Source organism: Microtus oregoni, unplaced genomic scaffold (genome assembly GCF_018167655.1).
Source record: "Microtus oregoni isolate MIOR12 unplaced genomic scaffold, Mior012 000010F_ref0000083, whole genome shotgun sequence".
Lineage (NCBI taxonomy): Eukaryota > Metazoa > Chordata > Mammalia > Rodentia > Cricetidae > Microtus > Microtus oregoni.
In genome coordinates, this window is record NW_024543069.1 from 34,874,036 (window position 1) to 35,162,393 (window position 288,358).

At 43.3% G+C, this 288,358-nt stretch overlaps 1 protein-coding gene across 2 annotated transcripts; it reads right to left on the bottom strand.

Annotated features, from left to right (window-relative positions):
- Positions 1-89,369: 89,369 nt before the first annotated feature.
- On the bottom strand, positions 89,370-219,438 carry Fat4 (FAT atypical cadherin 4). Of its 2 annotated transcripts, none has more exons than XM_041659198.1 (17): positions 214,264-219,438; positions 165,083-165,214; positions 157,138-157,399; positions 155,449-155,799; positions 149,070-149,992; positions 148,128-148,302; positions 133,272-133,452; positions 124,817-125,061; positions 118,623-122,972; positions 108,756-108,860; positions 103,976-104,283; positions 101,885-101,970; positions 100,954-101,133; positions 99,700-99,824; positions 97,938-98,155; positions 93,586-93,847; positions 89,370-91,532 (listed from the first exon to the last, which is right to left on the bottom strand). In XM_041659198.1, exons 1-17 carry the CDS (start codon positions 219,436-219,438, stop codon positions 89,671-89,673), a joined length of 14,940 nt encoding a protein of 4,979 aa, XP_041515132.1. In that variant the 3' UTR covers positions 89,370-89,670. The 2 variants fall into 2 exon arrangements, with proteins under 2 accessions (XP_041515132.1, XP_041515131.1); XM_041659197.1 differs by having other exon boundaries at positions 124,817-125,067.
- Between the last annotated feature and the right edge of the window lie 68,920 nt (positions 219,439-288,358).

Consider the following 288,358-nt stretch of genomic DNA (forward strand, 5'->3'; position numbering starts at 1 on the left):
TGGAAAGTTTGAGATGGGGGCTGTGGAAATGGCTCAATGGGAAAAGACTTGCCCTTTTAAGTCCAGATTTCCAGAACTCAGTTGAAGTCAGACTCAGTTGGTGCAGGCCCACAATCCTACGGTGTCATGATGGCAGGGACAGACAGGAAAATCCCTGCAGGAACATGGTGGACTCAGAAAGACTGGCACCCAAGGCTTTCCACTGACCTCCCCAAACACAAACCAACCAGGGATGTATGTGGTGATATTTTGTTTATGCTATAACAAATAAAGCTTCCCTGAAGATCAAAGGGTGGAGCTAGACACTAGGAACCATCGAGGCCAGGCAGAGGTGGCACATGCCTTTGATCCCAGTACTTGGGAGGCACACACCTTTAATCCCAACACTAAAGAGGTGGCGATAGGAATATAAGGCAGGTAGAGAAAGGACCTCACACCCATTCAGTCTGAGGATTCTTAGAGACAGGAGCTCAGCCCCTTCGGCCGGAGGATTGGAAAGAAGTAAGAAGTCTCCTCTAGTGGCTCTGTGAGAAGGTATTGTCTGTTTGACTCTTCCACAGTGGCACATGGGTAGATGGGCCACCTGATTTGGTCAGAGTATCCTTGTCTCTTCCTTTCTGCCCAGAGTTAATCCAGGGAATCCCACTGCCTCTGTTGGGATCCCTGCTGCTCTTGTGGAACCTTTGTTGTGCATGTTTGAATAAGCAAAAAAGTAGACCAACTTTTCAAAGGGAGAGAGAGATGGGGAGGGAGATAGAAGGAAGAAAGGGAGGGAGACAGAAAGGGGTGGAATGAAATATCCTTGTGTCTTGTGTCTGTGTGTGAGCATACACATGCACAACACTGCAGGTAATGTCTGGAGGGCTGGAATAGAGTGGCAGATTCCCTGGACTTACAGGTATTGTGAGCTGCCTCATGTGGGTGCGCAGAACCAAAACCAGGACCTCTGGAAGAACAGTGTGGGCTTTTAGCTTCTGAATCGTCTCAACAGCTCCAAAGGGAATCTTAAACCATTTGAGAGTAATGGTGGCAACAGCTGCCATGAATTCAACATGGCTTCATAGAATGTGATTCTTATAGTAAACCAAGAACACAGACACGGCATAACAACATGGGACAACTAGACATGGATTCAGTTGCTTTTGTATGTTCATTCACAAGCATGAGTTCTCATTGGTTTTCTAAACATGATGAAGACTCTGTGCTGTGGGTCACAATCCAGCCGAGCAATTCACAGTCTTCTGGACTCTGCAATCCAGAATGAAGTCCGTGTAATTCAGTTACATCTATTTCAGCTGAACTGGAAGTGCCTCAAATTAAATTAAAAGAGATTTTGCAATCCTGAGCACAGAAACTTGGATCTGGCAAAATGATACTTTAACATGTTGATTACATTCAATGCCTGATTCATTGGTAAGCCTCGGTGTGGACTGATAATAATCATTTTCAGAACACGCTAGACATTAAGGAGGAATTGAGGGCTGGGGGAGAGGACTTGGTCATTGAAGTTCTTGAGATGCAACCATGAGGTCCTGGGTTCAGATCCCCATCATTCCAGGAGAAAGCTAAGATGCCATGTCTGTACTTCTAAAGCTGGAGAAGCGAAGACACAGGAATCTTTGGCCAGCCTGCCTAGCCAAACTGGCGAGCTCTGGATCACTGAGAGACAGCATCTCCAAATGTGAAGTGCAGAGTAATCAAGGAACACACACAATGATGTCATCTGGCCTCCCCACATGAGCACACACTAGCATGTGGGCACGCACACACACACATGCACACACACACACGCATGTACGCACACACACATGCACACACACACATGCAGAAAGAATTGGTTTTTCTCAGCAACCCTTTTCCAAATGCACCTTAACAGTCCTACAGATTCCTGAGAAAGAATATGATAGGCCCAACTGACATCACAGTTTGGAGGGTGGGAACACACCTTTCAAGATTAAAGAATTCTATTGATTCTTGATTATCTTATATACCACCTGTCATTAGTTCAGATGCTACTATGTGTGATGCTTGGAGTAAGTGGCAAGACATAAAAGAGGTCGCTGTCTGGGATCTACCTCACCAGTGGAGGCAGTAAGGACAGAGAACATGGCATTAGCCGGGAACGATCTTTCTCGTAAGTATATTTTCTTCTGCACATACTCAAATGCAGCCAAATTATACCATATGCCAAACTGGAAAGTTATCTTTGAATGTGTAAAACATATGAAAGCTGGAAAACTAAGCATCCAGGGGAGTCTAAGTAGAAAATAACACATTCCCATTAAAAAATCTGTTTTCCTTAATTGGCAGTATTTCACAGTGAGTTTCTTTTTATCCTTTCCAACAACGCTCGAGTAAAGCAATTGACACCTGGAAAGTTTGGCAACCCAGCAGCATGGGGGGATGAAGGCCGGCACGCCCTGGCTTGCCTCTGGCATGTCACCAAACCAAGAACTGACTGGATGCCTGGGAGACAACTGCTTTCCCTCTTCCCAAAGTCAGGCTTTGAATTTAAATTTGTTTAAATAAGAACATTAGTGTTGTATGTTTAGGAAGCCATAGATGTGGAGAGCCCAACCAACATTTACAGACATCTCGAAGGAAACACAACTGTAGGGTATGATAGCGAAAGTCTGCTTAGCTATAGCTCTCTTAAAGAAGAAGAAGCGGCGGCGGAGAGAAAATACTGATGGTAGTAGCTGAGTAGTTGTATGGCTTCAGAATATGACTCAGTGGGCAAAGGTTTTGCCACACAAGTCCTTAATTCTCCAAGGAATGGTTTCAATTAGGTCTTCTTGTCCTCTTGATTTTCTCCTGTGTTTTCTGATCCCTCATTTTCTCTCATATGCAGCATCTATCTTGCTTGTGAGCCACTAAGAACAAAGTCTTAGCTAACCCTGCTGGGTGGAGTGCTCTCCCAGGGAATCTTTTGAATCTGTTCTTAGCACAGAAGATGCTGGAGGGGTCAAACTGCCTCTGTGTGTTTCTTGGATTCGGTAGTGAAGCAGCTAATAGAAAGTGTAGTGTCCTGGTTTATCTTAGTCTGAATCCATGATGATCAGATTTGAGGCATGAGGACAGACAGGAGAAATACTGGTGGTAATAATGAGAGTTTTTGTCCCAGAGGAACAGCAAAGAACAGGTGCTTTGCATCTCCTGCTAACAATGGGTGGGTTTCCTCTATCCCATTTACTGGACGGCAGAATTCCTATGAATTTGGCTTTATCGGTTAAGCTTCTGCATGCTTTATTCACCATCTTCCACTCCTAGAGCCCAAGGATCCAGTGTGCATGAGACCTTCCCTCCTAGGCATCATTTGGAAGGTTTCTGTTATGTTCATCTTCATCAGTACAAGGTCACCAATGGGTACCATATGTCTGGCCCCATTCCTCACTTACCTTGTCATCTCAAGTTCAGGACATTCTTGCAAGCTCTCAATCATTGTAGTCCCACTAAAAGAAGAGAGGGATTAGTGCTCTCTGCCTGGATTTCTTCATGTGTTTGTTATGATAGAATTAGAATGCCTTGGGTATGGCTCGGTTGACAAAGCTTGCTTAAAATGCATGAGGCCCTGGGGTTGAACCCCTAAACCATTTAGATCCATGTATTGCCAGCATTTTGGATGAGAAAGCAGGAGGATCATAAAACCAAGGTCCTATTTAGCTACATAGCAAGTTCAAGGCCAGGCTGAGATACTTGAAAGCATATGTAAAAAAAAAAAAAAAAAAAAAAAAAAAAAAAAAAACAGTAACAAACAACAAAAAGAATTAGAAGGGAAACTATTTTCCAAAATAAGGGAAGCTTAGTTTTGATTCTCAAAAACCTTGCATCTGTTCTGGAGTCCAGTTTCCATCTTTATTCTTCCCACATGGCTTGAGTCATATTTATTATACATATTTATTAACAAACTTTGCCAATACAAAGCTGTTTACAATATTTCAGGCAACTTTCAAATCTCAGGAATTCTAGTTGCTTTCAGTAAAATATACCCCCTGTCCCAAAGACTCATGCTTCAGAGATTTGCTAATGGGAGTTTAAACTTCTGTAGATGATTGGACCTGGAAGACACTGACTGCATCAGTGGGTTCACCCATGTATGTGTTCACAGAGAAGGAACCTGATTGGTAGAAGCAATCACAGAGCATGGTTTAGAACAGCATGTATTACCCAAGTCCTCTTCCCTCCCTTCTCCTTTCCTTCCCTCTCCTTTCCCATCTCCTGTTTTCTCTTCTTTTGCCTTCTTTTTCTTTCAGTTGTTTGCTCAGTATATTTCTCTTTTTTCTGAAGGCCTTTTTTCGCTCAGTCTCTCTTACTGTTCTCTCAACTTCTCTCTTGACTTTCTCTCTATTTCTTCATCTTCCTCTCTTCTCTCTCCCCTTGTGTCTTTTGTTTTTCCCTCTCCCTCTCAACTTTTTCTTTTTCCCAGACACAATGAGATGAGCTATACTCCTGCCATTATATTCTGTCTCACCAAGACTGAGGAACTACAGAACTAAGAGAACAGGGAATGAAACCAGGACCCCAAATAAATCCTCCTCCTAAATTTCTCTCGGGTACCTTGTTGCAACTATGGGAAGCTGGAAAGTCCATATGGCATGATGCAACTATTGCTTCTGGATTGCACATGGGCAGACTCCCTAAGTTACAGTGTATAACTACTATGTCCATGAAACTTGCCTTACGTTGCACAAGATGAGAAATTATTTAATGGATGCCAAGGCACCTGGGAATGTTTGTTTCTATGATATTTTTCCCAAATAAGAAACAAACTCAATTTCAGTTTCTGGTGCCTGCAGGGATGTTGGAGTCATCAGGAATAATGAGAATGGTGACAAGGATGCCAGAGCCATCAGGAGTGATGACAGGGATGTCAGAGCCATCAAGGATGATGAGAATGATGATATGGATGCTGGAGTCAATCAAGTATGATGACAGGGATGTTGGAGCCATCAGGAATGATGAGAATGATGACAGGGATGCCAGAGCCATCAGGGATGATGACAGGAATGCCAGAGCCATCAGGAATGATGAGAATGATGACATGGATGCTGGAGCCAATCAAGTATGATGACAGGGATGCCAGAGCCATCAGGAGTGATGACAGGGATGTCAGAGCCATCAGGGATGATGACAGGGATGTCAGAGCCATCAGGGATGATGACAGGGATGCTGGAGACAATCAACGGTGATGACAGGGATGCTGGAGTCAATCAACAGTGATGACAGGGATGCCAGGGCCATCAGGAATGATGACAGGGATGTCAGAGCCATCAGGGATGATGACAGGGATGTCAGAGCCATCAGGGATAATGACAGAGATGCAAGAACAATCAGGAATGATAACATGGATGTCAGAGCCATCAGGGATGATGACAGGGATGCTGGAGTCAATCAACGGTGATGACAGGGATGTCAGAGTCATCAGGGATGGTGACAGGGATGCCAGAGCCATCAGGGATGATGACAGGAAAGCTGTAGTCAATCAAGGATTATGACAGGGAGGCCAGAGCCACCAGGTGATGGCAGGGATGCCATAGTCATCGGGAATGATGAGAATGATGGTAGGGATCCCAGAGCGATCAGTGATGGTGATGACAGGGATGCTGGAGCCAACCAGCTTTAAGGAAGCTCTGCCTTTAAATCTGCTTAAATTTACTTTTTAAAGTTAAAATGTTTCCATGATACAGCTCTAGACAGTTGCATTGATGAAGGTGGTATGGTTTTTGGTCCCTGCGTCCTGCTGTTCTTTTCTATAAAGTTTAGGTGAAAAGAAACCATTGGAATTTGTTTTTGTGTATAATCTTTCACAGGTACACATGTGTGTATGTCCATGGCCAGAGGATAACCCTGGCTATATTCCTCAAGATCCACCCACTTGCCTGTACAGAGCTCATTGATTAGCCTGGTCTACACAGCAGGCAGCTTGGGGATATATTGGCTTTCCCTCCTAGAGCTGTCATGGCTGTTCACCAGCAAGCCCATCTTTTTTTATGCCAATTCTTGGCCTTAAAGTCAGGCCTTGTGCTTTCAAGGCAAGCATTCTACCAGCTGAACTATCTCCCAGTCATCAAATTAGGCTTTTTGACACAGACACTAGACAGCAAGTAGGAACAGAGGAGGGTTAACTTGCTCATATAATAAACCTTTCATATTTTTGTTTTGTTCTTAAGTTTCACATTCTTGGAGAAAACGTTCTTTTAATGTTAGATCTTTATTTAATGAACTTCCTTGGAAAACTTTAACAGATTATTTGCAACAATTTACTTAAAATTAATTTGTGTAAGTCTTGGGCTAAACCATGCATTTTCTCCACTTCTTTTCTTTCTTTGTCCTCCATCTTTCTTTTACTTTTAATACTCTTTTTTTCTTTTCTTTTTTTTTCCTCCTTTGGGTTTGAAAAAGAAACAAAGAAAACTGAAATGCAATTTTTCCTGCAGTATTTTGTGTTGACACCGAAATTCTGGCCAGAATCAATGCTGCTTAAACATTCAAGAGTGTGCGCCTGTTTTCAATATGAACTGAGATTCAGGGGAAACATTTTAAACTCACTCAGCCTCAACCGCATCGCCTGCCAGGAACTCCACACAGCTGCAAAAGTCACTAATGAAAACTGGGATAATTCTTAACAGAAACAATGATCAAATATCCTCACAAACAGAAAATAGAATAGAGGTGGGCACAATTAGCAGGGTGAACAGCGTGTTTCTGTAGCTTCGTCCCTTTCCTTCCATCTTTAAAAACGATGAGACCGTGAGTGAGCCCCACGGACCGAAAAGAGGAGAGGGGCTAGAGATTACCCACCTCCCATTCCTGTCACTCACACTCCAACTCAGCCCGCTGTGGATCTGTCAAGAGACAGGAGACGTTTGAAAGTCAGGATAAGCAAAGCTGAGAAATTAGTTCTCCTTGGAATTACACAGACCGACCAGAGAGTGAAAAATTACACGGCAGTGCTCTGCGTTAGGGCTAGGAGAGGATGTGAGGCGGGCATTCATTTCATCTCTCACTCATTTATAAATCCACATCTGTGGCTTCAAGAACGTGTTAACAAAGGAGAAGAATCTGGGGGAGGGGTGGATGCAGCTGGGCAGAAACAATAGAGGAAGATCATCGCAAGCCCATAAAAGCAGGTAACGGTCCCAATCTCCCCTGGCCAGCACCTCTCCCCAATGTCTTATAGCATTACTGAAGGCTAACAATAAATTTCAGAACACCTTTTCCCCCCCGCTTGCAAGGGCCGGGACCCAGAGCTACACACATGCTATCCAATCTCTTTGCCACTGACCACAAGCCCAGCTCTTGAGACCACTTCATCCGCAGTTCTGAATATCGTTCATGTTAAACTCACAGGACTGCAGCAGTGTGCCATGGAGTGCAGAAATATCTGAAGGATGGTTAATCATTTTCCAACTCCAAATGTGAAAAATACATGAAGTTAGGTAATCCAGAATCCAAATTGTGCGGTAAATTTGTTAAACCATTTAAGTACCAGTACTTTAGCCAGAATTGACCAGAAGTCCAGAAACTAGCAGTCCTGATTAAACCCCACATACATAGTTAACACTTTTAATTAACCAATGCTGTTTCTTGTCCCCTAGAGGCTCATGTGTTGTACAGTTGGTTCCAAGTTTGGTAGTGTGTTTGGGAAGGCTCTGGAATCTGTAGCCATGATAAAGAAGCATGTCACAAGGGGTGGACTTTGAGATCTGATATCCTGATCTGACTTCCCGTTCCTTCTCTCTGCTTCCTGAGGACTAGGCCAACCTCAAACTCACATTACACAGAGTTCCCCACTATGGCAGAGTGTGTCCCCTCCACAACCATGAGCCAAAAAGCAATCCTTTCCCCTGACGTCATTTTTGTCAAGTGTTCTATCACCACATCAGACAAGGAACTAGGACACAGAAGGAAAGCTAGTCATGGCTCCACACGTGTCTGTGTCCACCCCCATCACCCAGGAATCTTGTTGGAAGTGCTCGGAAGACACACATACAAGTTCAGTCTCTCTTGGCTGCTTCTGCATTTGTAGGCAGCTCTCCTGCGCCTCGGCACTGCCGGCATAAAGGAACCTGCAGATCCTTGACTCATTTCACATGGGACTGATGTAACTGGGTAACATTGTTTGTATGTGAACATGAAATATAGAATGCTTAAGTTCAAGGAAAGCTAATGTTTTGGCTCTCCTTAAAAGCAGATGAGTTCATATTGGTCTATCTTTTCCTTTAGAAGAGATGTGGCTCCTCAGGGCTGAGACAAGCAGGTGGCTTTGCTCATCCCGCATCTTTGCTGCAGTGAGCTCAAATCCCTGCATCCCGTCTTGAAGGGCCACTATGGTAGATCATTTACATGGCTCTGGATCTTATGATGCTTACGAAGAAAGATCAGTTATAAGATATCTTCCGAAGTTCAAGAACCCACTGAGACTGTTCTCTGCTCTTAAATGACAAGTTAAAGAGCAGATAATCCTCCCTAGAACCTCCCTGGGACCTTCTTGACATGAAATACCATCAAAATAGAAACAGCATTCTATTAATGTTTGGCTGCTGATTCTGACTCTCCTTCCATGGAGGGATTATTTATATATATTTTTTCCTACCGTGGAAACGCTGCCTTCAGCATTTTTTTAAAAATAGATTCTGTTGCCATTTTGTAAAATAAAAGTAAATCTCTATTTTCAGTATTTCCATGAAATCTTTCTTCTCCTTCCTAGGACGGGCAGTCCCGTGTCTGCACATGATCTCTGCCACCTAGGGGATGGGCTCTGATGCATCCCTGCTCTGTGCCAAACCACAGTGTGAGCTCTTGGGTGTTTAAATTTGCAGTAGAGCAGTGGATGGACTGCATTCTGACAATTTATCTGCACAAAGGAAGCAAGTGGTTTTTGTTTCTGTTGTTGTTGTTGTTTTGTGTGTGTGTAAAGGGTGAGGCTGAAGAATTTGCTCAGTTGATAAAATGGTCGCCACATATAATATGATAATCTAGTTTCAGTTGTTAGAACCCACAGAACATGCCAGGTACTCACTCCACTGCAATCCTAGTGCTGGGGGGGGGGCGGGGGAGCAGGACAAGCAGGTCCTTGGTGCTCGCTGGCCTGTGACCCTATCTAGCATGGTGAGTTCCAAGCCAACGCACGATAGCCTGACTCAACAAACAAGGTGGAACTCACCTGAGGAATAACAGCCAAGGTTATCTCTGGCCTCTTGCACATGCGTGTGCAGACCCATGTACGCACATACACACGAACACACACACTGACCTACACACACCAATAGATATGTAAACAGTGGTGGGATTCAGTGTGCTACTGAGAAGAACAGAAACAAAAGTTGAAATTTTAGCATTTTATTTGGGATCATGTTTCGATGGAATCACTGATTAGTGAGTTGAATGGACAGCTAGCCACTGTTGTGGATGAGCTTAGAGCCTCTGAATCTGAGCTTTGGGACACCATCTCTTCCCCAGAGCTGATGGCAAAGGGCCGTGTTTCTTTTCTAGCTGCATAGGGAGACTGGAAGACACACAGGATGAGTGTTCGCAGCCAGGGCTACTCAGGCATCCTCATGCCCATTTCCCAGGCCTACTTCATTCAAGTTGCATGAAAAGTCAAACCTTGGATTAAATGATTTAAGTGTAAATAAGTGTGCACATTAAAAAATTAATATTTGCTTGCAGGATCTATAATTTAATAATTTTGCAAAATACGTTAACAAAGCTAGATTACAAAGCTTATTTAAAATAGTCACAATATCCATATTGTGACTGTTTTGTGTGTGTGGTGTGTATGCATATGGGTACATGTCTGTGGGCATCTGTAAATGTCTATATGTGCTAGGTGTGGAGGCCAGAGGCTGGTGTCTAGTGTCTGCCTTCATCACCCTTCAGTGTTTACCTTGGTTGAAGTGACTCTATCCTGCCCTGCCTCAGTCTTACATGGCTTCAGCAGAGTTGTAAAGATCTACACGGCCATATATGAGTACTTGCTCAAGCCATTGCTTGAATTTTATTTGATCCTTTCCCATCAGGACCACTGAGAGAAACCGTGGGAAGGTCAGTGGGAAGGATGAAGACTCGATGGTCTTTCACCCCCAAACTTCACAGGAACAGTCATTATAACACCTTTATTGCGTGACCCACACCATCCTTTTTGGAGGAATACTGGGGTTTTATGGAAGGTCTATACCTGTGGGAAATTAGCTAGTAACTTTCCCTTTCTCTCCTTTACCTGGGCCATAATTGGAAGCAATGTGTTTAGTATCCAGTTAATTGGGATAATGCAATCAGTGAGGGCAAAGAGGCTGAGCTGCCTTCATTTGGAAGGAAACATCAGCAGGGGGAAGGAACATTAACGCCAACAGCGGCACAGACTGACTCCAGGAACCACCGCCTGCTATTCCGCCTGACTTTTTCCACCCAGCCCAGCTGCGCACCTCCCGATCCACTTTCATTAAAGTACTGCAAGGAGAGGTGGGGTCCATGAGGCACAGAGGTCAGAAATAGAAGATCCGGATGAGGTAGAGTTAGAGGTCACAGAGGCGGGTAGGTGGCTGAACAGGGATGACAGCAACAGCCCTGTGGGTGACCAAATGCTTAGTGCCAACCAGACTTTTGTACTGAAAATAAGTTTGAATCCTCTAGGATTGAAGGAAATCCAGCCAGTTGGTCAAAAGTACTTACCACACTCCTGTTCTTTACGTCAATCTTTTCTGTGTCCTAAGAACATGAGAGTGATAAGTGTTCTAGACTGCAGTAATGATGAGCCCTGCAGACTCAGTGCTGCAGTAATGGTGGGCACTACAGACTAGGTACTGCGGTAGTGCTGAATACTAAAACTCAGCACTGCAGGCCAGATGAGTCTTAACTACTGGTAAGGTTCTGAACTGGACCAGGTGCTGAGAATAAAGGACTACTGAGTGCTTGTCCCTAACCATGGCATCTCCATCACCCACTCAAGGCTCAGAAAACGCTTGTAGGAAAGAGGGCCGAAAGACTGCTGTGAACTGCTTTCTTAGGAATATGTCTCAGCCAGGGCTACCGTGAACATAAACAGCTGTGGCCACCCGCACAGGACACGCACAAAACAATAAGAACTGACAGAAGGAGGAGAGCTGTTTAGGAGGAAGGCGGGGTCAGCAGGAGTGGGAAGATGATTGGGGCGCGGAGAGGGAGTGGGTGCGACCACAGCCCCTTGTATACAAGTACACACTCTCGAAAGCCATTCCAAAATTGGGAACAGTAACGGTCACTTCCCAGCTCTCTGAACCCACTGCACCAAAACCCACTAGACTGTGTAAACAGGCTAACCTTATGTTATGCATCTAGGGAAATTTTACAAAAACATATTCTAAACTCTTAGCAATAAATAGATATGAAATATTGACTAAAACAATTCTCAAGATATCCGCAGACTTTGGGGAAATGAATTGTATGTGAGCAGCTAAAATGTGTGAAAAGGAAACACTGGACTTCTTTCTTCCGACCTCATCACAGATTTTCACTCATAACAACAGTAAACACTAATTGTAATTGAACTGTGAGTGAAATCTTAAAAATACCAAAAGAGTTAAACCTGGGAATGAAAAGAATGGACACTATAACATTATAGTCGTTAGCCACGTCTGTAGGATCTGAGTAAGATTAAATTAAAACCATGTTGGTCCAAAGGTACCAAGACAGAAGAGAATACACTGTTAGGCAAATGAACTACCACTCTATCACGGTTTGGGTTCTCTTTCCTTACCTGTGGATGTAGTTTGACTTACAGCAGTTTATCTTAGTGAGGAAGTAGGCACAAGAAACCGGGACAATGACCCCATGAATTGTTGTGAGTCAAATTACTGCGCTTGCAGAGATATTTCTGATAGCAATCCATCCTTGTAAATTGATCAGCTCTGATTAAAATGGAATTTAGCTTTCGTTTCTGGGCATGTGAAGAAGTCTGGGTTCACATGAAAACAGGACTGTTTTCTTTCATAGACTCGATTTGGTTGAATAACTTTTAAAAGCTGATAAGTAAAAGAAAAAGAACAATCCAGCTCGACACTATTCTTTTCAAAGCAAATCAAAACACTTCGTTTGAACTAAACAATATTGCAGTATAATTACTCCTCAGAATGCCTTACGGGAACAAATATGAATTTAAAATGATATTTTTTTGTTTTACTGTGGGTTTTTGAGATCCTAACAGGTTCCCTTTGAAAACGAAGGGGGAAAACTCTGAGCTCTTAAGACTCAGTCACTACCATGGCCTCTGGTCATTTTCATCATAGCTTACCCTGCATGATTTCCTTGGTACTGAGCAGAAACAGGGACTCTTTCTTTATGCTGAAATTTCTGGATAACAAACAAAAATGAGAATTATAAGCCATGAAAAATGTCTTCCAAAAAATTATTCCTGAATAAAAGTGAATTCCATAATCGTCTTTTTCTTAAAGGCATTTAGAACACTCTTTACTTAGTAATTTTTGTTTGATGTTTTTACTTCCACACACAAAAGCCATAGTAGAATTCAGTGTTCCTCACTAGGACTAGCAATTTACTTTTTATTCTCAGTGTTTGTTATGAAAAAAAAGAAAGAAATGCTGTCTGAAAGACAGCAATTAGCTAGTTAGCTGTGTGTGTCTGTCATCGAAGCCTCCCGCAGAACATCGCTGTGTTTTCCAAATAAGAAAGGATTTCGTCTTGCTGAAGAGCTGACTGAGGCTCTATCCCAGCGGCCTGAGTGTCCTTCCTGGGGATACTGACGCTATGACTTTTCCTGATTCACGGTGCCGAGAAGGAACGGGATGTGGACGAGCAGGGCTCAGGAGCTCCCATGAGGCACCTGAGGACCTCCTCCGAGCGGAGAAGGGGTACATTTGGGGTCGTCTAGAGGAGAGAAAAGAAGTGGATTGCTGCAGCCCAGCCCTAGACACGGAGGAAAGGGCATCCGAGAGAGCCTACCAAGGGAAGAAGGCCGCACTGAAACACCAGCACTTGCCAAAGAGAAGGGAAGTCGGTGTCCTAAGACCAACACTCTGCCTGCCTAGACCTCTATCCCCTGAGGGTGCACATAGCTCCACCCATGTGACCCAGCTAAAGTGGACTTCCCTACCAACGCCAGCAGCTAGGAAATGTCTCCGGATGCGGTCTTGTGGAGGATTTGCTACCATATTTTAAGAAGTGCTGGAAATTTCCAGTCTCTTATCTGAACTTTGCATCTAAAAAGAACATTTTCAGCCTCATCTATAATTCAAGTTTCCTCTTCCAGCAATGAGGTCTAGGGACGAATTCTCTTTTGATTTGCATTGATAATTAAGAAATTCTTTGGGGTTACTTCATTCCACTGTGGTCTGACTCCAATTTCTTGTGTTACACGGGCTTTATTTTGGAAATAGTTGCCGTTATCCAAGTATTTCTGAAGTCGTGTTTTTCTTCAAGTGTATTTTGGGTTGTACTATATTTTTTTTCCTCTGAATTCTCTCTCTCTCTCTCTCTCTCTCTCTCTCTCTCTCTCTCTCTCTCTCTCTGTGTGTGTGTGTGTGTGTTAAATCGATTCCAAGCTATGCTGATAGTAGCGACTATGATTGTGCTTAAGGTTTGTTTTTGGAAAATTTAAACATATATTTGATCAAGGGTCCAAAAAAGGTGCACCAGAAGCAAAACCAGCTCCGTGTGGTTGCTTTTCACAGGGCTATTTCAACTGTCCCAGGGCCAGGGACACTAGCCTGGCTATCCTCCCACCCCTATGTACTAGTTCTTAGAGACATTGCCAAGTATAAGAAACACCTATTCTCAGAGCTATGCACTGAATTGATAGCTGAGTGTCCTGGAGCAAGTTCCAAGTGTCTATTTAAAAAGAAAGAAATCAAGCTCTTTTTATGTGGGAGGTTATTTATTAAAACAAATTAGCCTTTGTTAAAGCTGATTTATTGGGTCATAAAAGAGGTGTAACTCATCTGATCAGTGGCAAAAGATGCGAAGGAAAGAAAACAGCCATTCTAAAATGTGAGCGCAAACTCTCACATGTTATAAAAGACAAATATTTTTCAATTACTTTGCAGACTCCCCCTCCCCTGCCTTTACTGCAAAGTCTGAGAAAACAAGGCTGTCCTCAAGTCTGCCGAAGAATCAATTTCTGGAAAAATCTATTGATAATTAGGCATCAACAGAGCTGCCATGTTCTACTCCTAACTGTTTAGTTAGGAAGATAAGCCTTGCTTTGCTGGTACATCCCAGGGCTCCTCTGTATATGTGAACTACATGAAAATATGCTGACAGTTCTATAACAGAAAATGTTTTTGTCATAGAATTCTAGCTATTGACTGCTCAATAGCAGGCAGTGTGTACATACATTCAACAGAATGGGCATAAAGCAACAGCTAAATAAACCATCACCCCTAAATTCCAACTACAGAGACAGCATACCTACTACTTAGCATCCGGGCACTGCCAAACAGTATCAGCTTAAGTTTTACAAATTAGTATGCATGATGATGTCAACTTGACAAAAGCTAGGGTCATTTGAGAGGTGCAAACCTCAATTAAGAAAAGGCCTCCATTAGATCAGGCTGTAGGCAAGCCTGCAGGGCATTTTCTTAAATAATGATTGATGGGGGAGGGCTCAGCCCATTGTGGGCGGGGCTATTCCTTGACTGGTGGTCCTGGGTTCTGTTAGGAATGCAGGCTGAGCATCCACGGGGAGCACAAGCCAATAAGCACCATTGATAAAGAGTGATGTGGAAACGTAAGCCAGCGTTCTTCCCCAAGTTGCTTTTGATCACTGTGTGTCATCGCACTAATAGTAGCCCTAACTAGGAGAGTGTGGAAATATATTTGGGGATAATCTCTAAAAATTAATACTTCAGGTTGATTATTTTTGTTTTAAAATATTTATTCTTTGCATGATAACCAAGTCCTACCATTTTGAAGACCGTGAAAGCATTATTTATCTGTTTCCATTGTTTAGATTTTATCCGTTCCCTCTGATTTTAAATATTTATGTGAAATGTCCTGATGTATAAGTTGAACAGATGATGCTATCAAACACTGATATTCTATGTACATACAGAGCAGTTTCAACGTCAACTCTGGGTAACATCAGTTCTTCCTTTGTTTGCATTTCCCTGCTACATTCTGGGTGTTTCGTGAAAGGACATTTTATGGCCTGATAAGAGGTTCTGCATGTTGGGTTGTATTTCACAGTTTTATTAAGATATCATGCATCTTCCCCCTTGTACCAGAGGAAAAACTTAAAACTCTTTCCATTCTTAAAGTTGAAGTCCATGACCATGAGGCTAAGTGTACAGAGAACACTTTTACAGAGAACATTTTTGTCATGGCTGTTTGTCCAAACCACACTCTACACCTGTGTTTTATAAATGTGTAAATGTATATTGAGTAAACAGTCACATCTCTATGGGGGTGGCCTAGTCATCTTTCTGTTACTGCAACAAATACCTAATGATGTGGGAGTACCCTCTGTGTGCTGTGATTACCATTAATGAATAAAGAACCTGCCTTGGCCTGTTGACAGGGCAGAACTTAGGTAAGCTGAGAAAACTGGACTGAATGCTGGGAGGAAGAAGGCAGAGTCAGAGAGACACCATGGAGCCGCCAGAGCCAGACATGCCAAATCTTTCCTGGTAAGCCACTGCCACATGGCAATATACAGATTAATAGAAATGGGTAAAAATTAATGTAAGAATTAGCCAATAAGAAGCTAGAGCTAATGGGCCAAGTGGTGATTTAATAAATACAGTTTCTGTGTGATTATGTCGGTTCTGGGCTGCAGGGACAAACAGGCAGCTCCTCTTCCTACAACCTAATAGTTTATTTATAAAGAGAGGAGGAGGATGTTGGCACATGGATTCAGTCCTGCTCAGTCAGCCCCTTGCATTTGCTCTGTTTTTGTTGTTGTTTTGTTTTGTTTTTATTTACTTATCTTGAGACAGGATCTCACAATGCAGCCTGGATGCATACTTGTGACCCCTCTCCCTTATCCTCCCACATGGGGGGATGACAGGTATACTACCATACCCAGCTGAACCTTCTTGCTTTTGGACCAGTGTGGAGGCAGAGCACATCACTGAAGAAGCTTGTGTCAGAAGAAAGACTCCATATCCACCATGTAGAAGAGGAGTAAGGTCCAGAGTGCCAGTATTTGCTGAGTGAGCACATCTCAGTGCCTGAGATTCCTCTCACTAGCCCCACCTCTTGAAGTTTCCACCACCTCCCACAGGTGCCAATCCAAGGATCAAAATCTACTATATGGCCTTAGGGTTGTATTGCAGATCCAAAGTGTAGCTTAGTCATATAGTAATTGAAGTATTATTTGGGATATGTATAAGTTCAAAATAAATGTTTGTCTTAACATTTTTCAAAGTAAATAGGCAACTATACCACATCATACACATAACAAATCTTTTTAAAGGTAGATAAACAGAGAACAGATTTGCCGCTGCAATTTTTTCAGTTTCTTTGTGCTTAGGAATCCAAGGATGACTTGATCAAATAGGGACACATATGCAAACACCTAATTTTAAAAACAATCTAAAATAATTGTAGTCATAGAACATGTGATCATCACATGGGAGGCCCTGAGGCCAATCCTCGGTGCCCCCAAATAAATAATACATAAATAAATTCAATAAAGTGAGGATTTGAGCATATAACTAGACACTAATATTGTAGGTCTTTCTTACCCTCGGGAGAACCATTCTTAGCCCAGTACAATACTGGGACCTTATTCCAAGCTCTGGTTTCCAAGTCCTTCTTTCTTATTGGCTCCTTCTAGTTCTTGAGATCTTGTCTCAAACATACACTCTTCTTTGATGTTTGCACTGGGCCCTGAGGTCAGTTAACAACTGGATTCATTGCTCTGTGTGCTGTGGTCTCAGCCTCTCCCCATTTCTTCACTCACTTACATCTTCCTTCCATGGGCTCAGAAAAAGTTTTGCTAGTTTGTGCATAATTTCAACGTTCTTTTTTTAAATGTAATATTGAAGAGAAAATGTCTTTGTGAGGAGGCTACTAGGTCCTCTACGCTGAGCAAAACCATCTAGTGAAAACAATACTGATCCAATAATCCAGCTGCATGCTATCTTTTTCACCATCTAATGATTTATTTCCTTACCCTACCATTCCTCAAGCTTAAATACTTGTCCACATGTTCCCGTTCTTCTAAAACATAGCATTTTTCTATGAATCTTAAAGGCTCCCCTAATACATATATTGAATACTCAATACCAGTTTGGCGGGATAATCTGGAGGCATTAAGTCTTTTATAGAGGGGTGCAGGACAAAGAAGTTGGTCCTGGAAAGGTATTTTTGGACTTCACTCTTTTTCTCTTCCTGTTTGCTTACCCGCCACCTTGAGGAGAATAGTTTTTCATTACTGAACTGTCTCCTTCATGATGTTCTGCCTGGACCAAAGCCCGAAGACACAGAACTAAATGGACTCAAACTTCTGAAGCCAGGAGCCTTAATTCGGTTTTCTCAGGCATTGTCACACTGACTAGTTAGCATAAGCAAGAGAATAAAGGACTCTGTCCCCAACTCTGGAGTTCCAGAAGTTTAATATCGTAAGGGGAGACAGTTCTTATGTCTTGGAAAAGGACTTTAACGAGCATGAAAGTGTCCTTGTATCACCACTTAGCTCAACACAGAAGATGCCCCATGTTGGGAGATGCATGGAAGAGACACATGGGTGTAAGGCGTAAATGAGTCTCAAAGAGGCAGAGGCCCCAGGTCCTTGGAGGAAAGCAAAGAGCACAGATAGGTTTGCAGATCCTGGGAATCAAGGGGAGGATGAATCTCAGACATAATGGTGTAAATACTGTGTCTAGCAGATGCTTTTTTAGTTCCATTACAACAGAAAAGTGTGGGAGACTTTAATGGGTAACAAACCCACTTCCTGTTTTACAATATAAAAGAATGAGTGGGTAGAAATTGGTAGAACAAGAAGGTAGTCACATTTTCCCAAATTAAAAAAAGTCAGTAGTTGGTGTGGGGGATCCTTGAGTTGTTGGCCAGAGGGGTCCCCAACAACTCCCCAAATACAGGATATTGCTGGTACTTTTGTTTGTCAACCAGAACTCATTGATGAGACTCTATTGCTGAAGACACTACATACATTGACCACAGGACATGGAGGAAGGAAATTTAGTACTAATCAAAAAGAAGCTTCCTCCCTGCTGAGTTGCTTTCATAACACTGGAAGATTCTATGTGGGCTGCAATGAGGGGAAAAGTCATTAAAGTCTTACCTAGTCATGAATTCTGTAAATAATGCAAGAACAGTCAATGTGGCAAGACATGGTGATGGGCGTAACAATGGCACAAATATTATGGAGGTAACCAAGCACTCTCTGCTTGGATTTAAGGCCTATTCCACAGGAGGACATGTATCACTGGCACTATAATCTGATCAGAAGACGTGGTTGGGGCATTCACAAACTACCAGCTTTGCTAATGGATGCAGTTCCAAACTGCCCTCCAAATTTGTACCTCTTCTGATTAGATTAGTGCAACCCTAATCAGATAAGTTTTTTTTTTCTGTGCAGTGAACAAAAAAAAAAAACAAAAACAAAAAACCACACAACTAATGAAAGAAGTGAATATGTGTCTGTATCGGCCACAAGTGTGGTATTTAAACCTTGTCCCCTTCCCAAGATTCAGGAGTCATGACAGAAGAGGAGGCAGAAGGATTTTAAGAGCCAGGAATCATAAAAGACTGAGAGTCTCTTCTGGACATTAAAGCCTGCTCCCTGCACTCACAACCACAGGAGCTGTGGCTGCCTGCACAACTAGAGAAGATCAAACCTGTCAATATTCTAGTATGGATCCAATGAGTCCCAAGTCCTAACTTAATGGCTAAGCACACTTAAGGGTTTCTCAGGGAGGGAAAAAAAACAGTTTTCTTTAAGTGTTTGGCCTCTGTGGAGAATTCCATAAGCAGAATCATATGAGTAGTGCAAACTGGAGGTGAAGAGTTATTAAATTTGAAAAACATGCATGATGTTGGAGGGTAAGGAGATGGGAGTGGATCATGTAGGAGTCAGGGGGATGGATGAGTTGGGGACAGATATGATCAAAGTACATATGTATGAAATTCCCAAAGAATAAAAACCTTACTTTCAAAAAGAAGATGGTTGAAGAGGAGGAGATGAAAGAGGAGGAGGAGGAGGCACAGAGCTGTGAACACTGTTCCTGGATCAGGCCAGGCTGTGGAACCTTCTCGAACTATCTCAGCAGGTCCCCCAAGATCCTCTGACACTGTGCTTCTCTCTAACATTAGGCTCTTCTGAGTCATTCAGTATCATATTCTTCTTGAGACAAAGGTCTCAGTTGGGTCTAATTTCCATAGAGGATGGAAGAGATAATGAGTTGAGTTTCAGAGACTCTACAGTTCCACAGTGATGTGTGACTTCACCCCTGCATCAGAAAAGATACTTGCCTCAACCCCCACTTGCTACTTTGACATGAGACATCTTGCCCTAAATGACTCTTCATGTTCTTTTTATGATTTTGGGAACACAGCTATGTAAGGGTTGGTATCTATAATTTCAAGCTTGTTGGTTTCAAATGGAATCAGATTTGATGAGTATTTAGTTGTCTTTTGCAGAAGGTGAGAAAATGAAGAACACTCACTCACATGAGCTCCTCGCTGCATGGTTACTGATGGACCCCAGGGAGCACAACATCACCCATATGAACCCACATGACAAGAACTGTTCCCCTGAAGCCTGTGGTTCCTTAATGACAGCACCAGGGACCCAGCGTACGTAGCCAGAGAGCACAGTCACCATGAGCTTCTCATGCAGCCTAGCCCTTCTTGGTTTCAAATGAAGTGAAAGTTGTGGTTTTACTTATCAGACTTTCAAACCTGTTTAATTAGTATACCAAGTAACCAGTTGCCTTAAGACATCTTCATAGATATTTAATTTTGCTTGGACCTCCTCTCAGCTTCCCTATCTTCCTACTCACTCTACTGCACGTTACTCTCAACCCCCTTCCTTCCACACCCTGTTCCCATCTATACCACACACTTCAATATTTTTATCCACTTTCTTATCACGTGTGTCCTAGCACTTCCCCCACCAGCCTCTTTAAGTTCCCCACACCTCAGGTCCCTTTGCTAGACTCCTGAACTCTGCCCTACTATCTCCCTCATGAATACATGCTCAGCCTGTAAAGGCATTTGTTGCCAAACTCAATGACCTGAATTCAGTCCCTGCCTCGTCAATAGTGGGAGGAACAAATCAACTCCCCAAAGTAGCATTTTAACCTTTGCACTCCCTATGATACATATATTCTTCCACAAATGGAGAACATAAATAAATATTTATTTATAATCAGTACCTAGGATCTTCATACAAGAGAGAACATGTATTTGTCTGACCCTTTGTTACATCTCTAAACACCATATTTCCATTTCTCTGCAAATGTTAAAGCTTCATTCTTCTTTACACCCATATAATATTCCATTGTGTACAGTGCCACACTTTCAGAAGCCACTTATCAGCTAATGGAAACCCAGCCTGATTCCCTTTCTGAGCTATTGTGAAGAGGGCAGCACTAACCATGGACACGCAAGTTCTCTTTGGTAGGATACAGAGTGGTGGTTTCTGGAAGGTCAGGACACCATGTGGCAATGCTGAGCTAGCATCTTGAATATACTGGCGTCACATTCTGATCCTTGGGACACAGCAGCAGCCCAAGTTTCAGCAACCAGTGAGCTAGGGGGAGATTTTGTATTAAGTCCTTCTGTGAAAAAGAACGAGAACCCCACCCCTGCCAGCTCAGGTGGTCGGTGAGTATGCAGGTCACTATAATATTATTTTCTAAACTTTTAAAAGAGTGTTGGCTAATGTCAAATTCTTAAAGAAATTGGAAATGAGGAAATGGAAGAATTGAAATGAATGCCTGAGTCAGGCCTTCCTTCGTTACATCAAGGAGGTCAGCACACTTGATTCAAAGCCCACTGAGCAAAGTTTGTGCCTATAACCTGGACCTCTTACAGTTCCCTCTCTACAGAAATAACAGTTTGTGGATTGCATCATCATGCCCAAGGTGAGACGATAGAAGAGTGGGAAAGGAGGCAGCCTGGCAGTAAAACACAAAGTTGGACGAAGAAGGAAGAGCACAATGTTTATATGGAGAAGACTGGGGGTGCTTGCTAAGAAGTTCCAGGGATCCAGACCCCACAGAGGTCTCCTCATCAAGAAGGGGAAAGGCCCAGGGGTCCCAAAGATTTAGGTGGCGCAATGTGCAGTAACAACCATTGGCTTAAACACCAAGTTAGGACAGTAGCCTCGGAGGCCAAGCAATACGAAAGCTAGGGATGTCCCTGGACCACGGTCCATCTTCATCTGGAAAGCATTTCACAGTGTTCTCCCCTAAGACTAATATTTATGGACAGTGTTCAAAGATATCTGGTGCTTAACTTTTGGGAGGAGAGTGGGAGAAGGCTGGTCATAGAAAATCATAATATGTGTGGAAGTTGGATAAATTTATGTTTTGAGGACTTGTTCGGGGGTGGGACACTTGCCTGCCCTGCTGAAGGCCTTGGCTGTGGTTTCTTTCTACAGTACAGCAAAGGAAAAACTCGGTAATGAAAAGCAGGACAAGCCAGACTCACTGTCTCCCATACTGCAGCTTGCTCACTGGCTAATGCCCTCACTTCTGGAAAGTACCTTGGCTACATGGAAAGCCATGTAGATTGAGCCTGATGTGTCTGGGAAAGAAAAAAATTTACATACAATGCTGCTCTTTCTAAAGAAATTTCTAGAAAGCAACTGTCATGGAAAGCTGATGTGAGCCAGAGAAGTGTATGAGAAGTTGAGATGAGTCAGCTTCCTTTACAGACGTTCTACAAATAACTCACAGAGAGGTGTGCTGAGGAGATGCTCAAGAACAGGCACACAAATTCAGGATGCATGCTTCAGAGAGAATACTTGACCATAGAGCAATGATGTGAGATCAAAGTTGTGGAAGAATGGTCCAGGTAGCAATGCCAATTTCTTATGACACTAGTTTAGTTTGATAACCAATTCAAGTTAAAGACTTTGGTTGTTTAGCAGATATGAATCAATGCTTATGTACCCCAAGCACTTTTCTAGGGTATGGGGGTGCAGCAGGGAGGACTGGATTAGGTGTATCATCAGCCATATCTCCCCATCCAGCCCTCATGCATTTTCATCTCTTTTGGAAACAACCCAACTGTGGAAAAGGCAGACAACTGTCTTTCGAGATGAAGTGAAATGTCAGTGCACATAATCAGAAAACGGAGTCACTGAGATAACTGAGCCACCTTCCAATAAAACAGCTGGACTTTAGGAAGAAATGGCTTTCATCTTGCTGGAAGGTTCTAGAAGAGCTACCGAGGAAGGAAAGTAATCACAAGGGTCTTACACAGCTGTGAAGTCTGGGAGCTATAGTAAGGATGGGCCTGCCAAGACATGTCTATGGTCCTGTAAAAGCAGAGACATTTATGGAATGAGCAATCACTTTCTGATGGAACTTACACCTAATAGCATTAATGAAGGCTGGGTGGCTCGCTGCATCACTGGCTCTAGGAGAAAACCTAACCCTATTATTTTTCTAAATTCACAAGTTAATTGACAGCCCCGTAAACTTTTTGCTTTACACCCTGGATCAGTGCATCTCTCAACCTCGTCAGCGAGTCTTTTTTACAATAGGTGATGAGACTAGAGACCCACAGCTGCTCAGTGTGCAGAGCCTAAGAGACCATGGAGTGTCCAGCTCTAACTGAGACATCACACACACCCTTCCTCCCAAGCCTCCGGGATCATTACAGATGATGACGGGGAAAGACTGTTAACAGTCTAAGGTAGTAGACAGAGAATAAAAAGTTCTCAGTGGATATGGCATGGCCTTTGCACAGTGTCTATGACAGCAGGAACAAGACCTGGACAAGATCAAACCAGATAAAACCTTCCCATGGACAAGACCTCATGAGCTCCTAAGTCCTATCCCTAACTAAGGAACTCCTGGAAATTATAAGGCTGCTGGAGGGAGAAGAGTTGGCTTTCTCCAGGAATGCAGCCCCTGAGAGATTGGTTACCAGCAGATGGTCCCACACGTGTGCATAATCAGGAAGCACTAGTGGAATTTGGACATTAAAAAAAACAAACACATGAAGTTGGGAAGGGAAGGATGTTGGGTTGACCAAAGCACATTACAGGTATGTTTGAAATTCCCAAACCCTATTTTTTTTTTTTAGATATCAAAACTAGAGAAAACTAAACCAGCAAGGAAAATGAGGCAATTCTGCCATGCTTTCTACACCACAAGCATGCAAACAAAATCGGAAGGCCAAGCAGCTTAAGTTGATGATCTGGAAACTCCCCTGGTGTTCTCTGTATTGGCACGCCTGTTCCAGGGACAGCTAGACCCTCAGAGTGACGAAAACTTTGGTCTCCTTCATTCTCAGAGGAGGGGCCCCCTAAATGAAACGGGCCCCCTTTGAAACCTCTGAGCTGCTCTAAGCCATTGCTCTTTCCACTTTTAACTGAAGCAGAAATGATAAACCGGCCTTGGGTGTATGGTAGCATAAAGGACAAAAATCATCACGACACCGAGTACCCTGTCACCCTGCTTTTATTTCCCTTTACAACCAAGCTCCTTATGATCTCGGAATGCTGGCACATTGCACTGCAACATTGGTGTGACCCGGGGACAAGCAGCTTCTAAACCCAGTTTCTGATACAAGGTGAGGTTTGCAATTTTTCAGAATTCTCAGAAGGAAATAAATAGATATCGATGATGTTTGATGTTCTGTGTCTAGTAAACCAAACCTGCCTAATGAGACAGCCACAGCTGCCCCATGTAGACTACTTAATGTGCCTCTTCCAGCTACTCAGATTTGAGAAGCCCATTTACATGAGGTTAGAGTGTTAGATTTCAAGTTTGATATTGGCCAGTGGAGGAGACCAGGAGGAAGGGAGGGAGAGAGGAGAGAAAGAGAGGGAAGGATTATTTCTTTGTCAAATTAAGTTACTTTTCTAGGCTCCCAGGAGGGACACACTCACTTGCCTCACAGAGCAGGGCCTGGTATGAAGATTGGGTCAAGAATATTATTCCAAAAGTAAATTGAGAACTGACAGCTGAGAGATGTATATTTAACATGGAGGTCTGCGGAAAGTATCCACCGTTCACTCTGTCTTTGTTTCCATTTCTGTGGCTTTCACCTCTATTTCACTGATTGGCCCGAGTCTGTGAGTGTGGTGAGCACTGTGTGCACCCCATGTCAGCACAGAGGGTAATGGTTAGGGAGGGCATCTTTCTAGAAACATCCATGAAGTTCGCTATTATTTGCAATTGACTAGATCACTTTTCTCTTCTAGGTCTGCTTCCAGCCACGGACTCAGTCAATCAAAGCAATGAGATTTGCAGTTTCCCCCTGAACTACAGAACATAGGCAAACCTTAGACTGGCTTTACCTCCTTATTTTCAGGTGTATATATACTTTTGTTCATCTCTGAAAAGTCCTTTATCCCTTTTGGCATTGACAGTGCTGCAGAAGTGGTCTTTAGAGGTCTGTTTCCCAGTCGCCGTGGTGACTACATCCTCAACCAGGTTTCATTGTGTTTCAAGCCTATCAAAATATTTTGAGAAGCACAAAGATTAACACTTGTGAGTATATTTGAGGTTACTGAATTGAATCTTTTTGAGGTTTATTTTTCTTTTTACAAAAGAAGAAAAGTATAAGAGTTGTAGGAAGAGAAAAGATATTTCTATATCTACTTGTCTCAGTTTTGTGACCAAATGAGCAGTGATCTACACTGGAAATTAAACATTCCAGGATAAAATTGAGAAAAGAACAGACAGAAATATTTTGATAATCACTGTACACATTTTATAGTTTGACTACTAAAAAGGGCATTTTCTTCAATTAATTCGTGAAGACATTTGGTTAGCTGTTCACCATTTTATCTTTTATATATGATTTTTAGACTATGCAGTTAATCCTAGTTATTCTTTGGTACTTTTTTTTCTGGAACTCTTAGTCCTAAAAACTTAACTGGATCTATAGTCATCAAAGAAAGACTACATTTCCCAGCTACCTATGCACCTAAGTGTACTATTTGCATGCTCCGTACTTTTTCCAGCAATACTTGGTACACAATAAGCATGATTTTCACTTTTGGAAATGAGAAAACATGAGTCTTGGAAAGAAGCACCATGTCTTGGTCTGGTTCCCAATGAGGTCTCATCCCTAATGACTCTGTCCTTTGTCATTGGCCATAAAGAGCCCATGTCAGAGCACCCGTGTTGGGCCAGGTACTAGTCCCACAAAGAGTTACATAGTTGCTTGCCAACTGTAAATATTACGTGAGAACAAACATACTTCAGTCCTGAGGAAACCCTGAGATCCATATGTTGGTTGTTTAGCTTTAATCAATTAACATGGATTACTAATAATCTTCCATTAAGAGATTTTTTTTCTTAGGAAGAAAAGTAAAGCTAGTCATGACTTTTGAAAAAAAAAATGAGTCCAAAGTCGCATTTGTCAAAATTATTAAACACAGTTTTGCTAAATGGGTTATATATACACACACACACATGTGTAATCCTGTAATTCAGTACAAACCACTTGCCCAAGCTAGATTTTCTGTTGTAACAAAACATTCTGCCCAAAAGCAATGGGAGTGGGTTATTTGGCTACCAGTTACCATCATTACAGGGAAGCCAGGGCAGGAGTTTGAGACACAAATGACTGAAGGATATGGCTTGCTGATTTGCTCTACCCTAGCCTTCTCTACTTGCTGTCTTATGCGGCCCAGGCCTGACAACCCAGGGATGATGCCACCCACAGTGTGATGGGCCCTCATCCACTAATTAGCAATTAAGAAAATGTGTTAGAGGTGTGGCCACAGGCCTGACCAATCATCAACACAACTCTTCAGTTGTGGTCCCCGTTCCCAGGTGACTCTAGGTTTATGTCGAGTTGATACTTGATGCTATACAGTACAAGATATAAGTAGGTCAACTCTGATTAGGATAATCCAAAAAAGAAACCACCATTGACAGCATCATTACTTCCCAGAGTGGGGTGATGCTCATCTTAAACTTGTATTTTATGGTAAATGTGCATTCCATAACTGCTACTCCTGAGCAGCAATACTCCAAGCCATCTCTCTGTGTATGATGTATGTATCTACGTGTAGTATTAAAAATAGTCTCCAGGGCTAGCTAGATGGTTTAGCAGTTAAGAGTACTTACTGCTCTTCCAGAAGACCTGAGTTCAGTTCCCAGCACCATGTTAGGTGACACACACCTGCACCCAGCACTAGGAGGATGTACTCAGGCCTCCTTGTGCACATGTATTCACATTTATACAATTGTACACACACACACACACATACACACACACATACATACACACACACACATCCATCTGTAACCCTGACATTCAAAGGTCATTCTATTTCAATCACCATAATCAATATAACCCCCCCCAAGGCATATTTGGAGGCCCAGGTGCCATGTACTTATGTATCAAGTTGGAAATTAACACCGGGAGCTATAGAGATAGCTCCGTGTTTAAGAGCACTGGCTGCTCTTCCAGTGGACCCAGGGTCAATTCCCAGCACCATCATAATGGCTCACAACTGTCTGTAACTCCACTTTCAGGAGCTCTGAGGCTTTCTTCCAGCCTCCATTGGCACCTGGCCCACAGCACACAGACATAAATGCAGGCCAAACATGTAAAATACATGTAAAATATTAATAATAAAAATTTAAAAATTAAAACTAAACTTTACAGTTCCACCTCTTACCCTGTGAATTTGGAACACAAACACATCACTCTTAAGCCCTCATCATGCACATCTTGCTCCCAATGTCTCCCATTTATCTTATGATATAAAACATAGCTCAACTTGAAGTCTCCACATTCTTTAGAGTTTCAACATTTTTAAAGTCCCAAGTGTCTTAACTGCGAGCTCAAATGAGCTACATGCTTTCAATATATACAACGCCAGGATAAATGTCCCTGTTTGTAGAGGGAAGGATGGTGGCATATCAATGAACAAACGCACAAAACCAAAATACACAGAGCACACACAAAATCCCAGAGCTGCATGTCCAGTATCTCGGGTCCCTAATGTAATGTTCTGAGCTCCAAACTGCTCAGGGAGCCCACTTCCCTAGCTCAGCTACCTGCATCGCACAAAGATTTGTTTCTTGTCTGCACCCCTCTGGCTTGCAGCCTTTCTCGGCAGACACTCCTTGATCCTAGCAGCTCCAACACCCTGGAGTCTCAACTGCAGTTAGACTTTGCAGCTGTATTAATGGCCTCTCAGTGCCTTTCCACTAGCACTCTGAGCTTACCACACAGTGCAAGGCTTCATCTGCTCTCTCTGTCCCATTCAGTCTTGCATCTTTAATGCCTTCAAAACCAGGACCACATGGATGCTGCTGTCAAGTTCTGCTGCCAGCTGAAAAGGGAGCCTGACCCCTCTGGACCACAGCTGCGCCCTCCTCTGTGTGCTGAGAATCACTTTCCAGGGTAGCGGCTTTTGAGAACCAGCGAGCCTCTGGAGCTAAGGCTTTCTTCCTTTGGATGGACAGGCATCATTCTCTCGGTGTCACAATGGGGATGCTCTCTCCACCAGTTACAGGTGCTTCTTCAGCACCAGCTGGACCATCTATCTTCCTGAAGTGAGGTTTCCTTTGCCAAGCAGATCAGTCAATAATCTTTAAAGTCAGCTACACTGAAGTTCCCAGGACACGAGCAGAATGAAGTCAGATTTGTGGCCAAATACCACATGAATGGCCCCAACCCAGTTGATATTTGAGCCCTTCCAAAACGTGACTACAGTCCACATTTCTCAGCATTTGTGACTCCCAAGCTCCCACTAGAACAACTTAGTAAATTCTGTTTCCAGCACTCAGTGTTTTAGTCTTGCCTGAAGAACCACATTCTTCCATGCTGTAGCCAGAAAACTGTTCGGGTGGCCTAATCACACCACAGCCCCACTTCTAGCTTCTTCTCCCATTGCTGTGATAAAATTCTTCAACCCAAACAACCTTAGGGAGAGAGGGTTTGTTCATCTTAACGGTCCAGGCTACAGTCCATCACAGTGAAGATGCCGCAACCCCAGCAGCTTGAAGTAACTGGAAACGCTATGCCTCAAGTCAGAAGACAGGCACTGTGGACGTATGTGGGCTGACGCTAAGCTCCCTTTCACTACTGTGACACAGCTCTGGGTCTCTGTCTAGGAGCAGTGTCTCTCACAGTCAGCAGCTTGGCCCTCCTCCCCCAAACTAACCAAGGCAACCTTCCACAGACATAGCCCAAGGCCCGTCTCTCAGGGTTCTCTATATTTTAAGTTGACAATTGATACTAACCATCACATATGAATGGAAATGCTAACCTCATTATTTGGTGATGGTTTATCTATCTTTGGAACTGAGAACATGTTTGTCCTTTACCGTTTCACCCTGTTGGAATCTTTCTACAGCAAGATGGTAATAAACTTAAGCTACATCATAGCTTGTTCATACCAGTCTCCGAGGAGATGCGCAAAGTTGGTAAAAAAAAAAAAAAGCAACTTTCTTTGATCACAGGTTGAAGGAAAGAGGCCTCTCAGAGATGGCTGTTTTGTGAGCTAACGCGATTCCAGGGTAACTGTGTTCATAAGGCTCAAGGAAGGCAAAGGCCTCCCACAATATTGGGTTTCATTCTTAGTAGCTGGCTGTCAGTGAAGCGTGGAAGGTACTGGGGCCGTTAAAGAGAACATCACAGGAGCGTGAACAGATGAGAGACTCTACCACCATCACGCCAAGGGGCAGATATTATAAAACATTCACAAGAATAACATTTGTATTTATTGGATCTAAACCCCATAGGGAGACCTAGAATCATTGGATGAAGGCAGTAAATCAATACATTTGGCTTCAATTAGAAAAGAAAAAAAAAAGAAGACTATCGTGTTGAACTGAAAGGAGTAAAATTTTGGCAGATTCTTGACACCAATTTCAAGGCGTGTTGTGTATGTGATCCCAGCACTAGAGAAAGAGTACAGGCTCTTTTCTGAGATGCTCAAGCAAAAGCCAAACCATAAATCCCAGCTGAAGCAGAGCCATATCCAGGTTGAAATTCCTGGGACGCTGATCTTAGCCCCATAGCATACCTCTTAGCCCACACATTCCCTGAGCTTCTCAGCCAACTTTCATCAGTCAGGAGGTGATAGACAGAGTGAAAAGCCATGTGGCCACTGTGACTTCCAGAGCATTCCCGGCACCACGTCTGTCTTTTTGTGTTCTTTTCTCTTTATCATCAGTGATGTGTCCATAGTACTAGATGTCCAGGAAACTTGAGACACAGACTCAACTGGAGCAGGTGGCTTTAGATTTCACATTCCCAAGACCTCAGCATGTATTGGAGGATGGGACATTGAGACTGTGAGGTGTAGGAGGCAGAGAAGCAGCCAGGATTAGCTTCTCAGTGTGCTGTGTATTCTAGAGGAGTCAAGATTACACTGCTAGCTAGGAAGAGAAAGAAGGAATATGGAAAAATATGGGGGCAGTGTCCCTGCTCCTCCAGATAGCCCAGATAGGGTGTAGGACCAAGGGCCTATCTACATGGTACTCTGTGGAAATATTCATGTCCCACTCTCCTTGGAAAACCCCAACATTTACTTCAACATTTGCTTCTCGTGTCTACAAGGGTTGGCTGATTTTCAGAGCAACCATTTTGAACATGGGGTGTAATCACTATACCTTACCTTCTGCCTCTGTCTGAACCCCAACACCTACAGAATTCTGTCCCTCCTCTCAGTCATGTTCTCAGTATTTGTCTGCTGTTTTGTTATTGGCCTTGAACGTACAGAAATTACTTAAATTATTCTAAAACCATTAGGTGTGAACTTTGAGTTGTTTTTCAAAAATGGACAGTACACTCATTCCATGGCACATGGGAGCTTGGGAAACGCCAAGAATTTATTGCCACAGGAAGAGGAGTCTCCTGTTCTCAAAGTACTGAGGTAGTGAGTGGCCCAGGTTTAGTTCCCTTGGCCACCCCATTGCTATGCCTTGATCATGTTTTAGGACCCCACCCCCACTATCAGAAACCATAACAATAGAGTCTCATGCTATGCAGTTCCTTATACAGAATTATTTAAACTATATGTAAATAAAAGTATTTTTGAGAGGCAAGGATCAAAGTATCAAATAAGTATCATCTTAAAGGGATAAGCAAAAGCTACACAATTATAAGCAAACAAATGTTTCTACACAAAAATATTCATACTGACACCATTTGATAACCTGTTACCTTGCATACTCACTTAAAAAATTAACTAATTTTGAATTAGCCATGAAAATATGAGCCATATATAGGTCCAAAATAATAAGAATAGAATATGTTTGTTTTTAGGTAATATTAATGTTTGGAACAACAGGAAAGGTTCATTTATTCAGCTTTCTATTCTTAACTCTAAGAATCTTTCATTTTAAGCTATCAAATCTTCTACTCAAAGGGAGATGATTTCTGTGGCTGTGGGATAACTCATGTTTATTTTAGAAACCAGGCAGTGGTCTTCCAGTGATAATCTTGTCCAGATTCCCACCATAAAGTATGGAAGTCTCTGGTCCCCCAAGGCCTCCCCACACTAGCTGGTATATAGTTTACCTACATTGCTCTAATAATCATACAAACTCGGGATTTAGAAACTGAAATTAAAATCCTGATAAATCCAAGGAACAGTGGAGGGTCAACAGGTGGGCCCTATGCTCCAGTTTTTCACCATCCAAAGGTGCCAGAAATCTCCCCCAGCCTGTCTTTCTCTGACTTTCTCTGTCTTCCAACATCTCTATGGCTATTCCCCATCAACCAATCTTTGACTCTGTCTTTCCCTTCTTTCAAGGTGGGCTTACTGGCACAACAGATTGTCAGTGTGAACAATTCTACCCCCAACAACCCGGCATCTCATTTCAGTTTGTATTTTCCAAATGACATATTGTGTTAGTCTGTTAAGGCTGCCATTCTGCAATATGCAAAGTGTGAGAGGGATTCTAAATAATAAACATCTACTTTCTTATAGTCATAGAGGCTCATAGAGGCTTGAGTGCAAGATCAAGGAGGCAGTGGGGTTGGTTTTTACCAGGGGTTATAGTCCTCTCTGGTGGACTACTGTTTTCTGCCTGGTCTTACATGGTGCCCTAGCATCTGGGGGTACTACCTCCAGAATCTCTTTCATTATGAGGACATTGGTTTGATTGATTTGGGGATGCATCATTATTTGACCTTAATTTTCTCCTTAAGTACACCAGTTATAGCCCAGTGGTAGTAGATCACACCTTAATCCCAGTACTCGAGAGGTAGAGACAAGTGGATTTCTGTGAGTTCAAAACCAGCAAAGTCTACAAATGAGTTCCATGACAAATAGGACTGTAATATGACGGCCTGCTCATTGGGGTTTCTGTCCCTCCCAGTCCCCCAGCCGCTTAGTCCCAGAGAAAATCATAAACTGATTGGCCCATTAGCTCAGGCTTCTTGCTAATTCTTATTAAAAGTTATATTAACCCGTTATTCTTATCTATGTCAGCCACATGGCTTAGTACCTTTTTCAGCAGGGCAGGTCACATCCTGCTTCTTCTGTGATCTGGGTAGGACTCAGAGGAATGGGCTTCCTCCTTCCCAGAATTCTCCTGTTCTCATCACCCTGCCTCTAGTTTCTGTCTGGTTGACCCGCCTATACTTCCTGCATAGCCAATCAGCATTTATTTAAAACATGATTGACAGAATACAGACAATTCTCCCACACCATTCCACAGAAAATACTTATCTCAAAAAAAAAACAAACCAAAGAAACAAACAAACAAAAAAAAACTGTTACGTCTATGCCATTATGCAGCATAAGGAAGGAAAGAAACCACACTTAATGGGTTCCAAAGATTTTATTAAATCACCACATATGCAGGTCACTGATTGATCAGGGCTGCAATACAAGGACTTGGGAGTCTTGTTTTTCCTGACAGCCCCAAGCAGAGGCAGAAGTGGGGTTTATAAGCATAAAGTTCACAAACATTTGTTGCCAAGTTACAGTTAGAATTTTCACCAATCAAGATTTAGAGATTAGAAACTTCCTTAAATGTTTCATTATTGTCAATCAATATACTACACAGGCCTTTAAGGTCCAACCAATCAGATTCATTTGTTCTTTTTGTTGCTAGAAATAGTCATAATGTTCTAAAGACTAAGGATATATAACAACTATGTCTTTGGCTTTGGGAAGAGGTTGGTCAGCCATTGGAAAGTTTTCAGCTCCCCTAGGGCTTGGGAACCTGAACTTTATTTCACCCTGCAGATAAAATAGAGTCTAAAATCAAAATGGCAGTACTCAGGACAAGGTGCTTTTGCCTGCTGCCTTAAAAAAAAAAATCATCGGTTATAAAGACCCCATTTTAAATATGGTCCCAGTAGGAAAAAGGGTGAGTATGGAGAGGAGGTCATTCAAGCCATCATGTAGCTAATCGGCGTCAGCTTGGAGTTTGCATGTCTTCTTCTTGGAAATGTCTATTTGGGCTTTGGAGGCATTTGTAAGCAATTGTTCATTTCTCGCTGTAGTTCAGAATCTCAATTCTCTATAGATTTAATGATGATGCTTTACACGATAAATGATTTCCAAGTATTCTCTTCCAATCTTTGTTTTATCTTTCAATTCTCGTGACTCCTGTTTACAGTTTGATTTTCTCTCCCTGTTTATTTTGGCTTCCTGAAATTTCTCTAGTTCTCATCCTGTTCTAGGTAGCAACCCGAGTGAGTAGCTACATACTTTTCTATCTCCTTCAAGCCGGTGTAATCACACATCCTGCATGAAGACCTTGGTCCTTACTTGCCTTTGTGTAAGGAAAGCACATGTCTCTGAAATTTTGATTTAATTAATATAAATTACAGAAGCTGCCACAAGTTTGATGATTAATTTATAATTTTTCTTTTCTTACTTTATTGTCATTGTTAGTTTCAGTGCATGAATTCCAAAAGCCAATATGTCATATGACTAGTACCAAGGGTGGCAAACTCTTGGGAGGTGGTGAGCTTTCTGGGAGGTTAAGTCTAGGGGGAGGTCCTTAAGCCATGAAGGACATGACTTTCCAAAGACGCTGAGAGACATTCTCTCTCTCTCTTGCTCCCTAAGTTGAAGAAATGGAATTATCCCACTACAGGGTGCAGCTTCCACTTCAGTTTTGGGATGGGGACACAGAGCCATGAGCCAAGCTTAGAATTTTCATAAATTGTCTCATGCGTTTTAGTAGCAGATTGTTATACAAAATTTTATGGTAGGAGCCTGCCATAATTCTTTCTAAATAGATGAACAGAGCAACCTTGCCAGTTTTCAATGGATTTGGAGAGCAGCACGGAGCAATGAGAGCAAGATGCAGCAATCATCCCGTGCACCTGACCTCCCTCACCAAGGTTGCTATGCATGTGTGAAGTTCCTTTCGGTGTGGCCTTAAGAATGCACAAGGTGAGGCCCTCACCCAGAATAAAGAGACAGTATTGTTGGAATTGTTGTCCTCCATAAGACAAGAATGAGAGATCTCACTCCATTAGATCACAATAAAAAAGGCAGCTGTCTGAAGGCCAGACTTTACCAGAAGCAGAGGCAGCCTAAACCTTGACCCTAAACTTTATCTAGATCAAAAATCATGAGGAAATTGATTTGTGTTACAGGAGTCTCTGAACCTGCAGTATTTCCTTAGATTTCCTCAAGAACTCAGTCCCCACACAGTCAGTAAGACAGTAAACTCAAAGGGAAAGAACAGATTCCCTTCTAGCAACTGCCTCCATGTTCCTTTGCTTGCATTTATTTATATACTGTGTTTTTTTTAATTTATTTATTTATTAAGGATTTCTGCCTCCTTCCCGCAACCGCTTCCCATTTCCCTCCCCCTCCCCCGATCAAGTCCCCCTCCCTCATCTGCTGGAAGAGCAATCAGGGTTCCCTGACCTGTGGGAAGCCCAAGGACCGCCCACCTCTATCCAGGTCTCCTAAGGTGAGCATCCAAACTGCCTAGGCTCCCCCAAAGCCAGTACGTGCAGTGTGTTTTATTTTTAAAGTTAACTTTTATCATGCTGGAGAGATGGCTCAGTAGTTAAGAGCACTGGATGCTCTTCCAGAGGACCTACCTACGTTCAATTCCCCGCCATGGCTGCTCGCTACCGTCTGTAACTCCAGTGTCAGGGAATAAAACTATGCTTAGTTCCCATTCTCCAGCCACCTTCTATCTTACCCAACCCTTTCAGCAGCCAGTAAAGACTGTCATGAAGTCTCATTTGTCTCCAGAACACAAAACACATGGCTGGATTTCTCCACTGCCCACTCAACAGGCATCTGATTACAATGTCAAAGGTGAGGTCAACAAGAAATCAAGTCATCCTGATTGCCCACTTTATATCTGAAGTTGAACTCAGGAAACCATCTAAGACTATTCACATAAGCACCAAACCGTCCAGCAGTACCCTGACCTTTTCTGGAGTGTGCTCGACAATGCTTATGTGATTAGAAAGAGCACACTGGGCTGAAGTGAGGGACTGTGGGGGACGCTCAAGAGCCTGAGAAGTAAGCAAGGTAGTGAGAGAGAAAACTGCAGACTAACAGAACATGAAACACAACAAATACAGAAACTGTAGCCTGTGATTAGTAAGAATTATGCATGCATGCATCTTGTTTGTATATGAGTGCTGCCCTTTGTCTGCAAACCTTCTGAAGAAGCACAGAGACACCACAGTTGAGTGCTTATCTCACAGAGAACAACACCTCATCCTTCAGCAACCAGAGAAGCATCCTTCTTCCCTTTTGCGAAACAAATAGTAGCTTTGCCAGTTCACTGTATGTCTGGGCAGTGGTGTCCACTGTTTGTTATGGACCGCATGAAAAAGACAAGGATGGGATGCAGTTTGGAGTCCTCCATAGCAATGATGACATCCTTATTTCAAAATGAGCATATATTTGATGTCATTTTACTATTCATAGTATACAAGTTGTTTAATCAATATATATTATTTCTTTAATAACTCATTTTTCAAATGAGGTATCATTTAAAAACAACTAAAAACATTATCTCCTGCTAAGTTATATGAAGTATGTGAGCTTTCCAAATGTCAGACCCATTGTTACAGAGCATCACAGATATCATGGCTTAAAGAATAGAAACTTCTGGGGATCTACAGTTCGTGATAGAACACTTTCCAGTACACCCAAAGTCTTCCTGGCATGGTCACAAATGCCTGCTTCCCACACATACATCCAACACCTTAATGTTCTGAGACATAAAACCCCAAGATGTATGTGTCAAAAAGCATTGGAATCCCTCTAAGCCTCTAAGGGGAGAACAGCTCTTGATACTGGGCTCTTTTAGTGTTCTGGGCAATTCACAGCATTTCTCTTGTATGTCTGAATCAATGCCATTTTGAAGGAAAAAAAAATATTATCGTGTCTTTAATCTCAGCACTCGGGAAGCAGAAACAGGGGGATCTCTGCGAGTTGGAGGCCAGCCTAGTCTACAGAGTGAGTTCCAGGATAGACTTTAAAATTACAGAGAAACCCTGTCTCAAACCCCTCCCCGCAAATTATCATCATAAATTTCTTGTTTGATTTTGATAAAATAAGGAACATGACCATTTAACTTCCATTCTTGGAAATCAAATGCTTGCCTCATAATCTTCTTCTGATTGACGCTCACAGAGTTAGTATTTCTAGGAGCGATAGTGTTCCCAGGAATCCCACAGCACTACTGTAATATGCTAAGCGCAATTTACTTAATAAAGAACAGACCGTTTTCAAAGCAATGAAACTCACTAAGTCACGCCCAGGCCATCTCATTCACTTCCAAGGACTGTCAGCTGCCTTCACAAAATACATAAGTAACTCGGACAATCTGATCCACAGGGCATGTGTAAAGAATCTGGTGTCTCAGATAAAGTTAGTCTCACTGCAGATGAGAAGGCTTTACAGAATCACGTGGAGCCACACACAGTCACTGACACTTGTTCGGTCTCAGGTCTCATTAAGGCAGATGATACGCTAAATGCCCAGATTTGCTCTAAATCTGCAGAGCTTACGCCAACACAATACAGCAAAATCAGAGACTGCTGTGGGAAGGTTTCCAGGGTAAACGCTGCTCTTCTCTGATGAAGTAGAAAGCACCTGTTACTAAACGAAATTGAAATGCCAGAGGGAGCCATTCCCGTCAGAACTCTCTGCTTCCAACTGCGGCGCTCAGCTCACTAAATCAAAATTGAATACAGTAAAAGCAAAGCCAGGAGCTAGTTTTATCGGGGCAAGAGTGTCCTAAGGGCTGACGGGACCATCAGTTTGGCCATGAAGTTGAAAAGGCTACAGTTCCCTCTGCGATAGGCTCCTTCTCCCAAAACAAATCTTAAATTGGGATCAAATATCTATGATCTTGTTGATGTTAGGGTTTGGCCCCAAACATCTTCTGTTGACTAGTCAAAAGTTTGTTCTTGATTGCTTTCCATTTTTAGAGAAACATCTGTGTGTGCGTGTCTGTCTGTGTGTGTCTGTGTGTCTGAGTGTATGTGTGTGTGAGAGAATGAGGGAGGATACATGCGGAGGTCAGCAGACAGCTTTACTGGATTCATTTCTCTCCTTCAAACCCATGGGTCTAGGAGTCAAACTCAGGTTGACAGCATTAAGCCACATGTGTGTCACCTTCTAGGCCATCTCAGCAGGTCTTGAGTCTCTGTTCTTTTAGCCTAATCTTTCTTTCCTGCCCCCCCCCCCACTTTTTTTCTGCTAAGTATTTACCAAATGTCAACTCCATGTGATACCCAGATGGATCCTGGGGAAAGCAAATTAACATGATTTCCCTTTGAGAAGTTCACCCCGTCCACTGGTGACGTCTTAGCAGCCTGAAGTTAAGGTGCCACCGTCGGACGGTGGCTGTAGCACCAGGGGTTCTATTATAAACAACGATATCTACCACCCATACACTTTCATTTCTGTTTGCGTTTGGTTTGGTTTTGTCGTTCCCATGCTGGAGCTGGTAACCAGGATGCTGCTCAGATGTGTCCTGAGCAGTCTACAATGAACGTACCTTTAGCATTTGCTGTGGGATATCATAGAAAGTTGCCTTCCATACATACACACACATGAAATAAATTTTAAAAAACATTGAGAGAGACAGAGGATCTTGTAGTGAATAATGACCCACAAGCAGTCATGTGTTCCCTGCTCCCGCTGAATCATGTCTAACTTTGGGCAGGGGATCATTCCTTTCTTCCTCTATCTGTACTGTTCGTCTTTACTAATTGTATCAGTTTCTTCTCTGTTGCTGTGATAAACACCATGACCAAGGCAACTCTAAAAGAAAGGATTTATTTGGGCTTATGGTTTCAGAGGGATAAGGGTCTGTCACGGCTGAGAGCTGTCAGGCATGTTGGATGCAGCGGCATGCTGAAGGCTCTCTCATCTTGAATCTCAAACAGGAAGCAGAGAAAGCACCACTGAGGACTGGATGGAGCTTTGATGTTTCTGAGGCTTTTAAACCACCGAAACAAGTGTTGTATGACAAGTCTTTTCCTGGAGAGATGCAATGCTCACCCCAGATATGAAGCCCACCGTGGAGCCAAGTATGGGTACTGGAAGGACCGGAATGGAAACAGGCCACACCAAGAGCAAGTTCTCAGCACAAAGGAGATTTATTTGCCCCAGAAGAACAAGAAACTAGGAATAAGAGATAGAGACAGGAGACAGAGGACAATGGAGAAGGGAAAAGGAACAAGGGAGAGGGGGAAGGGATATTTACCGCAGAGGGATAAAGGAATGCCTGTGGATAGAGAGGACACACACAAGGGGCCATAGGCAAATGGTAATATAGGGGGAAAGGGGAAAACCCATGTTAGGATAATGTGCTTAATTTTGATTGGGCATGTTAATTATGATATCCAGAAGGAGGCTGGACTTCAATAGTTTGATAGCTGAACTTTGATGATCAGCCTCAAAAGGAAAGAGTGGTCAAATAAGGGAATAGACCTTAGTGTCTATCTTTAGTAATACAGGATTATGGGTGGGGAGTTACTTACAGGAGTAGAAATGACTCAAAAACAGCTTTATCACCAAAGCCCTCCCCAGCATGACTTACAGCTCTCAAGGCTGGGAACTTGGAGCACACTGCACATGGCCTGTAGGCACCTCAACAGATTGGAGCATGTTCTTCCAAACCACTGAGATCTAAACCTCTTCCAGGCAGCTGGTCTGGTCTCAGAATCTTCTTTGCAGCTTGGCTGTCTGAGAGTGACTTGTTTACTCTTGGAAAGAAAGTACCTAGTGAATGTGGTTAGTTTCAGGGACTTTCTGAAGCTACTGTGAATGGTTTACCTTCCCGCTTAAGGAGTATCCCTACAGGATAGAAAGTTCCAGTCCAGAGGAAACAGATACACAGCGGCAGACTTTCCAGTGACATACTTCCTATAGCAAGGACACATGTCCTAAACCTTCCCAAACAACACTGACAGGAGTCCATGTGTTCAAATGCCTGAGACTGGATTGGGGATCACCTCATTCCAACCACAGCACTAAACACTGGCTTATACCTCTATAATATGAAGGAATGCATTGGGTTGGGGTAGTGTTGAGACAGGGCTGACTATAGGGGAGCCCCAGTTTGGCTATATTAGAGCAGGCCAAGAGAAAATCACCCCACCCCTGGCCTACCCCTGAACAATGATGTTTCAGGTTAATGGCCAAGCAATATTTCTGCCCCACTGTATGTTCTTGCTAGCTCACTGCCATGCTCCTAAGACCATATAAAAGCCTGCCCCTCCTCCAAGCCCCCTACTGTCTCTTTTCCCATTCAGAGGCAGCTGCCATTCTGTTCTCCCCAATAAACCTCTTGTGTGAGGTTTGCTGCATGGTGTGATTTTGTGGTATTCCTGCCAAGTGCCATTGTGCTAGAAAATCAGGACAGAAGGAAGAAGAGGGAGAGGGATAATGGAGGGAGGAAGAGAGGGGAAGAGAATGGAAGGAGAGAGAGGAGGGAAGGGAAGGGAAAGAAAGGGAAAATAAGGCATAACAAAATGAGGCTCTCAAATTTCCAGAGGGCCTGAGAAAGCTTAAAAAGAGAGAGAGAGAGAAAGAGAGAGAGAAGATGGCTCCTTTAAAAGTTTCTGAGGGACAGTGAGCCCTTGAGCAGCTAGTATTCTAAGTAGGAACAAGAAACTAAGCAAAACTGCCTGCCACAAAGCAAGCATTTGCATTCTAGAAATCTAGAAAACGCTTAACACAGATCTCAGTCCAGAACCTCTGACTGAGCTGTAAGCTTTAGTCTTGACTTTCAGGACTCATGCAGTGGGCAGAGCCAGATGCCAAAGCTGCAGGCAAAGGTCCGTGCTGCTTAGCAGTTTAAAGGTTTGCTAACATGGTCAAAATGGCTAAAAGATACACAATAAAGAGGTCCAGATGGAAAAACCTCTAAACGAGTTCTATTGTGTTTTACAATGTGCTTGGGCTTAAGAAAGAAATAAAAAGAGTATCGACCGTTATAGAAAGAATAAATAATGTTAAAAATTATATGATAAAGTCATTTAATAGAGGAAATAAAATAATAAGAAAAAGAATAAGTCACCTAGAAATAGAAAATACAGAGAGCGTTTGGATACTGTACGTTATTGTATTGATTTTGAATTTTTTTGATGGCTGATGGGCAAGAGACAGATACTGGGAGACATGGGTTAAAAGAAAGACTGATAAAACACATAAACCTAATATTTAAAAATGCATTAACTTTTCAGGCAGTGGTGGTGCATGCCTTTAATCCCAGCACTTGGGAGGCAGAGGTAGGCAGATCTCTGTGAGTTTGAGGCCAGCTTGGTCTACAAGAGCTAGTTCCAAGACAGGCCCCAAAGCTGCAGAAAACCTTGTCTTAAAAAAAAAATGCATTAACGTTAAAACAGAAGTCAAAAATAAGTATTTGTAAAATGGAACTTGAAAGAGGCTTTGCTTTCAGGAAGCAGTTTTGCTTTTGTTTCCACAGCACCAATTATTTTAAAGAAGATGATGGGCATTGAAGAAACTCCTTATGGAGTTTGCTTTCATTGTGGTAACGATATTTACTGAGCAAAGAAACTGCTTTTGCCTTTGACTGTTGACAATGTGCTGTATAAATTGGATATGTAGGACCCACAGGAAAGTGACTGCTGAACTTTTCCAAAACAAGGTAGGATGATTCTTCAGGTTTCCTGCTTCACATAAGAGTCTGCCAGACATTCTGCAGCATACAGAGGAAAGTGACTGATGAACTTTGCCAGTATAAGCTCGAACATATCTTTAAATTTCCTACTTCACTAAAACGTCTTCCAGATACTATGAGCCTGTAGCCTGAAGATGGATGCCCCAATGTTACAAAGAACTTTGGGTCACTGTCCAGGCACCCAGATGTCTCTATCATTTCTAGAGTTTTGGAAGTTGCTTCCAAAGCACTTCCTGTTTACTTAGGTAATATTATGTCCTTCTGGGGTCTTTGATGGAGTTGAAGACTAGATAATTAAAATTATAATTTTCCTTAATTACAATAAAAGATAAATTTGTATCAGGAGGAGTGGGCTGCTTGTCATCCCAACCACCCTGCTAGCTTACACCCAAAATAACCACACAGAAACTGTATTCATTTAAACACTGCCTGGCCCATTATTTCTAGCCTCTTATTGGCTATCTCTCACATATTAGTTTAATCCATCTCTATTAACGTGTATCACCACTTGACTGTGGCTTACTGGCATGAGTCTAACCAGCATCTGTCTCAGGCAGGAGAACCATGGCATCTGCCTGTCTCTGCTTTCTTCCTCCCAGAATTCTGTTCTATCTTCCCCGCCTACCTGAGTTTTGCCCTATCAACTAGGCCAAGGCACTTTCTTTAATAACCAATGAAAGCAATACTAATACAGAAGGGCCTCCTACACCATAAATTAGATATGAAACTTTAGCATCACAAAGATTGGATAGATAATAGACTATTTTCTTTAATTTTGTCAAGCACAAATAGACTAGAAACTGTAACTGTAATTTTGCTTCATAACTGTTTCATTACATGCAATTTTACAATGTTAAATTTAAAACCTTCCTTTTTGATTAGACAGAAAAGGGGAGACGCTGTAGGATTCTGTACATTGTAAATGTGTTGTTCTCATTGTTTGATAAGTAAAGCTGCTTTGGCCTATGGCAAGGCAGGATAGAGCTAGGTAAGATATCCAAGCAGAGATACAGTGAAGAAGGGCAGAGTCTGAGAGACACCATCCAGCCACCAAGGAGGCAAGACAGTAGAAAATGAGATAATGTCATGGCCACATAGCAATATATAGATTAGCAGAAATCAGTTAATTTAAATGTAAGAGCTAGCAAGTAATAAGCATGAACCATCAACCAAACATTTATAATTAATATTAAGCCTCTGAGTGATTATTCAGAAAAGGAAGGTGGGAAGAGAAACCTCTGCTTACAGAAAAATAATAAAAGATCTTTACATTACACCAAACAACAAGTTAACTTCCACTCTGCACACCATCTAGGCAAGAGAACAGACAGCACATATGGTTTACACAGTTCATTTGTTTCAGTTTGTAAAATGACAGTTCCCTTTTGTCCTGTAGCATTTTTCAAATGCTTCATGTTCTTTGTCTCCTGTGACACAGAATTTAAATGACTATTGTTCTTGACCCCATGCAAGCCCAAAACACAGCTTTCAATGACTTTTTAAAGTTATTAAAGCCCTTCATGCAGTGGTCACAAACTGAACACATATTTATGCATGAGAACTTTATATCTACAAAAGGAGAACCCAGGAACAAAACTGCAGAAATTATTTAATTTAAAGAAGTTAACTTTTTGAAAAGAAAAAGCATTCTAATCTTAGAAATATCTTGCTGATCCTAATTAACCACTACTACTTTAGTTTAGCTCCTTCCTATTATTGGTCTCCATCTGGTCTAATTAATAAGCATTCTTCATCAACTGGTTCTGACCATCAGCCAAATTTCATCTTTCCAATCTGTCTTGATTAAGAACTACTGTTACTCCATCTGCATAGCTGCCTTTACCACAATAAGCTGGGCACACGAGGACTGTTGGTTGTAACATCTCAGCTATGTTCTAGCACATTCCTTAAACTTTCATCATGCCAACTGGTGTGGAAGAGACTACTTTCTACGCTAACCATATAAGATACACAGATTTCAAATTAATAGCAGGCTCTTTTGCTGCTAGTGATAATTCCTAATCCTAGTATTGCTGTTATCTTGCTCTCGCTCTCTCTTGGCTTCCAGACTGTTGTGTTCCCAGATCTAAATGTGTGTTCTGACATAGCCTACTCCTCCCCAATCTTCTACTTCTGTCTCTAGGCACGTTCACGCCCCACTTACTCTTTGAACAACCCAGTGGCTCTGGCTTAAATGACTTTGCCCTTCCCCTTACCAAGTATGATTTTTAATAGTCACCTTTGCGGCTTTCTTGCCTGCTATGGATCTCTGTTCAAATGCAGCATTACTGCTGAGATTCGAATTTCACAATACGAAGAGCTGCAGAATTACATTTTCAAGGAAAACTCAGAATACGCACACACACACACACACACACACACACAGTGACTTAAATAGCTTTGGGATTTGACATGACTAAGATGACTGATAAAAATGAACCAACAGACACACTTACAGAAAGGAGGATCAGATGGGCCATGTTCTCTTGTTGGGGACTGTGGACCCCCAGACCATGAATTTCCCGTAAACAGCTTGTTTTCCTGTGCTTGCAGTTGCTCTGAGCATGAGACCCTCATGAGTTCCTGATGGCAGGGGAATGATTTCTGGTGTCTTGCAGTTGAAAGGTACCAAGAGCTAGGGTGTGGGCATTGGTCAGGGAGGGCACTATATAAGCTGCCCTGGAACACAATAAAGTTGGCATTCTTGGGGAATTAAAGGATGACCCATCTCCTCTCTCTCTCTCTCTCTCTCTCTCTCTCTCTCTCTCTCTCTCTCGCCCCTTAACGAACTCGTGAACTGTACCACAGCACATAGCCTGTAGAGCAGGTGTTTGATGGACGGGTACCTGCAAACTCAGTGTTTATTGTATAGAGCAGAAATTAGAAGTGAGTTAGGAGTTTGCCAACCTTGGTAGAGAGTCTCTGTAGTGAAGCAGTCTTGGGCTACAGTCATTCAGGAGAAACCTGTGACTGGTACTTTCTGCAAACACTGTCAACATCTGTACTTGGACCAGAGGAAGGAGCCTGACCCAGGGAGAAAGACATTGCCATTCCAAAAGGTCTGAGGTATTGGGGTCTTTGGCATGGCCACACTCTTGTCAAAAATACACATGTACTCAAGAATTCACATGTATGCAGCTCATTTTCAAATACACACGATGCATAATCATATATATGTGCATGCATACAAACATGTATACTCAAGTCTGCACACATCCACACACACATCCACATGCTTACATTTACACAAACACATGTGCTTGCACATACACACACATGAGTAATATCTTCTAAATGGAAGAAGACTTTCACTGGTTTTAGGCTGTGGTGTAATCTTTTAGAACAGAACCTAGTACACAGAGGAACAAATGATACTCTCTAGGTAACATTGGCTGGAACTTCAGCATTCTATCTATGCATTTGGCTTGGAACAGTTCTCTAGGCCTGGTGTTTGATTTTTTTTTTCCTTATTGCTTTTCACTGATTTATTACTTTTCTTGAGGATTATATCCACCTAGCTCTCCTTTCCCTGTTGCTAATTTCTGAATGTCAGGATGATTAGACCCTTGACCCTTCCACATCATTCACAACTGTTGTTGTATTAGGGCGGGGTGATCAGGAGGAGATGATGGCTTACCATGTATTGGTCAGACAGGAACCCTGTGATTTTCTACCATATCTGTCTGTACCTATTAACAAACAGAGATTCCTGAAGAGCTCTCCCCAAACACAAACAGAGAGCTCTGAGGGGCTGTTTGTACTCTGCATGCTCACCCCAAGATCTGATTATTGCCATTACCCTCATGAAGCAGGAGTGAGTAGGAAAGACATAATATTGAGAGACCATCATTTTTTTAAATGAAACCTAGAAAGCCTTTTTATGTTCTTCAGAAGGTCATCTGAGACCCCAACCTGATGGCCCCTGCCTGAAATGCTTAGCTCAGCACTGACTGTCAAAGACTATTAAAGGGTAGGGATAAAGAAAAATAGGAAATGTGTTTTTACTCTAAGCCATTATTTCTATCACGGAATTGAACTTTATAAACTCTAACCTATAATCCTTTCCCTCACTTATTTTATGAAGCTTATTCATCTAGTGCTGTAAGAATTAATGATCTGAAGAACAATCTCAGAGTTTGATGGGGGAAATAAGGCCAGTATGAAAGCCCAACTTTCAATCCTCAATGACCCAGAGCAAACTAATATTTTTGAGCGTCTCCTTTCTGGCAGTAAATTTTATGTGTGGCATTAACTCCACATGGAATTTTCTCTGCAGCAAAACAGAGGCGAATTTCTCACACTTTGATATTTGAACTTTTCTTCACACAACTTCTTGCAAGTCTACCTGTGTTTAGCATCTAGTGTCCTAAAATGTCATACTTGCACACCCTTGCTATTTCAGATGGTCCTGGAAAGCTTAAGAAATTGACTTAGCCCGCCCTCCTTCCTGCCCAAACCCACAGGCTCCACTCACTCCCCTTCCGCCAAGGGCAGGAGATTCTGTTTCTTCACGGCCATCTTGGCAGAAATACTTCCATCTGAACCCTCTCATCCTTCCAGCATTTTGATCCTGACTTTTCCTGACTTCCTTCCACTCCCTGCCTCTGTCCTGTCCACCATCATTAACTGTATTGTCCCTCATTGGCATAATTCCCTACCTCTTCATGGTGTCATCTACCTCAATGTCGAAAGAGCCATGTCCATTGTTAAGTGGGCTTCGACCACCCAGACATGTCTTGAATCTCATGCTGCTGTTTCTTTCCCCACCTCCTTATTGTATTTGCCCACCCTGATGTGTCAGTCCTCAAAGATTTGGAATCCAAATCACCTGACAAGCTCATCAAAAACCCAGGTCTGAACCCCTTAAAGAACATGAAGCTAAAGCCGCTATTCAGATTCCCGGGCGCTTTGTGTTGCACCAAAGGCTGCAGACTGTGGCTTTAAAGCGGTTTGAGCTCCCACCATCTCTTCACTCACAGCCGCCCCTCTTCCCAGCCCTGACTGAGCTCCTCCTCTCTGCAGCCTCTCTTCACTCTGGGTCTGTGCACCTAGCCCTGTGCACAGCATTCTGGTCCAGGAAAGCCAGCCTCTAGTCTGTCTCTCTGACTCACACAGCACTGTCTTCGAGCATCTGCCTGCTTTTTTTGTTTGTTTAGAACCACACCACATCTTTCAGATCCACAAGAAGACTGCTTGAACTAATACAATTTTCCATACTGGGTTCCCATCAGTATTCCGAACCAGAAGTCTACGTGAGATGGATGGACCTAACCAAACAGATTTTATTTTGACTTGTATGTTATCTGTCGGTGGTGCTGTGGATGAGCAGATAAATTCACAGTTGTATCTGTGAGTCATGAGTCTATTTCTTTTAGTTTGGTTGTTTTGATTTTTGAGACGGGTTTTCTCTCTCTAACAGTGCTGGCTATCCTGGAACTTGCTTTGTAGACCTGGCTGACCTTGAACTCACAGAGATCCACCTACCTCTGCCTCCTGAGTGTTGAAATTAAAGGCGTGTGCCACCATTCCTAGTCATAAGTATATTTCTAATTCAGGGGCGGAGTCAGTCCATGAATCACATGTTTGCTCTATAGTTTGAAGCATATTGAAATATCTGAGAGAAAATGGACTTCTGTTCTTCTCAGAAAATCCCAATTTGTATCAAAATTTAATTAAGCTAGTAAATAGTTAGTAGATTGACAGTTGATTACTGTCAGTTTGTGGCTTTGTTGCCAAGTTATTAAAATTAGCTCAGTCCATATGCACGACAACACAGGAAGCTCTTCTCTGAAACTTGCATTGTTTAGCTCTAATACCTTAGGTTCTAAGTGTTCATACTAGAAGATCTTGTCATTTCTGCTGAGGATCCTTAGGTGGGTTTAGACTTTACAGCCTTACATGTGTGCAGTGGGCCTACTCGTATGAGATCACAGACCTCGTGTGCTCCTATTGAATGACATGTTCACAAAGTCTAAATGTAATAAATTTTAAAAAGTGTTAAGATGAGATGTTTAAGTGGTCCTTTGATCATTCAGGAATTAGAAAGAAAGTGAATTAGAAATAAGAAATTATAGTCACCTGTACCCAGCATGGTTATAGCCTAGGCAGGGCTTTTCCATTACACAATCAGATAACCTTGTCAACGGGGCATAAATACTTGGTAAATCTTCTATTTGCAAACATACATTTGCTGTGTTGCTTTGTGTAAATGGCTTCTATAATACAGATGATGCTAAAATCAAAAGGGCCTCATTCCTTACATGGTGTGTAAATATTTTGCTTCTAAGACATGACGCTAGTTTTGCAAACATAACAATTTGAAGGACGGCTCTCTGTAAGGCAATGTTTTGCTAAACAGTGTAACTCCAATATCAACAGAGTGAGCAACTGTTGAAAGGTTCATTAATAATCATAAATGATAACAAGTCTCACATTAGGTAGAAGCAAGGCTCACAAGGACTGCTCTAAGAATGCTCTCCTTTCTATTTCTAAAGCCATAAAATCAAGTTCTTGAGAAAACAGGAAGCCTACTGATCAGCGTTAAGTGTGGGGATGGCAAAATATAGGCATTAGATGCAGATTTTTTTCAATTCTTTGCATATTAAAATATTTATTTGAGGTAAATACAGCATTTATTTTGTTATTGATGTTTCATATATATTTAATAATAAAGAATAAATATGCATTAACATGAACTACTCATTGGACATAATTATTTAGATGTCTTAATGATTGACACTGAATCACATAAATGTTTAATGAAACACAGTTGCTTGCATGTTTTACTGTTCTTAACAAAACTAACCTGATAAAATTTAATTCCCAAATTAAATGGATTAAATAGATTATAGTCCCAATGTCTTTCAAACACCATTCAAGTACATATGACTGAAATTGAGAGGCAACCCCCTATTCAGTTACGAGGTCAGCCCCTGACCAGTTTGATCATGTGGAGCGGGGGAGAGCTATTTTCTCTTGATGCTCTGCGCAGCCCTTCTGTACATCATGGGTACAGTAGAGCACTGCTCAGCATCTCTACCCAGAAGGTAAAGCAGATGTCAGATAACTGTACATGTTGGGAAGAAAGGGCAACTGGTATTGTTACATTATTATTTACATTGCAATATACGATAATCATGTCTCTCAGTAGCTAACAGACCTGCAGTTCATCAAGGATTTCATACAAGTTGATATGTTTATTCTTTTCTTTTCCTTTCTTTTCTTTTCTTTTTTCTTTTTTTTTTTTTTTAGACCAGGTTTCTCTGTATAGCTTTGGAGCCTGTCCTGGAACTAGCTCTTGTAGACCAGGCTGGCCTTGAACTCACAGAGATCTACCTGCCTCTGCCTCCCAAGTGCTGGGATTAAAGGCATGCACCACCACCACTCGGCTTGATCTGTTTATTCTTCAAGCCATTCAGTAGTGTAGGTAAGACCATTCTGTGACTGCAAAATAAAAATCATCAACTGTGAAGTTGCATATAATACATAGAAATACAAGTCTTTGGTCAGAGAAACCAAAGAATAGAGAAAGTAACAGCGGCATTTGAATAGCCAAAAGAAACTTATTATAAACTAGTGGAGACCTTATGAAAGTTAAATAGTCAAAAAAAATTGAAGACACGGATAAAAATTGCTATTTCTAATGCTCATGAAGGTATAGAAAACACAATACTCAAACTAGAAACAGAAGAAAGAATGACCCTTTCTGCTTGTGAATGTTTGCATTGTGTTCCTTAAGGTCGGATGCATTGCTTTGAGCATGTTTGGGGCTCTAAACCACAGCATGTGACCATCAGCCTTCAAACTCATTCTGACGGCTTTAAGTTGAAAAGCAGTAAATTCAGGGAAGGAATCTGATTCCTTCTGTTTTATGAGAATGTGTGTGTCTACGTATGGGTACATGCTTTAGTGAGGTGCATCCCGAGGCCAGAGGAGAGTGTTGGATTCCCTGAACCCTGAGTTCCAGGCCGGTGAACCATCACATATGGATGCTGGGAAGCAAACTTGGACCTTCTGCAAGCACAGTGCGCTCTCCTGACCACTGATCCATCTCCCCACGCCCCAGAAATGTTTATTCTTAAGGCATGAATCACTTTCCCTACCACAACATTTTTTCATGTCGTTCTTACGCTCATTTAAATACTATGTTATTTAATATGTTATTTAAATACTATGTTATTTAATATGTTATTTAAGTAATATGTATTTCCTTTCATAAATAATGTGAAGTAGGCTTGCAAACTTTCTCTCACAGTGCTAAATAAAAAAAAAATGTCAGAATGTAACTCAGCTGAATCTTTGTAAAAAGATATTTCTTTTGAATTACAAAAATGACCTAAATACATAAAAACTCAAAATAAAAAAATAGCAAGAATATACCCTGCCCTTTTCTTTTCAGATGGCTTCCACATTCCCCACATATTTTACCTGGTGTTACATATGGTTCTGTGTAAGTAGTCGGCAGGAAAGAGATTCTGTGAAACATCTATGTGTGTGGAAGGTGCACTTCAAACTGCTAAATGCACATACATGCATGAAATATATACACGTTTTTCCTCAAATGAACAATTTCCATAGCCAGGCTCTAACCCCTCACATACCAGCATGGGTCAGTGGAAGCAGTGGGTTGGAAATGGGACCAAACCAAGGCGAGAACACTGGAAAACTGGCCATACTGCAGTCTAGTTTGGTTAGGAAGGTAAAGTCAATAGGGTGCTTTACACATTGGGGCTTAACCCAGGAGGGGAAGATAGAAATGGAATTCTAGAGTAGGAGAGCTCAGGCTGTCAAATGTGGGCAGCTGGAGCAGCCAGTGCAGGCTGAGCAGCCTGTGCAGACAGTGGAACCAGTGCAGTCAGTGCAGCTTCAGCAGCCAGTGCAGGTAGAGCAGCCAGTGAAGTCAGAGTACCCAGTGCAGCCAGGGCAGCCCATGCAGCCAGTGCTTCTAGTGCACTGGACTTACTGGTCATAACTCACCAGTAAATATTTAAGTTGTTCTCTTTGTGTGATAGCAGAAAGAGAATGCAAGGTCTCATGGGTGTCAGTACGAGCTGGTTTATGTTAAACCAGTAAAAGTGATCAAGTGTTAGAGTGTTTTAGAGAAGGCCAAGAATTTCCCTTAAAGGTTGACCTGCTGGATCTGAGTTCAAACAGAACAAAGTTGGAGGGTGGCAAGCTGTTCCTTGCAGTAAAGAAGGTCATCTCCCAAAGGGTTGACAGTCGCAAAGCTATAGATAGCATACACGAGACCATGGGAGAATGCACACATGTAATGTCCACTGAACTCATACGGAGATGAGAAAGCAGAGGGAGCTTTTGATATGACAGACTGAGGATGATGTGTCCATACAGCCTTGTGTGGCAGTAGTGTGTGTGTCTGCTCATGCCTCTCTTCTGGAATGATGGAAACTTTAAGAGGGGAGGCATGATATAAGGCTTCTTCTTCTCCTCCTCCTCTTCCTCCCCCTCCTCCTCCTCCTCCTCCTTCTCCTTCTTCTCTCTCTCTCTCTCTCTCTCTCTCTTTCTCTCTCCTCTCTCGCTCTCTGTCTCTCTCCTCTCTTTCTATCTCTCTCCTCTCTATCTCTCTCTCCTCTCTCTGTCTCTCTCACTGTCTCTGTCTCTTTCTGTTTCTCTCTGTGTCTCTCTCTTCCTGTCCCTCTTCCTCTGTTCGTGTGTGTGTGTGTGTGTGTGTGTGTGTGTGTGTGTGTGTGAGAGAGAGAGAGAGAGAGAGAGAGAGAGACTTTTTTCCACTGGAAGCTTCTGCCATGTTTTTCTGCCTCAACATGGCCCAAACGCTAGCAGACCCAGGGACCGCAGACTGCAAACTGGAGGAATTGTGACCCTAAACCCTCTTCCCTTTAAGTTGCCTTTCTTCGGTATTTTGTCCCAGTGGTAGAAATACTAGACAGGGAATTCTCTTACAAGTAGAGTTGCTTGTGTGACCACACCAGACATAGTGGTTCATACGCGTGTGGAATTTGGTTATGGGGGAAAGTGGAGAAGTTCAACGATGCATGAATGCATTCATTCCAGAATGAAGTGGACAGAGTACAGGGTGATTGTGATGTGATGCAAACTGAGATCAGTCTGCTGACAAGGACCTCAGCAAAGGAGGCTGGCTTGTGAGGGCACAGAGGGAAGCAGCTCCATCGGGAACGTGGCTGGCTCCACATCCTAGTGTGGAGGAGTTTTTAGTAGGATAGAGGCTGGGAAACAAGGAATTAGATGTGAGGAAGCCAGAGAAACTGCTGCATCTCAGCCATCATGTCAGGAGTAGTTAGACACCAATGCAACTGCAGGTTGGTTCCTGCTGCCATATCAAAACTGAGGTGTCATGACACTTTTCCCAGCTGTCATGGATGTGTATTCAGGAAAGGTCTGCACGATCACGATTGGGTGAACACTTCCCCACCCCACCCCCACACACAAAATGAATAAATACATGCATACATACATACATACATACATGTAACAACATAATCAAAACCACAAGCTCAGCTGAGCAGATGGATCCATCATTCTTAGGAATTATCTTTTATTGACTGAGTAATTGCTAGTTTCGAGCCTCTCTCACTTGCTACTCTTAACACAAAGTACCTCCTTAAACAGAATTGAAGATCACAAAAGCTGGCTTCCTACTTCCTTCATTCAGAAAATATCAAAGAGCATTTTAAAATATTTTTTGCTGTAAAGTAAGTTTATCATTTGATAAGGGAAAAATAATAATGTACAAAGAAACTACAGTTCTGAGTGGCATATACCGTCTCACAGCATGGCTTGTGGTAATCTGTTCGAGCCACATACAGGCTCATTGTTCCCGGGTTGTGTGTGAAAAGGGCACTTGAAAACTCAGCAGTGGGGTAGAGTAGGGGATGAGAGGAGGCCGCCTTTATTTTCAAAGCCAGTGATGCTGACTTATTTCCATTCTCAAGTAGACGCCAACACTCTCTCGTGTGCATATTCTTGTTCTTTAGAAATGCTGGAAATGGGGGAATGCAGATATTATCTAAATACATTCTATTCCTAGATGAAATCACCAAAGAATAAATAAAATTTTAAGGTGCATTGTTATGAATATATATATATATATATTAAAATATAAAATGAAAAAAGAAGAAATTATTTCTAGGTACTGGAGCCCAGGCCCCCTCAAGAGTTTGCATTAAAATTGTTTTAGTCCCAATAAATAAATGGATAAAGTAAAATTAAAAATAGCATGTACACCAAGCACAGGCTGTAGTGTAGAGCTATGTCTGGGTCTGTGGAACTATCAGTCAGGATCTAAGTTAGTATCCTTGGCTCCTGATACCACTGAAGGTCGCATGTGATCAATACCAAATTCCATCAAATATCCAGGGTCTGGGTCGACACCTGAAGCCAGGTAGGGATCTGAGGGCCATGCTGGAGCCAGGATCACACAGATCGGAGTTGCCTGCCACAAGGTGTCACGGTAACATCCTACTAAGTTTGCAGCTGAGGGCCATGTCTGGGTCCATAGCTCTACTGCAGCCAGAGTCTGTGTTGATATCTGTGGATGCTGATACAGTTAAAGGCCTTGCCAGTTCCAGGGGTCTGGGCTACCACATGGGGCCATGCTTGTGTCTGAAGGCCACTCTACCGCTGGAGCCATGCTGATATGAGCGACTTACACTGCCACCTGGGGCCAGGATAATGGTGATGAACTGGTCAGTCCCTTGGGAGAGGATGCTGATGGGAACATGTCTAGGTCTATGATCCTGCCACAGTCATATGCTGTGTTGTTGCCTATGATCCATGGTGACACCAAAGGCCACAAGATGCCCAGGGTCTAGGCTGCAACTTGTGGTCATTTTGTTGCCCGGGGGCCATACCACCTCTGGGCCCACACAGATCTAAATGACCTATGTTAGAGCCCCTTAGACTCTGCAGACATTTTCTCAATCACTGTTTCCTGGGGCAATCAGAAGACAGAGAAGAGGCCTTCTTCTGCTCAGGTCTCCTGATAACATTACTAAATGCTTGAAGAGATTTTTTTTCCAATGGCTGTTATGACAGATACAACTTTAATACTTACAGAGAATGAGGAAGACTTTGAACTCCTAGCTTCCTTGGTACTCATGTAGCATACACACACACAGACACACACATACACAGACACACACACACACACGCACGCACCATCCAGATGCAGAGCCCAGTCCCAGTCAAGGAGCTGTGAAAGTCATCCCGACTGAATCCAAGTGGTTCTATGAATCAAGAACTGCCTTTTGTCATTGAGGAACATTTTCCTGAAGTACAACATCTAGTGTGGTGATGCTATCTCTGGTTTACTGAATGTGTCATGTTCTAATTGTTGGTTTGTTTGGGGGATGCTCTTTTTGTGGTATTTGGCAGATAATTTATCAATTTACTGAGCATGCTTTTAGAAGAAGAATCAAACTCAAGACCTGGCATCTGAGGCCATTATCTCCCCCTGTATCAAATTTTGTTGGCTAGAGACAAGGTTGATGTATTGAGACAAATCCTTAAATTCATGACATTTCCAGAAACAATGGGCAGATAAAAACAGGAAACATGAGAGAAATGATGGAGGATTGAAGATGGACAAAGACGTTTATATACTCCTCTGATCAAGAAGAAGAAGGTAGGATCTGATTCTTTTGGCCAAAAGAGAAAAATAGAAGAGACTTAAGACATGGCTGTCACACTCTTGTTCTGTTTAGAAAAAGCCTAAGTCTATACGCTGGTGACCACACGGTACCATCACAGCTACCTGCACACACCCCGCCACACAGTGCTGAGGTGGTAAATGGTAGCCAGAGTCAACAGGCAGTCATTGGAGGGGAGCATCCCGCTGTTCATCACCTACCACTGTGAAGTTGTCTAAGAAGGTCTACCCATCTCATCTGTTACCAATCAAACTCATGCACTGAGAAATGATTATGAATGCTATTTTAGCCATCATGGATGATAAAAATATCTATCATTTGATAATTTAAAAGGAGACATCTTTTTTATTTGAATTAGTTTCTCCAAAATTCTGATCCAGTTTTTCTAGAATAGGCTACATAATGACTTCCCTTTCCAGATATACTTGAGCCCCTGATATGCCTCTCTCCAACCTAAAGAGAAGAGTATATTACCTAGTCAAGTGCCTCTTGACTCACTCAGGGTTTATTTTCTCTTTAGAATAAAATCCGCATGCTTCTTGTACACATAAATTTTCATTTCTTATGACTGAGTCATATCTGCTTTAAGTAATACAACAAAAAAACTGAAAACATTGTAAGTTGCACCAAATATCTTGATAACTTATGTTTTACATCATGTTGATATTTTGAACATATTGCTAACAGGGATTTTATAGCAGGGATTTTAAAAACAAGTAAAATCTTAGCACTAACACTTAGAAGAGAACCATATCTATTTAAGCATCTCCAGAGTACTCTTACTTCAGAGCCAAATAGAAAATGCTAGTACAATTTTCATGGGGGAAAGAGAAGAAAATCCAGAAGTTAATATAATTTATGTGATATTTAACACAGGTCAATATCTACTTGTCTGTGAGGATGAAATGTTTTCACAAGATAAAACACACACACTAATATGCAGTATTTTTTATTTTTTCAACTTGTACAGGTACCATACCTTTGTAGGGACTCTGCCCTACTGGTAAGATAGCTAGAGAGAAGGGTTTGTTTAGTATGTTAGCTCCTGATAATGTTACTGTAACCAGTTAGGTCTAACATAACAAAGATCTGTAACTTATATAGCTTAAACAACAGTATTAATTTCTCAGGGGTGTAGAGGCTGGGAAGTCCATAGTCGGGTTGCAGATGGATGTTTTGTAATAGGAAGCCATCTCTTGGTTTTGGATTTCCACTGTGTTGCATAATTTCTAATTGATCTTAATAATAAAAGCCTGGAGTCAGATATTAGGGGATGAAAGCTGAAAGATCAAAGAAATGGAGCAGCTAGCCACTAGTTCTTAATTTTACAAACACCCCGACCGAAGGACAGAAGACTATTCTAAAAGTCCTCAGACTAAATGTTTGAGCTCCTGTGTCCTCCTGCCTTATATTCTCCTCTCCACGCAGCCAAATCTTTTCCTGTCTCCACCCTCCTAGTACTGGGATTGAAGGTGTGAGTTACCACCAACTGGCTGCTTCTCCCTTAGGCTGGATCAATCTTGTGTAGCCCAGGGTGGCCTTGAACTTACAGAGTGCCACCTGCCTCTGCCTCCTGAGTGTTGGGATTAAAGGTGTGTGCCATCCCTGCCTGGCCTCTATGGCTACCTGGTGGCTCTCTCCACACTCTGGTCCTTAGGCAAGCTTTATTTGTCATAACACAAACAAAATGTCACCACACACTCAGTGGTCTTCATAGGACTGACAGGGATCTCTATGGTATCTTCTGGTCTCCTGAGGCACTTGGTCCCAAGTCCCATCACAGTGCCCTGGGGACCTCACTTAAACCTAATTGCCTTCCAAAAGTCCCACTTCTTAGGACTATCCTGTTAAGAATTCGGACTGGAAAGTAGGAATTGAGAAGTCAGCATTCAGAATGTAACTTTTCTTTACTATTTGCCAATTCATTACCTTGTTGATGTGACTAAAAATGACCTTTATTTACAGAGTGACAAACACCTGAAGTCCCACAGTTTCAGTTGAAAACATTTCAGTCAAAGGTCTGGGTCCAAGGCAAAGAGGGCCTGACTGACTTAGGAACCTGGTATGGATGTGGCATCACCCCCTTGCCCAACCCCCTGTTTTAAAAGTTGTTTTCTATCTCTAAAAACAGAGTTTGCTTTTGTGTGTGTGTGTGTGTGTGTGTGTGTGTGTGTGTGTGTGTGTGTATTCCCTTGGAGGCCAGAAGCTGGTGTTGGATTCCCCGGAGCTTGAGTCAAAAGAGATTATAAGCTGTTGAGTGAGGATGTCGGGAAGAGCGGTGTCAGCTCTGAGTTACTGAGCTACCCCCTCATTTCACTCTTGTTTGTTGTTGTTGTTGTTTTGGTTTTTTTATTTTGTTTTGTTTTTCAAGACAGGATTTCTCTGAAGCTTTGCTGCCTGCCCTGGAACTAGCTCTACTAGACCAGGCTGGCCTCGAACGCAAAGAGATCCACCTGCCTCTCCCTCCAGAGTGCTGGGATTAAAGGCATGCGCCACCATCGCCCGGCTTCTCATTTCACTCTTAAGTGGTGCGTTTCATCAGTATTTCTGCTAATTATAGTGAATCTTATGTTTGTTCAAGAACCCTTCCCAAAATCAAAGTTCATTTTTAAAAAAATCCCTGACAAAAGTCAGTTATATGTATAATTATGCCTATTGCATCCACAACTCAATAGAAAACGCTCTTCATAACATGTCCGTAATGAATATGGCAGGCATGGAGCTGCTGCTGGTTACTGTTTAGTTATGACTTCTCATCTTCCCTTCGCTGTTAGAAATAGGTTTAATAACGATTCTTCTAAAGACAAGCACATTCTGGTCCGGGCTAGATCCCAGTGAGCAGACAGGCCTGCCCTTCACTTCCTTTCTGGATGCTTAAAACAATGAAGTCTGCATAGGAAGACCAGAATAAGTTCTTGGGAAGAAAGAGGTTTGACATGCCAGGAACTCAAGACAGGAAATCAGAGCCCTGGAACTAGATAATCAATTGGCGGGAAAGAAAGGGCTGTTTCTGTGACCATCTAAAGAGAGATTTGAAGAAGCTGATGGTGTGCGCAGAGCCCTGGTTTCACGGGAAAAGCAAAGACAGTGTGTAGAAGCATCTTAACTTTCCTATCTCATCGCAATAACCTGCAGACCTGTGGAACCATGCCCAGAATCTTACTACACACAAACAGCAATCACAGACAAACACCAACAAAAGTCCCTAATTTTATTATATAATTTTACATGCCGGCATTATAATTATATTCAAATTGTCAAAGATGCTTTTCTCTGAAAATATCTGAGTTGCATTAAATGCAGTCATTTCGTGGACTGAAGTGAGCAATCTGTTTCCAAAGGAAACGGTCAAGGTTTCATATTCTCTTCATAAGTAGGTAGGGCTCTACCTCATTGGACGCTTTTGTTGAAAAAATGTCAAGTTTTATCAAGCTTTAAAATGCATGTGTTTTTAATTATGTTCCGAGAGATCATGCAGTTGGAAACAGTTACTCTCACCGTGCGTCGTGAATTGGCAGGCCTTGATTGCTTACCCAGTAGGACGCCTTTGAATTGGTTAAATCAAATAACTGTCATGTTGGACAATCCAGAGGGGACTAATGAAGTAGATGAAAGCTGGAGAGAAGCCAAAGCCGCTCTGAAACGGGAGGGAGATGACCGGGAAAATGACACAGCGTTCCGCTCCCAGCAAACATACATCTGTCCCCATTATGCTGCAAGCATTCATCACTGAAGTGTATATGGCAAAGAAAGACTATCAGACAGATAAGCATGTAGCTTAGCTTCTAATAAACACCAACGATAAGGGATAAACAGTGTAATCTTCTAGAAACCATCTGCACTTGACTACACTGGAAAATTCAGTTTCAAAAGATACACGCATATGCTGCACGATACTTTGTCATTTTTAATACCTATCAGCACCACAAATGTTTATTTTATGTGAAATACTAGATACCAGTAATAAATCTCAATTAAAAGAAAAGTTATTAAGTATCTGCAACATCATACAATTTTTACAAATATTAATACTAGGTAATATGAATTAATGGAAAATGTAACATTTTAAAGGGGGATTCACTTTTTGGTGACACAGGAAGACATATGGAATTAAATTAGTAAACTTATTAATTTAATTTCTCAAAAATCAAACTGGCACTTTGATTCTGTTGACTACCCCATATATTGATAGCATGGTTTTACTTTTGTCTTTTAGATTCACAGTGAACTTCAGAGAACTTTTTTTCTATGATCCCTAGGTTCTCTGGTGCTGTTATTTGTAGTACCTTTTGACCTTAAATGACACACACTACTTCCCTCCTTTTGTGCCATTAACGAGGCCACACCATTTCTAGAACTTTGATTGACAAAAAAGAAACATCTTTTCTTTCATTCCTTACCTAAATTTTGTTGGTCTCGGTCATCATTTCTATCTATACAACATTTCAGGGAATGTTTGTGCTTTAAATACTATTGTCAACTAACTGCCAATACTACTGAACACTAGGGCAGGTCTCTTCATTGCTTATAGTCATGGCATCTCCTGCTCTCCAGTGCCTAGAGAAATCATACATTTCTAAGAAATGAACCCCTCAGAAAAATTTACTGTCTTATCTGGAAGACAGAGCCAACAACTTCTATTCTTCCATTAAAATTCCTTACATTAAACTTGTCTTCTTACGTGACTGAATATCTTTTCTATTTCTTTCTTCTCTGAACAAACCCTGTGTTCTTAGGTATTATATGGCCCCACGGTATCTTACACAACCTCTTGGTTCTTGCGGCTACATTTTCGCTGAAATCCTGAAAAAGCACCCCCATCAACAGTGGAGGCATTTCCAAACACTGTTGTCAAAGCTCCATAATTTTATGGAGTTTTAGTAATATTATCTAATCATGTATTCATATTACAGCTGTCCTCAGAATTTTTTACCAGTTAAGAAACACAATTTATTAAGGAGAGATTACAGTTGTAGAGATGGCTCGGAGGGTGGGAACGCAAGTTGCTCTTGCAGAGGGCCTGACTCCATTTCCCAGCACCCAGGTCAGGCTTAGATTGTAACTCCAGCTGCAGAGGGTCTGATGCTCTGTGGACACTGCCCTCACATACACACAACCACACACAAACACATACATGACTGGAAAAAAATCACTATTTAAAAGTAAAGAACAGATGTAAGCCAATATAATTAAAGTACGGCTTGTGACTTTACAACATCGTCCTAGGCAGTTTACAGATGTGAACGCACTCATTGAGCTCAGCGATTCCAGTCACACAAAAGAGAAAGACGAGATGATGGAAATGAAGAACGTGCTGAAATTCACAGAAGCAGAGAATGACATTGGGACCCTAAGCCAGCACTTTAGCACAGCAATGACACTGTTTGGGAGAACATAAAACAGGACCATTCAAGCAACTGCAATCCTTTGCTGCCAGCGTGCATCAAATACTTTTAAGATAGTAAATTAAAAGACGTGCATCAAATACTTTTAAGATAGTAAATTAAAAGATGGCTTCTGTTCCTTTATGCATAGTAAAATCCTTTTCTTACTTATCTCCTTCCAACAAAACTCCCAGGACTTTTAACTATTTTCCAAGTGTCTACAAATCTGTGTGTGTGTGTGTGTGTGTGTATGTGTGTGTGTATTTTCTCCCATTTAAAATTCGTATTTCTATTTCCCAAACTAAAAGTAGTACATTTATTAAATAACAAAGGCTATGTTATTTATTCTCTGAAGTCAGATCCATTCTCATTAACTATTAATTATGTTAGCAAATAAATATGCAGAATTTATTATGTGTCACAAGTTACCCTGGTGGTTGAAAGACCACACAGAGTTGAGTACAATATGTTTAATGTAAGAATAGAAGTTGTTGGTATTTGATGGAATCTAAACTGAATTTAGAGGTGAGATTAAAAAAAAAAAAAAAGAAAGAAACTAAGCAAATTCCCAGTGTCCCAGGCAGAGAGGAAGACACAAAGGTACCTGGAAGTTTCCCTTTCAGTCTTGGTTACCCGAGAGGACAGCAAAGAATCTGAGCTAACATTCTGAAAGATGTGACAGAGAGTGTCATGTAGATCTCAGAGGATGGATGATTTCAAACAGAGAAAGGAGTTACAACCATAAACAGAGGGGAAGGGGGACAAGAAGAGAAGAGGGGAGAACAAGAGCAGAAGGGAGACAAGGGGGAAGGGTCGCCCCGCTTCAGCTCTCGGTCAAAGAGCCCCGTGATGATGGATCATAACTACAGAACTGACAGAAACCCGTGAGTCTTCGCAGCCTCTTCCCTTTCTTCCTGTCCAAGGCAGAAAAGACCAAGGCAGCAATGAAGAAAGAAGAGAGAACTGTACAAATTTGTTAAATTGATGTAAGCAAAAATAATGGAATGCTCAACTCAGGGGACCTCAGAGAGGTAAATAGAAGGCTGTGAAGAAATGTAGAACAGTGTAGCGCCCTGATGCTGAGGAGAGCCATGCTGGAGAAAGTTGGGCCTTCCACGACCGCTGACCTCAACAACTAAAGAGTGGACTTGTCGTTTCCCAAGAGGAAACGGAAGCCTACCGAGGCAATGCGGGAGCTCAGTTTGGGACACGGAAGTAGAACACTGAAATTCTAACAGTGTCCAACTGTGACATCCCACACCTTCCTCCAGGAACCCTCTAGTTCAGGCCAACATCACCTCTCCGTGCATTTTTGGAACAATTCCTGACTAACCTTCCTTCCCTTGCCTCCTACGTGAATTTTCTCCACTCCCTGTGGTAATCGCTGTGAAACCTACACCGAGTGAGTCAGACCGCCTCGCTCCTACAGCTTAAACCCTCCTAATTTCAAATAAACCGGAGGTTATCATGGCCTCTTCCTTGGCAAGCAACACCTCTCCAATCTCAGAATCTCATCCTAAACCAGTGTGTCAGACCCTCCGAGTTGTGCCAACATGTGGTTTTATCATCAGTCGAGGGACTTGGCTCCTTGGGTTTTTTTAAGTCGAGGAATCTGCCAAGTTTTGGGTGGGTCTGGCTCGGGTCTGCAGTTAGGCACAGCTCTCCTCAGCAGGGCTGGGAATGCTTCTCAATGGCAGGGAACGCACGCTACATGTACTAAGCCCGTCTGGGCTCAATTTAGTTCCTCAGAAAGAAAAAAAAAATTAAAACAACAAATAGCAGCGGGAACAATGGAAAATGAAAGGCTTAGAAAATATAGAGTGAAATATGATACAGAAAATAAAATAAAAGATTCAAACCAAACAAAGATGAGAGAATTAGAGACGGCACAAGCAACAACAGAAAATGAAGGGTGAAGAGAGGCAGAATAAAATATAAGGAAAGCAGGAAGCAGAAAATCATGACAAAAGGAGAAAAGACAGAAAAATTTAAAAAATTAAAAGAAGAATAGAAGAGGAAAAATTATGAAAAGGAAATTGGAAATTCATGAGGACAAAACTTGAATGCAAAATCAGTTTAGGGTATTTTGCGGGCCTGAGTGTGATTTTTAAAATGATGAAGTTTCTAGAATGTATCTTGCAAGAATGTCTCCACACTCTTGGAGCAGGCCAGAATGACTAAGATAGAATATAATTTGATCACCCCAAAAGAACAGCCTGATACAGTGAACTCAATATTTTACACATTGGGCCTCTGAAGAAATAAAGAGGGTACAACAGTGAACTAAGGAGAGGGGCAATGTGTCTGCCACACACAAGGCTAATGAGAACAGAGAACCAGGAGCCCTGGACACAAGAGTGAGCAGAACGTCTGGATAGAGATGAGGTCCATGGGGTGACGGGGAGGTCTGTGCTCTGTCCCTGCTGAATGTCATGGTGCAGCCCTCCTTCAGACAGTCGCCTTGATCAAGGCCCTCTGAGTCAAACAGCAATCTTTGCTCTGGAATTGTTTTCTGCACCATTAATCTATCTCATATAATCATTAAAAATGTCTTAAAATCAAAATTATTTATAATGAAGGAAGAAGGGTATTCCAAAGAGATCCTTTACCAGGTGGTGGGGGAGAGCAGCCATGGAGAGTGGATTCTTGAGATTTCCAAAAGAAGAAATGAGGTCACACAATGACAAGACAGCAGACCCAGAAAGGAAGTAGACATTAGAGAAAGTGATGTGTTGTAAATGGGGCCTGCTGGAAGAGTAGGCAAGTGGGGAGGTGAGGCCAAGGGAAGAGAGCCTTTGGGTTTTACGGGTCATGGGTTTATGGCTACGCAATATTTCCTAGAAATATGAAGCTATGCCTACGTGTTGGTAGAACACAGAAATATATATATATGCTAATTGTACACAGACAAATTTTGTAAGTCTACACTTGGTTTTCAAATTCCAAAGAAGATATGCCATGCACACTGGGTCCAAGAGAGGCAAAAGAAACATTACCAATCCAGCTTGCAACGCCGGTCTTATCGATAATCAAGTTTCTTTACAGTACAAATAAAAAGAGACCATAAAAAGAGGAAAGCTGATTCTTCTGGGAAGCAATCGAGTTTAATTAGCTCTTTATAAGCGGTGTGATAATTGGCAGCATTCAAACTGCTGACAGCTATGCTTTCGCCGTTCTTTTTTTTTTAATTCCCCTTTTCCCCATGCTTCTTTTAAAGGAAGATCAAAGCTTTTATAGCGAGTGAATGCTAATGGCGCATACATTTATGTGAGACACTTTAAAGTCCTTGAAAAGCTGTCCATGAGAACGCTCTTTAGTCCCGAATGTCTGCCTCTTAGTGTATTTGACACTATTAGCAGGAATTATCTCTATTCCCCTTCTCCTTTTAAAAAGAAAACAAGTCTACTTTAACATTTTGAAATGTTGTTTAAAATGGGAGTCGAGCGACCTTTCTGCATCTCACATGGTCTTTACTCTGAGCCGCAAATCACCACGAAGTTAATGAGGCTCTTTGCCCCCGCGCATGCGCCTTTGTCTACATTGGCTGTTGGCAAGGAGGGCCTGAGCCTGCCACCCAAGCTTGGGAAAGTGATTAGTCGCTCTTGTGGAATATCTGTAGCTCTGACAGGTGGGAGGTGTTGCTCTTGCGGTTTGTCAAAACGCAGTGGAGAATTTTCAGTTAGACAAAAACATTTCCCAGATTCTTACATGAACAGTATTCTTGAAATAATAAGATTTACTCAGGGCAGCGTTTGCAGGACTCCGTGTTCTTGCAGAGAGCAGAAATGGATAAAGATGAGGACTGAGGAGCGTGCTTGGGAAGAATTAATTTCCTGCAGCGTTGGCTGGAGCTTCCAGTGTGTGGTCCTCAGGCTCCACTCTTTAATGCGGATTATAGAATGTTTCTAAGTGTTTATTCCTAGAATAAACCCACATCTCAAGGGTTGCTGTGTATACTTGACCACTCTGCCAGAGACGTAGACATCACACAGCTATTAGCTGATGCTCTTATTACTTTTGTTGAAGATACATAAGAATAAAGAAAATATAAGTCACAAAATGCTGATGGGGCTGAAGTGTGTTAAAGTTTTACTAATTCTTTCCAATAATGTCTCAAATTCTCTTCTCAAAAAAAAAGAAAAAAAATATATTGCATTCCATTAAACGATACTCGCCTAACTAGAAGAATGCAAACAAAAGTTAGTGTGACCAAACAGAACATTCCAATAGGGAAAAAACCCGACTTAGAAATATCTGGCCTTGTCCTGTGTACAAAGAGATACCTCCCACCAGGTCAAGCCCAGGCAGGAGTGAAAAGGGAAATGCCTCACCTAAGGCTCAGAAACCAGAGCCTCAATGATCTACCAATCCCGAGAAGCTCAAGAACACAGGCACAGAGAGCACAGAGGGATAGACCACCTGCCTTGTATTCTGGGCTCTTATCCCAGTTCACCTTTGAGACTACTGCAGAAGATAAAATTGAGGGGGCCAAACTGTTAGTGATTTGGACAGGAAGAGGATAAACTTACTCTTGACTATGTTCCTACCTATCTGCAAGAGACACAGAAACGGTGGCTAGAAAGTATAAGCTCTGCCTCTAAAGGACTTTGAGCTATTATTTTGCAATGCTGGCTATACTAACATAATAAAAACATGCCACAAATAGAGACTAGTTGGGGATGAAATCGCAGAAGTCTGTTTTGTTCAAAGTATCCAGAAAAATCTGTTGATTATACCCACCAAGGAAGGCAAGGATTATCTCCGTAGAAAATAATATACAAGGGCAATCCGCAGAGTACAGACAGAAGACATTGCTAAGAATGGCCCCCACACCCTACTGATTCAACACCCTGGTTATTTTGTATTTCAAGGACCAACTTTGGTTTGATGGTGGCATTTGTAGAAGCCACCCTGTGTTCCACCTTCTGCCTACTGTTTGCTAAAACTCGATGTATGTATTTCTGAAACATAAACAGGAGAGCGTTGTCCTCAATTCTATTCTGGTTGAGCAATGTGATGATTGTTATTCAATATATGAATATCTCCCTGGGTCTCTATGGTAACAAAGACATGTTTTGGCAGCAATCACAGTGGGTCCTGTGATTGAAAGTGTGATAAGAATTATTATTATTATTTTTAAATCCCAGGCCTTTTGCCAGCATTTTAGAAAGCCATCATTCTTTAAGCCTGTGATTTTATTGAACTAAAAAACGTTTAAAGGAAGAACTTCCGCAATGAGGAAGACTTTCTATCACAAATTTTTCTAGAACATCTTGCATTATGTTGATAAAGAAGCAGTGTTAAGTGGGGTCCTTTTCAAAGTTAAATTGGGAACTTATCTGTAAAATGTGTAATGAGAGCCTGTAGTATTCCACCATGACTAAATTTCTGAGCTCAGCTGTGGATTAGTTCCTGGTTACACAACCCCATTAGAGAAATGAGGGTCCTAGTATGTGGGTTGTTATGGAGACTTTGCAAGGTCACTCAAAATCATTTAACCTGACTGGTAAACCAACACTCTTCATCACTTAGCTGTACTATTCAATTTTCAGTTATTCCAATACAGCCTGGCTGAAGCAGCAAGAAATTCTAGCACCAATGGTCTTGCTCTGAAATTATATCGTGTTGTACGCGTTTAGAAGTTTTCACAGATCGTATAGCATTCTATGCACCTAACGTCATTCCTTTTATCAAGAGGTAGATCTTAAAGCAGCCTGCATATCTAATGTCTACCAAGAGATGACTCTTCCGGCATTGTATGGATCTAACATCATTCTTTCCATCAAGGGACTTGGGATTACTTTTCATCTGTGTGAGCTCTACCCCAGGGGAGGCACCACCTCAACACCTGATGCCTAAACATGGTATTGCTCATTTTTAGAAGGGAGGTTAGAACACAAGGACGGCACCCCAGACACTTAAGTGCTCTTTGCTGACCGTTCTTTGCTTATGTACGATGCATACATAGTCTGTGTTCATTTTACTTTTGTCTTGGGAGGAATCTCAACCAAATTTCTGAGGGCTTGTGGCACCTATATGGATGTGGCAATCCCAAGGTAAACTTGCGGAATCTGATGCTTGGTTCAAGGCCCCTCCTCTTTCTGAGAGGACAGTAGACAGGTCAACCCAAGAATATGAGCCCCTGTGAGTCCTTCTAGGCCTATGACTGTCTTTCTGAGCAACTTTGAATGAATGAGAACAAAGTCACCATCCTTGAGGGAAAGAAATGACCTTTAAAGAATGGACTCTGGGAGGGGCACAGGTCAGGTCTGTCGCCAGGGTAGGCCCTTGTGCTCTGATGGCCTTGAAGAGGCACATATCACATCCCTGGACCTCTTCAGAGTCCTGTGCCTAAAGCAGCTATGGAAACTAGAGACTTGTGCCCTGGGCATGTAACAGTTATAGTTGACAGAGTGAAGAAAATCCCTGAGCAGAAATGAGACCATGCCTGTTGGAAGCAACAGGAGAGGAAAGGAAGTAAACTCATGGAGTTCATTCCTTTCTTCTTCTTCCCTGCTTGAATCCAGCAGAGGCTTCTGGTAGGTCATTGTTTTCCTCCAGCTGGAACTTCCCGAGTCTTAATCCTCAGGCTCTATCTCAGGCCAGACAGAGGAGGAACTCCAACAGCCAGCCATAGTCTACAGTGAGCAATGCTGAGAATCATGGTGCCCTTTAGTCAGCCCAAAAGCGGGCACTAGGAATCAGGTTAAAGCTGTGCAGTCTCCCATACTTCTGCCTTAGTCTACAGAACTCAAATTATGTACACTATAAAGGGTCCGTTTTCTTACCTTTAATTCTTCACTATTGAACATACTTCAAATCAATGATCTCTTCTCGAGCCATGTGGCTGGATCCACATGTTGCTAAACATATGTTGCTTTTCTCACTGCCATGATGACGAGAGCCAATGTAAAGCAAGAGGGGTTTACTTTGTTTCACAGTTTGGTGGAGCAGTCCATCACAATGGGGGTGGGGACCACGTGGCAGAGGGCGTGGCTCCCAGGTATGGATTAGAATCACCTTTAGTTAGTCATATCTCGATGGGTCTGGATGCTGAGATAGTTCAGTCAAAAGCTGGAAGGGCTATCCCCTTCAAGGTGCATATCCCAAGAAGCCACTTCTTTGAGCTAAACTCTACTCTTCAAAGGCCCACAACTTTCAAAATTAGCATCACCAGCCTACAAAATTAGCATCATTCAGGCCTACAAAGCATGAGTCTTATACGGGTCATTTTACATCCAAACCAGCTAGACAATTAAACAATGAGGTATAGATATTACCAACTCTTTTTCAGAAAGCTCTTACCTCATAACTGCAAACAAACTTTACTTAGGTGCAGAAAAGCTTTTTACAAAAAAGAAAGAAAGAAAGAAAGAAAGAAAGAAAGAAAGAAAGAATTCCTGAAGAAATAATTCAGCTTGGGATAGCCCCCTCTTAAAACCCTTTTTAGCTACAATAATTGCCAAAAGTAAGTCTTAGCACCAAATCAGCATTTTGCTTTGTGAGTGAGCTGTTTAATAATTCACAAATGCTCCATCTGCAGAAAACAGAGTGATGCCAGTAACAGCGGCGTTGCAGGGGCGCAGTGCTATCTAGTGTATCAGCCAACCACACTTAACAGAACAAATATTTTTGGCTGTAGAGGGGGAGGCTCTCCAAACACAAATTAATCTCCTTAATGGGTTTTCCTTACCTTCATGAGAAATCCATTACGGGCTCTAAAGTCACACTCCGCACATTGTTAGAGCTTTATATGATGTGGAGTTGGCACCGAGCTGGTTTTCCTTTCACACTGTGGGTATAAAAACAATGAGCTGCGTGGTTCGGAGCCAGACTCCTTAGCCACTAGGTGAGAACTGGCTATCCAGAGAGGCTGTGTGTTCCTAAGACACACGATCTCAGATTAGGTCGAGAGACTCAAAAGTCAATCTCTTCACATGTGCAGACTTCTGCTGGTATTTGGAAGACTGTCAGCTTTAAGCACCCCGATTCTGTAAATTGACAAAAAGGAAGAGTGCCCTGACTCGAGGCTGATGGTTTCCATCAATGCTCAGCTCCTTGTTGTCGGAGTATGCCATGTCATGGAGAGGCCTTGGGACAGGAGCCCTGGCAGACTGTGGCTGTTAAGAACTCTACATCAGTAACTGTATGACACACTATTACACAGTGTCTAGCCTTCATTGTCCATGCAGGGATTTATAGTGTGCCTAAGCTGATGGTCATTTGTTCAGGGCTAGGTGACCTCATCAGCCAGGTCTAAGCATGGTGTACACCACCTCTCATACGCTAGAATGTACAAAGGTCTGGCATGTCCTGGTACTGTTTCAGGGGACACGAAGTCAGTTATGAGAGGGCAAGGAACCTTCATGCGGCAGAGGCATGACCCTTATGATCCGCATACAGTTTGGTGACCGAACCCTCTTCATCTTTTTTCAATGTCGTCAGTTCGGGCAATGAAAAACTATTCAGAAACCACCCCAGGTTTTATCTTCTTTAAAATTGAGATCAACTATCAGCCTTCAGCATAGGCTGGAATAGAACCTCTGTCTTAGCAGTGAGCACATCTTTTGTGAGTTGTCACCTGGAGGCAGATCATGGGGAAGCCTTGGCACTGCTTGGGGGACTTTCCTGTTGGAATGGCAGGCCGCATAAGCATCTTCAGCATATAGTCCTCCCTCAAGTCTTCCTATGACCCAGCAAAAGTGCAGAGTGGGGAAGCCACTAAAGTCACACAGACTCCATCAAATCCTTCAGTTGGAGGCCAAGTGTTTCCAGACACGTTGCATTAATACATTGCAGGGCCTAGACATTCAGAGTTGCCAGTCTAAGTCCTCAGCCATGGCCAGTTCACCGTAATAGCAAGTCTTGGAGCTTCAAGTGGGTATTTCCACACTCTGTGACCATTCTGCAAATAAAGTAATCAGAGCCATCAATAGTAAAATTCAGAGCAGTCAAAAAGTGCCGTAATCATGGCCTCAGAGCCCCTGAATTAGTCATGTAAGGTCACATAATGCTAGAATTACTTTTTTTTTTCCCAATTAACTATCTCCAGCAGTCTTTCTGTAAGTCATGTTAGTCACGAGCTCTAAGCCCAGGAATAATCTAATGTGCGCCCTGACTCTGGTTTCCCAAACTCGGCAGTTAATGAGTTTTCTAGCCGAGTGGCTAAAAATCAATGTTCTTTTTACAGTAAACCTAGTAAAAGAAAGTATGTTATCCCTGAAGCATCAGCCTAATCATTGCTTATTTCGTTTAAGGAGCACTTTCTATTCCAACTGAACAGATGAAAATATAGAAAACAAGCGAGTCTTTCTTTAAACTCTTTGGCCATTCCAGCTGACACAAATTAGGTCATGTAAATTTCTTCCTTAAATTTAAACCAAACAAACAAAAAATTTTTTTTGAGTGTTCCTAGTTGCATTAATGAGATTCTAGCTATTTCTCCCTGTCACCAACAGCTAAGATCATTGGTGTCTGCCACCTTGCTCCTCTCTGTTTGTACTGTTGTTTATCCTCTTGAAGCGTTGCTCCCCTCCTCTCACAGTCGCCAGGGTATGAGAGCTCAGGGCTGCTGCTTGTATGGTAAGTGCTTTGCCCACTGGACCGTCTCGTTCACCCACCCATAAGTACGCTACAGTAAGGAAGCATCGAAAGTGCGACTACGGATCGTGAGATAGGAGACTAGCTTGGATTTTCCAACTGGGCTCTGTGGAAGCATAAAGATGCTCACATGGGAGGCAGGAGCATCAGAGTTCGAGAAAGAAGATGCAGGGATGAAAGCAGAGGTCAGAGAGGAGAGAGATGCTCCTGGCTATAAAGATAGAGTGAAGGGTACTAGAGAGACGGCTCAGTGGGTAAAAGCATTGGCTGCTCTGCTGAGGACCCAGGTCCAGTTCCCAGCACCCACAGGGAGGCTCATGACAATTCGCAAAATCCAAGGGCTTCCACTCCTTCTTCTGACCTCCGCAGGAATCGGGAACATGTGTGATAAAATGATACACAGGCAGCTGGACACAAAAAATAAGAAGAATAAATAAACCTTTATAAAAAGATGAAGAAAGAGGCCATGAGGGAAGGATCACATGAGGCCTCTGGAAGCTGAGAAAGACAGTAAAACAGATTCCCTTCTAGCCTCCAGGCTGAAGGTCATCTTAACCCATCCAACTCCATTTTTAACTTCTGGCCTCCTGTTTGTAGGGTGATGAACATGTCTTGTTTTAAGTCTCTGCTCTGACGTCACCCTGCGACAGGACATATCAAGCCAATAACTCCTTCCACTTCTCAGCATACACCAGCCCCCCTCCAATGAAGGACTTTCTCTCTATACTTTGGGCGTGGGAAAGAAGGTCTCTTCTAAGAATGCACTTCTCATTGCCTCTAGACTCCTGGACCAGCCAGGCAGTAGTAAACAGTTAGTGGACAGAGGAGTTAGATGAGAAATGAGGAAGATAAACAGATTTATTTGAAAGAGTGATTTACTAGGACAACCTTCTTATTCCAAAGAAAAGCCAATTAATTTCAAGGCGATGTCTGCCAGGCATTCTAAGTGTGCCGTTGCTGTGAGCTTTTTAATCCTTACCCACCCTGTCCTATGATACAGAATGGTCTTCAGAAAGATATAAATAAAGAAGATCTGGGGAAAAGATGTGTGAAGCCTCCCCTACCCATCTCAAAAGTGTTAATAAGCGACTGACCACCACAAACACAAGCAACCTACACATCTGACTGCCCAGACCCTCCTGCCTGTCCAGATTGCAGGATTTGCAAGATCCCCGTATTTTAAGTGGATGGAAATGTCACAGGAGAATCAATACCAGGGATTTTTAGAAAATTGGACATTGATGAAGTTGGGTTTAGAACTATGAGAATCAGTGATCCTCACTTCATAATAAGAGCCCTGGCTACTAAGAGCAGTGCAAGTGATGTAAACTACTTTACAACCTTACAAAGTCTGACCCTGGATTAGCTAGCACCAATTTGGTTTAATGGACTGATTATTATAGTCCCTCATTTCATTAACCCACCCCTCAAATTTTCATTGGCTGAGTTCTTCAGGAAGGTACAGTCTTCCTGGTGGGAGTTCATTTTTGCCTCCCTGCCTAGATTCTCCATCCTATGGGCTCAGTATGAAAAGCCTCACTTGATACATCGCCTACTCTTCTGGTTCCCTCCTTTTCAGAGAATAGGCTTAGGCACACTGTAGAAGGCACACCTCTAAGTCTCCAACCCAGGATTAACTGAGTGTGCCTAGCGGAGCAGATACGGAGAGCTGGGGAAGAGAGGTGCCTAGTGCCTCCTGCTTCTCTGTATTCTCTGGTGAGCTCTAAATGTACATCTTACTAGCAACAGACCACAGTGTCTAGTTTCTTGCAGGACTAACTGGCTAACTCCTACCAATAATCTTCTTTTATACCTAGACCCAAATAGCCATAAGACTAAGTGCTTTGATTCCATAATAGCCTACAGTTCAGTGACCTCTTCCATTCATGGTTTATTCCAAATTCTTCATCAGACACTTGCTGACATAGACCATCCATCATCAGGGAGAATTTGAACTTGTTTTACAGACTCTGTAAACACATATAATACCCTGTATGGAATGTTTCCCTTCATGCAATTTACTGGGAAGAACTGTGCTTCTGGGGAGTTCCTATCTCTTATCAAATGTCAATGTGGGGGTGGGGTGTGGCAGTCATACATGTGTGTGCACATGGGTGTGGGCACCAGTGCAGGATGTCAGGAGATTTCTTCCATACATCTCTACTTTACTGCCTTAAAACGGTTTCTTAATAAACTGGGAACCAGGCTAGCTGGTGATTGCTTAGGATTGCCTAACCCCTCTCTCCCCCTAAAATGCTGACATGTACTACATTCACAGTCCTGGACCATGAATGTTCTGCCTCTGGGCCACATCACCAGTTACCTCACATGGACATTTTCTCCTGTGCTACTGGAGCCTGAAGCCACGGCCTCAGACCTACTCTTTGGGCTGCATGATGTTCTCAGATTGGTAGCCCTAGCCAATATACTGATGTCTCCATAAGAGAAAATAATACTAACACACACACACACACACACACACACACACACACACACACACACATATTCTGTAAATCCCGTCTTTCTCACTTCAAAGAGGAATCTAATGATAAATAAGTCAAATGATGTTTCCTTTGAATATTTTAATGAAAGTCCCAGGAACACGGAGCTATTTTACTGCCAGAACAAAAACACTCATCACAAAGAGAGCTCCAAATGGAAAAACTTCGCCTAGCATCCAAGGCTCCTAGCTGCCGTCCCCGGGGATGCAGGGAGCTTAATGGAACAGTCTTCTGTGCTGTCAGGATTGTGGAAAACGTCAGGCTTCCCTCAGCTTCCTTTGCCTGGAAAAGCTAGGTCTTTGTCAAGTATTTAGAGTCAGAAAGTGTTACATCTTCTTCCAGCGGGAGTGGTTTAGCGGCGACTGTTCGAATCCAAAGGCCACGGCAAAGTTGTCAAATCCACAGCACACGTTTTCAGCTACCTGGCCTACTACCAAACTGTCCTGCTTAGCGGACTGGAATTTCTCAAAAGGACCAAATGAAACGGCTTAAACCGCGACTTTGGAGACCCACGCTGTTATCTATTTATGAAAATATAGTAGCCTTTTACCAAAAGCACACCTTTGAAAAAAATTCTTTGAAATTTTGAAGTGTGTGATAGACTGGGGGCTTAGCTCAGCATTTGGAAGCTCCAGCTACTCTTGCTGAGGACCCAGATTCAGTTCCCAGCACCCACAGGGAAACTCACAATTATCTGCAACTCCAGCTACAGGGAATCCAAAGCCCACTTTCTTACACTGTGCACATTAGTACACAGGTATAAATGCAAGCAAAACCCTCATACGAACAAAATGTGAAGTAAATAATAAAATTATAATTAGTGTGCAAAGAATTTTAAGCAATATTTTGAAGGCATTCTTTTGGAGAGTTTGAATTTAAAGTCTGAATTGCTAAAGTCAACGAGTTTTGAAATGACACATGAATTGGCTTACTTAATTTCTGTGATATTGAAAGTGCAGTCTCCATTAGCAGACTGTACTCTGGAATGTTGCTGATTGTTCTTTTTTTTTTTTTTTGTGACAGTCACTGGGGAAATCTCCACCTCGGCAAAAGAAATTCTAACGTTTTGATTCTTTCCTGATAAAAACCAAGCATTATAACAGCCAGGAGAGAACTCAGGAGTCTACGTGGGCCCACAAGTCACTCGGTTCTTGTGAATTACTTGCTAAGTTCACAAAACCAGTTCTGTTCCACACCGACCTGAGCACACTTAATAAATCTGAAGAGGCTTCCAGTGTTATTATTGCATATAAAACATGGATAGCTAATTAGCCTCTGTTGAATATTTAATGTGCTCCTCTGTAATACAGTTTTTAATGATACAAAGTAAATCAAGCTGATATTACAGGAAGCACAACCTGGAAGCTGATGCCTCTCAACTGCCGCCAGAGGAAACTAACAACCACCATGGGCTGTAGGAACCATCAATAATTAAGTCAACAGATGGCACCACGTGCCACCAGAGATGGTTCTTCTTTGCACTCATTTGTCTGGAGATGTAAGTGGAATTATGGATTTTTATGTTAATCTATGTATATTGCTTAGATAACAAGACATTTCAGTAAAACTCCCTGAGTAGTAAGAAAATAGAAAGGGTTGGTCTGTGGTTTCAAAGCCTCGTGATATTTCTATTTGAGTTATACCAAGATCATCTTAAGTTATTAAACTCAAAAGTCAATTTTGCTCAGATCTTTGTTTCATTCACTTTTGCATTAAGAGTGACCTGTCACTAGATGGCCTGGTTGGCTCCCATCCAGGGTTTGTTCTCTCACACCCTGGTCCTTCCTTTTCATGTCATTTACAGCTTGACTTTGAGTCTTCGTGGTAAAAGAAAATGACAAGTGCCTACAGATGACCCTTTAAAATGCTCTGTTACAAAGTTCCATGTCACACATCCAGGTATGGTTAGCAGGGCAAAGATGTTTACTTGGCCAACCCTGCTGTCAGGAAACTAAGAAGCTACATTGTGCTGTAGTTACAGTCTTTGCAGGAAAGTACAGAAACCTTGGAAATATATAGCCAGAGCTGTGGGCACAGTTCATGTGTGTTTATGTACATGTGTGTAGATATTCATGAGTGTATGATCTTTATGTACATGCATGCGTGTGTTTGTACATGTGGGCATGCATGGGTGTGTGCATGTCTGCATGTGCACATATGTATAAGTATGTTTGTGTGCATGTGAGTGTGTATGAGTTTGTAGACATCTACATGTGTGCCTGTGAGAGCACTGCAGTATGTAAAGGCCAGATGACTACCTAGGTGCTAGCCCTCGGGTGTCCTCCACCTTGATTTAGAGACAGGGTATTTCACTGGCCTGGAGCCGACTGGCCAGTGAGTCCAGACCGGCCACCTCTCTCCACATCCCAGCATAGAGAATAAACTCGGGTCCTCATCATTATGAGGCAAGCACTCTGCCAGCTGTGTGTGCCCCAGCCACCTAAAGTCATTCTAAAGTCAACTTATCCAAGTTGCCCTGCTTCCAAAACTAAGTTCCTGAATGCTTGCAAGGACATTAAATGGATGTGACATAAAAATGAGGGGATATTGCTGAATTATAATTATAAAAATAACACTGACCCATATTGTCATGTCTCTACAATAGACTAAAAGCCTCAACAAATTTATACATCAAATATACCATAAAAGGCAACGGAAGGGTCGAGATTTTATTGGATTATTATTCAGAGTTATGAGTTTAGCTACATTATGACACAGTGGGAAATAGCTCATTTCCTATTGTGTGTGTGTGTTTTTTTTTACTTGGGAACACAGATAAATTGATGCTAAAAAATTACTGCAATATTATGTACAAATTTTTGAAAGGTAAAATGATAACATTACTCAATACTGCAAATAAAGGAGCATGAAAACTAAAACCCTTTGTATCAGGCACGTCTTAATTCCAAGCATATGCTCCTTGGGAGTCACTGCACTATTTTAAGAACATTGAACTGTTTACAAAATACCATGGCAGTGTCAGAGTAGAAAGATAGTGCTCCAAGTATGAAGTCATTTGTCAGCCTACAGAGCTATCATCACAAATAAGGAACCAACATCGAAGCCCCAGAAGTGGAGCTGGCACGGGGTTGGCACCAGAACCAGCAGGAGGCACCAGGAGCTCCTCCTGAGACCTGAGCAAAGCAGTTTCAGGAGCTATGAAACCACGTAACAAGGCACAAAATGTGTGTGTCAGCGACTGTGATGTCTCATAGCACAAAACTAACATTCTGGGAGAGCTGGTGTTCTCTGCATCCTGCCCTCTCTGAGGGAAATGACTCTACTCATCGGTATTGCTCAGGAAAGCCAGCAAGTAAACAAACATAACCCAGTAGAGTCATTTTGCTTTCAAACCCTTCTCTGTGCTGGCACAATGGCACGGGAGGCTATTAATGGCAATACTGGTTATGCAACTCTGATGCTCCTAGTTCTATCCTAGAGACCTGCATGATGGAAGAATAGAACTGGGGATCAAAAACTGTCTTCTGGCCTCCACACCCACGCAGTGGCATGGTACGTACAATGTACCCCTAGGTGTACATACAATAACAACTTACAATTGTAAATGCTTTTCTCTTCTTGTACTTTGTCTCTGGAAGAGTGGGGTTTCCTCGAGTATCCCACCATCTATCCTTACACACGTGACACAAAACTCCAAAAGGAAAATAGAAAGAATGACTTTCAAGGACATTCCAATTCAATCTCATAAATATTCCCTCTTCATCTGGGACATGATGGATCCAGGTTTCAAAAGGTTTTAGGATTAAATATCTGTAGTGTGATGTTTTACTCTTTTGGCTTTTGAGAAGCCTACCACCCAGCTCCCAAACAAATCACAAACAGAAGCTTATTTCCAACTATGAATGCCAGCCTTAGCTTAGCTTGGTTCTTGCCAGCTTTTTTTTCACTTAAATTATCCCAACTACCCTTTACCTCTGGGCTTTTAGCTTTCTCTATGACTTGCTGTGTAGCTGGGTGACTGGCCTCTGACGTTCTCCTCTCCTTGTTCTCTGGTTGCTCCTCTCTTTCTTCCGTTCTTCTACTTATTCTCTCTGCCTGCCAGCCCCTCCTATCCTTGCTCCTGCCTTGCTATTGGCCATTCATCTCTTGATTCGGACCATCAGGTGTTTTAGAGAGGCACAGTAACACAGCTTCACAGAGCTAAACAAACGCAGCGTAAACAAAAGTCACACACCTGAAAACAATATTCCCCAGCAACCGTCCACACATTAGATGGTTGTACTGAAGCAGAAGCTCCTGGGAGACAGCCCCGTTGTAGCTGTGATCTCCTCTTCTCTCTACATGTGTGCCCACTCAGTCTTTATAATTCGGTGTCTCCACATCCTGAGGACTGAAGCCACAGCCATGCAGAAAGCCCGAACGTCCTTGATGAGAGAACAGCGGCGAGTGAGACAGAAGCTCGGGCTGGGCATTTGCTCTCTAAAATGCATCCCAAGAGTTTGCAGAGAGCACGGAAAGGCTGAGTGGGCACTGTCATGGCCCAATGACCCCCTTGCCCACAAATAGATTGTCAGGAGCAGATACACGGACGTTCTTTGCAAATGTATCCTATGTGTTGTGTTCTGCTTTCAGAGGCGAGGCCAGGCCTTGTCCCTTTTATATACTGTTGTTGATTTTCCTTAGGTGTGGTTCTAACTACCCTTGGATGTCAACTTCCTAAACTGCTGAGAAGCAAAGGAGAGCAAAGGGGGAAACTCAACAGCTCCACGAATAATCAAGAGACAGAAGGGCAAATTCCAGCAGAGACCCCTCGTCCCTAGGAGTCTTTACAGTGGATAGAACTGGCTTGTGTTTGGAAACCACTGCATTCCTGATGTTAATATAAGATAACTTTTCAAATGAACTGACCTTGAGTCCTTGGAGGCCTGAGCTTTGATAGCAATGTAGGTGCTCTAAAAAAACCAGACTCCAGATACCTCCATGACTCACAGTATAAGCTAATGAGCAATAATCATTCCTGTGTTCTCACAGCTGCTCTCATAGGGGCCGTGGTTCTCCCAGAGACTGCAAGATGATTTATCAGCCTGACTCTTAAGAACAACAGTGAACTGACTATGCTAGAATCCCTATGCCACCTTCTTCCCTTCTATGTCTTCCTGGAGGACAACTGTTCTGCTTACAAACAAGAAAGAAAAGCAACCTCAGGTCAACACTAGAGTAACTTTAGCTACAGAATGAACCACCAAGGTTTCCTGCAAAGAGTATTTTTCAATAAGAAATAGTTGGATCTGAAACTACAACCTGGATTCTAATATAGAAGAAATATGTATATGTAGGTATGACTTGAAAGTAGAAAAGTTACTCTAAGAGAGGAAGAAGATGTCTAAAGGGATGGAAGATGTCTAAAGAGAAAAAGAGAGGCTAACGGGCTAGAAATGACTTGAAATCAAAAGGAGGATTGCCAATTTCAGGGAAGAAAGGACCAACAAGAAGGGGCAATGGATAAAAGAGAAGAGTTGGGAAGTGAAGAGGAAGATTAAACTCCAGTGGTATATATGTGTCAGAATGCCAGAGAAGAATTCATTTCTTCACCAAAAAGATTAAGAAAAATGTGAGATCTGCTCTTGACTGATCAGTCTCACCAAGGCAACTGGGGACTCAGATTAGATAAATCAGCCAAAACCTGGGAGATCAAAAGTGGAGAGAGGAGCCCTTGGATAGGAGTTTGTAGAGAGTGAGCTGGGAATTCCACCCTGTGGCAACATTGGAGGAGTGAAAAGCACTTCTGTCCTCGTAGAACAGAAAACAGCATCAAATAACACTGTTGTTTCAGTCTTTGTTCTCAGAAGATTGTGTTCCATCAATCAATGTGTAAGACCTGGATATGGATTAACCATTTTCTCATAAGTCTACCAAACCAACCCAAACCAAAACACAGGGGAAAAAAAACACCAACAGAATCATTCTGGTGAAACAGCAGTTAGTACACTACAAAATTTCAATCACTGCTCCTCCCTGATTTTAATAAGCTCCTTGTCTTAAACAGAGAAATTCTTTGGAACAGAATAAAAATATAGAGTGCACAAGTCCTGTGTCCAAGATGATTTAACCTTTTAATACATCTGCTAGGAAAGAAGATATGCTTCACAGAACATGATTTCATCAGATAAACATAGAGAATATGGACAGTGTGCACTGCTCAGCTGTCAGGAGTCAGGAGGGAGTGTGTGGCTCCCAGCGGCTAGCCAAGCATCAAATATTGGCTTCAGCATGGACTTCAGGAAATGAGAAGAGCTGCAGGGGCAGCCTGGCTTAAAGAAGAAGAAAGCCAGCACTTCCGGGCTTTCAACTACAGATGCTGCAGGACACTGAATGCAAAGGGCGGGTTCATAGGAGAGAGTACCAAGAGTACATGGCAGCTGAAGACCAATGGCTCCCAGTTGCACATCCAGCAGGAATCTTACCATAAGTCATAGGTCATACCTGTTTTGTAGCCACCACGTAGGACCATCTGTTGCAACTGCTGAGAGGTGATTTCTCTCATCTTTGTGGAAAGACAACCAACTTACAGAACCAAAATTGGCAATTAAATATAATTTTATGGATATATTTTAATTTCATGCCTCTTGGAGTGTTTCGACGGGGGCCATGTGTTGGGTGAAATTTTCTTACTTGAGCGGACAGTTTGATGGTGCTGTGGTTCACGCAAATTAAGTGCTTCATGAATATTCAGTGAGTGAGAAACTGAAGGGTACCCCCAGAAGGGAGGCTAATGTTTGTTCTTGAGAGTAGATAACCTCACTGCAGGTGTCTTGGGTTTTGGAAGCAAAATGCCAAGAGATTGTCATTAATCCTTATGCATATCTTCTTTTAAAAATTAATGGCTCCGAGTGATTAAAATATGATTGAGAATTTTCCTAAAGAAAATTCCAGGTGGTTTGTAAAACCCAAGTCAGCACATATTAACCCAGCATGTGAATCTGGGTGCTGTGAATCCAATGTCCTCATTTTCAGTGGCTTTCTTGTTTGCACACCTTCTCACGCAATGGAAAATGCAATTGGTCCCATTGTGATTCTCCATTCTCCTCCCTCCTGGGGTGTGAGATTTCTCTCTCTGCTCTGCTCCTGGCAGCTCCTTCTCTTTGAAAGCTCTCCTTTAATATTCAGCCCACAGAGGCTGTCCCTGAGCCCCCTGTTGGCTGACTCCTCCAGCTTCCTCCCTCCTGCCAAGTCTCAGCAGCATCACTTCAGAACCAAGTGAGCATCAGTGGGCGTGGCTGACTCTGAATCCACTCTCTTTAAATCTTCAAAGAATATTTTCTTGTCTCAGTCTTGCCACATTGTCAAAAATGACACAAGCCGCCATTTTAAAAGCGATGCCATGTTTCTGTTTAGATAGGAGTCTAAATAGAGCATCCTTGTTGCCTTTGCAGGACCCACGTCTGAACTATTTGCTGCTATTTCCCCTTCCTTTATTAGCAAATCCTATCAGTATGTTGACGCTATTCAAAATTTATTCGATTATATTTGTCTATTTTGGGGTATGGTTGTGAGCATGTGCACACATACCACAGTGCTTATTTGGAGCTCAAAGAACAATTTACAGGAGCCAGTTATCTTCTTCCACCATGCGGATTCCAGGAATCGAACTCCAGTCATCGGGCTTGGCAGCAAGCACCCTCACCCGCTGAACCATCTCACCAGCCATGTGTACTGATATTCTCAAAACAAGCTTCATTTTAGAAAACTACTGAAATCGTCTTATCTTACTAGAACACAAATTTAATTTTTAATTGTCCATGCAATCGTCTTCCAAATATTTAATTACTCCTAAATTTGAGATATGTTGCAGAAACTACATTTCTAAGCACATACAATTTTTCCCAGGTCTGATATGATAGCCAGCCAATCTGCTTTCTCCTTCTAAACCTGTTCACTATTCCATGTTGCCTTGGTTTCAGTTTTTTTTTTTTTTTTTTTTACAAAATTATAAGCTATTTACCATGCTACTGGCAAAGGGGTACATGAGGAGAGTAGGAGGAGGAAAAGGGAAGGGTAAGAATGATGCCATTATAATCTAAAAAAAAATTAGAACAAGTATAACAGAAATAAAAGTAAAACCAAATATTGTTAACATGAAATCTTCAAACAATTAATAAAAGAATAAAGTCCTTTTAAATGAAAATAAAATTATGTGATGTGGGATTCTCCTCTGTATGCTGTGAATATCATTGGTTAATAAAGGAACTGCTTTGGGCCTATAGCAGAGCTATAGGGGAGCAGAGCTAGGTGGGTAAAACTAAACTGAATGCTGGGAGAAAGGAGGTAGAGTCAGGAAGAAGCCATGGAGCTGCCACCAGAAACAGGGGTGCTAAAATTTTGCTGATTGGCCACACCCTTGTGGTGATGCACAGATTAAGGGAGATGGGTTAAATTAAGATGTAAGAGTTAGCCAATAAGAAGCTAGAACGAATGGGCCAAGCAGTGATTTAAACAATACAGTTTCTGTGTGGTTATTTCAGGGCTGAGTGGCTGGGAACTAACGAGTGATCTGCTACTACAAATTGGCACCAAAAAAGGAATTCTAGACACTAAAGAAAACAAAGTTTAGCCTCAAATGGGCTTTGCTTTCAGTCAGCATGCTGCAGCTTCCTTAAGAGAGTTTTTCCTGACTCAGCGGTAACAAAAAAAAAAGCCATAGCCGTTTTGAAATGCTGGCTTTCTGGGCCGTGCTGTGAGTGCAACCTCTGGCTTTTTCAGAAGACCAAGCATTTAAATGGTGTTTGTGAACAACATGCTACAACTTGCTTAGTGGCAACATGGACTGGCTGTGTGCCTCAAGAAGGGGCATTGTGCATTGCTTTTGGAGGCAGTGATGACCAGCTGGTCCACCATGTTGGACTGAACAGGGAAACCATGAAGTGTTGTTATATTTCCTCTGGCAAAGGCTCAGCTTAAGTTTTTAAAAAGACCTTGGCATTTCACATGCTCTTAGACAGTAAAGAATTACAGACACAATAGAATAGATTCAGACATAAAAGACCTCAAAATGGGTCACAGTGTTGGGTAAATGTACATAGGCTTGGGAAAGAGAAGAAATAGAGTTATAAAAGAAAATAAATGGTTTATAAAAAAATAAAACAAAGTCTTTAAAGAGACAGAATACAGACAGTCATAGATTAAAGGAATAAGATAATAAAATAAATATTAAAAAGTAATAGATTTAAAAAGCCACATAAAGATGGAATATGCAAAGAGAGTCTGGATTGTGTATATTATTGTTTTCTTTGAATTTTTTACTGTAAAAAAGCTAAATACAGAGAGACATTTCTTTCTTTGGGCTGCTAAGCTAAACCAGCACATATATTTTAAAGGTATCTCAATTGCAAAATATGGATCCAAGGATATGTTGCTTTGGAAAAGGGGTTCTTCTTTTGTTTCCACAGAAGATGAGAACCTGTGGATTGCTTCCAGACTAATGTGTTTGCTGAATCAAGACTTCCTGAAAGGTTGCCGTGAACACCCCTTAAAAATTACTTCACTTAACTACTGAGATGAACCTAGCACACACGATACACCATGAAAGACCTGATTAATAGAGTCCCCAACCAGCAGAAGTAGTCTAGAAAACTATGCCCATATTCCCAAATATTGTTTATAAATGTTTGTTTATATTTTAAGGGGGATATGCTATAGAAGTGGATATGTTGTATTGGTATGGATGTTGGTTTACTGATACAAATTTAAGGTTAATTCTGCTATATGTATATTTCTGTTCTTGATTAAGGTATTGTGTTTGTGCAGCTCATTTAAAAATGTAATGTAAATTAAGAAATATAGGTTAATAGATAATCATCCATGATAGTCAATCTTGTAGTCATGTTAGTTAGGTTTTCTAGATGTACAGAGATGTATTTCAGATGGATAAGTATTATTCAAATATTTCAGAGCCCTTTAAAATGTTTTAAGAAGTTAGGACTTTTCATGACCGTGAGACACAACTGCTCCTGGCCGCACCAATAACTTCAAGAGGAATATGGGCATTGAAGAGACTCCTTATGGAATTTACTAACCATGTGGGCAAGAAGCTTCTCTTGCCTGGACTACTTCATGGTATGCTATAAAAACTGGACATGCAGGATTCACAGAGAAATGACGGCTGAACTTGCCTAAAGAACGTGAGACCGTCCTTCATGGTTCCTGCTTCATGAAACAGTCTGTGAGACATTCTGCAGGATGCAAAAGAAAATGACCGACAGACTGCTAATATAGGCAGAAATGTCTTTGTAATTTCCTGCTTCATGGAAAAAAAAGTCTGTTGGGTACTATGGGCCTATAGGCTGAAGATGAATGCCCCAATGGTACAGAAGAACTTTGGGTGACTGTCCTGGCAGTGAGATGTCTCTGTCAATTTTAGAGTTTTGGAAGTTGTTTACAATGTACTTTTTGTCTACTTAGATAATATTATATATCCTTCTGGAGTCTTTGATGGAGTTGAAGAATGTATAGTTATAGTTTTTCTTAGTTATGATAAGAGATAAAGTAGATATAAATATTGTAACTATAATTCTACCTTGATAACTGTTTTGCTATAAGTAATTTTACTATGTTAAAGTTAAAACCTTCCTCTTTATTTAAACAGAAAAGGGGATTCTCCTCTGTATGCTTTGAATATCATTAGTTAACAAAGGAACTGGTTTGGGCCTATAGCAGAGCTATAGGGAAACAGAGCTAGGCAGGGAAAACTAAACTGAATGCTGGGAGAAAGGAGCCAGAGTCAGGGAGAAACCATGAAGACACCGCTAGAGACAGACATGCTAAAACTTTGCTGGTAGGCCATAATCTCATGGTGGTGATACACAGATTAATGGAGATGGGTTAAATTAAGATATAAGAGTTAGCCAACAAGAAGCTAGAGCTAATGGGCCAAGCAGTGATTTAAATAATATAGTTTCTGTGTGATTATTTTGGGGCTAAATGGCCAGAAACTAACTAGCAGCCTCCTTACTACAATTATGTCAAATTTGACAGAGGAAATTTACTGCAAAGCAAGGATATATAGGGAGATATTATTCATCTTCGGCAGAATAATCAGAGCAATGTATGACTAGAGAAACACATGTCAGAAAATACTTGAGTCGTGTGGTCACTCATCTTGTGTCTTCATTCTGAATGTCTTCTTTCCACAGACTTTAGCCACAAAGGGTCCTGTGTCAGCTCAAGAAGCCCAGGGAAATTAAAATGGAAAATCATGAGCACTGTGACTGCAAAGCTGGAAGAACTCTGAGACAGGGGGACAGATGTCAGAAGTAATTACTCAGTATTTTAGGACTTTTCACCAATTTAGACAGCAGCCTTGTTTACCACAAACTCAGCAAAACATGATCAGTCTGGGAAAATGGGCATATTTTTTCCCCTGGAGAGGACACCCAATCTGTAACAGTATTCGCCTAAAATCAACGGAACCTACTTCAGGATGGCTGCCCTATGACAGCTGCAGACTGGAGGGTTGGCTCATGGCGATAGCATTTAAATACCAGGATTTTAATGCAGTCTTAGCTAATTAAGACAACAGAAGACTACTGAAAACATCGTAAACTGGGCTGTTTTTTAAAGCTCACAACACATCTTAATTATCTTTGCAACTGAACTTGAGGAACACAGTTTAAGAAACAACTGAGACAGCTGATTGCCCTGGATATGAAATGTGGGGGTGAACTACTGGTTATCAAATTTGGGAGTTCCCAAGTTGCATCTAGGTACTCATCCTCCATAAGGAAATAAGAAAAGCCTAGTTAATAGTGGAAAGGAGGAGAAGGAAATTTATTCTATGTGGCCACATTGGGGGGAGGGACAAAGTAATACAGAGAAACCCCCATGTACACCTCTGAGTCCTGAAGTGATACTAAAGTTTAAGTAGTAGGTGGGGATGGTGCATCAAAGCAAGCAGTCCTGGTCAAGGTGTGGTCCTGCTATTGACTCATTAGTTGACAATGTTGTCAAGACATCCTGCAAGGTGGTTGACAAGTTGTTATGGCCATGTGACATCTCTTTCTAGGGTACAGACTCACCCTCTAGCTAGGGACATTTCCTACTCCGAGCATAAGATTCCTGAGGAAATCCTCATTTCTTTAGGATCCATGTTTTCAACAGACTGATAGTGGGATTGAGATATATAAGTGTCTCGTTAGAACATCCTCATTTCTTCCAGGCCTTTACATAAGCATAGTTTTCTTTGGAAATATTTCAATAATTCTAGGGACACAAGGCTTTGAAGGCTTTAAATTTGACCAGATTTGACAAAGGGCAGCCTAGTCACACAAAACTACAAGACCTCTCTTGTCAGAGTCAACTTTTATTTTCATAGTTCTCTATGTTGGTTGGCAGCTAAAGACTCCTGTCAAGAAAGTTAGAGAAAGATCTGTTACCCAGACTCATAGGCAGAGTTGTTCTTTCCTCGATAAAACACAAAGACCAGTTCAAAAGTGGCCATAGGAGGCAGGATGGCCATGTGTTCTAGTTTCATGTGTTTAGGGAGATAAAATATCCTGATTTAAAAAAAAAAAACAATTTAGGAGAGAAAGGGGTTGTATTGGTTTGAATAGGAATGGCCCCCATAGACTCATGTGTTTGAATGCTTGACCTATAGTGAGTGGCACTATTAGGAGGATAGCCTGGTTGAGATAAATGTGTCACTGTGGAGGCAGGTTGTAAGGTCTCATATGCTCAAGCTATGCCCAGTGTGGCACATAGCGTCTTCTGCTCCTGCCTGTGGATCAAGATGTAGAACTCTCAGCCCCTTCTCCAGCACCATGTCTGCCTGCTTGTTGTCAGCCATGATAAAGGACTAAACTTCTAAACTGTAAGCCACCCCAATTAAACATTTTCCTTTATAAGAGTTTTTGATCCTACTGCACGTACTGGCTTTGTGGGAGCCTAGGCAGTTTGGGTGCTCACCTTACGAGACCTGGATAGAGGTGTGCAGTCCTTGGGCTTCCCACAGGTCAGGGAACCCTGATTGCTCTTCGAGCAGATGAGGGAGGGGGACTTGATCGGGGGAGGGGGAGGGAAATGGGAAGCGGTTGCGGGGACGAGGCAGAAATCCTTAATAAATAAATAAATTAAAAAAAAAAAGAGTTGCTATGGTCATGGTGTCTCTTCACAGCAATAGAAACCCTAACTAAGACAGGTTGTTGTTTCACCTTATTTTGCAGGTTACAATCTTTTGTGTGGGAAGTCAAAGCAAGACCTTTAAACAGCTGGTCACATCATATCCACAGCCTGGAGTAGACGGTACTGATTCAATAGAGGTTTATTACTTGCTGACTTGATTGCTTGTTCAATCTCTCAAATAGTTTGGGACCTTCTGTCTAGGGATTGGTGCAGCTCAGAGTGGGTTGGGTCTTCTCCTGTCAATTAATTAAGATGATCTCGTAAGGGCATACCCACAGGTCAACCCAAAGTAGATAATTGCCTATTGAGAAGCTCTTTTTTGACCATTCCAGTTTGTGGAGAGTGGACAGCTAAAGCTGAACATCATACCTGGGATAGCCTTTCATTAGTATGGAAGCTGACTTGTCCCTTATGACTGTCTCTGGTGCTTTATGATCTGCTGAGCATTCCACTAACTCAGTTTTTCAAGGTGCATCATGACAGCGCAAGCCTTCCTACTTCTTAAAGAAGCTCTCTATCTTCTTTCTGAGCTTAATGAAGCAAACTGTGTGACTCCAACCATTCTCCCCAAGATCCACGCAGCATGCTGTAGTAGATGTTGTTCTGAGCTTGGTGCCTAGATTGCATGAAGGATTCAAATGGCCTTCCCAAGTGTTCTTCACATTTCTTTCCTTTTCATTGGTTCTTTGAGAATTTCACACACTGTACTATATCATATTCACCCCTCCCCCAGCTCCTCTGAGATCCCCTCTTTCCTGACCCATCCAGCTTTCTGTCTCCTCTCCTTTGGTCTTTAAACAATTTACCCTAATGTGTGCTGCCCATCAACTCAAGGTTCTCCAGCATGGGTCTGCCAAAGCAACCGAGAACAAAACTTTTATTCCAGTGTCTTATGAGAAACCAACCGCATGACCTGACTTTGAATTGCATCACCTCAGACTCAGCAACCAGCCGTACGTTTGAATCCCTTAGATTAGCAGCTGTAAAATAATTAACACATGTTTGCGATAGACCTAAAGCTTGCATTATACCACTTCTCGAAAGAAACCTTCCCCTGATACATCTTATTTTTCAAATTCAGTCGAGTATCAGCTGCGAGGGCACATTCTAGGCCAGGACTGGCAGACAGGGGACAGGAAGGACGGCCTGGGCATGAAAACTGCTGAGGCGAAATGGAATCTTCTGTTGATCAACATCTGCGCCACATGAAATGTGGTTTCAATTTGAAATTAAGGATCAATGACACTGCCAGGGAACTTGGACCAGAGTTGGTTATTTTCTCCGGGCTAGAACAGCATGCAGATTGCCATCCCAGCTTCTCACCAGAGTGCAATTCTGATGTTGTGCCTCAGAGCCTGACTTGGGAGCTCAGTAAACGGAGTGATAAACTAATAAAATTACATCTGAATGGGTCACCTGAAAGCTCTGTCTTGAAGGGGCATACTTTTGTAAATTTCGTGTCTGCTCCCTCAGACTGTAGGATAAAGGGGCCAACTGGAGCAGGAAATCAACCAGTCCCTGAGCACCCTGACTCTGAACCCAGAGCTAGTGAAAGAAACACACCCTGGATCTAAGACCTGAGCCAAGGAAAGAAACGGCTTTATCTCTGAACCCAGAACCAAAGAAACACCCTGACCCTGAAACCAGTGCCAAAGAAACACATTTTGTGTCATAGAATCAGAGCCACTGAAAGAAATGTATCCTGGCCCTAAGATCAGAGTCAATTGGAGATACCTATGCTCATATAAAATGAAGAAAGATTAGTTAAGATGCTATCTGAGGACTGCATGTGGTGGTAGTAACCTGTGATCCCAATACTTTGGAGGCTGAGGCAGGAGGATTATAAGTGCAAGGACAGCCTGAGCTACATATCAAGATGGAGTCTGAAAGGGTAAACAATAACAAAGCAAAACCTAATGCTTCTGGTGAAATTCTTCATTGTCTTGAGCTTGAACAGAGATGAGCGACTATGACTGATGCTTCTTCCGCACCATTCCCTATGGCAAATACATCTATTGTATTCACTTTGGAAAGTATTTTTATTGCCACTGATCATTTCTTGAACACAAAACTCTATTTCTAAAATGAACTCTTCTCCAAGTTGCTCATCGGGGGGTGTGTGTGGACACACAAGCCTTGGCGACAGCGAAATGGAGACCTTTGCCATCAGCTCTCTGAAGATAGTTCTCATTAGTTTGATTTTCCTCCAGGCGTGGGATGGTTAAAGGGACAGTCTGGATGAAACACAGTCCCTAGAGGAACTCCCCACAGCTGCAGCTGTCTGGTTTGTCTTCTGAGCCTCAGTTGGACATAATTGCAGAGGACATGTGCAGGAATGGTGTGAAGTCCTTCTGTAACTTTCCTTGCTGGGACATGTCAGTCACACAGATACCATACCTGTGGCGGTAAGGAAAGAGCTGCTGGGACTCACTCGTCTGCTCCAGAAGAAGTAGACCATAATGCCTACATATCCCCCAGACAGTATATTTCTGCCACTTTGTGACTTTGGGCAGTTGAGTATTGATTTAGATTATGTGTGAGACTTGACTACACAAAGAAAACTGCAGAATTTATACAAACACCTTGCTACGCCTCTTCGACAAATGGACCCTGCCAATAGTTGGCTGCCCAACTGTGTGACTGGTGTGCCATTGCCATTCCCTGTACACCAGGTAAACACTGACGGCAGAGCCTCGCTACACACCGAGAGGCTTGACACCAAAAGGCCCGGTTAGGTGTTAGAGCACACACACCATTCCTGAATGCACTTCTCCCATGGCAAAGCCTCTTCAGGTTTGAAATACTACTTCTTTTAAAATTGGGTTCACTAAATAAAACAGTGAAGGAAACCATGTTCTGTTCAATTGATTCAAAACTGTTAAAAACAAAACAAAACACACAAACAAAAATATTCTCACTTCTTGAAGATTTATGTTTGCCATAATGTTACACTCGAGTAAAATAAAATGCATGCCTGTGTGTGATGTCAGCGATTTGTTCTTAGATGGAATGTCTGGATGGAATAAAGTTGCTTTGTGATGTATTTTTTTCTTATAAATAAAATATTTATGAAGTACATGACTTTCAATAGTGTGAGGACTCTGTTTCCCATTAGCCTTCTTGTTTGTAAGCATTTCCCTAACAACATGTAGCTGGGGAGCTGCCCTCCAGGCTCTTCTCATTCGCCATTTAAAAAAAAAATGGTTTTAATTTATCTTAATGAGCTATCGATGAATCAGCTAACTTAGAAAATTCTAGAAACAACCTTGAAAGCCACAGAGCTCTGTGCTTTGCCTGTGGCTCTGTTCCTGGCTGGTAGTACAAACCTCACCCCCTCCTCCTCCTCTTAGCTCTTCCCTCTTCTTGTCATCCCTCTCTTTTCTTCTGCCCCTCCCCCTCTCCTCTGGGCTAAATTAAGGTTCTTCTTGAAAGTAAGTCAAAATACTTGACTGAGAGACACAGGAGAGCTGAAGAAGCAGATATTTCAGGAAACCCAGAGAGTCTTTCATGGTTTTATAAAACTCCAAGGCTGTGATTTTGTGTGTGAACAGGATGACGATCAGCTGCTTATTTTGTTGGGACTATTACCTTGTCAAATTGCTCATCATATCCCCCAGACACTTTGTGATTTGGGGCAGTTGAGTATTGATTTAGATTCTGTGTGAGACTTGACTACACATAGATCTGATTTTCCTTGCAGCAAACACTGCCCTTGCTTCAGAGGAGAAACTCACAAACTAAGAAAACTAAGAGGAGAAAACACTGAGAATTTTCTTATAGGAGTGCCATTTGCCCTAATCCAGGACCAGTAGAGAGGGCAATAAGAATTCAAACTCCTGAGGGTTCTTCACATCCAGCTCTCTCTGCCCTTAACCCTTAATTGTGATCTTGTTTGCTGGCTTACTGTCAGCTCTGTTCTGAATTAGGAACTTTGTGTCCTTGAGGTCGCTTAGATGCTTTAGAATTTCCTCAGAGGGGAAAGAGTTTTCTGTTCTGAGTTACACAAAAGGCATGAAGATTTCCCCATATTTGGGTAGATAAGACTCACAGGGAAATATTAGACAGTATGGTCCATCACAGGTGACCCAAAAAGACAAAATTAGATTAGCATCTGATACTATGGTTCCAATCACTTAAATGACTATCATGATTTAGATTCTAATCCACATTTTACTTCTTCTCCTGAAACAAAATTAATAATCCCAACCTTTTTAAACGCCAGAAAGCAATTCAGGATACAATTTCAAAATTTGGCTGTTTTAATTTAAGATTTCATTTATACTGTAAAATTCTTCAGCTGTGGGCTGATGGCTGGTGTTGAAGAATCCTCTCAACAAATACAAAGTTTGTGGAATATAATTAATTCAAAAACAGTCTGGTGGTTGGAGCAAGGTCATTTAAAAATGTTCTGTGTTTCTTTATAAACAATCCTGTCATGTGCCACTCTTTGGAGTCACTTTTCTGCAATTTAATTTTCTTCAATTTAGAAACTGGAGGTCAGGCTTGACTACAGCATACTGTATAGACATGCCACGTGAGAGTGGACAGTGAGTGAGAAATGGTTCCGTGGAGGACACCTTCCCTGCTTTTTCTCTTACCTGCCTTGGAGTTAGAAAAAAATATGGAGCTGAACTCTTGAAGAAATCAGGGGCTAAAAATATTTCACAACAGGCTTTAACTCATGGCTGCCTCTCTAGCTGAAAGCCCCATCTTAAGCTGCCTCTCATTGAACAGACTCTGCTGGGAACTTCTAACTAGTAAATGTGCTTAAACAGGGCTCACGACGTTGGTCTGCCTGGACCCAACTAGGCTAGACTCAGCATACCACAGAGAAGTCTCAGGACTCTGTAAGCAGGAATGTGCTGGGTGGCCATAAGATGTCTTTATCCACAGCTCTGATATTTGACACTATATATTGTAGCCCATGGAAGTTCAACTGACCACTTGCTATATGCTTTGTTGACAGAAAGAGAATACTCTCAATTGCCCACATGAAAGCAGAGAAAAGATAGAAACTGATATTCACCCTAGGACACAATATTTTAAATAAATATTTTAATTCTATTGTTGGCATTTACAGGTAGAAAGCATACAGTATGTTACAGATATCAAACTGTGAAAATATGAATGTTACATAAGTAACAAATGTAAAAAATGCATTTTCTTACCTTCCCTGAAAGCAAGAAACGTTTCCGGCTTAGGAAAATATCAGTATCAAAAACATAGCTCAGGTGTAAAAAAAAAAAAAAAATTTTACACAGTATTAAAAAATGATCTACAAAACGACAGAAAGTAAGAAACGTTGCAATCTGACTTTATATAAATTATAAAAACTGGGTACTTGGGGTAAAGGTTGAATGGCTGGAAAATAAAACCAATTAGGGCCTGCGTAGGTCAATTTGTTACATGTTAAAAGCATAGAACTTTTTTTTTATTCAATAAATAACTTTAAAAAAATGTCTCTTAGAAGTGCGCTGAGAACTTTACTCCGGAAAGGAAGGTGGCAGTGTTCTGGGGACAGTATGCGGTCATCTTGTTCTTCGTGGAAGCCTGAGGTAAGTCAGGAGACCATGACTGTTCACACAGAGACACCCGAGTGTCAACCGAGTTTCTAAGCAAGCTTTAAAGTGCTGAACAAAATGACTTAATCTTAGTACCCACCGTCATGTAAAACAAGCCCTTGGCATGTCTGAGCAACGTCACATATGAACCTATACGTCTGAAGAGGGCGAATGTATGGTCCTTTATCAGAGGATGGGACGCGTTTCTTCCTGCACCTTGCGCGGACTGGTTCAACTGAAGCGACCTTGCCATGTAAAACGCAACCGTATCACTACTATGGAAACAAACACCCCCCCTCCCCCCCTCACTGTGAAAGCGCAGCTCTTGTCCGCGGCTGTAATGGCAGTTAACTGTAAAATCCACAAACCAAACACAAAGCAAAACTTCCCAATGAATGTTGCATGCCCCCCGAACTCATCACAAAACACAATGCATGCAGGAGGACCGTTTCACCAAGCACATTTAAATTAAAGAGTCGTTTTGGAGTCTATGTGAGCAGCTTTGTGGTTAATAAAAAACATGTCCCGCGGCCACCAGTCCGGTCTATTACTGGCCTGTTTTACAAAAGTGACCCACGCGAGTGGGCAGCCGCAGATTGTTTTGAGTGTCTCTTGCCCACACCTCACACATACTGTTCGGCCTCCCCATCTTTGGGGGCTGGTTTAGCTGCCCCACTTTTACCTTCTTCGCTACCAGCTGCTTTTTCTGGGAGAGAGGCCAAATCTTTAAAGACATCCACATAGTGGCCAAAACCCGGGCCCCAGTTCAAAAGGTTGTCCCAGTTAAAGTTGCCCGCCTGCTGCCCTAGCTTCAGGGTGCTGTCTGCAGCCCCAGATGTCGCTGCAGGGGTGCCCACAGGTCCGCCCTCAGCCCTGCGTCCGTGGTACCTTCTGGGTTTCAGTCTGGCTCCATAATTATCTTCATCATCTGCGTCAGATTCGTTGACTTGAGATAACTTGGGCATCCTGGAGGTGTAGACCATAGGCTTCTCCCTATCGTATTCCATTTCTGAGCACGTGAAGGAATCATGGGAGTCACTATCGGAAGAGGATTCTGGGGCAGGGATACCATCTGCTGGGTTCCTGGTTCTGGACAGGGGCCGTCTGCAGTCATCCTCAGAAGAGGACCGCCCATGGTCTGCGCTGCAGATGCTGGGGTTTCTAGGGCGAGGGGTGTTAAGCCTCTCTACCTCCTCGATGGAGAGTCCCACGGGAGGAGAAGATTCTAGAGGGATCTGTGCTATGGGTTGCTTGAGGCGACTCCCGGGTCTTGAGCCATGTGACGCCATGGCCTGGGGGCTTTTACTTCTCCTCCCCAGCCTGGTGGCATAGTTGAACATGCCAGGTTGGCAGGGGTCCCCATGCATTTCCAGCGTACCCCCATCCCGCAGTGGAAGGTGCAGTTCCCTGGCTGGGCTGTTCCTGTAGAAAGCAGACGGCTTGGAGAAAGGAGCTGGGCTGTGCCTGGACAGGGGGTTGGGAGTGGGGCAGGCTGAGTGACTGAGAGAGCTGGTTCTTAACGCCTGGCCATATGAAGAAGGCTGGTAGGTCAGACTGCTTGCTCCCAGGGGCATGGGGGACTGCCTGGCGAAGCCCAGGGGGCTGTGCCTCTGGATGGAAAACTTCGGAGTGTGGCTTCGGAATTGTTTGTAGTGTTGAATGATGTCTGCATCTGACGGCGCGATGCTGCTGGCGTTGTCGATGTCATAGTGTTCAATCTCCTGCTCCGGCGAAGCCAGTGGGGCACTAGGGATGGTCTCTGAGTTGTGAGGGATGTCGGTCTCATCAAAGATAAGGTAGGGGTTCTCTCTCTCTATGATGTCAGGCTTGGGGTTCCCCTCCGGCTGCTTCCTGACTGCTAGATCATCCCCATAGGGTGGGATGTTATCGGGGTCGTCAAAAGCCACATTCTCACTGCCCTTTTTCTTCTTCTCTTTCGGCTTTTTCTCCTCTTTGGGGTTCTTGGGCATCTTGCCCCTGCACTGGTTGCATAGAATCAAGCTGAGGACAAGCAAGGCCAGGGCTGTGGCACAGCTGCCCACGATGGCAGGCACCGCCCACAGCGGTAAGGAGATCTCATCTGGGCCCTGAGTCTGGACACACACGTGTCCCCCGGGACTTCCAGCCCTGCACACCTTCCCCTGAGGACAGAGGACACCAAGGCAGGCCACCACCGTCTCGCAGGTCCTCCCGGTGTGTGACTCTGGGCAGCTGCATGTGAAGCCGGAGAGCAGGCCTGGCTCACAGCTGCCTCCGTTCTGGCAGGGGTGGGAGGCGCAGTCACCAGGAGGGACACATTTGTAGGCATACCACTGGTTGATGCACAGAAGGTCCCCCCAGCAAGGGTTGCTGGCACAGATGTTGGGACCCCGACAGCCGATCTTTACCGAAGGGTCAGTTTTGGAGATGGAGGCCAAGCTGTGCTTCCCACTGAAGGGGAGGCTCTCACCACCATAGAGCACCGACGCAATGCAGCCATTGAAACCTGTGGGGGAGATACAGTAAAAGTCTCTTTAGAGACAAGCAACCATTTCACCTCTGAGTGATAAGATCTGAAGAAGAGAAGACCCACAACATCCCAGGAGGGTACCAGCCATGCTCCAGCTCAAAGATGGGGAATGCATGTCCTCTGACATTAACCCAAACCACAGAGTTAGGTAACACATGGGGGAGAATTGAAGTTTGGAAGGTCTCCACAGCCAGAGTGTATTGATCTCTCTCTCTCTCTCTTCACCTATTTAACAGTTCATCAGTTTGATTCTTACAGGCCATAGACTAAGAGTTACTTAGAGATAAATCTTATTATGAACAACAGAAAGAGTAAAATGAAGGCCAATTGCTTCAACCCCAGAGCCACAGAGTGTGTAATCACAGACCGTATGCCCATCAAAGATACTGGTACGGGCCCTTGTGGATCAAAAGAAAAACACTGACCACTCCAAGGTTGGAGGGTATCTGGGATGGGACGAGGTAATTGTGGCACCCACACTGTAAATGGTCAGGATGACGTAGACAGAGGAATCCCAAGGGGCTTGTTAGTAGTGACTGGTAAAGATGAAAGCAGTTGCGAGATCCTTCCCTGATCTGAACACACTGATGTCAGGAAGCACAGACAGAAAGGCACAAGAGTTTACTTTGACTACCAGGCCAGCAGAGTCTACACTGTCCTGATCTCTTACAAAATCCCAAATAGATGGCACATTTTCTAAAATCCACTAAATAAACCCAGTTGTCAGGCTTTATTTTTATGCACCGATCATATCATCTATGACACATTCTGTGTTTTCCTCTATTTTGACATACCTTCCTACCCAAGTGACATCTGTCAGGGTGACTTATTCTTCCCAGAATTTCCTAGGTTACTGAACCTTGATTCCATAGCCCCTGACTCTGCCTTCCTTTCTTCTTCGTTTGTGACATCTGTTTTTTGGAAGTTCCACACATTTATACCGACTCACTCTTCTTTACACAGCCCTCCCCCTCTGGAGTCACACAAGGCTTCCTACACAATCTCATACCCACCCACATTCTCCTTACTCGACACTGACATCTCTAGCTGGGGTCTACCCTGAGTGCAGGTCATCCACTCAATGTCCCTTCCGAGGTGCTTCAAACCCATGTGTTCCACAGCAAACTCCATGTTTCCCTGAGATCTGGCTCACTCTTCCTCAGCATTCCCTTGATTGGGGGCACTATTGTTTGAGATGAAAGCTCAGAATTCTCCCTGATCTTTACCAAAAATGGCCTCCAGAACAGGTCTGGTTCATCTGTTTTGTCTTCACTCTTTGGCCATTCCATTAGAATGCAAGTAGTATCTTCTACTGCAGTGCCTCCTAAATCCTGGCTGCTAACACCTGGGTCCCGGAACTCTTCCTCCTCTTCCTCCTCAGAATCAGCCTGAAATATCTTCAATACTACTGCATGTTTAAAATTAAAATTTTAATTACTCCTTTTCTTCTGCAAGTAGAATAAGCACATCCAGACTTTCCAACTAGACCATCCCGTTTTCTTCCCCAATTTCATTGTCTGCCTTACCCTAGCTGCCCCTGGCCTTGGCCTCAATTGTCAATATTTTCCATCAAATAAACCGTCCAACAGTTTCACCCACCTCCTGGTCTATGAACACATGGGTTTCTCCATTTCCCTTTGTGTCACTGTTGTAAATCAGTGAGATCTGATTGACATTTGTTACCCCAGTCTCCTGCATTCCTTGGGGAGACCAACTTGGATGCACACAGGACTGAACAGACAAAGGCCTTGAGGACAAGCCAAGCATTGGAGTAGCCCGTTCTTCAACCAGATCTCAACAGTACAGACGAAAGCAGTTAATGTCACAGTCTCTCTCAAGACAGTTATGTTGATTAGAAGATTCATAATTACCAGTATCAGAAATCCAGCTACTCTTGTAAAAACTACACTGGGATAAAATTACTCTGTGGAAAAAAGTCATATGCAATCAATTGGACTTTAACCACCACTTCCCGTTAGCCACCAAAATCACCTACATCTTGAGGAGCGGATTCTCCTGAGGCATTTACCTGTCTGAGTGTCTCGATGGGCTTGGTTGGGTGGGATTCCTCCCAGAGATATGGTAAGCACCTCAAGGCCACCGAAGTCCTGCGTGAGGTGGACGATGTCTCTGTTGTATATTCTGTCTACAGACAGCACGGTGGTGCTGCTGTTCTTTGAGATCCGGAAGGTGTGCCAGTGGCCGTCAGCAATGTATGCTTCCGGGATGCTTCTCTCCACCTTCCCAGCAACACCTGCATCTGATGTAAAGTGCACTTTGCCGTTCTTAATCTGTAAGAGGCATTGAGAGCAATGCACATATTAGACGTGATATCCTTAAATAAAAAATACTTTGTTTAAAGTATTGAGCAATTTGAAGGAGCTGGAATGGATAAGGAGTCTATAGTAATATAATAGATTCACCTATCTCATCACTGCAAGTTCAGACAGCATGATTGCTTGTTTGCAAATTCTAGTGGGTTTTCATTTTATATGTAACTACTTGAGGGGCATCTAACTTTTCAGCACAAAACTGAAATATTGTAGTGATTAGGTCAATGAAATAATTGACACCAATTGTGATTATTTGTATTTCAAGGGCAGAGGAAAGTATATTAAATCACTAAGTTTAGTAAAAAGGCTAGAATAGTTAAAAGACAAACAACAACAACAAATGCAAAACCAAAACGTGAAGGGGAAGCTACAAAGGCAGAGTAGGTGGAAAAACAATGACGGAAGTAGCTTTACCTTCCTATACCACAACATCGGAGTTTCAGACAAAAATGGGGCTATTCATTTCCAGGATGAAATACCATAAAGTACAAGAGAGATTTGGCTAAGACTTCACTACAGCTGTCTCTTCAATTTATCTAGAGGAATTTGATTTCTTTCAGCAGAACACTGGGTAACAGGACACTCCAGTTTCCAGCTTGTAAGTTTCCAGTGTTATGGGCTGACCCTTCAGAAAATGAATAATTTGTAAGGCAAGATGAGCCCCTGGGTCGGAGAACACATTCCCATCTCTGCTGCCAGATAGGACTGCTGCCCGGGCCCAGAGATGAAGTGTCCTAGGAGCCACTGAAGGGAAAGCAGGGGTCAGTTGTGTGTGTCACTCAGCTCAGACTCCATGTCTGTACGCAAGAAACACTTCTGGGAAAACTGAAAATCAGTTCGTTTGTGCTTTGTGGAAAAGTTGCATAACAAAGTTATATACAAGCAATCATATCGGAGTGCTTTAGTACAGTATTCCCCAGTTAAAAATATTTTTCAAAGGCTGGGTGATGGCTCAGTGCTTCCTCTGTAAGCATTAAGCCCTGAATTCAAAACCCCAACATCAACATCAAAGTTGGGTACAACATTGTGCCCCTGCAACACCAGCACTTAAGGGCAGAGATGGAGACCATGAGAGCTTTCTGGCTAAACAGCTTAGCAATACATGAGACTTCCAGTCCAGTGAGATACCTACCCAAGGCAATAGGACAGCAGAAGAGAGATGTGCATACACCACACACTCACACTGCATACATATGTAATTAATATGTATATATAAATTAAATTCTCAGAGCACAGCTGTTCTATGAGTCTCCAATTCTTCTAGCTATCTCCCAATATACTCAAATTACCCAGAATCTCCTTCACCAAACAACTTTGCTCATTTTCCCTATCAAGGGTGTGTGTATGTGTGTGTGAGAGAGAGAGAGGGAGAGAGAAAAAGAGAGAGAGAGAGAGAGAGAGAGAGAGAGAGAGGCGGAAATAAAAGGAGGAAGGGAGGAAGAAGGGGAGAGAGAGGGAGAAAGAGAAGAGGAGGGAGGGAGGAAAGAAGAGAGGGAAGGAAGGGGAGGGAGGGAGAGAGGATGGAGAAGAGAAGTAGGAAGGGTGAGGGAAGGATGGCATGAGAGGTGGGGGAAAGGGAAGGGAGAGAAAGAGAGAGATTGAGAGTTCACTAAATAGAGAGTTTAAGGAAGAAATACTAAGCACCTGAGTTAAAAGAAACCATGGTTCCCGGATGGCCGACAGCTAATACTAAAAGCACATTCTGTCCCCATCTTCCTCAACCACACTCCGGCAGACCCAGTCATCTCTTGCCCAGCACAGTTACTTCGTGAGTTCCTTTTGCTCTTTTGGACTGGGTGGTTTTTCCTTTTCTACTCCTTTTACCTGCCAAGGTCCTTGCTTTTGAAAATCCGCTGCTCACAATTTTCTCGCTAAATGCCGTGACTACTAATAACTGGTCATTTTGCCTAATTCTCTGTTTAGCTCTGTGGCACCATGTTGAGGCGGTGCCAGCTAGCATCCTGCTGAGCTTCACAGTGAGAACGACAGACCCTATCATTCAGCCTCTTCCTAATGGAGGCTTTCACTCCTCAGATGTATTAGCATGTTGACCAAACTGCTTGGTTGAAGGAGAAGGCAAACATCAGTGTGTCGAATGTCATTTAAATGGCATGGGGACTTGGAGACAGCTTCAAAAATAATCCCTTGCAAAGACTGAAGTGTGGCTTCTCAGAATGGAGGAACTCTGAGCAGAAGCCACTCAGGGTCCCCTCTCAGGAGGGAATGGTGTTCTGGGCAGATGAAGCCACTGTAATTACATCATAGCCTCTCTAATTGCTTGCATCTAATTTGCTTTTCAATGGAAATGATCAACAGCATTTTTTACTCCATTTTAGGTAGTTCTATGTTTCGTGAGTTATACTGATTGGGGAACCAGGATATTTGTCTAAGGAATGAAATGTAAAGTGAAAATTTGAAGATGTCCTTGTAGGAAACTGGAGCTTTGTCGCAAAAGCAGCACTGACCAAGATTTTTGAAAACATGGTTCTCTGTTGGGGGTATTGTATAAATTATAAAAAGCTCAGCTCTGGTCTTCAGCAACTACATGGTAGCATCACTCTCATCCCTTCAATAAAAATATCTCCAAACACTGTCAAATGATGGTAGGGAGTAAAAAGCATCTCCATCTAGAAACAAATGGGATAAGGAAGGTACAAACAGATCCCCAGGAAAGGGAATGGCTTTCTGTGAGACTTACTGAAAACAGACACCTAAGATAACCAGGGAGAGTCGATTGCACAAACAAACCTGGGAAACCGAAACCTAAAATTTAGGGATGACAATCAGCATTATTTTCAATATAATTTGTGAATTAAATCAAGTAATTGCTAATACTTTTCTGTGTCTCAAAATATTGATAAGAAAAACAAGTCATTAATCATGGTTTTGTTTTCTTAATAATTTACTAAAATGAATCCAAAAATATCAATAGACTTATAAGACATAGAATGAGCTTGTGAAATGTTGAGGAAACTAAATACAAGCTCTCCTGGGAAAATTGGTGCGAACGTCTGTCTATGAAAGAAGGTGGTTCTCATTTCATATTCTCAGAAGGTCACAGGAGGTAGGCAAAGAATGACTCATGGCTCATGAATGACTGACTTGGACTTCTACCTACAGAGAGGAAAAGTGAAGTAAAATTCCAGAGACAAATCTGTCCTTATTGACTATAAATTTAAAAAAAAATTGAATTTTTGATTTTATTTAAAGAGAGCAGGGGGGATGGCTCAGTGGGTAGATTGCTAGCTGTACAGGTGTGAGGACCTGAGTTTGGATCCCCAATACCCATGTCCATAGCTGCAAAGGAGTCAAGCAAAGCCCAGCACCCATGTCAATGGCTGCAAAGGAGTCAAGAAGATCCCAGAAGCATACTGACCAGCCTATGCTCAAAAGCAGATTTGTGAATTCCAGACGAAAAGAGAAACCCTGATTAAAGAGAATAAGGCAGAGGGAAGCCACCCCATGTCCCCTTCTAATCTCCATAGGATTGAGGATACATTTCTCTCCCTACTCATTAAAATTTATTTGGAGAGATGAAAAGAAATTTTACTTACAATAAATACCAAAAACATTGAACTTTGTGGATTTGACCTAGGTAATGAACAGAATGCCATTTCAGAATGAAGTCAGATAATTTCTACATAGTCTATTCTTAGAATTTAACCTATATTATCAGTTTTTAAAATAATCCTTGGTGAAAATAATTCTCCATAATCAAGGCACATATTTTTCACGCTTTATTTTGCTTATGATAGAAGGCAAAGCAACAAAGATTTTTATCAGGGAAAGCAGACTTGACTACCTTTTCTGTGTTACCTGTCTGACTGTGGTTTTTGCTTTAAAACAACACAGAGGTGTTTAGAAACTGGCCCTCTCAAATCTTTGTTACTCTGGCCCAGGCCTTGGAATCATTAAGAGTGGATGGTATTGGATCACTGCCAAACTTTGGTCAGAACTTTGGAAAGGAAAGGACAAATGTTGTGGGGAAAGCGACTGCTGCCCCAGAGCAGGCAGGGTCATCAGAAGGGTCAGCACAGGCTCCTCTCACCTTCACCGTGGTATAATTGCTGCTTTCCTGGATGTGGATCAAAATACCGTTCTCACTCCGCGTCCTGAATTTTACTTCCAGACTATTGACACCGAAAGGCTCCAACATGGCATCCCGTATGCTCTGTGTCAGCAAATACTCCCGCTTCTGGCTCTGACTCATGTGGTAGTCCAGGCGTCCTTTGCCTTCTAGTGACAAGGCAGTGTCCGGAGTGACAGCTGAAAGCCAGAAGAAAGGGAAAATCTTAAGACTTCCACTAGTCTTTTTTTTTAGGGCATTCTTCAGAGGGGCACAAGGTATTAAAAATGACAAAAGTTCAAGATTCTGAAATTACTCTTCCTGGTCCTACTCTGAGAAAACAGTTTCCATTTGTGAATAATTATGTAAGTGTATTGCCAATGGTTGAGTCCTTTTGGATCTGGGAAACATAAAATCCTTGATGACAATCATTAATCACTTGGGGGACTTGTCATCCAATCTCTGTGCTATGGGACCGAAAGGCTGGACATGGACGACACAGCCAACTGCTAAAATGCACAATTCAAAACTTGAACCAATTTCAAGGCATTCCTGAAATTATTAAGCAAGTATGTTTTTATAGTTGGAAACCTTTGGCTCTTTAGTCTTTAGTCCCTCTAGTCTCTAATTTTTAGAAATATGAACCCAAAAAATTGTCTAGTCAAAGATTTCTAGCTGCAGTTCTATCTGGAGCCATTGCCACGGATGGTTCATCATCACAAGCAATGATATTAAAAAAAAAAACTCTTAGTCCAGAAGTAAGATATCTGCATCTATATAACCAGTAGCATAGCTCAGGAAGGGAACGTGGGGAAATGGAATCAGGGGTAACTCTGTCCTGGGTCACACACTCTAAACAGATAAACAGAATAACATGTGTAGAATTATATCTCACATGAGAAAAATAAGTCTCAGGGCAGCTCAACTCATTTTTCTTTTTCTTTGATAGCCAAGCTACTATGATACATCTATGTTGACCGCCTCTAAGATCTTTTGGATTATATTGTATTCCAATGTTATCGCTCATTTCTCTTCATTTTCCTATTTCAGTAGCAATAAATGTTTCCTTAAAACATCACCAGGCGCTAGAGGCCGAATTAAGTAGTAGTCATTCATTTCAAAATAAAGCAGTTCTCATAAAGGCGGGCCCAAGGCACAGGGTAGAATAGAATACACAGCCTCCAATGAGAGAGCAAATCTTTACTGGTGACTTGAATATCACTGATGTTGTGATGATCGTAACACTGGGGTTTAAGTGGGAAGTTATTAATGAGAAGACTAAAACAATGCTGCTCAAAAACAACTTAAAATAAACTATGACTTTTATTTTAACACATTGACTGTCACACAATATTTGGAGCTGTGTGTAATCCAGTGATACTGTAAATTTTATCTGACAAATATAAAAATCTGACCAGAGAAATAGCCCTCAACAGTAGACAACATTTATCTGCAAACTGAGTATAGTTGCTGACTTTAAATTTCCCAACTACCCAATAAGTGACGTAAAATAACCCAGTGGTACATTTATAAGGTGAAACTGACATTTAGTTAAGATTCAATTCTTTGAGAGAATGCTACTCCTTTTTATATTAAAAAGCCAATTTGCAACTGTCTCTCTCTTCATTTGGCACAGGTAATGTTTGCCATGTTAGAGTCAAAATGTAGCAACTTGCTTAGGTGCACCTATTTATACTTTCTGGGGCTGTGACAGCATGCCATGAGTGTGACAGCGGTGACCTACATTTCTCACAGTACTTCCCAGTCAGGCCCTCCGTGCACTGGCACTGCTGCCATGACCAAAAGTCCACACAGGTGCCACCGTGTTGGCAAGGGTTGCGAGCGCACGTGCCTTCTAGTCTAGGACACCTGTAAGAGAGTTACAGAAAAGATGGGTAAAGCACTAACCCGGAAGAACAACATTTGACAAGAAGCAGACGCAGACTGATCAATGTGCTTAATCATGGGTTTACAGTATAGGAAGGGGCTTGCCCCAGCTACCCTGCAGCAATTAATGGCACAGAAATCTCATAACAGGGTCTACCTCACGCCAAAAGAGAAAGCTAAATTAAAGTATCTTCTACAATGACAACCAATGATGTCAACTTCTGAAGGACCACAATGGTCCAGAAATCCCTTATTAGCATGGTCCAGGGCCACATACTTACTTAGGTCCATGTGCACCCCACAAAGACACTCATAATGATGGCCCACTTACAAGCCAGGTATGATACCAGGCATAGACATAAGTGAATGAATGAATCCATATAGTAAAGGAAAGAGGCTTTGTTTTCCGGTGTGAATGACAGGCAATAAAGGGAAAAGATGAATATGCTGTTTGTTAGACAGAGATCATCTGCACAGATTGAAGAGTGTATAACCTTGGAGGGTTTCTGTATCTCTACGTTGAGGGTAAGGGGAGGACATTTGTATTTAGATTTCAAGAGAAGTTGATTTCAGGTTGAGGAAAAAGCAGTGGGAAGTCCTACTGTGAACTAGGAACCCAGGGTGTGTGAAACAACAGGAACAGAATGACCAGAAAGAGGTTGCGGGCAAGATACAGCTCAGGCCCCATCATGGAAGCTCTGTCAGTTGGGTAAGGTAAGGCCTCAGTCTGGAGGCTTGGGATGCTAAGTATTTAGATTTTCATCTTTTAATGATAAGAAAATCTTGCTGGGTGTGGTGGCACACACCTTTAATCCCAGCACTTGGGAGGTAGAGGCAGGAAGATCTCTGAGAGTTTGAGGCCAGCCTGATCTACAAAGTGAGTTCCTGGACAGCCAGAGCTACACCGAGAAACCTTATCTTGAAAAACCACCAATAGATATAGGTAGGTAGATAGGTAGATGCATAGATAGATGCATAGATAGAGATAGATAGAGATAGTTGAGAGAGAGGAAAGAAAGAAAGAAAGAAAGAAAGAGGAAGGAAGGAACAAATGAAGGAAGGAAGGAAGGAAGGAAGGAAGGAAGGAAGGAAGGAAGGAAGAAAATCTTACTGGTCAAGGATGCCTTGTGCTGCCAGAGCCTGGCTGGGCTCCAGGGGTCGCCCGTTGACAGCGAACTCCATTACACACCCCACAAAGTCATGGCTCTCCACCTGTCCCTTCCTCTGAAGGATTGGCTCTAAGGACCTGATTCCTCCAACGGTGACTCGGTTTGGCTGAACATCAAGAGTCCTATGAGAATGCGAAAGGGTAAAAATCTCAAAAACAACACAAGATATTTTGGTCAATTACTTCACTTTCCCAGAGCGAGCATCCAGGCCACCATCCAGCCTAAAGCTTGGGTTTTACATTACAAAGACTGAGATGCTTATGGAATTATATTTTCAACTATTCACACTGGATGCACACAGCAATGCTGTCAGCAAAAATGAGCAATCTAGAAAAGACCAAATGCACAGATGCCAAGACTGTTACTTCTACAGGTTGCAAGGTTCTTTAAGAACACAGCAAGCCCTCCAGCATGTCGATAAAGACAGTGGGTAGGGGTCACTATACGTCTCCACTTCTCATTCCTTACAAAATCCCTTCTGCCTTGGATTGGCCAGTACTGCAATTCAGCTTGACGCGCTATTTAAAAAACCTGTCTCAAGTATCGCACAAACGTAAAGAGAGCGTGCCTGAATGGGTGGCAGTCATGCTACACACGCTCACAGAACTCAGGAAGCATGAGAGCCTTTCATGAAGGGGAATCTAAGCAGTCCTGGCTACAGTAGACACTGTTTTCTTTGATTTTACCCCTGACTCATCACTTTGTGACTTTTTAATCCAGCATTAAAATAATGTTTCCCTGACAGTAGTTACTTTATAGTATGGATATCTCTTTGAGGGGGTATACAACCATTTAGTATGGAGAAAAATTATTTAAAGTTCTTGTAAATCATCATTTCATTAATGATAAGAATGGAGTTATGATTTTACTTACCAGTCATCCGAAACCGCTACATTGCTGACGGTGCAGTAGCCTGGCTCCTGATTCTCAGAGCAGGAGTCCACAGTTAGAGATGCTGCCTGAAATAAGAGAGGGGACAGTCACCACAGGCCTTCCAATGACATCAGCCTCCCCAGTAGACACCTCCAGCACTGCTCTCAGGTGGGGATAATTGAAATTAGCAGTACTATGATTTTCTTGATTTAAGTATGCATAACATATCCTGTAATTTGCTTCACATTTGAAGTTATGGAAACAGGTCCCCTTGGTATCTTGAATTCTAATTATCTTTACACATCAGAGTGATGAGCCACCTTTGAAACAGTCATCTTCCTTGTGCCTCATTTATATAAGAGAGAATTAAGAAGCCAGTAGTCTTCCTGGAAAATCTCAACTCCATAAGATTATAATTTCAATAAAAATATTTATTCTGCTATTCAGTATCCTAATCTTTCAAAATTTTTCAAAAGACTTATTCTATCTGCCATATTTACAGAATGATTATGAAAGTATGTCATATATATTAAAATACACGGAAATTTATGTTTTAAACATTTTTCTTTTTATGACTGGAGCAGACTGTGGGGCCACTGGCAGTAGCACCAGGATTTATCTGTACTGTTTGTACTGGCTTTTCTGAAGCCATTCTCTTTGGATGGATACCTTGCTCAGCTTTGTACCTTCCTCAAAGCAATGACTTACCCTCTCTAAGGAGTGGATGGGGGATTGGGTGGGAGGAAGGTGGAGGGAATGGGAGGAGGGGAGAGAGTGGGAACTGGGATTGGTATGTAAACTGAAAAAAGATAGTTTGTTTTCTTTTAAAAAAAATAAAATAAAATAAAGAAAAAACTTATTTCATATAATCTATTCTGATCATGGTTTCCCCTCCCTCATCTCCTGTAGAAACATACAAACATCAGGTAAGTGCCCTCATCAATGTTAAGACTTATTATTTCAAATAACAGTAGCACACACCTGTGTCAACAGAATGCATTGCTGCATGGTCAAAATTTCTCAAGGATTTCAGTCACAACTGACAGCCATTGTCAGACAAGTTGAGGTGTCATAGCCCTCTAGAGCTTCCTGTGTATGTGGATGTATGAATATACCTCTTGATCAATAAAAAAAAAAACACCTCTCTGTTCACAAGACCCATGAAGGGTTTGAAGCCAAGTTCTTCCCTATGGGCAATGACCAGGGAGACCGCTGTTGGCAGAGACAACACTGAACTTCCACATTATTCTCTTCTCTACAGTGAAGCTGGATGACCCCTGGTTGTCAGTAAGAGTCACCAAAAGCCAAAGCCTTTCCTATTTGATCCAACAGCATTGTGAGTGTGAGGTTCAAAATGTGGTGGTGTAACAGAGAGCCCCATGAGGGAAAGGGGTCTTCCTAAGCGTGTTCTAACGCCATGATAGACGCATCTGAGGGCAGTATCAACATGGCACTGCTTTGTGCTTCCCACACATGACTGTGGGCCGTGGGCTAGATTTTAAGAATCAGTGGAAACACCACAAGGGCAGAATCAAGCTCAATAACACATCTCACTTGCGTATAAACATGGTAGATAACAGGTTTCCTGTCTTATAATTAAGCCGTATTTACGATGAATGCCAATGACTTCATTTTGTGAACATTGTTAATGAATTGGGGGCTGTCCATAAACATCACTAGTTAGGGGCAAGATTTAGAAAAGGTTATCATAGACTTCTCACATCTCAGAAACTATTAATAGAGTCCATTTATTGCTATTGTCCACTGAATAATAAAATATTAATTTAAAAACACACGATTTGTTTGCTTTTAGTATACCTAGCAGCTATTGGAATCTCCACAAACTCTGATGAGAGACATGAATATTTTTATCACTTTCCTCTCAAGTAAACTATAACAAATGTTATCATTTAGGGAGAAATCTTCTCTTCTGATCACACGTCCTTTTCTTGAGACAAAAGCACAGTTGTCACCCAATAAACACACGCCCTGCCGTTTGATGGTCACCCTCTACTCTACGCAGGCTTCCCAGGAGGAATGACTGACGGCTGCAGAGCAGCGACAGCAGGCTGAGGGAAGAGGGGGCCTCACCATTCCTGCTCGTCGTGCAATCACTGTGTGGAACTGTCCATCTGACACTTTCTTCATAGTGGTCAGTTTGTATGTCCCACTGCCCAGATTATAGGAGAACCGGAGTCTTTCTTCCGCTATTTCCAGCGCCAAGAACTCTGCCCGTTCTCCTGTCTGGTTGTCGTAGTTATAAAGCAATAGAGCATGGCTTTTGATAGTTGCAAACTTGACATAAATGTAGTTGTTGTTGGGGTCCAGGCTGGGGAACTCCATGTATGACAGTTCCTCAAATCCATAACTGTTCAGTTCACAGTGCTTCCCAAAGACACCTGCAGGGGAGAGAGAGATGGACACTGAAGTCTAGTTATGTTTCCTTCAGTTATTCTTAACAAAATATTTTCAGTTATAATAATGAAACGTACAGGTAGAATTCACATTTTCATCACCCCTTCCTCAAGTGTTACCCTAAGTTGCCACCTTGTAACTAGAGGCAGCTCCACGGTCATGCTTGGCATGAAGCAGACCTTGCTCACAGAATTGCAAAAAGAAGACACAGAAAACTGTATGATTTATGAGAGAAATGAGATTCCAATGTTGTTTTCTGAGTTAAGAATTTACCTATGTGTTCCACAATTTCAAAAATTAAAGATAATAGGAAGGAGTATGTTTGAGAAGAGTTCTCTCCCCAAATACTTTGAAAATTAGTTTGGTGATGTTTGTAAAATTTACCATGCTATAATAGTCAACCATAATATATAATTATATTGTATTTTACTTTATTTTACTCTATTTTATGGATACATGGTTTCAGTGTAGCCCAGGCTGGCCTGAATCTCATAGAGATCCTCCTGCCTTTGCCTCCTAAGAGCTGGGATTAAAAGCGTGCACCACTACCAAGGCCACGATACATAATTATAATTCTTAAAAACCATATTAATTCAATTAAGGACAGTAAATTCATTTGTTTTGACTTAAAAAAAAAACCATCCATTCCCCCACTCAGTGGTATTTTCCAAGGCCACAGAATGAGGAAAAGGTATGCTGCCTCCAGCACAGAAGTCAGCATTTTAAGATCTGCTTATTAGTCATGTTCTTTAATTTTATGCAAATGGATCTTTGCCTGCCTTTGTGTCTGTGTACTACTTTTACTCCTGGTACCCACCAAGGCCAGAAGAGAGCATCGGGTGCCCTGGAGCTGGAACTGCAGATGGCTGGGAGCCACCATGTGGGTGCTAGGAATGGAACCTGGATCCTCTGGAAGAGCTGTCAGTGCCCTTCACCACTGAGCCCTCCCTCCTTGGGATGAGTCACAGGGGGCTCCTTTGGAGTAATTTTGCTTAGTGTTTCCATTTGTTTGCACAGCCTGTTTCCATCTTGACAGTGAATTTTGCTGATGCTGCTGCACTAAGCCAAGTCCTTCTCCCCACACACTGGTAGATGTGGCTGATGATTGGAAAGAAACCCACAGCGGCAGGCAGGGTTTATATCCAGCTTTGAAAAGGTTTCATTCTTTAGTTTGGATTTTATGTCTATAGTAAATGCATTGAGTTAGAGTTTGGGAATCGCCGAGCTCAAAGGAATGAACACCACTATTTCAGAGTACTTATAACTGAACCTCAGTCAGAGAATCATGGGAAATAGAGGAAAACATCAAAGACATACACTCTGATTTTACTTAACTATTTTGACTGCATCACATTTTCTATCCAGTCTTTGAGATAAAATAGCCGGGAAGCTTTTGCAAAGTATACATAGATTAACTTGTCGTTTTCTGTCCAGGCAGAGATAAAAGTCAATAAACTGACTAGGAAATATGTACAATTTATTACTTTAAATCTTAAACCAAAGTTAAAAAAGTAAAAAAAAAAATTAGAAGAATGATACATATGTAATATAATGTGAACCTAGGCTTCATATGTCATTGCTTTACATCTACATACATTATTTAAATATTGTATATTTATCCTCTATCATCTATCTATCTATCTATCTATCTATCATCTATCTATCTATCATCTATCTATCTATCTATCTATCTATCTATCATCTATCTATCTATCATCTATCTATCTATCATCTATCTATCATCTATCTATCTATCTATCTATCTATCTATCTATCTATCTATCTCCTATCTATCTACCTACATGATGCCTGTAGAGGCATATATCATGCAGGTCCTTATCTCTACACTGAATGGTGGCCAGACTTCCAGGCCATAGTTTGCACCTGGCCTCACAGAAGTCGGTCGCCTAGCCTTTACAGACAAAGGGTCAGGATATGCTATTATAGTTCTGCTCCTTTTGTAATTTGGGGGACTCCTGGGATAGAGATGTTCATTCGGCCTAGTGACAGAGCTGGCATACAGAGCAGGAAGATAGGAAGACGTGACAAAATGGGACTAGAAAGGTGTGGACAATGGTGTGGACATGACTAAAGCCATTCACCTGGTTACCTAGGAAACAGGATGCTAATGAATTTCCCCCTCAGTTTACGTTTTGATATAAAAGAAGTTTGGAGAATAAACACGGTAGAATTTTCAGGATGTGAATTCAGGATTTCATGAGGGATCACTGAGAATCTCCCTCCTGATAAAGCCATGTGAGTTGTGGCTTTAACCCCACGCCTCCCCTCTGGTCTGGAGAAATAATTTATGTTCTGGGATGGCACCAGATCCCGACACACGCCTATCATCTACGTAACTGTCTAAATCTACGTACCTATACATCTACGAATATGTAAATGAATCAAAATCTAATGAACAAGCCTTTGGCTGATGCGACTATAAAGGGAACTTTTTTTTCTATCCTCAAAACTCCAAGGAAGGTAGTGTTTGGGGTCTATATGTCACCGCCCTGTGTGCCACCACCCCGAGTCTTTGAGGCATTCCCATCTGCTGCTTCTTGTGTGTGTGTGTCACCCACATTGAATTTGAGAAGGCAAACTACTTTTCCTTCTAATTCAGGCTGTGCAGCCTGGAACGATGCATTGGATGAATGATGAATTCCAAGGCTTTTTATTTTGTTTTTCTTTCTAAATGCCTCTCTGGTCATCTGACAAGGTCTGCCTTTCAGCAGTGCTTTGGGGTTTTGCCTTTGGAAGGAATTAGCTGCGACCTGGACTGCCAGCCTCGTGTCTACTGTAATTTATAGTATGGTTCCTCTTCCCCCGGGGATGGCTGCAGGGTGAGGGAAGGTACATTTGGGTCCCGAGGTATGACCCCTGACCATCCCCCTCATACAGTGGGTTTTATATCAGCACCATATGGAAAACGATCTTAGTGTTTGGCACTAGTTGTTCTAAATACACACACTTGCTAGTGCAATGGCAAGGAATGCTAACACTATAAACACTCTGTCAGTCACTTGAAAATTATTTTCCACTTTCCACTCCAATTTATTTTTTTTTCTTTCCAAAACACAAGTTAAATCATGAAGCCTGACTGTGGGAGCTCAAAAACTGGCCTTGTAGGAGATCTGAGGAAATGGTTGTTTTCATAGGGACAGACTCTCACTGCTTTGTGGGCATTCTGATAAGACCCTAAAAAAATGTAATATTGGCAAGAAACCAGCAACGTGCACCTGTTCTCCAGTCGCATCCTCATGGTGCAATTCCTTGCCAGTTTTCCTGACTTTGAATAAATCGCTTCATTTCTGAGCCTCAGAAACATCGTTAAAATTGATTTTACCTAACTATATTTTATTATTATCATTGTTATAATAATTATTAGTGCTTCATTTATGTGATGTGGGGACATCTGAGTCATAGCACACATGTGGAGATCAGAGGGAAGGCTTACAGACATGTCTCTGGTCACTAGAAACTCAGTCTCTCTCTACAGACACTAAAACTGCAGATCCCAGGCCCCTCTAGCAGTGGGAACACAGGAGAAAAGGCAAGAGAACCAGCTTTATCCTCCCTAGAGACAGACACGTCCCCAGAGATGTAATCTGTTTCTGATGAGAGGTAAGGAAATCTTAAATAGACGGATTAGTCACAGTTGCTTGCTGACCTATTTCTGGGTAATATTTGAAGGTGCCTTGAAGAAATCAGTAGATGCCACGAGAAGGTCTGATAATGTCCATCAAGAGAACACAGTGGTAGAGTTTTGTATTAGCTACTGAGAATTATCTGCAACAGCCCGGATGTACATTTAGTTCCCAAACTCATCTAGTAGAAATGGTTGAATTCATGTAAAAAGGAAACAAGAATCCTTTGACTCTTCTTAGAGATTTGATATGGAGTTGAAAGTGTTTGGAGGATATTTTAAGTATTAAGCTAAATGTTACAAGAAGGTGTCCATAAGGCTATTATTATCTTGAGGTTTTTTTCTAACAATAATTAAAATGATGTACTTGGTAACATTTCCATAACTGACTTTAAAATAGTTAGCATTAAATATTTCATTTTACTTGAATGCCTTTTGCAAAATAATTAATAGTCTCTTAATCATACATTGCCATAGTAGACTGCTCACCTATTCACAAATATATATATATATATTATATACACAAACATATGTATATATTATATTCACAAATATATATGTATATATATATGATTTGTATGAACAGGGTCTCTTGTAGTACATGCTAGTCTTAAACTCTCTATGCTTCTAAGGATGACTTTGAACATCTAGTCCTCCTGCCTCCTCTCCTGAACACTGGGATTATAAGAGTGCACCACCATGAGGTGGTGACAATTAAACCCAAGGCTCAATGCTGGCAAACCATCTACCAACTGAGCCACATCCCTAGAGCCAGTCTCTAGATCAGTATAGCAATGGATACATCCTACTCACCGAATGGACAATGGCAGTAATATGATTCCACACCGCTCTGACAGGAGCCACCGTTGAAGCAGGGATTGCACTCACAGTAATTGACAGAAGATTCACACATTTTCCCTAAAATGTATCAAACTTGTTAAGAAGACTTAGAAATAAATATACTAACCACATCAACTGTAACTATATGAAAAGCTACATCCTGCAGGAACAAATCCCATAGAGACACAGAAGCCCCTCTACTCCCCAACAGGTCACTGGGATCATCTCTCAGAGGTTTGTGTCCTATCCAGATGCGCTATTATAAAGATCAACACAATTTGTACATTTTGCGTAGCCGTTTTGGAGAGAGGCCTATTTTCAAGGGAATGTCATGGTGAAAACATTCGAATTATTCCCCTGACTTTGTTGCTCCTGTTGAAGTTGCGCCTTCACATTCAACACTGGGAATGGAGTGCAAACTTTGACAATTCCATTATAGGGATTTCATTGACTCGGGCTTCTGAAAGGAAGAATTGGTGAGGCTGAGCTTGCAAAGCTACATCTTTACCACTCAAATAAATGAATGAATGAATGAATGAATGAATAAATGAATGAATGACAGGAAAAAAGAAGTGTCCCTGAACTTATTCCATTCCTTGTGTAAAGAAGAACAGGAAATAAGAAAACACATCAATCACTTTCAAATTCTTTCATTCATTCTTTACCACAGGCTACACACTTTGTCTCTGATAATAATATGCTACATTTTCAGCATATAAATGCTGTTCTTGTAGACCTTGTTAAATCCGATCCATTAATATTGGGCTGGTCAGAGAGTACATAGAGAAATAGAAACTAAAATGGCAGAGAACTGACAAAAGATGGCATTTTCTTTGTCACAGGAAAGAAAGCTCCTCACGCCACAGAGGAGTCCTTTGAAGTTGGAGGTTAGCATTGTCGATCTGACACCACACTGAGTCACTGAGGAGACAGCCTTTGGGCTTGTCTGTGTGGGGGTTTCCAGATCCTGTCGCTGGGGTGGGAATGTCCAGCTGAAGTGGGGTACCCGTCAGTGGACTGGAGCCCAGGGCTAAAGCAGAAGGGCAGCCGAGCACCAGAGTCCACCTCTCTGCCTTGCTGTGGATGTCATGTGACCAGCAGTGCCTGCTCCTGCTGACATGACGTCCCGAACTATGAGCCAAAGTAAACCCTTCCCTGGCTAAGCTGCTATTTTCGGCCTTTTTGACACAGACACAAGAAAAGTGACTAATATGGAAGCCCGTTTCCCGACTGAGAGGTGACAGACAATGGCGCTGACTGAGCAAGTTCCCTGCTTCTGTGCTCAGCTCGTACTGGGCCGGGCGAGCATTTGCTCTCTTGGCAGCCAAAGTGCACTGTCTAAATCCTGTCTTCTTTTGTTGCTTCCTTCTATGTAAACATGAATAACTGTTAAAGTGCTATGTTAATAGATCTATTTGAGAATTACTAGTTTCCCGATGCTAACAGTGAGAGAATGTAGTTTCTAGTTAATTTCGAATTATTGAGATTTAGACTCTTAGTGTTATAGTCATCTTCAACAAATCTGTTTCCAAGTGCATATGTATGTGTATGTGTGTGCGTGCCCACAATATATTGGTGTGTGTGTGTGAGTGTGTGTATGCGCACATGGAGGCCGTGTGTCTATGCCAGCAGTGTTCCTCAGTGACTATCCACGTTAGTTTTTGACCTGCTGTTTCACTGAACCCAGAATTCATTGTCTTAGTGAAGGTGGCTGGCTAGTCAACTCCAGGAATCCCCCTGTCTCACCTTCTCCAACTCTGGATTTCCAGGCGCATCATCACGCCAAGCTTTTAAAGCACGTCTTATGGATCTGAACGTGGGCCCCCTCAGAAGTGGCAGCCAGCATCTTCCATCTGTGCCAATTCCCCAGCCCTCAATTGCTTTTTCAGTACTAGGTCCTGGACTTAAGAGGCCGGTGTATGTATGCACTCTGCAGAGCCGTTTCTACTGCCCTGGTGAGCCCTTTGTGTGTCTTGCGATGCGTATGTTTTGTCCCCCTCGTTAGTGAAGGCTGACCACAGACAACACCTTACATCACAGCAACTTTGCTCTAAACACATCTTAAGCTTTTGTTGAACTCATTCTTGTTTTCGTGGCTTGGTTCTGAAGCCACAGTGGTTTGAGGCTGACATTATAAATCTGAGTCAGGCAGGTCTCGTGGCACTGCTGAGCCCTTTCTGAGCATCACAGAATCACACATTCACTATTTTCCTTTATAAACAGCATCGGCCGCCCTCTGACACGGCAGAACACAGAGCACATTTTCAGAATGCTCCTGGACTCTAAGGGGAGAGCAAGAGAATGAACAAGTGCTCATTTCGAGGCACCAAAAATAAGTTTGTAGTGTGTTAGGAGTGAGACACGGGCTAGACTGTGGTATTGCAAGCTCGTGTTGAACTTCACACCGTTGATGATGGCTAGAAACACACCCCCCTCCATCTGGCAACTCATTTTCTTCCTGGATAAGGCATACACCTTTTTAGAAGTATGCTTTTTTTTTCCTTATTAAAATGTCATCATTATCCATTACAGATTTAAGTAAGTCCTACTAACTGAACTCTTATTTTCCTACAAGAAAGTCATACACCACATCCTTCTTTTACTGCAAAAGAATATGTAATGTTCACATGGACTAACGGTGTAAGTACTGTTAGATTTCTCTACTCCCTTTCTTATCTGATTTTTTTTTCTTTTAGAGTCATGCTAAAAGTGACATATATTATATATGTGAGCCTATATATCTTACAGGCAGTGAATGTAAGACATAGATTATGGAGACATATTAGTGGGCTATAAAATGAAAGTCTCATTTCCTAAAGACAAGAGACAGGGATGCAAAAACAGAGAAACGTAGGCTGGATCATCAGGAATGTGGTCTCCCAAGCTTTGTAAGAAATAGCAGGTGTTTTTAAACCCAGGTGGCTAATCCCTTAAATTTCTACTCTGGTGACTGGAGAGATGGCTCGGTAGTCAAGGGAAAATCCTACTTTTCCAAAGGACTGGTGTTGGGTTCCTGGAACCCACCTCAGGTGGCTCATAAGTATCTGTAACTTCAGCTCCAAGGGACTTAATGCCCTCTTCTGACCTCTACAAGCATTGCTCTCAGATACACATACTACGACGCAGACAAACACACATATACTGAATTAAAAATAAAATAAATCATTAAAAAAACTAAGTTTAACTTGAGTTTAATCGTTTTGTAAATAACATCTTTTAATTTTTCTATTTAATAATAAAATAAATTCAGATGTCCTTTTTGTGTACTTTTAATATAAATTTCTTGTCATTCACAAATGATAACTTTCATGTAAACATCTAAGTTTCACTTAAATATTCACTAAAGGTTATTTTGGATAGCTCAAAGAGGAGTGTAAAAACACCCTAAGAATAAATATAAGCCTTGATAACGCATTTCAAAATATACAGCAAGTAAAGTCATGGCTTCTAGAGAACAGGAAATATTCTGAGAATGATTGTCATGATTGTCTTCACAGCCAACAGGTATTTTCAGGGGGGGGGGGGGAAGCAACCTATCCTTTTGTTAATTATTTCAATTTAAAGAAGTTTTACTCTCAGAATTTTTTAGAAAATAATAATCAAAAATAAATAAATAACTTCATGAGAGAGTTGGCTTTGTCAGAATATATGAGTTATTCACCATTTAAAGGCATAGTTCTCAGTTCTCCTTTAATGGATAAAAATTATTTGAAATTCAGTGTATCGAAAGAGTTGGTCGCGTTAGATATTTATATTCAAAGACACACCTTGAAAGAGTAAGGATTTGATTTACATTTCAGAATCTAAAAGTACCACCAAATGTCTTCTCAGGTGTTTAAAGTTCAGCTTCTGAGTCCCAGATGGGAACCAACAGTCAGTCCTGAATTGTTCTGGGTGGGTGGGTGACCCTGCAAAGCGCTTCTGTTGAGGGTGTAAGGTCAGGCAGAGACGGCAGATTCCAGTCCCTACAGCATCTCCTGGGCTGATACTCCGTGTGTTGCAGCAGTGTGGAACCCAATTTTGGCTCATTAACTTAATTAATGTTCCGAGTCGATCAACAGTCCCTACCAGAGCCTTGTCCCTTGCAAGCTCTCTGGAAGAGGCACAGAACAGATCTGTGCTCTTTTGTGATATTTTGATTGTGTTCTGACAAATAATGCTTGCTTAAAGTCAGGGGGTGGAGGCAGCCACTAGCTGACCAAAATTAACCATAGAGGTTTGGAGGACTGTAGACAGAGAGGAGACAGAAAGTACTAAGCGGGATTGAGAGAGGATCTCAACCTTTTTGGAGGGAGGAACAGAAGAAGAGGTAGGAGGTGACTGGTGGCTGTTCCCTGCTTCTCTGATCTTTCGGAATCTCACCATGATATTTGACTCCCAATTGTTTTATTATATTAATTTTTAATTATATTAATGCTTCACTGCATGGCCGTCATGTGAATTGCCACAGGTAGTAAATGCATCAGCACAGGGGACTGCACACATGCATTTACTACCCTCATGAGTGTTTTAAAGAATGACTTGTTCTTGCTGCTTTGACAACTGGCCATTAACTGTGCTGATGATAATCACTAGGTATCATAGACAAATGGAGAATTGCTCCGGATTGTGAAGTTTCTGATCACATGGAAAATGGAAACGAGCAAGGGTGAATATGCATGTGTAACCTTGACGTGGGGTGTCCACACCACTACCGAGAGTACAGTTTAAGTTTACATGAAGTGCTTAGTCAAAGATGCATGATCTGCAGCAGAAAGTGGGAGGTAAATTGAACTCAGACTGAAGACGGAAGCACCTGTTCAACAGAGACTGAATACTGAGCCTTTGCTGAACACAGGCTGAAGACAGAAGTGTTTGGTGAATGCAGACTGTTCCTGTTGGGAGTACCTGCAATGCATTTATTAAGGAAAAATATTCAAGGCTTATTTGTTCCATACCATATACTTTTTGATAATTAGAGAGGAGCCAATCTACCTATTGGCTGTTAAACAGAACCATGCTGTGTAGAAAAGGATTTTTTTTTTTTTGAGATCCTATAGTTGATGGGACTTTCTGCTTTCCCGAACACAACTATGCTCTGCCACCACAAACACTGTTTCATCTTGAGTTTATTATACACAGAGGAGAAACGGAACAGAGGAACTATTGCAATTCATTTTGTATGCAAATAACTCTATTAAAATATTGTATTGCTAATCTTTAGGTATGTGTTATTCATTCTGAGGATTCATGCTTGGAATAAATTTTAAAATATTTATTATTTTTTGTGGGGGGTGATTTTCCTGCTTGTTACATCTGTCCACTAAGTGCATGCTGTTCCTGTGGAGACCAGAAAAGGGTGTTAGACCCCCTGGAACCAGAGTTACAAATGTTATGATCTGCCATGTGAATGCTGGGAGCCAAGCCCTTGTCCTCTGCAAGAGCACAAAATGCTCTTAGCTGCTGTGGCCTCTCCAACCCCTCAGAAACTTTTAAAGTTAATTTAGTACCAAGTAGTTATTTCTGCACACTGTGTAAGCTGTTTCTATCCCTTTTTTCAGGGAAAGGTAACCCCAGGGAATTTAGTTCATCAAAGTGTTTTCCTCGAAGTATTTTTTTCTTTAGAAAGCTGAGCCGTGACTACCCACAGAGTTCTTTTCTTTTGTATCACACCTCCGTCACCACGGTTGTCACAGCCCTCACATAGAACTTGGGATTCTCTTTTCAATATCTTGTCCTCTGTCCGTTCTGTGAAAGCATATGTTTGGCAAGCTCCTTAGGAAAAATTGCTATGTACAGCCTGCATATAACTTTTCTCTGTCTGGAAAAACGTATATTATAAATTGACACAAAAGTGATGAATGGACAAATTTTAACTCCCCCTAAAATAAGAAGACATGCCTCAAAGCAAAAGGAAATGTCACATGGTAACAAGCCCAAGGCGTACTTCCTAAAGCCACACTGACTTGTACCCATACTGTGGCAAAACCTAGAAAATATGTTCAGATGTTCCATAGTGAAATAAACTTGTTATTCTCTTCTACTCTACTCGGAAATTCTCTCTGTAATATGAAATTTAAATTGTAGGAAAGTGTACTTAAACAATAAGACTACTCACAGAATGTCAACATGCTGGGATTTAGAGTCACCTAGGAGACACAACTCTGGGTGTGTCTGTGAGCGTGTGTCGAGCAAAGTTTAACTGAGGTTCATGAATGTAGGTGGCTCAACCCTTGACCTGGAGTCTTGAGCTGAATAAAATGGTGAAAGTGCTGAGGGCAACAGTGTTCATTTCTCTCTGCTTCCTGACTGGGGCAGCAAGGTACCCACCCACCTTCCATCCCTTCTTCCATGCTTTCTAGGTCATGATAGCCTGTCCCCTCAAACTGAGCCAAAGTGAACCCTCATCCCCTAAGGTGATTCTGTTGGGCATTTTATCATAGCAATAAGAGAAGGAACAAATACAGAAACATAAAGAAAGTGGGTGGGTGTCACAGACTCACTGTTTGCATTTCCTTTTGTTTTATTTCTAGTAACTAAGGATTTGGAACCTAAGTTATACAAAAAGCAATAGTCAATCTCTTTATCAAACATTCATATAAAATTGGCACATGTTTATCATGTGTAGAGTTCTCTGCTTACTCTGGAAAATAACATTCAATAAATATAAAACTGGCAACAAAACAATTATAATGTTGCAATAATCATATGCCCTCTTCCTGCCTCCATGACGTGATTATCATTTTTATGTTTACAGCTTTATGGGGAGTTTTCAGGCACCCAGACACTCCCCATACAAAGCTGCTAGGAACACGTCAATCACAACCTCTCACTCTTCTTACCTCTTCTAAATGTTAGAAGAGCTTCCCATGCTGAGAAGAAATACAGCAATGCCTCCCCTCCTCCCTCTCCCTCTCTGAGTGTGTCTCTCTGCATGTCTGTCTTTCTGTCTCTGTCTCTACCTCTCTCCCCCTCCGATCTGTCTATCCTCCTGCATGTATATGATGTATATGACGTAAGGATCACTGAACAGTAATAGTTTGTAATTTTGTAGGCTTTAAAATGTAAAACACAAGAGAAGATCTACAACATTAAATGGAGTCTGAGAAAAATACATGAGGTGAAACAATTCTGTCAGAATCATATGGATATGTGTTTTTGTGGTTACCCAAACATGGGTATAACAGGGCACTGCCATAAATTGACATCTACCAAAGAAGCTTGCACCTGTGGTCCAACCCCACTCTCTCCCTCCTCTCCCCTACCTCCTTAGCTTCTGATATTGGCTGCCATAATTTTCTTAAGAACCTTAGAAACTATTTATTTCCATAAAATGGTAGCACAAACTAAAAACTCATTTAGAAATCAATATAGTCCCTATGTGAATATTCTTGACAGACTTGAGACAAGTAAACCACAGGCATTGGAAAAACATGTCAAGAAATAGCTAAGGTAGGGACCTGTTAAACATGACACCAGTAGCCCCAGCAACAAAACTAAGAATCCACAAATTAAGTTGCATAATATTAGAAAGCTTGTGCACAGCGAAGGAAAAAATTGAGTAGGGGAAAAAGACCGAATGGGAGAAGATCTTTGCTGACGATTCATCTGACAAAGAACTAAATATTTGAAACGCATAAAGAATTTGAAATACTAAATACTAAGAGACTAAGTGATCCCACCAATGAAGAATCCGGTGAAACAACCAGTTCTCAAAGAAGGAGCCACAAATTGTCAGTAAACATGGGAAAATTTTTTGGCAGCCTGAGCTACTAGGAAAATGTAAACTAAACCAGCATTTCTTCCCATCCCAACCAGAATGGTCACCATTAAGCAAGCGGATAATTCAAAATGCCATGAGGATTAAGAGAAGGGCAAGTCCTGTGCACTGGAGGAATGAGAACTCATCCAGCTCACCAAGAGAAGGGCAAGTTCTGTGCACTGGAGGAATGAGAACTCATCCAGCTCACCAAGAGAAGGGCAAGTTCTGTGCACTGGAGGAATGAGAACTCATCCAGCTCACCAAGAGAAGGGCAAGTTCTGTGCACTGGAGGAATGAGAACTCATCCAGCTCACCAAGAGAAGGGCAAGTCCTGTGCACTGGAGGAATGAGGACCCATCCAGCTCACCAAGAGAAGGGCAAGTCCTGTGCACTGGAGGAATGAGAACCCATCTGGCTCACCAACAATGACCCAGTTCTATCACAGCCAGACAGACGTCCAAGACGCTTCCTAGCCCACATGGAGATGAGTGTCCACTCATGCTGCACTTGTCAAAAGCCAGGGAATGAAAGCAGCCCAGGGGTGGATCACCTGATGAGTGGACAAAGAACACAGGAGTGACAGGTCGATGTGAGCCACCATGTGGGAGCTGAGAACTGAACCTGGATCCTCTGCAAGAGCAGCTTGTCCTCTTACCTACTGAGCCATCTCCCCAGGATCCTAGATTTTATATATATATATATATATATATATATATATATATATACACACACACACACACACACATATATATATATATATGTATATTTGACAGAAAAGGAGACATGCAACTGTCCTGTGAATGAATGGGATTATAACAGCAAGAAGAAGAAGAGAACAGGAGAGGACGATAATAAACTATCAATATACACAACGTGTGTGTAAAAATGTGTTTAGGAACCATCATTGTGCAATGAGTATGAGCCAATAAAAAGAAAACCATGGAATCTTAAGGAATTAGTGAACACTTAGCGAATAAAAATGCTTCAAGATGTGTATGACCAATTCACATGTGAAGAAAATAAAAGGTTCCATGTCTGTTTTGATTTAGTTCTGTATGTTCTTCTGTGCCTAGCTTTTTCAGGTAACATCTCAAGTAACATAATTCCTTCTGGTTCTCCATGAATACACACAATGATTAAATGTTGCCTATCAGGGTCATATATAAGCTACATAAAAATAAAGAATATAAAAGAATGGAATCATAAAATAAAAAGCCATTATATGTAGCTAGTGAAAGCATTGTTGTAAATTCTGCTGTAGAGGTACATTTACATACATGGGTACATGTAGGTATATGGGGTCTGTTGTGTGGTCCATTAGGTTTGACGTAACCCTATCAAACCAGACACGAAGGCGAGAGAGACAGCTCAGGGCAAAAGAGTAATGGTTGCTTTGGGAGAGAATCCCAATTCTGTTTCTACTACCCACGTGGTGGCCCACGACCACCTACAATTCTAGTTCCAGGGGACCTGACACTCTCCTCTGAGTTCTATGGGCACCGGGCACACACATGGTGCACATGTATACATGCAGGTAAAACATCCACACACAGAAAACAAAATAAATCCAAAAATAAAAAATATAAATGATTATTAACCCTTCCATATAAGGCTCGGGGAACATGATAGAAGAGGAGGTGAGAAGACTAATTTAGAGCCAGAGAACCAGGATGCCTGGCATGAGATAATCAAAACACAGCAAGGATGCCATACCTGTGAAATCTCAGCAGCATAGTTGCCTAAATGAGACCTGCCAGCTGCTATGCCGATATGGATGCGGGAAATTCCACAGGGCCCTATCCCTATCCATATGAGTACTAAGTGGACTTGATGGGCTATATTTGTGTATATACAGCTATGTGACAATAGCAACTATAGAAGAGATAATGAACTTGAGAGGGAATGGGGGAGCATGGGAGGAGTTGGAGGTGTAAGAAAGAGTGGTGGGCATAGTATAAATATAGTATTCATGTATTAAATTCTCAAAAACTTTAAAAATTAAAAATACATATATATTAAATGACAACGTTCATACTAAGGCTAAAGTCTTCGGGGGGAAAAAAACAGTGGCAAGCACAGCAAACAACACGCCATCATACCTGTGTATCCAGTTTTGCACACGCAGTTGAATCCCCCAGGGAAATTCTGACAGACAGCCCCATGCTTGCAGGGGCTGGGCAGGCATTCGTTGATGTCTCTCTCACAGGCTCTCCCAGTGAAGCCATCTGGGCAGCTGCATGAAAACCCTCCCACTAAGTTGTGGCAGGTTCCCCCGTTGTGGCACGGGGCCGGTAGGCATTCGTCAATATCCTCTTCACACCAGCTGCCAGCGTAGCCCGGCACACACTTGCACTGGAAAGGCTGCAGAGGCTCATTGGCCACGATGATGACTGGCAGGCTCTCCTGGATCTTCAGTGCGGAGCCCACGGCAAACTTCCGCAGGCAGCTGCCTCCATTCTGACACGGGCCGTGAACGCAAGGGTCATGATCCACAGACTCCACCCTTACTCCACTCTGACGGAACAGGATCTCTTTGATGCTTTCGAAGAAGGTGGCTACACCACTGGGGTTCACATACTGGTTATGATTTCGCTTCACAGCTGCTAAAAGGAACGTCCTGTTGTTCTCCTCGTAGGCGGCGTACAGCTGCACCGCCGTGCCCAAGCCTGTCAGCTGGGAACTAGCGATGCGCTGGAAATGAAGGTAGTGGTTAGTCAGGAAGTCCCTCACTGTGGGAACGCCAAGGCGGAGCAAGATGCTGTTATCTATCGTGGCATTGGAGAACCCTACAAAGAAAACCCGGATATTGTTGGAGACTGCACTGTGGACTCCATCGCTGCTGAGGACCGTCAGATCGAAGGTGCCATCTGTGGACCTGGGCTGGGAGGTCAGGTCGCAGCTGCCTGCTGGGATACTGAAGAGGCTGGTGACTCCGGACGTGAGGGAGCAGTGGAAACTGTCTAACACATCCGGATCCTGTGGCTTCACAGAGCCCAGGGTCCCGCCAGGAAATAAGTTACCGTAATAATTAACAAATATCTCCACTGTGCGGGACTGGGAGGGGTTGTCATTTTGATCTAGAACGGTGATGTGTACGGTTCCCGTGGACGACATCTGAGGCGCCCCAGAATCCCTGGTGACCACAGACAGATAGAAGTCCGCGATCTGCTCCCTGTCGATCTCCCGGGTTGTGCTCAGAACTCCGGCGGTGTTGAGACTGAAGTAATTAGTGGCCGGGCCTGTGCTCAGCAGGTAATAGTTGAAGGGGCCTTGATTTGGAGGGAGGTCAGGATCTGTGGACTGCAGGGTCATCACTAGAGTTCCTGGGCGCTTGTTTTCCAGAACTTCCCCTTCGCTGACGGACAACACGGGTCCATTATCATTAATGTCTTCCAGGGTAACTAACAAGGATGCGCTTCCTGTGGCAGAGGGAGTCCCTGAGTCCACAGCCAAGACCGTGAGATTGTAAACAGGCAGGGTTTCCCTGTCCAGCCCTGAGGTGACTGTGATCTGCCCTGTCTGGGGGTTAATGGAAAAGGCACCGTTTTCATTTCCTGATCCAATGAAGTACGAGAACCTGCTCCAGCTAGGGATGGAATCTGAGTCAAAGGCACTCACAAAAGTCACGTGGGTCCCAATGGGAACCCCTTCACTGATCTGGACCCTGTATGTGTTTAGACTAAACACTGGCGGGTCGTTAGCATCCAGCACAGTGATGTTCACAATGACCTCATCGATGTCCGCACCCCGAATGCTGCCGAAGTTCTTGGCCAACACCTTCAACGAAACCCTTTCTTCTTTTTCCCTATCAAGAAGCCCAGACACATAGATCTGTCCTGTGGTCTTGTGGATCTGGAAGCCCTTCTTCCGGCTATTTCCAAAGATCAAATAGTGGACTTCTCCATCAGCACCCATGTCCCTGTCACTGGCGAACACTTCCCCAACAGCCGTGCCCTTAGGAGCCGCCTCCGAGACCTCAAAGTAGTAGAGCTTGGAAACAAAACGAGGCACGTACTCGTTGGTCCCCTTCAACTGGATGTCAACCGTGGCAAAGCTGCACTTTTCCTCATCTGGGACATTGAAGGCTTTCACAGTGAGGTGGTAGCTCTGCTTGGTTTCAAAATCCAAGAAGCCTTGTGTGGTGATGACGCCCGTGTTGGGGTCAATGACAAACAGGTCACTGTCCGATGATTGCACGGTGTATGCAATCACAGCATTGACCCCCGAGTCAGCGTCCGTTGCGTTTAGGTGAATGACTGTGGTTCCACTCGGGGCGTTTTCCATGACAGTTGGGAAAAACTCATCCGGCACAAACACCGGGGAATTGTCGTTCACATCGGCCACGTTCACAGTCAGGCTGCAGTAGCCAGTTCTCGCTACCCATCCTCCATCTGTGGCGCTAATAGTCATCTCATGCTTTGAGCACAGCTCGTAGTCCAGGGCTTTGGCTAGTGTTAGCACACCCGTGGAAGAATTGATGGCAAAGATGCCCTCTTCGTTCCCAGAAGAAATGTCATAGCTGATCAAACCGTTCATGGCTGTGTCCCGGTCTCGGGCGGAGACAGTCCTGACCACAGCCCCGACACTGTGGCTCTCGGGGATGGTGATGCTTACGTGGTTCTGTGAGAATTCGGGCGTGTGGTAGTTCTCTTCAGTGACCGTGATGTGAACAATTGCTTGGGACGAGAGGGGAGGGTTCCCTTTGTCCTTGGCAGTGACTGTGACCAAGAAGTTCTGATTGAGGTCGGAGACCAAGGGAGCGGCTATTGAAACCCATCCAGTATGACTGTTCAATTCAAATTTCCCCAAGTGGTTCCCGTTAGATATGAAATATTCCACCTCGGAGTTTACTCCAAAGTCTTTGTCATCCGTGGCAGTCACCCTAATTAGCTTAGTGCCAACTTTAGCATTTTTCGTAACTGGCGTAAAGTATTTACTTTTGAGAAACCGAGGTGGGTTGTCGTTGCTGTCCACTGTGTTGATGGTAACCGTGGTCTCGCTGAGCAAGGAAGGGTTGCCTCTGTCGGAAGCTGTCACAATGAAACTGTGTCTGTTGACGTTCACATTACTGAAGCCGCTGACGTTTTGGTATTTTAACGCCTGCTTATTGAAAATCTCACCAGTGGTGGCATTGATTCTGAAATATTCCGACTGAGACTTTATGAAATAAAACACTTGTCCATTTGACCCCTCATCGGGATCTGTGGCTGATACCCGAGTCACTTTGGAGCCAACCTCGGGAAGTTCAGGGCAATCCAAATAATAAGACGGCCTGCTAAACCTGGGTGTGTTGTCGTTGACGTCCGTCACGAATATGGTGACGTCAGTACTTACAGTCCACCCAGAATCGTGCGCAGATACCCGGATCCTGTACCTATCTCTGTCTTCTCTGTTTAAAGGTCGGCTAATGACGATGTCACCTGTGTTGGGGTTGATCATAAATGGAAGACTTGTATCCACTATGGAATATCTACTGATTGCGTTTATGCCGATGTCTTCATCCGAGGTCGTGACCCGGGTAACCGTATAGCCCAAGGGGGAGTTTTCGGAAACATAGGCGCTGAATATCTGAGAAAACCTGGGCGCGTTATCATTTTCATCTAAGATATTGATGATGACCCTGACTGAGGTGCTCTGGGAAGGGGACCCTTTGTCTGACGATTTCACAGTGAGCTCGTAATGAGATGTTTTTTCTCTGTCCAGTGGCCGAATGCTTCTGATTTCACCCGTAGCGTGATTAATCGCGAAGCTGTTCTCCTTGTTGCCGTCCACAATCTCATAATCCAGCTGCCCATTGGGCCCGCTGTCCTTGTCTGTTGCCGAGACCGTAAGTATTTTGCGAGGAGATAGGTTTTCCAGGATCTCGGACACGAATGGATCCTCTTCAAAAGCTGGAGCGTTGTCGTTGATGTCTAACACCGTGATGTCAAGCTTCTCATAAGAGGAGAAAGGAGGGAAGCCCCCGTCTCTCGCTTCAATCCAAACAACATATTTCTGTATCTGTTCAAAGTCCAAAGGCCGATTGATGGACACCTGTCCCGATAACGGATCGATTTGGAAAGTATTGCCCAGGTTCCCACTTGCAATGTAGTAGGACAAAGTTTCTCCTCTTAAAGAGGACCCCGTGATGGTGGTGACCAGTGTGCCCACTGGCTGGTTTTCCGGGAACATGAATGTTTGTTCTTTGGCTCTGACTTTGGGGAAATCGGCCTTGTTGGCAAACCTGACAGTCACTGTAGTAGAATCAGTCTTTGGAAATGAGCCACCATCTTTCACGTGGACCGAGAAGGTCACCTCAGAAGCGCCACCTAGCGGCCCCGTTGCCATGATTGCCCCCCTCAGGGGGTCGATGTGGAATTTTTCAGAGTTTCGACCCGAGAGTGAATAATGAAGTTCAGAATTGGATCCGATGTCCTCGTCGGTGACCGTGACGGCAAAGACAAAGGAACCTGCAACAGAGGAGGTTCTTGGTTAAAACTGCAGGGGATTCTGTGGGTCCTGTGGGTGGTCCCTTGATAAATGTGAGGCTGTGCTGTCGCTGGGTTCAACCCTTTCACCACTTCTGCAAAGAACAGCATCAACTTTATTGTCTTTCAAGTCTCGAGGTCAAACCTGACTAATGACTTTAGAAATAGACCTTTAATTTTCTCAGTGAGCCCCACACAAGGTGCTAGACTTAGTTATTATTTTCCCTTGAGAGAACCATGGCAAGCATTGGCTGATTGTCTAGAATCACAGCCCCCGGGCACATATCCTCTCTGCACACAGTCCTCCAACAGACACTGGAGTCTCAACTCTGCCAGGAGCCACCCCCTACTCAGTGAAAAGTGGCCACCACTCCCAGCATCTGGAAACACTGCTGGGCTGCTCTTCATGAAAGCCTGTCAAAAACATGCTCCACCCTCAAACACTGATTTTGGGTCACGACACCCTTTATGTCCTGGCAAAAGTCTTTCATCTCCAAGCTACTACCGAATAGAGATAAAGTATGTGTGTACACACATACGTGTAATGAATTTAAATAAGTGTAAGGTCGTAAAAATAAGAAATGAATTCATGGACCCAATTTGGATTTTAAGAACCAGTCCCTGGCAAGATGCCCTTGAAACAGACTGGAGTGGAAATATGCAGAGAAGCATCCAGAGGAACGGCTCTGAGGATCAGTATCTCATTCAGAAACCTTTCCCCATATCATCACAGAAGTATCTGTGACAGGAGTGAGAAGCCGGAATTTCTTCAAGAGGCAATGAGTCTTGCTAAATACATGAATGCAGTGAGATAAAGGCGATCATGGTCAACACCTCATCTTGTCCAGAGGATCCTTCCCTGTACAGCACACACTGCGTGGGCCAGAATCACGCAGCCAGCATCATGCCAACACTGCATGGACCAGAATCATGCAGTCAGCATCATGCCAGCTGGATTTCTCAAAAGGGATTCATGAATTCCTATTTGCATTTCTTTTTGATGGAAATCTGGCATATCCATTTATAGATTTTATTCATTCAACTGGTATCAGACATTCTGGAGTTAGTAGGAGATCAAAGAACATGAAGAGAAATTCTGAATCCACTCATTTATACTTCGAATAAAATATTTTCAAGGAAAGAAGATGGTATTACTTATATTTGTATATTTTACTGCATTTAATCTTATCAAAATTACAAGTGGCAGCATATCTACTTAGTTCCTGAAAGAATGTACCACCACTTACAAACTAAATGATAAACTAATTCTTTTCAACGCAGGAAGATAAGTTCATGTTGCTACCAAGATGGCAACTCACAATGGGCTCCTAAGACTGACAGCAGAAGCAGGAGAGGAATGGAAAAATGCAATCCTTAGAATTACTGATTCATTCAACTTTTTGAAAATATATCTGTGAAGAATTGAAGTTGAATGTTTATTTTCTTCAACAATGGGGGAATTGGTGTGAAGAATAAAGACAATGCCTCCCCTCTTAGGAACTTACACACCAATGAAATGTTAGAGCAGCGCCATCACTGATGATGGAGGGCTATCTATTTTGCTCATGTACAGTATTGAAGAAACGTTATAAGAATTAAACCCACAGAGCCATGAGAATTGTGAAGTCCTATACGCAGCTAATCTGGATAAAAGAAAATAATCTACAAGGCAAGAATTAGAATTCTTCAGTTTCATTGGGCCTAAAATTCACACCCTGAATTTCAGATGTTTTTCCAAATTAGACTGTATCATATGTCTCTTAGCGCTGTTTGCAGAATGTGTCTGATAAGCTACACACACCTGGGTGACCTTACTATTGAATTACCTGGAAGAGTAGGAGATGGGATGTGTGTGACATACGGGTGATGTTGGAACCGGGGTGGGTTGTCATTGACGTCAGTCACTGTCACAAGCACACTAGTAGAACTGGAGAGAGACTCTGGAGACCCAGCATCACTGGCAACCACCACCAAAGTGTAATTATCTTTGGTTTCTCTGTCCAGCAGTGCGCTGGTGATGATCTGCCCCGTGGATGGATTGATGGTGAACTGTGAGTTTCCGCCGATGATGCTATAGCTGAGGCAAAGAGCAAGGAGAGATGGGTCACATTCAGCTATGATGTCATGACACCCTTCTTTCTATGAATAAATAAATAAACAAACAGGCAAGCATGTAGATATTTAACAACAAAAAAAAAGTTTAAAGACACAGCAATGAGAAATTTCTGACAGAAAATAGTTACTTGGAATGTTCTGTGGCTGTCACGTAAATAATCATTATTCTAAAATGTTCGATGACCACAAGAGCCTTCAAGGTCCTTAGGAGTCTCTGAACTCCCAGATCAGATCAACACAAGACCAGAAAATAAGCCTAGAACACAGTTGCCATTCAAACAGATACACTAGGAATTGCAACCTCTGCCTTGTTGTAATAGCGGGGTTGGTGGCCAGAATCACTAGTGGATATTTTTTAAACACCTTTAAAAGCATGTCTATTCACTATCTATAATACCTGGGGAGATTATTCTTTAAAGACAAAATACTAGATGTGTAACGTGTTGGCTATACACAGCACAGCAGAGGGCTGTTTTTCACGTAGAGGCATTGATGCTCCCATGTGGCCTCATTCCTCAGATGACCTCGTTGTGTTCCTGTCAGGGAAGGATGATATTTTCCTGGACAGTTTGCTGCTCATTCTGGACAGATCAGCTACTTCCCTGGAGTTTTTACTAAGATCAGCTGCTCCATTTTCTCTGAAGAGGAGGCTGGCTCTCTGTGTCTGTTCCTGATTTTGTGTCTGACGTGGAGTCCAGAATGACATTCAGAGAAGCAGTCTGACTTGAAGGTCCCCAGCACAATGTGAACAGATAGGCTGCAGATCAGAAGTAGACGTCTTCAAAGAGCTTTCTTCTTTATACAAGATGCCCATCTTGGAGTCAGATGTGTGCCTTGGTTGGACCATGTGAGCAAAGCAATAGATGATGCCTTACTAGAAACTGCAGAGCAAGAAACGTATGCCTCACACCACAACAGCAAGGTGCACAGTCTATAACATGTCCACAGCTGAACACAAAGGGCAGCGTTTCTATACTATTTTATGGATATGATGTATTTCAGGGTTCATATTTACAAATATAGAGAGGCGTTTGGTTGAGAAGTAAGGATGAAAAAAGTAATTGATATTATTGAAGGCTTTCAACATTTTTTGGCATACATATATGCCTGGATTAAGCCTAAATCAGAATAAAAATAAATTCTATTTCTTAGGGTTGAAGAACCTTGTAGTAAAGTATAGTGATACCACCCCCTTTATAGTTAAAATCTTTTTTCTTTAAGTAAAAATGAAGTTTTATAGACAAAATTCTAAATTATCAAGCCAAAGTTGTGAAATACTCAAATGAACTTGCCTTTCTGAGATTTTCTGGCGAACTGGATCACAGAAGCAAGTGATACCTGCTCTGAAAACTATCATTTCCCAGTAGTTAATAGGAAAAGAAGTCATTTGTTCTGCTGTGAACATTCTTCAACAGTTTGACAGAAATAAGGATCAAGGTTCAATCAACTATTTCCTCCCATAAAATCCATGAAAAATATGGATTTTAAAAAGGAAAGAAATGGAATTTTGATGTTTTCTACACGGTGGAGAATAAGAAGCCAAGGTTGAAAGGCAGACAATGCCCCAGCTGCTGCAAGTTTAAAGGATAAAGGAAGCATCTATTGTAAGATATAGGTTATCTATTCCATGCCATCAAACATAGTATCGCCTGTAGGACTGTTTAAAATAGTTAATATACTCTTAGCTGGGGTCATCCTTGTGGATTCCTGGGAATTTTCCTAGTGCCATGTTTCTCTCTAGTTCCTTAATCGCTCCCTCAATCAAGATATCTCTTGACTTTCTTTCCCTTGCTGCTGTCCTTCCTGCTTCTAGAGCATCCTGTTCCCTCATGTTCTCCTCCTCCCTCCCCCCTCCTCCTCTCTCCCACCCTTTCCACCCTCCATTCCCCCCCCCATGCACAGACTCCCAGTTTTCTCAGGAGGTCTTGTCTGTTTCCCTTTCCCATGGGAAATTCATTCATGTCTCTCTTAGGGTTCTCCTTGCTACCTAGCTTCTCAAGGAACCTGGACTATAAGCTGGTTGTCCTTTGTTTTGTGTCTAATATCCACTTAGGAGTGAGTACATACCATGTTTGTCTATCTGGGTCTGAGTTACCTCGCTCAGGATAGTTTTTTTCTAGTTCCATCCATTTCATGAATGTAGGGGATACCTGTGAGACTTGGGCAGTCTGCGGGGTTTCTGGCAGTGGGATCAAGATTTATCCCTGATGTTTGAACTGGCAACTTGATGCCCATTCTCTTTGGAGGGACAGCTTGCCCAGCCTAGATATAGGGGGAGGGCCTTGGTCTTGCCTAGAACTGAAGTGTCAGAATGTATTGATTCCCCATGGGAAATCTTACCCTTTCTGAGGAGGGAATGGGGTGGGTGGGGTGGAGGGAAACATGAAGTGGGAGGAGGGGAGGGAGTGGGAACAGGATAACAATGTAAAATGAAAAAAAAAAGATTGTATGAAAAAATCCTTAATTTAAAAATTAAGTAAATAAATAAAAAGTCTCTTTTGTGCTCAGTGAGATGACCATGTGATCCATCTTCCTTGAGTCTATTTGTGTAATTTATAACACTTGATGATTTACGCATGTTGAACTTCCAGTGAATTTGTAAGATAAAACCAACTTGATCATTGTTAAAAAAAAATAGGCAATATGTTTAAATTTTTAATAAAAATTTACGATATTAATATGATTCCTGTTGAGAGCTTTATTAAATTCTGAAATGCATGAAAAGTTTATTTTAAACATGAAGTATGGCGTAACACCCATTACTTGCTAATTTATGCTTCCAAGCTGAGAAGAGGGAGAAGCAGCACCAGCCTGTCTATAAATAGACTGCCGCGGAAAGCCTGGGCCAGAATTTTCACGCCTCTCTTCTTCGAGGCTCAGTTGGGTTCTCAACACTACAGATACTCTTGGGCTTCTGGGCCCCTCAGAGACAGTTACACATTCATGATGTCACTGAACCATTTCGTGGTGTTCTTTTAATAGCTGAATGTCTGTGCTGTTCCTTAAACATTTCCAACATGTTATCAACATCTTACTGTGTTATATGCTCGAAGAAATTTCTATATTTTTTCCTTGAAATGTGAAATAATTCTAACCATTTAGTTTTAGCCTTAGCCTTTGTGTAGATGAAGCATCTAAAACTATGGGGAAATTTATGTACAAAGAAGTTCATGAGCTACAAATAGATAATCTAGATGAGAGCTATGACCTTGGTAGTTTTAACATGCTCTATGCCCATCATACCATGATATTAAGATGGAAAAACTCAAATGATGTTATAGAGTGAAATTTAAGAAATGCCATACCTGGGACTAGGCATGGTGGTGCATGCCTTAAATCCCAGTTCTTGAAGGTAGAGGCAGGTAGATATATCTGTGAGCTTGGGGAAAGCCTGAAGTACGTAACGAGTTCCAGTCTTGCAAGAATTGCTCACTGAGACGATATTAGAAAGAAAGAAAAAAAAAAGAAGTCTAAAAGGAAGAAAGGAAGGGAGGGTGGGAGACAGGCAGTGGGGAGGAAGGAATGAAGGAAGGAAGGAAGGAAGAGAAGAGAAGAAGGAAGACAAAAAGGAATGAAGGGAGGAAGGGAGGGTGGGAGGAAGGGAGAGGGAGCAAGAAAGAAAGGAAAGGAGGGAGGGAGGGAGGGAGGGAAGAAGGAAGAAAGGAAGGAAGGAAAGAAGGAAAAAAGGAAGGAAGGAAGAAAACCATATCTGGTTCCTAAAGTCAAAACAAATTATTGGCCAGGGTTTACCACTGTTGTATTTCGCTCATCACGGATCGAGTTTAATACAAGAAATCTGGATACCTGTTTTCTGATTTGTAAATAAGAAATCATGATTTGTATTCATCTACACAACCTGAAATCAATCTCATTTAAAATCTGACCCCAGTGGATTCTTCTGGCAGTCCTTGCCTCTCCCTGGGATATACTGGGGTCATAAGACCCTAAGCTGAGTCTATGTGAACACAATTATTGTTAGAATCTAAAACACAGTTTACTTGGGCAAATTTTAATACTAATATCATTTAAATACAAAAGCTTTTTGGCCTTCTCAAGTTTTCTCTTCCTCTGTAAGACAGGGAGCAGTTACTCCTTTTTATTTTGGTCATTATGATTAATTACTTGGAATTTTTTTGAATAAACACCTGAAAAATCTAGATTTGAAACTGAAATAGATCTTAAGAAACTGTAACTATAAAATAACAGTCTGTTACCTATAACCTGTCATATTTCATTCATACATTTAATATAGAATAACAGACAAGCATAGATAAAGTAAACCAATCATCTTAGTTTCGAGTTTACACTCTCAATGCGAGAAAGGCACACAGATAAATTTAATACAAAACAAAGCAGGAGATTAAAGTGTTAGGAAAACGCCAGTGAGTGCCAGACTAGGTGTGTGGAAGACACGGAACACTGCTGACAGCAGTGAGGAAGAACAAGCCTCCTCAGAAAGTTCTACATGGACTGATAACAGACTATTGCTGTCAAAAGGAGGAAGAAAGATAGAGTGCCAGGCAACCCTTTCCATGAAGATTCTGATTGTGTTTTCAATATCGTTGACTACATGAATTCTGTTGGGACTTGTATAAGACACAACAGAGAGGGTGTTTCACAATGAGTGTGGTTGGGTTCAGAGATCAGGCTACAAAAGCAATCGTGAGCCAGATTTGGTCTTCAGGCGACAGTGTGCTCAGCTTTGGTCTTTGGGTGACAGTGTGCTCAGCTTTGGTCTTTGGGTGACAGTGTGCTCAGCTTTGGTGTGAGCCACAGTGGGATGTGAGCGTGGCTCTATGGCTTGGGAAAGTCCTCATCCTCTACCTTGGGGCAGAAAATGATGTGATCTTGGGGATTAGCACAATAAGCCTGGGAGATGCTGAGGCCATTTATTGGGTGCTTGGAATTTCGAGACTGGGCAATAGCAATTGCAAACAGCAAGCTGAGAGATGGAGAGAAAGGAGTGTCTTTGATGCAGCTGAGCCAACAGATGCCCAAACTTCATTTCTGGCAACAGCCCATTTCCTCTCTGACTGAGCCTCTTTCCCCTTGGCATTGCTTCCTACAGTAGAGTAGAATTGTCCCAAATGTCAGTGAGGCATGCTGTGGCCCTAAAACGTCTCTTAATTTGTTTTGTTTTAATTGGTTATGATTTGCTTTTGTTCTTGTTTGCTTGATTATTTAGAAGCAGAAAGTTTTAATTTCTTCTAGATTTTTCCAAGGCCCATTCACATACCCCCTAATCTTTCTTCCCCAGATGCCCAACTTTCTTTGCACGGCTTTGGTACTAATCCCTGTCTTTGCCTGCAATGTCTTCCTTCATTTGTGCAGACAAGACCAGTGCATCTATGTGGAGATGGTGAATGATTTGATGTTTTGGTTGACTTCTGGGCTGTATATCTAGACTGCCTGCCACATCCCACACTGAGCAAGAAGAAGCATAGCTAGACTGCCTACTTGCCTTACTGTCGAACAGAGAACTCACACACAGGCATAGTTCTCAATGCATCATGTACATTATAGTGTAGTATGTATAACAGATCAGAACCAGTAATCAGGGAAGATGGTGTTTGTTGCAGTAGCTTCAGGCATGATGTAACTATAGTCTGAACTGGAGCTGTAAAGTAGAGACACAGGAAGCAGCAACATGAGAATGTACCCACAGATTGGGTAAGGATGAGCAGCGGCCTTAGACACAGGGTGTGGATGAGGAGAGCAGAGAAACATCACATTTTTTTTTTTAAATCACAAAGCCAAGAAGCAACACAAGAAAGGTGAGGAACACCTAGCACACCAAGGCCTGAATGGGAACAGAAACACAAGGTGGAGCATGAGAGTGTCACCAGAGAGAGTCATGGACACAGAAGGAGCTGGAGTCACAGAGTCACATGGACAATTCAGACATAGTGCAGTGTAATCGGCACAAACACGTTACCACCAAAGAAATGGGTACTGCATTTCTCTCTCTCTAAATATAGATAGATGGATAGATAGATAGACTCTTAGATTGCCTTAAATGTTTTACCCCTCCCTCTCCAGCCTCTTCACTCTGGCCCTGGCATGGCATCCTTCTTAGATGTATCAAATTCATATCCCTCTGCCTGATCCTTCTAACATACAAACACCACCTGACAGAGGCCAGCTGCTAAGTTTCTGGTGAGGCCTCTGATGTCCACAAGGGCTTGGGGACATGTTCATTTCTGTCTGCTCTCCCCTTCCACAGTGATGCAGCATTATCCCCTCCAGTGGGCGCAGTAGCAGGGGTCATCACAACCACCCTCCCCTCCTGACTGCGGCCTGGCTACCATCTTGATCCTGTCCTTCCCAGCATTGACTATTGCATGCTCTATACCAAAGCAAGAAATATTTCCTTATAGCTTTAACCCTGTAGTGGTTAATGGTGTGACTTGATTGGACATGGAAACTGGTGGTTGGGAAAGGATACCTCTGGAGGAGTCTGTAAGGGTGTCTTCAGAGATGAAGAAGGCTCTGACCCAAACATAAGGTGTGAACAGAAAGCTGGGGGTTGGAGCTCTAGGCCAGGGGCCTGCTGGGAAGAAGGGAGTCGCTAGGGTGTGCATTGGAAGGGTGTCTCTTGGCCCTGGTCCTTTCTATGACTCCCACCCCTTTCCTGGCTACCATGAAGTGAGCAGCTCTCTTTATCCCACGTTCTCATTCTCTTTATCCCACATTCTCACAGCTGTGTGATCTCCTTCATCCGAGGCCCAGAGCCAGGGATCCCAGGCCAAAGTCTCTGCCTCTGTGGCCAGAATCAACCCTTCCTTCTTGTAAAGACCATCAAGTAGGTATCTGTCACAGTAAAAAACAGGGACAAAGATGGCCACCATTACAGGGTCCAACTTTTAGCTTTTAGAGTATACCCTTCATATGCCCTAATGGGGTCATTCTCTTTTGAATTCAGATGACTTCATATATGAGACAATCCTATTTTGTTGCACTTCACCGACTACCTGGAAAAAGGTAAAAGTTTAATGAAAGCAGAGGTCTTGCCTTAGCTGACACATGCTCAGACCAGCAACTCAATGTTTATGAAGTGGGACTGAATCCCGAGTTTCTCACACCCTTATCCCTGCCAGCAGGAAGAGAATGGTTTCCCAAGAGGCCCTTGTTCATGAGAAATTAATAGCAGGGGATGGAAGTAAATCATTAATGAAGCCATAGCCATATTAATACGTATGTGATCCTTTTATAACAACTGATCCCCGGATTCTGTCTTCTGACCCACTGTGTATTTATCTACCTAACCACACAGAATTACAAAAATTTGTCTTCAAGGGTTAGCTCTGGAAATAGGGAAATTGTGTCCTTATCCATTTAGAGCAGGCTGGGAGAAAGAGAAGAGGGCTATGCTAGCCAAACGCTACACATCACCACCGCTTTATCTCCTTGAACAAGAGTCCATGCTGCTGTCCTGGTTGTTGCCAGGATTTATATAAAGAAACTTTTAAATGAAGAAAATATGAATATTAATGCAGGGGATACTGCTTGATTACCAATGGCCCAAGGCTTCAAAGTTCATCCCTTTAGGCCTGGGATACATCCTACTAGTGAAGCTGCTTTGATTATAGAACATTCTGGAAGTGATATGTGACACTTCTAGGCCTGATCTTAACTACAGTCAGTACATCTCATCTGAAGGTCTTGAAACTCAGAGTCGCCATATCAAAAGTCAGCTATTCTGTTAAGGAGCACGGTGACTAGCCATGGGTCTGTGGGAGGAGAAAGGGAAGAACTGAGCCTAACTGTAACTGGCTCCGTTTGTCATCAAGTCCCTGCATGTGATGCCACATTCATGCCAACTTAACATCACTGGGTATCCCCAGGCAGCTGCATGCTGCAGAACCTCCCACCACCACGCTAAACACAGAACATGAGACAGGGAGTCAGCAACAAACAGCAGAAGGACCGACAGTTGTATCATCACTGGGCATGGCAAATGATAAACCAGAGATTAATATGCACAGCTTTAGAGGAAGCAATCACATTCCTGCTTAATTCTCAGTTTCAGGATAGTGGCTTGGCAATGGGCCACAGAAAGAGTATTGGGTGTTAATATGGAATTCCTTATGAAATTAGATATCATTTTGTGTTAGTTTGAAGACCAGATCTGGTGAAAAACTAGTTGACACAGTTCTAAGCGCATACCTGATGACGGCATTGGCCGCAGCATCTGCATCCGAGGCATTCACCAGCAGGACATCTGTCCCTGTCGGGGCATCCTCAGGAATCACAGTGAAGTGCATGTTACTGGCAAAGGTGGGGACATTGTCATTGATATCATCTACGAGAACATTGATTGTCCCTGTTCCCGTCAAGGCTGGGGATCCTGGGAAGAAGCAAAAACAAAGTCTTAGTGTTTGCAGTTGGCCACATCCATACATTTAACCATTCCTAGCTGTAGACAGACTTGTGGGAGATAAATTATAAAACATGGAAGCAAAATTTGTAAACATGAAAGACATGTGATTTGACCTAAGGTCTGAACTGTCTCCTCCTGACTCCACAAGAACACACTGGCATGCTCCCGTTCCATTTCTGAAGTACAAACACATCAATGCAGGGAACACCCTAGAAGAGACACTGCCCATAAGGCATCTGAGATTACATTAAAATAGTGCAAACCAGACTTGGAACAGCCTGCGGTAACGGAAGAGTTGGCGGCTGATTGTGTAGGTCCACAAACTACATGACTCTGACCATCACCACTACTACCGGAACACCCAACAGGACTCTTCAAGTATTAAGTATAATACTGTATAATCAATACTGATTTAAAAAAGGAGAAAATCTTCTGACTGTATTCCAGCATGATATTCATAATTTATTTTATATATCCTTTCTATTTAATATAAGCTTGAGATAAGTCATTTTCATTTTGCTTCAGCTGTTGTCATCATAGAGTCAAAATTGAACCCTAAATCAAAGCTCCAAGTGCCGAGTCTGTGCTGCTCAAATTCGGCAGACTCATCTTAAGGTGAATGTTAGGATGCTGAGGGTTTGCCCTCATAACTGACAAGAAAGCCATCTCCTTTTGTTGCGCTTTCAAAACCATTTTTCAAATGTAAACTCTTCCAAATAAAACCAAAGGAGATGCCATTCACAGCCAAAGCCAGACTCTCTCCTTTTCTCTTTGTGAAATTACTTGTCGCTTCTAGAGCGTGTTCCTCTGGAGGACGCTCACATGGTCTTCATCTTTACCCCGCCATGTTCAGAGACGAAAGCCACACTTCTGGTTGCTGGTCTAAGCTTCATGGAGTAACTTTATTGCCACAGAGTAATGCTGAGGTTCGCTGTCTTCCTGTGTTATTTTCCTCCAGTCATCTTGTGATTTGCTGATACTTATTTTTATTTTGACACAATTTAAATGTCTTTCAGATGGAAGTTTGTGGCTGCACAAGACTCAGGACCAAACAGGTCAGGCATGGAGGAACCACATTAAGCAGACGACAGAATCACACGACGATTCCGGTGAGCTGATATACGTGTCCTCTACAGGAAGCTAAACTGCATGTCACAGGCAGACAGGGTGGACAGTGGAGGGAAGCAGGGCTCCGCCCACACACTCATCCCACTGAGTTTGGGCTGCATGTGGAGAACTGACGTGATAAACTGAACACATGTGCTTATGTCCTTCTAGATAAAATATTTTATATTACACTGGGCACTTCATTTATATTAACGTGTGTTAAAATTCGTGATTACAGAAATACTACCTGTCAGAGACCAGAGCAGAAAATGAGCCCCCATTATATTCTACCTATGATCCGGTGCCATCTCTAAAACTATGCCCTGTATTATGAAGAGTTGCTCAGTGTAAATGGGAGAAGAAACGTTGTGTTATGCAAGTCCCCCACACAAAAGTAGTTGTGGCCAAGTGGTGGTGGCACATGCCTTTAATCCCAGCACTCAGGAGGCAGAGACTGGCGGATCTCTGTGAGTTCAAGGCCAGCCTGGTCTGCAAGAGCTAGTTCCAGGACAGGCTCCAAAGCTACAGAGAAACCCTGTTTCAAAAAAACAAAAAAGAATAAAAGAATCCAAGTAGTTGTGAAGGCACCTGAGGAAACATCTCTAAGCATGGCATTAAACTCTCATGAACACAATCACAATGATATCTGATATAGAACGCTTCTATTGGGTCCTTCAGTGTGTATGCAGGTGTATCTAAAGCTGACATTGTGATTACCCCTGATCCTATGAAAGGATATGACTAGCAACTCCCTTTTACATGTGAGCAAAACAGAGGTTGAAAAGCTCAAGGGACTTTGCAAAGCTAAAGTCTTAGGTCCTAGAGGGGAGCGGAGTCAAGCTGGGAAACATGGGTCTGTGTCCCTGACAGGAAGTCTGCCCAGAACTCAGCCAAAGGTGGAGCCAGCAGCTGGAAGGGCTACATGACCTGATAATCTGTGAGAACTGTCCGTGCTCTCCCCAAGCTCAGGGAACAAACTCAGGAGGTGAGAAGGCAGCTCCAGCTCATGGGGCGTGTTGACTCAACTGTGTTGACACGTGGAAAACTCTCACAAGTAAGGTATTAAAGCTAGAATATTTTGAGGAGCACTGTTTGTGACCAATGTCTGGACTGCATTTCTTGGGTACTTAATTGTATTCAGTTTAATGACACGGAAGTCTCACTCATGTCCACAGTTCTCTGTTTGACTTCATTAGAAAGTAGTCAGCTAGAATGTATCCATGCTTCTGTGTGAACAAAAAATTCGATCAGGGTCCCCGCAGCAGCAGATGGGGCTAGGCAGGAAGGCACATCTTTTACTACTCGTTTACTCTGTTGGCTAAGTGGAGAATAAAAATAGAACGTACTCTAAAAGGGCAGTAAACAATTAAATGTATTCCTTGTTACTCATTGTTCTTAACCGTCAGACTTACTTTTATTTTATGCTCATGAGTGTTGGCTCACCTGTATGTATGTGCCCTGTGTCTGTGCAAAGGTCACGGTGTCTCTGAGAAATGACCTGGAGAATGTATACATGACCACTACATCTTTAAGCCTATCAAGATCCTGACGGTTCACAGCATGGAAACCTACCACAGTGGTGACTCACAGTTGGCACCCAGTGCAAGCAGGGTCTTCCATTGTCTACAGCTGCTGCTGCCTTCTGAGTTAGTCAAGAACAGAAAGAAGGGAAACTCTGCACATTCAGTGCCGCTGTCCTCATAACCCAAACTCTCTTCTTTTACCAGACGGTTTTCAAAGAGACATCAAGCAGAGTCGATGATGATACGCCTGGCTTGAGAAGTGGTCCCACAGATGATTCCAAAGCTATGTGGAGCCCTGTACCAAGCCAAGGGCTCTTCTCGGAGTGATAAAAACCACTATATAACCATGTGTGTATTTCCACCCTCTCAACCTTTGTTCACTCAGTAACAGACGAGAAAAAGGCAGGGATTGTTTAAGGTTTTTAAATTTGTGTGTGTGTGTGGTGACTGTCTTATGCACTATCTGTGTGTATATGTGTATGACTATGTGCCTGCATGTTTATGATGTGTGTGTGTGTGTGTGTGTGGTGACTGTCTTATGCACTATCTGTGTGTATAAGTGTGATGTGTATGACTATGTGCCTGCATGTTTATGATGTATGTGTGTATCAATGTGCCGGTATGCCTGTGTGTATATTACCTTTGTGGAGTGTGTGTGTGTGTGTGTGTGTGTAGTGACTGTCTTGTGAAGTATCTATGTGCATGTATATGTGTAAAGTGTATGACTATGTGCCTGCATGTTTATGATGTGTGTGTGTGTGTATCTGCCACTATGCCTGTGTGTATATTACCTTTGTGAAATGTGTGTATGTGTGTGTTTGTGCATGCACAGAGGATAAAGAGGGCATCAGATTCTCCTGAGCCAAAGTTGCAAGTATCATGAGCCTCCTGACTTGGGTGCTGGGAATGCAAATCAGGCCCCCCGGAAGAGCAGTATACCACTGAGCCACCCTCCACCCCAATACTACAGTTCCTAATTCTTACATGCTAGCCCAACTCTCCGGCCCCAATATTATTATTGAAATTGTAATATCAAATCTATGATTATTTGATGTGGGCAAGTCTCATTTAAATACATATTACATGAATCAGGTGCTGTTTTTAATTTTACTGATTCTCTGAATTGCAGAGAATTAGACTTTTTTAAAAGAACAAAAATTCAGCCTACAGACAACAAAAGGGAGTTATGGATTCTTTCAACAATCTTTTCCCCCTGACATCAGCCTGAGGTCAAACTATGGCACGCCTACTGCTCGTATTTACCCTCCACTGTCACCCTCAGCAGCGTTCCCACAACTTGGAAGCTGAGTGGGGGAAAAAGAAACATTTCCTCGTCTTTATAAAAATCCACAATGACAGAAGCCCATGTTCCACCTGTTTAATTTCTTTCATTTTACAAGTGGATGTCAATGCTGCAGACTGACCTTGCAGATGGAGGCTCAGTGAGCTGAACAGTACGGTGGACTACAGCCTAAGGCCGGAGTCAGAGCGCAAGGATGGGGACAAAGGTCAAAGGCTGAGAGATTTCCAACTGCACAAGCAGGCCTAATGGAGTCAGCATTCCAGGAAAAGTGTAGCCTCAAGAACCTGATAATGGTGCTGTAACAAAGCCAGATGCTCCCGTCTCATCTGGACTCATTTATCAGAACCAGCCACAATCAGGAAAGAGGCGGATAGAGAGACAACACCCAGCGGAGTATGACCCAATGAAAGGGACCCAGTCTACAAACCAAACAGAAGGCAAGGTCTCAGGAACCAGTAATTATGAGAGCTAGGACACTTGAATTAGAAGTTAGAACACCAATTATAATCCAAAAGTCCAGTTGCAATCAGTAATCAGAAGATAAAGGAATTTCAGAGTTCAGCTTGTAAAATTATATGTATTATATAAAAATATGCATGTGTTTATCTATATATGTATATGCACATAAACTTATACTTGTGCATACACTTACAAGAGACTTCCTAGATTTTGACAACACATAGCCAAAGCTCACCGCACCTGGCCTCTGGTTCACATTTTCTGTTCTTGAATTTGGGAATGTACTAAATTTGTGCCGTCATTATGACTGGAGGCACCGGAAGCTCAGGCACATCGAAATCAAGTTTAAGTGAGTTTAAAGGACAGTTTTCAAAAGACAATGGTTCACACGAGGGTCCTTCGAGAAAACATACATAAGTATAATACATGAGACTGTATCCCTGGCGTCTACACTGCACACAAACTGAACTTTTGAGAAAGCCCCTCGCCGTCACACACATTCTTCCCCAGTGGGAAAGGCCGGGGCAGAAATAGAATTTTGCTCTGTCCTGTTACTTCTCAGCGAAGCTGCTCTCCTTCCTGACAGCCATCACGCAACGTGCTGAGCTCCGTGAGCTGAGTCCTGAGATGACACGTGTGTTGGATGCCATAAAGTCTAGATGTTGCATCTGTCCCTGGAGCCTGGCTTATTTGTCTCACAGTTATCAAATCACCCCCGAAAATGGCCTGAAGTTCATCATGTCATGTTGCCACCAAAGGTTTGCAGGTTATGTTTACACTTGGATCCAGAAAGCATAGCAAATGGAATTCACGAGCCGCTTTAAATATGACCAACAACTTTGCATTATTTTAGTTTCGTAAAACACTGTGTTATGACCAGTTACTCATTCTGTGAGCCTGTATTAGCAAACCAAATATATACAGGTGGCTATCACTTGACATGTGTTCATGTTTTAGAATTGTCAGTGCAAGCTGCATTCTACAGAGACAAAGAAAACAGAAAGAAATAGCAATGTTTTGCAAATGGCTACACATGCATCAGTAGCCTGTGCAGTCAAAGTAGTCAAAATCTTACTGCATGTGCGTTTTACAGGAAATATAAAAATTTATAAAATTAAACAGCATCAGTTCAAACTGATTTCCACCTGCTCTACCACTCAATGGAAACACCAAGGTACAGACTCACCGAGTCCATAAGTCAAGCCACGATCTGCTGTGTGCTTACCTGTGAGTTTTGTTTGACATTGGCAACAGCCTTTCCTCTTCTCAGAGCCTTGTGTCCCCACCTTCAAAGCTCAGAGAAGAGTGAAATGCAGGATGCTTTACTAAGTTTTAATCTTATGGCATCAAATGGAAATCCTAGGTCTGACTCAGTAATGTTTTTAAAGTTAAATTTTGGTCAGTTTTAAATCTCCAGCAAATAAAATTCTCTACAGAAAGAATTTTTAATATTAAAGACTAGGTGATATAAATAAAAAATTAAATATATTAATTGTTACATTTATGTTACTAATAGACATGATACAAGTCCTCATTAGAAATGAGAGGAAATGAATTTTTAAATAAACATTTCAATTTATTAATTAAAATATTAGTTATTAAACTCCTGGCTAAATCCAAACTTGTTTTTTAGAAATAAAAAATATTATTTGGACATAAAGTGACCTCAGACTCAAATGTACAAGGAAGCTTTATGAAATTGATTTCTGATAAGTAAAGGAAACTCCACCAGGGAGAGTTGTGTCAACAGAACACAGCCTTTCTGAAATAGTAAAACCCTCCTCGGATGGGTAAGGTTGTACAAACCACCTAGCCTTTGTTACCGCAGATCCATTTGTGAGCCAATGACCTTGCGCTTCCACTAAGCAATGTGATGAACATGGTTAAATGGAAATGTCACCATGTCCTCACCAGGACGGTGGCATGAGGCGTTTGATTCTTTGAGTTGTTCACATGAAGTTTTGCAAACTCATGTTGTCCTCCATTAAAACACAGTCCCCACCGTCTCAGAATGCAGCCCGTTCCATCCTTCAGCCAGATGATGAATGTCCTTAATTAGAAACGCTGATAACTGCACTTGTCCCCACAGACCTATTAATTATCCCAGTCACAGACACTCTGAAGTGGAACTTTCTGGCCAAAGCTACAGTCGAACTATTGTGCTGTCTTAGTCTCCCTGTTTGGATGAGGCATTTTATTTATGTTCAGATAAACGTCATCCCCTTATTAAATGCAAAGCCACAACTTAACTGTCTACACATATGTGCAAAGCACATCACACACGCCATGTCATGTTAGTATAATATGAACATACTAGGTACTGTATGGAAACCTTGAACGAATATTTCCTGAGCTGATGGGGGTGGTAAATTGGAGACTCTAATTTACAAATAGACTCCCACAAGAGCGCTTTTAATGATGTAGAGTCATAAATACTTTTTAATCCCTGAGTCAGTGTTTTTATTAAATAAAAATGTCAGTCCCCAAAGAAGAAACTCATAAATACTCCGTAGAAGAGAATGTGGTGGGCAAAGGTGGAAACAGTTCATCTCAGGGAGGAACTTTTCCTTGATGTCATTAGAAGTGCCCAAAGTGTGCAGCTAGGACAGACCCCAACAAAGGACGTGGCTCTAATAATCAGCCGGGGGTTTGGGCTTTCATTTCGAAACCATCAAGTTTTAAAATTATATGTACCTAACTAGCTATTGTGTGAGTGTATGAGATGGTGGACTATGTCTTCTTCTTAGGAGCACCAGAGAGTGCACCTGAGTGTACACAGGGTTCACACCTACAGAGTGTCATCATTCCCTAAGGAGTACCCACCGGAATACCTTCTCTGTGAAATAAGTGTTTATATCCAGCATCTACTTGACTTCTTAAACTGGGTTTCTCATTATATCACAAATAAAATATGTCTAAAAATAATTCTGGATACTCTGTACTAAAATATTTGTTTCATAATTTTTAAAATAATATTTTATTGACTATCTAAGGATTTCCTGCAATGTATTTCAATGATATCTACTCCTCTCCCTCAAATCCTTCCACATCCACCCCACCCCCTTTCCCACCCAACTTTGCTTTTGGCTTTGGTGTTGGCTCAGTGGTTCCTTTGTTTGTTTTATCGATACAGTCCAATTTATGGCGCCCAACGGCTCCTAAGTGTGAGGCCTGCCATGGAGTGTGACAAACTATCACACATCAAAGAAACCTAACAACAGCCATCAATTGTCAACAGCTTCTAGCGCCTTTCATGCCCAGATCCCACTTCTAAACTGGGATTTTGCCAGGATCAAGCTTGCACCGGCCTTGTGCAAGCTGTCACGGTTGATGTGCAGCTGCCCAATAAGGTCCAGAGAACAACACAGCTTCCTTGAGGTCATCCACCACCTCTAACACTTCTGTTTTTGCCGTCTGCTATGAAAACCCCTGAGCCTAGAGAGAAAGGCTGTGATAGAGATGTCCCATTTAGGGTCGAGCACTGCAGTCTCTTATTCTCTGCACACCGACCAGTTAAGGGTATCTGTGCTAACTGCTAAGTAAAGCTTCTCTGGTGAGGTTTGAGCATCTCACTGATTTGTGGGTCTAGCAGGAAGTCAGGAGTTATTTTAAGACTCTGTCCATCTAGCAGAATTGTAGAAGGTAGGTTCCCTTCTAGGGCTTATAATCTGTCTAGTCACAGACTCCTGGTCAAAGTAACAATGCCAGGTATGGGTTCTGTCTCAATTTCAATCTAAATCCAATCTGAAATGATGGTGACTCTCATAACATTCATGCCACTATGTTCCATAGGTTGTGACTTGTCCATCCAATCATTATTGTAACTCACAAGGTTCATAGCTGGGTGACATTGGGGATTATTGTTTTCCTCCTTCCCGTTCTACAAAGCTAGCCAGTAGGAATGATGCTCCTCAATGAGGACCAGATTGACTTCCCTGTGCTCTATGACCTGCATACATGGTGACTTCAGCAACAGAATCTTATCTCAAGTCCCAGAGGGAAACCAAGAGCATTATCTGCACTAAAATCTTTACTCTTCACATTTAACATTTGCTCAGACCAATGGTCTATGTATGAGCCATGTTTTGTTTATCTGGTTTCTTAACTTTCTTTACCTCTCCATCCATGTTCACATCCAGAGGATTGTATCTTCAAAATGGACACGATCATTAACTACTGCCTGAGTGGGGTTCAGAATGTACACTATCTCAGCATATTAAATATGTTTATATAAAGAAATTTGGGAGGTGGTGAATCAAAATAATGGGAACAGCCTCCCTTTGGTGGGAGAAGCATTGACCCTGCCCCTCTACTCATACTTGACTCAAGGAGGATTTTAAGCACTTAAAACCATCAGTTTCCTCTGTGGATCCTTAGTACCCTGTCATCATCTCACACAGGGCAGCCTGAGCCTTAGGCACACCTACTGCATTTCCAGACAGAGATGAATTTAAATAACCAAGACCAAGCAAACCACCCTGGAAGCCCAGCCATGGGTTACTAAACTCTGCACTTTTCCTTACAGGAGGTTTTTTCACAAATACTGATCAAAATGTAATGGGACTTTAAATACACGTACGATAAACAAACATGAACGGCAGGATGGCAGATGTGACGTGGTCTGACTGAAGCCTCTGTTACTCCACTGATGGCTGACTGAATGGTGTCCCTGTCTTCCCTCACTGTTCCATGTGTGTCCTTCCAGCATCTCTGCACTGAGTGGACGAGGACACTCTTCTGCAGGAGTGTGAGACCTTTCTTGGGCCAAGGTTACACCTGTAGCTGCTTAATCCAGCTAGAATCCCTAACCAACTCTCACATAGCAGGCTAATGTGTAATTGATAAGGAATTTGGGCATTTCCACTCATCTAATAAGGCGCCCATTTTGTTTCTGGGGATTCTGTTTGAGCAGACAGAGGAACCCGACTCTCTCTCGGAAGGGTGAAATGATTGAAGAAAAATACAAGCCAAACACTCAGGTACGTTATGTCCCATATAAACATATGATTCTAGACAGCAACCAGTATTAAAAAGAAACTGTTAAGTGTAGGAAGAACAAGACCCTGGCTGATGGGGAAGAGAAATGTAAGTTTAGCGCCAGGGAGGTCCCATCTGAATAGCTGACATTTTACCTAAATCAGGGAACAGAATAACCAGGAAATAAATGTTCCCCTAACATCAGTTGTAAGCCTGTGGGTCATGACCCCCGAAGACCATCAGGAGGCATAGACATACACATTAGGATTATAACAGGAGCAAACTGACAGTTTTGAAGTAGCAACAATAAAAGTATATGGCTGTGGGGTCATGGCAACATGAGGAACTGTATTAAGGACTGCAGCATTAGGAAGGCTGAGAAGCACTGCATCAACACAACAGAAAGTAATCAAAAGGAAACTCAGCACGGATGAGTGCCCAATTCATACAGAGCCCAAGTGCAAAGGCCCAGAGAAGGAAAAAGGCTGTGGGCTCCCTAGCGAGCCTGGCATCAGCAGCGGGCAGTCACTCTAGTGATGAGATGCAAAGAACTCAAATCCTATGCAGCGGCCAGGTTCTGAGCTCTGAGTACATGTTGTCTGGCTTCAAACTAGCAAGCTGGGGCTGGGATGCAGCTAAGTGCAAGATAATGACCTGGAATGCACTAAGCTATGGCTTCAGTCTCCAGCACCTCATAAACTAAGCCTTATGCTATAAGTCTGTAATTCCAGAACTAGGACTCAGAAGGTGAAAGTCACCATGGGTATTTAGCGAGTTCCAGGCCTGTCTAGGCTGTGTGAGACTCTAAAAACCGAAACTAATAACATTATTGCAAGGAATGAAAGGGTGGGAGGAAACAGTGGAAGCTGGTGCCCCTGTGCCATGATTACTTGGGGTGAAAGTGACAGGAAGTGTTTGGGGGAGATCACGCAGGCAGAAAGAGCCTGTGGAGTTTGTTGTGCTCTAAAGCTCCAGAGGAGTTTTGGAAACCACTGGAGAATTTTTACAACAACAGTGAGGTTTAGTGATCCAATTTATGATCTCAAAGGCTCATCTGCTGCCTTTAGAATAACACAGCATGCAGGAGAAAAGGTAGCCATAGAGGGGGCTGTCATCCCTGCCTTCACATGGGCTGGGGAGTCACGGTGGAGAAGACAATCATGGCGGTTTTGGACTTTGTTGAATCTGAGCCCACTTGTTAATGAACTTAGTCAACAGAGGAAGCTGGATGAAGAATGGTAAAAATTTTCCTTCACTACCTGTGTAACAAAGAGGGGTGGGGAGGAGTCACATTTACTGTGTGTCTACTAAGCTTGAGAAACATCTATCAAGTATGAGGCCTGATACCAATAGCTAATAACCCAGTCTCTTACCTGTTTGTGCAATAGAAATTATATGCCAGGATTAATATTGCAAATAAGTTACAGGCAATGTGTCCAAAGCATTGGAACTAGAATATGGAAGAAGTCTCTAATCCTAGGGTCTGTGTATTTAACTCCAAGGCTGGCTTTTCATTTTATAAATTAGCATTCCATACTAAACTTTTAAGTATACTGTGCTGGCTTCTCTGTTCATGCTATTTATTATACCTTAGATGTCTTAGTACTGTACTGTGAGAACATGGCTGGCAAACCCTTGCAAGGGAGGTTACTTAGAAACAGGGCACGTAACCCTGTGAAGGACATTAGCCATGCCAACATGATCTCCTCAGCCAGGAGAGCCAGGATGGCTTTCATTCCTCCCATTTCATTGGAAGGCCTCTCCTCTGCTATACCACATACTCAAGAAGACATCAAAGAAAGCAACACATAGCACAAATGCCAACAATCAACACATATAAAGCAGGCAAAATGCCCAATCTGTGGCTGAAGACAAGCCGAACATCCTGTATAATTCAGCTGCAGCACGTTCAGCATTTTAATGGTATAAGAAGGCTGAGCTGGAATTTTTATTCAGCCTGTTCTGCTGCGGCTTTTCAGTGGGGCAAATTTGCTCTCTCCCAAGTTGAAAGGCCGAGCGGTGCTTCCCAGGAACATGGGACAGAGAGCTTTTGGCCGAGCGGTGCTTCCCAGGAACATGGGACAGAGAGCTTTACCATGCACCGCCTTGCGGACATTGGGTCAGAAAATGGAAGACAAAGTTGGGAATTTAGAGTCCTGCCTAGCTATACACTATGGCGTCAATTCCTAGCATATGGCCACAGCTGGGCAGCTCTAGGCTGTCAACAAGTTAGAGTTTCAAGAGAGAAAAGCAGGCGATTTGCAAGATACGGAATGAAACTGTTGGGCTTTTTCTCTGACGAGCATTCTGACTTTTTTCCTCGATTCTTCGAACACACCAAATTTGACAACATGTCATCTGAGATCTCACTCCTTCGTCTCTTTCTGAATGTTTTTATGTCACCTATTGCTCTGACTGTTAAATCATAGCAACCAGCGTGCATTTCAGTCCCTTGACAGAGATCTCAACCTAGAACACAGGAGTGAGCTGTGGTTTATGAGACCTGATACCACCATTTTTTTATACTTCCTTGAAAGTCGGGTTACTCATCCTGCCGAATGTGTAGGGGGTGTTGCCTTCAACCCCGAGGCAATAACAAAAGCTTGTATTGTTTTGGGTGTCCCTAGGATTTTCCTTACCAACAACTCTAAATGAGCATTCCCATGCCTCCCACTGGGGTTTTGTTAGTCCATGACTCTTATTATCATCCTAAGTGGTATAATTTCCTTTAATTATTTAAAAAAGACCTTTCCACTACTACCAGTTAATTGTGCAACATGGATGGGGGATATCTCACAGGGCGCCTCCCTTAGATGAAGAGCTACAAACAATGAACCGCTACTGAGAGAGGGAGACTCAGCCTTCTGCAAGGATCAGTCCCTGATAGCTTATCCAATACAAGAGTGGTCAGCCCTAACCACTTACACATATGAGCAATGCTAAATGGATTCAGTGGCTTATATTCAAACATCTGTGTGGTGGTGATAATACTGAAAGAAAGGTTGTATACTTGAGAATGAGTCGGGGGGGCACAGGAGTTAGAAAGGGAGAGGTTGGGCTAAACACAATACTCAAGTATTAAATTCTCAAAAATGTAAAATTAAATAAATAAGTATATGTAGAAATTATTTGGGCACAGGGTGTGGTCATCAAGGCTGTGACTGTCAATGGCTTGGAAATATTCTAGTGAACTCTTTATGTTTGCTTTGTGTTGTCCAGATAAACAACATGGCCAGAAGCAACTTAGAGGAGGAAAGGGTTTTGTTCAGCTTCTGCTGTCAGATAACAGTCTGTGACTGGGGGGAGTTAGAGCAGAAACTCAACACAGGAACCTGGAGGCAGGAACTGAAGCAGAGGCCACAGAGGAACGCTGCTTCGTGACTTGCTCCTCAGAGCTTGCTCATTCTGTTTTCTTATACTGTCCAGGACCACCTGCCTAGGATCCTCTGTGTGCTGTGCATTGCCTATCACAGATCACCCCAAAGTGCACTTCTGAACCCGATTTCCCTCCCACACACCAGAATGTCCACCACCATCCCAGTACAGCAAGTGTCATGGAGGCAGATGCCTTGAGGGGCGAGGTTCCTCCATGCAGTTTCTGCTCCTGACACTTCCTTTCCACAAACAGTATGTGTGTGTGCTAGGGAGTGTCTGGGGTTGACCACATGCTTCCGGCTTCAACAAGAGAAGACAGCTGAGACTGGAATAGTTTAGCAATGAAACCTTGGTTCTAAAACCCAACTCCCGACTAGTTTCCACTGAGCTCAGTCTCTCTTCTCCAGGGCTGATTGGTACAGCCAATTTCCATTGGATTTATGGGAGGATGCTCACACCAAGAGCCCAAGGACTGTGAAGGATGCAGAACATGGATGTCACAAACAGGTCTCAGATTAACTTGGATTAAAGTTGCATGTGGCTGACACACTGTTTTCTGTTCCTCATTCCCTGGGATTTCGAAGCTTTGATATAATGTAACAAGGTAATTCATACACACTAAAAACAGAAGGGATAATACCAGGGAGGAGAGGGGGAGGGAGAGAAAGAGAAAGAGAGAGAGAGAGAGAGAGAGAGAGAGAGAGAGAGAAGGCAGGAGTAGGAAGAGGAGGGTAGCACTCACTTAAAAATGAGTGACATTGTCCTTGGAATATGTCACTAAGTGTAATTCCCAAATCCTCCATTGGTTTTTGAGTGGGTCCATGAAACAGTACACTGACTGCATGCAACTGATCATATTCAACAGGAATTTCGGCATAACATATTAATATAAAAATTTTACAGTAAAAGGAGCCCATTTGAGTCTTTCAATATTCCATAGTGACACTCTTATATCTATAGCACATGAAAAGCATATACATATCTTCATATGCTAATATAGGCACTTGTGGTTATATACATGTATCATTTCAGTTATTGGAGGTCATAGCAAATCCACCTTGAGCATTTCAACAAATATTTTCCTTAAATGCATCAACATAATTAAAACATTGGATATAAGGCATTCATTCTCAGGAAATAATTTTATACAAGTCATCTTATAATTTATTCACTATCTTTGGAAAACTCAAACTTTTAGTCAACAAATATTTAAGCAACTCTAACTCCATCAATCAAGGCATTCAGATTCTCTAGGGATATTTAGTTGCTTCCATTTTAGCTTGAAGTGTTCTGTATGCTCACAAAAACAGACTATCAAGCAAAACAAAGCAGTGTAGAGAATAACATTGCTTGTAAAACTCAGGTGTTCTGTTGCTACATGACAAACAATTTATGTCACTGCCATTTCCCAAAACTGAAGGCTAGATAGTTTTTATTAGGTTTATTCTATGGAAGTTTATCAGGGCAGAGGCTCCTGGACACGCCAGGACTCAGCAAACACACCTGGGGGTGATAATACTGAGAAACCACAGGCTGAGTGAACTAGAAATTGGGACACTTTTTCATCTCCAGAATCTTCTAGGACTATCTAGATGCTTTCAAAGCTGAAGTACTTCGAATTCCTCCACACTCAGTGTGTGGGAGTAGAAGGTCACACTCATAGGGGCTCAGGTAGCTGTCACAGCGAGGAACGTTTCCTGCACAGAAGCCGCCCTCTCTGGTGATGTGGAGATTCTCCCACCATTCCACACTGAAATCTCATTAGCTATAGTCAGTGTATTTAGGAACTATTGCAAGCATTAGGAAATTTCAATAAATGGGATTCGGTTACAAATAAAGCTAAATCCATTTGCTCCTGAGGCTCGGACTCACAACCGAGCAAACTAGTCAGTACACACCTGAATCAGTAGCTGTGACAACCAGGACGAAGTGATCCCTTGCTTCCCGGTCCAGACTCTGGGTCACCAGAAGCTCTCCACTGGCCGTGAGGGCAAACGCGTTGTCTTCATTTCCGCCAAGCAGAACATAGGAGAGCTGGCTATTCGGTCCTTGATCATCATCTCTTGCAACCACCTACGGGGGAGAGGAGCCACATAGCTGCCATGAATCACCTATCATGTGAAACAAATGAACCACTGCAGGATAACTCAGAGGATAACAGTGCTGCAAGGCCCTGCTTCCAAAATAGAGGACTGGAGAGCCGGCTCAGTGGTCAGGAGCATTTGCTGCTCTTACAAAGGGCCCAGGTTCTGTTCCCAGCACCCACACGGCTTCTCACAGTGATCAGTAACTCTAATTTTAAGGGATCCAATGCTCTCTTCTGACCTGCTTGAGCACTAAGCATACATGTGGCACACATACAACATGTGCATACATGTGCGAGTGTTAACCATTCATACATGTAAAATAAAGTTTAAAGATTTTTTAAAGTTGTAAATTATAGTATGTACTATATATATATATTCATAGTCAATGAGTAGGATTTGAGGAATGTTTCCCATGAATTGTACATTACGATTTTTCTTGTAAAGAAGGAAGATAAAACAATGTTTTGAACTAACTTTTCCAAATTTCGACATCATCTTAGGTGTGAATATTATTCTCATAGTAAAACACAATTTAAAAATGCTCCTCAAATGAACATATGGGGGTAAAATGAGTATACAAAAAGGAAATTACGAAATCTCAGGTACAATGTTCATAAGCATCGATTTTGAAGATCCTCTGTGTCTATCTCCCCCTGACAGTGAAGGATGGAGGAGGTCCTGAACACAGTCTAAGGAGAAAGCCTATTGCTTTGCTGTCAAATGACAATATAAGTTGTGTTTAAACATGCTGACCTGGAGAATGGTTCTGGGCAGGGTCCTTAAATTCTCAGGGACATTCACGGAATACGGAGACAGCTCAAATACAGGGATGAAATCATTCATGTCAAGTAGAGTGATGGAGACCGTGCAAGCATCTGTTCTGGGGCTACTGCCCCGATCCGTAGCCTGAACGGTTAAAGTGTAAGCAGGGGTCGTCTCTCTGTCCAAAGACTTAGCCACGGTGATGGCCCCAGTCACTGAGTCGATCCTGAACTCCTGATGTGTGTTTCCAGCCACGATGCTGTAGCGCACCTGCCCGTTGGTGCCTTCGTCACCGTCTGCTGCAGATACCTGGGTTATGTCTGTGCCAGTGAGGGTGTCCTCCTTAATCTGAACCCTGTACACAGACTGAGCAAAAACTGGGTTGTTATCGTTGATGTCCAGGACCATAACCACAACTTCTGTAGAGGAGGACAGGGATGGCTGCCCTTTGTCTGTGGCTACCACCGACAGGCTGTAATTGGAAACTTCCTCTCTGTCCAGCTCTCCAGTGAGACGGACCTCACCATCGATGGTCCCGATGCTGAACTTGTTACCCAAAGGATTCAGAAGAGTGTACTCAATGTAGCTGTTGGGGCCACTGTCTGGATCTGTCGCTTGAGCCTTGAAGACAACAGTATCAATAGGGGTGTTTTCTGGAACGTACATCAACTTGGGGGAAAGAAACATGGGTGGGTTATCATTGACATCCAACAAGATGATGGAGACTTGGGCTGTGCTTGTGAACCTGGAGGCAGGAGGCTGGGGCGAGTCATGGACCTGAATGACCAGATTGTAGAAGGACTGGCTTTCCCGGTCCAAAGCCTTGAGGGTTTTGAGGACTCCATGCTTATCCACTGCGAACTGCCCAAGGCTGTCACCTGAAGCGATGCTGTACGATAGCTGAGCGTTGACACCTAGAAGTGAGAGAGGCAAAGTTAAGCTTATTGAACAGGTGATGGTTGTAGCCTAAGCCACACCAAAGGTTCTGAACACGTACAAGAATATTTCTGATGCGTTAACCACCATAAATGATTTTCTGAGTGATTCCACATGAACCCCTCAAAGTGAGTGTGAATGATTTAGCTATAGCTAAATACACTTCACAAATACTGCTGCATGCATGACTCTTTTCCTTTGAGCTTTTGATCTGAAAGACATTTACAACCTGGTGTACAAATGATCTATACGGGGTGTGTTGCTTACAGCAATGTTGAAATGCTAAATTACCAAAGTGAAGAGGAGGAAAAGGTTCCAGAGAGCAGATATCCTTCTAAACATTTCTCTGTTTCTATCATGTAACCCCCTGGGGCCCAGCACTACAACCGCCACTTTCTATATCATTAGCTAAACGTTCGTAACTTCGGTAATTTATTGAGGGCGACACCGGTTTTCAGAGAAGGGTAAATAAAATGTTCTGATGTTGGACATTAGTCATGGATGCTTAAAGTCTCCTTTTACATTTCTTGTCAGAACTAATAAATACTTTTTAATTCCTTCGAAGCATCTGGCCAAGCAACGTCCTTTAAGAAAATGACCCCTCTCAAGGTTTATGTACATTCAGACATTTGAAAGAGTATTCCTTAAAGGAACCGTTAGCAGTAAAGTCATAGATGAAAGACTTTGGGCAGAAGGTTCCTGCTGTCGCTGGCCCATGTTTAGATACCATCATTTTTGTTCTTGATATATAACACTTGTCCATTTTAAAACTATATACTCATTTTACAATGTTGCTGAAATGATCGTAGCGAAGGAGGTGAGGAGAACGTATCAGCCATTATGTTTTAATAACTCATTGAAAGGGAGGCTCTGGATATGCATCAAAAATAGAGAGCCATGGGATTTCTGCCTCAGAAATTGCAGTATTGTCCCGACTAGCTCACAATGCCACCTAGGCTCTCCCATCTCATCTGAGGGAAATTCCAAATCTTCAGCACTCTGGGTCCTCCCTACCAGAAACAATGTCTACTCTTTGCCAAGAGCCTCCTAGAGCAGTTGCCTAGCTCTTGTGAAAGATTCTCCTCAGTGATGTGCAAACCTTTGAGTATCCATTTGCTTTCATTTTTTTTTTTGGCTCTCTGGTTCCTTTCCAGGCAAATTACTGATGTAAAACAATCCTTTCTCCTCCAGTGTGGTCCTGTTACTCTGTCCCTGTGACCTGAGGGTCTCTCTTTAGCATCCTTTCCACATGTGCCAAACAAGGAACCCTATTTAGATGGCAAAGTCAGCACTGAGGTACTGATCTAACATTTCTCGGGTGAACTTTGACACACAGGTCTCTGGAGACATAGACTGTACTGTGTAGCCATTCATCTGTGGGGTTTGCTGCAGACTCCTTCAGATGAATGGAGCAGAGGTGATAAGCTTAGGAGCCTGAACAATAAGCAAAATACAAACAACTGAAACTCAGATGCCACACATCAACCCACCTGCAGGAAAGGAAGGATGGGAAATGCAGACCAGACAGGTCTGCTAAAGGCTTTAGCATGTCTTACATCTCTCCAGGTTTGGGAAGGTTCCACCTGGTATGATCTGTGACTGAATATGTAAAGGGTGCTTTTTACATAAAGTGCATTTTTATAAGTACATTTTTAGGATTTCCTAACACAAAAGCCAGAATCAAATATGGAATCCTTGTTCTTGAGATCCACAGTCACAAAAACACAGGAGTCAAAACAATACCAAAGAACCTCCATGAAAAACTTAGTTCTGTATAGACATACAGAATGGTTCCCAGTCAAGATCAAGTCGTGGAGATCTATGAGAACCCCACAAATAAGCTGGATCAGAAGCCTTTACAGCAAGGATCTGAGAATTCTTGTTCCTAATGGGTGTTCATTCAAGTAAGTGTTAAAACTGTGGAGAGGAAACAGAGCAGGTCAGAGGCTCACAGCCTCACAGAGAGCAGAAAGGTCCCATCTATAAAGGGATGGGTTGACAGGAAGGGTCAGCCAGCAACCAGGGAGCTAGTAAATGTGAACCTTTAAGTATCACTGAGAATAAAAGCATTTATATTTAATTTATAATCACAAATAAATTAAGGAATGCAGTTTAAAATAAGCAGATATTACTATAATCTTTGAAACCAATAGTAACTGCTCTTGCACCGGATAGTGTAAGGTGAGAACAGGCCTTATCTCAGAACTGGAATCAGAACTGGACAGTGGAAAACACCAAGCTGCACTTTAAGAAGGGCTGTTTCCCTCCGAGGAGTCTAATTCATCAAGTAACCTAGGCCTTCAAGTCTCTATTAGGAAATGCACATGGCCCCAGAGGGTCTCAGAGTCACCTCAACACCGGACCTGTCAGGAAATTTGCAAAGATCTCACCATTCCCCCTGCTCTTTGCATCAAGTGTCTGACCAGTGAGAAGGCAAATACATACTTTGTCTTGGTTTTGAGTAAAATGCCAGACTTGTATTTGGGGGCTTTTACAATCCAGCAGATAACTACACTGGTTATGGGTTGTTTTTCCAAGAATTTAAGTTTAGCCTGCTGGAAGTCATGTGGTTCCAAGAACATTCTTGAGAATTTGGTTGGTGTGAGTGCCGTGCAGCTGCCAAAGGTGTGTGCGTGTCGTGGGGAGCTATGCATTAGTATGGATGAGTATATGTGCATATTTGATTGTAGACATACAATATTGGCATTTGCTGTGTATTTTATTCCTAAGAACTGTAGATCCTTAGGTAACTACATAAGATATAAGTAATGAAACACATTTTGAAACTATAAACTTAGCTGGATTATGAATGTGTGCACTCAGCCACAATCTGTAAATTTTATCTTCTATATGTGAGGGGCTAATATTTGCTTGCCTGATACTTGGCAAAGACACACAGTACGAACAGGGCTACCATGCATCTTCACTGAGCACTTTGAACAAGGTCATCAGGGAACTAGACTACACAGTTGGGACCTCGTTCAGTCATGCACCAAAGATAAGTGGGTGCAAGCATCCCGAAAAGGTGACATTTGTGTCACTCTCTGAACACCTGCTAATGACCATGATACCTCAGGTGTGTGGGTCCCCAGAAGGGTAAGACAACCGTAATTTGACATACTGTCATAATATTTTAAGCTATAACCTCTGTCCCATATAAAACTTGCCAACTATAGTCATAGACACATTGATATTAATAGAACTGTGGCTTGTGCCTTATTGAAGAGATTATGTAACTGAAAGGGTTAAAGTTTAAATGCTGACTGTGCACACAGGCGACACAAATTGCTGAAGTCCTTCTCCTAGAACAATTATTTCTGTCAAAGATGGCAGTGTTCCCGCTCGGGAACTTTCTGAGCAGGGGCCAAGTGGAACCTGCTCAATTGAGTGCCCCCTAAGAATGCTCACAGACACACAGGAAGCGCTCCCTGTGAGTGTGCTGGGTTCTTACAAACAAAGTCTCCCTTATCGCCAGCCTCTGAATCCAGAAGGAATAGGAACTCTGTCCTCTATTTTAAGTCAAGGTCCAGGAAATGACTCCGATAAAAGCATTCAGGCTGAACAATGGCTAAAAGGGGCTCTAACCAGCACAATTAAACGGGGGAAACACCCTTAAAAAAAAGAGGGGGGGAATGATTTGTGACTGCACGGGTAGGAGTCATTTTGAAACCTTTTGAAAAATTAAGTACACCAGTATCTTTTCACTGTTTTCATATTTCTTTCTATTTAATGTTTTGAGGGTAAATCAAATTTATTCCAGAGGATATATTGGGTCTCAATAGACCATAACCCACATAGGCGCCAGGCAGAAAATTGTTCAGCATGGAAAGCTGACCCCAGGATTGTGGGTATGACTCTGGCAGTAAGCTGCTTGCCTTGCAAGCCTGAAGCTCTGTGTTTGATCCACAGAACTAACATAAAAGTGGCTGTCATGGTGGCACACACTTCTATGTCCCATGCTGGGCACCCAGAGACAGATGGAATCTGGGAATCCACGGCCAGACAGACAAGTTTCAAGCCAGTGAGAGATTCTGTTTCACAAAACAAGGTGCACAGCACCTGCAGACTAACGCCAGAGGTTAAGCGCTGTCCTCCATGTTCAGAAACACCCACACAAACGCCTGCACACATGCACACATATACGCTGAACATAGCCACAAGAAAACTTCACTCAAGAATGTGTCCATGATGTAGCAAATACTCCATATTCATGTTCTTGTATGGGTAGAACAAATAAAAGTGATGTAAGCTTTGTAAGGACTGGACTCCAGATTCTAGCTCCCATCTCAGACAGCCCACAAATGCCTGCTGGATCCTGTGCCTCTGGGGACACTTGCACGCTTGTGCAACACCCACTTGTGTAACATTTGCACACTTGTGTAACACGCACACATGCAACACTTTCACATTGTGCAACGTCCACATATGCAATACTTGCATACTTGTGCAACAACACATCCACGCAAAGTAAAAGAATCTCTTTTAAAATGCTTAACTTCATGATATACTGTAAGATAAACAAGCCTTTCCAGTCAATGAAAGCACAAATCCTTGCCAAAGTATTATTAGACTTTTAATCTAATAATACATAATTTAGTTATTCACTTGAAAATATTTTTCTTTAAGACTTTTTTTTTTTTTTTGCTCTTTTTACTTTGCAATTTTACTCTTTCGAGTCCAAGCAACATATGGGCCGGCAAGATGGCTGAACAGGGTAAGCTGTGTAGCAGGAATAGTAAAAACCCAGAGACAAGATATTAGGGTTTAAACTGAAGACCAGAAAAGCAAAACAGCCAAGTCACTGGAGAAGTCTTACCTCTCCCAAGGCCGAGTGATTGCAGCCTGAGCCCTGAGCCTCTGTGTCCTTCCGTTAGTGATATTTGACAAGTTCAGAACACTGCTTCCTGGGAGGAGTGGTGACCCTCGCTAGTCCCCCACCCACAGAAGAAGAAGAGACCCAACTTCTGCAAGCTGTCTTCTAACCTCCACACACATGTACACCACGCCACATGCATCCACACATCCAGACACACACGAAACAAATCAATAACTGTAAAACTTAAATTTAAAAGTTTGAGTAATAAATTCACATGCACACATACACACAAGTCTATCTATTTATCTAACACAATCTCTGACCACTAAGTTACTGAACTGATATGCTGCTAAAACATTTAGGGCAAAAACCTAAAGATACAATTTATAATCAATCGTGTGATAGTTATGAAAAATAATATTACAAATTGCTTGATTTTTTTTTAAAATCCTCCAGCTAAAACTCAAATAGCTATCTTTAGATGTATATTTATAGATTATCATTCATGAACAAATATGAATAAATAAAACAGTTAATAAGATGATATTAGCATTGGATTCATTCAGATACACCCCGTATTTTAGTGGAATTTGTAAGGACATGACAGAAACGACATACCGTCATCTGCATCACTGACGTTAAACACAAGGACAGTGGATCCAAGAGGCAGATTTTCCATTAGGGACGTGCTGTAGGCGCTCATGCTGAAGACAGGGGGATTGTCGTTGACATCAAGAATGTTGAAGTAAGCTCTGATGGTGCTGAACTGTCCCCCACCATCCTCAGCACGGACCGTCAGGATGTAATACTGCTGTGTCTCGTAATCCAGGGCTCGGGTCAAGTTGAAGACACCAGTCACCGGGTTCAGGAAGAACACACCATCCCCGTCATCTTCGTCCACCACATACGTGATTTCCCCGTTCACACCAGAGTCGTCATCTGTTGCTAAAATTGCTGCCACCAGAGACCCTGCGGGAATGTCAAAGCATGCCTAAAGTTAGCGGAACAGGGGCATTGCATTATTTCTAAAAGTGGGGAACAAGGGGTATTGCGTTATTTCTAAAGGTTTAGACTGACCAAGAATGTGGTTTTATAGACAAGTATTTTAAATACATGGCTGCTGTAAGACAGGGAGTTTGGTATTCCGCTGACTTCTAGACTGACACGCCCATCTCCTTAAACCACAACTCAGGGACCATGGCAGACACCCCATGAAACTCAGGCTGTAGCTATAGGGTTATCAGAGAGGTAATCTTATTTCTGACATTGTTTCCACCCATTGCTACCAAGTTTTGCATGTATCCATAAGTCAATGGATAATTATTGGAGCCCATAGCTAATGTGGGGGACTGAGATTCCAAACAACATCATGATCATGTGTGTGTCCTGGAGCTGGCAGCCTATGGAGCCACTGGTCATTGCTATAATTAACACAGGAAATAAATGTGCTGATAAATTCATTAAGGACTATGCATATCATCTTAGGAAGTGAAGGGGGAACTGTCAGGGAGAGGGATTACCAGGGAGTGACTTCTATCCAATTTTCTGTGTAGCCCCAGCTGTCCTTCAGGATAGGATTCACTCATAGACCAGGTTAGCCTCACATTCAGAGGCTACCCCTGCTTTTGCCTCCCTCTGCCTATGCCTGTGTCTCTGGCTTTGTCTTTGCCCCTGCTTCTGAAGTGATGGGATTAAAGGTATGTACCACCATGCCTAGCTGAATTTTGATTTTTGAAGACAGCAGCACAATGTAGTCAAGGCTGGCTTCCCAACCTTCTCCCTGCCTCACTTCCTGAGCGCTAGGTTTGCAGGTGTGAGCCATCACACCCAGCTTCACATTTATCTTCGTAATTAGCATTTTGATGATCCTAACAATTATCGTTTCCATTTTACACAGGAAAAGGATGCCAGGAGAAATGAACTAAGTCTACTGGTCACATCGCCAGCATGGACTGGAACGACTATTGACAGCCTTTCTCACACTCTTTTTGGTTGTACCCATTTTTATAACAGAAGGAGAACGGAGCTGTGAAGGCTGATGAGCTGGGCAGAGGACATTCAGAAACAGAAATGCCTGCTGTTATTAATCACATACTTACCTTGCCTCATCTGCTCTAACTTATTAGGAATTTTCTTGGGGATTACACAAAAGATGTTAGGTAAAAGGTCACAAAATGGGATGCATATATTTTGTAACCAGAGGTAAACATGTACTAAACACTACCCACTACTTAAAGCAACCAGACGAGTTTATCCACACTGTTAAAGGTGGTTCCTGCAAAACACCTCTCAGAGCATGTCACCTACCAGGAGTTATATCTTCCAGGATGTCAAAAGAGTACACGGGCCTGGAGAACTTGGGGGTGTGGTCGTTCACGTCGCTGATGGTGATATTGATCCTCATGTCGGAGGACTGAAGGCCATCATCTGCTCGAACCAGCAATGAGTACTTGGACCTGTGCTCTCTGTCCAGCCTCTTGGTGGCTATGAGATCTCCAGACTCGGGGTCAATCCGGAAGCTGTCGTCAGCTCCACTGATGAGCGCATATGTAACCAGAGCATTTGCACCCTGAGGGAAAGGACCAGGCATGTGAACTGCTGGACTCAAGAGCATTTGTTTCTACTGTTTTCAGTGAGCATGACTTTGACAGAGAAAGGCTTTGTGTGTAACATGTGACATGGCTTTGCATGTGACAGTGTACAGTTTTAAAAGTTGGGGAAGATGAACCTAACCAAGGAGGGGAGGACTTGTGCCCTGAAAAGTCAAAATCATCAATAAAATAAAGACCAAAAACTCATTTAAGGTTGTGTATTGGAATGCCCAACATTGCTACCAGGTTCAGACAGTCCACAGCAATCTACGGTGGACACAGTCTCTTTCAAAACCCTCATGATGTTTTTCTTATAGAAACAGAAAAGAACACAGAGGACTGGAGAGAAGGCTCATCAGTTAAGAGCACTGACTCCTCTTGCAGAGCACCCAGGTTCCACTCCCAGCACCCACATGGAGGCTCACAAATGTCTGTAACTCCGGTTCCAGGGGATCTGATGCCCTCTTCTGACCTCCACACACTCCTGCGTGCATGTAGTGTGCATACACTCACACAAGCTCACACACATGCACATAAATAAGAATAACCAATAAACAGAAAAGAACACAATTTAAGCACCCACTTAGAAACCAAACACAAAGTCCCCAAATGAGACAATGAATGTTGGGGAAGAAAGCTGGAATCACTACTCCTCCTGAGGTCAAACTGTATCGAAACCAGAGCTCCAACACTGTATTTCCAGACATATCCATAACAGAGCAGAGCAGAAAACTCAGAAATAAATGCACAGGATAGTCAATTGACCCTTATACAATTGGAAAGAATAAACTATTCAGAAAGTGGTGTTGGGAAAACTGATTATCACGAGGCAAAAAAAACAAAAGAGTATGGCTGGCATCTCACTCTGTGCTCAGAAGTCAACATGCAGTAGGTGAGCCCCTCACACAAGACCTGAAACTCTAAGTCTCCTGGACCAGATGCAAAAGGCTGTCTTCCTGACAGCAGTGCCCTTGGTGACACTGAAAACACGGGTGACAAGACCACAACGAGATAAGTGAGGTGACACCAAAGCGAAGAGCTTCCACACTGTGACAGAATGGGCAGTCGGGAGAGCGAGAGATGGTGGCAAACCCTACACATGACCGCAGGTTGATTCCTGAAACAGCCACAGACTGCAAAATGTTTCTGTCTTAATAAAAGATGACTAAGGACTCAGGGAACCACCTCTCCAAAGAAGTGGGGATGTGTAAAGTGCAGATGTGTAAAACATGTGTAGTGTCACTGCCGTGGAGTGACTTAACTGCACAGATGTGCCACCTCAGACCTAATAGGGCAGATACATCAGAACACCTGAAGGGGCAACACATGTCAAGAAATTGGGGAACTAAGAACCTCACCTTGTGTCAGGGGGAATGCAATGGAATCAATATGAAGGGTATTAACACACACTCATATACACACACAAGCATGAAAAGGGATTCATCATTTCTACTCCTAGTATTTATGCAAATGAACTGATATTAGTATTTCAAGAGGAAACTGACTGCCTCAGTCAAGGTTGGGAGATGAACTACTCCGGCAGTGGATGACCAGAAAGGGGGTGTGGTCTACGTGACAGTAGTTCTGAAAAGGAAATCCTTTCCCTCATGAGAATGTAAAGATACCACTCAGGGAGGATGGAGGTCACATGACATCAGTTACATGAACCATCGGAAACAATCACACTCAAGGAACTGAAGTACAGTGTTGCTTCCAGGACTGGGAAGGTAATGAGGACTCGCTAGTTCCTCCCATGCTTAGGGAGGAAAACACTGATGGAGATCTAGCTGGCATACATCAGTTTCCGTCCCAAAGATCCACCAGCCAGACTCAGTTCATGTTCCCTCAGTGCTGTACTGCAATGGTAATTAAACATCAAGCGTAAATGGAGAGGCTTTGGATAACTGAACAGCCAGGAGAGTAGGGCTCTGGGGGTCACTCTGGGGGAAGAGACAATGGAAAGAGGACAATGGTATTGAGTATCATAGAATGAGCAAAATGTTTTGAGTGTAAACAAACATCCACAGACGGGGAGAGTGGATGAGACAATTAGAAGAGCTTCGAGAGTTTTTATTTTCAACAAATGGTCTTGAAAAAAAAAACTGTTAGGTTAGATTTTGGAAAATTTCAAATGTAGCACAGACTGGCTTGAATTCTAGTTCTGTTTCACCTAGAAACATGAGTTGATAGACAGACAAGTAGAGAGAGAGAGAGCTGGGGATGCAGATATGAGTACACTGTAGACACAGCGAGATGGCCCGCAGTGGGGAAAAGCTGAAAAGACAGTGAGGGGAATGGGAGTCAAAGAGATTGGCGCTCCTTTACCCCAAAACTGGGCAAAGTGAGTTGGTGACTAAGGACAGCTTCACAGAAATGGTTATCTGGCAATCAGAGATGGTGAATGACATCTAAGATGATCATGGTAGGAGGTAGATGTCCCGAAAAGGTGAGAATTTAAAGCAGAGTACATGAGGAAGAAGGGCAGGACCAAGACTGAGCATCTGCCGCTCAGGAGCAGAGTGTCATGAGCTATGAGGGATAGACAGTGAGGAGGGGCCTGAGGGGAAGGTTAGATGCATGGCTCCGTAAGGTCAATGCAGAGGCCCAAGTAAACTAGCAAAGTCCAAAAGTAAAGAGGTTGTGCAGAGTTGAAGGCTGTGCCATTCTGCCAGAGGAGGCACTGACTTCACAACACTATCTCATAGACACACTGCCACCCTTTGGGACCCAAGAGCTGTCAGGGTTGTAAATTCCTAGCTGTGTGCCTGTGATAGAAGGGCTAAGTGCACACTGCACAGGTTGGGGTGCCATCCTTGGGGATCCATGTCATAGGCTGATCCCTACTCTAGTGTTTTGTGTCTCATTGGGCCACACACTGAGCCTCTCTGCCTAGCCTTCCTTGTATGCATAATTGGAATCACATGACTACCTGCCAAACAAGACTGTTTCAAAGGTTAAATTGGTTAACACCCATTTTCAAAATTAGAGTGATCCTGGAGAAATAGAGGATGCGGGAAAATGCTACGCAATCATATCCTTCATTTTTTAAGGGAAGTATTTGATGTGACAATCTACAGCTAGAGAGATGGGTCCCTGTCATCTAAAAAGTGGCATCTAATGTCCTGTTATAACCAGTGACTGGGACACCAAGGTAATAAGTGTTGCTGTAGTTCTTGAATTTACAAACTTGTCTTGATTCAAACACAGTTCATGCAAGCAAATTTGCCTCTTCTCATTGTTATTCGCTAAAATATTCAAGGAACTCTCATAAGCAAAACTGGGAAGAAAACAGAGTTCTGAGTAGAGATCAAAGCCTGACTGACTGGATTACAGAACCTAAGCCCCTGGACAGTTTTTCTGTTAGAGGCTTTGATGTTTTACTGTGTGTGTTTCTGTTTTCATGCATGTAAAGAGATCATCTTCAACAGCATGAGGCAAAAGCACCCTCATTCAGAACTTACGTTCAGCGGCCCTTACGGGCTTCTTACGCTCTATTCCCAAAGCCAGTCTTAAATGTAATAAAGAGAAGGCCTCAGAATCTCCCATAACTTAATAAGTGCTGAGCTTGACACAGTCTCTTTGTGTAGTCACCTGTATCTAAGATATTCACTGGAATTTTATGGTCGAACCGAAACATCCATAAGGCGTTTTCCACTAATGTGTGATCTAAGCACATTCTGGACTGTTCCATTTCACAAGGAATTCCACCACACTGGTGGAGCCACGGCCACGGGATAACAGCTACCCTCCATCTGAACCATCCAAATGACACAGACTAGGACGCTAAGAGAACTGGAAGAAACGGGAGCATTTTGAAATTCCATATTTAGAAAACCCTGATCTATTAAACGGCTCAGGATAGTAGACACTGGTATTCCAATGGTTCCCGTCTCCCTGAGGGAAGTGAAGACCATGTCCCTAACGCCATCCTTCAAAACCAGCTGGTGCTGGTTCTCCAACAACAACTAAACTGTCTGCTGACTAAGGTGGGAGTTCTACAAAGACCGTTTGTCTAACAGCCCAGTCCTGTCAAGTGGAGATACACTGTCAAAGCACCGAGCGGCCAGAAGCAGGGCCAACAGGAGATACACTAACTAAAGAAAAGTGTATGGATTATAAGACAATAAGCTGATAGAAACTTCCAAAAACATCTACATGTTCAGTGCCTTGAAGATGCCCAATTCTTCCCAGGCAGTAACAGAGCAGCTTCCTGTGTCGCCACAGAGAGAAAGAACCACCTTGTATTTCATCACTGTGGCCACAGAGCAGATAAACAGAGCAAAAGGCAGCCAGGACTTCAGACAACAGGATGCATTCTATCTAAGGAGCTGTTTCCATTCCAACCAAGGGGTGAGGTGCTGAGAAGCAAAGCCCATAGACCAAGGGGTTATCAAAAAACATTAACCCATTACAAATCATTCCGAGGCAAATATGAATCTCTGAATCCTGTAGGGACCCTGTGTGTCCATCCTGACTCTTTGACAGAGTCAAAGCAATGCTGGCTCCCCACAGAAGTTGAAATACTCCAGTACTGTGGGAAACTCCCCTTGTTAAGAAAAGGGTATTAAAGGAAGAAAGAAGCCCAAAGGGCTTCATCTTTTAAAAACAAATATAGTCCTAATGGAGGCTTCAGATTCCTGGTGGATCTGCTGATTTAATCTCTCTGACACCAAGCTTTTCTACAAACCCCCCACACAGCCCTTAGAGTCTGTGGCGCCCCAGGCTTCTCCCCAAGGTTTTCCCTCTCCTGCCTTGACCAACCGGCAAGTGCCCCCCGCCTATATATTCCTGCTTTACCCCTTGCACCTCCATCCTGCCTGACCCTGAACAAGTTGTTTCCTTCCACATCTTTACATGTCTATGTAAAGCAAGCAGTCTCCATGATCACACCCGTGTGCTTACTTAAAGTATTAAATCTAAAACAATCTCTCGATAGACATAAAGCAAGGTGCATGAAAACAAATACAAATTTGGGTGTAAAAACCTAAAGACATAAGGAATCTCCCACTTGTCCTCAAATGTCACTGTGACTACACCTTCAAGAGGAGCTTGAAGGAGTTGAGAGTGAACCGCAGACACTCTGCAGTCTCGGGCACAGCAAGGGCACAAGAGGAGAATGTCATATGTACAGCATGGCACTCAGGTCAATAGGCTGTACTCTAGAAGGGGAAGTGTAAGTATGAGCATCTCAAAACAGCAGTTAGCAATGGTTCTCATAGTCTCAGGGGGACGGTTCTCAGGAGAGTCGGATGCTGATGAAAGAAATCAAACATCCACATGCAATTTATTCGCAATCCACTATAATTTGGGTAGAGCAATCCCACATCAATCGTAATATCCCTCAGAGTCAGCCTTCGTACCACTAAAATATTTATTAAAATTAGCATAGCTCTTGCTTAATTTTTCTGAGGTGGCAGGAGCAGAACATTTCAAACAAATGAGCCTTTATTTCTCTTCCCAATTGCAATTACAGCCAATCAGGACTGATTATCCTACATCAACTGTTTGATATTAATATTGATATTATACTCAAATTGGAGTTCATGAAATTTCATAAATGATGCAACTAAATATATTGTATCAGTGATGAGCTTTAAGAAAGGGAAAAATTTGCTAACCAATGTCAGACATTGCATAGAATCAGTAGTACAGGGGTTCAGCTGGCAGCCACCACTGACCTGGGAATCAGTATTAACCTTTCTCCATGCAGAATAAAATAGTAGAGACTAACAGAAACATCAAATGTCTTCTAGAAGAAAACTACAGCTATCTAAAATTTTGTTTTATTATCTTCCCATTTACCAAATTTTGTGAAATTAATCATGATAGGCTATTATATTTCTAAATTGACTGTTAGAACTACCTAATATGTTATTTATTTATTTGTTCATTTACCTTTTGTCTTTCTTTCTTTTTGAAACATGATCTCACTGCTTAATCCTGAATTCTCTAGGTCGACCAGGCTGACCTCCAACCCAGAAAGATTCACCTGTCTCTGCCTCCAGATTAAAGTTGTGCACCACCAAATGCAGTCTTGTTCTACTTACTGACAATGTTAAAGAAAAATCTATAAACTATGTAATCATAGTTTTTTTAAAAAAATCCTAGGGTTGAGGGAGGAAAGCCTGTTCTGGGTGGGGCTTGGCTGAGGGGTGATGGGAAGATGTGTTGGTGTTTGGGAAAACTTTTTACTCAATATTAGAGCAGTAATTAAACCTTTAGCTCAGAAGAAAGGAGAAAACAAGCAAGGAGTTTTTATGTAGTGAAATATAAATTAATTATATAACCTCCCAGGCATTTGCAGCATGACTATTGTGTGTCTACACATAAAGTATAGAGGATTAAAATCTATATTGTGTCTAATTTAATATTTGCCAGGACTGGAGAGATAGCTCAGGGGTTAAGAGCACTGACTGCTCTTTCAGAAGATGCAGGTTCAACACCTAACACCCACATGGCAGCTCACAACTGTCTATATTTCAGTTCCAGGGGATCTGGCACCCTCACACAGACATGCAGACAAAACACCAATGCACATACAACAAAAATAAAGTTTAAAAAAATTAACATTTGCCAAAAGGTATGGAATTTGTTTATTACAATAAACTGAAAAACTATTAGCTTTTCTGCATGACAGCCTTAAATAGATATTACAAATTTTTAATTTATGTAGGCATAAATAAATGCAAAATATATAAGTATTAAAAATATAAAGTTTTTAAGATCACTTTAAATATTGTTAGTTTTAAAATATTTGTTTTTTTTCAATTACAAATAAAGTAAAAATAGATCCTTGGTGCTTTGAAAGCAAATAGAAATAAAGATCCAATTTTGAACTCTTTAATTTTTTTTAAAGTGATTTGGCCAAGAAATCTAAAATGCAAAGGAAAAACAACTGATCAGAAAAGAGTGTGTGTCAGTGTATATGAAGGTCAGCAGGTCACTTTATCTGTTTCTCAGGGGGCGCCCAACTTTAAATTTTTATCTCTCTCTCTCTCTCTCTCTCTCTCTCTCTCTGTGTGTGTGTGTGTGTGTGTGTGTGTGTGTCTGTCTTTCTTTCTGTCTCTCTGTCTCTTTCTCTCACACACACTCATTCTCTCTGGTGTGTGTGTGTGTGTGTGTGTGTGTGTGTGTGTGTGTATGTGTACCTGTGTGTTGTGGACAGACATAAGTGCAGTGTCCATGCAGATCAAATGAGTATGTTAGGATCCCTCAAGTTGGGTTACAGGTAGTTGTGAGCCGCCCAAGATGAGTTCTGGGAACTGAATCCACGTCTCCTACAAGAGTAGCCAGTGCTCTTGACTGCTGAGCCATCCCTGCAATCCCACAGTCTCTCACTGAGACTGTAACCCACCAAATGGGCTAGACAGGCTGGATAGCCTGCCCCTTAGGTGCTCTTGTCTCTGCGTATCCAGTGCTGGGTTTAGAGCTAGCGCCATTGAAACAGCTCTTTTATGAGCTTGAACTCGGGGTTTGGTGTGTGTGAAACATGCAGTTTCCCGACTAAGCACATCCCATTCCTATATCATAGTTAGAACAACAGAAGCTCTCTGGGAAAGAACGCAGAACTCGTAACCCTTATCATTGCACACTAGAGCTCCCAGCATGCACTTGAGATCCCATAAGTCGCTGTAATTACAGATTCTAAAGACATGAGCTACCTCATCAGCATCCATGGCTGTCAGCTGCATAATCTTAGAGCCATCTCCGATGTTCTCCTCCACGGTGAGATCCAGAGTGTCTGTGGGAAACACTGGAGGGTTGTCATTGATATCTTGAAGCGTTATTTCTACCTACAAAGAAAAAAGAAATAAAAAAATATGCATGAGGGCTTTACCCAAAATGCAGACTAGGAGTCCACACAACTGTCCTTCCCAAAAGCAATCAAAAACGCCCAAAAAGCAAGACTCCTTGAAAGAAGGGTACAAAATATTCATAGGAACAAATAAGGACTATCAAACAGCATCTAACTTGTTGATGGTAAATGACTTTAAATGGTCCCGATGGAATTCAGACTGGAAAATGTACCCTGAGCATTGTCCCTGACACCCTCCTAAAGGTCTTCCGAAACTAGGGACCATCTGTCTTGCAACCATGATGCCAGTTGACACTGGTGAGGTGGTAAAAACAGATTTTGCCAGGAATGATTGCACAGTCACAACTAAAGTCTGCGGCAAGGAAGGATATTCGCCCATTGTTTAAAGAAACACTCAAAATTTCTCCATGTAATGTCAACCCTCTATTCTGGGGACACACAAGCTACACACTGGACCGTCTTGACTCCTATTTGCAGTGACCAACCTCCCCTTCAAAAGCCACGTTCCATAGATCACAAGAATGAACTGCCTCTTTGAAACGTCTTAGTCAGAATGAGTCTACCTGCCTAAGAGTCGTTTTCTGAAGTAAAGATCTACAAAGCCTGGACAGCAAATTCAGACCCTGCGTTCCTCAGCTGAGTTGGGGATGTGAGACTCACAGGCTCTGAGAAGGGGGCAGACAGCTGCGAGGGCAGTGAAGGCTGCCTTGGAGAAGGTCGCAAACTCTGTCAGGGAGGAAAACTCATCCAGCCAGCTGGCAAGAACGCACTTCTCAAAGTTGGATTCTGTGAGAAGCCATTGCTCATAGCTATCCTGAGAAGACCCTTATCAGACCCAGTGACTAAAATGAGGGCTGAGAAGACAGGGGTCAAGTCGACAGTATGGTTTTTCCTCAAGAAACACAAGAGATGGGAAGAGATCAAAAGGTGGCAAAATGTCACTTTCTGACCCAAAATGTTGGGGAAAATCCAGACAAATTAGACAAATGAGGGGGTGAACAATTGAGAAGGCGGAAAATATATTTAATTTAATACTTAATAATTGCTATGAGTCTCTCTCCACCTTTAGTGGAAGAGATTTGCTCACCAGGAAACAGTTCAGCCTCATGGGGCAAAGGCAAGAGAGGCCTGCATTTAGCTGCATCTGCTCTGCCAACCAGAGAGGGCTCTTTACACCCTCCCATGACAGCTGTAGAGGCAACCCGGCATCTGAAGGCTTTCAAATGCCATGGGTTTACAAACAAATGAGACTTCCCCTCACCCGACTGAACCTGTAAACTTCATTTCTCTTGGTTTTCAACCCTCATCTCAGAATCAGGTCTATGTAGGAAAGCTCTGAACACACACACACACATAGACACACACACACACACACACACACACACACACACACCACATCCATAAACATTCTCCGGTGGCTGAAATTTTCAGGTGTTGATCCTGACCATGTTTGAGACAGGGTCTCTTGTTCACCGCTGCAGACTCCAGGCTTGCTAGCTCTCCTGGGGGTCACCCTGTCTCCACTTCCGATCTAGCTGTGGGGAATCCAGGATGACAGAAGCGCTACAGTGTCCCACTTTACCTCTGGGGACTAGGACTTGTGTCCTCACACTGGCACACCAGGTCCTGTACCCACTGACATCTCCTCAGACCCCTGGAACAACTAGGGCACAATTAGCTGTCAGCGACATATGCACAGTGGCTCTCTGTTTGTCTTTGAAGGGAAAATACAGAAAGTACTGTCAACACGCACCCTCTTCTTTCCGGAATCTAATGAACTATTTTAGCACCTGATAAACCACTAATAATTATTGTTTCATCTTTATTAAAAAAAAAAGATCAGAGTCATAAAGAAAGAGGTCTTCAAAATTTTTAAATTAAAGTGGTAATTGTGCTTTCGGGTATATATGTTTGATTTCTGTCTTTTATATGATGGTTCAAAGCAAACCATTCCACATCTTCATCCAGACAGGAGATAAAAACAGGTGATGGTGACATAGGAATCAAGCCGGGGAGTCCAGCCCAGTTCCTCTGTGCTCGCCGAGAGAAATGACGGCACAATTGTGAAAAGGGAATTCAGAGAAATCCCCAGGGTTGGGAGATAAATTTCTCCGCCCCAAGATGTCAACAGTAGGTTTCCAAAGGGGGAGAAAGGATACCAAAGTCTCAATTTGCACATCCATCTGTAAGCACATTTCACCTCTTCCCTTAAAGGAATAGTGCCGTGTCCTATTTTCTCCTGCAACGTTCATGGCTGACACAGACCCAGCACTCAACAGACTCGCAGATGCTGGATGATATATGTTGGAGTGAGTGAGCATATCACAGGCAAAGCAGTCCAGATTCCAGAAGAGAATAAAATTTGTGCATGTGTGAAAATGTATTTATAGTTTGGATCCATTTTTCAAATAACAGTCATTGCATTTGTTGGATACACATAGGTTTACATAGTAACACACTGTTCTGCACAACTTGCAGCTGACAGGCGCTGTAGTTCTGGGTCGTTACTAAGCCTGGGGCCTTCACAACCTCACACCTGGCTCTTGTGAAGGCTGCGCATGCATGTGCACAAGAGTGTGTGCAAGCAGGCAGGTGCACACACGCACACACACACACACAGCCTAAAACAATGTGTGGCATATGTACTAGTTTGCTTCAACTATTAAAATGTACAAGCCCATTAGCTAATTTATGCACTTACAGCATCATGAAGCCAGTTTCAAAGTCTTTTGGAAAATTATTCTCACTGTGTGTGTGGGGGGGGGGGGATATTTTGTGCTTCTAGGATGTGTAGAACACTGAAAGCTCAGCAAGCCATTCATCTACAAAGTGTACGAATATTTAAGAAATCTGGAGGAGCATCATGCTCACTTCCTTTATTTTAAGGAGAGTGTGAGCCAAGGCATTGAAACGTCAAGTGGTTTATCTAAGGAAAACAATGAGAGGCCACAAAGCCAGGGTCCATTGAAGTTTCCTCAACCACGTGCAAAACCTGAAATGCTGAGCTGGCTCAATGATGTGCCCAAGGCCACTGGCCTCCGCCCTTGGTGTTAAGGCAGAAACCTCTCACACAAAACAAGTCCTTATTCAAAAGTAACATGAAAACTATGTTTGAGGACGTTAATGTATGAAAAGATACACGAAGAGATAATTTGTTAAGAAAGCAAAAGAGGGAGAAAGCAAAAAAAGAAGAGGGTAGAAGGGAGGGCAGCAGGAGAGAAAAAGAGAGGAGAGAAAAGGAGAGGAGGAGGAGGAGGAGGGGGAACAAGAGAGAAAAGGAGAGAAGGAGGAGGGGGAAGGGGAGAGAAAAGGAGGTCAGAGGAGAGGAGGGGAGAAGAGGAGAGGTAAGGAGAAGAGAGGATTTTATCCACAGTTTTCCCATCTTTAGGATATTTCATCTGAGACTTGTGGGAAGATATTCAGATAGACTTTCTTTGGGTTGCATCAAGTTCAATTACCCACTCAGAAGGAAGTGCAAGGTGGGTATTTTGAATGAAGTAGTCGTGTAGATACATGTATAACTGATGGGTTTTAAAAATCAGAAACGTATGTTTTCTTCCGAAATGTTGATCTCCTTTTCAACACTTCAGAAATTGCTAACAGCTAAATGGTTGGCGGGTCAGCAAGTACACAAACTATAAAATAGCAAGCCACACTCTGTCAGGGCAGACAGAGCAGTTACTGAGTGGCAAGCATAAGCTAAAGCATCCCTGCTAACTTATCTTTGTGGAACTGACAAGTTAGTTAAATCCCGTGCGTATTACTAGACACTTGGATTGTGTAAATTATGAAAAACATTGCATCAAAAATAAAAGCTAGAGTTTACATTTACTACCTCTATAGATATCGAGGGATTACATCAAGATTATATAAAAGTACAATTTTTAAGTTTTTTTAATCGTGTGTGTCTCTGTGTGTGTGTGTGTGTGTGTGCGTGTGTGCATACTCATGTGAGTGCACACATAGATAAAGTACCTGCAGAGCTAGGGATGGAGTTACAGGCGGTTGTGAGCCACCCAGCATGGGTGCTGGGAGCTGAACTCAGGCCCTTCTAAAAGAGGAGTATATGCCCTTAACCTCCGAGCTGACTCCCCAGCCCTAAAGGTACAACTTTTAATTAACAGTCTTTGCTAAAATATATGTCAATAATAGAAGGGCATATCTCTTAACTTCCTACACATACCCACATGCTCCTAAAGTTGGTAGAGACTGAACAAGGCTTATCCTAAAGGCTTGGGGTCCATGCTTTCCTGGTCGGCAGCTGCTTCTAGATTTGGGGATGTTTGTGAGGCTAAAATGACATATTTGGAGCAAGACGCTCAAGTCTACATGCCACACTCACTTCGTTTCATATGTAGCCTCTACACATATTCTTTATGACATATTTTCAGTTTGCCTGTGTCTTGACTGCTTCCCAGAGGCAAGTGAGGAATTTTCCATTTGTGGCAACATTTCCATGCTCCAAGCACTGTGTGTTTTGAAGTATTTTAGATTGTTAGAGTAGAGACACTTAGCCTGTCACTGAGACTCTCCAGTTCCCCAAACCGTTAGTAACACTCCAAATAGTGACTTCTAGATTCTGAGATTTGGAGAGGACAAATCTGTCTTGTTCATATTTACAGCCCAGTCATTCCTAACAGTACCCTTCTTTCAGAGACGCGAGTGGTTAAAGTGAACCATTTGTATATTTCTGCAACAGCGACTTCTTACTGGAGCCCAAGGGATCGAAGCTGTCTTTTCTATGGTGATGGCTAGAATAGCCCCAGTCCTGCTGCATCCCTACCTCGTCCGCATCGCTCTGGCCATCAAGTATCTTCTCAATGCCATTAAATACACTGTGACAATTTACTGACACCATGCTCATAAGAATGACTGAAACATCCACAGAGCTTGAGAAGAACATCGCGGTGACTGGTTCAGAAAGGGTCCATTTGCGAGAGCATGTGGCATCCCTGCGGCCCTGCACCGCGAACGACAGAGGCTGCCAAGCTAAGTAACACAGGACTCCCCCAGTGAGCACGGCCCACAGCAGGCCATCATGCCGTCACTCCATGACACGTCACTAAAGGGTACCTAGGTCGTAGACATGTAGACGGGGTTCGCGCTGAGGAAAAATTCTGATCTTACTCTGAAGACAGTTTCTATTTCATTGGGGTTAAGTAGATGCTGGCAATCTTCCACCCCCTCTCCATTATGGAGGCCCCACCCCCTCTTCTATATGGAGATCCCACCTACCCCCTCTTCAGTGTGGAGGGTCCACCCCCTCTTCTGTACGGAGACCCCACCTCCTCTTCTTTATGGAGGTCCCACCTACCCCCTCTTCTGTGTGGAGGACCCAACCCCTCTTCTGTGTAGAGGCCCCACCCCCTCTTCTGTGTGGAGGCCCCACCTCCTCTTCTATGTGGAGTCCCCACCCCCTCTTCTGTGTGGAGGTCCCACCCCCACTTCTGTGTGGAGGTCCCACCCCCTCTTCTGTGTGGCGGCCCCACCCCCTCTTCTGTGTGGAGGCCCCACCCCCACTTCTGTGTGGAGGTCCCACCCCCTCTTCTGTGTGGAGGCCCCACCCCCACTTCTGTGTGGAGTCCCCACCCCCTCTTCTGTGTGGAGGTCCCACCCCCTCTTCTGTGTGGAGGCCACACCCCCTCTTCTATATGGAGGTCCCACCTCCTCTTCCATATTAAGCTCCCACCCATCTTTCGTCTTCAGGTCCACTTGAAACCCACCCCAGCATCTGTCCAGTCCTCACGTCTGATGGGTCACTTCCTCTGGCCCTGCAGAGGAAAACACCGCCCTTCCTGCCTGGCCTGAGATGTCATGCGGCTTTTACATTTCCCAAAAAAATGTCTGCGCTCAGCTGTGCAGAAAGCCCAGGACTGCTGGGACAACAGAGCTGATATCTAACCATAAAGCTAGAGAGCCGGGTTTATTCTGCAGACAGCAGGGTGACTCGTTAGAATCCTTGCTCTGGGTAGATAATTGAATTTAGATTTAAATGTGTTTATATCTACTCTAACTAGAACGAGATCCTATGTAATTTATTATGTTCGAAGGGATTGACTCATTGATTATGCTCTGGGAGTCCTCTGGGAGCAAATCTTTATTTATTAAATTTATATAAAAGTCTACATTTGCTGGAAAACTCCACTCCCACCCCCACTCCCCCCCCCCCCCCAGGTGCTAATTATCAGCCAGAATTCTGGCATTCGGCTTTAGTTGTGTTTTGGTTTTTGATTGTAGATGAATTAACCAGATAGCTTCATCAGTAGAACCCATGGCTGACTCCAGTTTAAAATAGAGACTCGAATCTGGTCATGAGTGTAACAGAAGTCCACCCTGCTTACACTGCTAACATGTGGCTTTAGGCTCTGCGAACTTTCGTTTCTTAAAATGAAAAATAACGCAGCTGTACAGGCTGGTGCCAGGGTCCACCCGGCTGATTTGATTTTGTTCTTCGGTCCTCTCCCTATATGGGGTGACCACTGGGAATTCTGTTGCCGTGAGGGTGAAGCCTTCCCTGTGTTCTGAACTGTTTGCCGCGCTGCAGAGCCAACATCCATCACAGTTGGCGAGTGACTCACATTTTAGTTATGAGGAGGTCTTAACGAGGAACAGCTTACATTTAAATGCCCAAATGTCAGCCCCGTGGTGTTTGGACTGTGGAGGCACACAGGGTCATGTTCAGCCTATGAGCAATACTTTCAGGTATTTATTTATTTATTGTGTAGAACCGACCTAATTCCACAGTCTGCGGTGATAAGCGTGTGTGTCTCATTTAGAAGGCACACTGGAACCACGGCAGTGGAATTCTGACGGGAGGAATCAGATGCTGGAGGAAAGACTTCTCATCCCGCCACGCGAGAGCCTGGCAGGGGCTGTGTGTGAGCTGTGAGGAAAGCCAAGGGGACCTGAAAAGTATGTTCTGCCTTGTGAACTCCACACTCTTTGAGATCTGAAACCTGCTACAGGTCCTGAAGATGTTGAAGCCTCATTAGACACCGAAGAGTAAATCTACATTTAGGCATCTTGTTTCTTAAGACTTACTTAGTTTGCTTTTTCTTTTAAGTGTATGAGTGTACCCGTATGTATGTACGGGCATTTTGTGCATGCAAGGAGGTCAGAAGAGGGTGTTAGATCCCCTGGAACAGGAGTTCAAACCAGTTTAAAGCTGCCCTGCGGTTGCTGAGAACTGAATCCAGGTCCTCTGTAAGAACAGCCTAACTGCTCCTTCCAGCCCCGAGATATCTTTCCCCGATTTAGAAATAAAAAAGCCAGGTGTGGCTGTTCAGAACCACGATTCCCACATTCCGTTGCTCAGAAAGTGGATCAAGTCAGGCTAGAGAGCCAGACCCACCTTAAACCACACCGCTGGAGGGAACTCCTGCGAGGCTGGGGGAAAAGGCTCGGTTGCTGACGTTTTCATAAATAGAAAGACCTGACATCACGTGGACATGGTGGTGGGCAATTGTAACTTTGGGTGTGGGGAGATGGAGACAGCCGGCTCCCTGTGACTATCTGGGTAGCCAACCTTGACTTTGCACAAAGTCCCAGCAAGAGTGACTCACTTCAGAGGTACAACACCCAAATGCACACGCATGGGCAGGCACACACCTACACACACACACGTACACACACACACCTGTTCACACACAAACATACCCCCCATACACACACACGTTCTCACACCCACACTTTCACACAATACACATGGGCATATACAAAATGAAAATGGCATTAGGCTTTTCCTAGAAGATGGATAGTTAGTTCTGCATCTATACACTGTTTTACAGGAAGCGCTGTAGTGAGAAGAAATATAATTTAGAAGGTATAATACTTGCTAAAAATTAATTTAGTCGTTAGTTACTGTGGGGATGCTGGGCTGCAAAGCATTGCCGCATTTGACCCTTGGTCCAGCTTCAGTGAAATTACAGTGGATGCCGGCACTTGCCCGTGATTCACACAAAGATGCATTGCTCCAGTCCAGTTGTTCCTGAGTATTAGGAAACGAGGAAGCATGTGCATTTTCGATTCTTTAGTTTCACTTTTAAAAGCAAATTGGGAATCGCATAAAGAGCTTCAAGACACAGCTTGTTACTCATATACCCAACACGGATGTGACCATGCCCAATTAAATTTCTCAAACCAAAGCCATTATGCTAATTGTGCGCCACTAAAGCTCTCCCAGCAGTCAGGAGCATATGTTAGTGGAATTTTGATGCCTTTCTCATAGGAAAGAAATACTTGTGAGTAACAGGCAGACTTGGAGAGTTGCCAGTGGTGAGGAGGGTGGCCAGGAGTGCAGGCACAAAGCAATTAAGGCCATTCTGCAGGCAGCATGCTTCCCATAGCTCACTAAGTGTGTGGTGACATAAGGAGAAGCTGGAGCTGCGGTGCTCTCGATACCGTTCAAGGCAGAACCATATAAGGAGTTCTAAGGCCACCATACGTAACCACGTCAGAGTCTCCTGAAATCAAAACTGCATAATTTCTACATTTTCCCGGATTCTTACACATGCCATAAAATGCATACAGAGTAAACGAAGGAATTAAAAGATGTGTGGTTTTCATGGGGATCTTAAGTAAAGTTTGTGTTTCTTCAAAACCAGCACCCTACAAAGGCATTCCAGAATGTTCTCAGTAGACGTTGACCTGAGTGAAGGAGACACATATCAGAGGAAAATTTTAATAAAAAGTGAGCAAATGACAAAGTTCTGTCAAGATTCATGAACCGCTTTTGCCTTGCTTAGTGGGCTCTAGACATTATAAAGCAGAGATGGCGTCTACTCAGACTACTGAAGGGGCTGGGAGACAGCTCAGCCTATGAAGGGCTTGCTTCACAAGCAAGACCCTGGATTCTGGCTCTAGAAACCTTGCAAAAGGAAAGCCAGGCGTCCTGGAGCTTGCTTGTTATGCTAGAGCTTGGGAAGTAGAAACAGAGCCCCTGGAACTTGCTGGCCAGCTAGGCTAGCCTGTGTGGTGCGCTCCAGCCAGAGAGAGCAAACCAAAGGCAAAAAGTGGATGATACTCAAGGAAGGACAGGCAATGTTGATCTCTAGCCTTATACACACACACACACACACACACACACACACATTGCACACAGCTACACACTACTGAAATCTGGAAATGTCATGCTTGTATTCAAGGCAGAAGTAGTGGTGATTGATTGATTGATTGATTGATCATTGGTTGACTGGCCCAAGGTCTTCATCATTCCCATAAATAACTGTGTCCCTCACCACCACCACTAACGTTGTTTCTCCCAATGCCTGCTGACTAGGAGTTCACTTATGACACTCAGTTTGAATGGCAGGGTAGTCACAAATGGAGAAGCCACAGTTGCTCATGCTTACTCTTCACTCCGGGGCACACTTTCTCACACAGCCCTAGGCTAGAAGACAGGACCAGGCTGATGGATCGTTCTTGGACTCTAGCCCCTGCCAGCACTAAGTGGTGAGTGAGAGTAAACCCACCTGTTGTTCAGGGATGGACAGCTTCTTATTCTATTTTGACCACTTTGTTGCAATAACCTCCCAAACAAAAACACCACACAATAGATTAAGGCAGCCACTCACTCATGCGCATCCCGGTGAGCTCTGTGCAGTTAGAACAGAAACTCCCATTCCGTAAATCTTCAATTAGGGTTTTACACTTTCATTGCCAGTTACACGTCTATGTATTTCCTCTCAAATCAGGAACCTGACAAGGATGCCCACTCCCCCTGCGCTTACCCAGTGTAGGGTTCAAAATTTCAGGTTATATCTGTTAGACTGGAGAAAGATATAAAAAGAATAGGAAAGTGGGACTCAAACCCTCTCTACACGTGCCCTGGTTCTACACATCAAAGCCCTATGAGTCTACTATAATAAACACTAAGTCTCGTTGCAGACTGCAAATCATTATAAATAAAACAGCCTTCATTTGCACCAACCATGTTTCCTTGAAGCAAGAAATTAAGAAAATAACCCATTAGTAAAAACTCCAAAAAAATTTCAAATACACTTGACCAAAAAAAAAAAAAAAAAGAAAAAGACAGAACAGTGAGGATTTCAGCACACTGGAAAGGGAGCCAGAGAAGGAGCTGGATGGTAGGAAGGCCTTCCATGCTTCTGAATGGCAGAATCAGTAATGTGAAGATGGCCTTACTACCAGGACAAACGTTAAGATTTAATTGGTAGTTCATTTATGTGACCTTTTTGCTTTGCGATCCCATAGTCTTCTCATATGAATGCAGCAGGAAAAGACATGGAAGCATCTAGAATGCGGTGAGATACGGAAGTGTTCAACAGCGAGGAAAGACAAGCCATATCGCAAAGAACCAACATCACTGTCATGCTTGTCAATCTAGTATGGACCTAACACCTCAGCCTTGCGTTGTTTTAGGGTCATGGGTCTCAAATCTCAAGGACCACAACAACAAAAGAAGACAAGCCCCTGAGTGTCCATTCTGGTTAAACAACAGGTGTTGTGCATATTATATTAATATAGTACATATCAGTCAGCTTTAAAGAGAAGTCAAACTGATACTTGCTGTGATATGCACCAAACAGAAATTATCCGAGTGACATGATTCAGAGACTAACCTAGTACAACACGACCCTCCGGGGCGGTCACCAGATCAGTCGACTCCTAAAATGCCACTCATCAGTGGAGGTTGCTGCCCAGTGGGTGTGGCTTCATGCCAGAAGCCAAAATCACACGGGCGGGCGGCACAGAGCAATGACTGCTACAGAGCCCTGGGAAACCCTGAATGCCACTAATAATATATTTAAAATTGGTTAGGCTATGTGTATATTATCAGAATTTTTAAAAAGTGCCGCGGTACATTTCCATCATTTATGTTGAAGAATGAGAGAACAAAAGAATGAAGTGGACATGGAGATCATGGCAGGAAAGTTGAGAACCTTTGTTACCCCGTGAGCCACTGCTGACTGATGTTGCTCTTTCATCCTTAGACAGCTGTGTTCACACAACTTCGAACAGCAGCCATTATAGTGGTGTTGTCCACCAATGTTGTCCCAGCCCTTGGAAAAGGGAGGCAGGAAGGTTCAAGGCTATCCTGATCTACATAGCAAGTTCGAGGCCAGCCTAGGTTACATGAGACACGGATTCACCCAAAAGAAAATATTTTATAGTTAAATTGGGATTCGGCCACTGCCAGTTTACCTGAAATCTCATCTCACTTGGGCTTTCCAACCATAACACACCTGTATCAAGTGCCTGACATGTGTTCAAGTTTAGTGGGCAAGCAAAAGTATGGTCTGAGTTTGTCTAATACAAAGAGATGTACTCATCAAACATAAAGAAATCTAGCCAAAGCTGCACAAAATACCTCTTTCTTAGAGCGCTCATTTGGAAAGAAACTGGAGGCTGTACAGGGCCAAGCACAACATTTTCCTTCTGTCACCTTGCCAAAGGGAAATCTGACCACTGAAGTCTGAAGGATGAACAAGACACAAATAAACGGGGCTCTCACCTACTCCAGTAATACTTGGGGCCACAAAAGCATGGAGAATATGATTTCCTTAAAAACCAAAGCTTCCAGAAATTCTCCTAAGAATTCCTCAGCAGGCATTGGGCTATGACCCAACTCTTCCTTTAAAAAGAAGAAAAGGTTTTGGATATCTTCCTATCTTGACTTTCTGGAGAGATGCGAGGTCCTGCCAAAAGTCAAGAGGGTGTGTGATGTATTTGTGATCAAGCTTTAAACACGCTTAATTTGCACTCGGTTTTGAGTTTCAAAATCAAGAAAGTCTCAAATTCACCTTCAGTGGAAAGAGTTAATTTTCATTCAGTGCTCTGTGTGTGTGTGTGTGTGTGTGTGTGTGTGTGTGTGTGTACTCTAGGGAAATATCACAGACTCCCTGGCTTCCCTCCAAAGACTCCACCGAGTCCGTCTCGTTGGCTCTGTTCCAATTCTGCTCTAAAATATCTTTCCAGTACGCATTTCTTTTGTCTTTTCCATATTTTAACAGCATAGATGGTTTACTAGCAATGTTGTGGGGCCTGCCTCTTAACCACTGACATTAAAAACCAAGATAAATAATTGCAAAATGGAACTGGTGTGAATGGCCTTTAGCATCACATCCTTGGGCCCCCAAAACTTGCACAGTTCCCTCGACACATACACTGAGAACTCTATTAGACTAATCCTACCTCCCAGACCTACAACACCCCATCCCACCCTCCTAACCCCCGCAGGACAAGTTCTTCTACGAGATTAAGGCCACCTCAGAATTCTTCAATTCTTTGCCAAAGTGTCTACCTATAAATGCTTAGCGCTTCACCCTGCCTCCAGAAAGCTAATAAACTGAATGACCACCTAGTAAAGTCCTATGAAACAGTATCAAACAGAGCACAAGCCCGGCAGGGCTACATCATTCCACACCATCGGGTAAGAAACTGCTTTTCTACCCTTGTCTGTAATATCTGCCTACCTAAGATGGATAGATACACACACACACACACACACACACACAACACATGCACAAATATTATACACACACCTGCAAACCACACATACATACATTCATACCACACGTATACATTCTCTGATTTAAAAGGATAAATAAGTTGTTATCAAGACTTTTCAACCATATGTGTGTATTGAAATATCCTATTACTAACCACATATCTCAATAAAAGAAACATGAATTGTGCTGAATGCCAAATTTATAGGTAAGAATTTCCATCCCATCCACACTGAGGTTAAAGAGGAAGAGAGAAATTAGGAGTGACCCGCACAACTCAGCAGCTAGTGGGGAACAAGGAGAGCCGAGCCAAGGGAAGTCTCTGGAAAGCCTGCATTGAAACCATCACACAGAATGATGGGCAAGTGGAAGAGACTAAATGAGACCACTCAGAACAGGCACCACAGAAGACACGAGCTTGAAGCCAGCCTTGACAACCATTTCTGCCCACTTTTCTGCTAATGACTACACATGGCACACTGTTAAACAGAGGGCTGGTGTTAAGCTTCCCTGTCCATAGGAAAAACTTATAAATTGAACAATACATGGGGCTTCCTGCTAGTTAAACCCTGATGATGAAACAGCTACAGGCATAGGAAACCTGCATACCCGAGACGGCGAGAAAATACCCCCAAGGAATGTTCATAGATGCAGAAGAAAGCAATAAAGGGAATATGGCCAGGCTAGGCAGTGCAGCATGAGGAAACCAGAGACTAGATTTAGGGTGCCATGGAACAAGACAATGCAGAAGAAATAAAAATTTGTATCTCTTTCTCTCACACACACCTCTGTTTCCTGCCCTCTGACCATCGACCTATTGCTTCATTATATCTGAGACAACAAATAATACACAAATCACAATGTTTTTTTTTAAAGAAGATCTTTTTAGCTATGTTTCTGTGTGCATGTGCCTGTGAATGAGGGTACCCCTGGAAGCTTAGAAGAGGGTGTCAAACACTGTGGGGCTGGCACTGCAGGTGATTGAAAATCACCCACGGTGGTTGCTAGGGACCAGACTCTGGTCCTCTGCAGGAAGATAAGGTGCTCTTAACCACTGGACAGTCTGTCCAGCTGCACAGCCTCACCTCTGATGATGCTTATTCCCATCTAAGTGCACACCTAGGTACATCCTTCAATGCCTCCTCTGCTGTGACGGTTCCACTGTTATTTCTTTATATCGTGAACTAAAACAGAAATTCCCAGTCCCTAATTGAACAGTTGTATTTTCTTATTGAGCTGTGAGGGCTTCACAACTCTTATAGAAGCTATTCAAGTATGCCACAGTGAAGACGATTCTTCTCCCTGTTGAGGATGCCGTCACAGCTGGATCCCTCCTGGGGAAGTCACGTGCTTAAGGATGTCATCTTTTATTTACTCTTTTACTTGACAATTGTTTAATTCAAACAGGCTAATAAATAATCAGTAGTAACTTTGAATATTTTGCTAATAAACCCATTCTGCACTCATCCATGGAATTAGCCAAGCTGGACATCTGTCTCTGTCGAGCAGCTTCCTGACTGAGGAAAACCTCTAACCACATCTGCATTTGTGTATTTTAGAAAGCATTGTCCATTTCTCCATCTTATCACGTGAGGAACCACTTCCCTTCTAGAATCCACCAAACTTTGTTTCTCTTACCCTTGAAATGATGACTTACCCTGAACTCGTGACTTAAGTGATTGGGAGACACACAAGACCAACCAGAAGAGCAAGTTATTTGTATGGGAAACCTCTCCACACTTCTCACCTCTTCCTCCTTAAATTAAATCTATCTTTATATACTTCATCTATGATGCCACAGACGGAAGAGCCAAGCATGTCCGATCTTGTGCTACGTACCAACATAGGCTTTCCCCAGACAGCTTCTGTAGCTACCAACAACTCAAATTTAGTCAGAAAAGAGAAGAAAACATTACATTAACTGCTGAGCTACCTCTTCTCCCTGTCTGCATTTCTCTTTAAGTTACTCACCAGGTGTTGAGCGAGCCTACCAGGTGCTTCCTACATTCCCAACTGCACAACATCTTCTCTAACAGCGCGATGATCTATTTCTCCAGCCTCTCCTGGCTCTGCTTGAAGCAGCAATCTGGCTGGACTGTCCAGGGCTGACCTGCCCATGACCTTCCTCCGAGGAAAGTGCCAACCCATTCCTTTCCTTTCCCTGTGCTTCATGTTTCTGTGGTCCCACAACCCTGAACAGATTCGTGTGTAGAACTTCCCTAGAGGCTTGGCTAAGGATGAGCAGGAATCCCAAAGGATAGAGATACATTCACCATGCTTGAACACCTGAAAGACAAGGGCTAACTGAAATGCCCATGCCCTGGGCGTTATGCAAATAGTCCAGATGCCTTGTGATGAATCCTTCTTGTTCATCTTTCCATACATGATTGGGAGCTCCCAGAGAACAGGTGCTATCTCTTAGGTCCTCAGACACAAGTCTGATTAAATTGCTCCTCAGTTCATTACTTAGGTGATAAATGATGACGTCAAGGTGTGTTGTACTGAGGAAGAACCAGAACAGTTAAGAGACGATCTGTACTCCACATTCCTTGATAAGACACTGAGGTCCCTACATGGCTTTACGTCTCTCCCATCCATATTTTGAAGTGGATGTGGAAGCTCAGAAGTCATGGAGAGGATGGATCTTGGAAGGTGGAAGGTGAACCAGACATGGTGACTCAGGACAGGGGAAGGAGGTAAGAATTTCTCGGGCAGTGTGAGAGCTGGAGTCAGAGACTGGCAAGGAGAGGACTGTGACAAAGCGGTGAACACTCTGGACACTCGGGGACCAAGGTAATAACAAGATGAAAGGGAGACAGTGGGACCTCGGCACACCAGCCCTGAGGTGATGAGGGAAACACTTCTCCAGTGGAAAGACAGCAACGCTGCCAGAGGAGCTGATAGAGCACTAGAATGGAAAGCTGGCTCTCCATCCCAAGGAGCATGGGGCTTGAGAAGGAGAGAAAAGGGTCTGATCTTGGAACTACTCCTAGGAGCTCCAGTTTTGAACCCAGAAGCAAAAGAAGATAGTCAGGCAAGCTGGGGACCCAGTAAAGTCTTTGTTGTTGACACATGAGGACCTGACCTTGGTCCCCAGCATCCACGTGAGAGCCAGTGATGGGAGTGTGGAGACAGGGGGATGCTTGGGGCTCTATGATCAGCAAGACTAGCCTATTGGGGAGTTCCGGGTCAATGAGAGAACCCATCAGGGAGACTGAGCAGCCACAGGACAACAACCTACAGTTTCCACGTACACACATTCAAGAAAAATAAATGGTTAAGGATATTAAACAAACAGAAACATAGAAATAGAGACATACACAGCACCCTCCTCCCCTGAATGCTGATGTCACGTTCCATTGTGACTTTCAATGGAGCCTGATTTTCTGCAACAGTTACTCCTATCTTCCCGTTTTTCCTGTGAAGCATCTTTTTTTGAGGCTGTATTCATGCCAAATGAAGTTTCATGCTTTTCATTTGTAAGAAAATGTAAAGGACTGAAGATACACACAGTGACAGAACGCTTACTTGGCAAGAAAAGACTCTGTGTTTGATTCTCAACTCCACCAAAAAAAAGGGGGGGGGACAATCAAACATTGATAAAATAAGCTTTACAGTGAGAGATGGTGACACTTGACTGCTGTCCAATATTTTTAAAGTGTTTTATGTGTATGAGTGATGGGTCTTGTGTATGTATGTATACTGTGTGCATGCCTGGTATCAGATTCAGAGATCAGAAGAGGACATCAGATTCCTTGGAACTGGAATTACAGACAGTAGTGAGTAGTCAGGCGGGTGCTGAGAATTGAACTCAGGTCCTCTGGAAAAATAGTCAGTGATTTTTAAGTGCTGATCCATCTCTCCAACGCAGTAGTAAGTGAGCTATATTCTTAAGTGTGAGAAAACTTATGTTACCTACCCACCTGTCTAGTAGACTGTTCGCATTTGAAGATTTACATCTAAAGTGTATGTGTATACATGCATTTATGCATGTGTGCATACACATAAAAGTTCCTTTGACAGAGATGCCTGCGGGATTACCTGCCTTCCGCGTGCATGGCTGACATGGAAGAGTTTCACACTTGGCCTCAGGAACACTGGGTGAATTTTCTCCACCTGCCTTTCACTCACTTCTCTCTAGGGACTGGGGAGAACAGAAGTCCCCGGAGCACAGTGCAGTGCACACCGTGAGGAATAGAAAACCTACGTGCATGGAGCACACCGGGTGCAGAACAGAAATCGTAGGGGCACAGAGTACACCATATGCAGAACAGAAATCCCAGGAGCATGGAGCACACTTGTATGCAGGACTGACGTCCCTTGAGCATGTGAGCCCAACTCGGATAGTAATGTTAATAGGAGCCAATCTGCAATAGTGACCCATCTCTGACACTTCAGTTTCCAAATAAAACAGGGGTGAGACTTAGTTATCTTCGTCCATTGGACACTTGGTTTTTGATGATTGGAACATGGCTTTTGGAAAGCAGAATCAGCTTTTCCCCCTTAAGAGGACTTTTTCTTCTCCCTTCCAAGGAACGGGAGTGTTGGCTCCCAAGCCTGTAATACACACCCCAAAACAGAAGAGCGTGGGAGTAAATGGTGACAGAAGCTGACACCCCTCACAACATAAAAGGCAACATGCCTCAGTTATTGAGAGGGACCGAATTCAAACTAAACACAAATTTCCTCTTTATAAACAGTGAATACAGTCGGCGTGAAGGACTGTGCCTTTTCTTAGACATACACTGTCGTGGCAAGGCTTGCACCACACCTAGCTCCCTTAACTCATAAGAAAGGCTGATAAGATTTACGTAAATGTTAAGTGATAGCAAATGAAGTTTGACAAGGGGTCACGGAAATCTTCATGAATGCTGCGAAGGAGTGAGGCTTTGCCCTCAGAAGTGGCCATTGCATCAATAACCTACAGTAAGCCGAGATGATGCAACCTGAGTCTCTCAGCAGTGACCAGGATTCTCTAACGTCAGTGACAGCCCCTTGGAGGAAGGGCTGAGCCTTTGCACAAGCCCATGCCACAAGGGCTTTAAAGCTGAGCTACGGTAAGGAAAGAAATTGCTTTCTCTCCCTTTAGGAAAAGGAGTAAAATTCTTACTGAAGATTGGTCCAGATGGCATCTCCAACATCTATGCTGGAGAGGCCAGTACCGTTAGAACAGCTGAGGTAGGGTGCAGGTTTCATTTAGCTAATACTATAACTACATTAGTAAAGTAACCATCATCCAAATGCTGCTCCGTTCTCTTGGTTTTGCTATTGGTACTGTTAGAACCAAATCATCTACATGTTTTCTGGGTTACGACACATCTTTTCTAAGCTGTGCTGAGTAAATCTTTCGCTCCTATGAATCTTATCGATGTGAGGTAACAAATGACAATTTTGACTCTGGATCAAGAGGTTGAGTCCCTGTCTAGACTCATCACAAAATGAGAAGAGCTTATCCAGACATTTTCATCCTGTGGAAACAACTTTTGGCACTTTAGTCTATGATCTTGTGGCATATAAGATGATCTTAATGATTACTTTTTGGTTACACATGTCCAGAGACATGGTTATTTGTAGTTGAACATAAACACGCTCAATCTTGTTTATTTTAAAAAATGTACATTGATGTTTTATAAACATCACGGGATATATTCAGGTCTTATTTATTTTGAAGAGGCATCTATGGTGAATATAAAATAGAAGAAACACACAGGCATAGTAATGGCCACAGAAACTCTAATTCCACAGTCAGATTTATGAACGTCCACCATAGAATTCCTGTATGAATAAGGTAATGTCACCAACTATCAAGTTATGTTTGTTATCTACTGATTGGTAAATGTCTGCGCTGCTGCTGCCATGGTATCAATAAGGTCATTGGGATGCATTATATGATTGCGACATTTTTATGGCTCTATGGTGTCAATAGAAGAAAATAATGCCTGTGTATTCCTGTTTACCCAAATAATATTAATCTAATATGCCATTATTAGATTAGACTATTACATGAATTATTATTGGAATTACTAGAATATTATTAGAATTTTAGAATTATTGGAATATTCCATGACTCAATTATATCCTACTTTTCTATAGTATCAATCTAATCACCTGTGCTATAAAAACATGTGTGTGACTGCACATGTATATGTCACTACATGTCTGCAGGGCCTGCAGAGGCCAGAAGAGGCAGTGTGATCCCCTACAACTGGAGTTACAGGTAGTTGTGAGTCCCTGTGTGGTGCTGGGAACCAAACACAGGTCATCTTCAAGAGCAGTGAGCGCCCTTAACCAGGGAGCCCTCCCTCTGACCTCCAAATCACTTTTTCATTTGACTTGTATAGGATCCATTGAAATGCATGTTTTCTTCACACCCCATGAATCCCAGGGAGAAACAAGCAGACTTAGATCTCTCTCCAAACAGAGCAGCCCCTCAGCTTGAGTGGGGCTCTTCTCTACCTCTGTAGCAAGTAAAACCACACGAAGAAATTTCAGGCTGCTTCTGTAAGTACCAATGCTATATACGATTAGTTCAAGTAACTGTGTAAAATAAATATTGGTTCAGACATGTCATAAATCGGCATAGTGCCTATCTAGCCTGCCTTGAAGACAAAATCCCTAGGGAAATGGGGATGTCAGTCCCTCTATCACAGATCCAGCTTGAAGACACGCTGAGATTTTGAGGCCGTAGGGCTGCTGGGTGACTTTGCTCTCTGAGCAGGGGAATGCAAGCCAGGAGACACTGTAATACGATGAGACCACCCGTGTGGCTCGTGTGAACAAGATCAGCGTTTCTTCTTTGCGCTTTGAAGTTTCATTGCTTTGCTCAGATTCCCACTCAGGGGTGGTTGTGACCACTGAGGGAAAACACTCTGCTGACAGAAAGCAAAACAGGGTCCTAGCAGCAGGGTGCTCCTCCGAGAAGTAATAATGCCAATCAAAGAGCAAGGCCGCCATAAGGGAAGGCCCTGGTGCTGTCTAGTCTAGGGGAGACAGATGCCATAGGGGAAGGCCCTAGAGCTGTCTAGCCTAGGGGAGGTAGAAGCCCTGCATCTGTGGATTGTATCTAAGCTGATCCTGCAGAAGACAATGCTTTGAAAAATCACTGGAAGTCACCTTTGCTGTCCTCATTATTGTTGTCACGTGCTTTTCTCTTCCACAAGGCAACCCTGGCTCTTTTTCTGTTGAGTTCATTGATTAGCTGAGAAAGGAGAACGCCAATTTGAAGCACTATCTCCACATCATGGAATAAATGAGATAAATGTAAGATATTCCCTCTGTATCATGAAAGGTGTATACAACACACTGGCCATGTCAAACCCTGAAGATGGGTGTTTCCCACGTGCAGTTAAAATTTTTTTTTTGAAAATCACAACAAACAAGAGGATTAAACCAAGTCTGTAAAATCAATCCACCCAATTGGCACAAGCCCACTTGCTTTACTTTCTTTTCCTGGATAGATTTGTTGGCCTAGAAGTCCCTCTAGGTATGGAGCTATTGGCTGTACTGTCCACCATGTGAGAAAGAACAGGAATTCTCTCACGCCCTATCATCAAGGTGATAATCTGGCCCAGTTTCAGTCAACCACATTTAAAAAGTTATGAAAATCATGAAGGTTGACTTCTTTTTCAAAGACAGCCTAGAGAACCCTAAATATTCCTTTCTTCATAAAGAAAACAAAAGTCCTGGAGCCAATAAATATGAACTCAGTATCACAAACAAAAATGTCCATTATTCACAAATACTTTCAAACCAAACGCAGTTAATTTTTACCTCAGTTGACTAGAGAAAACTGGTTACTTCCCATTTATCACAAATCTTATAAAATCTCTTAGTAATAACATTCTGGGATTTTTTTTCTAACCTTTATCTTATAAGCATAACCTCTTTTGAAGACTTCCTTGTTTATCATACGAATTTTACTCATTTGGGGAAATTTTAGCAAGACTGCGGATATGAAGATTAAGTGTCAATCAATCCTGAGGAGTAATGCTTTATTATGAGATATTTATGAGCCTGTTGGGTAAATAAAGTCTATAATGATGACTTTGTAAATTTTCAAACACCAAGGTCCAACCGATGTGTTTGACCTTCCTAATTTTGAATTTTGGGAATATACAGGTTACTTTAAACAGTAAATCAAATACTTATTTTTCACAGAGTAAAGGTGGATTAAATATGCAATATAATCAACAGCCTCATTTATGACCAAAACAGACCCGAGACTCTGCTCAATTCTGAGATCTGAGAGCACTGATCTACTATCATATGCCAATTTCAGTCTTAAACCTGGTGCCAAGCCATAAATGACCCAGGACGGACAAAGGACTGTAAATATATCTGAAGAGACTTTGCTTTAAAGCCCAATTATCCCAGTGCTGAGCCAGTTCCAATCCGGGACACAGTTGTAAGCTGAAGGGGAACTAAAGAAATGTTTTAATTTATAACATGTTTGTAAACAACATCAAGCCAGGCAGATCAACAGGGGACAGATGTGGGGTGATGCCTATGGGGTAGGGACAGCATCTTCATGTTGAAGCTGAGTTGGTGGTGCTTCTGTAGACGATTGTCACGAGACACCACTGGGCTTCCTTTCTGAACCACTGCAAAACTGCCTGAAGGAAAAAAAATGTCATTCTGACTGAATGCCAAACTTTCTATGGAACTCGACGTTTCTTGAGAAATAGAATCTGGTTTGGTTCGTTTGAAATCTTTATTACTCATTAAGAATTCACCCTTGAGTCCTTCTAAAATCTTAGAAGGATTGGAAAGCATCTTCAAGTTAGAGTGGACTCATATTTTAACAATGCAGTCCTGAAGATGCTGAACTGGAATTAAAAACACATCCTTCAGCTGTGTGCAGGGCACTCTGCTGGGGGCAGAGCAATGTGGGAAAGCAACGTTCCTCTAATTCAGCTACATCAGCCTAAACTTTCATGTCATCATATTGTCTAGTCTTTGGACCTGACATTTTGGCTTTTTGTGACAAGATTGAGGGTTAGGAGGCAGAGAACCCCAATTTCATTTCGAAAAATGATTTGTGGAGGTTTGAATGGGAATAACCCCCATAGGCTGATTTGCTTGAAAACTTTGTCCCTGCTTGGTAGGAACTATTTGGTAAGACTTAGGGATGTGGCCTTGTTAGAGGAGGTGCGTCACTGAGGGTAGGCGTTGAATTTTCCAAAGACTCACCATTTCCACCATTTTGGTTAACTTTCTCTACTGCCTGCTTGTGGATGAGATGTGAACACTCAGACACTGCTCCAGCACCAGGCCTGTCTGGCCGCGGCCATGCTCCCCACCATGATGGTGATGGACTTTATCCCTTTGGAACTGTAAGCCCCACATAAATTCTTCATTCATCAGAAGGCAGAAGAGTTAGATTGTAGCAAATCTAAAAGCTGACACACCTGTTACTTGTGGAAATACCACTGTAAAATGTTACATAAGAACTGTCTCCTTTTCTGAATCAGAGAAATTGCAATATTAATTCTCATCCGTAAAGTCCAGATTCCTTAAAACCAAGTTCACCCCAAGTTGGGAAAGTCCAGACTTCTGTAACAAATGGGGAAATTCTGAAGAAGCTAACTTAGAAGAGAGAATATGTAATGACCAGAAGAGGTTGACTATGAGAATATCATTAATAGGGTCAGACTCAAATGGAAAAGTCTAAAATCATTTTGACTTGTATTAACAAAAATCGCAAAGTCACCGCAGAATCCTGCCTCCTTCCCCGATATTCCTTTATCTCCCAAGTTCATGTGCACTCCTGCTGGATAGACCCAGCCAAGGAATCAGTACTACCTGAAAAGCTTGCACCCAGAAAGCTTGCACTCTGAGCAACACTCTTAAACACACACTAAGATGGAATTTATCTTCATAAAGAAACTGGAAAGGTAGATTCCCAGTGTAGCAGATGAGCTGAAGCAAACTCTGTGGGAAGGAGACAGGCAAAGAGATGGACAAAGGAAACACACTGTGTCGCTTATAGTTCCAAAGGTATGGAGCTTTGTCTGCTGCTCTATGAACAATAGAGACTTCTGGAACCAACTGCTGTGTCAGTAAATGTACCAAAGCACACTGACCAAACAACATCAAAATGAAACTTGTGATGCTCTTCACAGTGAGCCCTGGTGTACTGTTAAGGGGCGGTCGGTTCCTGGATTTAATATGTGGCATGAAATTTACAATCATGCAGATTTTGAACCTAAAATTTAGACAGTCGTAAGATCCAGTGCCTTTAAATGTAAGTCCGTTGTGTAAAGACGAAATGGGACAGAATGTAGAAAACCAGAGATGAGGTTTTGGGCAACCTAAGCAGCCATACAGTTTAACGTCTTGAGAGGATCTAGACACTACCGCTTGCTGTTCCTCTAGGGACATTCTATTGCCTTTAATTCAGCAGCCACGATAACACGGGATCCTTTCCTTCTTTAATGTCCAGAGGGAATATAACAGGACACCAGCCTTGGAATTTGGGCATTCAGCAAAGGCAATGGGTGGTGTGACTGGCAAGGCTGAAGGGACAGCTCAGCAACCTTTCTACTCAGTGCCCCTCCCTAGTAACACTAAATGGCTCTCTGCAGGGCCAGGGACTTTCAAGGAAAGCAGCAGGAGATCGGTAAGGCAGTTTTCCTGTGGACGGCAGCCAGGACCCAGTCTCCCAGCTTGCAAGGGTCCAAGCCTTTCTGGAGGCCAGTGCTGGACAAAGGTGTTGCTCCAAAGCTCATTAGAGATAGGAACATTCGGCCTGAATGAGAAACACAGTAAACAAAGCGAAAACTCCTGACTGGAAATGCTGGCTGCACAAGGCACACTTCCTTCCTTTGCTTTCACACTCACAAAGCTCAAACCGCATTCTTCCTGCTGGACACAAGAAACCAAGTCAGGAAGACGCGCTCTGGGTAAATCAGTGCTAAAGGACAGGACTTAGAATGGGTGCCAAACAATGGACAAAAAAACGGGTTTTTTATATTTGGGAAAACAAAGCCAAAACGACATCAGCAAAGTCAGGTCCAACCTTATGACTTTCCCGTATTTTATTAATTGGCCTGGCCTGCTCAGAGATAAAATTCCAAGGTCTCATCATACTGAGGTTAAAGAAAGAAAACACTGATTTACCAAAGAGAAACATATCCAAGGTACACGTGCATTTAATGGGCTGTAACGTACCAGAAACTGCTAGAATCCAGATTTATGATCCTTTCTGTTTCTGCAAGAAGCTGCCCTCTTCTTCTCCCCGATAAAGAAAAATTTCACTCACTATGTGAAATGTACATTTTTTCCTTAAACACCAAGTAGCCAAGCTTCACTGGTTAGAAGTCTCTGCGTTCAGATTTAACTGAAATTAATCAATCTACACATATGCACGTGCTAATCGACTACAGTTTTAACCACATCAGCAAGTTTAAATGTCAGATGTGCAGTCTGTTTCACATTGAGCTCATGCCCTGAACCGTGTGAACTCAGACTGGAGTCAATTGTGATCGCACTCAGTGACTTAATAAAACTTAATAAAAGCTGCATTGGGGGAACAACCCTAGGCATCCTTATAATGTTTAAATCCAGCCAATGTGATATGAATAGCAAACAAAATCATAATCTCAATGTATTCATTGCTGAGTTCCAGAAAGCAATCACGATATACGCCCCGGAGGGGACATGCGTGCATGCAAGCACGCACATATGCACGTATATGAAACATATGGAGCATGCTATGGATATAATATATAATTCCACTCCGCTGTTTGCCCGTGTAAATCGCTGTAGTTCTTCAGAAGCACAGGCTTCAATGCTGGGGCAGAAGAACTGCAGATTTCATAAGGCATTTGCCTCAGTGTTCTTCTTCCGGTGGTGGAAACATGTTGCCATTTTAGATGGCTGTCGGAACCGCTCACGGCTAAGTTAAACCTCCCATAAACTGAGATCCTCAACACATTTGACCTCGAGTGACCGAGACATCAATGTGTACCACATCCACTGTGAGGGACAAGATGCAGCCATTATGTACAATTCGCTCACCATTTCAGTAACATAAGGCAATATTTAAAAAACCTTCAGTATCTGTCCTATTTCCAGCTAAAGAATCCAAATTTTTCTTTGTGCTATTTTCTTTCTATTTATCATTATTGGATATGTGTTTTTGTTAGTGTGGTCACACACAGGCTGTGCCACACACGTGTGGAGGTCTTAGGACAACTTTCAGGAGTTGGCTCTCTCCCTCCTTTTGTGTAGAAGGCAGAGATCTAACTTCAATCAGCAATCTTAATGCCGACTGCCTTTTGTTCCCATTGCCTAGAGTCCTTATTGTTATTTGATCTATTTTGTGTCTGCTTGGGTTGGATGTTGAGAAAGTAACCATTCCCTTCAGAGAATTGTCTACACACTCAACTCCTATATTCCTCGACCCTCCTTGGCATCAGAAAGTAGCCCTTCAGTTTTCTTTTAGAGGTGAAAAAGTGGGTGTCAACTTCTCTGAGCTTCTTTTTATTAGGAACCCAACTCAACCACCACTATCAGTATCATCATGGAGGTGATTATCCACACAGACAGAATATTATAGCACAAGTTAAACTGTTGCCTAGGTTGGCTATACCTAATCTTTACACACACACACACACACACCATATACATATATACACACATGTACACATAACATACACACCCAGAGAAGGCCTTTTAAACTGCAAACTTTATTACAAAAACAATTTTCTCATTCTCCTTCCACTTCACTCTAGGCCAAGGAGGTAGGTACTTCATTGTCTTAACAAATCCTAGAATGCTCTATGTATTAGGTATGGGCTCAGCCCTGGGATCATGACAAGGAGCAGAAGAAACCAGAACTCCACTCTCTGAAGAACACATCACACATAGAGCCTCATTCCATGGCTGAAGTGTCCTCTAGACTTGGAGATGCTGAGCTAGTGTTATTTTATATAGCAGAGACATGTTCTAATGTGTACAACAAACAGATCTTCCCTTAAATGTGAAGTTTATATGGAAATTCCCTGATTGGGTGTTTAGGGTAGTTAACTATTAATAATCAGAAATAGAACGAAGTAGAACAAAGAGTAGCATTTTTGTTTTATGGATATAGAAATTAAGATTCAAAAATATTTAGCAACTTTCCAAATATCGTTGATCCAGCTCAGAGAGTCTGTGATCTGAAGTGTGAACTCAGACCCTCTGGTAGTGTTTATGTAGAGCTTGCAGAAATCAGTTCTCTCCTAAGAGGTGGGTCCCGGGGAATCAAACTCAGATTGTCAGGCTTGGGAGCCAACTCCTTTACCTGCTCAGGCTGACCCTCTGAATGTTACAATTTTGTTTTTACTTTTTTTGCTTGTCATCATGTCGTTTTTCAGTAACAACCATTGTATCTCTATGTCTCTCTATAAGAATATATATCTATATTCTTAGATTTGTCTTAATATTGAAGGATATATAGAAATAAAATATATGCAATACTGTTGTGGGGCTTTGAACGAAAATGGCTCCATAGGCTCATAGAGAGTGGCACTAATTAGGAGGTGTGGCTTTGTTGGAGTGGGTGTGGCCTTATCACAGGAAGTGTGTCAGTGGGGCTGGGCTTTGAGGTTTTAAGTGCTCAAGCCAGGCCTAGTGGCTCTTCCTGCTGCCTGTTGATATAAATATAGAACTCTCCGTTACCTGTGCAGCACAGTGTCTGCCTGCATGCATGCCGCCATGCTTCCTACCATGACAATAATGGACTAACCCTCTGAATTGTAAGCCAGCCCTTCCTAAATGTTGTAATCATAGGTAAAAGTCAACATACTTGCCTTACATTATTAATTTTTAAGATTTATTATTAGGTATAGCTGTATAAAAATTTCATTTTTTGTTTCCACCATTTTAATTAATGATCAACCAATGGTATATACTGCCAGCAATATTGCATAAACTCTTTATTATTATAATATATAGTATCTCTTCTCAGCAATAAAAACCTGAACTATGACAACTACATATTAAGAAAGCTGAGACAGAAGTATTGCATTGAGTTTGAGTCCAAACAAACAAAAAATATGAATTTAACATTGATTGAAAAAAGTAGGCTTACCAAGTACCCTGATTATATCACTAAGCAGTGACTCATGAACCAAACACCCCACTGTGCTTCATGAATTCATATAAATATTATCTGATGCAAAAAAGCAAAAATTTTACAAATTCAAAAAAGTGTTTTTTTCTAGTTCGCTTCTAGAAGGCCATTAATTACAAATACTCATTTCCATCTTTGCCCAGTATCTATTATCTACTGAAACTACAGCACAGCTCCCAAGAGTCACTTTCCCCACCATTGCCTCTTCGTAATTCACTGACATTCCCACTCAAGGAAGCAAAGGCACCGGATCCCCAGTGATCCCACTAAGACAGCTGCCAAGATCCTGCCTATGATAACATTGATTTTATTTCTATTAAATTAATCATAAAAACTCTCCAGAGATTAACAAAGCCCACATAAAGGAACAGAGTCCTCTAAAACTCATGAAGGCAATAACGAAATGTTGACTTGCTGTGTGATTAGATGCATAAAGTTACTAAGAGTTAGAAAAAGATAACATGTCCAAGGTCCCTTATTTATTTGGTTAGATCTACTATCTTCTGCCTTTGCCTGGCTCCGAGCCACCCTCTAGGGCTCACGTGCTGTGACTACATTTGTAGCTCACAGCTCCCAACTTATTTCTTCCTTGTGTAGCATCTGCTCCTACCCTGGCAGGTCACTGGGTTATATCTTAAATATTCCTCTTACTACAGTGTGGCCTTAGTTAGAGAAAGCGGGCCACTAGCATGGAACAGCACTGAGGAAAAGTCGGTCAGCTGCAAGACACAGGCTTACTGTTCCTATTCAGGCTTTGTTTTAAATCTTGCCTTGTTTCTTCTCAACAAACCCTGGCACAATACTGCCGCCTGCTCCCTCCCAAACTCAGTCCAGGTTGCCGGGTCCCTGAATATGCGAGCCGGGCAGAGCTGGGCTTCCCATGAAAATCAAGTCAATGACCTGCCTCGCTGGCTTCTTGGGAACTAAAAAGCAACCATAATTTTTCATCCGTTCCGTTTTCAAGTCTTGTCAATGTTCACTCAGGTCGCAATGCAATACAAAACGCGTCAGTTCCCCCCAAAGCCAGTTCACCATGCATGATTTAATTACAGCCATTGGACAAACTCTCTTTACCTCTTCGACCAAAAATTCATTGACCTGACTCCGAGAAATATTTCCTTCAATAGCATGCCTTACCAGGATTATCCAACCAAGGGGAAGAAAATGAGGTGGTGTCAACATTGGTTTGGGAAGAAAACCTAAAGTATGACCATAAAAGTCTTTATCAGCAGACTGCTGATCCCGAAAGACCCAAATTCAGCCAACTGACAGCAAATTGACAGCCTCTCTAGTTCCCAGCCCACTGCACCCCAACTGCAAAAACAACAAAGGCAGGAGGCACTGCAGCAACTTTTATTCAAATCCCTCACCCTCTGCAGTTGGTGTGGAAGTCAGATATACAAAATTATGCATGGTTCTGCAAAATTTGCATGTAAAAGATTGCACACAGGCTTCAATGCAGGTCGCTTTGCTGTGACCATAGAAACATCAGGAAAGTTAGAAAATTCAGTCCACTGAACTTCAAATGACTTTATTAAAGTGTCACTAATCAGAGTTAAAAGACAGAAGGTTTTAGTGTCCGAGCCAACAAAGTGAGTGACTCCCCAAGTCTAATGACCAACTAAGAAAGCATTACTTAAAATATAAGAAAAGGGGGTGAGGGGAGCTTGCTGGAAGCAAATTAAATAAGAAAACCTCCCTTGCCTTCCTCCAAAGTCTGATCTCATTGAGCAAGGCCAGTCCACTGACTGGGATAGAGCAGAGGATGCTTTTACCCTCCCCCCCCCACCCCAGCTGAGAAAAATCTACCTGGTTAACATCAGAGGTCTATAGAGATTTGCTCAGCACACGCAGGGCAGACTGGAGAGAAAACCACACTTGCAAGCACAGCAAATATGATCAGGTCTGTACACCCCATCCATCGGAGCCGAATCCGAGGCCGAACAAACCCCAGCATACAAATGTGAAGGCCAGTTCAGAAATAATGCAGGCAGGGAGGAGGTACACAGACAGGAGAAGCTGAGAGGTGCCACCGGGAGTAATGAGAAAAATTGCCTTTGGGGAAGATTCTGAATCCCAGAAGAAAAGAAAATTAAGAGAAAACAATTTACTTGAAAGAAAAGAATCTACATCACCGCCATGTTCCTCCTTCCTTTCCAGTCATTTGCAAGTTTCTCTCTGGCCTAAAATTGTGGTCAGCTGGGGAAGAAACTTAAAACGGCTGATTGCAAGCTCAGACAGGGCAAGCTCAGCACATGGCATGCCCAGCATTTTTTCCTCTCTGAGCTTTTCACTCTTCATCGCCTTCCATCACAGCCAGGCAGAGGATAGCCGCTACATCTGATGTTTCCTCCAGGACATTTCTTCAGCCGGCAACTGTCAGTGCTTACTGGCCACCTGTAATGTCAGCCAAGTGCCTGGTACACCTCTGCTATGGCTGGACTACAGCGTGGTGTCTGCTGCCGTGAACAGTCTGCCCTGCAGCCAAACCGAATGAAGACTGCACAGGCTGAATCAAAGGAAGACATGCCAAGCCACACATGTATGAGCCGTGGGTCTCCTACAGGCCACAGAGGGACAGCAAGACCCGTGCACATGCGCACAATTGACTTCAGTGTGTTTGTCTCTTTGCATCTTCTTGGCAGTCAACCCTGCAGACGTGAAGGACCCAGAGATGGAGAAGAACACGGGGTCAAAGAGACCACAATCGGGAGGGAGGAGGGTGGTATAGACAGATAGTGTAATTCACAACATTTGCGGTGCTAAAAAAATGATTTGAATTAAGGAGATTTGAAAGGAGGGGAAAATTGATTCTAAACCAAAGATCCTTTCCCCCAAAGCAGCACCCTTAATGTACACAAAGAACTAGGGGAAGGAATCTTCCAGACAGGAAAGGTAATGAGATTTGCCATCATGAGCAAGGGAAAATAAATATTACACATGAGGCATCTGTTTGGGGGTGCTCTGGGATTTTCTAGAGGATAAAAACTTGGGGTCTACTGCCCAGTCTCCCTCAGCGAGCTCACAGGAGGAGACAAGAGGCTCCTTTTACTGACCTGTGGGTATTTGGCTGAGTGCTTAATGAAAGTCATTTGCCTAACAGATTCTCACCTACATTTTCCTCCAAATGGCTCAGAAATCCATTCAGCACAAGAAATAGAAACAAAATATGTATGTATACATACAATACAGTGAAATGACAAACTTCCAAAGCAGATAGACTTACTCAAGGTTCATGTGCCACATCTTTGGGGTGTGTTCTGCCCAAACTTAGAGCACTGATAGGTAGCCACCAGAAAATTCTGCATTATAGCAGTTGAGCTAGAAGTTTCCAGAACTGTAAAATTTGAGCTGATCATTTTTGCAAGGAAACCAACCCAAATGCCCTCTTCTGGTGCTCCTAATTTACGTAACAAACTAAATCTTTGCCAGTTCTGTCACACGATGTGACAGGAGGACCAACTCTGTTGCTGGTATGCTTTTTTTTTTTATGCCTTGTCTGCTTTTGCTTTATTTTGCATTATTTTTGATTACCCTTAAAGATGCCCCATGTTTTTACTTTCTGTCTTTTCATGACTTTGATATTATCACTAGACAAACTTCTCTGTAGGAGACTTTCAAATGAACATACTTAAGACTTTGTCTAACTTGTTCTTCATATATCCACTAATTGGCCTAGATCACATGTGCTAGATACATCTTTCTACACTGTAGCTTCTCACAGGTCCTCTCCACATATGTGACATTCAACTTCTAGCACAGGGCACTAAAGTGCCTCCAGCATTCTAGCAGACAACAAACTCAGATTTTAATCCTTCAGGTCAACCCCATCAGGGACGCACCTCAAAAAGGTTCTGCAATCTTACAAAACAGCAACACTAGCTGGTGAAGAACCTTCAGGGACCATTTCTAACTTTATGTTTACTCAAAAACTGTGTGTTTGTGTGTTTGTGTTCACAAGTTTTTAAACTCGGGGATAGATGTGATGTGTGTCTGTATATATGTACTCAATTACTATCTTCTATACAACTGCAGGCAAACAACTCTCCTAACAGCCTAGAGCACTGCTCTTGCTGTTGGAGCAGCAGCCTAAGTCCCATGTCTTAGGAAAAGAAATATTTTGCACGTATAATGAGGTGTTTTATCATGCTGAACAGAATGTGTTGTCTAATGGAGGATGCAGAATATCCAACCAGGTAATGTGGCCATCCTTCCCGCCCAGGGAGGACATTTCAAACGCCAACAGAGAAATGACCTTTAGCATCCCAAACTAGGGGGATGCTTAGAAGGCATGGGCTCTGACATTTGACTCCAATATGAAGAAAATCACAGAGAAACACTTCATACATTGAGAATAGAGTGCCATGGAGCACTTGAGAACACGGATTTGAGTATATACAACACACCTCAGGCCCAATTAGACACATGCCTATAGCAACCACCAGTATGTTATAAAGAAAATACATCATGTGCAGTGTTCTCAGTTACATAAATACTACGTTCAAACCATGTTCTTACAATTCACTTGTTCCAGTAAGAATGACTAAAAATTATGCATTTGTGCTTATTTCCAAAAATAATTTTTACTGCTCTATCAAATCCATTTGCTTCTCATACAACATAAAGAGATTTAAGAGTCTCCTAATGTTGTTTTTTTAATTCTAGATAAGCAAATAAAACAATTAACTATAAATTCTAATATAGATGAAATTATTGATTCAGATTACTTTAAGGTTGGTCATTGAGAATAATAATGAAAAACAATAACAAAAAAATCATCTGAAAGACCTAACTTGGTGAACTCAGTCACCCTGAAGTGAATTTTCTGGAGATTAGTGATCTTTAAATTATTCTTCCCATTTTTTCTGGTGAAGATCTTATCTTATGTAGATAGTGCCATAAGAAGCCACATCAATTTAAATATGATGTTTTTAAGAAGAAACAACAAAATCATATTTCTCTAATGGCCACCTGAAAATTTTGAATAGTAGTAGACCACTGTAGAAGCGCCAAGGTTTCCAGTTTGACTTAAGTAAAACATGTAAATAATACATTTATAATTTCTGCAATAAAGCATGCAAATTAAAATAACACTCAATAATTAAAACACCAAGGTTAGTATAATAAGACCTCTAAATAATCACATTTTGTATTATAAAATTTAGTTTATAATCGTTGGAAATGTGATTCAGAATCATTTGAGCCTAAAAAAATTTTTACTCATGAAATATCTTAAATGGATCCATTCACATTAAATTGTGTCAAACTCTATCTCATAAATTCTTCAGTTCCAGGTACCATTATGAAATTGTTGAAGTTCACAGAATAATCACTAGATTTACCAGAAGTTTTGTGTTGAAAAACAACAACAAAAAAAATTATTTTATAAACTTAGTATAATGCTGATATAATCATAAATCTATTTATTCATTATTTGGCCAACATTCATAATAACCAGGGTTTTGGGTTTTGGGGTTTTGTTTGTTTGTTGTTTGTTTTTGTATTTGTCGGTTTATCTTCCTAGAGAAAAACTTATATTTTACACCATTTGGTGAATGATGGAGCAAAATACTTTGGAGATTTGCTGTCACTTTGGTTTACATACCCTCAAAGATTTCTTTTTGCTTAACTGTATTGAACATTTTATAGAATGAATGAAAGGGCATTTAGAAGGTCATTAATCTTTCATGTATGATGGAAAGCCATGCATCGTCTCAATAAATCAATGTTCCTGAAAGACACAAAAGAACCCAGCTTTAATTCCAAATCCTCTACTTAAAATACCAAATGTCTTTGTATTGCTCCGAGCGCCCAGATGGCTAACCACGTTTCAATTATGCTGAATGCGGCTTCTTCTCAAGTGTTCCTTTCCTCTGTCTGTGCAGACTTTGCATTAAAAGCTACTGCTTGTGCATTGACGGTTGCAGGCTACTCTATCCTGTTATCTATGTAAGGGTGGATAGTCTTTAGATGGGAAAGAATATAAGGGAATCCCAAAGCACAGTGGTACAAACTTTAAAACTCATCTGAGGATATGATCGATTCTGGTAAGTTCTTTTTCAAGCTCCACCTCATCACCAACCAACTTCCTTTTGAACAGACCTTACAGTCTTCTCACGGTTTTGCCAGCTGAGGACTGGGAGAGTTTGGGACTCTACAGCAATCTTCATTTCAAAGTCACTGACAGTACAGTCCTCCGTCTCCCATGTCCATTTCAAATTGTAATCTTCAAAAAATTCCAGATAGTGACTTTCTAAGGGCACCTCGTGTGCTTTAAAAACAACTTGTACATCCCACACAGTGAAACCATTTGCATACATTAACTCACCCCAAAAGGACTTAAAATGGCCTTTTTAATGAGCTCGAGGAAAGCTTTGATTTCAGTCCATCGTACATGCTCTCCTCGGGCGGCTTACAGGGCCTTCCTTGTTTCCTGTCCTGGGAACAAGGTACTTTTCTCACTTCCTCCTCTCCAGTTTCCTCAGCTAAGCTCGCCTTATACATCAGAAACAACTGTGACAACAGGCCCTTGCAATAACTGGTCCACTAACGCTGAAATCCTGCAGGAGTTTAGGACGGCATTTACATCAGAAAAAGCAGCTCTCCGCTGGTATCTTCCTGCTCAAGCTCTTTATGTTCCTGCCTTGGTTAAGCTCCCCGCCCGGTGCCCCGTGAAAGCTTCTGCAGCCACTGCTCCCCGGCCCCACGTTTCTGCCTCGGCTGTTCTTCACAATACACGCTAGAGCACCTGCTGGAACTGCGGTTGCTGCTGTATCCATAATGCCACTACAACTGCTCCTTCTGCAGCAGCTCCAAGAGTCATTACTGCTCCTGCACCACTCTACTTCCTCCCCGGCACTGCTGGTGCAGCTATTATTGCTGCCCCCACACAAAGGGTGCAGCTGTTATTGACACCGAACCTGGCTACAGCTTGCTTCCAATTCGCTGTCACTCCTCTCAGTGCTGATGCTGGTCTTTCAGAGCCAGGCTGGCTGGCCTCGGAGCTACCCTTGGGCATTGTAAGAGGATCTTTGCTAAGGTGCCCCATGTGCTAATTCCAACTCATTGTCACCTCTTGAGGTCTGATTCACATTTTCTACCCCAAGGATTTTCCTTAACTTTTGAGAATAATTTACATTACAAACGGATGTCCACCTAAGGAATTCTCATGAATAGTAACATTCGAGAATGAATCAAATTAAAACATTTGCATATAAGAGTCAAATACTTTTCTAAACTTTAAATTTTGCTTTATTTATATTGAATATATATTAAAGAACATATAGATTAAAGGCTAAGAGACCTGATTTTTTAAAAAATGGAGAAAAGTATTTTGTTAGGTTCCAATACTTTTATAAATCAGGATTTTCATGACCGTTTCCCACATTCCCTTGACTGAAAGCAGACTTCTGCGTTTCGATTGTTTTTGTTTATTGCTCATTCTAAAATAACTTAAAGTGATATTTCTAACCTATATTACAGATGCATACGAAGAAAAACAATAGCAATGTATGCCAATTACAATAAAAAAAATACCAGCTAAGCGTGTTTCTGACATAGCTATAAGAAACTGCAGTCAGAATGTACAGTTGTCTAGAGCGACAGCTCAAACCTAGTCCTGGTCCAGCCCTAGTACCTGTGTAGCTACTTTATCCTTCCCGTGTTCCTGTTCCACCATCTGTAAGACAGGGCCAACAACTGAACTTCTTTCTACGCATCATTTTAAGTTTCAATGAAAGAGCATAAGCAGCCGTGTGTTGTTACTGAATGCTAGTACTTATTGCCTCAGGGATGGGAGCTTATTACTGCTCATTGGTCATATTCAGTAAGTACACAGGAATTGCTTAGTACCTGTTAGTGTAACTAGAAATGGTGTAAAAATCAGCATGTAATTGCATTTCCTGAGTGAGCTCTACAAATACGGTATCTAAAGAGTCAAATGACCAGGAACTCTGGAAGAAGGGTTTCTGGAGAGCAGAGATTATAGTACCACAGGGTGGACCTCATTTCAAACAGGAAGGAGAGAAAGAGAGAAGCAATTACAACAGCACAGGGTGGGCCTGGACTCAGGCAAGAAGGGAAGACAGGCATTTGAAGGGACGACAGCCTAGACCTGGGTGTGGGAGAAAACCTCTTGAATGAAGCTGGTGCCCAGTTAATTACATAATAATTCTTATTAAATTATTTAAAAATGCAGAAGAACAAGGATAGGCATCTTCTAACAGATGCCACATTATAGAGACAAAGAAATCAATTTCATTTTGCACAGGTCAAATAACTCAGGAAATCCCTATCTAAATCTAACACTGCCCCAGTTTGCTTTCTGTTTCTGTGATTCTGACTAAAAGCAACTTGGGGGGGAAGGGTTTATTTGGTTTAAACATGCAGGAACAGCTCAGCCCTGAGGTAGGTCAACAGTGCCTGAAGCAGACACCTTGTAGGAAAAATGCTCCTAGCTTGTTCCTTACTGCTTTCTTATATAGGTCAGGACTGCCTGACTAGGGGATAGCACTGCCCACAGTTGGCTGGGCCCTCCTACGTCAGTTATCAATTAAGAAAATGAGCCACAGATATACCCAGGGGCCAGACAGATGAAGTAATTCCTCAGGAAAGGTCCCACTTGGGTCAAGTTGACAACCAAAATTATCCACCACAAACACTAAAAGCTTATGTGGGATTAATAACAATGAGTCAATGAAATCAACTGGAGACACCACCCAATGTGGTAGTCTTCTAGATTTTCTGACAGTAGACTAGGGTTTTTACAATAGACTTCCTGTATGTTGCAGGTGTGGATTTGAAGTGAGGCTGCTTGATGCCACAGCACTCAATAGTACTCAGGGGAATAAAAAGAGGTGAGGTGGAGAACCAGGAGGTAACAGCCAGCTATTCACAATAAAAATGAGAATAAGGCTCAACTACAACCCCTCTGGTCCTGAAGTCTCTGGTTATTGCTTACAGACAAGTAGACTCGAACCCGAAGCCAAGGTCAGGGGTACAGCCAGCATCCTCCTGATCTATCTTTCACCTCACTACAAAACTGGAAATCCTAAGTGGTTTCACTCTCTGCCGAAACAACCCTGGAAAACTCTGTACATTGGCTCTGTCTGAAGGCTGGGATGAAGAAAACTGTTTCAGGTGACCCTCCTGGTTGTGCTCACCTTGTCCCTCAAGCCAGCAATAGGGAGTAAACTTCTGAAAGGAGCCAACTGCTAAGTTACAGAGTGCAGAGAGGCAGCCATGTACAGAGGCAGCTACACCAGCACTTCCTTCTCTCTTTACTCTGCATCGCCTGGGACAGTCTGTATTTCTCGTCTAGAGATATTCTAGGTCTGAAGTCAACAGTCCAACTCCTGGCACTTAGCTTGAGGAGATGGGAAAGCAGAGGAAAGTATAAGAACTTAGGCCCAGTAGGGGGTCTCAGGTATTGACTGAGTGCCCTAAGAGAATATGAGGAAGTGGCCCTCCTCTTACCTCTCTGTTCCCTGGTCACTACAAGGGGACATGGGCCCTTCTTCCTTCTTTTTATTTCCTGGTCACTATGAAGTGAACTTTCCATGGCACTGAGTGCTTCCTGCGGTTATGTCTACCACGCATGCCTAAAATCTACTGGCCAATCAATCATCCACGGGCTGGAATCTCTACACCTGTGTGTTTGGCTGTACCTGCACAACTTCTGGGTTCATCGCCTTGGGCCTTTTCTGGTGACACGGATGTGTCTTCTGCCATGTGTCTGCATGATACGAATCCCATCATTAATCCCGAATTACAGTTAGGTTCCTTATTATCTCCTCCACCCCTAATAAGTCTGTGTTCGTTAACAGACAGCCTGCTGAAGTTAAACTCTCCTCCCACAACCACCGCTAGAAAGCAAAACCCAACTCATTCATGTCTGAGCATTTAATTAGGAGACATGCTTAGTTATAGCCGTGGTAGAAAATCTCCTTCAAAGTCAGCTTAACATCCAAATTCAATTCGGCTAACTATAAACCCGACCCAGAGAAAATAAGAAATTTCTGCTTTCTAAGCATGGCCTTCCTCTTCTCTGTTTTGCTTTTTGGCTACAGTCCCTGTTTAAAGCCCAGGCAAGCCTTGAGCTTGACATTCTCCCTCATTGTGTTGATTTATACATTATACTTCCCTTTATAAATAATTAATGCTTCACTTAATGTGATATAGTCATGCTCTCTGAAAACGAGCATTATTAACTCCTTCACAGAAATGTTGGTTGAATATATTTTCTGATTTAAAAACCAGGGAGTCTTCACTGAACTACAAACAAAACCGGACATGGGCCAGCACCAGTCCTGTCAATCATTGTCTCCGTATTTCTTGAGGCTTTATCTTTCATGGCATTGTCATGTGATAATTGATGATGATGTGTAGCAATTAAGATCACAGAAGTGTATTCGAAAGAACAAAAGTTTTGGAAACAAAACTTAAACCCAAGTCTATCCAAAACAATGGGCTCCCGTGCTCACGGCTGCTCATAACTTCTGTATGAAATGGAATACATTAGTCCATTTTTATCAGTGAGATAAAACAATAAACAAAAGAAACATTGAAAGGGAAGAGTTTATGTAGCTTACACTTCCAGGTACCAGTCCATCACTGAGTGAAATCAGAGCATGAATTCAAACAGAAACTATGCAGGAAAGGTACTTACTGGCTTCTTTCCTGGTTCGTGCTCAACTCACTGGCTTTCTTACATAGCCCAAGACCTTCTGCCTAAGGATGGTGCCACCCATAGTGGCCTGGGCCCTCCCACATCAGTTATCAATCAAGACAGAGCCCCACAGACAGGCCCACAGGCCAGTCTTATCTGTTCTTTAGCAAAGCTTCCCTTTTCCCTGGTAACTCTGGGTTGTGCCAAGTTAGCAATGAAGACTGTTCAGTACAGTAGGTGTCCAGCCTGCCTTGAGGGTCACTGCACATTGGATGGTTTATTTCTAGAGAAGTTGTTTTGACAACAAAATAAACAACAAAGAAGAAGCCTCTTGCTTCATTTCTTCCACAACAGCACAAAGAAAAAGGGCACCAGAGTGAGAAAACTGGAAACAGAATGGGCAATATCCACCATAATTCTTCACAGAAACAGAGCGTAGAGACTGCAGTGTGCAGCCATCAGATGAGAGTATTTGAAGATTTACTGTTAGGAAATATTCCCATAGGAGATCAAGCTAAAACAAAGGTCATTAGAGCCTGAACTTGGCCTGAAGACTCCTTCATGACAGTGGCTGAAAATTCAATGTCCCTTTCAACATTTTATAGCAACCCCTAGATGGAGTATAACTCAAAAGGGCTTATCCCTAGATGGAGTGAACCTCAAAAGGGCTTATCCCTAGATGGAATGTACCTCAAAAGGGCTTATCCCTAGATGGAGTGAACCTCAAAAGGTCTTCGGCACCAAACAGGTATCCAGAAAGCTCATCTGGGTTTGCTACATAAAAAACCACAAAACAGATTTTGTTTGTTACCTAAAGTAAATGTCTGCAAAAACCAATATTTTTAAAACAGGATTCACTTTGGTCTCTTAGCTAAAATCCTTTGTTTTGAGCTTTGCCCTGCTGGTCACTTGACAATCAGTGTCATTTAAAGGTTATTTTTGTGCTGGATGTCAAGTAATGAAGAAAATTACCATAGGGATGTTTTAATGTGCATTCTTAATAACTCCCTGAAATTTAAATGCATGGTTTCTCCCCATCCACACGGTGTCCTTGGATGTGTTGCCACCATCCCTGCGTGAACAGTAGCTATTTCGTTGACCAGTGGTTGTTTACATTTTTGTGGAATCATTGCCTTCTGGACCACACAAGGAGTAAATAGTCAAATGCAGAAACCTCAATGTGAGCCAAGCAACCTTCAAGAACAATGCATACTACTGTGAGATACAGTGCCTCCCAAGGCTTAGTGAAAGGTTACATTGTATTCCCCCTAGGAGACAAAGGCACAAGGCTGGAAGAGGCTGAGCATCTGCCTGAGGTTCCCACTGCAGGTAAGACTTTGAGCAAGTTACTCCCCTTTTCAAATTCTGTTGACCAGGGGCCTGGAGAGATAGCTTGTTAGGAGCACTGGTTGCTCCTCCAGAAGTATATGTATATATATTACATAGATAAATAAATCTCAAATTCTGTTGACTGTAAAACTTCAAAATGCAGTGTGCCTCTATATGTAATATTAAAAACAATAGAGAGTTTCTCCCAAAATTGAAATGCATATCAAATTTGTTAATGGAGGATGGAAAAATTGACTTTAGGAAATGCCATACTTAACAAAGATAAAATTTAAACTGTGGTTTCATTTCCCAAGTTATTCACACTTTGTCTCATGTTCTAGAGACCAATAGAACGTGTTTAGGTCACATTTAAAAAATATTTTTTATTTGTGTGTGTGTGTGTGTGAGAGAGAGAGAGAGAGAGAGAGAGAGAGAGAGAGAGTTTTGAGAGAGAGAGCATTCATATTTAAGAGCTATGGAGGTCAGAGGTCAATGTCAGCTTTGTTTCTCAGGTGCTATCCATATTGGGTTTTTGAGATAGACTTTCATACTTAGGCTGGAGTTAGGAGGCTGGGAAGCCTGGCCGCTGACCCCCAGGGGTCTGCTTGGGTGTCTCCTTCAAATGTCTCTAAGACAGGAGGGTGAGATGAACTAAAAAGTTAAGAGTGCAATGTGATGAAGTTAACACGTGGCAAGTGTGGCGAACTTCTGTCCCACACAATCACCCTTCTCCTGTGTTGCTACAGCTCACCCCCAGCACCACCTCCCAAGCCAGCATCTACCACCATGTTTAAACAAAGGTGGTAGATTCATTTGGTGAATCTGCTCTTGGATGCCGAATGACAAACATTTTTCATAACTATAAAGGCATGATTGATGAACTCCACAGATACACAGAGAAGAGGATACAAGGATGACCACATATACCCCATCAACTGTCTGCACTTAGGCATACAGAAGAGGATACAGGGATGGCTGCCTCTACCACATCAGCTGCCTGTGCTTCTACACAAAGAAGATGATATACAGGGGTGGCCACCTATACTATATCCATCCATCTGCACTTCTACACAGAGAAGAGGATACAGGAATGGCCGCCTCTATCACACCAGCTGTCTGCACTGGTTCGACCCAAGTTTTTGGAAAGCTAGAATAACCCTCGTGCCCCAAGCCATCTTATCCCATGAAGAAAAACTGCTCTCCCACATCCTTCATTTCTCAATAAGCCAGGGGTCAAGTGGCGCTCTCAGTTTGCCAGGCCCTAGGCTCAGGACACTAAAGATTCATTACTTACTTCCAACTAATTACGACCTCAAATGAAAGATAATTTCTGTATTTTATTATGCAGGGTAATAAAACAGTAAGCTGGATTCACAACACAGGCGGCCCTGGCCCACTTAGACACAAACATGAATGGCTATTTTAATGGGTTGAGCGGGTGATTTAATACACTATCTTAAAAAGAAGACAATGAGTCAACTTTTTGTAGCACTGGCAGGATTCTGAGTGGCTCGCACTGCCCTGCCAGGGGCACGGAAGCAGTTCAGCAACGTCTAGCGGCAATTATGGTTCAAAGCTCCATTGTTATACACACATATCACATAATCACACTTAAAACTATCATTAAAATGAGGGATAAACTGTGGGCCTCATTTTATACACTACTTCTAGTAAAAATGTCACAAATCGGAAAATTGCTATAAATTTAAAATAAGCAGGACAATATTTAATATACTTCTAAATTTAAAGACATACAGCTTCTCCAGAACACGAAATGCAGTAAATACCTGAAGATAATATGGAAAATTCGGAGATGTCATGTACAAAGAAGGTTACTTCCATTTTTCTTGAGTGTAAATGATGCCTTGGGAGCAGTTGGGACCGTGACAGTTTCATGGAAGGGGAGAGGAGCGAGAAGTATTGTTTGTGAGCCACATTTTCACAGTCAAACTTCCTGCTTCAAGTTCAACTCAGCATCCATTTGAGAAGGCTTTGGGGGCTTGTAGGCCTGCTGGGGTCTCAGGCTGTAGCTCGGAGGTTGTTCTGAGCGCAGGCTGGAAGGGAGTCATTCCCACTCTGTGACACCTCTGCCACCCACATCTGTCATATGGACAGACTGCCAATCACTGCCAATCTGGCTGCCATTTCCAACTGAGGCGGCAAAGTCCTCATAGCCCTCGAAGCCTGGGCCTCTCTCCCATCCTCACTCCCTTCCTCTAGCTAGCCTGTCACTCTGCCCCAGTAGGTCAGACATCCTCCAGGGGAGGAGTGGATGCAGCAGCTACCCTGAGTCATTTGTAACGTTCGAAGCCATGTCTTATCTTTGAAACAGCGTCTTGCCTTCAGTGGTTCTGCTAGCTTACAGCGTTGGCTTTAGCGGTTTCTACTTCTTAATGAGTAGAAACAAGCTGGGCCCTAGATGCCTAGAGACCATATCAAGTCTTTAACCACTGCCTGATGCTTTACAAAAAAAAAGTAGTGTGGAAATCCTTAGAACAATGGAAAGGTTTTACACAGTTCAAATCGTGTATCTACAAGAATGAGAAAGAATATGTAATTCTTAAAGTAAGTTGGGGGAGGGTGAGCGCCGTTGAGAACAAATTCATAGGCTGCAGTCACGCCATTACCCTACGCATTTCTAAATGGCTCCTTATCTCTCCATAAACTGGAATCTTCTTTAGTTTTACTCGGTGTGTTTCGTAAATGCACGAAGAAGACCTAGAGCCAGATCTTGATCATATGTAAATTATCTGCCAATTGGATCCCTGTTTATCATCATGACTTCATTATCTAATTCTACCATGGGGGAGGGGGGATCCCACGCTCTGTACAATAGAAGTATATGGCTAATAGGTCATTACATATGTATTATCATTGCTATTATTGCAATAATTATTAGGGGTGTGCAGGTGTGCCAGTGTGTGTGTGGTAGTCAGAGACAACCCAGGATCTGGTTCCCTCTGCCCACTTTGGGATCTAACTCAGGTAATAGGGCAAGAAGAAGGCACTTCAACCTACTGAGTCATCCTATCTCATCTGAGAATATTTTATAATGGAGATTTATGTAATAATTCTTCCCACTTATCTTCATTTTCTGTATTCCACTCTTCTTCCATGGGCCGCTCTTACATAGACTACTGAAAGTTTGCCATTATAAAATATCATCATGGGCCATAGTGGCTCACGTCTTTAATCCCAGTACTCAGGAGGCAGAGGCAGAGGCAGGCAGATCTCAGTGAGTTTGAGGCCAGTGTCGTCTATAGAGAGTTCCAGAATAATCAGAGCTACACAGAGAATCCCTGCCTTGAAACTTCCCCCCCCACCCCGCCCAAAGAAATGGAAATATCATCATATTCGATTTTGGGGCTACTTTAAGGAACATTCCAATCTACATTGGCCTCTGCCATTTACCAGTTATTCCTTTCCTGGATGAGAAGTCTTCATCTGTCAATCACTAAAATTCAGAAACGCCAGACTTTTCCCACCTCTGCCATTAATACTCATCTCGGGTGCTTTAGTTCTTCTTAATCAGGCCCAGGTCTAGCCTGTTCAGACATCTCATCTAACGCGAGCCAACTTTAATTCTAAACTGCGTGGAATAAAATCATTCCTTAACTTAGTGTCCAGCACCCAGCATCCCCATCTTCTCTTCATCATCAATATGGCTTCACTGTGAAAATTAATAGATTATCCAATTGCTAAAGCTGTTTTAGTATCAACTAAACAGTCCAAGCATGAATGTAGGAGTTAGGCTGGTATAGAGGTATTTATCTGGATATGTTCACCTGGATGAGATCAGAGGTCAGAGGTCAGCATCAGGGTCACACCAGTGCTCACAGTAAACCTGGATGCCAGTTCCACCAAAACGTGAAAAGTGTTCTTTAGAATACAGCACAATTATCGGTTGCAGTAAATGCAGATTCCGGTCTCAATGCCACCTTATCAGTGTTCTGTGTTACATGTGCACAGAGAATCGGTGCTCTGCACCAGGCTGAGGACTGAGGTTGTGTAAAATAAGGCCCTTCTGACTACGGGATGAGCCTGGGATGCTGTTGTCTGGGGAAGCGCATTTGCACAACAAAGAGCCCCTGAGAGAAACTACTCACTGCTGTTTGTCAGGAGCAAAGGGAACCTGACACCTCAAGCAAAATAACTGACAATGTTAGGGTAAATTTTGAGCTAACAAGTAAAATTTTGAATTATGAATAATTTCTAACCATCCCCAGGCGGGTTGGGAGTCAATACATGTAAAGGGTTTTCTGCAAGCCAACTGTCATGTGTCACCATAAAAATGGAGGCCACATCGCTGGACAAGGACAGCAAACGCAGAGGCAAAGTCACACACTGCTGATGGGCTGACCTGCAATGACAAATGGCTGTAAGAACCCTCTCATGGAGGAGGACAAGGTCGTTCCTGGATGGTGCTGGGGAAGAGCCTTACGCACTTGGCAGTGTGAACCACGCTAGGTCTTGGCTTCTCATCTTGTGGAAGTGGGCTAAAGATAGAAGGATAGACCTCAATATGAACATCAGAATAAAACACGTCCCCAGTGTACTTCCTTCCAAAATAGTGATCATGTATCCTTTTATTAAAAGCTCGAAAGTACAGACAATTAAAAAAATAAAAGAAAAAATAGGCACATAAAAATCAGACTAAAAAGCTTCAGGATGACAGAAACTACAAACCCCGTGAAAGATAAATCTCTAGATGGAAAAAACAGCCACAAAGGATGAATCTGAGAGGGGTTAGCTGTGAAAATATTCGAGAAACTGAAACACGTCAGCAGTATCAAACTGAACAATGGCGTTAAATCATGGGTAGAAGACCCAACAGTTCCAGAAGAAGATAGATGAAGAGATGGCCAACAGGTCTGTAAAGAATGCGCGACATCAAAGAGCCTCAGGCAAACGTGACCCTCCGTGTCACTCTCCACGCCAGTGACACCCCACCCCCTTTAGAACTATTGCCACCCAAAACAGGTTAGTGCTCCAAAGGCTGCAAGAATGTACTCACATGCATCTGTACAAGCGGGTTAATCAGCTTCCCATGACTATAACAAAATCCCTTGGATGATCAGTTCATAAGGATAAAGGGTTTTTTTTTTTTTTTTGTGGACTACAGTTTTGGAGGCTGTGGTTCATGACCCATTGGCATCCTTGATTTGGGCCAGTGGAAAGGCAACAGACGGGGTTAGAAGGGCATGGTGGAGTGAACTGGCTGCATCATAAGGCAGAGAAAAAGGAGGAAGAGGAAGGGACTGCAGGCACTGGCCTCCTTTAAGGATGTCCTGAATATCCTAAATGCCCCCCACTAAGCTGCAGCTCTCCAGGGTTCCACAAAACCTCAGTTGGGACACCAGAGGGACCAAGTCAACAAAATTTGAACTGTAGCAGCGGAACGCAAACTGGTGGCTCCATCACAGAAAACATTAGAAAATTCATGAACAAACATTAAAGAGAGAAGTATCACAGGATACAGTAACCCATCACTGAATGTATCCAGACAGGAGGAAATGCAGGCCTTGGAGAGACAAACCTACATCCATGTTAACTGAGCACTGTATAGCAGTGAGACTATCAAACCAGCCAACCCATATGAGCATCAGTGGACGGCAAGGTAAAGAACACGGGATGCATGTGCAGTGATAGCACATGGTTGTCAAAACAGTGAGGCCTGAGATCTGCATGCGTGTGCATGAGACGGGTAGGGGAGAGGCTGAGTGAAATCGCCAAGCGCACACTGATGCCACTTGGTCTGTGTGCCTCACTCAGATGCGTAAGAGGAGAATACAGTGGAGTTCATGGACTCTGGAGTATTTGGAGGGGAAATGGTCAGATATGGGTCACAGCTACACCGCTGTCATTAAAAGGAACGTATTTCAAGAGACTTAATACAAAGCAAGGCAGCCACAATTGCTGATGATACAATGTATTTATGGACCTGGAAAGGACGTGTATGCTATGGACGATCATCACGAAAATAACTGTGATATGTAATAAACTGACAGAGTAGCAAGGCTTGACTACATCACAATAGACACACAAACACACATACATGCATACATACATACATATCCATATACACATATACATACCTGCATACATATATATGTACATACATCACACTATCACACATATCACACTTAAGCACATACACACACATAAACACACTCATGCACACACAAACATGTTCTTTAGAACATTCATCTCTCCATCATTTAAAACAAGTATATTTGAAATTCATAAAATAACCTACCATAAAGATCCTTTCTGACAAAGTCTCCATCACTTTCCTTTCTGACAAAGTCTCCCTCACCTACACCAGCTTTTTCTGAATTGCATATAGCTGATAGATACATCTTAAATAGGCAAAGATCCATTTGTAAGGTAGCAGAGAGCATAGATTTTCATGTCACTACACAGGTAACTCTGCTGACTGATTTCCTGATGTCTTGCCAATAAGTCCCAGTGCAATGTCTTTCCGGATGGTAAAATCAATGATTACCTGAACAGGGGACCAAACCAAAATACTTTTCCATTACCCTACATAAAACCTACCTGTTTGAGAACTGGAATAATGTCAGATATTTTAACTGGGAAACAAACAAACAAAACAAAACAAAATGCTTGAGACTTCTACTGTATTCTGTAAGTCATGGCCAAAGAGAATTTTTAAATGTGAGATATTACTTCAAATTTTCAAGTTTGAACATGTAACATCTTTAAACAAAAAAGAACATTATGAGTCCTCAGTAGTCCTCATTGTTCGCTATGTTCAGTGAGTCTGGTTTTATCCCATGATTTTTCAGACCCCGGGGCCAGCTGGCCTTGGTGAGTTCCCGATGGGGGGAGGGAAAGGGGAGGCAGTGCTGGGGAGGAGACAGAAATCTTTAATAAATAAATAAATAAAAGAACATTATGTTTCATGTAATGTTAATAAATCTGCAACTTTTTTTTTTTTTGCTTTGTTAAAATGAGTCCCCCGGTTACTTTTCTGTGACTGAGATAGAATACCAGGACTGAAAGCGACTTACAGACAGAAGCATTGACCTTGGCTTATGGTTCTAGAGGGATAAAAGTCCACCATGATGGACAGGCAGGGCAGCAAACCAAGGAGTAGGAAGCTGAGAGATCACATCTCAACCACAAACAGGAAGCTGAGATGCAAACTTGTAATGGATCGAGGCCATAAGCTCTCCAAGCCTTCTCCAGTACTCATCTAGCAAAGCTCCACGCCCTGAAAGCTAGAAAATCCTGGAGTCCACGGGGGACATTTCTTATTCAAGCCACCACAACTAATAAAGAAAGATGGTTAAGACACACCCTTAACCAGAAGGCCCTTGGGGAGTTTCAGGGGAGCATAAGGGGGTCCAGAGGCCAGTGGCCTAGAAAGCAGCCCATGTGACCCTGGTCAGCTGCAGCCTCTCTTCCACTCACACAGTAATCCTATGCCAGACCACCCTTTATTCCCTCTGTTCTTTTGAATTTCTGACAATCCTCTTTTTGTCTGTAGAAGAGAGGTAACTCCTATTCTCTGCCCTTGTTCAACTGATGGGTCAAGTTTACCCCCAGCTTTTCATGGACTCACTCCCCAAAAAAGCTGTGTTCTGACCTTGATTCTTCCCGTGGTACTCAGCAGTAACAAGCTTGCAGCACATACCACATGCTGGGTAATAAATGAGACTCTGAAATAAAAAGGATCAGTATAGCCAAGTACCTGGTCACCATGGCATCTAGCGGAGACCCAATGCTGCAAGTCTGTAAATAAAACAGACTTCTAAATTTTAATGAATTTTAATTAAAATTAATTCATCAATTAATTGACGTATTATAGTAGACAGCTTTTGGAGGTATTCCTGCCTTAGCTAAAGCATTCAAGCTTTAGCTTTGACAGGTGGCATGAGAGAATGTGTGTGTCCCTTGACAAGTTTCCAAAGTGAACAATACCACAGACTGCAGGCCAATCTCCCATCTTCTCCCCTGACTCTCTCGTCACACAGAATGTATGACACCGGCCTGAGCCCAGAGCAAGCTGCCCAGATCCCTATCAGGTCAGACAAATGCATGTTTTCAAATACACTAAAAAGAAGCTGGGAAGGAACAGTGCCCAAGTCACCTCTGCCGTCGACACCCTATGGCTTCTCACTGCAGCATCATAACTAGCCAACTGAGCAATTGAAAAACATCAGCTTACTCTATATGTTGGGGGAACACAATCAAGAATAACATGACATTTTACCTCCAAACTACTGCTTTCGGTGCTCTTTGGGCATAACAAATAAAAACATTTGGTTTAAATTTCAGGAATGGCTGTAACCTGGGAACTCAATGTTGGTTTATAGTTTCAGCACTTTTAGTACACCGAGGGTATCCTGATGCATTGGTGCACACTTTTGTGTTTGTGTGTGTGTGTGTGTGTGTGTGTGTGTACAAGAGAGAAAGAGAGAGAAATGAACACTCATGCAGGTACACACACACACATGCATTCATGCACACCACAGGCACACACACATACACTAGTCCTCAGATTGATTCTCCTTTGGTTTGTCTGAAGTCTCAAAGAGTAATTTTCATACTGATGTCAACTGAGGTTAAAGACGCGATGGGCATGCTGTCCCCCATTCCTAACAAAAGTTATTTGTAATAATTATTTTTAGTCTTCGTGCCTGTTCCAGAGACATCACTATCTGGCACACTTGTGACAAGTCCGTCTTCCCCTATGGAATGGGTGAGTCACAGGCGCGATGGGTCTTCTAATGGAACCCAGGAGCATTCCTTGCCATGCTCTGCTCTCCTCCAATAAAAGACTTGAGTGAAATAAACACCTAATTATGTCATCTGTTTAACGAATGCAGCCATTATCCAGAGAGACGTAATTGCCAGCCTTCAGTAAATATTTGGGTGTTTAAACTAATCGAGGCTGTTCATCTCAGAAGGAACTACAGAGAAGAAAGTGAGAGATGGAATACGCACAAATCCAACAATGACTTATGCATAAATCATAACCTGATCCAAACCAAAGACCACTGAAGTTAAGATCTTTAGAGCAGTAAGTAGATGGAAGGAGACAGTTTGTCCCTGAAGCCTCTCAGGAAAGGTGTGCAAGGAAAAATTGAAATTCATTTACAATTACATGACCATTGGGAATTATATTTCTAATGAGCGCTAATGCCCTTGGATCTCATCAGTAGGATGCATACAGCTAGTGATCACACACACACACACACACACACACACACACACACACACAATCACAGGGGATTCCAGAAGATAATAATAAAAACAAACACCCAAAATGAAATGAAAGCATCCTTGGTCTCCCCCAAGGAGAAAGCAAGTAAATAAACGCAACAGCCTCAATTTCACCACCATGTTGTGTTTGGATCCCTGCCAGGCATCAGAAACCACATTTGATATTTTGAGTTTTTGCCTGAGGGGCAGATGCTAGGACATCTCTGAGGAGAGTGGGAAGCAGCAGAGGGAGGAAGACTCAGAAAACATCAATCAAACGTTCTAGAAGGTAGCTGGATCCACTCTTGGCAATTCGCACACAGCCCTGGAATGAAGGAGCTTAATTGAGAAGATGCCAATCAATGATAGTAGGATGGGCGGAGACGACAGTTCAGCCTGTGACTCTGGAGGATGGGCTCGAGACTGACTCCTGTACAGGGCAGGCTTCCCCACCTGGAGACAGGACCAGTGCCTGCACCGGCGCATCTAACAGCAGTGCACTTTTATCCCAAGACTCACAGGGGAACTTTGGATCTAACTGTTCACAGCTACCCGAGTTAGCTTAGGAAGAAAGAGCAGCATTTCCTCCGTGCCAGGAGGTCGTTTGCAAGCCCCTCGGGCAGAAGAAATCAGGAATCTCCACAAACTTGGCTCACCACGTCGAGATTACTCACTGCCTATGATCTGCCAAGCTCGCTGAGGATGGGGAAGTCAGTGCTGTCCTAGTGTAAACTGCCACGCAGGCTCCAGCAAAACCCAACTCAGAAACCTAACCCACTCAGAGACCTAGCAAAACCCTTCACCTTGGAACCGGGATTCAACTCCGAGACTACCCATCCCCCAGCTGATTTCCTTACTGAGAGAAATCTAGGTTAGTCCGTACAAATGGGCTTTAGTCACTCATGAAAATGGCAAATGCTTTGTCCAGTAGCCTTACACTCATGATTGCAGGTAAGGGATATTGACGTTCTAAAAAGTTCATTATTTATTGTAGCCTGAATGATAGCTGCATTTTTCTGAAACTGTCAGTAGGTGACAACATTTTTCAAGTTGTCCCTGTTTATAAAAGCAGCCACAAAAACACAGTTAAATCATAGAGAGTAAGCACACTAGCAAAGACATATGTATGTATATATATATACATATATGTAAATATATACATATATACATATATAAAGCCCACCCAGAGCAAATAATAAAGGAACCCAAGCTCTCACCTCTGCTCTCTGTGTCCTGGGAAAGGCAGATGACTTCTCAATGGCATAGACATCCACCAGGTAGAGACATGCTCCCTGCTCCCGGTCCAAAATGGCTGCAGTTTGAATGATACCAGTCTGCCGTCCAATGGTAAAGAGACGTCCAACAGTCTTTTCTTCACAGTGAACAGAAACGATGTAATACTCCACCGGAGCCTCTGACCCTCTGGGGCTAGCTGCTTCTATGGATATGACATTGGTACCAATGGGCTCCCCTTCCTTCAAGATGGTTATGTATTTGTTCTGTGTGAAAACAGGCCCATCAAGGCCCTGGAGGATGACGGTCAGTTCCGTGGTTGACTTCCTCCTCTCGGGGCCCAGGTCTGTGGCTGACACTATGAGGTTGTAGTAGAGCTGTGAAGGCACCAAGGCGGAAGCCACACGAAGGTCTCCGCTGTAGCGGTCCACGGTGAAGGTGTCCGTGTCCCCGTTCACTATCTCATACTCGACCTCGCCATTGGCACCTTCGTCGGGGTCTGCGGCCATGATGGTAGTCAAGACCGAACCGATCATGGCTGAGGGGTCTGCAGCCAGGGCATTTTGGGATATAAACATTGGGACATTGTCGTTGAGGTCTGTTACCAAAATGGTCACATTTTTCAAAGCGTACCTCCTGGTTTCTATCGGCACTGCCTGGTCGTTGGCTTTCACCGTTAGCTCAAAGAGATTGGCAAACTCGCGGTCGATCTCAGCACTGGTGTAGATGGTCCCTTTGACTTCGTCGATGCTGAAGTGGTTGCCGCGGGGCATCTGTTGAATGATGGCGTAAGACAGCTGCCCATTGATGTCCGCATCCGGGTCGTGTGCTGTCACAGAAATGACAGATGTGCCAAGAGGGATGTTCTCCACAATAGACTTGAAAATGTCTCCCGGAGGAAAGCTCGGGGGATTGTCATTGAAGTCCCTCACGTGGATCACCACTGACATCGTGGATGACCGAGGAGGCCGCCCTTGGTCTTTCGCTGTTATATTCAATTTATATAAAGACTGCGTCTCAAAGTCCAACTTCTTGGCAAGAAAGATACTCCCAGTGTTTGGACTAATGCTGAAAGTCCCATGGTTGTTTGACCCTGTGATAGTGTAATGCAAGTCTGCATTGGCACCCGAGTCGGAATCAGTGGCGGTAACAGAGGAAACAAGTTCACCAATCCTCATGTTTTCCAAGACATCCACAAACAGTGTTGACTTTGGAAAAGAGGGGGTATTGTCATTTTCATCCAAAATATCAATACTGAGTGTGCAGGTTGAGTTGAGGGAGATGGCCCCCGAATCCACCGCCTGAATGAGGAGGGAATAGGCAGGGGTCGCTTCATAGTCTAACTTGCCTATGAGAGTCACCTGGCCAGAGAACCTGTCTATAGCAAACTGTCTTTCTTCATTTCCTTTGAGGATAGAGTAGTGGATGAGACCGTTACTGCCTTCATCCACGTCTGAGGCGGACACCCGTAAGACCTGGGTCAGATTGGTCGCCGTCTCTGACACTGTAGCTTGGTAAAAGTCTTTTAGAAACTTGGGGGCGTTGTCATTGATGTCCTTCATGTAGACATGCACAGTGGCCTGGTCCTTGAGAGGCTGAGGGAGGCCCTGATCTGTGGCTATCACTGTGAAGCTGAACACTGCTGTGCCCCGTCTCCTCATGAGTGACTCCCTGTCGAACTTGTGGGTGCTGGTGATCTCCCCAGTGACAGCATGCAGCTCAAAATCGGGCTGGGCGACCTCAAAAGTGTACCTCACTTCCCCATTCGGCCCGAAGTCTTTGTCCACAGCACTGACTTTGCCTACATATGACCCGGCTCTCTGCTCCTCTTCAAAGTAAAATGTGTAATTGGTACTATTAAACAAAGGCCTATTGTCATTCACATCTTCTAAAATCACAGTGACATTCACAGTAGCACTTAGGGGCTCCACTGCCCGGTCAGAGGCAACGACCACTAACACATATCTCTCCTGAAGTTCACGGTCCAGTTCACTTTTTATATACAACTGGCCATCTGGAAAGATGCCAAAGGCATCGCCAGCGTTCCCATCTGTGATCGTATAGGCTATTTCCCCGTTTGCCCCAGAATCTTCGTCGGAAGCTTGCACTTTAAAAAACCGAGAATTCACGGGCTCTGACTCAGAAAGGGTGACCTCATAGGAAATCTGGTCAAACACTGGTGGGTTGTCATTTACGTCGTGGACATAAACTGTCAAAATGACGCTGGAGGAGAGCTGGGGGACGCCCATATCCGAGGCCAAGATTTCTACCTGGTAGGAGCCCGTGTGAACATCCAGGGCGCCCAGAAGACTGACGCTACCATTCTGCTCATTGATAGCGAATAGGTTCTTGGGGTTCTGCTTCAGACTATAGAGCACCCTGCCGTTGACACCTTCATCAGGGTCCACAGCTTTGGCCTGGAAGATGCTGTGTCCTGCCTGCCAGTTCTCCACTGCATTTACGCTCTCTACTGCCTGGAGGAAGTGGGGGGCGTTATCATTCAAGTCTTTCACGGTGATGTTAACCACGGTGTCTCCCGCTACTGCACCCCCACTGGCCACTACTCTCAGCTGATAGAAGGACTGTTCTTCCCTGTCGATCACACTGGCTGTGGTCAGCTGCCCTGTGACGGGATGCACAGCAAACGTACCTCTCTGGTCCCCAGTAGTGATGAGATAGCTGATGTTGGCATTGAGGTCCATGGTGGTTGCAGAAACACTGCCCACGTGGTACCCTAGAGCCACGTTCTCAAAGACCACGAAGCTGTAAGCAGCCTGGCTGAACACGGGTGGGTTGTCTTGTGTATCTAGCACCGTGACGGTGACTATGGCCTGGTTCGGGGACTGTAGGTTGCCCCCATCAGTAGCCACTATCTGCAGCTGGTAGGCTGTTTTCTCTTCTCTGTCTAGGGCCATCCTTGTAGAAATAACCCCGCTCTTAGCATTAATCTGAAACCTCGACCTGTCCCCAGCTGAAATACTGTACTGAACAGTCCCGTTGGGACCCATGTCTGGGTCGGTAGCAGACACGGTGGTGACATAGCTACCTCCAGGCTCATTCTCCTGAATATGAGCAAAGTATTGGACTGGGTAGAACACCGGGCTGTTGTCATTGATATCCAGAAGGCTGACATTCACCTGAGCTGTGGACGACTGGGGAGGGGAGCCCAGGTCTGTCGCTAGAATCAACAGACAGTAGAAGGCTTGCTCCTCTCTGTCTAGGGAGGAAGTAGTAGTCAGTCTCCCAGATACAGGATCCAGGCGGAAGAGCCTTTGGTCACCCTCGGCCTCTTGCAGGGAGAAGCGCACCGTCCCGTTGTCACTCAGATCCCCATCGGTTGCCCCTATAACCAACAGCTCCGTCCCAGCTGGAGCATTCTCAACCACAGATACCTCATAGCCTTCAGGCTGGCTAAACACGGGCTTTTCGTCATTGACGTCCAAGACAGTTACCACAAGCTGGGCATAGGACACCTTGGGGTGGACCCCCTGGTCTCGGGCACTGATATTCAGTACAATCTGGGAGGCAAGTTCACGGTCAAGGCCCCCTGCAGCACTGGTGGTCACCAGGCCACTGTGCTCACTGATGTGGAACCAGCCCAACCCATTTCCAGAGACGATGCTGTAACGCAGGTTCGCATTGAGACCAGAGTCACCGTCAGTGGCAGACACCCCGCTCACATAGCTCCCCGGAGGCGCCTCCTCGCTCAGGTTCACTCTGTACACTTGCTGTGCAAAGACCGGAGGGTGATCATTGATGTCATTGACGAAAATGACCAAGCTGGCCACGGAGGAGCGCGCCTGAACCTCGGCGGTAGGGGGCGCCCCAGAGTTATCCGAGACCGAGACTGTGAGGTTGTAGGAAGGGATTCGCTCGCGGTCCAGGGCGCTGGCCACCTTGATGAGACTCAGGTTGGGCACCTTGCTCCTCTGTACCTCAAAGTGGCGTTGCTCGTTGCCCCCGAGAATCTGCACCGAGATGTTTCCGTTGGCTGCCGGGGAGTCCGCGTCCGTCACGGTGAGCAGAGCAACCACGGTACCCACCTGCGCATTCTCATCCACCGAAGCGTAGCGCGAGGTGGCGGGGAAGTAGCGAAACTTCACTACAGGGTCGTTGTCGTTGACATCCAGCAGCTGGATGAGCGCTTCGGCACGCCCGGTGAGCGAGGGCACACCACGGTCCGTGGCCTGCACTGTCAGCGAATACTGTCGCCGGGCCTCGAAGTCTAGCGGCTCTCGCACGGTGATGAGCCCCGTCTCCGGGTCCATCTGGAAGGGGGTTCCCTCATCCTGCAGCCGGTAACGGATGTCCGCATTGGTGCCCTCGTCTGCGTCAGCCGCCGCCACCTGCAGGACACTCGAGCCCACAGCCGCGTCCTCGGGCACCCCCGCCTGGTAATGGGAACTGCCAAACACCGGGGGATTGTCATTAATGTCCTGTACAGTCACATTGACCTGAAGGTAACCTCGCCGCTTTGGCTCACCCTTGTCCTCCACCTCCACCAGGAGCTGGTACTGGGGTGTGACCTCGCGGTCCAGCCCACCCTTGGACACCAGGTGCAGGAACGCACCCTCGCCACTGGGGTTCAAGGTAATGTCCAGGCGAAAGCGACCCGCCTCATTGCCGCGGACGATGCGGTAAGAGCGGTGATCCACGCCGTTGGAGCCGATGTCAGAGTCCGTGGCGGTGTCCAGAATGACCTGACGCCCGCTGCCACTGTCCTCCTTGAAGGTGACCACGATCGAGGGATCCGGGAAGACTGGGGCATTGTCATTGAGGTCACGCACCAACACCCGCACCTCGGTAGGATAGGTGGGCGCGCTGGAAAGGACCACCAGGTTGACTACGTCGCTGGGCAGGCTCTCGCGGTCGATGGTGGCCGTGGTGTACAGCGCTCCGGTGCTGCTGTTAATAGCGAACAGGGCGTGGCTTTCGCTGAGCCGGTAGGTGAAGCCCGGGCGTGTTGGGATGGTGCCCACCAGAGTCCCTGGAGGCTGCTCTTCCATCACCTGGAACACCTGACGCTGTTCGGCCGCTTGGACTCGGGCTGGGCCCGGGAGCAGAGACAACAACCCCCAGACTCGCAGTAGCTGGCACAGGGATGGAGAGAGTAGCGGGAGCCGCCTGCGGCCAGGAGCCGGGTCTGCGGCCAAGTTCATGGTCCTGGTTTCCAGGAGCCGTGCGAGGAAGAGAAGCAAGGTGAAGGAAACGGGATGGTCCGTAGGACTTCTGAGTGGCGCCAGTCAAAAGCCAGTTTGGCTAGAGATCTCTGAAGTTCAGAAGAGTGAGCCAGGGGCAGACGCTCAAGAAAAGGCTCCCGGTGGCCGGTGAGACGCGCAGCGTAGGGGAGGATGAGGCGACAGGCGGCGGGGCATCCCTGGACTCTCCCGAGAAAGTTTCAAGAAGGCCTCCAGACACTTGGATTGGAAATCCGAGTCTGAGCGTCCAGACCGCGAGAGGAGTTGCGAGATGAGGCCTGGATTTGGGGGGACCTGAGGAGTCACTCACTGCATGCACGTCTCTCCAAAAACTTTAGAACTTACCCGGAGCTTGATGCCAAACAGGACAGAGCATAGAGGTGCACAACCTCTGCACCCCGGAGATTGAGCAGGGAAGCCGGACGAAGACGAAACTTGCGGTGCAGACTCCTCTAGGGTTTCACTCCGGAGAAGCTAGGAAGGTTGTCTCTGGATCAGGCTCCTTCCCTTCGCAGCGGAGGCACCCACCCGGGGCATCGCGTGCCCACCGAGTCTCCAGCAGCCCTCAACTCAGTCCTCTTGCTGGTAACCTGGGATGTCTTTGCGCCCACCGCAGCTCGGAGCCCGAGGTCCAGCCCAGGCTGCCGCAGGCGCCTTTCCGCATCCTTCACCTCCGCGCCGGCATCATTTGTACATCCACAGAGCGCGGGTTCCCCTTCCTCCTCGGCGTCGTGGGGGTCGGACAGCAGCAGCAGCAGCAACAGTGCTGGTTCCCCGAGTCCCCTCCCCTCACCATGCCAGGGGTTCTTCCCCGGGCGTCAGCGGGCACCAGCGCCCTCGAAAGAGCCTCGCCCTTGTCCTGGTATCTCTATTTTTATTGTCCCGGGTCAGTTTCACTTTGTAATCCGCTAGGCTTTGTGTTTGGGGAGGGGTGGGTCCCTCCGTCGCGGTCTCCGCGGAGGATGGGGACGCGGAGATGCGGTGCAGCTGCACGGGGCGCCGGGTGGGCGCGCTCCTTCGCAGCCAGGGCTCGGAGGTGGCACCGCCGCGGATCTGGAGCCGGGCGAGTCCCCCGCTGCCTCTCCGGGTCCCTCGTACTCTCCCCGCCCCTTCCCCGCTGCGCGCACACACGCACTCACACACACGCGCGCACACACGGAGGGGGAGGGCTGTCCGCGATTGCGAGCAGGACTGAGAAACTTTGCTCGCCCCTCGATGCTCCGGGACTCCAGTGGCCGCCACTCCCCTGTTCTGGTCCTGTCACCCGCGGGCCCTGCCCCGCTGCAGCCCATTGGCCACAGCCCCGCCCGGAGTCCCCGCCGCCCTCGCCTCCTGCCGCCACTGGCTGGGGCGACGCTCGTCACCGCGGCCTCCGAGGCTGTGGGCGGGCGGTGGGCGAGCCCCGCGGCGGAGGCGCAAAGAAGGGGGCGACCACCCCCCAACTCCTTTCTATTTATTTATTTTCCCTTTTGGTCAAATCTTGGCCGGCGTCGGCGCAATCACAGCAAGAGGCAGCCAAGGAATAGATGGGGGTGGGGTCAGGTTTGGAAATAAATAAGTTTAGTGGCCGGAGCTGGGGGTGCCATTAGGCTGTTAGGCTGGTAATAATTCGGTGGAGGGGGTCGAGGGAAATGAAAGAAAGGCTGGGGGCGAGGGTCTGTTAACGCGGGAGGAAGGATTAGGCAAAGCCTGTCTGGGAATGCGCGCCGCTGCTGTTCTTTAACCATTTCGTGCCCTCGCCAGGGCAGTGCCTGAGCGGAGCGAGCTGCTGCCCACGGGACCTCGCAGATCCCCAGCTCTTCCCCACTCGTGAACTTGCGCCGCAAGCCGCTATCCTTCGGCTCCAGAGGACACCGAGGCCTCGGTGCCAGCAGTCCTCCAACTTCTCAAAGGAAGAGAGGGGCACTGGGGTACCAGCAGCTTGGTTAGTCTCCCAGCTGGAATCCGGTTTACAGACCAGCCCCCGGGCTTGGGCTGAAACAATGGCAGTTTCTGCGGGGACAGTTTCCTCTTACAATCCCAGTCTGGAATTTTGACCACCGGTGGGGCTCCCCCCTCCCCGACATTTTCTGGCCAAAGAAAATCTAATAACGTTTGGTTTCGGTTTTGGTTTGGGGGCACAGGAGGGGGAGGAATAGCTTTAAGAAAAATAGAAATAAATAAAATGAAGTTTAAATTTAATTTTTAAGTGTCACACATCACTAACTGCACTCATGATCTCCTGCCTCGGCTTATTTGTGTAGTGGCGCGCGAGGTTTCTTTAAAAGAAAAAAAAAATAAAAACGTGACTCGGAATCGGGTCAATAATGTTCCCCTTTAAGGGAACCAACTTGCAAAATGTGAATTGAAGCCAAACAATGCAAATATAGGGCATATGTCATACAGTTTTGCCACAGGAATCCCTCCAAACCTCAAACTTTCGGAGCCCAGAGATTGTTCAAGCACGAGCCAACGCTGCCCCCTGCTGGTTATAGAAAGTCTTGCAGCCACAGTGGCTGGTTCCGTGCTTTAAACTAAAAGCAGACCGGGAGGATCTGGTTACAGAGCTAATTCCTCCTTCTTGCCAAGGGATGGGGGCAAAGAAAAGGCTCTGGAAGGTTCTCCTACTGCCTTTCCTTGTGTGAGGTCAGAAAACAATCAAAAGCAATAGAGAAGACAATACAGGATGCAAGCCACCTGTAACCTAAACGGAGGAGGATGGAGCCTGATTCTAAAACCATCGCGAATTCCTTTGTTTGGTTAGAACACTCGCTCCTGCCCCTTCCCCAGCTATAGCGCGAGGGGGGAACAGGACGTAGAACAGAGAGAGTTAGGCGTCTCCATTGCTGCATTTTTCAGACTACATAACTATCGAATGCCTATCATTAATTTACCCCTCCCCCTTAAAAAACAAAAACAACTACGGGGGGGGGGGGGCGCTTTTAAGCCCGGTCAATTTTTTTTTTATCGCTGCCAACAACATACCGCTTAATGCCATTATTTGGCTGTAATTCAGCCAAAAGAGATTTCTAGATTAAAGTTGGATCTACAAGTTACTACAAGTCGTGGCTGCGAATGTCCGAAGACGGAAGAAGACTTCGTTTTTGTTTGCTAATCCTGCGCGGTGTAATACTCAGATACATAAGAATGGGGCGAAATAACTCGGATATATTTAGGGAAGATGGAGTTCTTGCTGGTTTGCCTGGCTTCTGTTGAAGAACATGTGAAATGCCTTCACAGCCCAACAGGATGGAATTAACATCTCTTGCCAGTGTATTTAATTTGGGAAAACAGATAATTTAATTCATTCTGTGAAGTGAAGTGTTTAATCTGCGAAATAAGTGTATAGTCTTCATTTTACAAAATAAAGCAATACAAAAAACGGGTCATAATCAGTCCAAAAATAATCTGTTTGAAAAATTCCAAGGGAGGCTTGCCCACAAATTATTTAAGCAATGGTATGGTGAGTTGAACTACTATTTTTCCATAGTGATGTAATCTACTCATTTGTAGATAATTCTACACAAAACTACAATTTTGTATGCATAGTATGTAATTTTAAAAGAAATCTGCAGTGTTTTATATAAAACATGAGATGAAGCTTTTGTTCTTTTTTCATTTTCTCCCTTAGATTTCTAGAGCTGTGTTAGAATAGTACACTATCATTAATGTATATGTATAATTTGTCTTCTCCTGGTGAGGAGATGGCTCACTGTTTGGTAAAGACTTTTGCCAGGGACTCTTGACTGCCTCAATTCTATTCAGAACCAACTTAAAAGCCAGACAGAATAGCACAATTGTCCGTAACCCTAGCGACCCCTAGCGGTAGACAGGAGGCACAGGCAGGGGAATCCCTGGAAACCAGGTCAAGCCGCCTGACGGATGCAGAGTTGAAAAGAAGGCTGGAAGGAGGTGGGAAGAGTGTACAGGGGCGCCAGGATGTCCTCTGACCGCCACACAGGTGCCTGCATCCATGCACAAACACACACAAGCACATCTCTCTAACATACATACAGAAAAATCATTTTTATTCTTGTAAAAGTGAAAGACATGAGGTCATCATATTCATAAAATATATTTTAAAGCTACGAAACGCACGAGTAAGTAGGTGTCATATGTAGAGCAGCAGCGGATGTAAGATATAAAAACCATTTCTAACTGTACATTTTCTCTTGTCTTCCAGTAAACCTGAACAAATGCAGCTATTTTCCCTACCCATATCTTCACTTCTTATGAAAATGGTTGTTAAAATCAGAGATATAGCAAAAAAATGGAATTAGTAGCCAATTAGAAACCATGCTGGTTGGTTTTTGTCAATTGGACACAAAGTAGAGTCATTGTGCAAGAGGGAACTTGAACTGAGGATTGCCTCCTTTAGATTGGCCTGTTTCCTGCCTTTGGGTCATCTTCTTGGTTAATACTTGATGCATGAGTTGGGCCACCCCTGGGCAGGTGGTCCTGGGCTGTAGAAGCAAGCATACTGAGCAAGCCGTGGGAGCCAGCCAGGAAGCAGCCTTTCCCATTGATTCCTGCCTTGGCTTCTGTTTGCTCTCCTGTCCTGACTTCATCGGCGATGGACTGTGATGGGGAGGTGTAAACCAAATAAACGCGTTCCTCCCCAATTCGGTTTTGGTTGGAATACGTAACTAGAACATATGGTTCTCAGGAACGATGGGGAATAAGGACACGCATGTGTGCCCACGCAAGAGAGGAGCCAGAGAATACACGTCATTTGAACTTCACATCCGTGTGCTGCAGTTCGCTTTGTGACGCTGTGCACATTCTTGCAATCATTTAATTCAATATCCAAATTTTTTTTCTATGCTTTTTGGCCAGAAATGACAAGTATTAACTGAACCACACCCCTCGGTTCCCAGGGCCTCTGCAAGCCGGGGCGGAATCTCTTCCTGCCTTCCTCTGATTGTCTCTATCCTCTTCTCAGCCCTTCCTTTCTGAAGCCAGTCTTCAGCCGGTCAAGACTGTCAAGACTGCCGACTTGACAGGACCTAGACTCCCCGCTGAGAGAAACCTCTGAGCAGGTCTGTGAGGGATTTCTGGATTGGTTTAACAGAGGTGGGGAAACCCACCCTGAGCATGTGATCATCGGTCCACAAGCCCGGCTTCTGGACTGAATAGAATGGAGGAGAACGAGAGCGGAACACCAGCCCTCACTGTGTGGATGTGGAGGTGTCTGTCTGTGTGTGGATGTGTGTGTCTGTCTGTGTGTGAATGAGGATGTGTCTGTCTGTGTGTGGATGTGTGTGTCTGTCTGTGTGTGAATGAGGATGTGTCTGTCTGTGTGTGGATGTGTGTGTCTGTCTGTGTGTGGATGTGTGTGTCTGTGTGTGGATGTGTGTGTGTCTGTGTGTGGATGTATGTGTGTCTGTGTGTGGATGTGTGTGTCTGTCTGTGTGTGAATGAGGATGTGTCTGTCTGTGTGTGAATGTGTGTGTCTGTCTGTGTGTGGATGTGTGTATCTGTCTGTGTGTGTATCTGTCTGTGTGTGGATGTGTGTGTGTGTGTCTGTGTGTGGATCTGTCGGTGTGTGTGGATGTGTGTGTGTCTGTCTGTCTGTCTGTGTGTGGATGTGGATGTATGTGTGTCTGTGTGTGGATGTGGATGTGTGTGTGTGTGTCTGTCTGTCTGTGTGTGGATGTGATGTGACCTGCTGCCTCCTACTCCTGTTGCCGTGATGAGCTGGCTCCTCAAACTGGGAGACAAATTAATCTCGCCCTGGAAATTTTGCCACCTTTAAACAAGAGACGTACCCAGCATGAAGCCCAGACACACACCTCGCCTTGCATTCTTTCCTCTCTTTGGCTCTTGTCTGCCTTGCGCTCTTCCTGTCTATTCTGTGTAAACATCTAATGGGCCACACAAGCGCAAGCCTTTGGGCACTCGATCCTCCCACTGTTTGAGAAAGATGTGGAAATTTAGCAAGTGGGGTCTTGACAGATGAGCTGGATCACTAGGGGCAACCATGCGGCTTTCTAGCTCCCTACACCTAGTTCCTCTCTGCTTCCGGCTGCTGTCGACATACGTTCCCACCTTTATGGAACAATCCCCTTAAGTTGCTCCTTGTCGGGCATTTGGTCATGGCAACACGAAAGATAACCAGCGCCCTGCCCTTCCACTCCCAACCTCCAGGTCCACTGTGCCCTCTGTCCACTTCCCTCCACACGGGCTGCGCCATTCTCTGCTCACTGGCTCTGCCCTACTCCTCAGCACCCTCCATGCCCCGCACACCACACTCCCCACACTGGAAGGATTGTTTTCTACTGTTTTGAACAAACTAAACATAGTTTTGATGTTCTGTTAAAGTTTCAGTATCACAAACATTACCCTTTTCTGCTTTATCAATACTATTGTACAGCAGGTTATTTGGTTATCTTGCCAATCTTTCTGGGACAGAGACGTTCATTTTAATTAAAATCCTTTAGTGGCTGATTTTTGAGTCCTAGGATATCCTTGCTTCTGTAAAGAAAATCTGATGATTCTTTGGTCAAAAGCCAATGGTTGTCTTAGCTTTGTTTGCTGTTTTTGTGATTAAAAAAAAAATACCCTGACAAAAGCAAAGGCTTTGTTTTAGCTCAAGTTCCAAGTTATAGCTCATCACTGCAGAGCAGTGAAGGTGGCAGGAACCGGAAGCAGCAGACCACACCACACCCATAGCCAAGAAGAGACAGAACAACTGTGGCAGGAACCGGAAGCAGCAGACCACACCACACCCATAGCCAAGAAGAAACAGAACAACTGTGGCAGGAACTGGAAGCAGCAGACCACACCACACCCATAGCCAAGAAGAGACAGAACAACTGTGGCAGGAACCGGAAGCAGCTGGCCACACCACACCCATAGCCAAGAAGAGACAGAACAACTGTGGCAGGAACTGGAAGCAGCAGACCACACCACACCCATAGCCAAGAACACAGAGAAGAAGGCTCGCTGTGCTCTGCTTGCTTCCTCCACTCAGACAGTTCAGGATCTGCTGCCTAGGGAACTGTGTCGCCCACAGTAGGTGGGTTTTCCAACCTCAATGAACAACACTCCCACAGGCTATCTGGTCTAGACAATTCCTCCCTGAGACTCTTTCCAGGTGATCTTTGTAGGGTGTATCAACTTTACGATTAGATTTAACCATCCTGTTGGGTTATCATTTTATCTGAAACCACTTTTTTCGTGGAACTAAGATATTGCACTCGGGAGGCAGAGGTAGGCGGATCTCTGTGAGTTCGAGACCAGCCTGGTCTACAGAGCTAGTTCCAGGACAGGCTCCAAAGCCACAGAGAAACCCTGTCTCGAAAAACCAAAAAAAAAAAAAAAAAGATATTCACCATGACCAAACAGGATTTTATGAAATGCTATATAATTACACATAAACTACAAACATGCTTATTCTCATGTTGACCTTGTGGTACACCCCCCCCCCCCAACCCCAGCACTTGGAAGTTGAGACAGGACAATCAAGAGTACAAAACCATCCTCAGCCACAAGAGGCCCTGAAAAAAAAAAAAACCTGCAAGCAGAAATATCAAGAGTTTGTAGCCATCCTGGGTTACATGAGACACTGGAGAGAGGACGGGAGCAAAACCTAATTCTCCACTTAAATTTTACTTTAAAGCCTTTTTATTGTCATTTAAATTAGTGTTATTCTTATTTATTTACAGAAAGAAAACTGAAAACAAGGCAAACTTGGCAAGTTAATTCCATTTTCTTAGCCTAAACTATCCAGCAGGCTTCCTGCCTTTCCGTACCACACTGACACTGTTATTCTGACCGCCATTTTCTGTGGTTATTGAGTCATAAGGGCCACGTGACCTCGAGCAAATACAGTATACATCCTGACAGTAAACATTGTTGGCAAGATGGAGTTAAAAAAAAAAATGAGTCTTTACCATAAAGTGATTTTTACTTAATTTTAAAAAAAGCAAGAAACATGATCATTTGCGACTTGAAACTGCTTCTATTTCTACCATACCATCCTTGTAATGTGATCTTCAGAGCCATTTGTGGCTTTGCTGCTCACTGCTGGGCTCCCCCAGCCTCCCAGCCTAGTCCTGGTGTGACCATTCTGTTTCCTTCCCGTGGACCAGGCAGGGCGAGTAAGGCTGGACTGTGCTATAATGAGGTCTCTCCTTTCCTACTAGGGTGCATTCCTGTGGAGAGCTCTTCACCCTCACACCCAAGGGCACCTTGAAGGGAGGACCAGGATTGCCAGTTGAACAGACAGCACCCCTGTAGGGCTGCTTTGAAACTGAACTTACTTCTCTGCAGCTTCATTCTTTCCCAAACTTCATAAGGTAAATCCTGGTATGAAGCCAGCTCTTGGATGTTTTATGAAAAATTATAAAACTCTGTCATTTTAGGTAAGTGATAGAATAATGCCCTGGTCTATTCTCGGACTGGAGGGGCTATCTCTGCTGGTTCTTCACTCCTTTCCCTTTTCTGACTTCCTTTTTCCTAAGAATGACTGCACCCTTTGGGGTTGATCTGTCATCCACAACTTTTCCTGTCCAGCTTTTCCTGTCTTAGGGAAAATCCCTCAATCCCATGTTCCTCTGCTAGCTCATTCCTGGGAATATTCAGCTAAACACTGGCTAATGTTTCAACTCCTTTTTTTTTTTTCATAACCGTCCTTGGCTACTTTTAAGTCAACTTGACACAAGTTAAGGTCATCTGAGAGGAGGGAACCCCAAATGAGAATACACCTCCATGAGATCGAACTGTTGGCAAGCCTGTAGGGTGTTTTCTTAATCAGTGATTGCCAGGGAAGGGCCCAGCCCTTTGTGGGTGGTGTCACTCCTGGGTTCTATAAGAAAGCAGGTTGAGCAAGCCATGGGGAGTAAGTCAGTAGGCAGCACCCTCCATGGCCTCTGCATCAGCTCCTGCCTGCAGGTTCCTGCCCTGCTTGGGTTCCTGACTTCTTCAATGATGAGCTGTGATGTGGAAGGATAAAGCAAATGCACCCTTTCCTCCCCAAGCTGCTTTGAGCATGGTGTTTCATCACAGCAGCAGTGGCCCTAAGACAATAGCAAAGATTTCCATGAGCTAACTTTGTATGTGAATTTTTTTTGCTTGTTTCTTTTTTCAGATGTCTGTATATCATCAGATCAATTTGCCCATTACTACCTATCCCAGCACACGTACATTCTAGTCTGTCAAGTTGAGTCTCATTCTTTCTGTGCCCAATGTTATTAGTTTTGCTTTTTATGAAGTAGCATTTTTCTCAAGGCTCTAGTAAGATTGCAACATGAGCCAAAATTAAGCTGTTTCTTTAAATTTGTTGAGCAGAGAGGCCCATGGTCAGGCTGTAGCCTGAGGTTAAAGGTAGTGACTTTACATAAGCAGCAAGATATTGATCCTTTGAACTTGAAAGCTCATAGTGATCATATGGATTAACTCTGCTCCTGCAGTGCAACAGCAAATATGACCAATTGATTATGACCATGTTCCAATAAAGCTTTATTTTTTTTTCAAGACAGGGTTTCTCTCTAGCTTTGGTGCCTGTCCCGGAACTAGCTCTTGTAGACCAGGCTGGCCTCGAACTCCCAGAGATCCGCCTGCCTCTGCCTCCCGACAAGAAAGAGCCAATTTGGCCAGATATTATCCCTTGCTGGCCCTTGTTTCGGAGCACAGGAAGTTCCTTGCAGAGAATCCTACCCAGAAGCACAGCTGCATGTCTTCTGTAAGCTTAATTGAAAATCAAGATGTTTTTTATGTATGTGTGTGTACCATGTGTGCCATGTGCATATAGTGCCCGCAGAAGACTGAAAAGGGCATCAGATCCCTGGAGCTGGAGTTGCAGGCAGTTGTGCTCCTCAGTGAAGTATGCTGGGAACCCAGTGCAAGTCCTCAGCATGAGCCTTAACCACTGAGCCGTCTCTCCAGCCCCAGAAAGCTTAATCTTAAGCTGGTTCCACCCCTTCTCCCAAGATAGCCACTTTTTCTGGTCTTTTATACAAACCATCTGGTTTTTGGTTTTTCACTACTTTGGTTTCTCTTTGTATTATCTTTATCTTCTTCGTGCATATAGACATAACCATGTTACACACACACACACACACTCATACACACACACACACAGTCTGTGTGTCTTCGCCTACATAAACAATAAGCAATGTGTACCTCTTTTAGTCAAGCTAGTGTTTAATTTAAAAAGACTATATGAAGCCATCATTTTCTGTAAATAAATATGAAACTACATGATGGAAACTAGAATCTTGTTTTCTACTGTCACACTTATGGGAAAATCTAAATGAAGGGTTTGCCTCAAAACGCTTCATAGTATCATGTGGGTGACTGCGTGAGCAAACCCGCGGGAATGGAAACTGCTTACGCTGAATGTGAGCCTCCTTCTCTGAGTGTGGCGGCGCTCGCCACAAGCTGGTAATTACTGCCCAGAATTTGGAGAAACTTCTTAGTTCAACAACTGTTTGGAACAATCTCCCGTTTCGTTGAAACGTCAGGAGCTGTTCCTGTTCTTGTCTTTATTATCGAGAAGGCTTCTACCTAATTTAGTCTGGAATAATTAATGCATGGGTTAAAAAGCCTATGTCCTCTAGCAGAAACATTAAGATGAGCAGTGTGGTGGGGGACAAAAGACGATCTCTGTGTGTAATTAATTCAGTGTGCACGTTTGTGATAACGGGTAAGTGATGAGGGCATCTGTTGAATTTGTGGAAATGTCCGAAATATAGAAAAATCTTACTGTAACTTTTATCAGCAGGAGAATGGAAAACTGGGAGAATCCAGTAGGAGAGTTCACCTGAGAGTTCAGAGAACCACTGCCCACTTCTAAGAGTCCACCTGAGAGGGCAGAGAGCCCCTGCCCACCACCGAGAGTCCACCTGAGAGGGCGGAGAGCCCCTGCCCATCACCGAGTCCACCTGAGAGGGCGGAGAGCTCCTGCCTAATGACCACAGTTGACATCCATTCTAAGCAAAGGTGATGAAATGGGAGCCACTATGAGTAGAATCGCTTTGTGTTTTCACTGAAGTAAGCATTCCTGGCTGTAACAACAGTTCGGCATATTTCCCCACTGAGTGGCATCTCGTTATGTGAAAGGACCAGAAATCATAACTTGTTCCTTTTAAGGCTCGTTAAAGAAATTTCTAGATTCTCTTGTTGCTGCCAAGGATGCTAAGGCATCCTCATTCATGCTCTCGAGACTGGTGCTCTAATGTCATTATGCGTGTGGGTGTTTGAAAAAGACAGGAGGACAAGCAGGGAGTAAAAAACAGACTGCTTCTGGGTTTCTTTAGTCAAAGTAAAGACGTTCCTTTTAAAGAATGCATATACCAAATCACTCAATTATTAAAAAAAAAGAAAACGAAAAAGAAAACCTGAAACCTCTCAATGATTGAAATAAATTCCAATGTATTGCCACTTGCTTAGCTGTTTCGTAAAATAATACATATCCTGCAACAGAAACTGAAGTGTGTTGGGCTCCCTCAGAAAGAGAACCAAGAGCACTAGCGGGTAGCTTGTCTTAACTCCTCAGGGGTCATCTGGAGAGACAGAAGAGGTGGCTTCATGGTTATGTTATTTATATTTTATTCTTTTGTGAATTTTTTTTGTGGTATTCACCAAATGGAAACAATTGGGGGGGGGGGTCCTCAAAGATACATTCTTGGTTATTTTGCTACTGCTGTTAAATCTATGTGTTAAATATACATTTCTTTTAAGTTTGTAATTTAGTTCTCTACCCAGAGGCTGAAGGAGGACACAGAAAATTATAATTATAGGTTGTTGGTTTGTTTTTGTTTGGTTGGGTTTTTTTTTTCCTGCTTGTCTTAAATGAGTGTCACTAGTTGGCCCCATACCACAGAAGCCAGAGGAAGAGACAATTCTGTGTTTTTCCATATCTAACATGATGCATGGCATTCAGATGGTAATGAGTAAAAGTCTCCCCTCCTCCCAGGACCGCTAAAGTTTTACGGTGACTGGCAATAAGATAAGATAAGATAAGGTAAGGTAAGGTAAGGTAGGTGAAACCGAGACTTTAACCCACCAATCCCTGAACAGTGGTGGCTGCCAACCTTCTCAAAAGACACTGCTTAGGGATGCTTCCAGAAGACTCCAGTGGGGGGCCTCTGGACAGAACTCCAAGTCAGAAAGTCGGTTTGCAAGTTCAAAGCGCTGTGGTGGGGTATTGTGGCTTGACATTTGCCGTCTGTTCACATCTTGTGTTTCTAGACATTGTTTGCCGACACTCTCATACCCGTGCCTCTTTGTGAACTGTCCTACTTACAGACATGCACGTGGATTTGTCAGGCAAATTGTCTGAGGATGCCATAAGCCATCTTCCTCTGCCACACGACAGAGCTATGGATGCTGGACCACCCGGCTCAGGGCCTAGCGCGTGTCTGCTGTCAGTGACCCTGGTGCCGTGCGTTACAGCTTCTATCTCACTCCTGGAAGAACTTCTTCCTCATCTGGATGAGTCGCATTCACTCTCATCCAGTGGATGAGAGGAATTTCTGTGTCTGTCCCCTCCTGACATGCTGAGGTTATGAAGAGGACTTTTACTGATACAACTAGGCATTTAAGAAGATCTGTTTTTATTTCTTTTGGGAGAAAAATCTTCTGCCTCGTTAGCAGAACCTTCTGTATTCTCGATAACACTGCATCTTCCTGACTAGAAAGAGGTCCAAGGGTACTATATAACAATCATAATTACAGATCTTTAGCAAATAATAATATCTTGTATGCATGAAAGTATTTAGTGCAACACATTGAAATAAAAATAAAATAAAATAAGCCCAGAGCTTGGCATGTTGGGAGACAGGCCATTACTAGGGCTGAACTGAACAGTTTCTGATAACTCATGGTGTTCAAACTCTTTGTATATGAAAGAATGTATTATCTGAAGGACTTCTCCAGAACCGTCCAGAGGACTCTTGTCTTACTGTGATGGAGGAAGGTCATTGGTTAAATAAAAAAGAAACTGCTTGGCCCTCATTGGTTAGAAGATAGGTGGGAGGAGTAAACAGAACAGAACGCTGGGAGGAAGAGGAAGTGAGCTCAGACTCCACAGCTCTCCTCTCGGGAGCAGACGCCTCAGAGAGACACCATGCTCCCAGCTCCCAGGCAGACGCATGCGATGAAGCTCCGACCCAGGATGAACATAGGCTAGAATCTTCCCGGTAAGCGCACCTAGGGGCGCTACACAGATGATTAGAAATGGGCTAAATTAATATGTGAGAATTAGCCTAGAAGAGGCTAGATAGAAATGGGCCAAGCAGTGATTAAATGAATACAGTTTGTGTGTTGTTATTTCAGGCATAAGCTAGCCAGGCAGCCGGGGTGCTGGGGACACAGCCCCACCGCCCTTATTACTACATTACTGAACCTATCGAATCTTAATTCTCTGTTTATCTGAAATGCTTCTTGGCCCTCCCTTCTTTTCATTGCATCCCTCATCACTGAGCCCATGATTAGAAATGGCAAACCTGTGTTTTGAGAAGAAAATGAGCTGTGACTTCGGTTGGAAGAAGTAACTGCTCAGTGAGAGCGCATATTAATCCTTTCTTAGGGAAGAAGCTTGTAAGAAATTCCAATCCAAGTCTGCTATGTGTCCCACATTGTGGGGCGCCAAGGGCATTGCCTTCTCAGTCATAGCATCAGGGAGCTGCTGTCTGAGGTGAAGACATGGCCATCCCCGGTGAGGGGTCTCACAGCAGGAATTTTTGTGGATCAGACTCAAGCACCTCTTCAGTCCTGAACAGGAAAGGACGCCACAGTGCTTGCTGCTGCCATGTCCCTGAATATATGGAGAAGGGCATTCCACTCTGCAGCTCTTTGACAGGCAGGCTGAATGCTACAGTCCAGGCTCCGCTTGAGGTCTCCTCCACTGTCAGTACCATTGAGCAGCAAAAGGAAACGTATGCTGATGACTTACAGGCTTTCTGCCAGCATCCCCTCCACATGTTCCCTGACTGTTTGGGCAGGATGTGAGACCTCAGAAGGGGTTAATATCCAGAAAATGTTTCTCCATGTGCAGCCCACAGCACTGACTGCTCAGAGGGCCAGTGCTTCGGCCTTCTACTGCTACTGGGGCCAACAAAGCCAGAGGTCTTGGCTAGTTAGTGGCAGAGTGAGAACCCGCAGTCCTAGAAAAGTTTGCTCCAGGCAATGGAGACAGTCACTCTCGCTGCAGGCAATAAATAACACTCATAAAATGATGATCATGTATACCATACCCAAAGACATTGATTAGCTCCTGCAGGGAAACTGCAGCATGGTTCCCAATGGGAAACACCACCAACATCACATAGCAAGCCAGCTCCCTAAAATCTGTCTTCAGGAATGAGTTGCTGTTAGGAAGGCCGGCCAATGGAAGCGGCAGATATGAGACCCAGCAGGTGTGCAAATCTCATGTGGAGACTCTGAAAAGAAAATAGTAACCAGGTGCTCACAAACACGGGGGCTATAGGATGAGTCCAGAGAAAGTTGAAGCCAATGGGAAGCCTGATAGAAAGTCTAAGGAAACTCAACTACCTGTGATGTTCCAAGGGACACATGAGTAAGTAACTCAAGGCAATTCTGAAGACAACTAAAAATATGAATAAAAAATCAGCAGGAGGGGTGAGAGGGAGGAGCGAAGGAGGAAGAGGAGAGAGAAGAGAGAGAGAAAAGAGGAGAGAGATTGATATTTTGGTAAAGAACCAAATGGAAATCCTGGAAATGAAGATCTCAATGAATCAAACTAAAACAAAAACTGGTGGTTGGCCTCAGCCCATTTAAAACTAAAAAGAAAAATAAAATAAACAAAAAAAACTAAAAAGAAGAAAGAAAGAAAGAAAGGAGAGAAAATAAAGGAGAAAAGAAGTTTAATTTAAAAAAAACAACTGATCTTCAAGAGAATATCTAAGGGCTTAAGGACATAATCCTCAACAAGCATATGAGATGGAGGAAAGCTTGGAAGGGCAAACGTTGGGAGGAAAGGCCAAGTAATGTGTTCAATTTAATAGCAAGGTCTTTTTTTTATTTCTTTCTTTTTTTAGATTTTGTAATTTTTTTATTTTATTTTACTTTATTTTGGTTTTTCGAGACAGGGTTTCTCTGTAGCTCTGGAGCCTGTCCTAGAACTAGCTCTTGTAGCCCCCGCTGGCCTCAACTCATAGAGATCCACCTGACTCGCCTCTCTAGTGCTGGGTTTAAAAGTGCGTGCCCGGATTTATTTTATTTTTTTAATAAAAGGAAACAAACTTTTTTTATTTTACATACCAAATCTAGTTCCCACTCCATTCCCTCCTCCCTTTCTCTCCTCCTACCCCCCCACCCTCTATCCACTCCTCAGAGAGAGTAAGGCACATTGCTTTTGGGGAAGGCCCAAGGCCCTCCCCACTATATCTAGGCTGAGCAAGGTATCCCTCCAAAGAGAATGGGTTCCTAAAAGTCAGTACAAGCAGTAGGTATAAATCCCAGTGCCACTGCCAGTGGTCCCTCAGTCTGCCCCAGCCACATAACTGTTCAGAGGGTCTAATTTGGTCCTATGCTGGAGTTGGTGAGTTCCCATTAGATAAGGTGTCCCCATCATGGCCTTGACCTCTTTGCTCATATTCTCACTCCTCCCATCCTTCAACTGGACTTTGGGAGCTCAGTCCACTGCTCCACTGTGGGTCTCTGCCTCTGTTTCCATCAGTTGCTGGATGAAGGTTCTATGGTGACATTTAAGATATTCATCAGTCCCACTACAGGGCAAGGCCAGTTTGGGAACCCTCTTCTCTATTGGTTAGGGTCTGGGGTCATCCTTGTGGATTTCTGGGAATTTCTCTAGTATCAGGTGTTTTCCTAGCCCCATAATGACTTTCTCAATTGAAATATCTCTTTCCTTACTCTTATCTCTGTCCTTCCTCCACTTCAAATATTTCATTCCTTCAAGTTCTCCATCATCCCTTCTCCCCCACCCCCACTCTCTTAATTTTGTCAGTTGATATTGTCTATTCCCCTTTCAAGGTGGATTTATGTATGTTTTCCTTAGGGTTCACCTTGCTACTTAGCTTCTTTAGGATCATGAACTATAGACTGGTTATCCTTTACTTTACAGCTAGTATCCACTTATGAGTGAGTACATACCATGTTCATCTTTCTAGGTCTGGGTTACCTCACTCAGGATCAATTTTTCTAGTTCCAACCATTTGCATGCAAATTTCAAGATGTCATTTTTAAAAAAAAAAATCACTGAGTAGGGCATGTCTTGGTTATATTCCCAAGAGTGGTATTGCTGGGTCCAGGGGTAGGTTGATCCCGAATTTCCTGAAAAACCGCCACACTGCTTTCCAAAGTGGTTGCACAAGTTTGCATTCCCACCAGCAATGGATGAGTGTACCCCTTTCTCCACAACCTCTCCAGCAAAGGCTATCATTGGTGGTTTTGATTTTAGCCATTCTGACAGGTGTAAGATGGTATCTTAAAGTTGTCTTGATTTGCATTTCCCTGATCGCTAAGGAAGTTGAGCATGACCTTAAGTGTCTTTTGGCCCTTTGAACTTCTTCTGTTGAGAATTCTCTGTTCAGCTCAGTGCCCCATTTTATAATTGGGTTGATTAGCCTTTTAGACTCTAGTTTCTTGAGTTCTTTATATATTTTGGAGATCAGACCTTGGTCAGTTGCGGGGTTGGTGAAGATCTTCTCCCAGTCAGTGGGTTGCCTTTCTGTCTTAGTGACAGTGTCCTTTGCTTTACAGAAGAGTATATGCTCAACTGTGTTCATAGTAGCATTGTTTATAATAGACAGAACCTGGAAACAACCTAGATGCCCTTCAATGGAAGAATGGATGAAGAAAGTATGGAATATATACATATTAGAGTACTATTCAGCAGTAAAAAACAATGACTTCTTGAATTTTGCATGCAAATGGACGGAAATAGAAAACACTATCCTGAGTGAGGTAAGCCAGACCCAAAAAGAGGAACATGGGATGTACTCACTCATATTTGGTTTCTAGCCATAAATAAAGGACATTGAGCCTATAATTCGCGATCGTAGAGAAGGAGAACCCAAAGAAAAACATATAGTCATCCTCCTGAATATTAACCTTCATCAGGCAATGAAAGGAGACAGAGACAGAGACCCACATTGGAGCACCGGACAGAAATCTCAAGGTCCAAATCAGGAGCAGAAGGAGAGAGAGCACGAGCAAGGAACTCAGGACCGCGAGGGGTGCACCCACACACTGAGACAATGGGGATGTTCTATCGGGAACTCACCAAGGCCAGCTGGACTGGGTCTGAAAAAGCATGGGATAAAACCGGACTCGGTGAACATAGCGGACAATGAGGACTGCTGAGAAGTCAAGAACAATGGCACTGGGTTTTGATCCTACTGCACATACTGGCTTTGTGGGAGCCTAGGTTGTTTGGATGTTCACCTTACTAGACCTGGAAGGAGGTGGGAGGTCCTTAGACTTCCCACAGGGCAAGGAACCCGGTTTGCTCTTCAGGCTGATGAGAGAGGGGGAGTTGATTGGGGGAGGGGAAGGGATATGGGAGGCGGTGGTGGGGAAGAGACAGAAATCTTTAATAAATAGAGGAAAAAAAATCACTGAGTAGTAAGTACTCCATTGTTTAAATGTATCACATTTTCTTTATCCATTCTTCAGCTGAGGGTCATCTAGGTTGTTTACAGGTTCTGGCTATTATAAATAATGCTGCTATGAACATAACTGAATAAATGTCTTTGTAGTATGATTGAGCATCCTTTGGGTATATGCCCAAGAGTGGTATTGCTGGATCCTGAGATAGGTTGATTCCCAATTTTCTGAGAAAGTGCCACACTGATTTCCAAAGTGGCTGTACAAGTTTGCATTCCCACCAGCAATGGAGTAGTGTTCTCCTTACTCCACATCCTCTCCAGCATAAGCTATCATTGGTGTTTTTGATCTTAGCCATTCTGACAGGTGTAAGATGGTATCTCAAAGCCACTTCCCTGATGTCTAAGGATGCGGAACATTTCTTTAAGTGTCTTTCGACCATTTGAGATTCTTCTGTTGAAAGTTCTCTGTTTAGTTCTATATCCCATTTGTAATTGGATTATTTGGAATTTTGATGCTTAATTTCTTAAATTCTTTATATATTTTAAAAATCTGTCCTCTGTCTGATGTGGGGTTGGTGAAAATCTTTTCCTATTCAGTATGCTGTCTTTTTGTCTTATTAACTGTGTCCGTTGCTTTACAGAAGCTTCTCAGTTTCAGGAGGTCCAATTTATTTATTGTTACTCTCAGTGACCATGCTACTGGGGTTATATTTAGGAAGTGGTCTCCTGTGCCCACACATTGATGGCTACTTCCCACTTTCTCTTCTATCAGGTTCAGTGTGGTTGGATTTATATTGAGGTCTTTTATCCACTTGGACTTCAGTTTTGTGCATGGGGATAGGTATGGATCTATTTATGAAGGTTTTTTTCTAAGTCAGGAAAAGATGCTATCAAGCCATGAATATGCAAAAGAGAATGAATCCTGAGAGCTTTGTGAGAAATTACTGAACTCTGTTAAAACAAAACAAACCAAAAAATAAAAAAAAAACCCTTATGAGAAATAAGAGCAGAAGGAAACGTAGGCCATTAAACAAGCTTGAAAATTAACCTTTATGAGAGTCTATATACAGAAGTTAGAGCCGGGGACCAGTGTAATGAAAGCATGAATTCCACTATGAGGGCATCTACATAGAGAAGACATTGTGGGGGAAAAAAAGATAGCTTGGTGGGGTAGCTTGAATGAGAATGGCCCCTATGGGCTCATATATTTTAATGCTTGGTCACCCGAGAGTAAAATTGTTTGGGAAGGATAAAGAGGTGTGGCTTTGTAGGAGGAACTAAGTCACTAGGGGTGGGCATTGAGATTTCAGAAACCCACACCAGACCCAAGGCCCAATGTCCCAGTCTCTTATCTCTTTCTCTGCCATGCCCCTCCCCCACCTGCTGCCTGCTCATCGGGGATATAAAGCTCCCAGCTATTGTTTCAGTGCCCTGCCTGTCTGCTTCTTGACATGGTGATCATGGACTAACCCTCTAAACCTGTAAGCAAGCTTCCAATAAGAGTTGCCTTGGTAGTAGTGTCTTTCCACATCAATAGAACATTAACAAAACATAGTAAGCCATTAAATATAAAGGAATACAAAAGAAGAAAATAAAATGAAGAAAAAAATAAAAAAGAAAATCAATAGAATGATAGGAGTAAGCCCTAACCTGTCCATAGCAAAATTCAAAATAAATTCAACAAATTATCCAATTAAACAATACAGATTATATAAGCATTGCCTCCTAATATGCTACCTACAAGATTCCTGTCTCATCCATAAAGATGCGCACAGCCTGGAAACAAAGGGTGGATATCAGGCTTTGATTGACAGGAGCCTCAAGGTATTGCTATAATCACAAGGACAAATGGAAGGCAAAACTGTACAAGAAAGAGAGATTTCCTCTAGAAGCCAAGGTGTCAGTTAAACACAAAGATGCGAATGAGAGTATCTATGTCTCAGCGGTATAGAAATTTTACAGAACAAACACTATTAGGCTAAAGAGAGGACAAGAACACCATCACTGTGTGCTTTTCATTACCCAGTTTCAATCCTGGGCAGATCATCCAACTGAAAAGTAAAGAGGAAACATCCCTATCAAACTACCACCGACATAGAGGACAATCTGTGTACCAGCTGAGAGAGACTTCTCTAGTCCTATGTTAGGCCGCAGATCTTAACAAATTTTCAAACTTAAAATCATGCCCTGTATCTTTTCTGATTGCAATAAAATAAAACGAGAAGTCTACAATAAAAGACATTTTATGAACCACATGAATATCAGGACTAAGCTGACAGACACACTGTGAATAAGAAGCACTCCCAAGAAGTCAGGGGAAAGTTAGACTGTTTTCAGAACAGCAAGAGGAAAAGGGAAACCAAACATACCAAAGGAGGGAGTGCAGGAACAGTGGTACTGAGGGACCATCTCCTGTTGTCTACAGAGAAGAAGGAGGAACTCACCAAGTGAGTGTCTTGTCGACTAATTTCAAGGAACTAGAAAACACAAGAACCAAATCCAAAATCAGCAGAAGGGAAGAGACGGGACAGACCAAACAGGACAGAGCGAAGCAGAGCCTTTCAACGTGTATGGAAGGAGCAAAGGAATAAAGGCAGATTTTTGAAAATATAAAGAAAATGGAGAAGCTTTTAGCTAGACTAACAAAGACTGAATGGAGAAACCCAATGAATAAAACTAAAGATGGGGATCGAGACCCTGTCCCATAAACACAAATAGTGTGGTTATCATCACAGCATTTATGTGCTAACAAAGGAGGAAAACCAGGCTGAGGAAGATGGGTTGGTGTGAAGAACTTGCCACACTGATCTGAGTTTGGTCCTTAGACCAGTCACAGGTGGTGTGCATGTATAATCCACGTGAGTTCAGTCCTTAGACCTGTCACAGGTGGTGTGCAGGTATAATCCACATGAGTTCAGTCCTTAAACCTGTCACAGGTGGTGTGCATGTATAATCCACGTGAGTTCAGTCCTTAGACCTGTCACAGGTGGTGTGCAGGTATAATCCACGTGAGCTCAGTCCTTAGACCTGTCCTGGGTGACGTGTGTTTGTCATCCAGCTCTGGGAAGATGGAAAAAAGGAGATCCCTGGGGCTCACTGACCGTACAGCCCAGCCCCTTGCTTAGGCCCAGTGAAACGCTGTGTTCAAAATTAACTATTTCAAAGGTGGATATTACGTAAGGAATGGTACCTAAGGTTCTCTGATTTCCTATGCAAAAACACATGTGAACGCACCAACATATGTTCATCCACACACACCTGCACATATGCACACACACAAATTAGTAAGTCTGAAAAAAATAATAAATTTTGGGACATGTATGGCCTACCAAAATGATCACCAGGACACAAAGACTTGAATAGATCAGCTTTGGGTAAAGAGATTGAACAAATAGTGAAAAGTTTCCCTAGAAAAGACAACATCCAGGAAACTCCACAGGTGAATGACATCAAACTCTTAAAGAGTTAATGATAGTTTTCCTAAGGCTAAATCACAGAACTGACAGTAAAGAAAATTTATTACAAACATTCTGTGGTGCCCATATTACCCTGACCCAGGGACACAAAGTGTGAAAATCTCCAGGGCCGTGTTCCCAATGGACTCAGATGCAAATGTTCTCGGTGAAAGACTAGCAAACAGCAGGCTTAATGGCAACACCTTTAAGCCCAGCACTTAGGAGGCAGAGCTCTTTAAGTTCAAGGCCAGCCTGAGCTACAAAGAGAGCTCCTGTCCAGCCAGAGCTACCCAGTCAAAGCCTATCTACAAGCCTATTCTTGCAGGGGAATCAGGCTTCAATTGCCAGTAGCCACATGGAAGCTACAACTGTCTCTAACTCCAGCTCCATGAGAATCAATGCTCACCCCTGGCTTCTTTGGGCACTGCACATGTGCACACACATACATGTAGGCAGTCAAACGCGTGCAATAAAAATGAACCTTTAAAAACATCAATGAAAGAGACCAGACAACAGCAACAATGACAATAAAGTCTGACAAAGAGAACCCAGTGTGCCTGTCCCATTGGTTGCTCCTACTTAGTCTTAGATCTTTGTGTCTCGCAGCATTTCAGCTGAGCACTTGTGTGCTTCCATCTTCTCTCCTTGCATGTGGTCTGTGTTTTATTCTAGAGTTTACAATATTCACTCTACATAATGAGAATTTGCTTTCAAATAGCACCATAATGCTTTCTTGGCCGCATAATTCTTTACATAAAAATCTTGCTTGTCCTTTCGCTTCATAATGTCAGTCATTTCCCTTATCAATTTTAATTCCACACATGGGGGAATATGAATACACATTTACATAACTAAAATTGCCATTCCTTTTCTTATTGTGCATAAACATGTATCACAGAGAAGAATAAAAACGACAAGCACTTATCTTACCTCCATGCAGTCTACATCTCTGTCCCAGGCACGTGCATGTGTGTAGCGCTGAAGAGGCCAGAGGAGAACATCAGATCCCCTGGAACTGAGCTCACAGAGCCTGTGAGCCACCATGTGGATGTTTGGGTCCAAATTCCAGTTCTCACCAAGAGCAACCTGTGCTCTTAAACATGAAGCTGTCTTCGAAGTCCAACATCTGCATTTCTGACCTACATCCCTCTTGCTCTCTCTAAAAAAAAAAAATTAATGAAGGTTAATATTTTATTCTTGGAACATTTCATGCACATACATAGTATATCTTAATCTCTCCTTTCATAATGAACTCCTTTCGTTTCTCCCCTTCAATTCCCAGCCCTCTCTCAGAACCAACAAACTGTCTCCTAAATTGCATGTCTTCTTTTTATGTTTGATCTATTAAATTTTATGTTTAATGTATTAATAGCCTCTGTGGTAGTTTGAATAAAATGGTCCCCATAGGACCATAGGGAGTGGCACTGATAAGAGGTGTGGTCTTGTTGGAATAGGCGTGACCTTGGTGTAGGAAGTGTGCCACTGGGGATGGGCTTTGAGGTTTCAGAAGCTCAAGCCAGGCCTAGTGACCCACTCTCTTTTTGTGTTGTTTGCCAATCCAGATAAAGAACTGTAGGCAGAGTATTCCTGTCCCAATCGCCTGTTCCCAAATACCCAGCAGTCATTTCCCAAATTGACTCAAAGGTTTAATGTAATTATAAATGTTTGGCCAATAGCTCAGGCTTGTTACTAACTAACTCTTACATTTTAAATTAACCCATTTTTATTACCTATCCTCTGCCATGTGGCTCATGGCTTTACCTGTCCTACAGCATGTTCTGCTCCCTCTGCAGCTCTTGGTGACTCCTTCTGACTCCCCACTTCTTTCTTTCTGTATCCTCAGTTTGATCACCCCATCTATATGATTTGCCTGGCTATTAGCCAATCAGCTTCTATTAGACAATGAGAGTAATACATATTCATAGTGTACCAAAGGATTGTTCCACAGCATAGACCTCGCCACTCCTTTCCCAGAACCATGTCTTCCTGCGATGATGACAATGGATTAAACCTCTGAACTTTAAGCAAGCCCTAATCAAATGCTTTCCTTTGTAAGAGTTGTCGTCTATGGTCATGGTGTCTCTTCACGGCAATGAAAGCCCTAATTAAGACAGCCTGCCAGGATTACTCAGTGATGAGCATATGGGCGTGGGCTTGGGACCATCTATGGGGGGAGGGAGGTAAGTAGAACTGGTGGAAAAATTATTTTTCCTCCTTCGGCAGTCATTACCTACTGAGAACTCCACAGCTAGGGATGGCTCTCTAAATAATTTAATTGACACTTCTTGGGCGCCAGGTTATTGGACTTTCAGGGTTGGTTTTTGTTGCTGTTCTCTTCATTTGCTTGCTTCAGGTCTGAGAAAGGCCTACCTTTGCATTCGGAAGGACACTCTGATGGGTGCTTTTGTTCATGTTGTTTGTAAGGAGATCTTGGAGAAAATCCTTTTCCTTGCTTTTTCGTATGTGAGGCAGTCTTGTTTCATCAGGCTTATTGCTGGATGTTTTTCTTTTATCTTTCAATTTCTAAAATGAGTTTTTTTCTTAAGATTTGTCTAGGATTTTCCTCACTTCTCCAATCGGCACCACGCGCTCAGCTTCCAGGACCTGTGGCTTCACCACCCTCTCTGCTTCCAGGACCTGTGGCTTCATCACCCTCTCTGCTTCCAGGACCTGTGGCTTCACCACTCTCTCAGCTTCCAGGACCCGTGTTTCTCCACCCTCTGGGCTTCCAGGACCCGTGCTTTGGTGCCTGAAGCAAACTGGTTTTATATACTTCTATTCCTTTGGGTTCTTTCTTCTCTTCTGATGCTCCTGTTTGTAACTTTTCGGTTACCGACAGTTTCTGGAAATTCTTCTCCCTTTCATGCTGACCACTTCCGGTTCTGCTTTGCTGTAGAGTTGTCTATTTTCTCAGCTTCAGTGGCTTTCCTCCTCTCGTCATGTCCACCCAGGAGTGCATCAGATGCATTGACAGTTGGAAAAGCTCCTTTGACATCTACTGCTTCCCTCTGGTTCTTAGGATTTCTACGCTGTTCACACATTCTAGGTTTACCATTCATCCATGCGTTCTGTCAAGGGCCTTAGCATCTGCACCTGCCCCATGTGGTTGATCATTTTTGGACAAACAGACTCTCTCTCTCTCTCTCTCTCTCTCTCTCTCTCTCTCACACACACACACACACACACACACACACATGCTCGCACACACTCACATGCTCACACACATACATACACACTCATGCTTACACACACATGCTCTCTCTCACACGCATGCACATCACAGCAAAAAGATGGGTGCACAGAACGCTATATATTGTTGTGCTTCCAAGACAAAGTCAGTGAGGAAATCTACACCAACGATCAGACCTCACTTCCAGGAGACTGCACCACTCCACCGTGGCATCATGTGTATTCCTTGTTTGGTTGCTTGATGGCTGTCACCACAGAAGACAACACTCTGAGAAGATGTGGCAGCAGAAGCCCACATTAAGTACTGAAGGACCCAGATGAACATCGTGTCTGACCTGGCTCCTACAAAGGACTCTCTCCTGGCTCTGCTGACACCTGCTGTCTTCCTGTGCCCTCTTGACCTTTGCCTGTACTTACTTGATATTTGCAAATTGAGGGAGGCGGGGAAGACAGAAGAAAGAAGAGAGGGGAAGAGAGAGAAATGGAGACAAGTAGAAAAAGAAAAACAGAGACAGAAAGGGAGACGAGAGACTGAGAGAAAGAAATACGTGATTCAGTCCGAGGCTGCGACTTCACGTGACCCTAATCATCTCCTGAAAGTCACATCTCCGAAGTTAAAGATTCAGCATAGGATCTTCTAATTACATAACTAATTAATTCTGGTCCTGGGGACAGGATCTAAACTGTACCCGTGATGGAATACCCCTTTACCACTGAGCATCAGCCCAAGCTCTCTTCATTGCAACTCTCCATGGAGACCAGGCTGTCCTGGAACTCACAATCCTCATGCCTCTGTCTTCTATAGGCTAAAATCGCAGTGTGCGATTGCTTCTGGTGAGACATGATTTCTGAGGGATCACGGGTCAGCCAGAGTGCACTACAGTATCATGCCAGTCCATTCACAGGAATTCAACATATCACATGCAAGGATTGCTTAGTCTACATATCTAACATGTTTTAACTCCACGCTACAAAATTTATACCTTATTCTCTAGTGGCTTTGTATATCTGGCACCCACTGGCCACCACTCTTTTTAATGTGTGACAGGCATTGAGCTAAATTATCTTATTCAATCCTTTAAAGTTGATGCAATCCAGATGCCCACCTCATTTTCTTGGCAAAGCTGTCCACACTCAGATAGAGACCTCAAGTCCTGTGTGCTCCCCACAGCTCCAGGGTCTGTGTACCTCTGCAGTCAGTGGGTGCCCTTGGTGACTCTTGACCAAGCTCTGATGACCTCTCTCCAGATAGCAAAGTCAAGGACCACCCCGTGCATTGTTTATTGATAAGACAGTCAACACATTCCATTGTGGTGAGAATTAGCTGTGGGGTGCAGTTCTCCAGATAGATGGCTGCTTCCTGAGAGGATGAACGGCAGAAGCAAAGGAAATCAAGAACATTTTCTTGGCTACCCATGTAAACACCATTAAAAACAACTTAGAAGAACGTGTTTTTCTGGAGTTTTTTTTTTTGAGTCTAAATTATAACACATTCTTAACATTCATAAACATATACATAAATATTCGTTAAGGCAAAGACAAACATCTTTTTTTGAACCAGTCTGTTTGGTTTTCTTCTTCTAACTTGGTTTAAGGCTTCCAAAATGAATCAACAGAAATACAAAGTAATAGCGTAAATTACACAATAACTCTGAAATCTCATACTGTGGGTCCTCCACTCTCTTGGGTTGGAATGCCAAGCAGGCTTTTTTTAAAGTGTAATTTTCTCCAAAGCCACACGGTGGCAGGCTTGTCCTTAAGAAGAACAGGGCCTCCACACACCTTTTCTCTTTCTTGGCATGACTAATAGAAGCTGAAAGTCACAGGGAATGAATGACAACTTGCTTTTCCTCTTCGTGCTTGTGTCCCCTGGTGACAGTGTTCACTAGTTTCTTTCTGAGCAGCAAGTTCTCAGATGAGGGCTCACGGCTTCCTGTGTGCTGCACCCAATCCTTCAGGAGACAGGAGAAATTTGACCTGCCTCCCTTTCCTGGTAGGACAGACCAATCTCAGGGCTTGCCAGGGCATGCGGCTCCTGCCCTGTGGCCTTGTTAACGCATGGGCTCTTCTGAATGACATCTCTCTGGATGCTCAAGCCAAGGAGATCAGCCTGACATCTGTCTTCTCTCTTCATGCTCCCTATTTGTGCTGATAATCCTTCAATTCCTGACCTTTTACTTCCCAGATAAGAGATCAACATTTATCTAACCCTCCCAGGTCAACTTTCTCTCAGGACAGCTGGGAAAGGTCCCATTTCCATTGCTCATAATCTTTGCAGCAAGTACCTTTTTGCTACTTGGTGGCCACTTTCTTCTCCTTAATACTATCCAGAGACACCTTGAAAATAAACCTCTGGGCTGTCCATGAGAATTCTTTTAGATTATTAGCTTAATTAAGTGCAGAGACCCATCCAAAACGTAGGTAGTACCTACCCAGGAGCTAGGATCCCTGGCTGACCAAAAAGAGAGGAGACTGAGTGCATGCATTCATTTCTCTCTGCATCCTGCCTGCAGGTGTCATGTGACCAGCTAGCTGCTATGACTTCTTTGCCATGACAGACCATACCCATACCCTTTGCACTGGAAGCCGGAATAAATCTGCCCCCTCGATTTGCATTTTGTAAAGTATTTTTCACAAATCAACCAGAACTATCGTGACTGTGCAGTAGTTAATGTTCTTGACTTTTTAGATAAATACAATGATGCCCCTCAAATGGAGAGCAATTTGTGTTCAAATTCTACCTAGAATTTATATTTGAATGTTAGGAAACCTAAGTCTAGGATCCCCTTGGCTGATTTTTTGGGAGCTCATTTTCTTCTCTAGGGAACACATACAAAGTATTTCAGCCCTAGCGTGTACAACTTTCTTTAAAATTAATTTAATGTTTGTTGTTGAGTTTCTTACAGTGAACTGGCTTGGACTGACTGACTCCTAGGTCTGAGCAGAGGTCGATGTCATTCTGGGGTCTTGGGGTCAGGCTAGGCACTTAAAAATCAGCTGAGACAGTCTTTACACCACAGCAAGGGGCGGGCACACAAGCCTGACGCTATTTGTTGTGTCACTAGTGACTTCCATTGAGGCAAACTTGGGGGTGACAAGTTTATTACATTAAAAAAAAATGAGTCTCTGTTTAATGTAGCTTAATATAAGACTATGCAGCTCAGATGGAAACGTATGTCATACTGAGTCTTACATAATTTGGATAATGTTATAAAATTATGAGTAAAACATATTAATACTAAATATTAAATTAAGGATTTAATGCAAATTTATTCCATCTGTCTTCTGAGACGTTCCTTATTAGATTTTCATGAAGATTAAACTTAATTAGGTTTATAATGAAAGGCTAGTATGTAACTCCCTTTTTGCTTGTGCATCCTACCTCTTAATACAACTTTTCCAAAAACCTCTGCGTGCAGAGCTGAAGGTACAGACTTACAAAAGACAAGATTAAAAAAAAAAAAAAACTAATGCAGTGACCAACATGTCTCCAATGATCTCTATCTTTGCATCTATTTTGCAGCTATGACCTCTACACCTGGACACATGTATGCATACATTTGTTTCACAAGGAAGTATGGCCTATGCATCTTTAAAAGCTGTTGAGTTTACTATACCATTGGTTTTTCCAGACTAGCGTATGCCCTAGTTCAGTTTCCTTTTGCTATGGTAAACATTGACGGGAACCAACTTAGGGAAAGCAGGGTGTATTGGGTTCACAGGTTACAGTAGGTCATCAAAGGAAGCCAGGGCAGGACACTGGAGGCAGAAACCATGGAGGGGTGCTGCTAAGGGGCTTACCCCAAAGCTCAAGGTCAGCTAACTTCCTTATATATACAGGACCGCGCACCTAGGGGTGCCAAAAATGGCAAAGCCATTTTCAACCTTCTCTTCTGGCCCCACCTTTATCTTCAAACAGTGGTTTCTCAAAGAAAAGGCAAGGGAACCCTGGGAAAGAGAATCCAGGTCATGGCTCTTCTGTACAGAACTGGGGTTTCCTGTCTCACCTTGTAAAAGCCAATCTTTCACTGGCTGTCAAGTCTCTACCAGATGGGGCTTGCCTCTTTTTCCCCACCCTCCTGTCCTGAAGCTCCCATGGCTCCGGAATCGCTGGCCTCCTCATCCTTGGCCAGGTGACTCAGAGTGTTTGCACTTCCCGTAGCCTCTGCCTGGAAAAGCCCTCTACATATTCACGCCCCTAGGTTTTCATAACCTCAAAAAATGTATTTGGCTGCCACCCGCCTGGTGAAGCTTTCCAGGCACGCCATTAAAGATGTCAAATGACATTCATAACACTCTTTATCCTCCACCTCTATTTCAATTTTGATTTTGCTTATTGCCTGAGCTCGCCTTCTTGTATATAAGCCCGGTGAAGCCAGACATTTTTGGCCAAATTGTAGTTTCAGTGCAGATCAGAATGCATGCATTTAGGAGGGGTACCACAGCACAAATGTTTGTTAAATGAGAGAAAGACAGAGAGTAGGATCCACGTTGGACACAGTCTGTGCTTGAAGGAAAAAGAAAAAAGAGATAAAAAGGAAAAGGAACCATGACTGTTTCAAGTAAGGTGAGGAGCAAGCTTATTGTAGGTGTGTAGGAGAGGTAGCCAGAGGCTAGGACATTGGGGAGCAGCGGACATGACCAGACTGAGGAGATGGGGGAGGGGGAGGAGAGAGGAGAAGCGGGTGCAGCAGCCAGGAAGCCCAAATGAACACACGGTGACATCCAAAATGGTTGGATTAGGGAAGTGTAACTAGGAGAAGGGCAGTCTAGCCCCTGGACTAGAGATGGAAAGGGTTGGGGACCGGGTATGCCAGCCAGGTAGGGACTGAGGGATGCAGGGAGAACCAGTAGGCCAGGTCTATTTGGATAAGTTAAATAGGTACCTCAGCTGTTTGTCCCAGATTCGAAACCTAGCAATACTGAAGAGCACAAAGGAGTGAGGTGACTTTAAGTGGTGTGGGAGACAGGATACCATGTTTGAGAACGCTGTTTGCTGTCTGTGTGGGAAAGACCGGATACCATGTTTGAGAACGCTGTTTGCTGTCTGTGTGGGAAAGACCGGATACCATGTTGAGAATGCTGTTTGCTGTCTGTGTGGGAAAGACCGGATACCATGTTGAGATGCTGTTTTGCTGTCTGTGTGGGAAAGGCCGGATACCATGTTTGAGAATGCTGTTTGCTGTCTGTGTGGGAAAGACTGGATACCATGTTTGAGAATGCTGTTTGCTATTCTGGGGCTTTGTAGAGGGCCTATGACAGGAACTGAGGCGAGGTACGCGAAAGTGATGTGTTGATCAGTACAGGTGGCCCAGCCAGGTTTCCAGGTGTCTCTTGTTAGTTTCAGCCACAGGTTATTGCCGGCCTCTACCAAGGGCATTCTGGGATTGCTCTGTCGAGGTCCCACCCTTCCAGAGACATTCATCTTGTCGTTTCATCACAGTGGCCTCTCTAATACCTGTGCCTACTTAAAAACTCACTAGCCTTGCTTTGCTATGGTTCTGGAGTGTTTTCTGTCAGGTGGTTGAAGGTGTAGCTTTCCCCTTATTGGAGGTTTCCCTCAGGGGACACCTCAGGCTGCTGGTGGTCAGGAAATGTGGTCTCCCTTGCTGCTTTAGGTCAGTTAAGAACAGGAACAGTAAACATGTTGACCTCTTTCTCATAGATTCCTTCTGCCATCCTTGTCCTCTCTGGGAATTTCCACACTGCTTTGACAGTTGCACCCCACTTTCCTTCCCTGCTTGGCTTCTTCACAGAACTCGTTGAGGCTGCCAGCCATACCCTACAGGGGAAGAGAGAATGATTGAGTGAGCAGAACTCCATTTAAGGAGCAAAGTCAGACCTGGTGTGTGCTGGCACACGCCTTTGATTCGGGCACTGAAGAAGAGAAGACCTATGGATCTCTGTGAGTTCAAGGCCAGCCTTGCCTATGTATCAAGTTCCAGGCAAGCCAGGGTTACAGAGTGAGACCCTGTCTCAAAGTGAAGCAAAGAAAAAGACAACCAAACAGGAACGGCGTGTGCTTTGGGAATGGGGTATGGTAGTGCCTCCTACAGCCTTTTGGTTTTGAGAGAAATATCTGAAATTAGTCCTTCAGACCTTTCAGTAAAAAACTATGATAGGACGAAGTGGCTTGTCTGTTTCTCACTCCCCCCTCCATTACAGGTGGATGATTAGAGGAACTTCTGAATCTTGGGACAATACTGAAATTTGTAAGAAGGTCTTGATTCGTTCACAATTAAATTCCATTGAACATTGATTTACTATTCTTGTGATTATGTGTACATTCACGGTTCTTTGGAAACTATAGAATTACAAATGCTAGTTCTTGCCTGGGTCAAACACCGTGAGTGTTGGTTTAACTCTTTGTAAAAATCGGTCTGGAAGGAAGGGGCTGTCTGCCTTTAAACCATGCACAGGTGCCCATCCTCTTCTGACCACTGGGGGTCACTGCTGCGTTGTAAATATATTTCATAAGTCCTGGGCAAAAGGAATCAATTCCACAATTAGGAGGAAGACATTACAATCTATACATTCTGATTACTCAAAAAAAAGGTAAGTTATTTTCAAGTAATTTTACTCAAAAATTTGAATAAGAAAATTTAAGGAGTTTCTTCCTTAAAATGGAGCATTATGAAATTCATATTCATATTTAAATGTAAAGATTAGTCTACAAAATGGAATTTTTATTATCCAAGCCTGTGTCCTTAAAATTTATTGGTAAACAATAAAATTTATTTTCATGGACTATCTTTGCAATAATGGATGGTGTAGGCCCATGTTTCTATATGGTGTGGCAGCCAGGCTCTGAAGCCAGAGGCCCCACCTGAGGTGGTCACATAGCCCTGCAGACAGGCTGTCACTGCCCGAACAAAAGGTCAGGATGTTTTGTTCCTTCCTTTGTAATTTGGAGGATGCCTGATAGAGGTGCTGATTCAAGCCTACGTGACAGCTAGCCTACATGGGCAGACAGATAGTTGTAGATGTGACTGAAAGCCAGTTACCTGGTTACCTAGGAGACAGAATGCTAATGTATTTCCCCTAAGTTAAGTTTTGGTATAAAGGCTGGACTTCCCACAGGACAGGGAACCCTGATTGCTTTTCGGGCTTGGGGGGGGGGGACTTAATTAGGGGAGGGGGAGGGAAATGGGAGGCGGTGGCTGGGAAGAGACAGAAATCTTTAGAAAATAAAAAAAGAAAAGAAAAAAAAATAAAATAAAAAGTGGTGGCAGAAAAAAAAAAGGCTGTTTGAGGAATAAATGACAGGAATTCTTCAGGATGTAAATCATGAGGGATCTCTGAGAATCTCCCTCCCGATGAAACCATGTGAGTGGTGTCTTTATTCCCGTCTCCTCCACGCCGGTCCAGAGAGAGATAGTTTATGTTGGGGTCTGGTCGAGAAAAATAATTGAGAGTCCGGGCTAGCACCGGACCCTGAAAGGATGGCTCCTAAAGGATAAAGGAAATCAGTAAGAAGTGGAATCAGAAATCAATAAGAAGCAGAATGTGTTATCAAAACTAGTGCAAATGTGCTCATGCAGCTGATAGTTTTGTAAGAACTCTGACTCCTCCAGCAATGATACTCTTGGAGTCTAGGCAAGGAGAGGCAGCCAGGGGAAGTTAGGTAAACAACACACGATTAGCATACGGTTACCAGGCAGCTGAAACGTGCCTGCAAGAGTGTGCACGCACACTACACATGTAGAATTACATGCATGCACACACAGCAAGGACCTAACTTTTAGCAGCAACTCCCTGTTCAGAATCCTGTGGAATTTTAGGTTCACCCAATTGGAAAGTTAGAAATTTTCCTGTTTCGTATCCAACACTGAACACCTGAGGCAGAGGTGAAGGCCTTCCCTGTTTAGGAGAGCTTTAGGCAGGGGGACAGGTGGGGCAGCTCAGCTGTTTAAAATTTACTACCCCGGCCATAGTTGACTGTTTCTGTAACCTAGGGAGAGGGCCTTATGAATCTTCTAGATCTTATTTCCAGGATGTGTGGTGTGAGAAGAGAGCATCCCCTCTTCTTCCAGAGTGGATATTTCCACTCCAAGTAAATGGCTAGGCAGCCCCCATGTTAGACCATTTGCATGCTGCCCCCCCCCCCGGCCCCACGGTTGTATACAACACCCTCAGTTTGTGCGTGAGGCCCAGCAGAGAAGTGCTTCCCATCTTTCTCGGCCAACTGACTTCTTGTACATGTTAGCCTTGCTGCAGCTCACTCCAGTCTCTCGTTTCCTGTCACGTGCCTACACGCTGTTACTGACCGACTATCACCCCATAAGCCCATACTGGCACCAGAGTGAAACCTAAGAAACAGGTGTGGAGAAGGCGATGGCAGAGGTGTCCATGGTACTCAAATGTCTGACTTAATCACAAAAGGACAAGGACAGAAAACAGTGAGAAAGGCCGCCTCCTGCCCCAAGAGCCGAGGCCGTGGACGGAACAGAGGGAAAAGCTGTGTGTGTCCAGAACAGCCCACGGAGCAGGGCTGGGGTGTTCGCACACCCACGCTGGTGCTTTTATCTTTAAAAAAGTTCAACGTTTTACATGATCGTGATTGCTTTAAGCACGTTTCCAGACTCACATGAATGTGTCTTTTGTATGACACACCGGGCAGACAGTTGGGCAAAGATGTGTGGATTCCCCAAGTATCCCTGACAGTCCACAAGCTACTGGCATTCTGGATTCTCAACGTTTGTGTGGCTAGTGCGATTTTCTCATAGAAATTTTAGGCTTTTGGTACTTGAACAAATTCTCAGAGAGGTATGTAGAAGATGCAATTAAAATACAAAATGTAAAAACTCATTTTCTGACTCACACTCTTGCTTTGTGTTCAGGCCATTGGGGTTGGCCCCAACAAGTCACCTGTACTCAACAAGCCCATTAAACCCATTAAAACATGAGGGGGGGGGGTTAAAAAGAGATTTGTAGCCACATTGGGGAAAGGAGCAGTGTGAATGAAGAAGAGGTGCAAGGCTAAGCCATCCTGGTCAAGGTGCTCCATTGTCACTGTCCTAGAATTTCTTTCCAGTGACAAGCTCCCTTTGGCTGGCATGGTGCTTCTACCTTTTCTTTCTCAGAATAGGAGTCCAAGGGAAATTCCTTCGGAAGATCTCCACTGCAGGACGGCGGTTCTGAGCCCTCTGTGTCCACACCCAGCACTGTGAACTTAGTCCAGCGTGGTCTTGATTGTACTCGTATGTACACGTCACTTTTCTCGCCAAGAGAGTGTGTATGGTTTTCGATGCTGTTGTGGCTCGTTTGTTGTCGGCTTCCAACGAGTCTCTCAAGAATAACAAGAAAACAATAACAAAAAGGCGGAACATCTCCATCCTGACTCCACTAGATGCAATCAAGCAGCATGTACAGACAGCAGTCTGGTGGGCTCCAGGAAACCTTAGAGCCCCACTGGGCCCTGGAGCCCTTGAACTTGAATCTTTGTGTGCCTGAGATCCATTCAGTAACTTCTGAGTTTCATAGTAAGATCGCCTCTCCACAGAATCGATGCACAGCAGCTGTGAATATCAGATTTTGCTTGAGCTTCTGAAAACAAAAGACGCCATTGTAGTCCTGGCTGTTAGAACCCCGTAGTCAGCCAGTGGGCGTTTCCCACCTCACTCAGAGCTCTCTTAGGTCACAGCGATAAGGTCTGTTTGCTGAACTAGCAGCGACTAGCATTCCACTCTTAATAGGACGGGGGACTCACAATGACGCAGCTGTCACCTGGGTGGTGATGCGATGTAAGACACTGGGCTGCTGCAGAGAGGAAGCGTGAAGATGCTGGATGCTTGTTGTAATTATAAGTGCTTAAAATGCGCCTGTCAAGCCAACTGAATCAAGATGCTTCTTCGGTATTGAAGATGTTGCATCCTTTGCCAAATAACGAAGAAATAACCTAGCTGGAGAATGGTTCTAGGGTATGGGATGTTTGTTCTGTGGTCCAGTACCCCTCCTGAGGCTGATCAGGGGACTGTAGATCGGACTACAGTTTCCTCAGGACTCATGAGTGTATTACTCTTGGTCCTGCTACTGTGACTCTGACTTGGAGATGGAGCCTTGATCCTCAGCCACTAGGTCTCTCTCCTCATCCCTTCTCTCGGTGAGGGAGGCATAAAACCCAACGGCTCCTGTAAGAGGCAGAAAGTGGAGCCCCAAGTTAACAGTTCCCAGCTGAAATGAAAATCTGGCATTCATCAAAGAAACAGTGGCTGGAGACTTTAGCCTATCGGGCACAGCCAGCCTGGGCTGCACTGCAGCTTCTCATGAGGACCACCAGGCTCAGTACAGAGTCCTCAGAAGTGTTTTAGGCAATCGGATGGCAGTCCCACTTCCTGCGAAATCCTAAGCTCAAGTTTTGCCTTTTTCAGAATCTTATATTTGAAAAGTCAATTTGATCCCTTAAAAACAATGCAAACTATTTCTCCATTGAACTGAATTTGAGCTATGGGAGGGAAACTGGCATGCTGCAGATTGGAGTCACAGGAGAGACGGACAAAGAAAAGGATTTCTATTGTTCGGCTGGAATTCAAACAACACAGAATCATTCTATGGGGGGCAGAAATCTTCAGGTGTCCTGTGAGGTACTGTTCTCACTGCTGTCACAGGAGTAACGTAAAGGAGGAAGAGTTCACTTGGCCTCAGTGTTTGAGGGTGCTGCCTATCATGGCAAGGAAGCCACAGAGGCGGGGCTCCAGACAGATGGTCATGACCATCCACATGGGTCACACTGCCATCCACAGTCAGGAAGCAAGGAGAGATGAGCGCTGAGAGGATGCTCAGCCCATCCGGTCCAGGATCTCAGCCCATGGGATAATGCCTTCCACTGCTGGGGATGGGGTCCTCCCACCTCGATAAACTCAATCTAGAAATTCCCTCACAAATACACTGAGAGGTCTGTTTCCATAGTGATTCTTAACCTAGTCAAGCTGACAATGTAGATTATCCACCACAAGGCTCCACGTCTTCTTTAGCCTTCTGTGATAATTTTAGTTGTATCTCCAACTAAACTGCCCTGTGGATGACCCAGCGCACACTGAACTATGTACGTGCTCTTGCCCCCATGATGAAGGGAGAAGACGGTTTTGCCAGCTCATCTCTGTTCAGGTTCTTCCATGACCCTCAACCTTTCAGGCCTGCTTGAAAGAAGCCAGAAGTGACACTTCTGAGGGTTTATGGTAATTCCTGCTGAGCCATCTGCCTGCGTGTGATCTTCATCCATTGTTCTTCATTGCACAAGCTGTGTGACATCTCAAGGTATCATCGCAGTATCAGATTTCATGTGTGTGTGGTTCCTGCGTGGACATTTTCCCAACGAGAAACCTAATAATACTACAAGTTCTATATTAATTTTCCATGCTGATATGGTCAAATATCATAGTTAGCAATGTTCAGAATCCCCAGTTTTCATTTTCATAAATGTAAATTTGAGGTTTTATCAGTGATGTCAATAAATGCCACTCTCTTCTGGTAAATATCTAAACTAAGGTGGTGTCATTAAATAAGACCTTATATGTGAAAGTCAGTTACAAGATACAAAGATGGAACCAAAGTTGACAGTTGACTTGGGTTATTGGGTTATAGGCACGGCTATTCGGGCAGTTGGCAGAACAAACCTGCAGCTTTCCTGACCACCCTAACTCATGTTCCTTTATCTCTCTACTTGTCTGGCCCACCTTCTCTTCTGTCGCTAAACATGGGATAGCTACAGAAACATGAGAAATCCAGGAGGGTCCCAACAAGTACCATTAGGTGTTAGGGACTAGATCTGAGGAGAGAAGAGTGACATTAATATGTCAGTGGGGATAAAGTCAGTGGAGAGGAAAGGAAAGGCTGCTGGGAGAGCTCATCGGGTGGCCTGCACCTTATGTCAAGTTGTGATGGGCAGACTGCAGGGCCATGGAGAACACTCAGGAGTTCTCCTTGCAGCCATTAACATGTGTTGTTAATTGTTTTGCTTGTTCTTCTGATCTCTTTTGTATTATCTTATAGTAACTATTCTACACTGTGGCATATTTCCCAGGCAGCTTATGATCTGCCTTCAATTATCATTCTTTTAAAACCGCATTCTGAAATGGGAAAGAATTAAAATATAATTTGTCTTCTAGTGTTCTTGTTGTTGCTTTTTTTTTGTTTCTTTTTTGTTTTCTTTTGTTTTGAGATTGGTGTGGTGTGCAACCCAAGCTCCCTTTGATGTCTTAATCCTCCTGCCTCAGCTTCCCTACCTCTGGGATAATAGTTGTTACTCCCAGCTTTCAAAATGCTTTTATTTCATGCATATCATGGCTTCTTTAATTTGAGACCATACTCTTTTGTGCTGTGTGCAGTGTGGTGTGTGTGTGTGTGTGTGTGTGTGTGTGTGTGTGAATGTGTGTGAATCCCCCAAAAAGAGGGTCACAATTAACGGTTGTCTGTAGGAATGTCTACGGAAGCTAGGCTTAACTAAATTAATTCATGTGAGAGAACTCAGCCCACTGTGCATGGTCCGATTCCCCATGTAGGAGGCACTGAACTTATAAATGGAGAAATGGAGCTGAGCACAGCAGACTCTCGACTGTGGAGACGATGTGACCAGCTCTCTCAAGCTCTGCCATCGTGACTCCCTGCAGTGACAAACTACAGCCTGGAATTAGGAAATAAACCCCAAAAATGAACCGTTTACCCCCAAGTTGCCATTTGTTGGCGTGTTTTATCACAACAATAGTAATGAGAATAAAACAGGAGCTTTGTGTTTTGTTTTTTGTTTTTCCTTAACACATTTTCAAACCCCACTGGTCTTCCAGCTTCTCACTTAGGAACAGATACTGTGGACAGAGACAGGCCTTTTCAGAAGCGAACAAACAGTGCACAGGTTGAATTTTAAAGGTTGTTACTGAATTTTCGGCCTCAGTCCCCTAAGTGATGCCCCAGAACAACAGGCAGGATTTCTTCCTAGAGTCTGGTTGGAGTTAATGTCAGAATGAGAGAAGCCTGTTAGGAAACAATGCTCTATTGTTGCAATTAGTTATTCAGAACTAACAATAGTTCAGGCTCTGCTGCTTCTAAAATAGCTCAGATAAGCAAGCATGCCCAAATATTAACGTTAATGAAAACAGACAAATCAATCAATCAATAAACAGCATGTGTTCGCTTTTATGTGTGTATGTGTGCACGTACACACATACACACACACACACACACACACACACACATGCACGTATGCACGCACAACCAGTTCCAGCTGTGGATCCCAGGGGTTAACAGCAGCAAACTGCTTCTGCTTAGTTCAACAGACCCCAAGCTCGCAGAGCTCTGTGTTGCAGTAATAAGTGGAGAAGTGAAGGAGTTGTCTGTACTTTCACAATCCACCCTGGGGTTATCAGGGAAGAAACAGCTCTCTTCTGTTAAAGCTGTGGGGCGTGGAATCAGAAGCCATTAAGAGTGTCCTTGGCTCGGCTTTATTCTTACTCAGTCATCCTAAAAATGCCCCTTCCTACTGCGTCTGGCTTGGGTTTCCCCTCTCAGCTATTAGGAAGGCTTTGTGTCCACAGCTATTCTTGCAAGAATCTGTCTTTTTGCCATCTCGATTCTAGCGAAAGAGGCTCTTGCAACAAAAGCAGACAAGATAATGGGGATCCTCACCCATCTCCAGATGCTCTTTTATATATTTGCCGTGGGGTGGGGGTGGGGTTGATTCCATGTCTGTACATCTGAATGCATGTACAGGCCAGAGAACAACCTCAGTCCCATCCATGAGGCACCAGCACTGTCCAGTTTTTTGGGTTTTGTTGTTGTTGTTGTTGCTACTGTTGGCACTGTTTTGTTTTGTTTTGTTTTTGACAAGCTCTGTGGCTTAGTTTCTTTTCTATTTCTGTGAAGAGACACCATGAGCAAAGCAACTTATGAAGGAAATAATTTAACTGGGGGCTTGCTTGCAGTTTCAGACAGTTAGAGCACATGATCGTTATGAGAGAGAGCATGGCGGCAGACAGGCAGGCTGGCATGCTGCTGGAGCAGTTATCTGAGAGCTGATGTGTTAAGGCAACATTCTTGAGGCAACGAGAACTAACTGGGAATGGTGGGGGCTTTGGAACCTAAAAGCCCACCCCCAATAACACCCTACCTCCAACAAGGTACCACCTCATAATCCTTCCTAAACAGTTCTACCAACTGGGAACCAAGAGTTCCTATATGGGTCCCATGGGGACCATTTACACTCAAACCACCATAGTCTCTCATCAGCCTGGAGTTGACCCAGGAGGCTGACAGGGCAGCGAGCCCCAGAGACCTGTCTATCTCTGCCTCCCAGTTCTTATGGCACCTTTAAAATAAGGGGCACAAAGTCAGTCCCTCGCGCTTGCAAAGCCAGGACTTTATCGACTGAGTCATCTTCCATCCCCAGTCCTCAGATTGCCTTGACTCTATCCAGGGCCCTGGACAAAGCTGTTATGTGAGCAACCAAACAAAGCCAGTGTCTTTTGCTGGTTAGCAGGGCAGGAAGCCTGTTAAGCCCCATTTAACCCTGCTCACCCTGTTGTGTGTGGACATGACAGTTATGATCTTCACAGGTCCCTCAGAACCCGTGCTGCTTGGGTCAGTCTCACACAAGCTCAGGGAAGGCACCTAAAGAGCCACCACCTGGTGCCACCTTTGGTAGCTCCTATGATGAGCCCGTCTACCTATAAGAGGTTTTAATCTACTCATAGCAAGGTCTTCCTTTAGAAGTGTTCTACAATTGGGAAGAAAACTCAACGAATGTGCAAGCACAGAGACCTAAGGTCCAAGGTATATTTCCAATTGTACATAAAAATAAACCAGAAGCCTACAACCCTAGCGCTGGGAATGACGCACCCCTAAAGCACATTAGCCAGTCAGGGATCCAGGTCTCCAGAAACCAAGGTGGTTGGCTGCTAAGGAATAATATTCCCAGCTGACATCTCTGACCTCTGACCTCTGCACACGTGCACACACACACATACTCATACACATCTATATATATACATATACCTGCACATATATGAATATCCACCCCCACACACATAGGAAGCATAATATTTTCACAATAGTGTTAAAGTCCCAGAGTCCTCCAAAGAAGTGGGGATCTCTGCACTGGATGCTGGACACAGTCACAGAATCAGGGTCCCTTGCTGCTGAGTCAGGGTGTACACACACATTGTGCTTAAGATTTCGATGCCACTGTACACATCTGGAAACAGTTGTTACCAAAAAATCATCGCTAGAAATCAAAGTTCAAAGATGGTCCTGAAGATTGCTGTAAGTGAAACCACTTGAGTTCTCAGAACATGCTAGGGGTTCATCATCCCGTGGTTTGGATTTTGATACCAGCATTATGTGTGAGGAAGCCACGGTCCTCTCGGAATCTAGTATGAATCAATGCTGGACATCAATGGAAACAATAGTACTAACAAGTACTAGTATGATTTTCTCCCACTTTTTGTGAGAGTAAATACTCTGACTTGGGGCTTTTTACTCAGTGGGGAAATTAATTATGGTCTTTTTTGGTTCCTTACAAAGAGACATTTCAATGTTTCCTGAAGCAAACAAAATGACAACCCAGGGGATAAATATGAAATGTTTTATAACAGTTCCCCAAAGAAACCTGCATGTCCCAGAGAAGGGCTTCAGTGTTGAACAGTGGCAGAAAACAAAAGGATCTACCTAAGGTCACTTGAGGTATAATTAGTTAGGCATTGTTCTCAGCAGGACAATCCCATCAGCCCCCGAGTTTGAGCATGACTTTTAACACTACATTTTTGGAAATTTGTTTTGATAGTTAGGTCTTTGATGGTAATATTCTTTGTTCTGAAAGACACACTTGAATGGTCACTCCTTCCAAACTCTCCGTGGCACAGAAGAGTTCTGGTGTAGGGTCTAGAAAGACACTAATCTGTGCATCTTGTCCAGAACGTTCTAAAGAAACACTATGTCCTTTCCACTCACTATAAAAGTAGCAAGACAATGGACTTCAAGAAACTAGACTTTTCCTTGGGAGTGGGCAAAGGCTGAATGAAGGCTGGAGTCAGCCAGAGGGAGAGGTTGTCTTCTTAGAGAATGTCCACACAGATCTGACAACATGTTAGCTCAGGAGACTGAGGCACAGACAGTGATGGCAGACAGGACCACAGCTTGAAGGGTTAACTGCGTACACCTCCTCTTTAAGCCTAAGCCTTGCATCAGGACCCGAGGGAGACACTAGAGAATCCCTGGACTTTGTTTCTCTTCTCTGTGTGGCCACCTTGAATAAATTTCTTTTTTGCACTCCACTACTGTCTGTCTAAAGAGGACTTATCTACCCTGTGGGGCTGCCAGGCTCAGACTCTGGCCCTGACCTGGGTAGCACCCTGTCTCCTTTTGTATGAACTTCACCCTTTATTGCTCTTGTGTGTGTCACACACACCAGCATTCAGTGTCAACTGCCTCTGGAGAATTGGTATATCCTTAAAAAGAAGCCCCAGCCATGAGCAACACACACAGGCTGAGTTTTGTCATGTGCTTATTTATTTTTTCTGTAAGTATTGAAGGGGTAGGGAGAGAGAAAGAAAGGAGGAAGAAAGAGAAAGAGAGGAAGGAAGAAGGGAGGTCCCGATGTTGGAAGAGAGACTGGGTCCAGAGCTCTGTGGTTCCTTGTCAATTTTGAGGTGGATGCTGACATTATAGTATAATAGATGGAGAATAATATTGCCTATAAGAAAACATCTGAGTCTACATTCAGCCCTTACTAGAACCCCGGGATGTTCATTTGTAAGCAGTAATGACAGTGGTTCATAAGAAGGGTAATAGTAGGTACTAAATGAAACAATAATTCCAAAGTATAAACAAATGTGGGTAGAATATAAAGATGCAGGAACTTAGAAGTTCCTGGACTCTACTTCTAAAGACATCACAGACAACTAGGGCAGACAAGCTACTTCGAAGAAACAAGAGTACACAACATCCCCCAGTCGCCTGAATATCAACAGAAAAGGTCCCTGTACGTTTATATTGCTGGTTGGCACTAACATTAACAATAACACAGTGTAATTGGCTTTTCTCTTTCACCGTGTAACTGTTTCTGGAGGCTGGATTTATTTTACATCAACATCCAAATAACCATGTGTCAGCAGAATAGAAAGTTCCTCCCGAAAATTAAGTGTGCGCTATAGTGTAGAGATTGCTTCTGTATTCTAGGGAAACTTGCAATAACTGAGAAAACATGTTTATTATTTTTGTCATCTTTATGAAACTGATCTTCTTCTAAAACTCCAAGTCAAAGTAGAGTTTTATAGAAAACAGCGGTTAAAAAAAAACATTCTGAGATTTTTCCATCCCAGAGTTCCTTGTTTTGATTTTCAGAGATATTATCATTTTCATCCTTGTGGCCAGCAGATTTGGAGTGTGCTGTAGTTTTGAATCATTTTCCCTTACCAGCATTCAGAACCAAAAAAAAGAGAGAGAATATGCTTGAATAAAACATAAAAGACTGTACATTCTGAATAACCAGCAAAGGTCAGTCATAGCTGTATCTGTTCTGCAACATCAACCATGCCAAACATTTAATGAAGACACAATTCATAAATTCCATGCTGTTAATCATTAGTTTTATTTATTTGTTTGTTTGTTTATTTATTATGTATTCTGCCTGCATGTGTGTCCGCAGGCCAGAAGAGGGCACCAGATCTCATTACAGATGGTTGTGGGACACCATGTGTTTGCTGGGAATTGAACTCAGGACCTCTGGAAGAGCAGTCAGTGCTCTTAACTGCTGAGCCATCTCTCCAGCCCTAATTTGATCTTTTTTAACTTAAAAAATTAAGTGTGTAAGTGTGTGGGTTCACGCACTTGCATGCAGTACCTTCAGAGGCCAGAAGAGAGCAATGAATTTCCTGTGGCTGGAATTACAGGCAGTGTGAGCTGCCTGACAAGGGTGCTGGAAAATGATTTTGGGTCCTCTGGAGGAACAGCAAGGTCTCTTAACCGGTGAGTCATCTTCCCAACCACATCAGTTTTATTTTTAAACTGTGGGAACTTACTTACATTTACACGGTTATTTCTCAACATTCACTTTGAACTTTGCCCCTTGTCAACATGACAGGGATGCTTGTCTGTTGGGAGCAGTGAGACCCCAGATCCTGAATTTCTTGTTTTCCCCTAATCTGAATGCCTACAGCTGCTCTGAGCATGAGACCTTCAGGAGTTCCTGATGACAGGAGAGTGGTTTCTGGTGGGTTTGGCTGGGGCATGGCTATCTCTATATAATCTTCCTCTGAACACAATAAAGGGGGCATTCTTGGGGAATTCAAGATGACCCGACTCGCTCTCTGTCTGTGTGTCTGTGTATTTTAACCTTTAGCCCCTTGCCCGAAGCTCGCGAACTGGGTGCCCGCGCACAGAGCACAGACACGGGTGCGCGGTGCGCGGTACTTGTCCTTTTGGATACCATTGTCCTCTGATACACGAAATAAGCAATCGCTATCCATCCTGCCCATCATAGATGAGCCTGCTGCCGATTCCCTGTTCTCTGCTCAAGTTGTCTCCTGAATCTCGGATTTTGGCCATCACTGTCTTTTCAGAAAACCCTTCAGGTGCTGCGTCATCTGCTTTGGGTCACATTCATGCATCCTACTGGCTTCTCCATGTCAGAATATCGTGTTTCTGCTTATGGTGGAGGGCCCTTTATATGGTCACAAGCAGGTAGAGCATTGATGGAAAGAGGTAGGCTGCTTGGAGGCAGCTGCCCTGGCCTTGCTCAGTACCAAAGCTTCTCCATTGCCTTCCATGGAACAGCACATCTTGGGGCAATCCACTGTGCAAACATATCCAACACACCAAATACAGTTTCTATTCTCAATCAGCCCATTAACCCCAAGGCCCAGGAGCTGCCAGGAGCTTTGGAAAGGTTTCTAAGCTGTGCGTGACAGCTCTGTTCTGTAGCTCCCGGCCTCTGGAAATGAAGATCAGACACTGAAGTAAGTTCGAGTTTCGAGTTTAGGCTACATAGTGAGAATCTCAAGAAAAGAGCAGATGTCAAAACACAAAGCCTAGGCCTCCAGACATTGTCCCGGCCTCCAACAATCACAGTGGTGACTGCTCTCTTTCTGATGGGGTGGTGACAAACATCATATGTGAATCTTTTCCTAGTGAGGATGCCCCCAACATCACAGAGCCAGACCAGAGGACCAGCACAACCCTGTACACTGCAGAAAGACGACACACACCCAGACGGTGTAGGAGGTCATTCAGTCTTTGTGTTGCTTTCGTTGGTTAATAAAGAAACTGCCTTGGCCTAGTAGATAGGGCAGAACTTTGGTAGGCCGGGAAGACAGAACTGAATGCTGGGAGGAAGAGAGGCAGAGTCAGAGAGAGACACCGTGGAGCCACCAGAGTCAGACATGCTGCATCTTTCGCAGTAAGCCACTGCCACGTGGCGATATACAGATTAATAGAAATGGGTTAAATCAAGATGTGAGAGTTAGCTAATAAGAGGCTAGAGCTAATGGGCCAAGCAGTAATTTAATACAGTTTCTGCGTGTGGTTATTTTGGAGTTAAGCAAGCCGGGCAGCTGGGACAAGCAAGCAGACCCTCCTTCTTACAACACCCAGAATTCTGTCAGAGCCTACCACTATTATCCTGGAAAATAACCAGAACACCAGGTAGAAAATGTACCCCCTTTGGAGGTTAAAGAGAAAGGGTTAGTTGGAAACCCTACTTCAACTTGGTAGGGACTACAGGATAACAATTTTCTTTTGCTTCGGAAAGACGAATGTAGTACCAGCAAGATGCCTCAGCCAGTAGCAGTAGAAGGCCTAGCTACAAAGCCTGACCCCCTGAGTTCCATCCCTGGGACAACATGATCGAAAAAGAGTGCTGCAATATTAACATGTGTGAGCAAAGACACACACACACACATGCACATATGCACATGCATGCGTGTGCGCACATGCACACACACACACACCATAAATAAATGCAATTTTTTAAAATAAGAAAAGAAAACCTGATGAGCTCCAGGTCCTTAGTATGTTCCAGAAATTACAGAAAGAAGGCTCTGCTCCCTGCAGCACACCATTGACTTACCATTGCTAGCCCTGTTCCAGCTGCTTCTTCACCAGGCCCTATGTACCCAATAACAATTGTAATATGGACCATTGCAATTCCCTTGGAAAGCTGGGAGAACTCTTCCCTTCTGTGTGCATTTTTTTCAGGATGCAGAGGGAAGATTTACACCTTTCTCTCTTTTCTTGGGAGTTGGTAAAACTGTTTCTCATATTGTATACTAGATAATATAGAGAAGAAAGAATGCCCCATCCCTGGAGTGTATCGGCCCTCTCCCTGCTGAGATGTTGGCCTTGCAAGTTCCTTTTAAGGTCATCACCTAGTTTATCCTGCAGCCCCTGAAAGCCTTCTGTAGGTATCCTTTTATCAGTTCAGGGATCATTGGCATACATTAAGCAAAGGTGTGTTGATGTCCATCACCCCTGTATCTTAGACCTTTAAGCTGACACAAGGCTCCTCGCCAGCTCTAGGTGTGGTATCCGTTTCTGCTTACTTTTAGAGAGGGTGGTTGGTAGTTTCCCAGGCCTCAGTTGGAAGCTTGCACCAAGTACAGAAGATGTCAGTTTCAATTACTCACTTACGCGGGGAAATGGCCACTGAATCTGTGCACAGCAGGCCCTCTGTCAATCAGATTCTGGCTAAGAATTCTGTGTTATTTGGCTGCCCATGTTTCATATGATGCATCAGCCTTAATAGCAGTTTCAATTCAGATACTGAAACAAGCAGGCATCCCTCTTCCCTTTGCCAGTGACGGAGCAGTCAGCCACCAGTGCCTGTCACGGTCAGCAGGCATGAACACGGTACTGTCCCTTTCATCCCCATTCATGCCACTCTTGCAGGTTTAAATTACAGAGTTGTCACCTATGCATCCGTCTCTTTCCCTTAGGACACCAGAGGAGCCTGAAGTCAGGGCTCAGGCAGGTCAGAAGGGCTCACAGGACCAGACGTGCTTAGTGCGATGTGGCGTTAAATGCATCTGTTCAGGAACTATCATGCCTTTCAGAAGGGATCATCAACTCTGCATGGGTGCTTCTGAGCACAGGTCTGCTGTGAGCTTGCTCTGTACGCCCTGGGGCTGGCCAGCAGCAGAACTTATATTGTTTATGCTGGATGACTGCATGCACTATTAATACCAACCGTGGCTCAAAACCACAAGAATCACTGTTCTCCAAACCCCTTCAGATTCCTTAAAAGAGTCCATGAAGAGATGAAGCCACTCTCAGACCTTTTTGGTAAGACAGTTTCAGAAAGACATTTGAAAGACAAATACTTTCTCGTCTTGTGGCTCACAGATATGTTGGGACACATGCCAGTTTAGATGCAGCAAAAGATTCTCATTTTATTTATTGATTTAATTTTGAAACGAGGTCACATCATAAGAATTATGGACATGAGCCACCACACTGGGCCAGTGACCAATGCTGAAGTTTCAGTTCCCCAGGCTAGATGCCCTCTTTGGCCCTTGTAGGCACTACACTCACTTGACCCATGAACAGATGTGCATATAAACATAGCTTTAAAATAAAAAAGAAAACTTTTTTATTTTTTATTTTCATTTTTTAAATTTGGTTTTAGGATTTTGAGATTTGTTTTGTTTGTTTAGTGGTTATGTGCATTTTATTTTGTTTATCTTTTGATTTTGATATATAGTCTCATGTAGCTCAGATTGGTCTCCAGCTCACTGTGTAACTAAGGCTGGTCTTGAACTCATGACCCTCCTGCCTCAACTGCACAAGCAGTTGGATTACAGGTATGAAACACCATGCCTGGCTTAAACACATGAAAACAATTAAACTCAACCCTGCATTCCTGTTGTCTATCTGTAGCCTTGATAATGTCATTCAAATATTTTAATATTAGATAATGTTTTTGTAAAAAAGTTAAGTGGTAGAGGGCCTGGGGAAATGGCTCAGAGGTTAAACGCACTTGCTATTCTTGCAGAGGACCAGAGTTCAGTTGCCAGCACCTACTTCCTGGTTGATGTGGGATTCCCTTCTGTCTGTTGTGAATACCACTGGTGAATAAAGAAACTGCCTTGTCCTGTTGATAGGGCAGAACTTAGGTAGGTGTGGAAAACTAAACTGAATGCTGGGAGAAAGAAAGAGGAGTTAGGGAGAAGCCATGGAGCCACTGCCAGAGATAGAGGTGCTGAAACTTTGCTGGTAGGCCATGACCCCATGGTGATGCACAGATTAAAGGATATGGGTCAAATTAAGATGTAAGAGTTAGAAAATAAGAAGCTAGAGCTAATGGGCCAAGCATTTATTTAAATAATATAGTTTCTGTGTGGTTATTTCGGGGATGAGCAGTCAGGAACAAAGAAGTGGCTCTTATTACAACACCTGGTGGCTTACAATCTTCTGTAACTCCAGTTCCAGGGAAATCTGACACATCCTTCTGGTCTCTGTGGTCACCTATGTGTGTGTGCGCGCACACACACAGTCAGACACACATACACACAAATAAAAACTAAATATTGAAAAAACGAATGGTAGCTTTGTCATAGGTTGAGGCAATTATTTAGCATTAAACTAAAATATACAATTAATTAGTGTTTGATTATTAAACAATGTTTTTAGATTTCAAGTTGAATAATTCTATGTATAAGGAAGAACTTAATTACAGTAACAAAGATATGAAAAAGGAAAGAACTGTGATGTTTATTATTGCTTTACTGTGGGGCTGAGCCATGTACTTCCCACTTGAATTACAAGTTCATTTAAGTTTTACAGGATATCCCTTACTAGCTACCCATTTTGCAGATGATGGAAGCAAACTTTTGAAGTATAGGTGAGTACATGAAATTTGTGTTTAGATCTTCCAGCCTCTGGATCTCATGGATTTTTCAGTAGTTTTCTGAAGCTCTCTTTCCTTCCTCTAACTCTGGAGGGTCAAATGGCCAAAGGAGTGAAGAGAAAAGAAATGAACTTACTGCAGGGAAAATTCTAGATTGCCCTCTCAAAGAGTTGAGGAGATGCTGGGGGGAGACGAATCCAAACCAAGGCACAGCGGTCACGAAGGGTGTGCCACATTCCTAGTGCTTCTGTACCTTAGCTAAGAGATGCTCTCTGGGAAAGAAGCCAGCTCGATTTATTTCCATGACTAGGCAGCAGTGAGGATGTATAAGGACACTATTTGATGTCCCTCTTCTGAAGACATGGCATTCTTAAATATTGCAACTGAAGAGGCAATAGTCTCAGGCTTACAGTCATGACAGTCAGTCAGAACCCCTTGCCATCTCCCAGAGCTAGCCCGCCAGCAGGATGGAAGTTCACAGGGAACACACATAATTCCACCCCTCTGGTCTCCGACTCTAACAATAAGAAGTTGGACCTCCTACATGGAAAAGAATGTCCGTTACAAAAACAACAGCACAAAAGCCAAGCAAGTAACAAAGACTTAGTTCCAGGAGAACAATCATCAGAGTTTGTAAATATCATCCAAGGATCATTTAACAGAGGGCTTGTCCACGGAATTAATTGCTGTAAAAAGCGAGGCAGCTTTCAAAAGGAATTGCTGGAAACCAGATTCCCAGAAGGGACTGTGGCCTAGCGAGCTCTCTGCAGCTTCACACCGAAGTCTCTGCAGTGCTTAGGAGAGCTCGTGGCCCGGAAACCTACTGTGTTTTAACCTGGCTTGTTTCATGTCTTGCCTCTGACGTGGGCTACAAGAAAGTGGCTTGCTAGTCATCAAACATGTTTCTAGTCTTGGGTGCCTGCCTCAGCTCCTACTCCATAGCTCCGGGTGGTCTCTTGGATTACTGGAGATCTTAAGGCTCAAGCCTGAACTTTGGCACCTCAACAAGTTAGATGTGGACACCAGTCCCTTCCACCCAATTTAAAGATACAAATCGAAGAGGAATAAAGAGGTGCAGTGATCCCAAAGTGATCCCAAAGTCTGTCATCAGGGGAACTGGCCTGAGGCTTTAGGTTTAAACAGAGGTCAGGAGCTGTGAACAGCTGAGCAGTCCTGGTCAATGTGTGACATCATGACCGTCTGGGCCTCAGTTTCTCCTGTGACAGGGTCTGGCAAGTTGTAAGGTCTGTGTGATATCTCTTGCTGGAAGACACGCTCTCCTTCTGATTGGCTTCACTTTTCCTTCTCCCAGGGTCAGATGGGGGAAATCCGGGTTCACTGGGGACCCTTGGTTCAGTGGTGTGAGGACTTGGTGATGGCAAGGGAGTGATTCTCAGGTTTTCTCACTGAATCACTCTCAGCCAGGAAAGCTACAGTAGAACATATACAGTCTACCTGAAACTACCGAGGAAGTAAGAAGGGGAGGGCTTACCTGGAAATGCGAGTAAGGGAAGGGAAGGGGGAAGGAGTGGGGGGAAGGAAAGAACTATTACTGAGGCTTATTGACTTCCAGCTTATTGAATTCACTTAAAAGGAATATGAAGGGACTTGAGAGATGGTTCAGTGGTTTGGAACACTAGTTTTTCTTGCAGAGGATCCAGGTTCAGTTCCCAGCACCCACACGGTGGCTCACAAACACTGTAATACCAGGCCTTGGGGTCTAAGGCCCTCATCTGCCTCTTTGGGCATTACACACACAGTACACAGACAGACACGCAGGCAGAGACTCATACACATAAAAGGAAAACAAATACATATTTTTAGAAAAAGAATACTGAGAAGAAAGAATGGTAATAAAATGTGGAAATTATCTTAGAGATAAAAATGAAAATTATTTATCTCAAAGGACTCTTCTGTGCATGCAAGTTGAAGGGGAGGGAAGAGTTACTCCTGCAAATGAGATAAAGATTAGCACGCCTCCACTGAGGCCTCATTTGCTCCCAGAGTCTATCATCTTCAGAGAAAGAGGCAAGAGATCATCTCCTGATACCATTGTTCCAGGATAATGCTCTTAACAACATAATGCAGCTGATTTGTGAAACATGTCACGGCGCTCATTGCCGACAGAGCCTCCCGAGGCCTCCCATCTTTTCCTTGAATGTGCTACTCACAAATGACAGGGGAGGACACCTGCATGCACACCCTGGCAATCACTATTTGCCAGCAGACTGCGCCGCCTGCAGCAACTGCTCTTAGATGCCTCCGATCCATTCCATTGTCGATGACGTGAGAGTCACACAATTAAGGCTCTTGCTGTTTATAAGAGGAATATGGTCAGGCAGGTGTGTGTGTGTGGTGCCATTTGTGTACGGGTACCTGCAGAATCCAGAAGAGTCATGGAACCTTCAGTGACCTGCCACAGGAGCTGGGAACCAAACCCAGGTCCTCAAGTCATCTCTCGCCAGACCCTTAAATTTCGTATCTAGAAATTTTGTATAATTTCCTACTGGGTTCTTTTATTACCTGTGTTAGCAAAGGAAGTATACATACATAGATATGCATACATGCATGCATTAAATCTAATTAGATGTTAACTAATAGACTTAATTTAATTATAGTCTAATTAAAGGTTAATCATTAGTTGAACATAAACTACAAGCAGGATTTAAATTTGGAATCATTCCAAATGATCTTTTGTCACCTAAACAAGATAGGCCTAAAGGTCCCTGCACAGGAAAAGCCTGAAGCCACATGATGGGTTCAATTAAAATGAACTTTGTCCCCAACTCCTTTGAGTAATTGATGTGTAATACAAAGTATTGAATAGTGACACACCATTAGTGAAAACACAATCCTTTCAGGAATGCCACAAGGAATGCATTGAAAACTATTCTAATTTAAGACAGATATAGTAAAACTTTCTGGTGCATGACTGAATTTTTTTAAATAAATGATTCCAATGGCCTTTAATGATGAACCTGAATTACAGAAAGCTGCTGAATGCATGGGAATGACAAAGAGGGCACAGCATGGTGGAGAGTGACCTTGTAGGCAGGCTGGTATCATTTTTGTCTCCCCAGGAAGTTGACTGTTGTGTTTGCTCCTGGCCCAAGCTCTAACAGGACCAAGAGTTGACAAAGATGGCTCCATGGGTGCTAGCTTTATGTTCTGTGGTCCATTGATCTGGTTTACTTCTCGCCTAACATGCTCATTTAACATTTTTATTTATAACAGACTTAGAATGCCAAGTTCAAGTGTCCTTAAAACATGTTTTAACCTTTTGTTCATTTCCTCCTATTTAACAGTTTTCTAGATTATTTTTGTTTTTGTATGAAAGTCTTAGTTTTAATTTTTAAAGACTTATTGATTTTATTTTGTGTGTGTGTGTGGGGGGGTGTTTATTTGCCTGTCTGTCTATGCACTACATGTGTGCAGTGCCTGTAGCAGCCAGAAACGCATCAGGCATCCAGCCTTCTGGAACTGGAGTTACATATGCTTGTGAGCCACCACGTGGCTTCTGGGAATGGAATCCAGGCAAAAAGTACTTAATCATTTAACTACTTCCCCAGCTCCACAGGCCTCATTATTTACTTTTTGCATTGTAATTAGACAGTTTTAGAGAATCCTAAGGTCTTCTTACAGGGACATTGGGGCAGCCTATTCCCTTGGCTCTCTATATAAGTCAACTAGAACAAGACTTTTGTTGAAGTTCTGTTTCTGTTGTGATTTATTCCATTTTGCACAGGTTTTGTTTCTAGCTAAGTCTTTGTGTTTTTTTTTTAAGTGTGTGTGTGTGTGTGCTGCCTGCACACGTACAGGCTGGAATGAGCCTGAGATGCCACAGAAAGCATTCCTGTGGCAATCAATGGGTGGTGATGTTGGTGCAAAGCCTAGATTCTTGAGGTGGATCTGAACTCACATCTGCCTGCACACGCATGTCTGTGGGCATCTGTGCCTCCAAGAGAGTGAGCAGAGGTTTGGGTGTTCTTTTAACTCCAGCACAGTGGTTGTACCCTAATCTAAGGCTATTTCAGCCAGCAATTGCTACTCCACAGTTACGGGCCTGTTTCTCTTGTTCCTGTAGGCACTGACCTTGTTGCTGCCACTACAGATAGCTTTAACTAAATCTCTATTGTGCTATTTATAAATAAGACTTGAGATTCAAAGACTGGGGTGAAAACCTGCTAGCTCAGAGAGGTTGGTGGATGACTGCAAACTGCAAGTAGTAAATAGCTAACCCCCCATTCTTGCTGGCATCTCCTAAGAGAGCATCTCCCTACTCTGCCAGACAATAAAAAAAAAAGCCACTCCACTCAAAACCCCTCTCTACTCCTTCCGGTGCATCTCTCTATCTCCCCCAGATGCCCTCTGATTACTTTCTGTCAACTAGTTGCTAACTCAGCCTCCTGGCCCAAGGTTAATTTTATTTAATTAATATAAATGCAAACTCGGGGTTCACAGTGTAATCAAATGTCCCCCAACAGTCAGGGAAATCTGATACACACTTTCCTTTCCTGTGTATCTGAAGGGTTTCTTTCTCCCCCACTCTGAATTATTTCCTCCTTTCTCCATATTTCTCTGCAATGCCTTCTGTTCTGTGAGTTAAGAATCCCATTCTTAACAAAGGCTCTTTCTCCTCTCACTAAAGTCCAGGGAGTCTTCAGCACGGCTGTGATAGTTCGTACCATACCCAAGTCACATTCTCTTTTTCATATTTTCCATGTTGCTGCCTGTGTGGCCAGTACACATGCGTGCATGTGTGCTTATGTGCATGTGTGTGTGTGCGAGCATGTGCATGTGCACACACACACACACACACAGCATAGACAAGTCACTGCATTACCCATTCTGAGACCCCCACCCCAGGAGAGTGTGTCATGGAAAAGAGCTCCAAAAGGGGTGCCTGCAGGAGCAGGAGTGGTACCCAAGGATGCTGAGTGGCTTTCCAGATGGCCAGGCTGGCACTGGCTGCTGTGTGAATAGAAGAAGGTGGCTGGCCCCTCCAGTCTCACCATGATGCTAAGTTTCCCCCAGTGTTTCCACTATATGGTTGAGTTTTCTGGCTATTTGATACAGAGGAAAATCTTTGGGCAAGTTTTGTGGCTTACCTCAGGCCTGGGGAGAGTCAGGTGACTTCCAGTTTGACTACTATTACTCTGTAAGGAAATCAGACTTCAGTTCCAGGAACATTTGCATAAAAGTCTAATTGCCCATAAGCTCAGCTCCTTGGAGAAAGCATGTCTTTTCAGAACCTGTTTCCTCACTATGAGACAGGAATGGAAGCTGTTGGGGATGTCAGGATGCTTGGTGCACTTTCTGTGTAGTGTGCCAAAGATTAAGGGTGGTTATGATCCTTTGTATACATCAAATATGGTTTCTGACCCCTAAGGGTCCTGCTGGAGCTGAGCCCCCACTGAAGCATATTAAGAAGATGAAACCAGCTGTGTTCAAAGGTCGTGGAGCCTGAGGTCCTTAGGGGCAGATAAGGTCATCGGAGCCACCCCATAGAGTGGTCCTGGAGGCTAAGAAGGAAGTCAGTCACCAAATGCGGTCTCTCATGGCTGTACTTCCTGGATGAAAATCCAACACAATCTTTTTTTTTTTTTTAATCAAAGCCTATCCAGTCTGTATAACTGTTGAAAGGCAAATCCCGTTGCTCCATCTCAGAGTGCAGATTGTGTAACTACACTTCTCTCACAAAAGGCAAATATGAGGCAATGAGCAAGGGGAAACATTTGACAGTCCCTCAAGCAAGTCTATTTATTTATTTATTTATTTATTTATTTAACTTATTTAGGGGGGGAGGGAGAGGGTGCATGCTACTGTTCCCCGTGTGGAAGCCAGAGGACAGAAAGTGGGAATCTGTTCTCCCTTTCCTCCATGTGGGTCCCAGGGTTCCAGCTCCAGGTCCCCAGGTTTGCGGGGTGCCCCTGCCCCCCGGAGCCCCCTGCTAACCTTTGCTTGTGTTACTGTCACACAGAAAAGACTGTGCTGTGTCACCCCTGGCTGAGGTCGTATCTCTCTTAGACTTACATAATGCATCCACTTTTTAAAATAACAACTCCAGGTCCCCAACATCAAGACGTCCAGGGGAAGGGTCTCCAGACCTTATTAAATAGAAAAGGTCATTTCATGGGTGTTTCCCTCTTCCTGCTCCTGAGCTGGAAGCTGCAGGCCCTAGACACCCAACCAGGCATCAGTTCTTACCCAAGGTGGAATTTTCTCCAGGTCCTACAGGTCCATGTACTTAAATCACCCTCAAGGATGAACCACTGCTTCCAGAGTCAAGGGTCAAGGGTCAGCTTTCACTCCCTGTTTCCAGCTCCTCACTCCTTACACTCTTTCCCTGGAGCTGAAACCAGCTGAGTCTCAGGGGAAGAGATTAAGGGGTCAACAGGAAGGAATTTAAATGTTCTGTCTGCTTCCAGTTCAGGAAAGACAGGAAGGGCTTGGGAGGAACTAGAGAGTGCACTTACCTCAACATAAAATGCTGTTTTATTTCAAACAAAATAGGCACCTGCGTGTTTGAAAATGGGTGCCAGGTTAGCAGCTTTGCTATGAGAAGGAGGCGGTAGCTGCAGTTCGGATTAGTGCTTCAGCTGAGTCATGAGCAGCTCTTTTCTTTTTCCTGTGAGTCTGTCATTTTGCTCAAATCACATTTATCAGGAGAGTCATGGCCATACTTCTGAGAGTCTGTGTCCTGGCCTCAGCTCTGACCTATGTGGTGAATCCTCCAGGCCTACGACCTACAGGTGACTCCTCCAGGCCTGCCACCTACAGGTGACCCCTCCCGGCCTGCGACCTACAGGTGACTCCTCCCGGCCCGTGACTTCCACAATGACTCCTTTTGGCCCTCAAGCTCATCTCCTGTCACTGCAGAAGCCACAGTAAAGAATCTTCCAGGACCTGCTCTGTGTTTCTGCCTTTCAACTTTTTGTTCAGCTTTTTCTTCGGCCATGGATCCTGTATACTACGCACTCAGGAGGTGCATGGGCACCCAGGAGCTGTGACAGAAGCCGGCCAACATTCTCTTTTCTCCCTAGCAAGCCTCCTTGCCAGGCAATATCTACTTTCTGTCTATGTATGAGTTGTCATTGCCTTTGCTGAAATTGGGAAGTTACTAAGTGTCTTGGTTTGGAAGGGAGAAGGGGCTTCCATGGCTCACAATTCCAGGCCATAGTCCATCACTGTGAGCTAATCTATTTTTATAATCATGTAAATAGAAACATGAAGTTCATTAAAGAATAAAGAAAACAGAAAATAATTGTGAAATTGAAAAGAATGCATAGATCATGGTTTGCAGAATAAATTTTCACTGTATGACATATTGACTGAGGCCATGTGAGGCCACGTTTGTGTGGGAAGATTAGGTTGGGCCACATCTTGGTTAGGCTCAGGACTACGGAGCCATCATTCTGATGACAACGAACTGGGACAAGAACCAACCTCACCTACAAGGGCCAGAGCACTGGCATGGCATTGGGGCTGTTCTTATCTATTTTCAGTCCTGGGTTGACCTCTCTGGGCTTAGATTTATGTATATTGGGGACACTGGGTGTCTACAGCTAAATGAACTATAGCTTCTTCCTGATTACATGTAGGCCCTCAGATGATCTTGGGGGCACATTGTCTAATGAAATCTAATAGTCCTGACTGCAGCATTCGGCACAAGCCTGGTTTAGCAGTTTGATTGTGAGTCAGTCTACTCAATATTTACCAAGCATCATGAATTCTGGACTCTGGAATTTATAAATAAAATAGTCTTCCATCTAACAGTGAAAACCAGTTTGCTAATTCTTACCAAAGGAAGAAGCAAGATGGTGTGGCGAACAGAAAAAAGACTAAGCCTTCTGGGTCCTAGCAATCAAGATATTATATCTGTGATAACATGGAGAATTGCACAGTTCCAAAGGCTTTGAAAATTTGTCCTGTTTTTGCAGTCTTTTTAATTTTTTTTTTTTTTTGATTTTTCGAGACAGGTTTTCTTCGTAACTTTTTGGTTCCTGTCCTGGAACTAGCTCTTGTAGACCAGGCTGGCCTCGAACTCACAGAGATCCGCCTGCCTCTGCCTCCTGAGTGCTGGGATTAAAGGCATGTGCCATCACCGCCCAGCTAGTCTTTTTAACTTTTAATTTGTTTTTGTTTTATCTTCTAAGTGCTTTGCCTGCACATATGTGAGTACTCCACACATGTGCCTGCTTCCCAATGGAAGACAAAAGAGAGAATCAAATACCATAGACTTGCAGCTTCAGATCACTGCTGCAAGCCACTAAGTCAGTGCTGGGTTCTGAACTGAGGTTCTCTCTTAGAGCCACAACTGCTCTAACCATTGAAATACCTCACCAGCCTCCTAGAATAAGTCTTATTGTGGAAGGAGGGAGTACTGCCTTATTGACAAACAGCCTTGCTCATTTTTAAGAAATTAGAAACTCCAATTTAGCATTAGCCATGCCTAATTTCAAAACGCCACATCGTATGTCATAAAGACAAGTAATTTTCACTCGTCAATAAATTTTACTAAAGTAAAGGAGGAAAGTAAAACTTGGAACATACTATAATCCAAATATGCACAAATAACATCTTCTCATTCTCAGGCTTTGGTGTACATAGTAAGAACCTCTGAAGCAGCACGATGCCCTCAGTTTGATAGGAAGACCTTGGTAGGTACAGGTGGAGGATGGAAAGAACTGGGGCATAAATCAAGCAAACAGCTGTGAGCTCAGCTCAGAACAAAGAGTAGGAAGCAGAGGTGAGCTGAGCAGGGAACAAACCAAGGGTCATGATGTCATGGGAACGGGCCACAGCCCATTCCTCCATCAGAAAATGGAGAGAATGTGAACGTAAATATTTACCATAAACTTAAGATATCAAAGGAAAAGAAGCAATCACAGCATAATACAAATCAAGTCTTCCAAGCTGGTAACAGATTTCCAAGCCCAACACAAACCCACACCACACTCACACTCAGGCTGACAGTGCACAAAAGTTTCTGTACAATACGAGGCTTTTAAATACTTGCCAAAGAGAGATCAAATGATCAGGGCAAATTTTATTTAATAATAGCTTTCTTCTGGCTTCAGTTATATTAAATTTAAAAGATTTTTTAATGTAAAGCCCTGTGTGCCTTGCTCTGGTTATAGCCTATTTTGACTTAAATTTTACAGTGAATAGTAAAGATTGGGAGTATAAAATAACCTAAGTGATGCTGATTTCCAGTAGGAATATCTTTCTTTGTCACTGATTGGACATAGAGTGTGGCAGCAGACCATCTAGATCTCTTCATAGCTTCTTATGAATATATGCACTAAATACTGGATTCTTTCCTATAGATAAAGAAACACAGGGCTGGAGAGATGCTTCAGCAGTTAAGAATGCTGCTCTTGAGAGGACACAATTCAGTTCTCAGCTCCCACATTAAGTGGCACAAGCACCTGAAGTGCCAGCTCCAAGAGATGCAATACCCTCTTCTGGCCTCTATGGTCATCTGAATGCACATGCCCTCACACACACACACACACACACACACACACACACACACACACAATCATCATCACAACCACTGCCACCACCATCATCATCAATAGATATTTTAAACACACACGCCAAATTGGCTTTGAATGAAGATTCAGGTTTAAAATAGTTGTGAAGCCCCGCCCCATTCATTGCTCTACAACAAAGACACTGGGAATGGTAGCCTGTTAGAGGTGACAGCATACACTCTGAATCTGTTTGGTTGGCATGCATTCATGGAATCTTTTTCCATTTTGTTTTTGCCAGTTTCCATTCTTAGCAGGGAAAACACGTTTTTGAAAAATAATGCAACATTTCAACTAGATAGAGGAATAGCATAAAAGATGCTGTGGTGAATATCCTTAGAAACAATAGGCTGTATCCTTGGAAAGTTGCTAAGAGCATAGTTCTTAAAAGTTCATAAATGTTTCTCAGTGTTGTGAAAACACTCTGATACATACAATCATTAATTAAGTGTATATATATAAACATGTTCACATATGTCAAAGCAACATTCTCCTCCCAGTTTTTACCTTTCTTCCTGAGGCAGTGATTGAGAGCATCTTGTTAGTGGAAGACCACTTGTTCATTTCTGGCCTCCCCTGCTCCCAAAATAATCACACAGAATCTATATTATTTGCAATACTGTTGAGCCAATAGCTTAAGCATATTGCTAGTTAGGTCTTATATCTTTGGTTAACCCATTTCTATCATTTCATATTTTACCACGAGGGTCGTGGCCTAACGTCAAGGTTCTGGCTGGTGGTTTGTGCCTTTCTCCTGCGGCTCCATGGCTTCTCACTGTCTCCACCTTTTTTTCCCAGCATTCAGTTCAGTTTTCCCACCTAGCTCCATTCTGCCAAGCCATTGGCTGAAAGCAGCTTCTTTATTCATTAACCAATAAAAGCAACACACATACAGAAGGACTTCCCACACCAGCATCCTACTGATTCTTATATTTCTTGGGTGGAACCTGGTAAGATCTAGTCATATGACATATTTGTTTAATGAATGGTTTACTGCAGAGGCAACCTCAGCAAGGTTTATAATTTCTATTAGGTCATAAATTTCAACAATCACTTTTTGTCGTGACATTTCTATGAAATTGTAACCCCATACAATATTTTTAGAATTATTGTTAAATTTTTAATTGTGAATGTGTGTATACATGTATGTATATGCTTGTATGTATCTATGTATATATAATATGTGTGTGTATGTTTCTGTGTATGTGTGTATAGTCTCACGCACAAGAAGCCATATGTGCAGAAGTCAGAGAACAACTATAGGAAGTGGGTTCTACCTTGTTGAGGCAGGGTGGCTTTTGCTCGCATAGCTGACCATCAAACCCCAGGCTCTCTGGCCCACAAGCTTCCTATCAACTCTCCTGTCATGTTTCCATCACACCGCAGGGAAGCTAGAATTACAGATGTAATTCTGTAATGAATCTGCCTTTTTATTTTTAAAACACAGATGTTGGAGATCAAATTCAGGTTTCTAGGCTTGCTTTTAGAATCTTTAGAACTTGAATTTATTCCATCAGTATGACTTTGGATGGCCTGTATACTTTTGTAAACCATGGTGATTTTACATGTTTGGATATTATATATGTGAATGTATATGCACACATATGTAAATTTAATTATTGTTGCTATTAGTTTTAGACAAGGTCTTGCTATGTAGACCTAGTAGACATCGAGTTTTCTATAGACTAGTTTGATCCCACACCCCTGGTAATTGTTCTGCCTTTCATTCCTGGATAACAGTACATTTGAAATCCTAAGTGTACTTTTTCACTGGTGACACAGGTTGTGGAGTTGGTCATCTTGATGGGGGTGTGATTTCTCCTAGTAAGACAGTAAGATTAGCATAATGGAAGTAACATAATTTTTTCAAATACCCAGTGATATTAACATTCATCATCTGAATAACCACCACCATTACAGCATTAATGCTTTTACGCAGAAGGAGTTCTTTACGATCATTTTGGCAAATCTGCCACAAGACTCATCTTTCAGCATACTGCTTCTGATCCATGTAATTTTTTATTGTTCTCATTAGAACTCAATTTGTTGTGTTTATTTAGCTGTTCTATTACCAGAAGAAACAAAAACATGAAATCAAACAGAATATAACAAAATTAACTGCTAACAATAGGCTTGGTGTGGAATTTGAAGTTTTAACTCTTGCTTTCTCTCAAGCACAGCAAGCACCGAGGGCCGTAGAGAACCAGAGTGGAGAATCGTAGAGACGTTTATACTTTGCTGACAGATTGTCACTGCTGAAACGCTTTGTCAACACTTAATTTTATAGCATTGTTTTGTGCTCTGTTATTCTTAGGAGAGTTTATTTGCTACTTGTGTTTTTGAGGTCTCCCTCCTCCCTGGTTTGCCTCCAGCATCCCACCTAGCTAAGGATAGACTTGGACGTCTGATCCTCCTGCCTCCATCTTCCGAATGTTCAGATGACAGGTAGTGGGCACCATGCTCAGCAATTTACCTTTTACAGAATAATTACCTTCTACCATCACGTACCAGCATTTTCTTTAACATCAACTTCACTTGCACGGTGACCATATAGGACACAGGGGCTTTGAGAGTGAACACAGAGTGAACTCTGGTGGTGAGAAAACTGGTCAGACAGCTGGGGGCTTCACAGCCTGGAGACTTCAGTATCCCCCAGAAGCAAAGGAGATGATGCTGGTCTTTTAATCAGCTCGACAGAACTCAGAGTTTCTATGTTGGTCCTTGAATCATTTGAAATTATTATGACTCAGCTGAGTGGTCAGAAATGAGCAGGGCCACCTCTAATTAGTGATTAGCGATGTTTTCGTTTGCAGCTACAAGAACAGGCTTCTCATGAGGTCACATATGATGTGTACAATGACTGTCAAGTAAAGCACATCCTGGTTATGTTAGATGCCTGAGGATTCTATGCTGAAATCTATAACGGAAATGGCATCTTCACTCAGGCTTAAAAACTCAGCTTGTAAATATTGTATCCATAATTAATGATAATCACTAATTGGATATCTTTAAATGTGATCTCAATTTTAAAAAAGCAACACCAAGAACTTTCCTTCATAGATGAGGCAAAAAGTACCAGAAATGTATATGTGTATACAAAAAGCACATCTGTATGAATGTCCCAGTGAAATCAAGAAGTTAAAATTCTGACTTGGAATTCTTTTTCCCCAAAATGTGTAGTGTTCAAAGTTTCTAAAACGGATAACCATACTTTATTGTTCTGTCTCGTCTATGGTCACATGACCTAAACTGGCCCGACTGACATCTGCTGGTGTGAATTGTTCTCCAGTCCCTCCAGAGGGGTCGTGAAGATCCTCTGAAGTTACTTAGTGCTAAAGTGTGTCTCAGAGGGAATCAGCCCAGCTACTGGGTCCATAAAATGTACTTGACAAGAAAAATGATGGTTTACCAAATAAAGCTACTTTTCAATGATGCTCCAAAAGTTAGGAAAAAATTATATCTGGGGCTTATTTATTTGGATAGGATTTAAGCTATCTTTCCATTAATAAAGTCTTTCTGTTGTCCTCCACCAAATTGGTTTTATTGCGCACAATATTAATTCTACATCTATCACCAAGTTATTGTTCTGTTTATGTCTTTTATGAGAAATATCTATAAGAAGAAATATTGGACACACATTTTAAAGAAGTGCCCTGCACTTTCGTCAAGGCTATAATTTCAGAGGTATTTGAAATTAGTGCAGATTACTTGCTTTCTAAGATACATATGTTTAAGTCATAATGCAGAGCCATTTGGGAGATTCTGCCACAGAGTTTCGCAAGACTCAGCAAGGAAACAGTTCAGCTTGAAGAAATTAATAGAACCTTCCAACAGAGCACCAGCTGGGACTGTATCACAGCATGTCTCAGGGCAGCACATCCATCAGAATGATGCTCACACACGTGGAATGACAGCGTCCATATCCCGCTAATCATGACCTCAGCAGCAAGCTCAGTTCTCATGTTCCCAAAGAAGAACTCACCCGGGCATGGTCAGATTGGGCACACAATCTGGGTTTACTTTGACAAGTCAGACGGTCACTGCCATCTCCAAATCTGAGGGCGGACCAAGCCATGCTGCAAAGACCTGCCTTGAGCATCTGGATTTTAGTCCTGGCCAACTCTTCCTCCTGTCCTTGATCACTCTAGGGTAATCTGGGACAGGCAAGGGTTTCCCTGGAGACCAACTGTGGTGGTTTGAAAGAAAATGGTCCCCAAAGGGAGTGGCACTATTAGGAGGTGTGGCCTTATTGGAGTAGGTGTACTCCTGTGGGAGGAAGTATGTCACTGAGGAGGTGGGCTTTGAGGGCTCTTATATTCCTAAGCCACGCCCAGTAAGACTGTTTTCTGTTGCCTGCAAGTCAAGATATAGGAATCTCAGCTCCATCTCCAGCACCATGTCTGCCTGTACACCACCATGTCATACCATGATGATAATAGCCTTAAACCTCAGGACTGTAAGCAACCCACCCCAATTAAACATCTTCCTTTGTAAGAGTTGCTGTGATCATGATGTCTCTTCACAGCAACAGAAACCTTATCCACAATTAAGTCTGCTATATTAAACACAAAACATATGATGGTGTAACTGCTCATGAAGTTAAAACACTTGATAGGTAAGAGGGCAATGGCGCCCTGTGCATGTTTCTTGGGTGGGTTTTGTGGCAGCCAGTCCGAGCCCGTGGAGACCAGCGGCCTTTGTGGTGTTCTCAGAGCCTGCCATTCCTCTTGTCTGGTTGGCTTGGCTGTCACACAAGCAGCTGCAAGCTCTCTTACAGACCTTCCTTGGGGCTCCCAAGCTCCACATTTGATCCCTAACATTCACCTAACCCTAGTACTTGCTTTCACAATTACAGTATGCATGGCGTATGTTTATAAATTATTAATGTAATGATTATTTTCATAAATACACATGCACGTGTAAAACCCACAGCACACGATGGCTTCTCTTTCAAATCTCTTTCTTCACATTTCTCTAGCACATTTACTTGAACAAGCTTTCCCATTTCTCCAGCATGACAGTTAACAGTACATGCAATCACCAAACATTTTCATCTCTGGTCTTTCTTTTTGATTCCACAGGCATTTCTTCTTTACATGGCTATTCTCGATTCCTTTTGTAAATTCAAATGGCACTATATATGCATACAAGCACACACACACACAAATTCTTTTTCTGGTGGAGTGTGTTGCTTGCATCTCTCAGCCCCATGCAGAAACCTTCAGAACACTTTAGGTTTCTTCAAAATGATGAGTGTACATAGTATACTACAAATGTCTTTCTTATCCTTAAATATTTTATTTCCATTTTATGTTTATGGATATTGTATCTGCTTTAGGTCTGTGCACCGTATGTACATCCTGTGTCCTGTACCCAGAGAAGGCAGAAGGCTCCTGTGCTCTGTGCCCAGAGAATGCAGAAGGATCCTGTGTCCTGTGCGCACAGAAGGCAGAAGGACATACAGGGTTTGCTGCTTTGCTTGCTGCTGAGATCAGAGAGCTGAAGAGAAGCAGCCTGCAGGAGGAAGAGTTTGTTCTGGCTTATAGTTCAAGAGGGCACAGACATTGTAGAGGAGAAGACCTGGTGATAGGAGCATGAGGCAGACATCACTTCTGCAGTCCAGAAGCAAGAGAAATGGTTGGGGTGCTCAGCTGGCTTTCCCTTCTTTATCCAGGGCCAGACCCCAGGTCCTGGGATAGTTCCTTCTGCACTTATGATGGATTCTGCCGCTTCAATTCACCTAATCTAGAAACTCCTTTACAGACTCTAGAGCTTCTCAGGTGGGTGATCAGCACACATGCATGTCGTTAGTGCCTCAGTTTCTCATGTAGCCAGGATAGCACTTGACTTTTCATGGATATTTAACCACAAAGGGGTGTCCTGCTCACTAGGACAGCTGCTGACTGCACGCAGCCCTGGTTGGCTAGGTCACTCAGAGCTACCTCCTTCTTGAGTCAGTTCAAGGTCCTACTGTTGCTCTTGTGACTGTCAGTTCAGATATTGTGCTACCCCGGGGTTGATATATTTGTTATTTGGGGGATCGGAGCAGAGAAATGCCTAAGCAGGTAAAGATGCTTGCTGCCCAGCCTGACAACCCAAGTTCTAGCCCCAGAGCTAACATGGTAGAAGGGGAGAACCAAGTTTTCACACTTTGGCCTTTGACCTTTACCCGCCACTGACATAAACGCACAAGCGCAAAACAAATATATAATAAAATAAAAGGGAAGCTTTGTTATTTTAACATTTAGGAGTTAGCATGCGGGTGAGGCAGAGTTCTACAATAATGTGCCGGGCTGTACAAACAGGAGCAGGGTTTGGGCTGCCTTCTCAGTGCTCTCCAGCTATCTCACACATGCCCATCTTTTGGTGAACGATCCAGAAGCTTTGAGAACCACTGAGAAATGCCAGGGTTTCTATAGTTTGGCACAAAATCTAAAGCTCTTTCATCATTCTGACAAAATCAATATTAATTTTTCTTCTGGAGAGTCTAAGCATTTACAATACAGCAGGGTTGAGACGGGAAGGCGTTTCTAAGCTGTGTGCCTCCTGCACACACTCCCAGCGATTGCTACACTTTGTAGGGTTGCTACACTTAAACTCGCTAACCTAATACCAGAAAACGTTCTTTTTCATTTTAAACCTCAGTCCATGTACAAGTAACGGTGATGCTGTCATAAAACAAGAGGGTAAAAGCTCCCACTGAGCAGAGCTTCCAGGGGATGATCTACCACCTCAATGACTCATGGGAACTATGGGAAGAGAAATTAAATTGCTCCGTGAAATGTGGTAGGGATTAGAGAAGCAAATTGCTTAAATAATCTAGCCTGTTCAAGGAATTCAGGGAGAGACACTACAAATCTGAACTATCCTCACTGAAGGAAGTGCAAAGGAGGCCGCATTTCCATGACAACCGGGTGGGGGGGGGAGCAGTGTGGCACCCGCTTTCTTGTTTTAGTTCTGTTATGCAGTTCATTTGTATGTGCAGACTGTACCGCGCATGAGCAGGGCCACATGCACAGTCTCACTGCCTCTGTCTTAACCGGCCAGTGTGTGTGTGTGTGTGTGTGTGTGTTGGTGGTAACATCTTACTTTTGGCTGTCCCTTTAGTTCCCAGATGCACAGTAACTGCCACGGAGCACCATAACAGCGCCTTCTAGAGGTGATGACCACCTGACCCTGTCAGGGCACACCGCCACGCACATTGCACGGGATCCTTCTGCATTGCAAATTAACCAATCGTGAACAAAGCCCAACAGAAAAGGGACAACTAGCCAGGGCAAAATGCACACATCAAAAGACAAATAGTTACCTCGAAGCTTTTAAATTGATCACCAGAAACGCCTCATCACCACGCATCCTGGAAAGTGATGTCATTTTTTACAACCTGTATCAGTTTGTGGGTTCTAAGACTTTCCATGCAGGAAACATCGCAAGAACAGATGCTGAGCAGAGAAGGGAACACAGTCTAAGCTGTGAGCTGTGCGCCCCTCTGGACGATTACCAGTGCTCTCTATACCCTGCTCTTTCTAACTCGTGTGAGAGAAGATGAGGAAATTTGATCACAGCTTGAAATTACTTGTCAGAAAAAAAAGAAAACAAACATCATAAGACCTCAGAAAACTACGCACATTTGATCTCTGCCTTTTCTCCACTAGCGTGCATAAAAAGAATGGCCAAAAGTAGTCTATTTCTTAGAGGTTAGCTTTTCTTTTTCTTTTCATTTTCCTAACTAGTGGGTTTGGCCATGACAAGCAGAATAAGCTTTGTTTCTCATCTGTAGCTCCGCACTAAAGGGCACTTCACATTGAATCAGTAGAAGCTTCTAAGTAACTTTATAAGACACCCCACTTTTTTAAAGGGAGTGTCTGGATTGGATAAGAAGTTTGGATAAACTGGGATTCTCTACTGCGGTTGTAACCATTGCAATATGTTTTTCTTCAAAGGGCTGTGAGGCATTTAAGATTAAATGTCGTCTAATTCGATGTATTCTAGATGATAGCCAGACATAATTATCCTAACTGCATAGATTTATATGCAAGTAATGCCATTGGCTATTTAATTAGCCAGAAAGTTCTAAGTTTCTCACAGGCCACTGAAACACTCTCCTCAAAAGATCCTGGAATGACTTTAAAATAGCATGACATGTCGGGACTTGCTGGCTCTCTGTAGACACGGACCTTAGTTTAAGTCCTCATTCTGCCCCTTAAATTGCAAGTGGCTGCTTAAATTCCCAGGCTAAGCTTTCTATAAAAAAACAAAGTACAATAATGTCAGCTAAAGAGGATCATCACAGAGATAATATATGTTATTCACGATGTATCATCTGCCGTTGCCTGGACACCAACGCTGGCTACAGATTCACAGATGTTTTCTAAATAAGAGGACTGGATATCTTTTAAAATCAAATAGAAATACATCATATTCTTTTTCCTTGCTTTCCTCTAGCCCCTCCCACGGCCCCCACTCTCAGGTGATAGCCTCCTTTTCTTTACTATTCTTATGTGTATTCCTGTGTATGTATGTATGCACAGATATATAAATGCACTCCCCCTCCCCCCTCTTCGGTTGAGTCTGTTTTTGCTGTTTGTGTGTATACGGCTTCAGGGCTGACCACTCTGCACTAGAGGACCAGTAAGGGGGCTTAGCCCTGGGGGAGGCTAGTTCTCCCTTCCAGCAAAAGAGACTGTATACTTAAAGAATGCTCTCCATTTGTTCATTTAACTCTGAACCTCACAGCATTTAACATAGTGTACTGGTTAGCTCTCTTATGACAAAAACACTGGGGGTGCAGGGGGGGAGACAACTTAAAGAATGGAGGGTTTAATTTAGCCACATTTGGGGAGTTGTTCGCCAAGGGAATAGAATCAGCTGTTGCATTGCCTCTAGAGTCAGGGTGCAGAGATGAGATTGGAAGGAACTGGAACCCTGTTATAATGCCTTAAGGCCCCAGCTCACAGCCCGTGTCCTTGGCCTCAAGTGAGCCTCTACCTTGGTAAGTTCCCATAGAGTGCTCTTAGCTAGGTATCAGAGACATTTACATCCAAACCACGGTACATTACATTTCTGTTTCTTATAGTTTGCTCTTCATATTCTTCATCTCTCTCTCCTAGTATAACCCATTCAGATATTTTTTCCTTGCAGGCTCTCTCAAACACAGGGCCATGTGTCAGGGTTTGTAGAGTCTGGGCATTGGCTGGTGCCGGCTGGAAGTCACAGACAGCAAGTGTCATGGGGCCTTGAGCTCTCACTGACCTGCAGAAGGGTTTGAAAGACAGGACCCCCAGGGTCCCTTAGTGCTTTGAGAGGGGGATCCCCTTCATGGCTTCCTCTCCAGCACATGACTGCGGGCTTGGATCAGGGGATAAGCATAAGCATCTTGATATACGAAAACAAAAAAAACCTGAATTTTCATGTCAACACTCAAGAAGACAGGAAAAGACCAGTTTTCTGTGGGTGTGGACTATTTATTGTTCTCCAACCCCAAGAGACACAGAGCTGACAAGGCATTCTATGAGAGCAGAGAATTCTCCTGAAGGAGGCATCTCAGTTTTCTGAATGAATGTCCTTTTGCTTGGCTGGAAACCCCACCTCGTCAAACTTGTCTAGGACCTGCTGTGAAATGGGAGCTCCACTGTGAGTTCCACTGCTTCTAATCCAGCAGTGAAAAGCCAAGAGGCGAGCAGTGTGCCCTGTGCAGTTAGCATTTCCATGGGGTCCTTTGATAGGTCAGATCAGGGGTCCCTTGGTGTAGGAGGTCCTTCTGTTTATATGTTGCTTTCATTGGTTAATCAATAAAGAAATTGCTTGGTCTGATAGGGCAGAACTTAGGTAGGCGGAGAAGACAGAACTGAATTCTGGGAGGAAGAAAGCAGAGTGAGAGAAAGCCATGGAGCCGCCAGGTCAGACATGCTAAATCTTTCCCGGTAAGCCACTATCTCGTGGCGATATGCAGATTATTAGAAATGGGTTAAATCAAGATGTAAGAGTTAACCAGTAAGAGGCTAGAGATAATGGGCCAGGCAGTGATTTAATTAATACAATTTCTGTGTGGTTATTTCAGGTGTAAGCTATCCGGGTGACAGGGACAAACAAAGGGACCCTCTCTCCATTCCACAGTCCCCTTCTTTAAGAACTGACAGTAGCCGGGCGTTGGTGGCGCACCCCTTTAATCCCAGCACTTAGGAGGCAGAGGCAGGCAGATCTCTGTGAGTTCGAGGCCAGCCTGGTCTACAAGAGCTAGTTCCAGGACAGGAACCAAAAGCTACAAAGAAACCCTGTCTCGAAAAATCAAAAAAAAAAAAAAAAAAGAACTGACAGTAATCCCTATGACATTGACAACTGTACTCCTCTTCCACACAGTGGGCACTTTGCATGTGTTTTCTCGTAATTAGGTTTAGATTTTGTAAAATATAGAAATATTTTACGAAATATATGTAAATCTGTCTTATAGGGGATTCCATGTTGCATTCATCTGTGCCCCCACCTAGCATGAAGTATTAGTCCGAGTTTCCCTGAAGTGGATTCTAAGCTGTTATTCTCTAAAAGGAAGTGGGTCTCCTGAGTGGAGCAGTGGCGGGTGACCCAGAGGTTACCCGAGGGGCAGCCACCTCGGGAAGAGAGAGCACAGGCTGGAGAAGGCAGAAGATACCCTGGCCTCTGCGGAAGGGGGGGGGGGGCTTGTCTCTTAAAGGGGCAGGATACCCAAGTGGCAGGACAAGCCAGCAGCAGATCATACCCTAAACCAACAACTTGGAGTCGTTCATTTAGGAGGTGCCAGGAACTCTGGGAAGAAAATGGGAAAGAGATATAGAAGACAAGAAGTTACGGGTGCACCTAAGTGGGCGGTCTATGTGAAGCGTTTGGGGGAAGAAAAACAGAGTGACCACCTAAAGTCGGCATTATTCCATCTGAGCAGGGAAGTGGACAGTGATGGGCAGCTACTGACTCGCCTTGTGCTGCCATCCTGAAAGCTATCGATCCGGGGAGACTTTAGGAGCAGAGAGCCCCCAAGCAAGTGTCGGCAGAACTACTTGCAAGTCTAACTGATCAGGCACTTCAAGGGCCATGTGCAGAAGACTGTGGCATCTGAGTTCTCCCTTGCTCATGTCTGCTCCTTTCTGGCGTTAAATTAATCCCTTCCCATAGCTACTTTGACGTGGTGGCCAGCCACATGATAGACCTGGGAGGAAGGCTGAGCAAAGGGCACCCAGTAGAGCAAGCTCTGACTGAAGTCCTGCTAGCTGGCCTGACGTCATCTGTGAGGCGCTGTTGCACTGCTCCAGTTCCCATGAGCATCTTTCTGAGAGGCTTGTCATTGGGAGGCAGCTCCTGCAGACTGAGGAGTTTGCTTTCCTCCTTGGGGACTCCATTCAGGCAGGACCACAAGACATGGCTTCAGTATGGGAAAAGGATTCCAAGATAGGCCAGTGTAAAGTGGAGTTGGAGTTTCTCAAAAGAGAGTTTAAAGCAAGGGTTAAGAGAAAGAAGCTGGGGGTTGAGGAGGTGGGGGAGCGGGGAGCTTATCTGTGAACTTCCCAAGTCTACACAACTCTAAATCTATGATCCGGTTCCTCTCTACATTTCATTGCCTATGGAGTTTTATTTATTTATTTTTTTTGATAGAGAACACAAGACCTCCAGGTAGCCACGCTCTAAACAGAACCAGGCTTTAAGCAGAGAGGGAACACAGCAGAAAGTCCCCTGCTACCCAGTCATGGAACACAAGCTGACTAATACTTTGTAACTTGGAGCGCTTATTACCCAAGTCCCACACCCCTCACCCAAAAAGAGAGACCGCACACAGCCTCACTGGGGATGCTGGCTCCCCTATCTCCCGTCACTTAGCGCAGGTCACATTATTAATAATGCCGGCTTCCCCTGTGGTACATGGCCTTCCCTCAGAAACCTTGACGGTAACCTGGCCCTACACTGTGTGTCTAAGCTGCTTCAGATCCCCACCACACTGCCTGCCGCAACTGCCTCGACCCTGAGGAACGATTGGGACCCAGAGCAGCCCCACCTCTGTGCTGGTTACCTTTCTGTTGCTGTGATAAAACACCCTAACAGAAAGCAGGTTACAGAAAAAGGTTTGTCTTTGATTTATGGTTTCTGAGGGGACGTGTCCATCGTGGTAGGGAAGGCAAGGATGCAGGAGCACGACACTGGCCTTGAAGTCAGGAAAGAGAGCGACCGTGTTGTACCCACAAGCAGGGAGCCAAGAAAGAGAACAGGAAGCAGTACCAAGCCATAAACCCTTAAATCCCAGCTCCAGTATTGCACTTCCTCCAGAAAGGTTCCCGCTCCCAAAGGTGTTCCATAACTGTCCCAAACAGAGCCACCAGTTGGCAACAAGTATTC

Bases quoted from the DNA above. Each gene is read 5' to 3' on its own strand.
- Fat4 (XM_041659197.1), bottom strand. From the start codon at position 219,438: ATGAACTTGGCCGCAGACCCGGCTCCTGGCCGCAGGCGGCTCCCGCTA. The intron at 157,400-165,082 runs GTAGCTCATGTC...CCTTTCCCTCAG, and splicing joins CAGCCATGGATGCTGATGAG to GGTGCAAATGCTCTGGTTAC. The intron at 122,973-124,816 runs GTAATTCAATAG...CCTCTGTTGCAG, and splicing joins CCCATCTCCTACTCTTCCAG to GTTCCTTTGTCTTTGCCGTC.